General features: G+C 41.2%; 18 protein-coding genes and 1 pseudogene across 25 annotated transcripts; 11 read left to right on the top strand and 8 right to left on the bottom strand.

The window, feature by feature from the left end:
• The first annotated feature begins 3,573 nt into the window (after positions 1-3,573).
• LOC120798948 lies at positions 3,574-11,633 on the top strand (annotated as a pseudogene).
• On the top strand, positions 11,512-17,677 carry map2k2b (mitogen-activated protein kinase kinase 2b). Of its 2 annotated transcripts, XM_040143050.1 has the most exons (11): positions 11,512-12,496; positions 12,611-12,821; positions 12,932-13,078; positions 14,179-14,256; positions 14,538-14,589; positions 14,716-14,840; positions 15,242-15,455; positions 15,562-15,614; positions 15,754-15,815; positions 15,987-16,032; positions 16,345-17,677. In XM_040143050.1, the coding sequence occupies exons 1-11, from the start codon at positions 12,408-12,410 to the stop codon at positions 16,453-16,455; spliced, it is 1,188 nt and encodes a 395-aa protein (XP_039998984.1). In that variant the 5' UTR covers positions 11,512-12,407; the 3' UTR covers positions 16,456-17,677. The 2 variants fall into 2 exon arrangements, 1 of the variants encoding a protein (XP_039998984.1); XR_005708727.1 differs by lacking the exon at positions 16,345-17,677 and having other exon boundaries at positions 15,540-15,614.
• Positions 17,678-21,291: 3,614 nt separating this feature from the next.
• On the top strand, positions 21,292-48,021 carry tcf3a (transcription factor 3a). 3 transcript variants are annotated; one of them, XM_040143042.1, is made up of 20 exons: positions 21,292-21,817; positions 25,334-25,430; positions 25,870-25,942; positions 32,468-32,541; positions 34,341-34,416; positions 35,070-35,110; positions 35,301-35,436; positions 35,801-35,850; positions 37,221-37,320; positions 37,705-37,841; positions 37,978-38,128; positions 38,260-38,318; positions 38,474-38,552; positions 40,068-40,144; positions 40,291-40,464; positions 40,640-40,751; positions 40,904-41,036; positions 44,330-44,565; positions 45,024-45,170; positions 45,325-48,021. In XM_040143042.1, exons 2-19 carry the CDS (start codon positions 25,377-25,379, stop codon positions 45,161-45,163), a joined length of 1,902 nt encoding a protein of 633 aa, XP_039998976.1. In that variant the 5' UTR covers positions 21,292-21,817; positions 25,334-25,376; the 3' UTR covers positions 45,164-45,170; positions 45,325-48,021. The 3 variants fall into 3 exon arrangements, with proteins under 3 accessions (XP_039998976.1, XP_039998975.1, XP_039998977.1); XM_040143041.1 differs by lacking the exon at positions 44,330-44,565 and adding an exon at positions 42,541-42,779; XM_040143043.1 differs by lacking the exons at positions 25,334-25,430; positions 44,330-44,565 and adding an exon at positions 42,541-42,779.
• Positions 48,022-48,527: 506 nt separating this feature from the next.
• Positions 48,528-51,973, top strand: LOC120798640 (cytochrome b-c1 complex subunit 10). The gene is made up of 3 exons (XM_040143069.1): positions 48,528-48,677; positions 49,560-49,690; positions 51,567-51,973. The coding sequence occupies exons 1-2, from the start codon at positions 48,628-48,630 to the stop codon at positions 49,678-49,680; spliced, it is 171 nt and encodes a 56-aa protein (XP_039999003.1). The 5' UTR covers positions 48,528-48,627; the 3' UTR covers positions 49,681-49,690; positions 51,567-51,973.
• A 1,022-nt stretch (positions 51,974-52,995) lies between these two features.
• Positions 52,996-58,090, top strand: mbd3a (methyl-CpG binding domain protein 3a). Its single transcript, XM_040143060.1, has 7 exons — positions 52,996-53,163; positions 54,097-54,250; positions 55,211-55,348; positions 55,706-55,796; positions 55,892-56,069; positions 57,001-57,156; positions 57,295-58,090. Exons 1-6 carry the CDS (start codon positions 53,150-53,152, stop codon positions 57,149-57,151), a joined length of 726 nt encoding a protein of 241 aa, XP_039998994.1. The 5' UTR covers positions 52,996-53,149; the 3' UTR covers positions 57,152-57,156; positions 57,295-58,090.
• Positions 58,091-58,831: 741 nt separating this feature from the next.
• Positions 58,832-63,971, top strand: LOC120798620 (RNA-binding protein MEX3B). Its single transcript, XM_040143039.1, has 4 exons — positions 58,832-59,421; positions 59,963-60,544; positions 62,318-62,559; positions 62,719-63,971. Exons 2-4 carry the CDS (start codon positions 60,034-60,036, stop codon positions 63,937-63,939), a joined length of 1,974 nt encoding a protein of 657 aa, XP_039998973.1. The 5' UTR covers positions 58,832-59,421; positions 59,963-60,033; the 3' UTR covers positions 63,940-63,971.
• Positions 63,972-69,319: 5,348 nt separating this feature from the next.
• On the bottom strand, positions 69,320-101,632 carry LOC120798614 (protein unc-13 homolog A-like). Of its 2 annotated transcripts, XM_040143028.1 has the most exons (42): positions 101,529-101,632; positions 96,826-96,855; positions 96,459-96,558; positions 94,525-94,642; positions 94,231-94,354; positions 93,503-93,573; positions 93,203-93,257; positions 92,747-92,776; positions 90,930-91,143; positions 88,054-89,172; positions 87,855-87,957; positions 86,673-86,716; positions 85,960-86,038; positions 85,386-85,391; positions 85,208-85,282; positions 84,883-85,102; positions 83,945-84,172; positions 83,476-83,617; positions 83,088-83,257; positions 82,799-82,914; positions 81,961-82,124; positions 81,585-81,738; positions 81,222-81,290; positions 80,875-80,964; positions 80,402-80,536; positions 80,103-80,230; positions 79,492-79,577; positions 79,174-79,300; positions 78,981-79,077; positions 77,779-77,922; positions 77,571-77,648; positions 76,995-77,072; positions 76,823-76,911; positions 76,585-76,728; positions 76,125-76,248; positions 75,345-75,401; positions 75,144-75,224; positions 74,080-74,227; positions 73,561-73,617; positions 72,546-72,632; positions 72,276-72,432; positions 69,320-72,152 (listed from the first exon to the last, which is right to left on the bottom strand). In XM_040143028.1, the coding sequence occupies exons 1-42, from the start codon at positions 101,548-101,550 to the stop codon at positions 71,864-71,866; spliced, it is 5,649 nt and encodes a 1,882-aa protein (XP_039998962.1). In that variant the 5' UTR covers positions 101,551-101,632; the 3' UTR covers positions 69,320-71,863. The 2 variants fall into 2 exon arrangements, with proteins under 2 accessions (XP_039998962.1, XP_039998963.1); XM_040143029.1 differs by lacking the exons at positions 87,855-87,957; positions 88,054-89,172; positions 90,930-91,143; ... (6 more) ...; positions 96,826-96,855; positions 101,529-101,632 and adding an exon at positions 87,173-87,225.
• Positions 101,633-104,160: 2,528 nt separating this feature from the next.
• On the top strand, positions 104,161-109,294 carry LOC120798623 (BTB/POZ domain-containing protein 2). Its single transcript, XM_040143045.1, is given in 9 exon segments — positions 104,161-104,759; positions 104,881-105,000; positions 105,298-105,454; positions 105,743-105,848; positions 105,959-106,156; positions 106,265-106,457; positions 107,706-107,793; positions 107,897-108,043; positions 108,201-109,294. Coding segments are annotated over 9 exon segments (1,770 nt in total). The 3' UTR covers positions 108,363-109,294.
• A 455-nt stretch (positions 109,295-109,749) lies between these two features.
• LOC120798617 (elongation factor 2) lies at positions 109,750-118,090 on the bottom strand. Its single transcript, XM_040143035.1, has 14 exons — positions 117,974-118,090; positions 116,330-116,544; positions 115,390-115,571; positions 115,064-115,275; positions 114,764-114,942; positions 114,276-114,381; positions 113,641-113,893; positions 113,365-113,560; positions 113,105-113,228; positions 112,684-112,926; positions 111,680-112,033; positions 111,341-111,523; positions 110,861-110,993; positions 109,750-110,419 (listed from the first exon to the last, which is right to left on the bottom strand). The coding sequence occupies exons 1-14, from the start codon at positions 117,974-117,976 to the stop codon at positions 110,226-110,228; spliced, it is 2,577 nt and encodes an 858-aa protein (XP_039998969.1). The 5' UTR covers positions 117,977-118,090; the 3' UTR covers positions 109,750-110,225.
• A 5,773-nt stretch (positions 118,091-123,863) lies between these two features.
• LOC120798641 (cyclic AMP-responsive element-binding protein 3-like protein 3-B) lies at positions 123,864-131,204 on the top strand. The gene is made up of 10 exons (XM_040143070.1): positions 123,864-123,966; positions 124,278-124,376; positions 124,771-125,047; positions 125,716-125,846; positions 126,112-126,222; positions 126,448-126,554; positions 128,843-128,911; positions 130,068-130,152; positions 130,531-130,624; positions 130,705-131,204. Exons 1-10 carry the CDS (start codon positions 123,946-123,948, stop codon positions 130,899-130,901), a joined length of 1,191 nt encoding a protein of 396 aa, XP_039999004.1. The 5' UTR covers positions 123,864-123,945; the 3' UTR covers positions 130,902-131,204.
• Positions 124,865-154,508, bottom strand: sirt6 (sirtuin 6). The gene is given in 12 exon segments (XM_040143053.1): positions 124,865-125,001; positions 125,763-125,834; positions 130,677-130,897; positions 144,159-144,482; positions 144,657-144,780; positions 146,125-146,205; positions 146,299-146,394; positions 147,670-147,729; positions 148,838-148,991; positions 148,994-149,019; positions 152,739-152,866; positions 154,342-154,508. Coding segments are annotated over 9 exon segments (1,053 nt in total). The 5' UTR covers positions 154,408-154,508; the 3' UTR covers positions 124,865-125,001; positions 125,763-125,834; positions 130,677-130,897; positions 144,159-144,164.
• Positions 135,518-137,143, top strand: LOC120798947 (relaxin-3 receptor 1-like). The gene is made up of 3 exons (XM_040143741.1): positions 135,518-135,721; positions 135,971-136,414; positions 136,520-137,143. The coding sequence occupies exons 1-3, from the start codon at positions 135,518-135,520 to the stop codon at positions 137,141-137,143; spliced, it is 1,272 nt and encodes a 423-aa protein (XP_039999675.1).
• Positions 154,509-155,873: 1,365 nt separating the features above from the next.
• On the bottom strand, positions 155,874-160,814 carry cdc34b (cell division cycle 34 homolog (S. cerevisiae) b). The gene is made up of 5 exons (XM_040143065.1): positions 159,980-160,814; positions 159,276-159,362; positions 159,023-159,120; positions 157,860-157,994; positions 155,874-157,753 (listed from the first exon to the last, which is right to left on the bottom strand). Exons 1-5 carry the CDS (start codon positions 160,163-160,165, stop codon positions 157,543-157,545), a joined length of 717 nt encoding a protein of 238 aa, XP_039998999.1. The 5' UTR covers positions 160,166-160,814; the 3' UTR covers positions 155,874-157,542.
• On the top strand, positions 160,073-167,489 carry cactin. 2 transcript variants are annotated; one of them, XM_040143034.1, is made up of 11 exons: positions 160,073-160,175; positions 161,366-161,702; positions 162,761-163,382; positions 163,515-163,610; positions 163,716-163,861; positions 164,040-164,202; positions 165,069-165,183; positions 165,400-165,592; positions 165,788-165,910; positions 166,134-166,513; positions 166,776-167,489. In XM_040143034.1, exons 2-11 carry the CDS (start codon positions 161,398-161,400, stop codon positions 167,264-167,266), a joined length of 2,634 nt encoding a protein of 877 aa, XP_039998968.1. In that variant the 5' UTR covers positions 160,073-160,175; positions 161,366-161,397; the 3' UTR covers positions 167,267-167,489. The 2 variants fall into 2 exon arrangements, with proteins under 2 accessions (XP_039998968.1, XP_039998967.1); XM_040143033.1 differs by having other exon boundaries at positions 166,131-166,513.
• Positions 167,490-167,923: 434 nt separating this feature from the next.
• On the bottom strand, positions 167,924-174,752 carry sema4e (semaphorin 4e). Of its 2 annotated transcripts, none has more exons than XM_040143037.1 (15): positions 174,375-174,752; positions 172,980-173,293; positions 172,677-172,822; positions 171,846-171,908; positions 171,659-171,757; positions 171,453-171,552; positions 171,241-171,351; positions 170,956-171,107; positions 170,641-170,819; positions 170,350-170,506; positions 169,916-170,138; positions 169,645-169,760; positions 169,351-169,508; positions 169,210-169,262; positions 167,924-169,049 (listed from the first exon to the last, which is right to left on the bottom strand). In XM_040143037.1, exons 2-15 carry the CDS (start codon positions 173,086-173,088, stop codon positions 168,376-168,378), a joined length of 2,340 nt encoding a protein of 779 aa, XP_039998971.1. In that variant the 5' UTR covers positions 173,089-173,293; positions 174,375-174,752; the 3' UTR covers positions 167,924-168,375. The 2 variants fall into 2 exon arrangements, with proteins under 2 accessions (XP_039998971.1, XP_039998972.1); XM_040143038.1 differs by lacking the exon at positions 174,375-174,752 and adding an exon at positions 174,308-174,354.
• Positions 174,753-175,815: 1,063 nt separating this feature from the next.
• On the bottom strand, positions 175,816-180,931 carry stap2a (signal transducing adaptor family member 2a). Its single transcript, XM_040143051.1, has 11 exons — positions 180,786-180,931; positions 179,799-179,870; positions 179,578-179,697; positions 179,376-179,432; positions 179,122-179,273; positions 178,891-179,022; positions 178,706-178,775; positions 177,838-177,940; positions 177,651-177,746; positions 177,443-177,571; positions 175,816-177,357 (listed from the first exon to the last, which is right to left on the bottom strand). The coding sequence occupies exons 1-11, from the start codon at positions 180,891-180,893 to the stop codon at positions 177,302-177,304; spliced, it is 1,095 nt and encodes a 364-aa protein (XP_039998985.1). The 5' UTR covers positions 180,894-180,931; the 3' UTR covers positions 175,816-177,301.
• Positions 180,932-181,278: 347 nt separating this feature from the next.
• Positions 181,279-192,065, bottom strand: LOC120798631 (endophilin-A2-like). Its single transcript, XM_040143055.1, has 8 exons — positions 192,021-192,065; positions 188,622-188,690; positions 188,230-188,446; positions 187,729-187,862; positions 187,298-187,456; positions 185,790-185,893; positions 185,196-185,329; positions 181,279-184,155 (listed from the first exon to the last, which is right to left on the bottom strand). Exons 1-8 carry the CDS (start codon positions 192,063-192,065, stop codon positions 183,968-183,970), a joined length of 1,050 nt encoding a protein of 349 aa, XP_039998989.1. The 3' UTR covers positions 181,279-183,967.
• Positions 192,066-193,034: 969 nt separating this feature from the next.
• Positions 193,035-208,099, bottom strand: LOC120798624 (nuclear receptor ROR-beta-like). 2 transcript variants are annotated; one of them, XM_040143046.1, is made up of 11 exons: positions 207,780-208,099; positions 207,565-207,630; positions 200,999-201,084; positions 200,736-200,877; positions 199,563-200,099; positions 198,324-198,445; positions 197,810-197,942; positions 197,233-197,340; positions 196,330-196,440; positions 195,741-195,853; positions 193,035-195,649 (listed from the first exon to the last, which is right to left on the bottom strand). In XM_040143046.1, exons 2-11 carry the CDS (start codon positions 207,569-207,571, stop codon positions 195,488-195,490), a joined length of 1,521 nt encoding a protein of 506 aa, XP_039998980.1. In that variant the 5' UTR covers positions 207,572-207,630; positions 207,780-208,099; the 3' UTR covers positions 193,035-195,487. The 2 variants fall into 2 exon arrangements, with proteins under 2 accessions (XP_039998980.1, XP_039998981.1); XM_040143047.1 differs by having other exon boundaries at positions 208,026-208,044.
• Positions 208,100-218,392: 10,293 nt separating this feature from the next.
• gpr35b (G-protein coupled receptor 35 b) lies at positions 218,393-220,976 on the top strand. The gene is made up of 2 exons (XM_040143740.1): positions 218,393-218,416; positions 220,014-220,976. Exons 1-2 carry the CDS (start codon positions 218,393-218,395, stop codon positions 220,974-220,976), a joined length of 987 nt encoding a protein of 328 aa, XP_039999674.1.
• Positions 220,977-224,545: the final 3,569 nt, after the last annotated feature.

Below are 224,545 nucleotides of genomic sequence, written 5' to 3'. Positions count from 1 at the left end.
CATTAAATAGTAAAAGGATTTAGTGAAAATAATGATACGATTACAAAAAGTCCCTCGGGCCTCGTCCCGGCAAGAACAGTGGTAATTAGAGTCTGAAAAATTAATATTGAGAGGAAAATGACTTTAAAAAAAACATCTATCACAACTGAGCTAATGAAATCAGTTGACACAGACTGTGTGTATATATTTCTTTGTCACCAGAAAAGAGGTCATGATGTTACAAGGTTCGTCGTTCCCTGGTGTAATCTGGACCATACACGATCGGGTCAGAGTTGACGGGTGAGAGGTGAAGGGTCACTCAGCCCTTGAAAATACGGCAGAACCCAAAGGACGGATGTCAGGGCAACAGAAGAGACGATGGTTATTGGATAAACCATCTTTTTTATTGTCAACTGCCATACGCCGGAAGTCTTTTACGACAGCAGGTGGCATTGAAGCGTCCAGAGTGGAGTCAAGATTCGGTGCAGGTGCATGATACGTCTGCATTGAAAATAAAAACATGGCACTTTTCCTGTCCTGAATCACAACTGTACTACACTCTCTTTTGCCGAGGTTTGGAGGTTTGATGGCAGAGAGTGATTGATTCTCCTCACACTGGGGCTCAGCTCTCAAACAGCCATTATTATTATAGATCCTGCTGACTTCAGGACTCATTTGGACAAATGGAGAGGGCTTTTGATATTTGAGGGAAGTCGTATATAAGAATGGTTAATGGGCAAAACACAGCCTCTTTGTCCAGTCCTGTCTTTCTCACCTACACTCAGCTCTGCCATCCTTCATCCCGCTTCCATTTCCTCATTTTCCTCTCGTTTCTCCTCCTCCGCCTGCCTCTCTCCTTCTTTTGTCCTTGTCTCCTATGTGCCACTACCCCCCACCCATGCCTCCCTCCATACCTGCTCAGAGAGCCCTGCCCCCACACAGTGTCTCCGCTGCCATGCAGTCTCTCAAATTAATGTAGAGATATTGACAAGTGATGGGCCTGGGAGGCATAGATCATCAGGAGGGAGAGGAGAAGAGGACTGGGATGAAACCAGGCCGAACTGCTCCTCGTGGATGGAGGGGTTTCCCCATCGTTGCCACGCAGCTTGCTTGGCTAACTGCAGGAAGTGTCGTAGTTATAGACTTAATCTCAAAAGTCCTTCTCTTCTATGTTTCAGAAAGCATTAGAAGTGGAGGCAAGCTGGTGAAAATGTGTGAGGTTTTCAGGTTTGCACGCACAAACCCACCTTTAAAATAATGAACAGGCACTTAAATATCATGAAGAACAGCTTCCACACTACACTTATCCTATGTAAACTGGACAAGGTGCTGCTAACAATGTACAAAGGGGCCAGTTGGTCAATATGCCAATTACACAGATGAGGGTATGGAAAGGGAAAATGATAGCCAATCAGTGAAGTGCTTTTACTGTCTTCCAGCAAGAGTTGACCCCCTGACCCCATTTGATGGCCCTCAGGCCAAAGGTCACCTCCCTGGGGGTCAGAGGGCATTGCCATGCACTGGCCAGAGAGGTGTTGCTATGGTTACAGCACTGCCTGAAGAATGGCAAGGTGTAGCGTTCAGGAGTTGACAGGTCACTGTGGATGTGCCGAGCTGTGATGTGATGTTACTCGACTTGTTTAAACTGGATTCCAGAAATTACATTTTCAATGTGATCAAAGGTCATTAGAGGTCTTTTCATGTCACATTGTTTTATCTGATGTTTAAATGAAACATACTTTTATCCAGTGCTGGATTGTAACAATTTAAGATGTACCTAAGTACAATTTTTAGGTACTTTTAGGTAAAAAAGTACTCCATTTTATGATACTTCATACTTCTAGTCCATTACATTTCAGAGGCATATGTTGTACTTTTTAATCCACTACATTTATCTGACAGTGGCTCTTAGCCTTTCTGGCTTGTGGCCCCTTACCAAAATGTTGTCTGCTTGGGGCCCCTTGTCACATTTCAGTTGTCTTTGAGTTGTTAGCAGTCTCACTAAAGAGACATTTCCCCTCTAAACATCTCCCCTGGTTTTATATAAATAACTGTTCAAGGTTCAAATAGCTAAAATTAAAAAACACACACACACACACACACACACACACACACACACACACACACACACACATAAGCAAAGATTAGAGAAATGTCACAAAAATGATTGAATCTGTGAAGCAGAAGTTTGTTCTTTCCTCTCCCATTAACCATCTCACGATGTTGCATTATTAGTTACTATTTAATAATGTTGCATATAATAATATACTAGCCACAGGGGTCATTTCTCTGCAGTACTATTACTGTTGATGCTTTAAGTACATTTTGCATTTTTGCTATTTTAAATTCGTGGTATTTATACCTAGTTAAGAACCTAGTTAAGCAAAGTTTCAGAATACTTACTCCAGCGCCACTTTTATCACAACACTTAGATATAAGACACACTATCCTGCACCATCGTCAGTTGGTTGTACACAAAACTACTGTAGTGGATTCTTTATGGCTGTTTCTGCAAACTGTTAGTACCATAAAATTGCATTTATTATTTTTTTATTTATTAGTTATTCTCACATATTTTTCCCTTTCTGTTATGTTATTATGTTGTTTTTACTGCTATGTCTTTTGCCTGATTTAACTTGCAAACCAACTGCTCCCCTGGAAAAAAATACGAATGATCAAGTTGATCAACAACACTGCTGGTGACATGTTAATGCGTATGCAGAGTTCAGAGTCTCACAAGCGTCAAGTATTATACAGTTATCGTTGGACATTTGACAAAATAGTTTACTGTATAGTTTATTGTCATTGCTTTGTGACTAGTGATTTGGCTTATAGGGCATTTAACTGCAGAACTATATGGCCCAGGGCAAAAAACAATGGCCTTTGTGACAATAACCCAGCAAAAAAAAAAAGGGGTATTCAATACACTTTTGTTCCTGAATGTACTGTGCGTTGCTGCATGAGTGAACAATTTGATTCCTGTCAAACTGACATGTTTTACCTCCAACATGCAGGTTATTGTTTATTCTTAATAAGAGGTCACATACTGCACACGGAGAGCAACACTGAAAAAAATGAACAGTCTCCTGCAATAAAATTAGCAGCTGTTTTACACAGGTATTATTTTCTTCCATGCTAAACTCAGGGAACGCCTACTTTATTGCGTAATTAGACCTAACAAATCTCTGTGAAACTCTCCCTGAACAACCTCCTGACATGATCCTTTCAAGCAGGGCTTGTGATCTGATGTCTTGGGTGCTGCAAAAAGAGGAATTCCTCAGGACTGCAGACTGCGTACATCATTTGTCGGTAAGTTTTAACACTATTCAGTGACAGACAGTTAGGCCCACAAATTTGTCTTACTTTGCAGCAGTGAGAGCGGATCTTCACGAACAACCAGTTTTGTGAGCTTGCTTTTAGTAGTGTTGCAGTATTAGCAGCACAAATTGAACTTCCAGCACATTGTCCACACCCTCATTTTGGGTGGACAAATCAAAGACCTCAATGAAATTACGTCTTTTTTGGGTGACAGCGGCCCTTTTCAAATCTCTAATAATTGTTCTGCTCAGTTTAAGTACCATTCCATGTGGGTACATGGGAGTAATCGAGGTTTCTGTTTCCGATACACCCGGACACCACTGCAAAGTCCTATCGATCAACTACACACCCAAGGTCACAGATGTGGAGCTCCCCTTCCAGCAGCGCAGCACCTGGATCGGGCCTGACAGCTGTTCACGATACAAACTGAGCGGAAACTGGACGGGGACAGTGGGATGCAGCAATGACACGGAGCAGTGTCTGCATGGATGTGTCTACAGCACTGAGAGATACACCGCGACCATTGTGCCTGAGGTTATCTATACATTTGCAGAATGATAATCATGAATCATAAAATAATTGGACTTTTAGCCTTTGTTTATAAATTGCTTCGATGTCCTATATGTCATCAGCTCTGATCAGTTTAGAAGCATGATGAAGTTGACTAGTGTTGTACTATTCCTTTAACTCTGTTAACATCATGTAAAGATTATGTATCTTTATTTCTGCTTTGGCTTTCTGACAGCTCAAGGTCATAGCTGAAACTCTCTTAATTTTAGATTAGATTAGATTAGATTTTGTTTTATTGTCATATTTCTCTAAAACGTGATTTACAGTATCCTGAATTACTGTCTTCTCGCCTATTAATTTCAATGGGATCTGCTGTGTGACAATGCAAGGAAGGTCCTTTTCACCACTTTCTTATTGTTTGTAGGAGTCCTGATTGGATCCTATATTAGTGGTCACCTCGCAGACCGATAAATCTTGTTGTGTGGGATTACTATCATTATTATTATTATTATCATTATTATTATCATTATTAGTTACTTTGCATGGAAAAATCCATAAACTTAATCCATGATATAAACATAAAGATAAAAAGACAGTTTTAACAAATGGAATAAGAAGAGTCATGGGGGTGGAATAAAGATAAAAAGACATGCAAAACCAGTAATAAAAGTAAAAATATAAACATATTTAAGGCCCAAAAAATGAATATAAAACACAGACACAGTAAACCAGAACAGTAATTTAATTTAAACTGCTCTTTCAGGATGAGCTACTAGAGGAATAAAAATGCTTCAAAGTGAGCTCATCTATCAGACAGAACAAGGATCTGATGATCACAATACCATAGAGTCCAAAGAGCAGTTTGATATATGATGTTCGTCTCAGGAAAAAGGTGTGAAAAATACATCTCTGTTAAACCTTTGACTCCAATATTAAATCCGTTGCTTCCTTCATCCATAAATAAAAACACACTTTTACTCATTTCCCCAATAAAAAATAATCAAAATGTATTTTCCATTTACTTTTAGGACTCTTTTAAGACTTAACAGTTAGATTATTAAAGATTAGTTAATAGCTGACAAATTTTTCTTATTTAAACATGAGTACAAATAACAACTTGATGACAAAGTGGAAGGATCTTCTTTATTTCACCATCACGTTTCAACACAGGGCCTTCATTGGGGTGATTTACCATTTAAACAGAAGACCATAAAAGCAGGGAATGCCAAGGTTACACTTTAACAGCCAACCAAACACCACAGTCAGCGAGTGGGTTTCTGAGAATCAGACTGAATAGACCAGATGACTCCCTTATGATTCCTTTAGGGACTAACGGTAATACCAACACCTTACTGACATTTACAGCAGGTAGTCATCATGCTCACTCACAAAAGTCAGTGATTATGTTTAAGTTTGATGGTGTGTAACCAATTCATTTTCATGTTTTTGTGCATTGTCTTACAGTTTTGGCAGAAAACCGGTGGTTTTTTTCTCACTATGGTCTTACAAACAGTCACTGCCTTGATCAACGCCACCTCTGTCAGTTGGTTCATGTAGTCTCAACTGTCTGAGACGACTTGGCCAGATGTCCAATTACACTGCGCCACTTGTACTGGGTGAGACACAACTTGCTTGAACATCTTCTCCTGTATCTTTCTTTGACATTAGTATAGCTTACTTTTAGCAGTGTGGCAGTGACATGGGGTTTTTTCCCCCCTAAGGCAAGATGTACAAAGTCATTTAATGTTCATTGTCGGACTTCACATGCAAACCTAGGTGTCCTGTGGAGGAAGCAATGAAGTAAATATGGCTACAGACAGTTTTCACTATTTTCCACCTTGAGTCAAAACACCAGTATATACCAGTTGGATTAAGTGATTTTTGAGCCTTGGGGAACTCAACCCTCTCGTTTTCTCTCATTAATGCCATGTTCTTGATCCTCCTCTTGGTCAGGGTCTTAGATGCTGAACCAGTCTGCCAGGGTGAGCTACACCCTTCTGGGCCACAGTCTAGGTTTTGGCATCTGTTATGCCTTGTTGGTGCTCTTTGCCTACTTCCTACGAGGCTGGAGGTTGCTGCTGGGTGCTACTGCCATCCCCAGTTTCCTATTTATTCCAACGTATTGGTAGGTCTGATGAATGTCGGCTTACGAATGTTCTTGTTCATTGGTACGTTCCCATGGAACCTACACTGAATGCGCCTACCGGGCACATGACCACAAAGAGACGTAAAACGACCACAAAGAGACACAAAACCACAGACAGGCACGAAACCACTGCAATGAGATGCAAATGACTACAAAGAGATACAAAATCATTACAAAGAGTCACAAACAACCACAGAGTGGTAAGAAATTACCACAAAGACACACAAAACAACTGCAAAAAAACACAATATGACAACAAAGAGATGCAAAATGGGCACGCAGAAACACAACAGGACCATAAAGAGACACAAAGCATCTCCACAGTCATGGGGTTTGTAGTCATTTTATGCAGTCTGAGTATGTTTTCTTGTTTTATTTAGGACTGGTGGGGGGCCATTTACATGTCCGTGCCCAGGGGCCTGTTGTCTCATAATCAATCCACTTATGTCCCATGTGTCATTTTATGCATACACCCTCCTCTATTTAAATTTCCCATTTTACTGGTTTTAATTGTGCTGTGTATCCTGATATATAACTGAGTGGGCCTGATGTGAAAGATTGTGTCTGGTTTGTATTTTTATTTGATTATCATGACAAATTAAATACTAGTCTGAATCTATTTAATTCTGTCATAAAACAACATACACATGCACAAAAAGCAAATTTCAGTCAAAATCAATTCAAAAGAGAAACAGTAAGATTGTTGTCTGTACACTTAAATAAATCTGACGCACGTCAGTATTTGGGTGAAATTTGTGCTGGGTAACTTTTGTGTTCTCTTAACTTCAGGTAAAGAAATGCGAGTCAGTTCACTGCAAAATTAAACGGTTAGCTCATTAGCAAGCTCTGACTGATAGAGCTTGCTAATGAGCTATGGCAACGGACTTTGTGGCGGTGCTAGTTTGGGCTGGTCTATACCAGTTCTCACAGCTGATAAATACCTGTCTTTATTCAATCACATGCTGTTTTTAAAAATAGAGTAAACCCTGTCCGTCTCTGCCCATTCCTGTGTCTTCCTGTCTTTGTCTTGAGTTTTATGGCTCAGCTCCGGGTACAGATCTCAGTACAGATCTCAGTCATTAACACAGTGTACATACCGTATATTCACAAGTACATGTCCTGATGTCTGACTGTATGGAATTATTGTAGTTCATGCAAATGCAAATATGTCCCTTTGAAGCTTTCAGGGTTTTTTTTTCATGCCCTCAGAAGATCAGCCTTTACTGCTGTGCAATGTCTTTGTTGTAAAATGCAAATTTTTTCATTGTTCAATGCACTTCTGCTTGTCTCTCTGTTCAGGCTGATTCCTGAGTCTCCGCTGTGGCTTTTGCAGAAAGGTCGGGTGGAGGAGGCTGAGTTTGTCATACGCAATGCTGCAAAACGGAACAGAGTCTCCGTCCCTGAGGTAATTTTCAGGGCTGGAGAGTGCTTGGAGCTAATGGCACTTACTCAGTTTTCACTCCTCATGTGGAAAACTTTGTGCTCCAGTCTAATGTATGGCCAGAACTGTGGCAATCTGTTTGTACTTTTGGCAAGCAAACATTACACTGCACACGGTATGACTGTTCTGTTTCTTTTTTATGTGTGTCCGATTCAGCGAAATAAAGGTGAGGAAGAGCAGACATACACTTATATGGACCTGATACGGACCCATAACACGAGGAATATTACAATTCTAGGTGTTTTCATACAGTAATGTTGGACTCTTTTTCAATCTAAGTTTTTAACTTTCCTAAATATGGTTGCATATACAGTTTTATATTATACAAAATAATTCCCTCTAGCTGCTTTGTGAACACCATGGTAGGATAATGTTTGATAATTAAAAATGATCACTCTGAGTGCCAGACTACCACCTCTAATTTGAAAAAGATTTAAAAATAAAATATGGAGGCCTTTAAAATATACTGTAACCATCAGATCAGAACAAGTGCAGTTTGGAGACAAATGATGTGTCAATCCCACTAACTACAATTTTTGTACATGGGACATAGTCCTTATAATTTGAGACCATATTAATTTGAGATAATTTCCCATAACAGAAAAGTTTGGCTTGTTTTACTGCTGTGGTTACAGTACAACCACACTTTAATGTGAAGATGTGAGAAGAAATTTCAGTTTCAGTGTTCAATCATATTTAAAGTGTAGCTTCTTCAAAGCCCTTGAATAAATGGTATTAGTATGAAGAAACTGGATTCAGGCTGGGGCTCAATATGCCCCCTTCAAAGTAAAAAATACCACTGAAATCGATGTATTATGTAAAGACACTGTCTTCCATCTTTATTCAGTGTTAATTTTGTATTTCTGCTGGATGTCTGTCGCCATGGTTTTTCTATGGTCTCTCTCTCTGTACTAGCAACCTGAAGGGAAATGCCTACCTCAACTGCTTCATTTCTGGCGCCGTTGACGTTGTGGTGTGTACAGCCTCTTTGCTGCTGGTTAACCGGGTGCCAAGACACACTCTCCTCTTCCCCACACGGATGTTCTGTGCTATCACACTTCTGCTCATCAGGCTGATTCCTGAGGGTCTGTACTGTAGACACAAAGAACAATACTGACTAAATCAGGGATCTCTGAAAGGAATAGAAATCACTATGCACTTGTAAAATTGTATTTGCCTTGTCTATTCTTTCCTTTTTTTTCAGACATGCATTTCTTGCTCCAGGTATTAACCTTTGTGGGAAAGATTGTTGTGTCTGGTGTTTACTGCTTCATTTACGTGTTCTTCACTGAGCTAATCCCTACTGTGGTCAGGAACATGGGATTAGGGATTGCCTCCACAGCTGCACGAATAGGCACCGTCATTTATCCCTATGTGATTTACATGGGCAAGTGTATTTTGGTTCTGTCTGTTTTTTTTGCTGTTGTATTTAAACCAAGTACTTTGAGAGTGAGAATGGAATGGCATCAAAAATATAAAAATACACTGGAGTAAACACACTAAACTTTAAACAGATATTCCAGCAATTTAGTATTGCACCCTCAGTGAAGGGTCTTTTTAAATTATAAATGGCAAAAAAATACTAAAAGAAAGACAGAGTAATGGCAATCTCAATTTAACCTCCTCTTAAAATGTGCTCCCAGCCAAGTCATAAACTTAAAAATTAAATTTTAATACATGACATTAGTTTTATTTAATCACAAGAAATATTAGGATATTGGACCGCTCCTTGACTCTCTTGCCTCTAAGTTTTAGTATTTCACTTATCACATTTAAGGCACAATTGAGTTATGAGACATTGTCAGGCAGGGCAGAGGGGTATCTTTTCTGTCATGGCCCGAAAAGCCGAAAAATGTCAAAACTGATTGCATTTTTGTCAATCAGTGAACTGGTAACAGATTATTTACACTCAGTCACAGAGCTCTCCTACCATATAGACAGAAATTTGAGATCCTGTAGGTTTCGTCATATTTCTCATCAGCCTGACATATTTGCTTGATGAGAATTTTAATTGCACTGTTAACAAAAGAGCACTCTCTTTATGTATCGTTCCCAAAAAGAATCAGACTCATAGGCCTCTTTCACAGGTCGCAGATATTCTGTTCTAATGCACCAGTCAACAATGTTACTCATTACACCTGTGTCTGACAAGTCAAACTGTCAGCTGTGAAAAAGGCCTATGATTGCAACCCATGATAAAAATCAACAGATCGATGACAATTCTAGCTCAAGTGCCTTTTTGTTCTCTTTGCAGGTATTTACAGCAAGATCCTCCCATACATTATTTTTGGCACAATCAGCATCGTGGCTGCTGTTGTTGGCACCAGAAACACCAAACTTCCCAACCTTTATCAGCCAGGCCAAACCCATCAGGGGGTAGGATGGAAAACTGAATGACGGCTTTGTGATAATGTGCACTTTAACAGTCCTTCTCTCTCTGTTTCTTTTGCCTCTGTTTCCCTTGCTGTCTTAAAGCTGCCGCTGTCCAAAGGAAACAGCTACAGAGCAGGCAGATACGAGGCTGTAAAGAAATGATCAAGAGTGCCCCCTGCTGAAAGAAAATCACACAGCAAGAGATAAGTGATCAGATAAAAGCCTTTAAAACAAATACGCAGTGTTTCAGTGGTCTTTGATGTGTTGGTGAGAAATTAATGTTGTTTATGAGAGAGGGCCACAGAGATTATCTGGGCTTTTCGGACACAGTACAAAATAAGCTATATCATTTAAATGTATGTCGTCATGAAAAGATTTGTAGCAGTGTTTCATACATAAACAGGTAGCTGGGTTACATTTTCTCCAACCATTTTAGTCTCTTGGTGAAGAAATCACACTTGCTTTCAGACTTATTGTTGTATTATATGTATTTGGTCCAATTGACTTGTTCTTCTTGTGTTTGCAGGATATTTGAAAAAAAAAACAACAACTTTTTTTGGAGGAAATTTAGGCCATTGGCCATGGGGTTTATACTGTAGATCTAAAAGCTCTTAACATTGTAAGGTGGTCCATTTTGAACAATTTAATAGTTTTTTGTTTTGTTTTGTTTGTTTTTTTGTCATTGTTTGTTTGTCTTTTTTTTCATATACTGCTGCACTGACTTGAATGAAAAAAAAATTCAAAAATGTAATTTTAATGATTTTCTATTCAGTGAAGTCACCATTGGTTAAAAGATGGTGACCTTTCTTTGGGCCCAGCAAGAGAGGCCACACAAACAATCCAGACAGATTATTTTATAAACCATTGGACAGAGCAGTATTCTTTCGAGGTGTTGAGAAATTATACCTTCACACGTGCTTCTTGTACCACAGGCGCTGTAAAGCTAGATTACCAGCCGAGCAAAGCAGGGAACTTCCCAGGCGCTTCAGATCACTGAGGGCCCAAAGTCCCAGGTTCACTGCATGTCATTTGGTTTTCTCTAATTTGATTCATCTCAAATGTGTTAGGGAATTCGCATTTACATCCTACGTTATAATCCTGTGATCCTTTCTTATAAATGAGCCCTGTGTCAAAATCGAGTTGTAATGCCTTTATTATTTTAGGTAATATTGTGCTCACATGGTGAATATTCTTTAAAAAAAAATGTGTTGTTTAATACAATCACCACAAACTAATGGACAAAGAAAAACCTTGGAGACAGCTGTTCCAGTATAGCAGCACTGGTGGACCTGTCAATCCTGATGGGAACCTAACTGATTAACCCAGCCATGTGTAGGTCAACATACATGTACACTTAGTTGCAAGTTTATTATGTACTCCTAGCTAAAACTAATGCAGTCTATCACAAGTTCTGCAATAATCCCTACCTTCATTAAAGGTTATATCGTTCATTTTCCAGCGAGTGCTTTGTTAGACTGCATTAGTTTTAGCTAAATGTTGCTTACCTAATAAACTGGCAAGTGAGTGTATAACAGCATCCTTTTCCGTAGCTTGTATCAGCAAAATGTTTCATAATTGTAAAAAATATATGCTTATAAACCAAAAATAATCGTTGTCGTTATTATTAACCCATATGTGAGAACAGCGTTGTTGGTGATAGTGTCATTACATAATCCCGTTTACATGTAGTTACTACTCCACAGCTGACTGTCAACATCTGAAATATCGCGAGATTGTCTCCACAGATACACCGGGCAATTTGCGGTGCTGCTGGGCCCCGGTACTGACTTCGCCGCGCCCCCACCTCTGTCGCTGAGCCTCGGACCCGGTGTCTGTCTACAGCAACCACACATAACTGCCAGCTGAAGGAAGTGGCGAGGATAAACTGACCGATACTGTAGCCCCAATAAACTGGAGTTACTAACTTAAACAGATGGGTGGGGAAACAGCGCTGGAAGTAAAGTAAAACAGTCGCTTTCTATTGGCTAGCGTTGAATGCGGTGCTATCACGCAACGGCTAGCAGATGAAGTTAGCTAGCTGCTAGTGATGGCTCTGGTTCTGAAAATATTCTGTTTGCCGTTATGTTGTAGCTAGTTCTGTGTAGATGAATTAAAAAATCACTTACTTCAAGTTAGGGCAGTGACCATAATGCTAGTTATCCTGCTCAGGTATCGTCATTTAACGTAAAACAACTAACGTCAACTTAACTTGAGCCAACTAGCTAATGGTAGCATTATAGTACCCCATTCTTTTTTTAAAATATTTTGCAGCTTTGCTCATTGTGTTGTGAATCAAAAAACGATAATTTAAGCAGAGTCTGAGGCCAAGCCCGTATAAATTGTTGAGCCTGATCCTCAAGTTAGGTCATATTTACCTGGTTTAACTAACTGTCATACCTGACAACTGACAGGAAACGAAAAGTTCAGCTAGTCCAGATAGCATATTCAAGATAACACCATTTTGCTATTTAAACTCTAAACCAAGTGCATATGAAATGAATCTTTATGGTGATCCCAAATAGCATTTCTTTACCTCCAGTCAGAAACCTCTACGTGGAGAGGGTAGGTTTGTAAATCGTTACTTGTAGCCCAGAGAAAAGTATCACTCAACCCAAGCCCATAGTTTATCCACAATTGAGCATGGCTCCTAAAAAGAGACCAGTTCCCTTAAACATTGCTCCTACTGGCGATGGATTATCCACGTCCATCAACACGGACGTTACATCTGAGTAAGTTACCCTACTGACCAAATTGTTAGTCGTATATTGAATATGCTGTAAATATGTCAGTAATTTGTGCAATCTGAAAGATGGCTTATTCCTATTCTGTATCCATTTTCTCAGGGCTAATTTAGAGGCACTTAAGACAATATTGGAAGAGTTGGACCTGGATGAACAGCAGAAGAAAAGATTAGAAGCTTTCCTTACCCAGAAGGCCAAGATAGGAGAGTTGAAAGATGATGACTTCCATCGTATCTGTGAGCTGGGTGCAGGCAATGGAGGTGTGGTCAGCAAAGAGTGCCACAAACCATCGGGAATAATCATGGCCAGAAAGGTGAGCTACAAATAGACTGTTGCCTTAATGACATGAATATATTCAAACTGTTGTGGTGCTGAAAAGTAATTCTGACTATATTTTCTGTCTAAATTGTCTTTTCTGTTCAGCTCATTCATCTAGAAATTAAACCTGCTATCAGAAACCAGATCATCCGAGAGCTTCAGGTGTTGCATGAATGTAACTCTCCCTACATTGTGGGCTTCTATGGAGCCTTTTACAGCGATGGAGAGATCAGCATCTGCATGGAACACATGGTGAGAGAATTGGAGAGGGGTGACTGTGTGTGTGGGTAGCTGTAAAAGATATTAGTAGTAAGGTATTGCTGTATTTATCTTCTAAATTGATCTTATTTTGCCCTATTGTACTTGTACTCTTATACATCAATGAGCCAAAACATTACGACCAATCACAGATGAAGCAAATAATGTTGATTATCTCGTAACAACAACACATATCAAAGTCTGGGATATATTAGACGGTAAGTGAATAGTCGATTCAGTGTGTTGGATGTGGGAGAAATGTGCAGGTATAAAGACCAGAGCGACTTTGACAAGGGCCAAATCATTATGGCCAAATGACTGGGTTGGAGGATCTCCGCAATAGAAGGCTTATGAGGTGGTCATAGTCAGAAGTGATGAGTACCTACCAACAGTGGTACGAGGAAGGGACAAATCATGAGCCTGCCATCAATGATACGCGATGGCAACAAAGGCTATCCCATCTTGTCTGAACCAACAGAAGGGCTACTGTGGCACAAGTTGCAGAAAATTGTAAGGATGCCTATGGGAGGAATGCGTGACAACATACAATGCATTGCACCCTGCTGCATATGGGGCTGCATAGCTGCAGACTGGTCAGAGTGCCCCTGCTGGACATAATGTTTTGGCTCATCAGTGTATACCCATACTGAAGATCAGGTATGGAAACCGTGTAACTGGACTTGGAGGACTTGAGGTCCTGCTGCCCTCTTTTTGCTTATTTCAGGGACATGACATTGAGTGGGGGCATTGATCCTCCATGGCCTTTCTAGAGTTATGGGTCAGTATCATGTTTAACTTAGTTTTTCAAAAGTAATAAAGGTTTTTGGTAAACAAGAGTGTTGTGACTGAATGCTGTGCAAATTTGTTGTGGTGGCCATAACATGAAGTTACAAACTACTTTAGAATACCTGTTCTTGAAAAACATATGTTTGTACATTCCACAGATAGAAAACCACGGTACCTTTACAATAACTGTATTACAAAGTAAGTGCAGGTTACAGTAATTGGAAGGATGTGTGCCTTTGAAATTCTGTGCTTTAAGCAGTTTGTTTCTTGACCTGTTGTGTTCTTTATTGTCTCCCTTTACTGTCCAGGATGGTGGATCTCTGGACCAGGTGCTGAAACAAGCAAGGAGGATCCCTGAAGAGATTCTGGGCAAAGTCAGCATTGCTGTAAGTATATACTATATTGTCATATTATATGGTATTACATTATTGGGATTAATGAATGATTAATGAAATAAAGCAATTTAATCAAGGCTTAAAAAAATCAATGTCTCTTTGTTATCATATCACTCTTTCAGTTTACTGTATTCAGCTCAAAATAGACCATGGACTTAATATGCAATCATACACCATGGGCATGGACATGTTTCATGATTGTTTCTGACTGATGTTTTCACGTTAAGGTTATTTACAGTGTACATGAGTAATTTCTCCCCTTTTTAAAACAGGTTTTGAGAGGTCTTGCCTACCTGAGAGAAAAACACCAAATCATGCATAGAGGTATCAGAATTTTGATTATTGATTTTTGTATTTCTTGAAATGGAGTTTCATCTGTGAGGCATAACGCACAATAGCAAGGTTCTTTAAATTTTGTTAAAGCATGTGTATATCCGTTTTTACCGACAGATGTCAAGCCTTCAAACATACTGGTGAATTCGCGTGGTGAGATCAAGTTGTGTGACTTTGGTGTGAGCGGGCAGCTCATAGACTCTATGGCCAATTCTTTTGTTGGTACAAGATCCTACATGTCGGTATGTTGGTCTTTCTGAATTATGCTCTGAAAAGATAAACTCGGTTCAGTTCCTCAACATTATTCTGACCCTCTAGCCTGTGTGTCTAACTTGTTTTTTGTTGCTTTTAAAATCAGATGTTCCAATCCTTTAGCATATTGTCCAGACCACTAAGCTCCATTAAACTATCAATAACCTAACTTCAACCAGTGCCTCAATTTAAATAAAAAAATATGTTGTATATTTTTTAATGTAGACTTTAAGGAATGGCCCAATCGACAGACAGTTCTAAACATAAGTAACGCCAGAACAATATCTTAGCCATTTGATATCTGTAATGTAATGCTTGAACTGTTCCTTGTATTTGGTAATATAATGTTAATTTTTGACTTTGTTGTGTATTGTTCATGTTTGTTGTTTAGCCTGAGAGACTGCAGGGAACCCACTATTCTGTGCAGTCAGATGTGTGGAGTATGGGCTTGTCCCTTGTGGAGCTGTCGATTGGACGCTACCCCATCCCTCCCCCAGATGCTAAAGAACTGGAGGCCATATTTGGACGACCCATCTTGGACGGTAGTGAGGGAGAGACACACAGCACTTCACCCAGACCCAGGCCACCGGGAAGACCTGTCAGCGGTGAGCCAAACAAACAGACACCGATTAAAATCTGTGGGTTTTTACATAACAGTCATGACATGACATGTTGAATATAAAACACAGTTTACCTTGACTCCTTTTCCAGGTCATGGTGCTGTTATGGCCATCTTTGAACTCCTAGACTACATAGTAAATGAGGTAAGAATCTAAGAACAGCACCAATTTGCCCTCTGATTCCATATAGTATTAAATTTCATCCTTGCTAAATCAGGAAAGTGTCACACTCTGCTGTTGGTGATTTGATCCGATGTTCATTCAACTTTCTTCTGTATTTCAGCCCCCTCCCAAACTACCCCTTGGTTTATTCACCTCTGATTTCCAGGACTTTGTGACAAAGTGGTGAGACAACAATTTAGCCTGACAACATTGCTCAACTGTCCTTTGTTACATACACCTAATACACAACACAACTTCTTTTTTGAGTGTTACCCATCAGAAGTGTTTTGTGACCAACTTGATGAATGAAAAGCTCTCTCTAAAAGATTCCACTCTCTCTTCCTTTATTTTCAGTCTAATCAAAAATCCAGCGGACAGGGCAGACTTGAAAATGTTGATGGTGAGTGTCCACAGTTAGACTAAGACTTAAGTTTGAATTTAAACTTTAACTTTTCACTTTTATCTTTTGTGCACTGTGAACACGTTCAATATCTGACAAGTCGAAGATATAGAGCTCAAAAAATAGTTGTTGTAGAAAAGCTTCAGCCAAACCCGCTCTGGGGTTAAACTTGAGTCAAATTTGTAAAGAAAAATCTTGTATCCATACTCGCTGTAAAGTCAGAGTGTGCAGCACAAACTCTGTTCATTTCGATCATTAAGTTTTTAACATCCAGTATCTTATTGCTATGTGATTGTTTGTGTTTTATTGCAGAACCATACATTTATCAAGCGGTCTGAGGCGGAGGAGGTAGATTTTGCTGGCTGGCTTTGTAAAACCATGGGGATGAACCAACCAAGCACTCCCACGCGCACTGCAGACTGAACACACAACCTACTTACACTCATGCACACCGTATGGAAAAACATGGAGAAGCTGCTGAATAAAACCATACACCCACACATAGACATCTTTTTTGCGACAGGTGAACCCCTAAAGGCTCCAGCTATCAAATCAACTCTGCTGGAATATAAGCCAGTTGATCACACGCCGGGAAAGATACTCCATCTACAATTTGCACCTTTTGTGGAGTCAGTCCACGGAGAAACTGTTTCTTCTTAAATCAATTACAGCATAATTCCTCAGAATTTTTGTTTTCAATGGGAGTCATTAGTAATTTGTGTTAAGTTCAATTCAGGATTTTGGGCCATTAAATCTCTTTGGAGATGAACATGCCATTAGTTTTTTGTTCTTCCCCACCTCAGTACCCTGCAGGCATAAAGACGGTACATACAGTATCATAACTGGAAGATTTATCTCTTAAAAGAATATAAAAACAAATATAATAGCCACGCTTAATTTTCTAATATGTCTCTTTTTCGGTTCAGCTTTTTTTGGTTTTCTTGTCTGAATTTCTCCAAGGTGTTTTGATGCTTACAGCACGAGTGTGTCAATCCCAGTTATTACAATCATGGTTAAGCATCTGTACATGTGTACAGGCAGATACATATATGAATTTTTTTTTATATGTGATATGCAAACACATTGAGAAATGTAAGAATTGGTTTATTTTACTGAACAGGTCAGGTTATGTGTGTCTGTGTTAGCAAGAGGTGAATGAGTCTAGGAATTTTTTTGCATTCTTTGATGTGACTGATTTCTACAAATTTTGAGATGTCTTGAGGTGAAGCACAGTGTTTAAAACATATTAGCATGACACTCATGTCAAAGCCAAAAATAAAGAAAGATGCAAACTTAAATGCACCTCTGCTCTGTCTGTATCTTGGGGTTGTTTCTTAGTAACTCAAAAACAGCATCATATCAGTAGCTTCAGGTGAACTATGCTGGGGCAGAGGCTGAGATTCAGCCCTGGACAGTACCTACTGTAACAAGACTGCTTTTATCTCTTAAGCAAGCTGCACTCACTGAGCAGTCTCAGGACATGGATTTGGGATTGAAGTGCATCCCGTTTTGAGGCAGGATTAGTGCATTTCTCTCCTTTGTTCTTTTTGTGTACTTCCTCCTCTCAGTAATGGCTTAAAAATATAGATGTTTTGTATGGTAAAATAATAAAAAACTTTGTCTCTATAGAATCAAAATTGTCAATAAATGGTATGTATTGTAATATTTGAACATGATGTCTTCATTTGCCAGAATATTTGTTCTCTGTCTTACACTTGTTTCACCAGACGGGGGCAGCGTATTAACTGTATCACACTGGGGACTTCTGGCATAATTAGTTACTAAAGTCTGCTACCAAACCAAGATATTAAGATATAGCCCAGCTGAGTGGTGTGATGTGTGTACATTGTTGTAACCAAGTTAACTAATACATCATACTGAAAGAAGGCAAGGAAAGTGAACTAAAGCACTGATGAAATACATTAGTCCTCTACTTGAATCACAAGCTCAGTGATGCATCTGTTTTGCTAACGTCTAGAGTGATAATGAAATGTCTCCCCTTGAATCTCTGTCAGCTTCAGTCAGCTTCAAGTGTGAGGCCTTGAGCTCGGAGAAAGACATACTGTTGGAGTATGTGGGGTGGCTGAATCTGTGCAATGTTGATGGGAGGGGGACTACTGCAGCAGAAAAACAGCAAAGTCTGCAGTCATTAATATGCAAATATGCAAATGAGAGGGTAATTAAGATTGGGCGTTTGTCAGGGGCTCTTTGATTGCTAATGAATTCCAATCTGCAAGAAAGGGGGAGGGGGTGGTGAGCTAAAAATCAGGAAAAAGAACAGGATGTTACTGTGTTTTTTTCTCTTTTTCTGATTAAAAAGAAGAAATTATGCTTTGATTATTATAAAACTACTGACCATTGCTGCTTTTAGACTCACATCAAGTATAAACAAGATGACAACGGCAATCCAAAACTGATACAAAACAATCTTGTGTGGAGAATGCACTACGCAAGTATGTTAAAATTCATTTTCAGCACCAACAACAGTCACAACATAAAAGAGGGGGAAATGGGGCTATGACTTTGTGCCAAGACAATTAACCGTGCACACCGTCACTGAGCACTCAGCATGGCAGACTAGAGCCACTGCAGGAAGGCAGAAAGATTTCTGCTCATTAAGAGTGATGTGGCTGGCCCCTGTTGAGAAAAATGCTCAGGTATCTTGGTAGGGGGTGTGCAGTTGCAGCATGTTGTGTGTCACAAACAGTGTTATTTTCATACTTTTGGCAAGCAGGGGCCTGCGGTTCACACACGAGCACACACCGCTGTTATTGCTGTTTCAGTGATCCCCTGACACTTGTACATCTTCCTCCCTGGCATGTGAAATGAGAGTGCGTATACATGAAATAAAAACGAATTCAATGTTGTGAAGAATGGGGGAACACAGCTGCTCTTGTCACCTTATAGCATAATGACTCCCTCACAATGCTGCAGCTTTGGATGTTTCTCAAGGCCGAGGGCTGACCACTAGAATATCACTGTATGTGATACCCATTAAAAAAACTCACTAATATACTGGGTGGTTCTTCCTGTGAAAAATCTAATATGAGAAAACATGCCACCACATCATTTACTGAATCTAATAGGCAGTATGATATTTATATTCAATACATTCACAAATACTTGAGCCGGGATTGCAAGTACAAACACTCAAACTAATATATATGGAATAGCTGATCCCAGCCCTGCTCTGTTTGGTGTTTGATGAGTGGTGGAGTTCATAAGTGCGTGTGTGTGTGCGTGTGTGTGTGTGTGTGTGTGTGTGTGTGTGTGTGTGTGTGTGTGTGTGTGTGTGTGTGTGTGTGTGTGTGTGTGTGAGAAAGAGAGAGGGGGCTGTATTTTTCACAGGAAACAGGAAACCAGAAGTCATAACAGGATGCCCCAGGTTTTCAAACTGTACCTGATGCGTGGGTGGCTTATTGGGGGTAACCCATTTACAAAGCGACAGTGCTTGTCTAGAAGAAGAAGAGAGAGCCCAGGAAAGAGTGGGTGGAGGAGAAGCTATACACTTCGGGGTTAGGAAAATGGAGTTTCACTCTAAAAATAGCTTTTTAGAGTATTGTGCCTTACCGTTCAACCTTGATGTTGTTTTGCCTCCACACCGTTTGTCCTACTTTTTAAAAGGCATCAAACCGAACATTCTTTTGATGTTTCGTGTAGAGCTGCGATATGATCACTTCCATGGCAAAGACATGCGGCAGCTTTCCCCAGGTGTACTGTAGGAGCTTCACAAGTGAATCTGTGACATGAGACCAGTTTTGTCATAATGCGGTTGATGTGCGCACATTGACTAAATGCTCCTCAAACCCTGTTGCAAAAATATATAGTTGTAGCCTTACGGCCTTACTCATATAACTCCATTTGTCTTTAACAATGGAATTCAAAGCATGCATTGTCTGTTTCTGTAGCTGGATATTCAGCGGGATGAAATTTATTTAGTTACTTATTTTTACGTTGATTATTTCCAAAAGGATAACCTGTTAGCCACTGTGTAAATGGCATACAGGTGTGAGTTGCATGTGTGCAATGCATGCTGAGCATGTGTGTGCCTGTGTTGTGAACCACAAAGTGGATGGCTGAGTTTTTCTCGTAAAGGCCTGCACAGATGTTATTTAGGTTGTTTCCCCTAAAACCAGTTGAGGTTTTCTCTAGAAAGTCTCAAAACAAAACACTGACACTAACTGCAGCCCTGTTTACTTAACCACCAACTCAAGAAAACAAGGTGCCAGGCAGTTTCTGTGAGTGAGATGCTGGCTCATGCTGTAAACTCAGTCTTTTGATTCCAGTTTGAGAAAAGGAAATGGATATAGCATTAATTTTCTCTGACAACTACTCTGACCTTTCTAACTGCTATTTTTTTCTCCCTTCCCAAACACTATGCCAAAAATGATTGGACAAGGTGTGAATACATAATTATATATTGCAAGATTTCAAACATTATTGAACACGTAGGCCAGTGCAATGGCTATAAATAGTTTTCAGGGATGTACTGATAACATTTTGTAACTACAGATATTTTTTCTCTCCTTAAACACTGATCTAAACTAAAACCATGGGACAAAAATGTCACTGTGAATACATGATGATACTTCATCAGTCATTTACAAATAAGACACTTTAATTAACATAATTGTTTCTCAGGGATGTTTTCACAGCATTTTCAAAGATAGATGTGCTTTCTCCCTTAACATAGGACTAAAAAAACTACTGGACACAAAATTGGCATCATTAACATGTTATGATATTTAATATTGCATGATTGCACATATTATCATATAATTAAATAATTTTTATAGGCCTTTGTGATAAGTGTAATTATTTCATGGCAATATTTTTCAATTTGTTCGCAGCGTGTTCACCCCATAAACAGGAGTCTTTGGCCATGAATTTGAACATTGTAGCTAATTATAACCCACTTAAACTTTCTTAGCCATGTTTCGCAAAAGGTAGCATGGTGAACTCCCATGTTTCTTTGACACACACACACACACACACACACACACACACACACACACACACACACACACACACACACAATATGAACCTTTTTTTTTTTTTTTTTTTTTGGGCAGCGAGGGCAAAATTAAAGCGCAAGCAACCCGCAGGCAAAACGAGACTGCCCTAAAGGATGGTGTTGAAACATATTTGGGCGTTCCACTTGCCAATCAAATGTTCGTCGCATCCAATTGGTCCTCCCTCCGATATTATCATTCCATCTTCTGGTGGTCTGGTCTGTTGGGCTTTCCGCTGTCCTCATCCGCTACTCGACATAGATCCGCGCGAATCGGTACTCCGATCGTTTTGTGTTTCGTTCGCAGGCACAAAACAGTGACATTTAGGAGTATTTAACATTATCACCGCATCAATCCAAACACAGTCGAAACCTGCTTCGTTTGGTTACTTCGTTTTAGTTGAAATTGGACACCGCTGATGTTTCAGCGTCCATGTCCTCCTTTAGACTGTGCTGCGGAGTGATACTCCACTGGAACCGACAATGTGGAGGTTGTTAAAATGTCTACTTGGGAAATGAAATGGTAACAATTTCTTTAACAACAACGAAACGGAGTAACACAAGAGTTATGGTTCGTGTTGGAGACCTGTTTTCAGTTTCGTGACGAAGACAACAACGAGACGAGGCGGCGGAGGAGTCGTTCATATTGCCTTTTCTCATCTTCATCAAACCCACCGTCCGGACCACGGGGGAAGGATCCTATCCCTAACTTTGTTTTTCTCTATACTCCAGCCGTTCGTTTCTCCCTGTTGGATGCCACATTATTAAATCCAGGTAAACGTGTGAATAAATACACATTCATAGCAAGCATATGCATGTCAAACAAAAGTTGTCTGTCACGTTGTTAGCGGAGTAATGATCAAGTTTTAAGTGCATCGTTCAAGTTGCGCTGAGTGCCACAGTCGCGAAAAGCGGGGTCTTGGATTTTCGTCCATTCGGCCTGAGCGATCTTGCAGTGTTATTACTGAGTATTAGCAGCTTGTGTGTGGTGGAAAAGACTTCTTTGTTCACTTCAATGGGCTGTAACGTTACGGCACAATAGCATATTACCAGACGGAGTTAGCTCCTCCCGGGAGTTAGCTGTCTGATGCACTACAATGTAGCTTTTCTAGAGACAAATGCATGAACGTTAGCCGTGAAACGGTAATATAGACAGACGTTGTTTATTTGTCTTACAACAGTCCTTGTTGTGGCTAAAATGGCAGTACCTTCCACCTGTTATCAAGATTTTCACTAATGAAGCCTAGACCACTAATGATAAGTATAAAGCCCAAAATTGATCAATGATGATAAAATCTTTGCTAAAAGTTTAACTTAGTATAATTTTACCCACCTCCACCTTCACCAGCAACAAACCGCCACAGTAACAAGCAACAAGAATGCAGCTAAAGCCTCATTTTCTCCATCTTGAACTGTTTAAAATACGTATTTGCCAATTCTCTATAGAGATTTCGACATTTCATCTGATTTCGTTGTGTTTTGACCACTCAACTCAAACTTTGGTGGCCTGAGTCTTTGTGTTCATCAGTGTCTCATTCTCCTGCTCGACGTGAGGGCAGGCAACAGGTTTATAGGTCCTTTTAAACGTCCCGCAGGATTTTAACCTGCCGATGAGCCATGAAAACAAAGGCTCTTGATAAGAGACTGTCTCTTATTTGACGCCAGGTATGAGATGGCGTGTGGCTATTTCTGCTTAAAAACTTTCTCCAAATGGGAAGGCCGAAGGTGGGGGTGCTCAAGACAAGCCTATGCAACTTCCATTTTTTAGGAGGGGCTAAACACTTATCCCCCATTTTGACCTCTGATCACTGAGAGACAGAAATGACTAGATTATGTAGTGTCAAAATATTTTGGCCTGTTCTTACATAACAACACATTTCTCATTACTCGTTAACTGTGTTATTATTAGCCATTGTACGTCGATTTGCATAGCTTTTAATTAGACTTGATCTAGTGGTCGCATCTTTTCATGCCATCAGGATGGATACAGATGTTATTTTGTTTTATAGTAGTGAGATTACTCACAATATTTCCAGGAGTATGACTGGTAAATGAATACACTTTAAAGTGTAGATGATGCTTTTTTAGTTTCCATGAATAGGTCAAATAACTGAAACCGACTGGCTTTTCCTGTTTCTAGTGTATTATTTTAGATTGAAAGCAAATCTTCCCTCATGCCCTGAAACTGATACTGTGTTATTCAAGTGGTAGCAGTTAAATCCTCTCATTAACATCTCACAAATGCACTTGAAGTCCTGACTAAGAAAAATCCACACCCCCGTCCTAGTTGTTTAAATGCCACAATCCAATAGTTTATACAAATTTGGAGTAACTCATAATACTCACCTTGAGTTGTTTAACTTTCAAAGTACTTGATTCAATCTTAGAGTTATTTTATGGTTTTAGCTCTTTGTGTTGTTAATTAAATATTCATTTACGTTTACAGATTTCCAATGTTTTTTTTTTCTTTTTTTTTCGTTTTCAGCATTACATAACTTTGCAGTCGCAGCAATCTATACACCAGAAATTTTTTACAATTTTGCTGGTACTCATAGTAAATTGATTACCTTCCACCAACATCAGTAGATGTATGGAGAAAAAAAAGTCCAAAGACAGTTTTCAGGGCAACCCACAGAGGTACACAGGGTCTGCATCATATTATCTAAAGTGGCAAAAGTCTCCAAAATAATGTCAATACATTCTGAAAACTGCATTAGCTCAAAAGAACGGTGGCCACAAGTTAACCTTCAACAATACTAACTGAGAGACACTTCATCATATATTTGCTTGATGACGCCACAAGCTACGGTCTCAAAAATGAACTCTGAATTTAATAAACGCCTCTGATCACAACCAAAATCATAATGTTGTGATTTCCCCCAGCTGGTATTTAGTACAATTCTTTTGTATTGCAAAGTGTCTCTGCTGGTTTGTCCACCTTATGTAGAAAGTATTTAAATGTTTTACACACTTGGCTTTGATATAGGCTGGCTTAACAGTACAATGCCTATTTGAGAGTCCAGCATGCTCGGTTATTACTCTGTAAGTTATTCAAAATAGCTGTCAGATCAAGTTGGTTTATGAGGGAGAAGAAGCAGCCTGAGCCCAAGGGCTGACTAACAACAAGTGCAGTGAGGCCAGTGGCTGATCTATGGTCACCCATGTTAGATGTGGGCTACAAGGGAAACTCTCATTACTTGGTCAGTATGCTGATGGTCTTAGGCAAGGATGTGCTACTTGAATGTTAATTTTGTCTAATGACATAGGCATTATTGATTAATTCGTGCATAACTGTCACTCGTAAAAAGGTTACCGGAGCCTAAGTAATGCTCCCTAAAAATCTGACTGAGTGGGGTTGTAGGTTATGTGCAGTATGTTGGTTTTTTTCCCACCATGTCGTTTAATTGACTTTTTTCTCAGTTGTGTTAAGCAACCTGAATGCTTTTGAGTCACCATCCACTTGTATCATCATCTAGGGTGTAGAGATGTGAAATATAAATATTAGATTGGCATTGTAAATGTAAATATTGTCTGTAAGTGTTCTGGTGATTAAAGCAAGATTTTTCTCTAACAATCTGGGTATTGCTTTTATAATTCTGATCATTACTCTTACTGGTTTCAATAGCAGTTTACTGAAGTCTCTTATTTAACTTTATTATGTAATCCTTTATTTGTAAGTGAAAAAGAAGACACTTGAAATGTACTCCCATAAACATGGAAGGTCAGGTTTGAACTCTTATCAGTTCTGCTTCATCCTTGGGGTGTTTACAGTCGGAGTAATAGCATTAGTCTTCATTTTCTTCACTAGTGAAAATGGGTTAGATATTATGGTCAGTGGTTTAGATAACATGATTGAACCAGACTTGATTAAAACTGAAGTCTGACTGCCTGTGTGGTTGCTTCATATGGATGTTGTTGCAAAGCTGTGTCTGAAAGTGTTGTTATATCCTTATATCTAGGCAGGTAAAATTATGAAGAAAACCTTCCTTTTTTTAAGGCTGCGTGTCAATTAAGTTATAAAATTTACTGGACCCTTAGTACACTGTCCCAGCAGAGTGGAATAAACAATAAATCTAGCTTAAGCTCTATGAATTTGGTTGTTAGACTATATCACCCTCCAATAGTCACACCCCTAATGTGGTCACATTACCTGAATCAAGGTATTGAAACATGTACTGATACTTGATTTTGGGAAAATCTAGCTTTTCTGTGTATCTTTGCTGGTCAGAATAGTTAACCATCTTACAAATGGGCAAAATATACTCATATTCTCCTTACCTCTGCTTGTAGTCGCTTGCTGAGACTGAAAGGGCCAAGTGAACAGCAGCAGAGAATGGCTGCAGTGGAAACAGACAAGGAACTCAGCGACTTGCTGGATTTTAGCGCGGTAAGATCTCTCTGAAGATTGCTTGAATTTGTCGAGAATGCATCCTATACAGTTCATTCTATGCTCACAGAACGACAGATTACTTTAACTTTAACAATAAGTCTTGTTGTCAAGCAGGTCGAAATGTGAATGAATATCAAGGTACCCACGAATGGGTCAGTTGGTCAGGGTTTGAAGAATTGCAGCGCGTACCACCAGCCACTTTCTTTTCCGAGACTTTTGTTGTGTCACTTTTTTTCTCGTAGTCACTCAGTCAGAGCTGGAATGCGTAGATTGCATTTTGCCCATTGTAGCTGTTGGCTAAATAGGATAGGATACATGATAGGACAGTTTGAAATATCACCTTAAAAACCCTTGCACAAGTGAAGAGAATACAACTCAGTAAAGTCTTAGATGGACTTGCACTGGTTTGTTTAAAGTTTCATTCCTCTCATTTCAGATGTTTGAGCCTCCAGTTTCAAATGGCAAGAACCGGCCGACTACTCTCGCCAGCAGTCAGTTTGGAGGTTCAGGTAAGACGCCCCCCCCCCAAATAAAACAAAAAACCAAACTCTTATAGATTTAATTCTCTGGATCAAAAAAAGAGAAGTCTGAAAAAGAAATGGCAGTAAAATTTGATTACAAAGAAAATAAAATCTGGTTTTCTTCTTCTTTCCTCTCACCTAAAGCTAATGATTTGTTTGAAAAGCTCCCTAGTACAGTCCTGTTTGAAATTATTGACACCCCGGAATTTTAAGTACAGAATGTCGAATATCTTCAGAAGTAAATGTAAGTTAACCAATTCTGTATAATCAGAATATTTAAGAAAATGTCCAAAGTGACTGAAGAACATCAATAAAAAAAGCTTTCATATAGTGAAATAAAAAATACACATAAAATGCACACTTGACACAATTATTGGCCCCTTTTGATGACATTAAATGAGTTCCTCAAACAAAATAAAAAACAAATAAGACTCACCTATGCTTCATTTTCAGTGTTCACATGACCTGAATTGACCAATGAATGATGGTTTTGCTGCATAGAAAGGGGCTGATTGTTTCCAGTTTCTTTCTCACAATGGTGAAGATGAGACTAGTGCCTGAGAGCATCAGAGATGCTATTATTAAGGTTTTGAAATCCATGTTTCAACAGTTCATAATGTTATCAAGAAGTTTCACAGTCATAAAACTTTTAGGACACTTTCAGGACATGGCGCTAAGAAGAAAATCATTGAGATGGTTGATGCGGATTGTGGGGGGGGGGGGCAAGACATCTAAAGAGCTTTGGGCTGACCTGGAAGCAATCTTAAGTAGTGGTTTCCGCTTGTACAATCCACTGCACACTAAACCGAGTAGGGCTCCATGGGCAAAGGCCAATGAGGACACCACTATTGGTAGAAAGGCACAAAAAGACAAGACTAATGTTTGCAAACACTCTCATAGATAAGCCCCGGTCTTTATGGGATCATCTTCTATGTACAGATGAAATCAAAGTAGAGCTCTTTGGGAATGCAGTGCATAAGTTTGTTTATAGGTGACGAAATGAAGCGCATAAAGAAAAAACACCTTAACGACAGTAAAACATGGTGGAGGTTCTATCATGCTGTGGGGCTGCTTTGCTGCCTCTGTTAGTAGAGGCATTGAAATTATCTAAGGACTGATGAAATCAGAAGATTACCAAGACATTTTAGAGCGAAATGTGTTACCAAGTGATAGAAAACTAGGTCTGAGGCGTAGGTCTTGGGTCTTTCAGCAGGACAATGACCCAAAGCACACATCCAGCAACACAAAAGAATGGTTGAAAAGGAAAAGATGGACTGTTTTAAACTGGCTGGCTCTGTGTCCTGACCTAAATCCCATTGAAAACCTTTGGAGAGAACTTATATCAGCCATTGCAAAAAGGTATCCTGCAAACTTAAAAGAGCATGAACGTATAGCAATGCAAGAGTGGCAGAAACTATCCGCAGACAGGTGCAAGAAGCTTCTAGATGGCTACAAGAAACATTTAGAGGCTGTCATTGTTGCCAAAGGTTCTGCAAACAAATATTAATGAAGGGTGCCAATAATTGTGTCTGGGGTACATTATGAGTTTGTATTATTTCACTATTATGCAAATTTTTTTTCTTAATTTTATTTTGGTAAGTAACCTGGGACATTTTATTAAAATAGTTTGATTATACAAAATTGGTTAATTTGTATTTATATCTGATGATATTCTAAATTCTGTACTTAAAATTCAGGGGTGCCAATAATTTCAACCAGAACTGTACATCTCTGGACTGTAAAACATGCCAGTGATGGGCTTCTTCCAGTCTCACTACCTGACCTTTACTCACTGATTGTGTTTTGAATGGTAGTAGGAAAGGAAATTGTTCCTGTTCTCCTTTTCTTCTAATGAATTGCATTTCAGATCACAGATTATTGGGAAGAACCTCAGGAAAGACTGCCAGTTAGTTTTATGTTATGTAGATCAAGTGTCATCAACTCTACATTTGCTCATCCTCGCCTTGCAGGTGTCCCTTCCCTCACCTTCTCAGCTTTTGCCATCCAATCACTTAAGGACAAAGGCAAAGGGGTGGGGGTTGATGGGAACAGCTCAATTAATCTCCTCTCAGTGACAAAGCGTATTCCCCTTGTCCTGTAATCTCGCACCCTACTTCTCCTCCTCACATAACTCATTTTCACCTAGTGCTGCTATCCGGCCTTATCAGCAACTTTACAATCCCAGCCCTCACAGTCAGTTTTAAAACATGCTGGCAGCTTACTATTAACAAACACCCTCAGAGATACTCAAGATCACACTTCTTTCAGTGTTTTCATTTCGGGGTGTTTCTAGGCCCTTTTTTTTATTGCCATCATAAACAAAAATTCGTAAGCTTTTAAAAATGTCTATATCTGTTCCTACTATAGCAGATCCACTAGCTCCAAGCGTACCTTTCCCTGATGCCCTTGTATCTGTAGAAGTGCAGTAGCTCTTTTTCGGTAGGTAATAGAAATGAAACAGGATATTGAATTAAGATGAAAGACAAGGCATTTCTTCTATTCATTTGAGGGCCACTTGCATGTTCTTTTGTCAAGGCAAGGTGCGTGCTTACAAAAGAGACACGTAGATGTTATCAATCCAACGGCTCTTCATTGCATTGTCCCCATACCTTAAAATTGTACTCCACCCAAAATCTGTTCTTTGTGTATCAAATACCCACTCTTCTTGTAAAACAATCTGTAGTTTGCTCCTTCATGAAGGATTTTAAGGCAAGAAAAATGTTAAACAAGGCCCTTAGAAATGTCTACTGCAGTCCTGCATCATTAAACACTTTTCTGCCGTCCACCTGTCTATATATACTGAAAAGTATATTCCAGGGTATTTATCTAAGTTTGGCAAAACTGACTGATGAAACATTCAGAGGATGTGGCTGTAGAGAAGTAGATTATGATGCAGAAGTGGTATGAAAAGTTTCTTTAGGACATTTGATACTTCTCCTGCCATCTGTGTAAACACATCACCATCTTAATTCATTGTAACTGTCAGGTTTTTTGAAGTTGCAAACTAGAAAATTTTAACAGCCACATCTTAAGCTTACAGAGAGTGAGGGAATGACACACTGAATATCTCGGGTGGAGTGTCACTTTAAAGGAATAGTTAAGCATATCTGGGAGATTTGCTTATTTGGGTCACCTCAGTCTACGATTCATGTCTGTCTGTATGTTGTAATGTTGTTCATATAAATTTGTGATAAAGTTGTAATATCATGATGAGTGTCAAAGAGTCTGAATTCAAACTGTATTCCTGCTTTTTGTAGAGCAGCTGCCACATGTTTTCCTCGTAGAGTCAGTTAAATACTTTTTTTTTTTTTTTTTTCCCCCAGTATGGTTAAGGTTTTGGGCTATGTGGAGGTTTAACATGTGTGGCTATGGAGATCCTCCCTGCTAGAGCTTTCAGTGATCATAATATCTCTGCTCTGGTCTTATGTGCCTATTCAATCCCTTTCACTAGTCCGTTAAAGTAATTTTCAGTGCACTTTCATTTTTTGGTCACTGGAAACCGAGAATCCTAAAATGTATTTTTAAACTTCGGTATGAACTGAAATGCAGAAGGGGAGGAGTTTCAAATTTGCATGAAATGTTTTTCAAACACAGATGTGGTAGTGAATCACAGAAACCAAAGGTTGTTAAAGTTACAAGGAGATTTGCAGTTTAAAATAGTAATTCCTGATACACATTTCCATTAAAATGTGCGTGCGTGCATGCGTACGTGCGTGCGTAAAATTTTACAGTGTTAGAACAAAGACATTAAAAGCCCTCTTAAGTTGTATTAGTGGGTTAGGGCAAACTGTCTGGTTTGAGAAGTCTCCAGTGACTCATAGGTTAAAACAGCCAGGCCTGTGTTATTGTACATTGTTCAGTATTTCATTAACAGTGTTCACTCTCTTGAGATTTGATCTGACATCATGCTTTGTGTCTGTGTGACTCACTTTGCCAAGGGAAGGAAGAAGGTGTGTAGACAAAAAGGCACACTCAGTTATAGGGGCCTGGGGCAATGTTCCTGTAAAAACGAAGACATGTCGGCAAGTTTGGTCAATGTATATGCCAGAGTTTAGCTCATGAAGCCTATGATTCAGGCTAGCTGTCTGTTTCCAGTATTTCTTCCTGTGTAATTATAGACCAGCCATGCTTAAAGGGGCGTTGCATACTGGGGTTCACCAGAGAATTTGTCTGATGTTACTCACCCTTTTTTTTCATTTTCCTCTTTCCAGTCCTGGTAGTCTGTCTGAGTACTGCACTACTCATGATTTTCTCATGGTTTTGACGCTTCTTGTGACAAACAATAATTAGTCACTATAAAAAAAAACACTGCTGGGGATTGTGAGGAAAAGGAATCAAGTATATCCAGCTCCAGTTTTAACCAAAACCTTATGCTCATACTTGAAAAAGGGTCACATTATATGGTCTGTTTTAGATGTAAAGATGATGATGGCTGTTAAAAGCACTTACCTTACAAGCAGAGTGAGGACACATATTTATCCAGCCACCTGAAATGACACAACAAGGATCACACAAACAAGGCTCAAGAAAACAAAGAGGTTCTTACATGTTAGAATTTGGAGGAGAAAACTAGGCAAGCCTAGATTTTCTGGACCAGAACAACTTGACTGTCATTTTCACATATGCTATACAGATATAAATACTTATCAGTTAGTTCCCTGTCATTCTAGCCGCTGTACAGTCAGCTGAAAGTGCCTCCTTTCTGCCGGTGACTGGATACAGCTCAGCCACAGGTAGATTAATTTCTAGGCTTTTTTGTGAAAAAAGGAACTAAAGCGATCGTAAAAGTTGCTAACAGCACTGTGGTGGCATTAGAAACCTGCATTATATAACCATAGTGTATGTGAAGGATTACATGAAGTACATCCAGGTGATCCAGATGTATTATGTTTATGTTTATAGGCATGTATGTGCATGTTTTTAGTACAATTATTTTACTCCTATGGTTGAAACCACAATAGATTTGTGTGTAGAGGGAACTGATTATTATTGCACTACATTTATGAAAGTACACAATAAAGAGACCAGAGTAATAGAACCCCATGTACACTCTTGCAAACGGTTTTTCTTCTTGAACTTAATTAAGTAGAGTTATCGGTATTATTGGCAGCAAGCCTGAAAACCTGCTGAAATTTCCACTCAGTTTTGTTCTTCTGCTTATCATTAGATCACTTAATCAGGAAGAACGTGAGTTAATTTACATTAATTGAATTATTTTTTTATTGCCTCTTAGTTCATCATTTGTCAACTCTCCTATGTATCTTGAACATTTATCCCATAATAACATTCCTGCAGGTGTGAATTTACATTAATCCACAACTATTTCAGTAGCCCCAAAAATAGAAGGCCTACTTATCTGTAAAGTTAAATTTTATTAGTCAAAATTGACACAGTAACTGGCCCATTTACATTTAGAATGTAATATAATAGAATAAGTAAAGTAGACTCCTTTAATATTCAGTATGTAATGAACTTTTTCTGTCTGGTTAGTTTACATGTTTTAAAACCTACTTGTAATCCAAGAAAGTGTAATGCAGGCAGGTACAGAAAACATTGAATGGGAGCCTTTTCTTGTCTGGAGCTTGGGTACTGATGATTTACAGCGGAAACGAATGATTCATGCGTTTCTTTATGGTCTTTGATTGACATTGAGAGTGACAGTCAGCCATAGAGAGAGGACAAGACATTGTCTCCTTCATCTCTTATTCTGCTGGTGTCGTGTGTATAGATCATAGTTGTCACGGCAATCTAGCAGCTCTCAGCGCTGTGGACCCATCATTCTGTTCTACTGCTGATCCTGTCATGATTCTAGCCCGCCTCTACCCCGCTCCCCAGTCCCCTCTCCCTTTTCCACTTTTTAATTAGACAACAAAACAAAATTATGAATATTCATAGAGCTGAGCCTCATTAATATGCACAATTATGCAAATCAGTACGCAATTAAGCTTCAGCTTTCCCCCAGAGATGCTGTGTAGCAGTACGAGAGGAGATTGGGAGAAAGGGGACGGGCAGGAATTTCTGCTTCACCAGTCTTTAAAATCGCTCCTTTCAAACAAATTCACCTCCCTGAAAGCTGTGGTGCTCTGGGCAGGGATAACGTGTGTCAGCCATGTAGGATTGAGACCGTGCGTCTGTGCTTAGGCGAAAGTGTAGGCCAAATGTAAGAGAATAGATCGCCAATGAATGACTGTTGCCATGGAAAATGTGAAGGAGTTGAGTGGGAGAATGAAGAATTTCGAGGATGACTCTGGGAGCTTCATACTGGGTGTTAATTATTCAAACTTCCTACAGCTCATATTCATGTTATGTGACGGCGCAGTCACTGTGCTGTCTCTGTATGAGCTGTGAAGTGGAGCTCTTCAATGGAGGTTACATGAGCAGCCCGAAAAGCCTTTATAAAAGCAGGTCATCTTTGTCTGAAGTTAAACTTAGTTTTCCAAAGCCAAAGCGTAAATCCCTGTTATGAATCTGTCTGCCTTTTAGTGGTGATTAGGCCTTATCTTTGTCTTCCAGGTATAGATGAGAGGAGTGGGTCCAGTCCCTGGGGACCAGGAGAACAGAACAGTCCATCGTTCAACCAGGGAAGGGTACAGTATATTCTCACTTACATGTCATTTTCACACACTTTCTTGTATGACATGGGATAATGAAATGCTCAAACTGCATTTGACCACTGATACAGCACCAGTCTGCTCATATGTAAATACCAATGTGCCACCTGGTCCACACCCTTAGTTTCACTCAGCATGCTCGGATTTTAGGAGTTGACTAGAAATAGAGATACATTACAAAGATAAGGAAACATTTTAAAAAAGGTTCCACGAGCAACAGCATAAACGTACGGAGTAACAGTGAACAATAAAATAATGGTGCATAACACATTACACAATGTTATGAAGACGGCCTTTCCAGAGGGAGCTATGAACCAACTCCGCCACAAACATTAGTCTTTCTCTTTAATCTTTATATATCTCATAGATATTTGGTTTTTATGTTGGTTTATGATTCCGCTTGTTCATCTGAGAAAGTATTAATTTTGCAGTCCAGATTCTTTCTAATACTGTATTATACAGGTTTTCAGTTATTGGAGTTATTGGAAATTACCAGATCTTGTGAGCTCAACATGGGTACTGACAAGGCCAGACCAAACCTGATATCTGTTCAGTTGTCTGGAAGGAAGGGCATTAGGGTTAACTTGGAAATTCTACTTTGGGAACGTTGCAGACTATTTACTGGACTGATGTACTAGAATTTATTCGTTTTATTTGTACACCTTGTGAAACATGAATGCAACAACCTCTCCTGTGTAATTATATTAAAGTAATTTTACTGTTAAGTAGAAAAGAAAGTAGGTAGAGAAAGTGACAAGTCGTTGTTATCTAATATAATGATTGCTGTAGTAATCACATTGTATAGTGAAGTATTTCCCACAGGTTGAGAATTAAGTTTTGGTAGTCGCCCCAAAGACATCTGAGAGTCAGATGCAAAACATTTTGCCCACAGGCTAACTTTAGGACCAGGAAAGTCATAAGCAAAGTTTCTTTCCACATTTTATGACCAACAGTTGGTGAGGCTAATTCTCTATTCTGTTACCATAAAACCATTAAGGAAGATGGGATGGTATCAAGATTTGATGTTGCGCCCTCACAGAGGTAACGTAATTAAAGATTATCAGTCAAATCTCAAGAGTAAAATCAAGCGGAAAACATGATGGAAATACAGCCTTTATGTTTATTTCATGTAATAATTTTCAGGAGCTTTAGAGTCTTGTCATTGCTCCACACAGATCTGATGTTTTCATCTGCTGCCATTTTTAATCTCAGTGGAGTGGAAGCTTGAATTACATTAAACTCACATGCTTCATGTACTTCATTATTAATTTGATTAATTAATCTTATTGCATGGCACAAAACTCTTTTGCAACATTTAGACTTTTTTTCCCCTTTTTTTTCCTTTCTTTTTTCAAATTTCCAGCATTGTCACTCAAGGTCATTTTATGCGTAACTTGCAAATGCACATAAAAAAGATTCTGATAGATATATCAATCTATCCACACTTTTCATTTAATTTTCACACATGCTTCAATCCAAATGCAAAATGAAAGATTTTGCTGTATGTGATTTATGGATTTTGATAGTAATCCAGTACTGATACTATAGTAGCCCTGTAGCTGCAGAAGAATCCCATTTTTACCCTTTCATCCCAAAACAGAGCAGTGTTAGCCTTGCCTAAACTGGATGAGCTTTATTGACCCATTCACATGAATACACAACAGTTTCTTTTCATACATAGTTGCGTTGGTATGAAAGGAGTATTAATAATGGGCTTTGTTTCTTTTTAGTCATTTATTTTTATATCCCTGAAGCCTGTGCTGTCTTTCTTTCAGGGTTATGGAGAAGAAGGCCTTTACAGTGAACAAGAAGGTATGGCCTCTGCCCCCATATTTGGATCAGGGATTGTTGGTAAGAAGGTTTAAATCGAACTAAGCTGTTGACGCATAGAAACCATAACTTTCACATGTTTTTTTCAACCCTAAAAGAACCAGGGAAACAGTGTTTCCAATAGTAGGACTTAACAATGGAAGAACATGCTGATTGAAATACACACATTTATATAAATAGACTGCGTGACTTAACTAAAAGAATAAGTTGTTTTTTTTTTGTTGAGAGAGAGCGGCAGTTCACAGGTAAGACAGCCATGTACCACTTCAGGACAAACCAAGTGCCTATGGATGAAGGGAGCAGGGCTAATCAGGGAGGATATGGAGGAGGGGTTTGTTTGTGTGTTCACTGGGGGTGGGGGTGTAGTAAAGGGCACCCATGCACAAACAAGGCTCTCCCTTGGGACTATGGTGGCCTATAGCTCTCCTCTGTTTAACTGTCAGGGGACGAGACAGAGGTTGGGCACAATTGACTCTGAGCCATTTATAATGGGCCAATTTGTTGTTGTTTTGCAGGCCAAAGCCATAAATACCACACATCATCATCTATAGTCACACAGCAGATGGGAGGCACCCAAATGGAGAAAGGGGAATTGCCAGATTGTGATTTAATATTGACATAAAAGCCTAATTTTCACGCTCACGACCTGATTTTATATTCCTGTCTCCTAACAGGGAAGGCTGAGCGAGGACCATACTCGTCATTTGCAGCACAGGTAAATCAGTCAGAAAGGCAGGTGTTTTGCTACAGTATCATCCCTTCTCTCCTCGTGCTCTTTTCGACAAATTGTGTCCCCCAGTCAGTTTTCTTTTCTTATATCACTCTTAATTTACTTCTGTAATTATTTATTTTTACCTGTCCTGTTACAGTTCATCAACTTGTGCTTTCTGTTACACTGTATTTAGCCTGGCTTTTTGCCCAGTGAGATACCCATGCCCAGTCCTGATCCCCTCTCCCCATCTGGCCTGAAGCCCAACTCCCAGTTTTATTCCTCCTATGAGGGGAGCAACCCTCGCAGGAGACCCTCACAGGACCCCATTGGTAAGACTGTAAAGGACTGTTTCAAGTACAGTGTTGGACACGGTCCTAAGATTTCTTTGTTCTGACTTAAATTTAAGTTGGTGTGTATCATCACTTTTTGTGTTGAGATTTTAAAAAGTGTTTGAAAGGTCTCACTTTTTCTTAGTATATATATATATAATATCAGCCTACGATACCTTTTGACTAGACATTAAGCAGTCGTCACAAAGTCAGACTAATAAATTGCTTCAGCGGGACTTCAGAAGGAAGGGGGCTGCATTAATGAATCCCTTCAATGGCGGTTGTATATTCACTTCTGCAGCTAGTTAAGATTTTTGTGTAGGCAAGTATGCTTATGTGATTTCACTCTGTCTTCTCCCCTCAGAACCACAGCCAAAAAAGATCAGGAAGGTGCCCCCCGGCCTACCCTCCTCGGTGAGTACTAACATCCATTTCAGCCCTTGCAATCTGTCCATGGAAGCCTATGTTGTCATGTTTTACGCCCTTTTCCATTTGGCATTTTAAGCTTCTCTTTGGCTTGCAGACCAGTAGAATAACTGCAATACAGGTCTTTCAGCTCTTACAGCTGTGTATCTGCTGCACCAGTGTGAAAAAGGAAAAAAAAAAAAAGGGGAAAAAAGCCACTCATTCACCCAGTCACTCATTTGCAGCATGTATTTATAGTGTGTTGTATTTGTAGGCCCTTTACTTTATGGCCACATTTCTTCCCCTCTGCCAAGTATACTCGTTAGATCACTGGAGGGAATTCATACTGGGGTTTGATGGTTCTTACTCCACCTCATTTTTTCCCTCCCACTCCCGCTCTCTGGGCACCCTGTTTCCTCCTCTTCTATGTTTGTTCCCCCCTCCCTTCCTCCCGCGGCCTCCCCACCACCACCACCACCACAAACAACAGCCCTCCCCTTTCTCTCTCCCTCCCCCATCCCTCTATCCCAGCTGCCAGTGGAGTTGGCTGCCATCCAGGATTCGGCAGATGGTTCAGTAATTAGGAGTGCATCTCTCCGTTCCCTCTTCTCCTCTCCCCTCTTTTCTTCCCCGTTTTCTCTCTGTTTAATCAAATTATAGAAGAAAACTTTAGTCCATTTGGATTTGAGTTTTTCAGACACAGTTTGATTCTTGATTTTCATCTAGAATAGTTTCGATTGAGAGGGATATGGTTGTTCAGAACATTGGTGCCTTTATACTCATTATAACATTGAACAAATCCAACTGTAGCTTCCATTATGTGGTCACATCACACTGTGTTAAAAAGAGTAAATCATGAATCTGTAAACCATCCTCAGCATGTTTTTATTTAAAAAGATAGTATGTAAAAGCCTTACTGAAATGGAAGAAGGGACCCAATAAAAGCCCTGACGCTGCACATTCAATACTTAATGCTCCGTGCTCAAATCTGCAGAAATATTGCAGAAATCTGTTTATTGAATTAGTAGTAAAACCAAATAATAAAAAATAGATTTAAAAAATATATATATTCCAAGGACATACCTTTAAGAACTGTGTTTCATAAGGTATTTAATGGATATCTCTTTTCTTTCTTTTTTGAAAGTCCAGGCACTATTTTATAAGGGAAATTAATTGTTAAAAATCTTAGAAATCTAAGCACAAGGAGGCTCCAATGGAACTTTCTCACGAGTATCTCAAAAGAAAAATGCCATGTATACGTAATTAGTTTTATAGTTAGATACACAATTTAGCGTGTTTATAGTAATGTGGTGATTTTTGACTAGTTTTTAAAGCACTTAGCTGAAAGGTTTCTCTCTTTTTCTGTGTATTCTCTATAGGTTTATGCATCAGCCTCAGGAGAGGATTTTAACAGGGACAGCACTGGCTACCCAGCCTCCAAGGCAGGAAACGTCTACCCACCACCATTCTACATGCAAGGTCAGTTGAAACAAGATTTGCCCTCAGAACCTCCCCTTGTTCAATGTGTTGGGTTCAAAGACACTTTAGTTAAATGTGGATACGTGTATCCTACATAGATATAAATGACTTACAGTTTTTCTTTATAGTAGCCAGTATGGCTGTGAAATTAGCTTCCCATAATATCCTTATGGAAGTCCTTATGAACCTACTGCAGGTGCTGTAGCTGTAAGCCAGTGAACACCCTTTGGTGCCCGAGTGCTGTATGGTGCATTACAGTTGAATGAAGTCATCACAGTAATGTGACATGTCTCATATGTGGCCTTCATTGTCTCGTCATCTCCTGTGGCTGGTTATCCCTCGCCCTTCTTGCTACCGCCTCCCCCGCTTGATGCCCCCTGACAGAAGGCCTCCACCCGCCCTCCGATCCATGGGGCTCTGCCGGGTCGATGGTTCAGCCTGGTTTTTCTTCCATGCTGGGCAACTCCCCCCATCTGAGCCAGCATGGTCCCTTCACTGCCATCAACCCCCAAGACAGACTGGTGAGCTCTGCCCTCACACTTTGGACTTGATTTTCTGTGAAGACATAATGAGGTTTTTGACACCTTTTGACTGATGCATTATTGAGGGCTTCTTTCTGGTTGTGGATTTAAGTCGTTGGATGTCTTTTCTTCCAAGAAACGGCAGCCGCTGCCCCTCTCTCCACAAAACTACCCCCTGCATGGCAGTGAGGTGAACGGGGCTCATCCCGCTGGCTTTCACTCCAGCTCCAGCAGCTTTGGAGTCGCCAGCCACACACCCCCCATCGCTGGAACTGACACCATTATTGGTAAGCCCTTTAATGTGTGCCTTTCTCTTTGTAAAAGGTGCTCTTAATGTTTTATGTGATACTGTCACATAGTTAATTTGTTATTGAGCCTAAGTTCTGATTGAAATGCTTTGTAAACCCCCCCCCCCAAGCCAATCGGGGAGCAATACCTGGAAGTTCAGGTGATGAGATTGGAAAGGCCCTGGCATCTGTAAGTAGTATTTAAATACATATTTAAAAGCAAACCTCAAAATTGTTTCACACTAAACTTTAATTATTTAATAGTCAATATTACTGCAGTATAAAAGATAAAAAAAAATAGTACATTGTGTTTACTATAGTACAAACCAAAACCTTTGTGTCCAGATCTATCCTTCAGACCAAAACAGTAACGCCTTCCCTCCGTCCCCGTCTACTCCCTCTGGCTCTCCTCAGGCTGTATCAGGTGAGTGAATAGCTGCAGTAATTTTCTCCTGAGGCCACGAGGTCACATGGCTCTTGTAGTTTTGTTTGTTCAACACAGGGTCTTTCCCATTGTGTAAGGGGATGATAAAATCGTTGAGAAATGTATTGTTGGCATTCTTATTATTAATGGTTAATAGTGACAATGGAGCTCCATCTGTTGGGTTAAAAGTGGAAGTAAAACAGGTTAAAATTATTTATTTTTGTAGGGACCTTTATTTTCTCTTGTGCAAATTCCATTATGATCTGTATCAGTATTGTCAGTTAAGCAAAATAGTTAAAATACATAACATGTATGACTGCTGTCTTGTAAACGAGCTTGGCACAGTTTAAGACCAAAATTTATATAACCCAGCTTGATTTATTTATTTATTTTTTTCTCCCCCCAATTGTGTCAGTGAGTTCAGTCAGACCTTCCTCATATGCTGTTGCTGAAAGAACAGAACAGAGATAAATTTGGCATGCAAGACTATCTGGACATGTATGTCATCTGATTTAGTAGTAAGTTAGTTGTAAGAAACGTCCAAAATATATATATATATTTTTTTGGGAACAATTTTGAAAATGTCACATTCGTATTTTTCTCTTTACGTGCTGTAAGTGTAATTCTTGGTATGAGTACCCCCATTCACAGCTTAAACTTCATTTCGTCTTTCAAATACTGGTACACCCACCACCCAAATATAACTTATGAGAGAGGAAGGGAAAATAAAAAGAGGGTGGGGCTCACTTCCCTATTTGTCTCTGCATTGAACTCTTGAGCGCCCTCATCACACACTTCATACATCAAATACTGCTGCTGACACAAGTTTGGAGGGAAAACAGATGATAGTAATGAACCTGATAAATATGAAATAAGAAAATACTTTACTTTGCTAATACAGATTTGACTCATAATTTGTCCAAAGTATAGAAAATATATTACTATTTTTTATCTACAATATCCTTATCTTTGATATGTTTCATATTCTCATCACATTAGTTTCACATGTTAAAAATGTACAATTAATAACTATTTCTTGCCCTGAGTGTTTTATGTTCATAATGTTAATCACATACAGTAGTAGTCAGCACAATGTTAAGAAACATTAAAGGCTTACAGTGCATTAAAGAATAGATTTACATCATTCATTATATATCATTTTTACCAATATGAGTAAGAAAATTCAACAGTGCAGCACAGTGTAGAGAGACTGGATGGCCCAACCTCAAGCCCCAGCCGCATCAGTCATCTCCTCTGTGGTGTTTCCGAGGGAGACATAAAAAGCTGACCATTTCCAGGAGTGCTTCTCTCTGACTAACCTCAGCACTCAGGTCTCAAGCAAAAATGGAATATACATTTGGATTAATTGGTATCAACAAAAATCAACAGCTGAGTGTGGAGTACTACTTCTGTACTTAAATGTTAGTAACAGTTTAGATAATATGAGCCCAGCTGATACACTAAATGAGTGCACAACTGTCTAAAAAAACCTAGCGATCCTCTTCTTTTCTCCAGGCTCTGCATCCCAGTGGACTCGGTCCTCTGGCCAGGCCACACCTTCACCTAATTTTGAGGGGGGAATTCAGTCCATGGTGAGTCGACATGCCTTTATTTTTCTTTTCTGTCTTAAAGCTGCAAAAAAACATTGTTCAAGTATGTTAAAGGGATTAATACTGGATACTACAATAGTACATTAACTTCTGCTTTCTTTTCGTACATGGTCTTTCAATCTCTGTAGCAGAGTAAATTGGAGGACCGTCTGGATGAAGCCATCAATGTTCTTCAGCGTCACGCCAGCGGGCAAGGAGGTCCAGGGCTGGCTGAAATGCACAGTCTGCTCGCGTCTGGCTTAGGCCTACCTCCAGGCTTCAACAGTGCAGCACTTGGACTGGCCAGTCGCCTGCCTGGACTGGTGAGATAAATGAATAGTTTCATAGGAAATTTCTCCTCAAATGACGGAAAAAAGTTAGATATTTTAAATTAAAGTAGGCAAAGAGTGAGCAGGGTATTACTATTTTGTTTTTCTTTTAATAATATTACAAACTTCACCAAACTAATTGAAAAATTGTTTCATTGTTTTCTTTAAGCTGTCCAGTCACCGTGATGACTCAGTTGGTCTGCCCTCTAGTGGAGGACTTCTGCATAGTCACCATGGCCCCACATCTGTCCAGCCAGGCTGTCAGCCTGAACGTTTTACCGGTGAGACTCTCAGTTGCTCTCTACTCTTCTGTTTATTTTTCATGTCAGAATGTGGGAAAATACTTTGTCATTATTGGACTGTTAAGTAATACGTATATGTGTCTTACTGAATGTCAGTGCTCACTACCTTCGTTTCTGAACTATGTGTGCAGGCCTGCCTGGCAGCCTAAATCGTTCCAGTGGTGCAGATATCAAACAAGAGGAGAAGGAGGATGATGAGAACTGCTCCATCACAGACAAGTCAGAGGATGAGAGAAAAGACATGAAGGCCCGCCTTGGAACAAGGTGTCTAAAATCTCTCCTTTTTTTTTTTACCACATAACATTTATACTCCTCCTATCAGTGCATGAGATATCATGGTATATAATCCTGCAGTGGTTTAGAATAATATATGTGAGGACGTAGTCTTTCAACCATTCTAAATATGATTCTTTGTACTTAATAATTTCTTATTTAATCCAACAATAGACTTATGGAAAGTAGTCTATTAAGGACATTAATTCTCGAAGGGCTTCAGTTGTGCCCCTTTTTTTCTTACAGTTTAATAGAGACTGATCAGTTATAAATATATTCCTTTAATATTTTCACCTTATCACCACAGTAGGTTGAACAAAACAGTCATGTAAGCCACACACTTTTGGTGCTGATGAGAAACACCATTTGGCTGTATTGAATAAACGAAAAACTAGGCAGCCTTGTGTGACTGTAGGTCGCAGAGAGAGTAAACTGATATTAAAACATTTCAACAATAGTTGTACTGTAGCATTATATATGTCATTTTAAGCTTAGTTTACTCATATATCACTTAGTATTATTGTGATTTTAAAGATTTATAGTGAACCAGTCGGGTTCCTACCATTCCACCTGCCCTGAGACGTATCTCATTTCTTTAAGTGTTTGAAAATGAAAATAAATGCTTTAAATACTTAGCTTACACATACCCTCCAAGTTCTTCTCCCCAGTAAATTACTATTGCATGTCCAAAAGCTTTGATTCATATAACCAAGCATAATTCCAAAGTTGTATTCTAATTAATGCATTTATAAATTATTATTTTATTATTATTTTAAAGATTGGACTGTTAAGTAGTGTTAAGTAGGATACTAGTTTGAGTGTAGCGAGGAAACTACATAACCAAATTACCTGATCCCTTAAGGGTGAAGGCAAATGAGCAAAAAGACCATCTCCTTTCTTAAATTGGACATCCTTACAGATGTGACTGCATCTGTATCAGAGATAAAGGTCAGTAAAGAAAAATGCCCTAATCCAGTTAGTAAAAGTACAGATGACAGACAATTTCAAAGCCAAGAATTAGAGGAAAATCTGGTTTACAGATTTTGAGATCAACACTTCATGAAATGGGACTTAAACTTGGAAGTAATAAAATCACAATCTCAAACACTGCTCCAACCAAAAATTACATTATTTTATATTCTATTATTTGTCAGTTTCAGACAGTTTCAGTTTAACTGTTGCTCTTCATTGTTGATGCATTTTGTTCTCCGATTCGAATATGTTTTCTTGATTTTTAACACCTTTTAATTCCTGGTACTCCATTGTTACTGATACTCTTTGGTCAAAAAGAGCCAAATGGCTAGAGCCAACCCTAATATGACCCCCCGTTTGGAGCAGTTTTTATCGTTGTGATTTGATTTTCTCAGGATTTTCAGAGTTTAGGATGAGGTGTTGACATTATTAGGAAAAGTTATTGCTGACCAAATTTGGGAAGTAATTTTCAGTGGACTGTACCCAAACTGTTGTTTCCTTCCCTCCATTGGCTCTTCGCTAGTCTGGATGATGAGGATGACGATGAAGATCTACCAGTGGAGATTAAGGCTGAGCGGGAGAAAGTGCGGAGGTTGGCAAACAACGCCCGCGAACGGATACGTGTGCGGGACATCAACGAGGCTTTTAAGGAGCTGGGCCGCATGTGTCAGCTCCATCTGAGCTATGAGAAACCACAGACCAAATTGATCATACTGCAACAGGCCGTTAACGTTATACTCAACCTGGAGCAGCAAGTTCGAGGTCAGTGGGTGTCCAGGGAGGAAGGAAGAGGAGGGGAAGCGCCTCTTTACAAATGAAAACTTCCACACGGCTTCACATCTTTGCTCATGAAATGTTCTGCTAGTCATTTAAAATCTTATAAATTACTTGTGGTAGTTCGTTTTACTCTATTTATAGTGGTAGACAAATTCTGCCTTTTTAGTTGTAGAGAATTTAAGCATTAGACTTCTTGCAGTCCATCCTAAAGATGATCAAAAAGCGACATGGGTTAAAGAAATGGAGCTGTGTGAGTGTTTTTAAGACATAGCCATTCTCCAGCTCATCTTCTAAGGTTTTCGTCCTCTGGTAACACATATAGGACAGCTGTTTGTTCTGGTGCACTATGTGTTGCCCTGTCTTACAACTGGCTGTCTGTTTCCGACGTGAAAAGGCTTACATGTCTGTCTACCACACCCTTTGACTGGATTAACATCTTTCTGTTTATTCATTTGCTTTTTCCATTGCTGCCTTATTAGGCTTTTATTAAACTATGAAGTCATTTTAATTTCATTTAAGTTATTTCAGGATTATGATTACCTTTTTTTAACATTCGACCCACAGTACACGTGATTGCATGAAAGCAGAGCTGTCTGTTGTCATGTGTATTAATGAGTCCTCAGCTTTGTTGAAGTGTCTTTGTGCTGCATGTCTCAGCCTTCAAGCATTAACCCTTCAGTTTTTGAGACGAACCTTTACATTTGTGTATCCACTACCCTGTCCCCTGTCATTTTCCTTTCACAGATGGAAACAGTGATGCACTCTTCCTCACATTCAGATAAATACATCTCATACTGCTGATGTATTTAACACGATGCCTTCAGTCTCTCCACTTGGCTTTATCTCTGTGGCTCTTTCTATGTGCTGTACTTGGCAGAGGATGCTCCTCTCTCTCCCTTTCTCTCTCCCTCCTCATAACTTCTCTCATTCTGCTGGACAGTCACCATATCCCCTCAACTTCCATCCTGGACCCCTATGACCAAAAAGGGAAAAAAAAAATCTATGTTGGTTGGTTAGACCTGAGGACAGATTTATTAGACCTGGTCACTCTGGTCAACTGTTGTATCTTGATCTCCAGTATACCTGTTCTGGCTTGAAATCATTTAGTGTCGAGCTTGCTCAACCCCCAACACTTAAATTTTGACTGATTCAGAATACATCAGTTAAATTTTATAACAACTTATTTTTATCATTTTCATACTGTAGATCTATTTTATCAATTTTCATCCGTCCGTTCACTCTCCTGCAACACAGCCCCAATCCACTGGGATCCTCTTCAACAATCTTACTGGTCTCGTCTTGGGCTAAGAGTTTGAAGTTAGCATCGTACTTAGACATACATTAAAGAGAAAATATGTCCCAATAACACAACAGTTCTGAGGAGGAAAAACAGGTGGTTAAATACAGTATTATGCTGTAGGTTTAAACCAGTATAACTTCAGTATTAGTGTAGCGTAGGTTCAGTAAGGGTTGTGATTTGGGTTTGTTAACCAGCCCCTACAACCCCCCCTCCTCCCTTCTCCTCCCGGCTGCAGCGTTGTCTCGGTGACTGATGAGAACCTGACTGCTGAGGAGAAGGAGCAGAGGGAGCGTGAGCGCCGCCTAGCTAACAACGCTAGGGAGAGGGTGCGTGTTCGCGACATTAACGAAGCCTTCAGAGAGCTGGGCAGGATGTGTCAAGTCCACCTGCAGAGCGACAAGGCCCAGACCAAGCTTGTCATCCTGCAACAGGCTGTCCAGGTCATCCTGGGCCTGGAGAAGCAGGTGCGAGGTAGGTCAGCCAATGCAGGAAGGTCTGATCCACCTAGACAACCAACCATCTCTTTACACAGCTGGACAAAAGCTGCCAGTCATACACCTGTAGAAAAACCTTTTCTTAAAGTTCTTCTCACCTGCTGAGTAACATCTACCTTGACTTTCTCTTTGCTATTTGCCTGAATCACATTGAAAAATTAAGAAAGGTGGAGAAAGGGAGAATATTGGAGGAAGTATGTCCGTGCTGTTCTGCCAAAATCTTGCAGTTGTCATCCTGCTTTTCATTTTCCTGTCTTGCCTTTCCCCCTTTTCTGTTTCCATCGGTCTATTTTTGCCTTGTATGTTCAAAGCTCCCTTTTAGATTCTTAAAGGATTTCTTTAGAAAAACATGATGAAATAAATTCATGTTTTTCATTGCCTGCATTTTTAATCAGTGTATGTGTCTTTTTTTTTTTTCTTTTTTTTTTCTCAAAGAGCGTAATTTGAACCCAAAGGCTGCCTGCCTCAAAAGGAGAGAGGAAGAGAAAGTGTCGAGTGTGGACCCCCAGATGCAGCTTGGTGGGGGTACCCCTGGTTTAGGAGGAGATGGACACAACCCTGTTAGCCATATGTAATTCTCAGGTCAGTCGTCAGAATCTCTACAGTGGAATTTGTCACATCTATGACATAATACAATGAATAATAAATATTTTCGTTGCTTATTTTAACCGTGTTTCGTAGAAATAGTTCATATATTTATATATAATAATTCATTTTTTTCTTCTTTCTCTTTCAGTTCCTGTTGATTATACAGCCCTTAGAACATGTGGCCTTAATCTATCGTTGTCATGCATCTCAGTGTGTGTTAATCAACTTTTGGGAAGCACACACAAATATATACACACCTCATTACTGACAAAGCAGGTGGCCACATTCCTGACGAAGAAGCACACTCATACAGAAAGAGAAAAAAGAAGTATTACTCTTTACATGACAATACTTCGAACCGAGAACACTGGTTTGGAGACAGTGGAAATTGGACATAAGGATGTTCTTCTGATCATGTTTTTGTAAGACATTTTGAAAAATTGCTTTACATGTTGGGAGCAAAACTTGTTTGGATCAAATAAAACTTTTGGATCAATTGCTCATGTGAGCAGAGTAAGGATTTGTATCCTTGGATAATTATTGGCATTCCCATCTGAAAAGAAGGTCTTACATTCTGCAGAAGCAAAGACGGACACCTGGGTCTGTATGTTATGACTGAACAAATACCTGTTTAAAAATTTCCCTGAAACAGGCCTAATGCATAGTGTTTGGTTAAGATAAAAGTAGCCATCATCGCTATCCACTAATGCGATGACTGAATTACAGAGGTAGGCTTGGAGACATCCTGCCACTGACTTGTCAATCAGAGAGCTGACTCTTCTTTTTGATATGCTGGTAATTGTGGCTGTATTTTCTCGTAATTTCTTGCTTTGACTGAAAAGGTGCCACAGTTAGTGACTCACATATGTGGTGGGAAATATTTTTGTTTATTTTGAACCGTGGATCCCTGGTTCTTGTCTCTTTAAGTCCTGTACATGTTTTATTGTCACTGCCATGCAAGTGGAATGGAAAGACTGCCGGAGAGAGACCCGCTGATGACACAAACACAAGCAAAGACTCTTTACAGATGCAGAATTCATGGTGATGTTGAATCAAATGTGCACACGGACATCCCAACCTTCCCTCTGTGAGGCTGCCGTTGGACTCAAGCATACAGGTGTCGTCCTCGCATCTTAAACCATCATGAAGTCAGTCACTCAGCCTAAGTCTCAGCTATGTGGTCAGCATGAACCATCTGATTAATACAGCCAGTGTCACATCAGCCTGCCCACATCAAATCATACGTAAAGACACTGTTACAACATGGTGAACTTACTTAAAGTAAGTCTCAGAGTAATTTCTGTCATGGTAAATAACATTTTGCTAGAAGACAGAAATAACTGTGTATTGAAGGGGTTGTGAATGTTATTGCCACCTTCGCCATTGACTGACTTGTTCTGGTTTTTGCTCTGTGTTGAGCAATTGGGTTTTTGTTTATTTTTCCCCCTTTTGAACAATTGCAAAGCCTGTTGTAAGGATCTTCCTTTCGTAGAATTGGTTTAATGTTTTTTTTTTTTTTTATTAGTTTATTTTTTACTTTGTAAGATAGTTGTATGAGTTTTTGTTTTTATCATTTGGATTGCTCTTTCTTTTTTGTTTACATTGATTAAATGTAAGACAACTCTCAATTTAGATTCCAGGAACAAAGTGAGGTGTTTTCTTTTGTGCCAGGTGCTTAGAAATGTTAGAAATGACAAAATGATCTGGCTGTAACATCACATGTTGTGATATTGCTCTTTTTTTTTTCTTTTTTTTTTAAATGCCTGTTTGAACACAAACCTGTCAGGCCAGTTGTAATTAGATTGTTCTGGTGTCTGCGACAGTTTTTCTTTGCATGAAACACAATATTTTTTCTTCAGCACACCTCCCTCTCCTCTACCTGATGTCCAGCTCTGTGATGAGCTTGTTGCTTAGTCTGAGGAAGGGGCAGAAGGGGCGGTCTGCAACATAATTCAATGTTTCATTATGATATGAAGCATAAAATGAATCAAAAAGGGTGGCCTTAGTCATTTTCCTGACTTTAGGATTTTTGATAACGGTTACTCACCAGTGCCTGAATTATTCTCTGCTACATGGTGGATGATGTTGCATTTAAGGATTTATAGGTCATACCTTTTTTATAATACAGATGTATAAAAACATATATACTTCAGTACCATCTGACAGTGTCTCAAAACATCTAAATGAAGAATTACACCCATTGGCGCTGTCTGCTCCAGTGTCTGTGTTGCATTAAATGTAAGTTGACTAATGACCTGGTCTACAACTTTGACACTGTAAAACTACTTAAAGTTTCTCCTCTTTCACATACTGATTCTGTTGAATATGATTTTGTCCTTGACTGGCGTGTGCGTTTATGTATGTACAGCTATATGATATGTCCTTATCAGCTTTATCACTGCAAGCTGATACTGAAATGTAACAGTATTTGGTTTACCTCTACCTGTAATTTCTTCACAAATCTCCACCCATGGACTAGCCCCAAACATTATTTTCTGTCAGTTACTCTAGCCTTTCTGCATGAAAACGTGGTGGTGCCGTGATATGGAAAATCGCTACTGAATGCTTGTGCTTTTATTTCTTTACATGAAAGATGTGTATGTCTCTACAGTATCAAGTATCAAAACATACACCTGACATTCTTTGTTAACAAACCCTTTCTGTCCTCCTCACCAGGTGACCTGCTACAGATCTCTGTCCTCACTCATGTTTGGGGACAACATCTATGTAGGCTATGTCCTCAAAGTGCCTCCAGTTTCCTATTTTTTATATATAAAGTAGATACCAAGAACTGTTGCGTCTATAACAGTAATGTAGCAATAAATGTGCCATTTTTAATAACAAAGCCCATTGTTTTCCAATGACTTTTTCCATAAAGCACTGAATTGCATTTTCCTTTCTGCAATACAAGGTAAGTGAACCAGGATCCAATTGATCTACTTAATATGTTCTTTGTGGAAGTGAGTTTACCCAACTTAAAAAGAACAAGCAAGTAGAGAGGATTTCCTGGACTGGCAGCCATAGTTTAACATAGGTAGATTTGTCCGATAGGGGGCAGAACTGAGCTGCACTGTCACTTTCCGGTGTAAAGTACACTGGTCAGTTGAATACACATTGCAGGTTTATTATATTTTGTGCAAAGGCCCAGGAGCCAATGAGTAGTACTCCTGTGCTGGAGTACTACCTGGCTCCAGGTTTGCTGTGTGTAAATTAGTAAATATTAATTGTAAGTAAACACAATTTTTTTTAGGAATATGCATCATGTACACGCCATTTAAACTGAGTCAGTAAGGTGTATTAACATGTTTTTGGCACTGGACTTTTATTTTTCGAATAACCGGAGGTACTCTGCGCACATGCGCAGTACGTGTAGTCGGTAAGCGAAACTCGGAAGTTCTTTTAAGCCTTTAAAGCGGGGTGTCCGGTGTTAGGAGGACATATTTTACCCAAAATGATCAGTAAAGTGATCGGTCAGAAGTATACCTCCATTGCCAAATCATGGTAAGATGTTTTTTTTTAAAGATCGTATTAGTCGTAAAAGCGTAAAGAATACTTTGGGCTGATAGAATCTCCATGTGTCCTTGGCTAACATTAGCTGTTAGCCTAGACGAGGTCATCGCTGCGGGGACAAGCTGACTTTAGCTTCCTGACAGCTAAACCCAGGCAAAAAAAAATGTTTAAATGACAATTTTGAAGACTTAAACCTGATCACGTAGCAAAAGTGTGAATTTCATACATTAATTACAAAGAGGGAGTACATGTCTAATTGAACCGACTAGCTGACTGGTCTGACTTGAAGGGCTGGAGCTGCTATTTTCATCATGGATTAGTCATGAAATAATTAGTCCATCTATCATTTAGTCTGCAAGAGTCAGGTCTTATGTCAATATAATGTTTTTTTCTTAGTCTGACAAACCAACTGATGTGGAATGGAAGAGAAAAAGCAAGTCTTCACACTTTATTTGTGATGCTTTAATCACCAAATCTATCATTTTTATTACACAATAAAGAATAAAAACAATCGACTATTAAGATTAGAGTTGTTTTATGAAATGCATTACTCAAATTGTTTCTGCACTCCTGTCTTGTGCTAGTCAAAATGCACTTCATGTTTGTTGCTCGGGTGTTTAATATTTATTGTACAAAGAATAATTTTCCGGCTGACAATACAACTGAGACTTTATTCCACTAAATAAAAACCTGCCTCTTTAACTTGGCCTGTAGTAGTATTAGTATTTGTGTTTTTGTCTCCTAAAATACTAAAATATAAAAAATTTGTGTCGTTTTTGCTGTTTCTCTCTGATCACTGTCATTGATTTCATTGTATTTTCACTTTAAATAAAAGAAAAATGGCAAATCTTTACAATGTTCTCTACTCCATAGGATCCCGACTCTGGCAGTGTGGGGCACAGCTGGAGGTGTAGCTCTGGTCCACTTCACAGACTGGCGATTGATTTTGGATTATGTCCCTTACATCAATGGCAAATTCAAGAAGGACGAGTAGTGGCGCTCAGGTAAGAGATAACTGCAGACATTTAGTAAAGAACGAAGAGGTGGGACCGCAAGTGATGAATAGGGGTACTTGAGGCATTATTACATTTTTTTGTTTTGTTTGTGTGTGTGTTTGTTTTTTAGTACAGCAATCACAGTCAGAATCGTTTTTCCTGCACCCACTGTATCTTTTAAAGGCCAGAAACAAGAACCTGACATTGCAAGTAGTATGGGCCTGCTCATCTCCAACCTATGCATCTAAATGTGTCTTTTGATTGACTGCTGAAATTGCAGTCACATTTTCTACATGTTGTATTATTGTCTTAATTAAAATACTCTCTAGCTTTCTGTTTCTATTAACCTACACAAAAAAAAATCGGATAATTACAAAGCAAACCCATTTTGAAGTGTATGAAAAATAGTTAGATGTTAATACAGAACATGCTTTTTTTTTTTTTTTTTTCTCCAAACTGATTAGATCATGCATTATTTTCCACCTGTGGCAGATGTTCAGGATTTTAAAAAGGCAAACACCAGTCTGCCTGCAGCATGAAGGTCAACTGTGTAACTATATAAGGCAGTGCTACTACTATTCACACTTGATTCACACAAGCGGAAAAATTCCACGTGGACTCTTTTCACATATTACATGTTTGTTGGGCACAGAAGATTTTTTTTTTTTTCCTGCGTACTACAGTGGCAGCACTGCTAAGAGAGCAGATGTAAAATGACACACAAGAGCAGCACTATCACGCAGTCTGTCAAAATAATGGAAAAGGGGCAGACCTACATCCGGACACCACAGGCAGTACTTGGTGGAGATTTGCCCGTGTTTAAGCATTAATTCTGTTAACAAGTAATGTCAGAGTAGTTATAGCCTAAAATTACGTTGTGCCTCCATCTGATAGAACTGCCTTAATTTCCAAAAACTCTTAAACACACATCACAGCCTTATTGTTGCATTTTCATTTATTTTTTTATTTCAATGAAGATAGCCAGTGTAGTTTATTCTAAAACAACTCAGAGACTGCAGTTTTGTGTTGGGAAAGTCGTGACTTCATGCTCAGAGACGCACTTCCTTGTTTACATACTTTGCCAGTTTAACAAGCCGAGAGTAAAACAAAGTCATGACATGATTTGATTTTGTTGCTAACACATCTTTGAGTGTGTTTGCTGTAACAATTTGAAGTTGGAAATTATGATCAGGGAATGTGAGACGTCTGGGGGGAAAAAAAGAAGACATCTGTCAAGTGAGTGCTTTGGCCTTTATTCAGGTTGGGTCTTAACCTGGTTGTGTCTACACACTCAGCATACATACCTGCAGTGAATATTTCCAGGAGTTCATTATGCACCGTCACTGTGAAATAGTGACGAAGGAAAAGATTCTGTAATGTGAAACAGGAACCATAGTGGTGGTGGCAAGATACTTGTGGGGTAGTTCTCATCAGCAGGGGCTAGAAAACTCAGGACTGTGGAAATGATAATAGGGGTGAAATTCAGAGACAATAAGACGGGCCGTTTACAGGTGTCAGGAGACCAGAATCCAGGACAGTGATCTATTTTAAGGCTAGACTGCATGTAGCAGCTTCTAATAACAAAGAAATGCCTGAAAAGCCGCTGGAAGTATATAGCATTTGGACCTTTGGTTCACCCACAAATCTTTGAATAAGGTCATAAACATTGTTTGATGTTGAGATTTGGATTGTGCTTCCAGAATAAAATATGGTGGCCATTTTATGAACAAGTACACAAATATGTGCTTACAAGTTAAATGCTCACACTCCAAGCCATGTCACTCAAACTCAAACTTTCCTACCAGCCTTGATATTTGATTTGCCTGCTACAGCAAGGCCGCATTTCTACTGTACAACATAATGACTCTTTGTTTTCTGCTGCCAGGTCGGTGCCGTTTCTTTACACAAAGACTTAAGTAATGATCAAGAGCTGCTCCAGCTGTGACCTTGCAATGTTGTCCACCTGCATGCCAGGCCAGGAAGCCTGTCACCTTCACCCTGCAGCTCAGCGAATATTGAACTGTTCACCACCAACATCCGTCTGAAATGCACCAGGGTTTGGCATTTCAACTTTCCTCCGCCAGTGAAAACGCGAATGGAAGGAAAATGAAAACAGAGAAGGATAAATGGACTTTTGTTTTCTTTTCCTTCTTAGCCTGGGATGAGGTATTTATTTTACTCATCAGTCCTCACTGTGCCGTGGATAGAACATGATTCACAAAATAAAAATCTGTCCTTCATGTCATGCTGTAATTGTTCTGTTGAGAAGTAAAGTATGTGAGAATTATCCTATATTGTGCTTGTGTTTAATTATTACACTTTCAATGGGTTAGTGACTTTGGTGCTCAGTGTTTTTCTGCCTTAAGTAACATTTCAAATTATTTTTAAGTGTCCCTGAATGCAGACTCACAAGTAGAGTTTGGCAACAGTTTATTTGGACTTGTACTCTGTCCATCCAATGTGTTAATCTGTCACTTATGGGCCTAGTCAATCACATTTCATAATTTTAAAGGTATATTTAGAGACAGAATGTTTGACCAAGTGATTAAAAATCCAGTATTTTATGTTTCAAAATATAAGCCATGTCTTTACATCAAATACTGATGTAAACAATAATTAAAAGCAAGAGCTAACGCTGTGCTACACGACCAGTCCAGTCAATTAATTTGGGAGTGATGGCATTTTCCAGCCTTGAGTTTTGATTTCGGGCACTAGGGCTGCTTTTCCTGTATCATGTATCTGCATAACAGGTGTTTCTGTTGTTCATGTCTCATCATACCTTTCCAAGTGTAGCCAAAAGATTGTCGTGGAGTTGCAGTATTAGCACAAATCTCATGCCCATCAATTGCAGTAGTGCAAGAAGTACCCAGATCCTTTATTCAAAGTTTAACCATGTAAATTGACTCAATATCCAGTCTACTAAAAGTATTAGCAGAAAAGTTAACAATTAATTTTAATGTTGTAGCAGGTCCTGGTGGTTTTATGTCAGACTAATAATACCACTATTAACTGTTATGTAGTAGTATGCTCTAAGTACAGAGTAATATCTGAGTTTATCATGTATTTAGCATGTAACAGCTCTGTAAAAAGATTTAGTGGAGTAAAGTGCACAATATTAATACATTTTTTTAATGTATTAATAATAAAATATTTAACTAAAAAGTACAGCGTAGTGAAGGAGACGTACAAAGTTGCACAAACTTGAAATACACAAGTAAGGTACTACTAGGTCGCTGTCATTCTTCGGACTAGTTTACAGGAGTGTGGCGGATGTATTACAGTGCTCATTATGTTACGAGGTTGGCGGAGTGATCTTCAGTTGCAAAGGTCCCGACTGGAGACAGGCAGCGGGGATCGATGACAAACCGGACTCGGTGTAAATTCATGCCTGAAATAAGAAGCAGCGAGCTGGCTTACCATCTCTCATAAGCCAGTATCACGGGCAAGCAAATCAAGACAAGCGGGACTATGGAAAGAAAAAGGTGGGAGTTTTTAAATGTGTAGTCGAAGGAGGTGTTAAAATAAAAGTTTCTCTGCAGGAAATGTACGCACGCATGCATACATACAGACATGCGTTTTTTAGTTGCGAAACACTCAGCAGCAAATGTACAGGTCTAGGTTATTTATTTACCCCCTGTGTACTTTAGCTAAACGCGGGCTTTAGAGAGTTTGGTGTTTATTACGTTAAGAAACTTTGAACAACAGTAATTGTTATGCTGGTACGTTGACGTTAACGTTAACTACGCTGCTAGCTTGATTAGCTAGCTAAGTTTCATTGTTTACACACGCTTGACTTGCGGTACGATGGGCCCCGACACACACTCATGCCGGTTATATGAAATACCCTGTAAAAAATCTCGGCTACGGCACAGTGACTTTGTTAAAACTTGGAGACGACGAATATGCTTGCCTCATGTGTAGCTCACTGCTGATTTTTGTGCTTGCAAGTCCCTTCAAACAGTTGAACTCTTGAGTACACTGGTGCACTTGAGGAAGCAGCCAGTCTGTTTTCGTTCACAGTTATCAAACTATAGCAGTTAATAAATCCACCTTAAAGCTCCTCTTACAGGCCTATAAAACATCCACACAGGTATTTCCCCTTACTTTGGCTGATTACAACTCCTTAAAGACTGTGTGGGTCTGTACAAACGTGTTTTATTGACATCTCCTGACTCCTTGTCATTGCACCTGTTAGGGGGGGGACAAACCACACCCTCTGATCCTTTTGTTACAGTTGAATACAGTTAGGTGACTTCAGGAGAGTAAGGCCAACTTCAGCCTCTGAAGAGGCCCAGTTATTCGCAATGAACTGAGAAGCTGTGTGTGGGTGTCCAGGGCCATAATTGCTTTTAATCCTTCACTCATTGAAAAGATCCATGATTGTGTGATGGGGATTTTTCTGGTTTTCTTTCTAGTCTACCTGTCAAGTGCATTCTCAACAAGCCCCAGATAGTCCGTGGTCTGGGCAGCAACCTTCACACCGATGTGAATGCCAGCCACTCCTGGGCTGGCCTGACCAAGGTGCAGCGCAGCAGGCACAAGCATCTTTACATCAACCATCAAATCAGGGTGAGGCATAAATGACTGCAGTGTAACTTGAAGAGAAAATATACCCTTAAACAGAATTAACAGGGTGCTCTTCCAGTGATTTCTCGACACTATAAAATTAGTATATACAAAGTCCGTAAAACCTATTTATCTCCCCCAGACTTTTTCATGCTAGTGTTGTACATAATGAATCACAGTGGTTTTAATTATGCTTTCTGACAGTGACCATCAGAGTAAGAGCCTTTAATGTTAAAGTGAACCAGAGTGAACAGTGGAGGCACCTTTGGCAGTAATGTCAGCCTTGAGTCTTTGTGCATTGATCTGTATCAGCTTTATACAGCTAGACAATGCATTTTTTTCCCAGTCTTCTCTGTAAACCTGCTCAAGCCCTGTCAAGTTGCATGAGGACCAGCCACAAATCCAGGATTAATGAATCCACAGTTTTGTTTTGAACTCAAGAGAAAGCATTTAGTATAATTAGTGCAGGAAAAAAGCTTATAATTCATTAGACCATACAACTTTCTTCCACTTTCAAAGTCTCTCATGTGCTTGCTGGAAAACAGTAGTTAAGCTGTCATGAGATGATTTTTTTTTTTTTTTTTTTTTTTTTTTTTTTAAAAACAGTGGCTTTCTCTGCCAGTTTGCCAAAAAGCCGTAAAATTATAAGTCACCATGGCAACAGTTGTGTAAACAGCTGTTCTTACTGAAATCACTCTTGTTCACTCAATCACTATGACTTACATGATAAACATTTAATAGATTACTCTAGTGAGTAGTAAATTTAGATTTCTTACACATATATATGCATATACAGAATTATATAGGTAGAATTTTGAGACTTGAATAGTGTACTAGGTAGAAGTGCCTTGTAAAATTGACATCGCTCTAAATATCAAACTTTAAAAAGTTTTCTTTTATTATTGTAGAAAATTGATAAAAGCTAGTTATCAGAATTTTCAGTCAGTCATGTTTCTCTTAAAGGCAAAACCTGATTTAAACACAACACTACCAGTTCGACAGACAGCATCCATCTTCAAACAACCAGTGACCAAGGTAACAAATCACCCCAACAACAAGGTGAAGGCCGACCCGCAGAAGGCCGTGGACCAACCCAAACAAGTAAGCCAGAAGGCAGAAAACATGCACATTTCAGTTCTTCTGTTTAGTATGCTTTAAAAAATTTTTTTTTAGCTTTGTTAGTAAACAGTAAAATTGTTGCTATTAATCCTATAAAAATGCAAGTGAGTCAAAGGAAATTTTTGTACCTGCAAATTATTTGAGTAATTTGCACAGAGTTGAAAGCCTGGTGATTTGTCGTGACTCGGTTTTGGCTTTTCCAATTTTTCAAAGAGAATACTGGTGGATTTATTTACCCTAGTACAGATAATCTTATAAATTACACAATGATGCATATTTTCGGTTTGGGGAAAATTTTGCTCAAAACTTCTTTGTTTTTTGGTTTGCTTCAATCTTCAGCTGTTCTGGGAGAAGAAGTTGAGCGGCTTAAATGCATTTGATATTGCAGAGGAACTGGTGAAAACTATGGATCTCCCTAAAGGTTTACAGGGTGAGAGTAACCTAAAAACATGACTGCCGTATATAATTCGAGGTACGAATTTTCAACAGGTTTGACCTGTGTCTCTGCTTTTTACCTCACTGTAGGTGTTGGGCCTGCTTGTTCAGAGAAAACCTTGCTTTCTTCCATCGCAAGTGCGCTGCACACCAGCCATACACCTGTCACTGGACAGCTCACCGCTGCAGTGGAGAAAAATCCTGGAGTCTGGCTCAACACAGCGCAGCCTCTTTGCAAAGCCTTCGTAGTCACTGATGATGACATCAGGTAAGATCTTGACACATGCAACACAGCTGTAGTTTCTGCATTGTAGTTGATCAGTATCAAGAATGTATTTGGGAATTGACACTAGGCTGGTGGCTTTCTTTTAAGTAAATGTTTTTATCAGGGGTCAACTTAAATAGCTACCAAGCTGGTACTGTTTTGTTGTCTCTGCTTCTACCCCCTGTCACTGTCTTTTTTGAAGGCTTTTCCCTCTTTTCTTTTTACGTGTATTGATTTTAAAATTGATGCTTTTAAAATTATCAATAGCCTCTCCTATTATTTTGATGTTCCACCAAAAGGCCTACTATATGATGTACTGTAAAATACACAAATACACATACACAATACATTGTGTTTAGTTTTTTTTATTTTATTTAAATGCGTTGACACTTGCATTTATTATCCATTTAAAGGACTTTTTTAATCCACTGGTGAACTGGAGTCACTATTGCAATGGGGAGATCAAGAGTCCTTGGATAGGACAGTCAAAATGGGTTGCTCATAACTGAATTATCTTACAGCTAAATAAGCCTCCATCATGTTGTACATAGTCTGACTAAATGGGGGCTGTGACAGATTCTGACACATTACACACCCTACTTAACTGATGTTTCTGCGTTCATGTCAAATTCAGTGGGTGACGAGTTCCGAGACACTGCCAGGATTAGGGGAACTGACCCTGCAGTCACTCATGCCAAAACTGCTCAGGCTTAAATTGCACTGCTTTGTGGTTTGGTGGCCCTCAGATGATATTATTTAGAACAACTAAGTAAAGATTGTGCACAATGACTGAACACATTAAATTGGTGTGCACACATTACATTACTTGCGAGACTGTTGACAAAATCTTTTTCATCATTATCAAGTCTTTGCAATGATAGGTTTGTTTTAATTAGCGCTAGCTTTTATTTTTTTCCTTGTCTATGTCCTCCAGGAAGCAGGAGGACCTGGTGCAGAATGTGAGGAGGCGGCTTGAGGAAGCCCTTATGGCTGACATGTTGGCTCATATAGAGGACACCGCTGCAGACGCAGCAGTCAGCAAAGTAGAAGAGAAGGTGGAGCGGGTGGATCAGGAGGAATTATAGCCAAGGTACATGGTTGTGATTAGCGCAATGCTGCCATCATTGTTAGTGATCCATCCATTCACAGTCTTAGATTATTTTACACTGTTATGCCCTTAAGTACACTCCTAAACATGTAACATGTCTCTGTCTCATCTCTCCCACAGGCTTGTTTGACTTGACGTTTGCTGGTAAACTCATTTCGTTTTTGAAAAAATTGGCTCCATGAATATTTTTTTGATACACTTTTAACTGAAATAGACCCTAAATGCAGACATTCTGCAGATTTTGTTAACCTAAACAAAGAATTTTATTTTATTATTATTTTTTTTAACATGTGACCATATCATCCTGAAAGGGTGCTTTGAGTTTCAATTTTTAGTCCATTTACCTCTACTAATGTATGACAATTATGTACAGTGCTCTATACAATGCAGTGTTACACTCAGTTAACAGCTATTCAAGCTCAAAGTTAAAAACACAAACCTGATGTATGCGGATGAAAAGTGTGTATGTGTGTGATATAATGTTATCAGTTCAAGTTGAGAACCTTTAAGTGTGTTTCGTTTTAACTGTTCAACAAGAAAATGTTGCTCTTATATTTGAACTCTGGCAGTGTAGGTCGTGTCGTGTAGGTTGCAGTATGTTTACATGCAGACAGCACTCTTGTGGCTGTGAATTATCACATTTAGCTTGTTTGAACTGTAAAACCTTTAATCGAAACGGTGTTACTTCTCACAATAACTGGAGTTTACATGGTTTTTAAGTTTAAGCCATGTTATTTGTATTGACAGAAGAATTGTCTGTAGTAGACAGTAAAAGAAAAGGTGTGTACCCTCAGAAAATACAAAAACAAATACAACACTGATGTACCTCATAACCTGATGTACTGTACCTCATTACAAGATTAATTATTTGTCTCTATCACTGAGTCACTGTCAAATAAATGCAGCTCTTTTGTTATTAGTGTAGAGTGTGTCATTTATTTATGTATTTTTTTCCTTGGTCATTACCATTAATACACTTAGGAGGCTGAGGTAGATGGACAAGTTTTAGGATTAAGGCAGTGGTCCTTTATTCTTTAAAGGATAGCGTCATAGTTTCAGGTCTATGTTAATACAGTACCCACATGCCCATATGCACTTCTGCCTGTGAAGAGATCCCTTCTCAAAGCAAAACGAAATCCATCAGCCACAGCTAAAATGAGGCTTCAGCAGTTCGTTAAACCAAGAATGTATCTTTTGGTCCTAAATTCCCTCTTTGTGTCACTATCGCTCCACCACAGCTCTGCGAGGAAACACAAAGAGGGAATTAGGTACCTAAAAGAACCAAAGGGATCATTTAACAGGCAGCATGGACAGGAGGGATAATTACAGCGACCAAGAAGACTTTCAGTGTACTATTTAAGTGTGAGTGTTTAGTTGATATATTTCAACTTATGGTATTGGAGGAGGTAGTGCTTTGAATATTGTTACTGTTTACATGCTTTGAAATGAACCCATTGCCCTTCTGTGATTCCTTTTATTGTAAATTTTTAATAACCTAGAGAACAACAAAAATATGCACGCACGTACACACACGCACACTGCATGAGCATCATTCAGTGCTGTAGCTGGACCCCCCAAAACACCTCATTGGTAGCCATGATGAACACACCCAGCCGTGACCACATTTTATCAGCAGTCAGGTTGCAAAAACATGAAGTATAGGAGGAAAATAAAATAGTGCCCTGCAGACTGGCAGACACAATGGCAGTGACAGTGGCTTTGCGTTGATGCTCTCCCCTTGCTGCATGTGGCCTTTGAACCCATTGTTGTGTCGCGGGTGACGTCAGTGCCGTGTGCGGGAGACGGAGCGGCGTGCGCCTGGCGAGACAAAGGCGGCGGACCGACCGGGGTCAGGCAGCAGCGCGGAGCCGAGAACCACTGTGTTTTTTTTTAACTAAAAGGTAACTGCTAACCTTGGATTTCAGCTGCGGTCTCCCTGATGGTACGCAGAATGAGGAACCAGTGACACTCCCGGGAGTACGGTTTTGACTCTCCAGACGGAGAAACGACAACAGAGCTCTCTTTGCGTTTTTAAACGTTTTTCTCCTACGCCCCCCCACTTAGCCTGCTAGTTAGCTAACCGGCTAGCTCCTAGCGCTGCACAGCACAGCGCTGGTCTCCTCCTCCTCCTCCTCCTCCTCCTCCTCCTTCTCCTTCTTCTCCTTCTCCTCCTGGCTGCTACTCATCTTTCCCTCAAGAGCTGAGCGACAGCCGCAGACAGGACCTCGTCGATAAAGGCAAGATAAAGTAAGTTCATTTGGTTTTAGCACTTGTTTAATTTTAAAAATCAACACGGCTGCCTTTGAGAAAGAGCCCAAGTTCGGCTGACAGAACAGAGCTAACAGCTAGCTGTGGTGCTCCCAAACAAAGGGGTCGACAACGTGACTGAGTGCCGACTATGTGGAGCTAGCCTGTTAGCTTGGCTGTTGAAGCTAACAACAGCTTATATCCTTCTTTTACCTACATTTTTTTTACAATTCGAGCAGAACACACAGGAGTGACTGAAGTTGGCGTCACAAAGGTTCTTCTTATCTGTGCGGGGATATAGTTAGTTCGCCTGTGTTAAAGCGGGCATGCTTTATCCTGACAAAACAACCAGCCTGGATGGTTTTAGTTGTCAGACAAGAAGCAACAACAGACAAAGCAAGGCGCCCAAATCAACACTGTTACTGTCTGCTGGTGTGTAGGAATGATCTGTGGCTCCGCGGTTCTCACCTCCAGCCTCGTTTAGTGTGTTTAGTGATAAACAAACACTTGACTTTTTGTTGTTTTTCCATTTATATTTCAGAAGAGGAAGAGGGTGAGCTCACTCCCAACAAACAGGCATCCGTGATCTGATGTGAGATCCACGGAGAGACTATGCCTAGCCCTTTATTCCACCCCGAGATTATGGACCACGACGTGGTGATCAGCAGCCAGCACAACGGGGTCGGTCTGCCCCGAGAGACGGACCAAGAGTCCAGGGAAGAGGACCACCAAGAGGCACTCCGCTTCGCCCTGGACCAGCTGTCACTCATGGCCCTGGAGAAAGTGGACTGTGGGGGCGGCGGTGGTAGCGGAGGCGGCGGGCTGGTCGACACGCTGGATGGGACCCAGGGTCCTGGTACTGAGAGCTGCAACGGTGTGGGTGGAGGCGGCTACGTGGACCTGCAGATGCTGGAGCATCCCGGCGGGTCACGGGACTCGCCGACGTCCTGCTCTCCATCCCCAGAGTACTACGGCTCGGGCGGGTACCACATGACCGGCTCGCACTCCATGCTCCACGGGGAACAAAGCTCCGTCCTCTGTAGCAGGAAAAGAAGTGTCAACATGACTGAATGTGTGCCTGTCCCCAGCTCTGAACATGTGGCCGAAATAGTGGGAAGACAAGGTAATAGCATGAGTGTGCGCGTGATGATGTTCCGAGTAAGGAAATATATGTTGTTTATGTTTATGGGCAGCTTGTTCAGGCAGCATGCAGCCTGGTGGTTCTTTGTTTGGGTGGCTCCTCGGTGAGGAGGAGGGTCTCTGAACTTTTTACAGCCGGCGCTCGGTGCTCTGGTCGGACGGCACTAACTGTTTGGGGTCTTTAATGCCGACATAATGCGGGCACCCCATTAAAATAACCTACCCACTGTATTTGCATGCCGTTTTTAGAGGTATTTGGACAATGCCTTGACATAGTGTGTGAGAGAGTGGGGATGATGAGTAGGAGGGAGGGGGAGGGGTAGGAGAGGGTCAGACAAAGCGGCAGATTGTCGGGAGTCTGGACATGTCTAGCAGCCTGCACCAAACAAAGGAAATGTACTCATTTTATATATCACAGATGTTGAGTGGCAGATTCGAACACCGAACTCGCATTCTCAACTCACACACATGTTCGTGGCGGATTATCGTTGTTTTGCTGAGCAGATTTTAGGCTGAAACGGGGCAGCAGGCGCACGAACACGGGACTGGGCGGTGTTACGCCCTGCACCCAGCTCTGTCTGCCGATGCCGCTGCTCGCGTCCGAGCCGCAGCGTTTTTGCACATGTAATTTTTCCAGTTTTGTTTTTACCAGCACACGGCGTGCCCTGCGCTTTGGCCAGACTCGTGTTGCGGGTTTGGTTTGCCCGTCGCAGCCGCGGCGGCGTTACGGCATTGTTCTCTTTGTTTGAAAAAGCCATGCTTTCTGCTTCCCAGAATGACATCACACTCTGTGCGCCCTATTGGTCGCAGGGAACCAAGCGTCCATATTTAAAGAAACAGAGCACACAGTGGGCGCTGCTGGAGCAACATGAGTTGACACAAGCAGCGCAGCAGCCATTGACAGTATATTTGGGCAGACAGGCGCCTCATGAATATCCTACATACCTGCTGCATTTTGCTTCCACGGATAGGCTTTTCGGATGTGAATACATATACGTGAAAATGGTCAGTCGCCATATCAAACATGACAGTATATTGGCTGGAGTTCTGTCCTGCCGGTATTTTGTTTTTTGAAGATTTCAGCACCCGATTATACACAATGGAGCCGAGCATGCTGATTCACTATTTGTCCACATGTTCAGAGATGTATTGCAACTGTTTTCTTCTAACTACTTGTTTATATGCAAACTTAGTTCAAATCAATCAGGCTAATGCAGTAGTCCTTCAATAATCCCTTACAGTGTTCAGTTTTCATTTCAGCTGTTTTAGAGAGGTGTTGATTCAACTTTATTCTCATTTTAAAGGCTATAGCTTGTGGTGTTGAAATCTGTTGCTTTTATGCCAAGAGGTGTTTTTAATATATTGTCCGCACAATTTATATCAATTAGAGCAGACAAAATATTATAAACAATAGCACCACAAACTAAAGCATCCAAAACCACCTCCAAAAGTTGGATCAGCACATCTCAGTCTCAACAAAAAATGGAACATTATAACCTCGATTAAAATGATTTATTGCAGGGCTGTTGTATCAGACTGCGTTAGCTTTAACAAGGTTTTAATAAATGGGTAACATAGTGTTTAAATGAAACAATTCTATCAGATTACTTGTTTGTGTATATAACACAATCACACGTGAAGTTATGTTAAACAAATAAATGTGTGTATTTATATGTGTGTAAGTGTATGAAAAGTGTTTTTAAGTTTATTTTATAAAAACTAATGCCTGTGTGCTGCTTCTCTCTGCATGTCCCAGGTTGTAAGATCAAGGCCTTGCGTGCCAAAACAAACACCTATATAAAGACTCCAGTTAGGGGCGAGGATCCTGTTTTCATCGTGACCGGACGCAGGGAGGATGTTGAGATGGCCAAACGTGAAATCGTCTCTGCGGCCGAGCATTTCTCCATGATCCGGGCATCTCGCTGCAAAGCCGGGGGACCTGGAGGGGGAGGCTCTCTTCCTGGGCCACCACACTTACCCGGACAGACCACCATACAGGTACAGAAACCCCTGTGGCTTAGTCATCATGCTGAGTTGTTGTTTTACAGTTGCCAGGTGACAAAGGAAATTCTTGGATGTTAGTTGTCTTAAGAAAGTCTAGAAAGTAAAGTTTCATAGTTTTTCAGACATTAACGTATTTATATATCCTTGATCCAGGTGAGGGTGCCCTACAGAGTAGTTGGTTTAGTTGTTGGACCAAAGGGAGCAACTATCAAGCGCATCCAGCAACAGACCCACACCTACATTGTGACACCCAGTCGAGAGAAAGACCCAGTTTTCGAGGTGACCGGGATGCCGGAAAACGTGGACCGAGCAAGAGAGGAGATCGAGACCCACATCACCCTGCGAACTGGAACCTTTGTAGACCTGCAGGGAGACAATGACTTCCACACCAACGGCACTGATGTCAGCCTGGAAGGCCTGGGCTCTCTGAGCGGAGGGCTGGGGGCGTCTCTCTGGTCCAGGGCTACCAGCCACCATTCTGCCCCCCCTCCTCCTCCCCCTTCCCCCCCTCCTCCTCCTCTTCCCATGTCCATGCACCACTCCTCCAGCCGTAAGATGTCCTCCTCAGTCGCTTATCACACGCACAATGGCGGGATGAGCTCGGACAGCTTCAGCACCACTCGCAAAGCCAACGAGGGAGGCAGTCCCACTAGCCCTTTTAGCACAGGCTCCAGCAGCACGGGAGGAGGATTCACTTTCGGGGGCGACTCCACCCCAGGGCTACCCTCTTCAGATGAACTGGGCTTTGAGTTCAGTGCTTCCAACATCTGGGCACCCTTCGTCAACGGTGGAACAGGCAATAAGACAGCTGGCTCCTCCCAGCAGCAACCTCTACGTCGCAACAGCAGCGGCCTCAGCGGTGGTGCCATCACTCCACGATTGTCTCCAACTCTGCCTCAGGACACAGGCGTGGGCCCTCTGGATCACCCACTGGCCCGTCGTGCACAGAGCGACCCCCTCAGCACTCTCTCCTGGCTACAGTCCGGCAGCGCAGGAGGCAGCTCCTTCTCTGGAGCGTCCAGCTCCAGCTCCGGCGGCTCGTCGACCGGTTACTCCTCCTGCTCGGCCTCCTCCCTGCCAGGCGGCTCTCCCACTGACTCCGAGGGAGGCAGCAGTGGCGTGGGCATCAGCTCTGGGATGCTGAGCCGGCTGAAAGGTGGCTCCGGCCCCGGGGTCACAGGTCTGGTTGGCGTTGGCCCTGGGGTCAACAGGGACTGCTTTGTGTGTTTTGAGAGCGAGGTGACAGCAGCCCTGGTGCCTTGTGGTCACAACCTGTTCTGCATGGAGTGCGCCGGGCAAATCTGCCAGTCAGCTGAAGCAGAGTGCCCCGTCTGCCACACCCCCACCACACAGTGCATCCGTATCTTCTCCTAATGCCCGAGGCAGGGGGGTGGGGGTAAAATGGGGAGGGGGGGGTTAAGAGGACTGGAGTGGGGCACCAGCTGTGGCAGAGGCGATGGAAGGGTTCACACTAATAACCTTCACACACACACGATGGACCATAATAAATACATTAATAGAGATGATGATACTATACGGATGTTGATATATTGCTGATAACTGTCAAGATTAATAATAATAATAATAATAATAATAATGACAATGACTTATTTTCAGAGTGAAGTTAATTGAAACTGGTCTGCAGACAGTTGGGGCTCAGACAGTCTCTCGGTGGTGAACTTTTGGAAGGAAACTAGTGTCTTATCTCTCTTCAGGCCTTCATTTTGACCCGGAACAGCCTGCACCGCTGGCCGCTGGTCTGTCTCGACATTTCTTCATTCTGGCTTCTTCAGATCTCTGCCTGCTTTTCTCTCTCACAGCCTTTCCTTTGGACACTTTTGTACTTAACAACAGATATTTTTCAATGAAGCTGTCACTGAGGCCTGCACTTTTCTACTCCTTATTTTATTGTTCTTGACAGGACGCAAACTGTTCCAACAAACCCCTTGCTTTCTCCTCTGCTCTCACTCATGCTGTTGTATGTGACATGAAGCGGCGGGTTTGCTATTTTTCTGTAAGTTTGGAACTTTTTTTAAAGGTCGGCATGTAGTCAGGCACCTAGCAGAACAGTACACCCGAGGGACCTCTTAAGGATGAATTCCTGTTTCTCGTTGCCACAGAAGAAAAATTAGCCATCAGTAATGCCAAATGAATGCTATTAATAGACGTCTCATAATTCTGGGATCAAACTCAATAACATGTTGGATGAATTTGGATGAGTCTGCCCCACATTTCAAATGTGGCTGCAGCATTGATTCACATTAGTTATCGTTCAATAAGTCAGAAACATACTAATAGTGATACTGAAGGAATGTGTCTGAGGTCTGTACGTTTGGGCTGCCTGACAATCCCTTTACATTTCTCTGTCTTGCGTGCGTGTGAGTGAGTGAGTGAGTGAGTGAGAGTGTGTGTGTGTGAGTGAGTGCGTGAGAGAGAATTAGGCCCACTCATGCTGTTCTTCACATCGGCATCATTATGTGTCCTCACCATGAGAAGGTCTGGTTTCTGTCCTGCTGCCCCTCTCCTTCATTTCACTCTGTCTTAGAGGAAGGTGATGCTCTGATCCATCCACACCAGGACATTTTCCTCTCATATCCTGTCTGTTACAGTTAGATCGACTCATTTAGTGTTTTCTACTAGTTTTTGACTCTTGACTGTCGAGTGTGTGGCTTACAGACATATTTTGAACTCTAGGATAAGATAGGGCTTTTCTGATGTCACACGTGAATGTTTTGTTAAATAAGGTTCAGGAGAGATGTTTGCTCCTCCCACATGAAACAATAACAATGGGCTCAATTGAAGCTTTTTTTTTTTTTTTTATGCACTGTAACCCCCAGCCCCTCTAAAAAGGAAAAAAAAAAAACAAAACAAAAAAAACAAACAAAAAGAAACAGCTCTTACTGTTTTTGTTACATTTTGGTCTTCCACCCCACTCTCACAGCAAAGCTGTATGGCACTCTCTCAGATGACACACTGTCGTACCCGTATAGCGCTGTACTCCTGGCCAAACGTAGTGCGCTATACGGTTAGTCGTCCACTATTTGTCCTGTGTTTCATAGCATTACTGAGAAACTCCCTATGAGGCGGTTGCATCCTGGTATTGTGTTTGTGTTTTTTAAAAAAGACTGCAGTAATCGCTTCCTATAGTGTTGATACTGTACGGATGATTTGGGCGTTGTGATGGTACATGGTTGCCGTTTGTGGCCCTTTTTGAACATGACATGGAATCAGCTCATGGAATGAGACAAGCCATGACTACGGAATTAAAACGACACACCTAATTCTCAAGGGCTTCCTCTGACTGCACAGACACATGATCACATTTTTCAGGCTCACACAGTAGGAAAGAATCAACTTATCCTTTAAGGCAGCTAGTAGCTAGGTCATCCAGGGCTTCCAGACGCTCTTTGTGTTCCAATCCCAGCAGCTGCAGAATGTTTTGCTCGTTGTTATTAATTAATAATTTTTTCTTAATGGTCCCTACACGGTCATCCCATTCAGATCCTGATAGTGGAGTGTAGGGCATTGCAGTCACAGTGTGTCCTCTACCCTGGATTTAGTTGCAGATCCGAACGGGTTGTGGGGTTTTAATATCAAGGGAAAAAAGGGGTAACTATTTGAGTAAACAATTGGTGAAAATGGGCAGTTGCTGCTGTGCTTTGGTGCTCCAGCCAGTATAACGTTCAACTTATTTGCTGTCTTGACTTTGTTTGCTACTTTGGTGACAGGGGCAGTAGGAATCCAATAAGCAGCTGTCCTGGTTGAGCGCAGCAGTGCACTGATTCATGTGTCCACACGTATAGGAGCTGAACTAGAAGTCTTTCGGAAGGCTATCCCGTGGTGCTTTGGTGCAACTTCATACTGAAACGACAAACAACCCCAGTTGGTAGCGGGAGAGCCATTTAGTTCTCAGAGAAAACTCCTGCAGAGCACCGTAGACCTAACAACCCTGTTCTCGCAACCCATCCCCTCGTCGGGCTCTGATGTCGAGCGTCACATTTTGTCTCTTACTCGTGCACCACACCTAGAACAGATGCAGGGCTGCGAATGTGTCTGAGCCAACAGATCAGTTGTGACTTCTTTGTAGAAAAAGCCCATTTTCAAACTGTCCAAGTCGACCTCTTAAGACATAAAACGTGTTGTATTTTGCCAGATGGGTCTAATGTCAATCCTGGTGCTTCACTGGGATGTTTCTGGCCAATGAGAGAATGTTAGGGTTTAATGTACAGTAGTTTAAATGTTAAAAAGGTACAATTTTTTTTCAGATTGACTGCTGATTTTTATTTTATTTTTGTTAGCCAAACTTATCCCCTCCCCCCATTTCCTTCCTAAAGGTTTGAAAACAGGGTTTCCTGAGGCATGCTAGCCAGTGACCTCTGACCTTTTTTGTGATCAGAGGGGGGGATGCAAGGAGAGCCACGCCAGTAAGGGGTGACAGACACCCCTCAAGCCTCCGCTCTCCTATTTTTGCTTTAATTCTCTTTGTATGCAGAACCAAAATGTAAAACGTCGGCAAACTAGGTTTCAGTCCTGACCTGTGTGTGTGTGTATATACCCTGAATACAATCATTGGGATCTTGTTTTCAAAAGCAAAATGACTTAATTGAAGATAAGTGTAGTTTCTAAAGAACATGTATCATTATTTGTAAGTTAACCATCTGCATGTCTTCAAGCCACCTGGCATTAGCTAATAATTTTTAAGAAAAAAAAAAAACTTTTTACACATTTTATTTTTTACAATTTATTTGCTTACCTAAATATCCCAGACAATAATGTGATCCTTTTTATTACTTCAAATTTATTTTTATTTTCCATTTTTTATTTTCCTTATTTCCTGTGTACTACATATAGGCAATTTATAACAAAATGAGAAAACTATTGAAGAAATTTTAAAATTGAAATATATTTTATTTGAAAGTTTATGGACCTTTTAACCGTGACCCGGGAAAATTGTATAATCATATAATTTGAGCTGACTTGACGGTTATGAGAAATGTATCAAGAGTTTTATTTTTTATGCTTCTTTAATAAAGTCTTGTTTTTGGTTTCATTTTTTTACTGTAAAATAAGAACACGTGACTTGGGTCTTTATTTCTGCTGAGTGCAGAGGAGGAATGTCCAGCAGCCTGGAGCAGCTGCATCTCCACCACATGGTGGCAGTAGAGACACCTGCATCAGAGCCGCAGCTCAAACCATGAATAACGGAGGGTGTGAAATCTGCAGTTCAGACGTTTGTCTCTGCAGATCCGAAAACAGAGGAATGTTACTCCCTTAGAACACTGGGAGCGTCCACGAACCAACATTTGAATAGAAATTAGTGTGGTTTGTTGTTTAAAGTCCTTTATGAAGCTTCTTAAATGCAAGAATTTGAAGCTTTTCTCTATTTTACATCATTATGAATTAAATACCTGCGGGTTATAGAATTTTTCACCATTTTCTGACTTCTTATAGACCAAATGTTTATGTAATATTGAAAATAATTGGAAGATTAATTTGTAATGGAAAAAATTAGTTCAGTAGGTTGGCTCTAGACTAGGATCAAATTCTAGCATTTCACCTGGAAAATAAGAACAGACTAACAACCAGTACTACGTGATGATTATTGTAATCTTCACACTTACGTGAAAGAGAAAATGTTCTAAATGCCCACTGGTCTGTCCTCTAGACTCTCTTTTCTCCACTCTGGACTGAACTACATGTAAACCGTGGTGATGTGCAGTTGTCCCCTCCCGCCTCCACAGGGAGGTCAGAGGTCACGTGGAGAACTGACTGAGCGCTCACAGCAGTGGAAGCCGGTTGTTCCACCTGGAGGTTTGTGTCAATACAACACCCTGTTGTCTCCATCTGAGAGATTACAGCAACTGTTGAAACAATTGTCTGATTCATACTTTTTAATTTGAAGGTAGGTAATATTTTTCTTAACTTTAAAGACTCAGACACTTTAATTAGGCTTCTCATTTTTTTAGATATAACAATCAAAACACCTTCCGTAATAAGAATCAAACTGCAGTAACGTGATTGTCAGGCACCACAGTAACAATAATAAAGTAGAAGTTTAGATTGTGACACAAATGTCCTTTTAATAGGAAGCAGATCACAATCAGGCTGCATTCCAGTTCCACTTCATCCTCATTAAAGAACAATCAATAATGATAAGAAACAAATTAGAAACATCCTTAGTAGAAAATAATTCTCTCATGCGAGTTCTGTGTTCACATTACATTCATATTGGTTACAGAAGACGTATTCACAAGCCTTTTTGGAAAACACGCAAAACAAAACATTGATGAGTTATCATTACATAGCTTTGGAAATTAAAAACGGAAAATAAAAAGTCAAGTAACATCAAAGAGACACGTGCTCGCACAATAAAGTTTCTCATCATGCAAGTGTAAGTTGATTCTATTCACAGGGTGGGCATCATTGGTCTCCACAGAGTCTTGTTGGCGTGCATGCATGCATGTGTGTCATCTTACGTGTGCCCTTTTGTGCTTGAGCAGAGATGGGTGTGTGTATGTGTGACTTTGTCATTGGCTACTTTTGGGGACAAATTCCAGACTAAAGACCAGTTAAATGGGGACAGCTTGGCCAACTGGGGACCAAAGCTGTGTCCTCATTTGGGAAAATGCTGATTTTTGGGTCAATGGTTAAGGTTAGGGTAAGTCGACAGGAAATGAATGCAGGTCTTTGTGATTTCCCCAAAAGTGACCAGGGTCAATGTGTATGTGTGTGTGTGTGTGTGTGTGTGTGTGTGTGTGTGTGTGTGTGTGTGTGTGTGTGTGTGTGCGCGCGCAGTGGTGTGTGTATGCGTAGATACATGAAGCAGGCAACCGACGAGCCCCGAACTGGACGATCATTCTTGTTATACATTTTTTGTTGCTTTTCCAGCTACAACCTGACACGTCAAGTTTCGTCTTAAACCCTGGGATTACAATGTAACTGCACTGTCTGTTAGATGTGGACTCCATTTAGCCCCCCTTCCCAAAAAAAAAAGAAAAAGCATCAATCAATCAAGCAAGCAAGATTGAACACATGATCCATGGATTTAAGTGAAATCTGGAGGCCTAAGTCAAAAGGCATGAGCTGGTGGTCCCAAGCTAGTCGTGGTTTTGGATTAAACATCCCTTTAATCGTAGAAAGGAGGGGGATTGATAACATTCAGAAGATTTGTATTTGGTAGCATTCAAAAGTATTCACTAAAGACAACATGTGACAGACCAGCAGTGATGTCTGATGTAGCTCGGGGCAGCGACAGGACAAACCTCCTTCAGCGTTTACTCACTGTCACCGACATCAGTAAGTTTCACAAAGACACCACAAGACGATCTGGACTACAACTGTGAGTGTTTGCTCACCTTTTTGCAGTGAAAAGTAAAGGGGTTCATCAAAGCACATGACGAGACTAATACTTCAACACCATAAACGCTTTGCGGTGACTCTGATGGCTTCTTTCTTTGAAAAACAAACTAACTAACAAACATTAACTCTGGTTTGTGCAAATTTGGTCCTAAAGGCAAATGAAACACTTTCGTCCTCTCTTATCCAAAATATGTGAGAAAAAGTAAACACACTTCAAAAAGAAATGGGGATTTTATGAGTCCATAAATAAAATATCTTAGGGATTTACAAATTAAAAAAAAAAAAAAGAATCGTAAGTTTCCCTTTCCTTGGATCTGGATATTGCAGTTGGTGCTCCCATAGTTATACTGACAGCGCATACATTTTGGGTTTGTAGGTATAATATATTGCTCGTAATCTCAGAGCCCATTTTGCAGGTGTGACAGTCAGCCCACACACACACTAACACACACCCTCACACACCTTCACACACATGCACGCACACATTAACCAAACACACAGCATTGTTCACAGAGGGTTTGTTTTTCACAGGAACCACGAGGCTCAGTGAACATACATACAAACCACTATTGCCTTAAAGAGATGAGTTTAGATAGGTGTGCAGGCGGTCGGGAGGACAGTGGTCCACCGGGTGCGTCCTTTCAGGCTTCACATGGATTTATTTCAAGCTCCTCCACAGTGTCACTCATGACAGACTTTCTGAGCCGTAGCGTGTCTGCAGCGTGGCGGTGTGTCTGAGGCAGAGCAGGTCGGGGAAACCCTGTGGTCGATTTGCCAACAGAGCCACGGACCGTATGTATGAGTGCGTAAACCAACATCCCAGTCCACTGGTCCTGTAGCCCTTTTTGGAGTTAATGTGCACTCGAGGGGGTGTGGATGTGTTTGACATTGGGGTATTGCTCCATTTGTCGTAAAATGAAGCTAGTAAAGTTAAAAAAAAGAAAAAAGAAAAAGCCCATTGTGGCCACAACGTTTGCCTCTATATCAACACATCAAATATCAAGCTCGGCACTGTCCCACTGTGGATGTGTTTGATTTATAAAACCTTACGGTACCAGGGTTATATGCACCATGCTAAGATGGATTTAAATATTGGAGGCACCCATCTTTTATGTGGGATGGGGGCAGTTACCATGGTTACAGCAAAGTGAATCACAGTGTTCCTGGGGTCAACATGCAGGACATTTGTACATTACAGGACAGACTAGCAGAGATGTTGCCCCTGGACACTGATCCAAGGCCAGTGTTGCTCGTTTTTCTATATTTGGGTTTTTGGGGCATAAAGGAGGATGATCTTAGATCTGTGCCTGAACTCCAACATAGACAACACATCACACTGTGGGAAGACCACGGTAGAACAAACAATGGGGGAGAGAAGAGGAGGACAACGGACTGGAAGAACGACACACAGTCAGGCAGGCAAGCAGAGGGCCAGACGGACGGACGGACGGACGGACGGACAGAGAGCATAGCTAGGCAAGGACTGCCCTCCTGAAGACACAGAGAAGCAAAAGTGCAAAGTGATCGTTCTCAAACTATTCACATGGTTTTGTTGCTGCTCTGCGTTGCATTGTATCACATCTAAATGTACAGCGTATAAAAGGTGTGATGAGTTATAGGAAAGAGCGAGTGAGGGATTGACAAGTGCTTGCTAACGTGAGGCTAAACTTAAACTAAGAGGTTGAGTTGAGCTGTTAAAATATTCAAAATTAAATCAGATTTTTTATAAACATATTCCTCCATATTTGCATTGATACCATTGCAATGTAAATGTTGCATAATGTATGCAGATTTATGTACAATAGAGCGTTTTCATTTGTGCGCACATGGTTGTCTATCTATGTGGGTGTGAGTGCTATGTGTGTATATAATGCTATGTCTATCAGGTATGTCTCTGGTGTTTTTGTGCACACGTGCGTGTCCGCGCTCTCTTCCTCCCTCAGCTGCGGCCCTCCTCAGTTGAGCGCTGGTCCGACTTAAGCTTCACAAACTCTTTCGCCACGTCGTCGTTGTTGCGCTGGGAGAGGATACGCAGCACCGTCAGGCCCGTCTCATCCATGTGGACACGTCTGCCTAGTGGCAGCCAGCAGCTGACGCTGCTCTTGTTGGCTACGTCCTTCACCTGCAGCACGGCCATGCCAACAGTGCGGTCCTCTCTGGCAAAGCAGTAGTCCTTCACACACACCTGCAGCTCGTAGCTCTCTGGTCCCACCTCAGTGCCAAGGGAGCTGAAACAAGACCGCAAACGCTGGTCGATCTGGATTGCCTGGTGCAAAGTTGTCTGAACTGCCTAAATGTGGCTGAAACAAGAGCCAAGACAGTGAAGTGAAGCAGGTGAAGTGGATACTCACTACTGAAAGCTCTCGTTGAACTTGGGGGACCAGCTGTTGTTCTTGGACTTGGTGGCAAATTTCCTCTTCTTGTCACTGAGGTGAGGGCCAATGATGTAGACTTCCACGAAGGGCCTGAAGCCCTGCGCCTTCCATTTCAGGTCATTAGCAGCCACCACTGGAGGACAAAGGCAGGTTGAGTTAAGCAAAGAAGGAAGGAAGAAGAGAAGAACAACAGAGCACTGATGAATGACTGACGGGGCAGTAATGCAGTCTGCTCTGCTTTTTTACCTTTGACACTAATCTTGTGTTCTCCATTAGGTTGGGGTAAGATATCCACAGTCATGATCACCTCGCCGACTGCATCCACTCCAGATGCTGTAAAGACACACTCAGTAAGTGGATGATTGGTCCTTGATTGTGTGTGTTTGTGTGTGTGTGTGTGTGTGTGTGTGTGTGTTTGTGTGTGAGCCCATTCGTCATTGGATGGCCATAACTGGTGTTCTTGCAGCCTGCAAAGTAGCACATCTGAGATACTGCATATGACTTGAAGAACAGAGATGTATCAGCAGATTGTGAACCAAATTTAAACATACAGAAACCAAACACACACACACACACACACACACACACACACACACACACACACACACACACACACACACACACACACACACACACACACACACACACACACACACACACACACACACACACAGGTTCTCTTTGATAATCAGATGAGAAGGACTTGGCTGGGTAAAGCAGCTTTTGTGTCAGCTCTAATGCTGAGCAAATGGCAAACTGTAACGCAGTAATAGCTGGTAATACGCTCTCAACACTGTATCGACACTGAAGGAAAAAGAGGAGACGAGACTGAAAGAATCCAACCTGCAGCACACACAAGCTTCTGGAGAAAAGCTCTGGTTCATCAGCTGACACAATCTGTCAGCCTCACCTTGATCTCTAGTCACTGCAGTTTCTACATTGAAGCTCTGACCCGATCTGCTGTTTTGGGCATCATTTTTCTGTGTGCACCCTACAAACATCACAATCGTAATCTTCCACAAATAGTCTTATGCATAAGTCATATTTTTCTTCGTCTCTCTCAAACAAGAAAATAAAACAAAGGAAGATGAAGAAGAAGCAGAGGGAGAATCGAGGTTGTGCCAGGGGCTAACGGTGCTCACAGTGTCTGGTTATCTGTGGTTTGTGACAGTTTGAACACACAGATGTCTGAGCATGAGTGTGACTGCTGCGGGCCGCTCTGAGGGACATCCAGATTTTACATAACACTGCTGACACGTACCTTTCTCTGGCAGTGTGTCTTCGTTCACCGTGTACCTGATCCCTTTCCCTCCGTGGACTGAGAGGAGAGAGAGAAGAAAGCAACATTAAAATTTGAAAGTACAAACACTTTGATGATTAAAGAGTGGGTCGTGGTTACTGGTTCAAATCCCTGGAAAACTACTGTGTCCTTAGGCAAGATATTTAAAGAATTTTTTTATTTTCTGCTGATCAAAAATGTGCTATATTGTATACTGTATATAACTAAATATACAGTATAAATAGGCAAACAGTATTTTTGCATCTACTCATGTAGTTTAACTGCATTCACCGAAGCAATGAATGAAACATTTTCTCCCAATACAAGACTGTAAGCACGTTATTCTATTTAATCCCATAATCCCATTTAATTCCATAAACTGCAGTAACAGTAAGAAAAAGCAGTGGAACTCTTTAAATGATTATTTGTGTGAAACAGTTTGAACCTGCTGTGTGACTGTGTGTGTGTTTGTGTGTGTGTTAATGCTGTTTAAAGTTGTACCCTGAGCGCTCTGTGAGAGGACAAACTTCCTGATGAGTTTGTCTGTGGCCTGCGTGTACAGAGACAAGGCATAGCGCAGAGACTGCAGGTCCGGACTCTTTTCCAGGAACGTTTTCTTCAGGCCCACGCCACCGGCATGGAAGTATTGCTGCAGAACAGATGTGACGATGCACAGATATTGTAGATGGGTTGACGGCAAGCAGACAAGCAGAGTGACGGACAGAGAGAAGACACAGAGAGCTCTATGTGGAAAATGTACAACTCTGACAAAACCGCTTTGTACTGTGTGACAACCTAGTCAGCCTTGGAGCTATGAAGCAAAGACATGATGGCTTGAAGCTGGTTTGGTAACTCAAACACCTCTAAATCTGCACTAATGTACACCAAACAGGAGTCTCACTGTGTGCTCTGCAGTGCACTATCACAGACTGAAGCTAACAATAACATATTAACACTCTGGTGATGTTTATGGTGTTCAAAATTGTGCCGATTAGAAAGTGAGAATAATATTTCATTATTTCACACTTCTTTATACTTATTAATACAAATATGTATGTCACCCTGAATCAAGTTAAACATGCACAAATAAAGCTGAAAATGCTTTGTAAAAAATATTAATCAGCTTAAACCACAGTGTAGGATTGCAGCATGGTGGAGCCCCAGTTTCCCTGATTTTGATCCAATTATTCCACAGTAGTTCTCCAAATGAAATGTACCCACACAAAGTTAACCAGAATTTTTGTTGTTTGTCTACCTCTTATCATTTGACTTGGCTTGTCATAGCTTTTTGCTTTTTAAAAATGTATTTCCTATTTCAAAACATAGAATAAAAGCTCCATCTTGATAGAGGTTAATGGACTGTGAAAAAACCAGGGACACTCACGTCAAAGTCAAAGTCTTTATCGTTCAGTAATTTTTTTCACGGAAAGCTCAAACTTCCTTGTTCTTTTAGTGTTTTTATGTGTTTGGCAACCACAAACCAAATTATGATATTATTAAAGTAAGAGTCAAGAGCACTAATTTCGCTGCCAGAATTTCTGTTTGTGTAACAGACCATACAATACCTTAATAGTGTCCAGTGCCAGCTCAATTACTGCACACTGTTTAGGACTCAGAGCTTTGGCCTCCTCTCGTCCCATGTGCTCCTGCAGGACAGATCGAACAAAGATGTCAGTCTATGCCACAGTTACTGCTGAAACATTATCTACGTATATTTGAGATAATTTTCATATTTAAAGCATTCAGATGCCCTCTATTTTCCTCACCTTGAGCTTGGAAAGCTGGCCCAACTCCTTAGCGGCATTGAAGATCATCTGGGTGCCCTGTCAAGGAGAAACAGGACAGACAAGTGAGTCCAGTATTTAAGGGGTGGTCTTTAAGAGATCAGCATGTGATTTCTAAAGTGAGAGGTGAGTTGAGGAGGATTAGTGAGGACAGGCAAATACAAGAAATGAGTTTGAAAGGTGAACGGGAAAAGAGTAAAACTACAAATTGTATGCTAATTTTTGTATTGTCATAATGTAGATTTGTGTGAAAACTTTGTGGAAAATATATTTTGAATAGATATTCAGAATAATCTACATCTTGGGAGAGAAAGATGGTTTGAGTGCTTGGGTGTGCTGTCAGTCAGTACTGCAGGGACTCTCGGGCAGGGTATGTTGTCTGTGGTTCACTGTGCAGCCGTTTAAAACAAATTTAGACGCACGGATGTCCATTGAGAAGGAGCAAGAATTGTAAAAAAAACAAGTGAAAAAGGCTACAGAGGGTGGTGTTAAGGCTCATGTTAAAAGAAGTGTTTCTCCATGCTCACAGAGGCTGCAAACACGCACACACGTGCACACACGTGCACACACACACACACACACACACACACAAACACATACTTACAATAACCTAAGGCAGGAAGGAGAGTAGAGAGAATGGGGTAATGGCAGGATAGATGGGTTAATGTACAGTCACAATGGAACACAGCAATGAAAAGCACTGAAATTTGGAAGGCAAGAAGGGAAAAAATAGGATTGATTGTCTTTTTTTTAATTACATACCGTCTGGTCTGTAAGTGTTGGAAGAACAATTGTTTTTTCCATTGTGTTCATCACCAGTTTCCACAGCTCCTTCAGCACTCTCTTCAGGACCGTCTTCTCACAGATCTTAGCAAACAGCGACAGGCTGAAACACAGAAACACACAATCTCTCAGCTATAGATATAAAGCCAGCACAAAAACTTTTTTTCAGTTGCTGAGGAAAATAAATGTTTTTTTTTTAATTTGTCTATTTCACTAAATATTTAGTGTAGTCTTTAGAAAAGCAGTCATTCGAGAACGTTGCCATGAAAATGAATGAATGAAATAGTATATAATCCGCAAATTTTCCTGATTTTCTGATTTAGATCAAGAAATATCTGATCAAAGAAAAAGTAACCAAGACTAAGAATTTGTCCACACATTCAATGCCAACTTTTCAGACACATTTCCGTCGACTCTTAAACAGTGCTGATGTTCTTACTTGCTGTCCAGGAAGTCCATGATGGGTTGCAGGACGTTGTCGGCCTCCTGAACAACGCTGCCATTGGCTGGTACAGTCTGACCTTTGACTTGAGCTAGGATGTCCCCCATCTGCCTCACGTTGTCCTCAATCTGGGGCTGGAAACTGCAAAACCACGCACAAACATGAAAAACATCAGCTGGAGAAGCTGGTTGCAGCGTCTCTCAGTTCCAGGCAGGAATTGAATAAACAGACCCACCTGACTGCAAAGATGTGGCTGAGGTCATCCATGACGTTGTTGAGTTTGTTCTGCAGCTCCTTCAGGAAGTCACTCGCCTCCACATTGAGCTGGAAGAGGATGAATGGGTTTAATACAAGGGTCATGTCATATTAGCACAATCATGACAATAACAGCCTGTGAGGAAACTTACGTCTTTGCCTCCCATGGCCTCAAACATCTTCTCCAACTGAACTCTGAGCTGCTGGATGTTATTGATGATGATACATGGCTGAGCAGAGAGAGAGAAAAATCATTACACACACACACACAGCTTTTTATTGTAATCAATCAAGGTTAGTCCTCCTAACTTTTTTTTATTGCTTTGTAGGCGAAAACCCTCTATGTGATGCAGGGCAGGAGAAAAGCAGTTTTCAGTAATTACTGCTCCTCTGGGGGCTCCTGGTCTCTCTGGGAGTGCAGCCCACTTTTCCCCGAGTCTACTCCACATTCAGCTAATTACACAGCCCTAATTCACTTTGAAACACTGCAACCTGGGCACGGCTATTATACTGAAGAGGAGTTTATTGTGCTGAAATTAATCAACCTGACCACGTACACCAAACTGAATACATCTTAAAACAAAGCCTTGATGGAGCTCAAATTAAACTATTAAATCAGTCACTGCTCTTTATTCTGCTGACACAAATTTCCATCTGGTAGCTTGTTGTGCCAAATTTTTCTGTCTATTTCATACTGTCTTCAACTTTGAAACAAATCAAATACCTACCACTTTCTCCTTCTTGACATGATTCGGAAAGTCTTTTGCTATGATGTCCGCATAAGATAACAGTACATTGCCGATGGTCTAAGAGAGAAAAATAAAAGGAATCTTATGAGGGCATAAATACAGTGAGAAATTACACTTAAAATTTTTTTCTAAGCAGTGACAGCTCAGGTAAAAAGGTTAAGCTTGAACATTAGGAGGTCAAAATCACCTTGGCGAATCTCTTCATGTAGTTCCCAACGATCTGTGGGTCGGGACACTCCAGTTTACGGATGATTTCAAAGCTTTGATTGAGCTGAGAGAACACGTCGACCACCGAGCAGGAAAACAAAGCGTGCTCCGATGTGACCTGGAACTGGAGAACGAGAAAAAAGAACGGCACCAGGGGGAAAAGTATGAGAAGCTGCTTCATGGTGCCGCTGCTGCACTGCAGTGATCTGAGCACGACTAACACTGAAAGTGAGGGGTCCGATTCCCATCGCGGGTTTCCCAGTGGGAGAAGTTCACAGTGCTGTTACACATCATGTACAATGAAACTAGCCCCTCTCTAGCCGCATGTGACTGCAATCAAAAGATTTGTGAAGTGATTCCTCTGAAAGCGTTTGGATGAGAACAATTGGAGCGATCAGAGTGTTATGATGAGGAGCAGGGCCCTCATGAACTGGCCAGCCATTAGCCCAGAAGTGAATAGTGTTTTGGTGGACGATTGGGCCTGGGGACCCCTGTTTCGGTGACACAGGAAAGAAGAAGCTGCCTCGGGCAACAATAATTGGACCCAAATGATCTCTGACATATGAGCCAGGAGAATCTTCAGCTGTTTTGTATTGACATTATTGTTGCGTTGATATGTAGGCGTTAGCAAGACTGAGCGTGTGAGTCGCTGCACGGTATGTCTGTGTGAGTGTACATCGACTTGTGCCGTAGCATCTGCTCCTCTCCGCAGTGAAGTTTTTTTTTTCCTTTGCCTTTGGTATTGAGTCATTATTGATTGCCCTGAGGCCTTCAACCTGCTCTTCTCAGCGTGGAATGTGCTGAGTCAGGAGAGATGATGTGAACTGCCTGAATTTGCATGAAAAATGCATGAATACATTTTTTTTTGGGGGGGGGGGGGTGTAGGTAGGTGGTAGGTGGTAGAATTTAAGCTTTCATATTGTATTTTATCGCTGTCTCAGCAGTACTCTCACATGAATGCCTGTTTATTTTTCTAAGCTCTTTGCTCCAGATTTTTTTGGCACACTTTGTTGTGGAACACTTACACTGTTTAAGGATTAGTTTGACATTTTGGGGAATATACGTATGCCTTTAGCAACAGACTGTGGTTTTTTTCGTAACAGCACGAAAGAAGCCTGTCAGTATGCTAGCAGGCTAGCGTTTTCCATGTGAAAGGTGAAAGATGCAGAGAAAAGCTGTTACCCCGTCTTTTTTGTCCCTCTCCAGGGCTCCATGGAGAAAATCTCTGGACACTTCTTCATTTTCATCCAACCACATGATGACAAATGGCTCAAACCAGCTGCGAAAGACAAAATGAGAATGGGCAACATGAGTCTTTGTGCCACTGTGGCCAATGTAGCAGGAAAAGCCTGCATGCTGTCTAAAACATACTTACGCTGGATATTCAGGTACGTGCTTCTGAAAAGTGGGTAGCTCCTTGCAGTACTCATTATAGAGCCACTTCACCTTGAAGTGCAAGTTCATATAATCTGCACTTTTACACAGGCGGTGCTTCTCATGCTCTGAATATCAAAGAGAAACAATGAGAAAAGTCTCATCTCAACACTTTCTCCATATATAGCTTACACATAGAAAAAAAAACATCTCTTAAAAACACACTCCTGACACAAACTAATGGCTCCTCTCTCATTTTCAGGCCTGTGACCTCTCCATCCTAACACACATACACACACACAGAAAAAAATTGACTTACCCTCCATGGCATATTTCATATCTTGTGCAAACATATTCCACATGACCTCAGCGCTGATCTTGCCCACATTCAGTTCCTGGGGAAACCTATAAGAGGCAGTACCAAGGCTTAAATCCAGTTCTATATTCAGTAATGGTACTCCATTATTTAACATGATAACCCAGCGTCATTTTTATGTAATGCGATCAGTGTTTCCTCTGTATATTTTTAGCTGCCACGGAAAGAAAAATGCATCAGAGGAAATATGAAATTAGCAAGACATTATTATCCTCATTGTTTCCCAAAACAAGGCCAATAAGTTCAATTAAATACATAATAATATTAAATTAACAGTTTTTAAAAGTGGCATGGGATCCAAATCCAAACTAGCTCCATTCTCCAAAGCTGCTGTTGTACAGGAATTTGATTGTCTGGCCTGTTTCTGTTTCTCTTAATGCTCCAAAACCCCCCTACTCATATTCTATTGCTTTGTATTTTTTTCTTTCAACAAATCCCACATAGTTGTTGCCTTATAAAGCCCTAGGTTCTCCTAAACTGGCCTTAAAATCTCCAACACTGCCTCTACATAATACATTGGAGCAAGTAGGCCGACGTTATGAGAAGAGACTCACTGATTAAGGCAAGGAGTGTAGGAGTTTTTGTCCTCCTCTATGATGGAGACGATGAGGGTGATTAGTTTGGACCAGAAGTCCAGGTTCTTGATGCTGGGACCCTGTTCATCTGGAGGAACTGCCTTTGACTGGAGACAGAAAGAAGTTATGGATTCATATCTTAATAGCTGAATCCATCAAGAACTTCTTTGTAGTGGCACAGTGAGAGCTAAGTAGTGGCATTAAAGTGCCACTACTGTGCCACACTAAGTGCCACACTAAGAATACTGCAGTACTTTTTTTCACACATGCAGACTTACAGGGTCTGTCTGATATTCCCTGTTGTAGAGGTCGTGGCAGTTGTTGAAAATATACTCGTAGGTGGAGTTGAGACAGGCTTTCACGCAGTCTTTCACGACCTGGCTCGCCCTGGGGGGACTCTGCAGCTCCTGGACCTGAACATAAATGTTAGACAACATACGGTTGAATCGAAAACACCACAAAGTGTCTGTCAGACAGATAGAGTCTCAGCAGGAGGTTTTCTCAGTGGGAATTTAACCATAAACTCACTGATCTGCACAAATTGCACCAGCATACATTAACACCCTGACAAAAAAAACACACACACACAAACAGCTTCATGATAATAGCCTCAGTTTGGATAGGGTAATGTTAAACTGATTCTCAGTTTGTGCCTCAGGCTACTTTCCGGAAAGTACTGGAAATTTGTACTCTGTTTATTTTGGAGTTATGTGCTGAAAAGAAAAGAAAAGAAAAAATTTCTTTCTGTTACCTTCATCCTGAAGAATGTGATGCTTGTCAAGAGATCAACAGTCGATTTGAGATCTTGTAGTCTTTCAGGACTGCTGGCTGGGAAGTTATTCTAAAAGCACATTCACAAACACACACAGTGGTGATTAGAAACTACACAAAAAGTTCACCCAAGCTTAAAACTGAACTCGTTCTTCAGTCGAAACAGAGAAAAGACATTCCCATACGTATACGCACAGAAATTGCAAAAACAGATGTGGCCAACAACAGATAGTTTGCCAACAACAGTCAAGAGACTATAGCAGGCAGTGAGTATAGTGGAAACAAAATGTTTTTGAATTTGTTATACTAGAGAGAAGCAGTCAGTACCCGGTACATAGACAGGTCGATCCTCAGGGAGTTGTGCAGCTGATCCAGCAGTTTGACAAACCTCTCCTTCTAAACAGGAAAAGACACAAACACAGAACGAACCACTCAGAAACTCACCACAGCTGACAGACTATTTGTTACTATTTGACTACACAAGTCCGAGGCCAGATCTGACAAGGCTCCGCTGATTGGATGTTTGGAGAAGTAGGCAGGGCCACGTTAAACTGAGGGACCAAGACCTGTTCAATTCTGAGGGGTTTTTAAGAGTGATATTATCTTCTGAGTATCTTCTTGAGAAGGGACAAAATATTACTTAGGTATTTACAATATTTATGTATAATAAAGTATTTCTCAGGGACTCACGCCAAAGTTTGATGCAGCAAATCTGTCTGAGGCAGAAACATTGTTGGAGGACTGGGTGGTGTGGGCGTAGTAAGCATTGATGTTGGCCAGCAGGGTGCTCATCACGGCTGGCACTCCTGGGCACATGTACTTAGATGACAAGCAGGCAAAGTGGCTATGGGGTGGAAGTGGAAAAAAGAATATTTTGTACATTTCCTTGCTCCTGATACCACTGAATTGATGATTCAATAAACTATATCTAGCCATTATCTCTAACTCTACATGGCATTTTGGTAGCAAGTGGAACAAAATCAGTCACTCTAACTCTGGATTTGACCTCCTCCAATTACTGTAACTTCCAAAGTTAAACATTTAGAGTAATGTTAGAGGAACTGACGTCATAGCCTGGTAGATGGATTCTACGCCATATCTCATGGCGAACTCATCCACTATCTCCTGAGCCGTCTCCTCAAAATACACCTTCCAGGCGTCGTCCCCTTTGGCGTCGGGGATCTTTACTACACCACCATTCTGCTCCTCAGTGGTGTACTGGAACAGATGCTGAACATAGAGAAAAGACAGGTTAGTATGTTTTTGTGCCTGAGTAGTAGTTGTATTAGTATTAGGTTGATGCAGTTGAAGGACTTTACAAGTGTATTATAAAGAATTTAACATTCACAGATCGAAATAAAGAAATACATTTCAAATGCATCTTATCAGATAAGAAGTTTTTTTTGTGATACAGTGCAATGTTGAAAACAATGTGAAAGTAAAACTATTTTTACATCCAGCTTGATTTTGACTTTCGGTCATTCGTTTGGTCATTTGAACACAGCTGATTGCCAAGGCTGTTTCCCAGTGTTTTTATTAATTTCAGGGTTGTGGCTCACAATCCTGCAGTGTAACAGGATTATACATAAAACTGTGAAATCGTCTATGAACTTCATGAGAGTCTCATATATGACACTATGCCCATACATATCCCCCTATACTGGTGAAAATGGCTCAATAATTCCCGCATTTTTAAAAAGAATGCAAATGTCTCACAGCACAAAGGCAGAAGCAGAGAATTTACAAGGTGATTGACTGGGTTAATGTGAAACCCTGAATGAAATTGACTAGAACTAATTAACTTGGAATCGAAAGCTGCTCTTGAATATTTAATGTTTTATTTTGAGTGCAAGTAATCACGACAACATTCGGAAGGTTTCTACCAGATGTCCAAGCAGACTGACCTCATGGAGACAGGTGTACTGGACATGGTAAGGAGCTACCGTCTCCTCTCCTTTGATCTCCACACTTATGTGCATCCGGATGGCTCCTGACACAGCAGACTTATCTGTTCTCTTGTCTGTGAGATGAAAGTAAGATATCACACTCCTGAGTTGGCTGAAATATGTTTTATCTACAAGAGATAATGACTTCAATTATGTGTTTCTTGCTCTGTTGGCTCTGCGTGACTTACTGCTCCAATCATCTACAACTAATTCTCCATCGCCTTTTCTGTTATCTCGCAAAACTCACCCAGGTTGTACCAAACGTCCATCTCCCCGCTAAGAGTGCGGACTTCGATGATTGTTTGACCCAGGAAGTCATCACTCTCACGTTTGAACCTCTGCTTCACGCGAGACTTGATGTCATCATCCTCGTCCCACACACGGACCTTGATGCGGTCAGACGAGTTGTGGCATTCGCTGGATGCGACACACAAAGAATATTTGTTGGCAACAGAAGTCAACATCTGTGATGCGTGGATTATATGAGAGAAAGTACACAAATTTCTAAGTGCTGCATGGTTCTCTGGTGATCCAAAAACATAAAAAAATGGGGTGTCTTAAAATATTTTTTGTGAGATATAACCCTAAGTGACATAAAATCAGCATTTGAAACTCTTTCTTTCCACTGTGCTCACAAGTGGAAGTTTTCTTCCCAGACAGGGTTGAGGTTTCCATAGATGGTCTTGGTCCTTTTCTTGGTCTTCCCAACTTGAACAGTGACATATGGGTCACTGGAGCCTGTTTTGTCTTTAGCCTGCAGGCCCTGAGCACATACCACTGAGGAGGAGATAGGAGACATTTAAACAAAAAGCCGTGACAGCTGTCTGACAAGACACCTTTTATTGTAAAGGTCAAGTCCCTTTTTTAACACTCCAATTTCATTAGAAAATCTTCTTATATCAATAATAACAAAAGAAAACAACAAGAGCACTATTGCCAGGTACCATAATATCTATATCACAAACAAAAATAATGGACAGCAAATCAAGTTTTATTTATATAAACCGAAATAACAATTCACTAATTTTCTTTAATGGGCTTTACAATCTGTACAACCCATCACCCTCTACCTTGAATCCTAAATTCAGATAAGGAAAAACTCACCAGTGATGCTGATCTTTGCTGACCATTTTGAGGTCCCGTCAAGCACGCTCTGCTTGATCTGTTTCATGTGCGTGGCATGTGTTGATTTGTCGAGGCCAAACACTTCTTGTATCAGCTCAAAGATCTCTGGTTTGTTCCTCTCTCTGATCTTCATGCGGTCCTTCAGGACCATGATGATGTTCTGGGTTCGGTCCTCCGCCCCGTGCTTGGAGCTCTTCTCTGCGGCTCCTGATAAGACAGATGAATGAAGAGAGGGATGCAGGAAGAATATGACAATAGTTTAAAATATATTCAAGGCAATATGGCCCATAGGCCCTGCGTCTTATTTCCTGCTTCCTTGCAATCCATCTCTTTAAAGCCGAGTGCCAAGTTGAGATAGCATCAGATCAATTTTGAAACTCTTTGACATTCCTTGGCCAGGGATCAAACCCCAAATCTCCCAATATTATGGCAGGAACGGTATCCACTTAACCACTGATCTGGTCAGGAAAATTTAGATAGTCAGAGTGTAAAAGACCAACAGACGTTTTGGTACTAAGATCTTACAAGACTCATGGGAGACAGGAGAGCGTTGAATTATGCATTGCAAAGATTGACTCCGAAATTCAGCAAGGAATTGGATAGTCACCCCTTGTGGAGCTAAATTAGACAAAGCAGTATGGATGGAAAGTCTCTGGGTGGAAGAGAGAGAGGCGAGAGGCAGGGGTATGACAGCACATTACTCAGGAGATAAATTGGAAAGGAAGAGGGAGGAGAATGTGAGAGTGGATAGAGGACAAGAATAATGGGATGTCAATCGGGCCGAAGGATACAGAGGAGGAGCTAAATAGGTTTGGGTTTGTGTGGAGGGCTGGGTGTGTTTAACTAAGTAAAAATAGGTGCATATGTTTTACAGTGTGTGTTTAAGTGCATGCGTGGAAACATTTGTGCGTCCTTACTCTGCAGACAGTCGGCATTGAGCAGATCCTGGCACTTTTCGTGGCATTTGACGCCGCACTCAGAGCAGCGCATGCCTTGACGGGCGATACCCCACAGCAGCCCCTCACATTCATAGCAGTAGGTGGGGGTGGTCGCTGTCCACACCTCAAAGTTGTGTGGAGTAGTGGAGGAGATGGGGTAGATCAGAGCCTGCAGGGTCTTTTTATAAACATGGCTCTTCTGCAAAGGACAAAAGAAGAGAAGAGAAATGTTAATTTGATACAGGCAGCGTGCAGGAAAAACCTGAACAGAGTTGTCAAAAACAACTGCGAGGAGGAAACCCACCAGCTCTTCATTGCCGAGAGTGGTGGAGGCCATGGCTGATGTGATTCCAGCTTTACGAGAGTTCTGCACTAGAGACTGGGAACGAGAGGTTAAAGATAAAAGTGTTTACCTTTGAATGTGATACAGTGTGGAGGTCAGATTTATATTTGATTTCTGTAAGGGATAAACAAGTACTCACCATGGCCTGATGACGCCAGGCAGTGATGAAACAGAGGAGGAGAGGAAAGCGAAGTGCAAAAGAAACATGAACATATGTTAGGAATTTCAAATAACGAGCTGTACAAGTCTTTATGATGCATTGTATGCATGTGTATGTGCACATCCCTGTGCATCTGACAGGTATGCCCTGATCTCTGGAAGAGAGCATTGTCAGTATATTGATTAATTACTGTAATTACATTAACACAAAAAATATGCAAGCTTCTAAATTATCAACAAATAAAGCATATGAGACGGCTGTGGAAGGGGAAAAGTCGGAAATCAACGTGTATAGCCTTTATATATTATATTATATTCACTTTGGATTATAGGAAAAAAAGGTAAGCTGTGATGAACAGAAGGGGCAAAATCATGCTTAGAAGTTTTTTAGAGTAAGAAAAACTACAAACTAAAAAGCATAAGAGGCAGAAAATGAGGTGGTTGTCTTACAATAATCTTTCAGAGAAACAAATAATATCTGCAACAAGAATGATTTCAGGGCACTCCACAAGATCAGTGCATTTTGTGTGTGTGTGTGTGTGTGTGTTTCTCACCAGATCTCTGACGAGAGGAATGGCTTTCCTCTTACGAAGGTCAGGCATGCTGTCAATACTGTAGAGTGCACCTCCCATTCTGAATAAGAAAAGTTATATATTATACATTCAAATATATATTCATCAATATTCAAAGTTTGTTATATGATTCTTTTGTCAAAATTTCTTGCTATGAAATCATGTTTTGTTACAATAAGGCTGATGTATTTCCCTCAATCATTGTTTCTAGTGCTACTCCAGTCAAGGACTTTTCAAGGACTTCTCTGGAGAGTTTAATTACGCTGGCTGCTTCATCTCAAATAGTGGGAATGACACTCCACACGCCAGGGTATAATTGCTGGGTTTCTATTTGGCCAACTTAGCACTTCTTCAGTATGCAGCCTCAGTTCCACTCTGAGGTTTGCCTCATCTACAAATGACCTGCCAGCTAAGTCAGGGCAGCCTACTGCCGTTCAATACTCACTGGCCAAATGCCATGAGCTGAATGAATCTTTGGATCAGAATGAAATAGAAAGGAGGATTCCCGTTTCTAAAGAAGGGCATTTTCAATCTAAAGAAACCATGGCAGATTTCAATGATGATCTGAATGTAATTTTAATTGATTTTAATTTCTAGAGTTATTGCATTAACCTGACTTATAAACTGTTTGATATATAGCATGTTTTTGTGTAAGAGAAAGTTCATTACTGGAGGAACTGACAGCACTCACTCACCCTCCTTTACCAAACCACAATGAGGTGGAGGTCTCTCCTCGAGCCTGAGAGAGAAAAAGAAGAAATGTCAGAAAAAGAAACAAGCAATCCTAAGTTTGTCTCTGCAGCCTTTTATAGCTCTCATATACTGTATGAATAAAGCTGCATCACTAGACTGAAGGTTATCTGATTATGAAACTGTTTTATCAGGCTCTTCACATCTCAAATCCTGTCCCATATATGAGTGGTCGAAAGTGGAAAGAGTTGTTGTTCAAAAGTCTTTGGGATGCCTCATACAATTGGCTTAAATTTGAACTCCGATATGTCTTTGGAGAATCGGAACCAATGTGGTTTATAATCAGACCGGATGACAACTCTGGGAGGATACAGCAGAAAAGATAAAATTGTTGTGAAGATGAATGAGCGGAGTGAAAGTGCCTGTTTATAGACAGTGGGGAGTTAAACAAGACGTTGCACGCATTTCCTTCTTTCTCTCAAGCAGTCAGTCAGGTTGTACCTACCTGTCAACATGCTCCAATGATGGCCGAGCAAAGTGCATGAGAGTGTCACTATGTCAATGACATGAAACTGGAAAGAAAACAAAGTGGATCGGCACAAACAAACAAACAAACAAAAAAAAAGACATACAAAAGGAAGCCAAGTGCACAAAAACGCAATGCGACATACATCAACATAAACATCAAAGCAAGTGATTAATCATCTGCACAACTGAATTCAAACGTAATGAATAGCAACATAATATATGAATAAAATATGCAAGTGAAAACTGACCAAGCAAAACTTAATGTGTACAACTAAATGCAATTGTTTTGTCAAGCAGTGGTGTGGTGCTGCACCCAAAATTAAAATAAAAAGTTTGCTGTCTGTCAAGTATTTTTATTTTAAGAAAACCAAAAGGTATCAATTATAGAATAGAACACATTAAGTCCTCTTTCTGGTGTCTTGCAAAAAACACTGTCAAAATAGAACTCAAGAATTTACTGTATGTACCCTGCCTTTGTCCATAAATAATGCACTGCACATACATATTTCAAAGACTTGGAAGACACTTTTAAAGACTCTTGAACTCAGGTATATCTTTAAGAATACAGAGTGGTGCTGAATCAGGCCTACAGCTCTGGGGATGGACTGGACCAGTATGTTGTGGAGGACAACTGGACTTTGGAGGGAGTGTGATCTTACCTCCCGAAGCTGCTCTAAGACCTTATTGTAAAGTCTTAGCCAGTTCTCTTTGGCTCTGACTGCTGGATCTACTGGCTCGTTGGGCTCCTCTATAACTGCAGGACTACAAGAAAAAAAATAACATTTTTAGATTTTTAGCAAAAATGTGTTGTTGTAGTTGAATCAGTTGATCTCATTCCCTTTTAACCTTCACTCCTACCTCTCAAGCGGCATCTCTTTAAACTCTACTGGCGTTGGCGGTCTGCTCTCTTCAAATCGCTCCTCCTTCTCATCCATGGGGAGCTTCTCCTCTGGCTGGGCAGGGGGCGTCCTGGCCTCCCTCTCCAACATCATTTCCTCTTCTAGCCACGGTTCTTCCTCCAGCTGGGGAGCCTGGTCCTCAGGGTCAGCTGACTGTGTGGTGGCAGGATCACTAAGTTGGGAATGGGGCTGTGCAGAGGACGGGATCTGTTGGGAGGAAGGGCCCACGGCAGTGGAGGGGGGCTGAGAGGCTGAGTTAGCCGTGGTGACTGGGTGGGATGGAGGGACAGAATTGGCTGCAGCAGACTGATGCTGCTGAGATATGGCAGAGGTTGGGGGGTGAGACTGGGCAGACTGGGCAGACTGGGCAGGCTGGGCGGCGGGAACCGAAGACAGGAAAGTAGAGGCCAGGCCTGTGACTGCAGCTGTTAGAGGTTTGGCCATTGAGAAGAAGGAAGTGGCAGATGGGGCTGGCTGCGGCTGAGGCTGTGTTTGGGGCTGGGGCTGTTTAGGTAGTTGGGCTGTTGGTTGACCAGAGGGGGGCTGTGCTGCTGGGGCCATGCCAGGAGGATGAGCCTGGTTGGAAGTTTGGTTAGAGGGTTGAGTAGAGGGCTGCTGTTGGTGTAGGGAAGGCTGTTTCTCTAGAGGAGGCCTGGAGCTGGGTACATCGAGAGTGGGAGGGACAGTTGACGTTGGCGTGGGAGTGAATGGAGGCTCCATGTCCTCACTGAGGGTCCCATCCAAATTGTACAAATCCTCATCATCATACATCATCTCCTCGTCATCATAGAGGCCATCCATTTCTCCCTCATATAGTCCTCCGTCATCCTCCTCGTACAGAGCCACCTCCTCTCCTCCGTCTTTGCTGTAGCCACCCTCATCGCTGTACGGTCCCTGGGTCTCATCGGGGTCCCAGTCTGGAGAGCCTTTACTGTAGCTAACTGAGGAATGGCAAGAGTGGTAGGAGTCGTTCTCATCATAAGGGTCCCTCTCTCCGTACTCACCGCCATAGTCTTCCTCACTCAGCTGACTGCTGCAACGACTCAGCTCTGCAGACGATGCATAGCTCCCCGTGGGACTGGAGGGAAGAGAAGTGAAGAGAAGAGAAGAGAAGCAACATTCCCGGGAGAGACTCATTTAAGTACTAAAGAGGGATACAGTTTTATATTGAACAGAGGTATTAGTCCACGCTATTATTGCTACATTATATGTATACTAATTAACATGTAAATGTGTAAAATAAATGGTTTACCCTTCCTTTATGAACCATAATCTCAAAATGCTTACAGAGCACTTTATGGCCTGTACACTTTGTACTCTATTGGACAGTCCTGCTAAACACCTTTTCTACATGTATTGCGGTGGCCAGGAACAATGCTGATGGCTAATCAATGAAAAGCAGTGGGGATACAAGAGTAGCAGACAAGCAGAAATACAGCAGAACAGAAAGGTGAGAGGCCTCCAGAAAGCTGACAAAAGAAAAAAGAACAAGCATCCAAAAATGCAACAAAGAGGGAAAAAGTATTTATACTCTTTGATGAATGGGGCTATTAAAAACAGAATAGAGGCACGGAGAAGAAAGACGATGGATGGGGATAGAGGGAGATAGTGAAGACAGGAAGGGAGCACAGAGACAAAATAGAAGGAGAGAGGGCAGGGAAGGAAGGAAGGAGGGAGGGAGTGGAGAGAGCTGAGAGGAGGAGATGAAGAAGAATGGGTGGGAGTATGGGGAAGTTGCCCTGTCCAATACACTAACATAAGCAGCTAATCTTGTGTGCAGTATTGACCATTAGATTGCCAGTTGAATAATTCATAAAGCAAGAGGTGGAGGGATGCATAGTTTCATTCCCAGTCTGTGATGAATATATCAGTAAAGCCTGAGAAATTTAACAATATAGTAAACAACTCTGAAAAAGGAATAGTGTTTGGTATGCATGACCCAATGAGGGGCTCACTGTAGCACACACTGCATGGCAGGATTTCACTGACCGTACGGTACAGACTTCATTCACTAAAGGGCCTTTTTCACAGAAGACATTGTGTCACAATAGGAAAAGCACAGGCGTAAATAATAAAATTGACAATGGCTGAGCTCCATTTAGGTGCCTCAGTTTCAGGGTCCTGGTGTCGTGCAAGCTGGCTCACTGTCACACTGTGCTGGCTGGGACACTTGGAATGGAAAGCAGACATTGTCATTGTTATTAGAAACACCTGTGCTTTTCCTTCTATGGCAAGCCAAAATGTCCTCTGTGAAAAAGGCCTTCACCTAAGCCAAACCTAATCCACTAATACTAACACACAAAGTCTATTTTTAACTTTGCCTCTAACCTGAAATTAGCTCTTTTTCAATTTAACAGCAATCAAAATGTCCTTAAATTCCCAAGTTCTCATTAGCTAACATTATCCACCATAAGCTACTCCTGAGTGTTTTGAATTTAGCTACGCTGCATTTTATTGCTTATGAATTTAAGATTTCAAGATTTTCAAGCGAGATTGTGTTATTTCTTCTTTCAGAATCTACATAGTCTCGCTTTAAACCATTTATCAAGCAAAGATACCAAGTATTCAAACCAAGCTCGAATGTGAGAAGCTGTTTTTCTTTTTCAAATCATTGTGAACTGAGTGACAATTGAACTATTGGTTGTACATAACAAGCTATCTGGAGTCACCTTGGGCCCTGGGAAATTTTGATGAGCATTTTTTTTTTTTTTCAATTTTCCTACATTTCCCAGACCAAATAATTTATTGATTAATCAAAAAAAGTATTAAAAAGATTAATCGCTAATTAACCTAATCATTATTTCCAGCCCTAATTACATTGAAGCAGGCACACACCTGACAGTCCGCTGATGTTGGTAGTCAAGGTCGTGGCCGTTGCCCGAGCGCGGGTAAGAGAAGCTTCTGGAGCTGCGGTGCTGGTGGCTGATGGGATATTGGTGGACAGAGGCATTGGGCTGAGATGTGCTGTAGAAGGGAGGGGGGATGCTGTTACTGGTTTCACTGCGATAGTCACTGTCCCTGTCATCCACGGCACTGTCTGGATCCTCATCTACACAGAGGCACATAGAGACATGGCATGAGAAAAATTTATGTCTTTTTACTGTATGTTGTGTCCATAGAGTATAGCATACAGGGAAAGAAGAAAGTACTAGATGTTATAGAAATAAAAGGAAGAGAGAGAGAAAAGATCATCATGGAAGTGATCGTCCCAATCGACATTGTCATGTGGCACAGAGATAAGAGGCTTTAATCAGCACTGAACCAATCTTTTAGTACTATGGTAATTTCAGATAATATAGATGAGCTGGCAGGATGCCACTACTGAAACCCTATCAGACCCATATAGGTCATTCAGAGTGCAACCATACATGAAGCACATGATGAACATCATCGGGCTCCTTTCAAATTCCCATCATAACTGACCATAAATCCATTCTGCTCACTAAGGAGATGCTTTAGTTTTCTGTGGCGTCCATAGCTCAGAGATTAACATCCCAGAGGGAAGTGATGACAGACTTTAACAGTGCTGAATCAGTCAAAAGCGAAACCAGCATCCATTTATCATTCATCATTATCTATCATTGTCTCTCGCTATCTGAGGAAGGGGGCTGCACCGCTTACACCTTCACCTCCAGCTGTCTGGGCGTGTAAACGCTAATTAAAGGCATCGAACTTTGTTTCTCACTTCAACCGTGTCCCCACGTCTCACTCACTCTCTCTGCTTCCCTCTTCCTCTCTGTCTCACTCACTTCATCGGCTCACCATCCATCATTACCCCCCCGCTCTGTCCTTTTTCCTCTGAGTGAATGGAGATGAGATTAACCGCTGCAGTTGTGTAGGTGAGACACTTATATAAGACCATCAGCTAATCACAGCAAGGGAGAAAAAGACAGACATGGAGGGAGACACAGAGAGAGAGAGGCACATCGGAGGCTTTTTTTCTGCATATATCTAATGTATGTATATATTCACGTACTACAAGTGTAGTCCATAAGTATTTGGCCAGTGACACATTTTTTATTATTGTGCCTCTGTATTGCAGACTAATGAATTAAAAATAAAAGCTTGACTGATGTTAAAGGGTTGGTTCTGTGGCTAATCCACAGACCTCACTGTTTTTCACTGCATCTACTTTCTACCAAAGAACTATTCCCCGAAAGCTGTTGTCAGTGAGGTTTGTTCATTATCTAGGGTAACAAGGACACTGTTTCTGGAAAGAGATGTTCGTGGTTTTTAAATGTCATTTTTAATGCTGTGAGCACCACGCATGCAAGTTACTTTACCTTAATTTTTTGTAGGTGGTGGCAGAACTCATGAGGAAGGATAAACCTTGGAAAATAAAACCAAGCTGCATGGCTAGAAACCACTAGGGGGAAGTAAAAAAATATATAGTTTTTTGGTAATTTGGGTAAACAGGGTGAACAGTCTAGGACTCATACCCTATTTTATACATATAAAACAGTGCAGCAGGACAATGACAGGAGTGCAAGTCCTACACTGTTCACCCTCAACCTGAAGTCAGCACTTTACCCTCAGACTTACTGTTTCATTTCATATCTAATGATGGACTGCAGAGCGAATAAATTAAGAATGTGTGACTCACTAAATACTACATGGACTGTATGAACAGTATGTACTGGATGGACACTTACTTTGTTGGTCTCCCCATAAGCTCCAGTTACCTGCAATGAAAGGGGGGGGGGGGTCGATTATGAATTGCACTGGTGCCCAAACATGCATTCATGCTATTAAGTTCCTAGATTGAACTAGTGAATGGAAAGAGAGCACAGAGGGAGTGCTGAGCCTCCAGGTCTTTCCACCTGCCCCAGACAGCTGGCTCAGCAGGCTTGGCAGACTGGGCCAGGAGTCGGAACACAGCAGCATCCTGGAGGAGCTCGTCTCTAGACATCTGATACCGCTATCGATCCCTTATATATTGCAGCGATCCAGGCCCTTTTCCCCTCTAACACACAACAACCCCTGTGTGGTTACACACATAATTCACAAGCTGAGCTGAAGTATCTAATTAAATCTCAACAGCTAAACACATAATTCTTGTGTTAAGCACAAAAAATGACTGGTTTGTGCAATACTGATCTGTCACTTACAGCACTGGGTGCCTGGTACACGGAGAGGGCGTTCCTGTTCCTCCTGGTATGAATACTGGCAAAATTAAAAATGTACATTAATGAAAGAGGTTAACTGGCGACAGAGAAATAGAGAAAGATTTTAAATTCTACACTACGTAGCAGGTTATTCTGTGAGGTATTGAGGGAAGCATATTTATAGTTGGATTTCATCTTGTAATCTGTAACATACTCTTCTTATTCCACTAATTAATCATGTTGGCATGTTCCTAAAATGTGAGGATATGCTGTTGTATTAAATCAAACAGGGTGGCAGCTTACATCCTGGTCCCTCATGGCATTGAGCTGCTCCAGTTTTTTGGCCCAGTACCGTGCCTCATCCTCTGGGATATCTGAAAACAACAAGCCACACAAACTCAGGTAACAAAAACAGGTCTGATTCAGCTCCACCCATGTCAATTGTACGTAGAATTCTTAAAATAGTTATTCCCGAAACTTTCTACTTCAACGTAGCTTTGTCTTGTGTAATAAATTTTACCCATATGACAACAAAGTTATGTAAAACAACCCATTTGCAAATATTATTTGACCCACAACACTGTGACATTGGAAATTGGCCTTTTTCAGTTAAAGCCCTAAAGCCAAACCACTATAAATAGGCCAGGTTAACAAAATGATGAGTGAGGTGTACAAAATCGACTAGATGAAGGAGAAAAAGTATGAAAAAGTATGAAAATGACACCTAATCAATGCTAAGAGGAACACAGCTTGATCACTGAGAAGGAAAGGATTCAAACACTACTCTCCCTGACACACATACACACACAAACAGCCTTGAATACATATCACCGAAAAGTAGGTCAGGTTAATTAATCAGAGATTATTGGAGTTAATATATCACTGTTTGCTGTGAAAATATGAAGACAGAAATAATTTATTCAAGTCATTTTCCCTTTCCTAGAGGGATGATGATTTCCTATAGTTTGATATTCTCATTCTCTCCCACCTATTGACGATTTCTGATTTAGATGTGAATATTGATTTCTCACCAAGAGGGAGTTCAAAGCGTGTGTCGAGCAGCACCAGGTGGAGAGTGGGATCTTTGGTGCCACAGATCTCATTATCAGACATGATGACCTGAGAGTCCAGGGTGAGCCACTCCCCTGGGCCTTCCTGCGTACAGAAAGACATGCAGAACACATGCAAATAACATGCTCTACAGATAGATGATGAAAACAGGTCCGACCAGCAACACTGCCGCAAGTCCCTTAAGTATGACAGAGTGTTCCACTACAGCATTGCTCAAGTGGTGGTGGTGGTGGTGGTGGTGGTTAGCGGCAAACCTCATTTGACTGTCTGATGCTATGGAGGGGAATCCACACAGTGCCGACCATTGTGTCCCAGATTAACCCTTTGTTCCACACCTCTACTGTCAGACCCAGGTCCAGGCGGTTAATTTCACTACAAAGAGAGTAAAAAAGAAAGGTAGAAAAGTTCAAAATCCAGAGAAAAAGTAGATGACTTGATGGAAAGTAATTAAGTACATTTAAGCACATTTTAAGGTACTTGTACTTTAGTTGGCTATTTCCATTTTCTGCTACTTTATACTTCTACTCCACTACACCTCAGAGAGAAATATTGTACTTTTCACTTCAATTCATTTATCTGAAAGCTACGGTTACTTTACAAATTAAGATTTGACATAAAAGAACATTAGATAAGCTAATTAACTACAGTGCATCATTAAAGATTAAACCAGTGATTCCTAAACTGTTTAAGCTTGTAACGCTTTTACAAAAAAAATAACACTTGGGGCCACTTGTCACATTTCAGATGTTTATGAACTTCTAGCAGTTAAATAGTCCCAGGTAAAAGACATAAAATTATCTAATAATTTAATATATGGTAATATATCTTATATGTTTTTTGCATGATGAGGACTTTTATTTTGATGCTTTAAGTATATTTTGCTGATACTACTGTACTTTACTATACTTTTATTTCTGAATGAAAGACTGACTTGTAGTGAAGTATTTTAACTTTGTTCCACTGGTACTTTTACTTAGGTAAAGGATCTGAGCACTTCTTCCACCACTGTTTAAAGATAAACGCTAAACACACACAGGCACTCATACACACACAAGATGCACAGTAATTACTTGTAGGCTTCACTGTGGTAAATATAAGACACGTCTCTGTGGGAGCAATCCTGAGAGAATCTCACATAAAGCATTTAAAAGTGAGCAGGAAGCAGGACAGAAAGAAAGAGAGAGAGAGAGGGATGAATAAGGAGAGGGAAGAGAAGAGTGTGATGAAGGCAGTGGAGGAGGTGATTGTATCGCATGCCCAGAGTGAGAAAGTGGGAACTTTAATTAAGAAATAAGGGGACTGGATTTCCTGTGTCAGTGGTGACTCCTTTTAACAAAAGTGCCTGTTTGATCCATGGCAGCGACAGAGGGGGCACATTCATTCAAAGGCAGTTTGAATGAAGGGATGAGGCTCTTTCTGCAGCCCAAACATTACATAACACATTACACTGATGCAACCCCAGAACAAACTCTCAACGCCTCCAACCATCATACAAATGCACAGGAATCCACAGTCAGCCTGCTTGCTGCATCCCACACGCTGAATGATTCTCACCATTTATCGCCCATATGTTGCTACACCGTCAGTACCACACTGGATCACTCTGTATGCCAAATGCTCTGTGTTGTATAATGATTTAATGATTCCAATATTCACTGAAACACAAGCTCAAACAAAGTAATTTGAAAGGGGGAAATGCTGCTAATGATGCCTAGAGAACAGAAATAAGAGGAGAGGGAAGGATGAATATGGTGGGAAAGTAGGGTTGAAATGGGGGGGATGCTGAGCAGATGAAAATCAAGACGCTGTGGTTAGAGGAAGTGAAAGAGGAGAGAAAAGAGATGCTGGGAGGGAGCCAAGGGATGAGAATGAAGATAAGAGGGGCAAGGGTGCTGAGGGAGAGCAAATGAAAAAGAGGATGAGGCAGTTGTTGGACGCGGAGGTGTGGACTGGAAGAGCTATGTGAAACAATACAGAGATAAAGAGCATGGGACGGAGGAGTGAAAATGAAGGGAGGAAGGAAGGTTATTGGAAACCAAGAGATAAAAAAAACAAAAAAAATGCACTCAGGCAGCTGAAGTGAAGAATAAGATGAGAGGATGAAAAGAGAATGCAGAGGAAAGAGCAGGGGAGAAGGAGATACAGAAAGAGAAGAGAGAGTTTTGTAAGGTAATGATGATGGACTCACAACATGAAGTCTTGCTCCCAGCTGGGCAAGTTGCCCCTGACAGCGATGGTTGTGCTCTTCACATTTTGTACCTTTAAAGTCACATAAGTGTTGAACTTTTCTGTTAAAGACAGAGGGATGAAGATATGGATGAGTTCAAGGGATACATCACCATGTTAGAAAACAATAATGCGCTCCCTGTCAGCCCTGCAGTTATAAACATAGACATTGTATTCTATGCGTAATCTGACTTCCCATCCCTTCATTTCTATTCATGGCTGCAGCATGTAATGTGTCCTCGCTCTGCTTAAAGATTTCTGTCACGTAACAGCGAGTCTCTCCCCCTGTGTGATCTATCTCTTTCTTTTTCCAGGATCCCGGGTCTTACCTTGGGGTCCATCCAGCTTAGCTTTCTTCACTGTGGAAACACAGAGAGGGACACAGTCACACACAGGAACGCCATCTGTTTTCATTTCTGAACGCTCTTACGTCCTGTTTTGGCTTTGACAGCTTGTATACCGTACATATTCACATACTACATGAGTGTTGACTCAGGACACTAAAATTGCAACTATGCAGATTTAGATTAAGTGCTCTGCCTTTTTTGCCATAAGGTCCACACATGTTGGCACTAAGTGGGGTGGCAAAACATAGAAATACACAGTGTTTGAAAAACATGGGCAGCTTTCCTGCTGTGCTTTATCAGTGTGGGACACAGAAACAGAAACAGAAAGTAAAGTGTACCTACATGCAAATAAAATGCTGCAGCATAGCACAGATTTAACAGATAACCACTGTATTTTATTAATGATAGGACATTTTTATTATGTAGGAATTCTAATTGTAGTGGTTGTAAATGGGGTGTAAAAGCAGGTTTAAACCATTTAATTATTTAGGATTTTATAATGAAATACGCCTTTCATTATAATGAAATACGCCTTTGGGAACTTTGGGAATCCTTATTATACAAGCATTCAAAGGGAAAATGTTCCACCTTTATCAGTGTACAGTTAAAGCCCAGGCTCTCTCTGCAGCATCTTTTTACCAGCTTTGACATCACTCACACATACATTTTTAATGCTCTACTTCCCACTACTCTCCACCACACACACACACACACACACACACACACACACACACACACACACACATGCTACAGAAGATCCCCACACTACACGGCAGGTTTGTACTTATCATGCACACAGGTTTGTATCAATAAAATACAAAGGCAAGCTCAATATGTCATGTCACCAAACCTTTACCTTTATCACCTTTTGAGAAATGCAATATGAAGACCAATTCATGACTTATCTCACAATATTCTCTACAGAAAGTCCACATCAGAACCAGTCGCCATAGTAACCAATACAAAATGAAAAGTTGATGTAGAATTGCCCTGAGTCAGCAAGGCACTTTTTTGTTTCCATTTCTCACTCCTTTTACTTCATATTTCTTTCATGCAGCACATACACACTCAAGCTAAATCTGCAGCTTAAGTGCCATGCTGTTACATCAGTAGGCACAGAAGCAAGCAAACACACACACACAGAAACACACACTCACACATAAACACACATGCACACAACCACACAGACAACTCTCACACACACACTCAACTGCAGTGACTCACTCACATCCACCTGCAGCAATGATAAAAAGTATAAATCTATGCTTCTATTCATACCTCAGCAACCTTAATGTCAAGTCAACGTGTGCAACACACAAACACACACGTGTAAACACACATGTTGGGTGTCTTCATATTTACTAAAGGTCAAAATTCTCCTCTGGTACTGGCTCAACATCCTTTAGTTCAGTTTTCAAAGCAGAGATTGCTGAAAGCGGAACAGAAAATGAAAGCATTTAATATAATAACGAGAAGACAAGAATGAAACCAAGCCATGTTATCATTGTTTAGGCAGAGCAGAGCAGAGCCTGCTTCTTGCTGTGTTTTAGTGTCAACACTAAAACAGCCCTAGAACTATATCAGTACAAGAGAAAGATCAATAAAAGAGGAATTGGATTTTCGACAGTGGAAAGCTGAAGCTTAATAATAGCACACAATCATAAATCTCTCTGACTGGGTGAGTTACGATGAGAAATGTCCGCTAGCCCCGACAAACATTATTTAGTCACAATTGCTTGTATCTAAGCAGACAAGACGACCTCAATACACACATACTGTACATATAAGTGCATATAACTCATAAACAATAAGCCTCTGAAGGGTTGCAACACTGGATCAATTGGCTGAAATGTAGGTTATGGGTGAGTAGCCTAAATTCAGAAAACGAGGTCAAAGCTATAACTATCCATCACCATCTGATTAAATGACTTGAAGGACATGACAAATCACAGTGTGGTTGGTTTTTTAATATTCTTTAATCAGAGGAGCAACAGCACAATCTGTAAGAACCAATAGTAAATTTTGTGCAATGCTTATTCCCCCTTTTTTTGAGCAGAGACTTCATTCAGGAAGTGCCTCTGACACAGCAGACTCTAACTTATGGGAATTAAGCAGATTGCCAAGAAAACAGAGACTCAACAGGGAATCAAGCATACCCTTCAACTTGAGCTGTCAGGGGATGTAAAGTAGCGAGTGGGTGAGCTGAATTCAGCCATCCAATGAAAGAACGAGAGCTGATATGACTCACAGGGACAGTGCCTTGTTCTGAAGGATCATATATACACGCATTTCTGCAGCAGTCCTTGCAACTGCTGACAGAGACGTTACACTCCCTGATTTAGTTCCCAAATCAAAACACGGAGAAAACTGGACTTGAAAGTAAGTGGGATATGATCAGGAAAAGAGGCCAAGTTTTTCAGAGTTAATCTGTATCTATGTCTGAATTCTGCTTTGTCGGCAGATGCTCCAAAGAAATGCTGCCTATTCAAGAGGCACAAAGTACTGTGGAGGCCAGAAATAGCTCCAGTCAGGTAAGCATGAGTGATGTAACAGGAACTGAAAGAAGGCTCTCTGCCAAGTCTCGTAGTCTACCACACTGACAGCCGCAGCCAGTGTTTATGAATGAATAACGCTCAGGGTCTTAATGACACCTGGGACTGACTCAGAGCACGGCTAGTCAGTGGGTGGACCTGGCGGGACAGGATGAGGTGGGGTAGCATCCCTAATGGACCTGACGTATGAAAGGTGACTTTGAAACCCCCGTAACTTTCCTTTGATCCCCACATTGCCATTATTCCATCTACAACAAATGTCTGGAACACAATCATACCGCCACACACTCACTTACTAACTAGCTCTTGATCAGATTTAAAACTTAAAAGATTAGTCAATTAGTTGATCGGACAGAAAAATAATGTGCAAATATTTTGAAAAACAATATGAAAGTAATTTTTCAAGCAAAAAAGTAAAATATTCTGTAGTTTCACTTATTCCATTATGAGGGGGTTTTTTTGCCCACAACTGATTATCTTTAGGTTTTGGACTGCTGGTGGGAAAAAAACGAGCAGTGTGAAGATGTCCCTTTGGGCTTTAGGCAGTTGTGATTGGAATAGGGGCTGCAAGTAATAATTATTTTCATTATGGAATAATCTGCCAATTATTTTATCAACAAATCAATTAGTGGTGTATTTTTCAAAAAATGTCCATCACAGTAATTCTAAACCCCAAAGTGACATCTTCAAATGACTTGTTTTGTCCTACCAACTGTCCAAAACCCAAAGATGTTAAATGTATTATCAGACATAGAAAGGCAGCAAATCCTCCAAATTTAACAGTTGGAACCAGACAATGTTTGGTTTTTGTGCTTGAAGAATTATTCAAACATTTAATTGATCATCAAATCAATTGTTGATTAATTTTCTTTGGATCGAGTAATTGATTAATCCAACTAGTGTCATGTTTCACTATTTTCTGACATTTTCAATTGAGAAAATGATCAATAATGAAAATCTTTGTCAGTTGCAGCTCTAATCAGATTCCTGATTGACAGTTTGGGGTTTAGCAGTGAAATCAAACACACATCTATGGGTCCTCCTCTATTTAAAATGAAATCACGTAAGGGCGAGTTGCACGGCAAAACCTTGCTAAGTGTCATTCCTGTTTGTTCCAGTTTGAGTGAAGACTACATAATTTTTGCAGTCATGCTGATTCAGCCCCTATCTATCCAACAGAAGTCTAAAAACTTTTACCCCAGGGGCACAAAACGCATTTTAGAGGGGCCCTGCTTCTCCTAGCTCGGGCCGTGTTCCCCCTGATTACTTCGCCCTGGATGTGAAGCTGGAAGTGGTGTTCCTTTGGGAGCACCGCAGATGCTTATTCATGGCACTGAGTCGCAACAGTGTCAGCATCAGGTGCTCTCGGGGAGTCTGCTGGGAGGAGGTGACGCATCGCTACGGGGAAAACGTTGAGAAATGACGCGCACCTCCAGCCGGCTGCGAGTATTCCCTCACGACTACAGCGAAGCGGCAGAGCGGCGGTGCGGCGGCGGTTGCGGTTGCGGCAGCGGCAGGGGCTTTTCCTCGTCCTCCGCCTCCTCTGACTGACTACCCACGCATGAATGAACAGAGTGGATGACACACACACACACACACACACACACACACACACACGTAAACACAGCAGCCGCAACAGTACTCGCTAGGCGAGGAAACAGAGGTTTTCCTCCTCCATGTAGACGTTTATAGAAACTCAAACAGCCCGTCAATGTTTGCTGGTAGCACCAACAGTCACGACTGGGTTAGCATGTAACAATTTTGTCCCCCTTTTTTTTTTTTTTTTTTTTTTGCTGTCAGATAAATCGCCCATACAAGGCATCTTTACTTAAGATCAAACAGTAAATTAAACAAAAATGTCATTCAGCAACAGCGCCGTTAAAAGTGTCCCAGCGGCACCCTCCACTAATAACGTGCTGTGTCTCCGTTAGGTAGAGTGGAGCTGGTGTGTGATTTCATGACTGTCCAGCACAAACCCCCCGCTGCTCGGGCTACACGGACTTTTTCTACGGAGCTGACAGCCCGCAGGCTCTGCCTCTGTCTCACGACCGGTGCAGTTAAACCGCGAGCAAGTGATACTTCAATTACAGAAAGCACGGACGCTTCCATTGCCCCGTTAGTTTCCTCTCTTACCTCCCACACACAGCAGGGACATCTCGGATAGCGGCGCGAGCGTCCCCGGCTGTCCTCTGCTGAGTGGTCCGTGATTTGTTTGGACAGCCCGTTTTTTTTTTGTCTCCTGGTTCCTGGAAATTAAAAAAAAAGAAAAAAAAAAAAAAACCCAACAAAACTCAAACCGCGAAAACCGTTACCGTAACTGGTAACGGAAACAAATTAGCATGGTGTCAGCGGCGCTCGCCTGCTTCTCTGCGGAGCTGTTGCTCTTTCGGCAGGACAAGACACACACAGGAGTGAAATCCTCGCCCCCCTCTTCTACCTCCTCTGCATTGCCTCAGCTCTCCTCCTGCTCTGCTCCTCCTGCGCGTACAGCCATCTTGTTTCAGCAGCAGCAGCCCTTCGCGCGATGACAGCTCCCCGCGCCGCGCCGCGCCGCCCTGACGTCACGGTTGACGAGCAGCAGGCGGGGGCGGCTTGAGCGGGGGGGGGCTGAACGGAGGAGACGGAGACGGGATGGCACTGAATTGGAATGAGTGTAATGCACTCAATGAACAATGTGACGCCAAGGAATTCCATTCACTGTCTTCAGCGTTACGAAGCACTTTTACAGAAGTTGTCTTCTTCTGGTGTTTTCATTTGGAAATATCCAACACTGGCTGGGTGATCAACCACCCCAACGCCCCAGACCTCCAGGGGCCCTAATTTGTTCATTGCAGTGGTGGAAAGTAACTGAGTACAATTACTCAAATACTGTACTTAAGTACAATTTTGAGGTACAGGAGCATTTCCAATTCATGCTACTTTATTCCTCTACTCCACTACAATTCATAGTGAAATATGGTGTATTGTAACTACACTGCATTTCATTTCTTTGATTTTACATGCAAAATATGATCCACTTCTAAAATTTGATGCATCATTATAGAATAAAAGGCCCACACAGATATTGTCAGTCATGTGGCTGATTAGACCATGAGCCATGGGGCTCAGGTTGGAGTTATGCTGGGATTTACTGTATTTGAGCTCAACAGTAAAAATGATAAAGCTGTAGCTTGTCCTGCAGCAAAACTAACAGGAAGTCTTGTTTTACATGATAATAACTCATCTGCACAAAATATCAACTTGTACACATAAGATTGACAGATTGACATGAAAATGCCATTACAGTGATTAAACCTGCTTTGGGGGGGACCTGTGTTAAAATGTAGTCCATTATTACACCTTTATTATTTTTAGTTTATATTATGCTCACATTATGTATTTTCCTAAATAGCGTACAAAAAGATACAGTTGTGTTTCATCAAATTACCTAGAAAACCTGCGGAACCAGGTATTCCAGTATCAGAGTGCTGTTTTGTTTTGCAGGTCTCTGTGCAAAATAAGGACTAGCCTAAAGAGGCTACTATACTGTGCTGTGTGCACTGTAGACTACTCCAGTGGTTCCTAATGGGGTCAGTGCATCCCGAGGTAAATCTTAAGGGTCATAAAATCATTAAAGGGATTAGAAAGAAAAAAAAAATCTGAAAAAACCTTTAAAATTTTTCTGATTTCTCTGCAATTTTGTCTTTTTCTTTGACATACTGGGTACTTTCACATATTTAGGTCTCTTCAGATTCCTTTAGTAAAATATTCCAAATCAGGGAAAATCCCTCTGTGGTTGTGGCAAATCTTTTGGGTGGGCTGCCCAAATAAATTCTACCCAATGGAAACACTGGTAAATGGATTCACATTTGCTCCTTATACAGGATGATGCTCACTGACACAACTAAAGCCACAGTGTTCCATACTCAGGATGAGCATGTCCAGCAATAGATATGAGTCAGTATGTGGGCAATATGAGCATATCTTGGTGTCTCTTTTGCCACACTGAAAAAGAAAGAATGTGATGTGGAGAAAGAACCTGAGCTCTCCGGAGGAATTGGAACCATCAAATATGAATCCCATAAGTGCTGAGTCTGTCAGAGGACGACAAGAAAGAGAGATGGAGCAAGTGAAGATATGATGAAAAATTAAAAACAAAGGAGACTCAATTCTAAAGAGTTATACACAGACTTGATGCTGCATAAAACTTAAAGTATTTATTAAGATTCACATGATAAAATACTGCTGTGGCTCTGAATAGCAGCTCATAACTCTGATATCCAAGTTTGTCATCATCAATGTAAAACACATCATCATAAAAATGTTCCATTCAAATTTTGCAAAAAAGGTGCAAAAAGATTTGTATCGTCTAATGTCTCTACTCTTTACAATTTAGATTTTCGTTAGATTAATGGAAAGAACACATAAATGGGTTTATCTTGTACTAGGGCAGTCATAGGCTGGATATGGGCACTAAACACAAAGACTGCACTCAAATGCCTGTTGTGCTCCATTAGTGAACACAATAGCCTAATGTGAACAGGTTTTAATCTGTCCTCCATGGACAGATTTAAAAAAGGGACTACCAAAGCAATCGATTAACCATTTTTCTAAAAACCTGGCATTTTAGTCATAATCAATCATTTACTAAATGAAGGACGCTGAATGATTTCAACGTCTAGAAGCATGTTTATTGTAGATTAAATACTGGTGTGGGAGGATAAAGGACCTCTTTAAGTGGAAGAGCCACTTGTGGTGCCAGTAATGAACACCAGGGGGCAGCAAAATGAAACAATGACTGTCGAGACTACTAGATATACACAAAACGATGAAGTACGTTGTTTACGCCTACGCTAGGTTCAAGATGGCTGCTGGAGACAACAGCGGCAGGCCTCCTTGCCTTAATTTCTCCGGTCCGGGTCCTTTGGGAAACAGCCAGCCCAGTAACAGCGTTTTCTCCATGCCGGCATCCAACGGCGGAGCGGTCGGCGCGGCTGGGGGAGCGCAGGGAGCAGCGAGGCGTCCCAACCCGCAGCTGGGGCCTGGCGGCGGAGACAGCAACGGTGTTTCGACCGGAGCTCCGCCGACTGCGCAGAACTCCCTGCAGCAGCCCGCTGCGGCAGGTGCTGCGGCAGCCGGAGCCATGGCCACCCCGGCGTCTAACATGGCAACCACCGCAGCGTCAAATGCCTCCCAGGCGGCGGCACCGACCGCCACTCCGGCAGCCGCATCCGTGCTTGTGTATCGAGAGCCGGTCTACAACTGGCAGGCAACGAAGAGCACCGTCAAGGAGAGGTTTGCTTTCCTGTTCAACAACGAGGTGCTCAGTGACGTTCATTTTTTAGTGGGCAAAGGAATGGGGGTTCAGAGGATACCTGCACACAGGTAAGATGTTTAACTGCCGTACGAACACTTACAGCATGAGCCAGCTAGTTTTGAATCTGCAAAGCGAAAACGCTTGACCTCTCTGCTGCTGTTTGTCGTTGCTCACTGTTGACATTGTCAGGTTTGTTCTGGCTGTGGGGAGCGCAGTATTTGATGCCATGTTCAACGGTGGGATGGCGACGACCTCAACGGAAATCGAGCTCCCCGATGTGGAACCAGCTGCTTTTCTAGCCCTGCTGAAGTAAGGAGGGACAGAATTTCATTTAAACTGTTGATTTACATGTCCTGAAAGTGGACCTTTATTGTTGTTTAGTATTATTATTATTATTATTATTATTATTATTATTATTATTTTCGTCATTATTATCATTATTATCTTTATTATCATTATTATTATATCAGCGCTTCAGCTAAATTTAAGCTCAGATGATGCACCATCAATCCATCATATGATTTATGATGAAATTAATTATACAAATAATTAAATGGCATGACAATAAAATTGGGCTGTTTAGTATAATTTGTGGATCTCCTGCAGGTTCCTCTACTCTGATGAAGTCCAGATCGGGCCTGAGACAGTGATGACCACACTCTATACAGCTAAGAAGTATGCAGTGCCAGCCCTGGAGGCTCACTGTGTGGAGTTCCTCAAGAAGAACCTGAGAGCAGACAACGCTTTCATGCTACTTACACAGGTCAGCTTCCCTGAACTCCTGACGTCGACCAGCTCTTGTCTTATCAAGAGCTACTCTGTGCTGTCACAGAGTGTGACAGCATGGTTTCATCAACATCATTGCTCAGACACAGATGGATACAATTCACATTCACACATCCAACAACATATTAAAAATACGTCACTCTTTTAAGTGCAGTTCTCAGTTTTGTGATTTTTTTTTTTTTTTTTTTTTTTTTTTTTTAACTAGGCCAACTACATTTGTACAAATGCATTTCTTAAACTGTGATGCATCCTCTTTTTTTTTCAGGCACGGTTGTTTGATGAGCCTCAGCTTGCCAGTCTTTGTCTAGAAAATATTGATAAGAACACTGGAGATGCTCTCGCTGCTGAAGGCTTTACAGACATAGACTTGGGTAAGGTCTCCTCGGTCACCCTGAATGTTGCCATTCCTAGAAGTTGCAACATGTTGAATTTCAGACTGGCTGCTTAGCCGGCGGTTGACTTTTATCTCTCCCTCCTTTAGATACATTGGTGGCAGTGTTGGAGAGGGATACTCTCGGGGTGAGGGAGGTGCGTTTGTTTGGAGCTGCAGTGCGTTGGGCTGAGGCTGAGGCTCACAGGCAGCAGTTGCAGCCCACACCCGAGAACAAACGCAAAGTCTTGGGCAAAGCTCTCACACTCATCCGCTTCCCCCTCATGACCATCGAGGAGTTTGCTGCAGGTGAACAACAGCACAGTATAACGACACTCTTTATTGATTCTTCTCTCTCCCCAAATACAGACTTCAGACCCTGATCTTTGTCTTTTGGTTGTGTCATTGTGCCTTCAGGTCCAGCCCAGTCCAGTATTCTTACTGACAGAGAGGTGGTAAGCCTCTTCCTCCACTTCACAGTAAACCCAAAGCCCCGTGTAGATTTCATTGACCGGCCTCGCTGCTGCCTCCGCGGGAAGGAGTGCAGCATCACACGTTTTGGACAGGTGGAGAGCCGCTGGGGTTACAGCGGAACAAGCGACCGCATTCGGTGAGTGAAGAGCAGAGCATTTTAAAAAATGTATTACAGGCTTAGTCTTTTTACAGAAATAGACTTTAGATTTAGTGAGATGTCATGGCATATTAATTAAATTTAATACATTATTTACAGACAAAAATGGTCCATGATTTTAGTCTGTCAAGATAGTTACACTATAGTCAGTGAAAATTAGTCTTTCACAGTGTAACCCAAGACTGAGAAAATAAAGTGGCACCATTCTTTCAGTATACATTATATTGGCTGCATTTATACATTTTCGAACTTCAATCAAACCTTGATTTGAGAAATTGTTGTCAATGTATTCAGTCAAGTACTGACAATTAAAAACATAATATGACCAAACTGTACCTATATCGTACTGGATAATATTACGCCAAAGATTTTATTGTGTTTAGCATCTCCCTTGTTTACTCATTCACTGCACCCTATACAGTAGACACTCAGTAGTTTTCTCTATAATGAGCAGTAAATTGACATTTCAGACACTTATTAATCATCTTTTTGTACCATCACTGACAGGTGTAGAGTTGCAGCCCAGAAATTTTCACATCTATGAAATACGGCACATTACATCATGGGATTGTTAGCATGAAGTAGCGTACATGCCTTTAATACTTTTTTTTTTTTTTTGTTGCATTGTAGTAATTTTTGAGAGGACTATATAGAATTTACACACTCAGAATTGGGACTTTAAAATAAAATGGGGGACAGTAAATATAGTGCACTATATAGTAAGTGGGAGTGATTTTTGACACATACCTGGAAAAATGCCTGCTGTGCTGCTGTCATCACAGGGGAGAATCTTTACTAGTCATAGGCCTGGTAGACAGTATTGCCAAAAAGCCACTTTAGATGAGAACTGTGGCCTCTAAAAGATATTTTCTTTCACAGCAAATATATTGTCTTGTCGAAGCAGGAAAAGCACAGGTGCAAGTACAAACATTAATGATGTTCTCTGATCCATGTAGGTGCCCCAGTTTCCAGGCTGGCTCATTGTCATGGCATATTTAGTCTTTTAAATAGAACAGTCATCGTTAATGTTATTAGTTACCCCCATTCTTTTCCTGCTATAGCAAGTCAAAAGGTCTCATGTGAAACTGGTCCATTCCATCACTAGAAAGCTTCTTTGGGGGGCAAAACAACATTACACACCGTAAGGTACATACAGTTGTACCCAGCTCAGGAGAGTTACCTATTAAAACCTTTCTTATTGTGTTCCTGCTCCATGTTTCCTCTCAGGTTCTCAGTAAACAGAAGGATATTTGTGGTTGGATTTGGCCTCTACGGCTCTATACACGGACCCACAGACTACCAAGTCAACATACAGGTATGGACTCAAACCCTTCAGGAACGCTGTGTCTGATTTCCCTTTATGTAACTATGCTGTATAACATATTTTGGGTTTTTGTGACTGCCCTCTCTTCATGCAGATAATTCACACAGACAGTAACACGGTGCTGGGCCAGAACGATACAGGCTTCAGCTGTGATGGGTCAGCCAACACCTTCAGAGTCATGTTCAAAGAACCAGTGGAGATACTACCCAACGTCAACTACACTGCCTGTGCTACCCTTAAGGTCTGGAGATTGTTGTGATTAATAGATACATGACACTGTTTAGCAGTGCACTGGAGTATAGCTTAAATTGTGTATTTTTCCCCTTAATGGTAATGTTAGATAATCTAATTTGCTACTATGGAGAGTGTATTCAGCCTCCTCTTTGTCTGGCTTGCAGGGTCCAGACTCTCATTATGGGACTAAGGGGATGCGAAAGGTAACACACGAGTCATCATCCACCGGCACAAAGACCTGTTTCACCTTCTGCTACGCAGCAGGCAACAACAACGGCACTTCCGTAGAGGACGGACAGATTCCCGAGGTCATCTTCTACACATAGTCACCTCTGACATCGCAACGATCTTCCATCAAATGTGACAACCTGACAACAGTGCAGGGCCACACCTCAGCAGCCGTACTGGGGGACTAATCTGTCAGACATCATACCGTTCCCTCCATATAGTGCACTACAGTTGGCCACATGGGAAGACGAATAGCTGTGAGGCGATGTAGGTCACTACATGGGGCGTAGCTTGTCATTTGAGATGCTGCCTCTTGCTTTCTTAGCGGCTTCCTTTATCCCTTTGTGTTGTAGTGATACCAGCCTCTGAAACAGACATGACTGTAATTGACTCCACAAGGGAGGGAGAGAGAGTGGGAGGAGCCTCTTAAATAATTCACGGTATCCATGTCACTGCTGTGGATTGACGGCATAAGGCTTGACACTGAATTCCACATAAGCTGAACGATTCCCCTTCCTGTACTCAACAGCATTAGTGCAAAGGAGAGTCGCAACTGTATGAATGTACAGTATTTCAGATTTGCCAAGAAAAGATCCTTATCATTGTCCCGTACAGACCAGCATTTAACTCAGCTCCATATCAGTTGTAACTTCCATAGACTCACAGACCTCATAGGCTTTATGAACTCTTGGCAAATTTGAACCAAACTTCATATTAATCTTTAAAATATGATTATGGTAAGCAGTTTTTGAGTTTCTACAGTACAATCTGTGATCTTGTGTCCTTGCTTGGTAGTTGCCTATACCCAAGATACCTTGCACTTCTCAGCCTTTCATATGTTTATTTGGTTGTTCTATGGATGCACACTGACTCTTCAGATATGTTTCTTTTTAGCTTTGTTTTAAAAAGTGTGGGTGGAAGAGCTTTCCCTCTTGGTGCGGAAGTAAATGGGTTGTATATTAAATTGGCATTTATTAACATTATATATGTAACTTGAAATAACTATTGATTAAAGAGTGAGGAAAAAGTATTGTGGTGCTTGTGTTTTGTTTTTTTTAACACCATCTAAATTAAAAATTCCATATTTGGGGAAACTTGCTATTTTGCTCTCTTGCGAGAGTTAGTGAGGATAAGTACCACTGTTACGTCTGCCCTTTAAATACAAGGCTAGACTAAACTAAGCAGCCGGTTATCTTAGCTTAGCATAAAGACTGGAAATGGGGAAAGAGCCTGGCTCTGTCCAATGCAACAAAATCCACTGATCAGCATCTCTAACGCTCATTAATTTACAGGGTTATGTTCAGAGCCAGAGTCCTGGTTGGTGTCTGGGGAAATAATGACACTGCCATAATATATTGGGGGTCAATAGGGGCCCAATAACGAATTCCTGCCCCAAATTATTTCCCAAAATGTCAAACTATTTCTTTAATTTCTACCGGCTGACCAGAGCGATAACAGAACTTCAGGAGTCACATTTTCATCACGAGATCAATGTTTTTATTTATTACATCCACTAAACAAAAGGTGCAATCCAGGGAGTTTGACTTCTGTAACACCTAAATGTGATTTCCATGGTTTTATCTGGCCATGATCCATTTAAATATGCATTATTGCAGCGGTATCACAGTGCACTGTACAGGCCCATCCTGGCAGATGAGTGGGGTGAAAAGGGGGTGATGTGGCAGAATAGAAGAAACAAAGAATTCATAATACAACTGCTTTAATCCAATTGTTCCCCAAAACCCTTGCCCTAGGCACTTGGTGTACTGTAGCTGTGAAATGAAAAAAGCGTCATTGCTTCCACTAGCCTACAACGAAAGCTTAAGATCTGTTTCTGCTCTGGACTCAAAGTCAAAACAATTTGTGCAATGTACCTTTAAAACTGTGCAAAGATTTTAAAGTGCCCACAGGGTAGGGTTTAGAGATTAATTTGGTATTTTTTTTTAATCCAGGGTCAGTGTTTAAAGTTTGTCCAAGTAGTTGTCGAGGGCGGGGATGCCCTCTTTCAGACCTTTGCGTTTCCTAATTTCAGCGATAACTTGGCAGGGTCTGCTGGCGGGGTCGTTGGGGTCTCCCTGGAGAATCTGCCAGTGGTCAAACACACATTGAGGGAAGGCCTGGCCTCCAGTGTTACTGCGCAGGTCAGCTGTGAACCCTGGAGGAAATAAATACAGATAAATAAAAGTTTTTCAAATTGTCGAACATCCTTGTCTGCCAAGGAAGTGACTTTGACGCACATGCAGCTGGACTGAATCTCAGTATGTATGAACATGTTTCAGCGCCCTCTGGAAAATTTTATACATCAATCATCCCTTTGAAAATATTTGTAGCTGAGTTACAGATGAGCTGGGACCTTCTTGACACCATTTCCAAGTTATAATTATAATTAAAAACACTGATATGGATATTCACGTACGAACACTTCAAAGATCCAATTTAATCTTTAGACCTTTGTAGTAGTCTCTCCTTCACCCAAGGCTTTTTTAACTCATGACGCCTTCCGATATGAGTGCTCATACAATATTTATGACAAAACTCTAGGAGTAAGAGTTAGGTCCCTAAATAAAGATACACAGACTGAAGCACACACACTCACCAAAGGACTCATTGACAGGCAGGTAGGCTTTCACCACAAACATGGGAGTGCCCATCACTTGGGATTCCTCAAACACGTGACCTCGTTTCCTGTTCAACACACCATAGATCCCACCGACCACCTGCTCAGGGCACTGTATGGACGAGAGGCACACAGCAGTCAGACATGCAGTGTGAAGTAAATCTACATTAGTTTTGTAAAATTGTAAACTTTTGAGTAAAAATTCCTGACATTTTCCATCCCTTTTTAAAAAAAAAAAGGGAATTATAAGCTAAAAGGGCTTTGTGTGGAATGTTTCTCTGTTTGTCAAAATACACAAGAACAGTCATATGTAGTCTACAGTATGTAGACATGTAGGTTAATAATTGGATTATACTTGCAAAACGTGACAATCAGATTTATAGTTTTACAGAACAGACTGGGTTTTAACAATCTTGGTTTTTTCACTTTGTATTGGAGGTAATGCACCACCATATGTACCTGTATTTCCACCAGGTAGACAGGCTCCATGAGCCGTGGCTGAGCGGTGAGCTGGCAGGCATACAGGACCCTACGGGCTGTGGGAATGATCTGTCCTCCACCACGGTGGATGGCGTCCGCGTGCAGTGTCACGTCATGAATGTCAAAGCGAATTGCGCGCATGTTCTCCTCACACAGAGCACCCTGCAGGAGGAGGACAGCGACTGCAACATTGTTCTCAGGAGTATGCGAGTACAAGCTTTTAAGCAGTTACACAGCATGGAGTATCACAAACACATCTGATTACACACAGCTACTAATTTAAAATGTAACTGGAGTCAAAAATTAATTGCCTCCCACCTCTTTAGTTGCCCACTGGAAACCAGCCACCACGCTGTCTTTGATCTCGTTGAGGTACTGAACTCCCTTTGTCATATCTATCAGCAGGTTGGGCCCAGTCCCATCTGGACCGAAGCACCAGATCTTCCTGGCTTCTGTCACCTCCCACTCATACTTGTCGGCGAGGTAGCGAGCACGAGCCTTGAGCTCCTGCCGAGCGGAGACCTCCCCCTTCTCGATATCTTCAGCTAGGCCGTCCGGGAAAGGACGAGACTTCATGAAGAGACGATTGTGCTTGTTTGGGGACTTGGAAAGACACATCTGGTCTGACTCTTCCGTCACTGTCTCTCTGTAAGACACGACCGGGTCTGATTTCTGGAAAGAGATTAAGGGAGAGGAAGTCAGAATTAAGAGTATGGTTGGTAGTGCAACAATGTCAGGATCATATGAATTCACTTTAGGTCTTAGCAGCGATCTGCTGGGTCTTGGCTCTTATTTTCCTACCTGCGCTGTCATGACGATTAACCTGTGTTCAAATGTGACTTACTTCCCATAGCTTTACATTCCTCTAGTTTGCAAGCATCAAAGGAAAACTAAGGACATGTAACACCCTCAAATTTTTGAACACACTCAGATTATGTCTTTTTACAAAGGTCAAGTCTCACCTCATACCAAATATCTATAAACTATGGTATTTATTACATAACGTAGCCATGAGAAGTTTTGACGATTTTGTCCTTTAATGAAGCCGTTGTGCGTGAATTTGTTGAGGGAATCCATCGTCTTTTTTGTGGACAGTCTCTAGAAACGAGTTTTTATTTGCATGAGATGCCGTTTTTTTACAACAAATATTCAACAAACGAGTGAAGAAGCTTGATGTGTTTTTCACTTGATGGAATGGGTTAGTCTCATGTAAATAAATCATTTTACATTCATTTTTAATTTAACTTCATGACAGTGACTTGTTCTGCACCCGGCCAGTATCTTACAGAAAAATCTCCATTCCTCTGTTCTGGCTGCCTCACCTTCAGTGGAATGCAGGCGTGGTCCTCCTCCAGGTCTTTCAGGCAGATCTCCAGGTGCAGCTCTCCTGCTCCAGCGATAATGTGCTCCCCGGACTCCTCAATGATGCACTGCACCATGGGGTCAGACTTGGCCAGGCGCTTCAGGCCCTCCACCAGTTTTGGTAGGTCAGCGGGGTTCTTGGCCTCCACAGCAACTCTGACCACAGGGCTCACACTGAACTTCATCACCCTCATGTTGTGGGCCTGTGGACAGAGTCACAGAGTTGACAGAGTTTTCCTTTTGTGTTGTTGTAACAGGATGAATTTTGCCAACAGGAAGCAATAACTCAGTGTAAAAAACGAATGCACCACTATGTGGTGCACTAGCATTTAAACTACAGCATATGTCCATACAGGAGAAAAAAAAAAAGCAATACACTACTTGTTCATAAGTGGTAATGGTCCCTGTCTTAACAAGGAACTGGTCTACTCCAACGAGACCCACGATGTTGCCACATGGGACATCTTCAATAGGCTCCACATACCGGCCCATCATCAGAATGGTCCTGGATGGAAGAGAAGAGCGATGTGTAGATAAAAAGTTGACAACAAATAAAAACACGTGGGGGAGAAGAGAAGCCCCTTTCTTTGTCCTTTAACCATCTCAGACCGCTATGTAGATTCTAAACAAAACATGCTCACCTCTGGATGGGTTTGATGTAGAGGTCCTCTTTCTTGCCAGGGGTGAAGTTTGGCCCCATGATGCGTACCTTCAGGCCAGTGGACACACATCCAGAGAACACACGGCCGAAGGCGTAGAAACGACCCTTGTCGCTGGTTGGGACCATCTTGGAAATGTACATTATCAGAGGAGCCTTGGGATCACAGTTCTTAATACCTGAGCAGAGAGAATACGGTAAGAATGATGTCTTCTCCTCAGGGTGAAGGTGTGTGGTGCTGTGAAAATGTTCTACTGACCCATGGCAGCCTCGTCATCTCCAGGCCCTTCATAGAGCAGCTCACAGCGGTATTTCTGTGCAGTGACGGGGGAGGGCAGGTGGATGGTGATCATCTGGAGCAGGGCCTCGCCAGCAGGCAGCCAGCGACGCATCACAGCCTTCAGCAGGGGCTTCCCCTCCTTCTCCTTGTCCTCCGAGTCCAGTTTGACGTCCAGCTTCTCAATTAGTTTGGCTGTCTCGTCCTTTTTGAAATTCATGATGGCATCAAACACCTAACAAGGACAGTGAGAGAGGGGAAAAAAAGGACATTTTTCATCCTTTACTTTTTTAAAGGCCTTGTGAATTCAGTTTTTATTTATAGGATTTTTCAAATTATTATGATGACAACACTTTTTGTTTGCAGAAAGATTAAACATTACTGATGAAACCTGGTGCAGTCTATGTGTTGGTTTTAGCTCATTCATCTTAGTCTCCCAGGTTGTATCCAACTGCTGCTCTCCACAGTGTATTTTTATGCTACCAGGAGGCTCCAAGGTCAGAAATGGAGGGGCTTAGTATTTTTACTAACATAGAGACACACAAAATGCATATTATTCATCAGATAAATTAAGCTGTTATTAAACTGCAGCTTCATTGTAGTGTATTCTCATTCACCTTAAAGATGGGGTCCAAAACAAGCTGGCAAAAGGTGCGAGGAAGTTTCTGACCATCGGGACCGGTGGCAGTCTTACTGAATTTGCCGGCATTTGGATCAAAATATCTGGAAGAAGCATATAATATTCAATAACCCCATGACCCTCAAATATCAGGTTTTCATGTTGATCATCATCTTGTTTTATTAATTGTACAATATGTAGCTGCTAAATATCATTATAATTTCCTGACAGCTGCAAGAACATTTTAAAGAGCAACGTAACACTGAAGCTGAAAATCTTGTCTTTTGTGCGCTCCAGTGGTTTTACTTATGGCTGCAGTGATGTAGACGCGTACTCATGGGCATAGTCTGTACACAGTAACTCACTATTGGGTGCAACATTTCCGACCACAACCAGCATCACTGATGCAAATCAGAGAGGGCAGTGAAACACTGCTTTGCAGCCTTGTGCTAATTTACTCTTTTATGTTAATGCATTCATGTTTACCTCTCTCCCCACAGTTTCTTCATCATGTCTTCCACTTTCTTAGACCTCTCTACTGGTCCCAGCTGAGCGTCTCCTTTAGCAGTGAACTTTGCCACATACATCTCAGCAAACTGCTTTAAGGTGAAGGCCCACCCGTGGAGGCCAGAGCCGAATCCGACTGTACCGATAACAGGGTCAATCTGAGGTAAAAAAGTCCAGTATTTGTGATCCAAAATAAAACGTGCTATTTTAAATGTATAAATGTAACATTTTCAAGCCAATCTAGTGCATAAATGAGTGTGTGCGGTGCATATGCCATACCATGATGTTCCCCATGGGTCCCCCCTCATCCTCTCCATAGGTGGAGATAATGACGTTGACGTTCTCCACAATACGCTGGAAGGTCTGGAAGAGCTCATCCGGCTCCAGCTGCAGCTCAAGCAGAGCCCGGTCCATCTTGTTCATCATGAGAACCGGTTTGATGCGCTCAGCGATGGCTTGCCGCAGTACAGTCTCAGTCTGCACACACACACCTGGCAGAGGAAACAAACAGATGAGTCTGGGTGAAACGCGTGAGTGTATATGTGTGTGTGTGTGTGTGTGTTTGTGGGATAGGGATGCAAATGTGTGACAAATTATGTAATCACCTGAGACGCAGTCCACCACCACCAGGGCTCCATCAGTTACCCTGAGGGCAGCAGTGACCTCAGAGGAGAAGTCAACGTGACCCGGAGAATCAATCAGGTTGATGAGGAAGCCATTTCCATCTTTACTCTGCTTGATAAACGCCAAGTCGTTCTCTCCAAGCTCGTAATACATGGAGATGGCCCTGATTACAGAGGGGAAACAGTAAAAGGTTTGGGGATGTATTCACTGTTTGCCTATCACTATCACTTCATCTGACTGGAAAAAGTTCAGTGAATATTTAGTAATGCAATGCCAGTGCTGGTACACTTACTGGTTTTAGACAGAAACCTCTTGGGTGGATTTTTGAAAATGCAAAGTGCCTTCTCTAAACATCTTTGAAAAAACTTAAATAAAGGAACATACTAAAAGATGGGACATAAACATGGCTGGAATAAGTATTTCCTGGGACAAACATTTGTTCTGCCTTACTTAATGTTGAGACTGTCCTACTCACTCGATAACAATTCTACTAACAACCTGAAAACAAAACAAATGTTGTGACCACGAATCCATCTATCATGCACTCTGGAATGTACCAAATTAGGAGACAAGCCAAACAGCACAGCTAGCAGCCGTTCAGAAAGTAGAAATGACAGCCACAAGTGGCTAAAACCAAATACTGTCAGGCCAGAAACTGGGGATGCATTTAAGCGTGTCCTATCAATAACTAGGTTGTGTTACGGTTACAGTAAGTTTCTTCTTTCTGTAATCTAATTGCTGTAGTTGTTCCTTTCAGTAAGCTGCTGACTGGAACAAAACAACAGGTGGATTTTAAAAATAAAGGCCCTGTCTTACTATGGGCAATGGGGTCTCACATGAACACACAATGTTCAACAACCTTTCATAGGTTGCACAGAAACACAGAGCTTGTTGCTAAGCCCACTCTTCTGAACCACATACGTCGATTTGATGGTGATGCAGCGCTCCTGCTCGTCTTTGCGCGTGTCTGTGAAACGGGTCTCTCCGGCACGGGACGAAGCAATGATGCCCGCCTTGGACACCAGCGAGTCAGTCAGCGTGGACTTGCCATGATCCACGTGGGCAATCACAGACATGTTCCTGATGTTGGACTTCTTGTCCATGATGGCACGGATCTGATCCACAGTGAAGTTCACCTGGTGGGGGGAGTTGGGGGTTCAGGCGGGGTTATATTCATCCATGTACAACCAGCAGAGGTTCATTTTATTCATCATATCTGTGTATTTATTAATGTCCACTAACAGATCTCTGCAGTCGTTCCAAGTAGAGTTATAAAAAGAAAGACATGTTTGAAACTGAATCCATCAGCCTGACCAGGAGGAGTGTGGGCACCACATAAAGAGTTTAACTTCTGGTTTCTGACCAGGACAACAAGATTAGGAATTATGGAGTCACCACTCACACGCTGCAGCTGAATGGGTCAAGCCACACCATTTTACAAATCACAAAGGAACAGAATGTCTTCATTTTAGACCTTAAATTACTCTTAAAATGTTAATATAAAGATTAAGCTGAAATGTACATAAAATAAGTGAAAAGAAGGATTTAATTCCTAATTAACAGGCCAAACATATGCACTGTAAGTTGCTTAGTCTGCCCTTACATTAATGATTAAGGGGGTTTAATCACCTAGCTTATTATTTAATATGTAATATACGAGGGGGGGCAGTCACCTAAGATCACAAAGTATGATAGAAGTGAGGCCTCACATTTTTGTAATAAATGGGATGTGTGCATAAATTCAGAGGAGATTAAGGCATTTTTTTAAGATCACGAGGGCTTTTTGTGAAATGTTTATCTCAGACTGTGGCAGAAAAACATATTTTAAAAAAAACCACCATAGGCCTATGTGGGCTTTAGTAGACCTATTATGAAATTACTTACTGACAGGAAAGAAAAACAAATGCAAAACTGTGTTATTTAACATAATTCTGGCATGTTAATTTATCATTCATCTTGCATAACAATTCCCTGACACACCCGAACCCTTTGATATCATGGTAGTATTTCGTTTTTAAGCCATTTTAAGCCATCCACCACTGTCAGCCCTGAAACGAAACGCACTGCAGCTCTCTGTCTCTGACGTCTTGTCGTAGGCCTGGACCTAAAAATATATATATATATTTTTTTGTCGCCTCTTAGATTAAATAGATTGACGCAATCTAATGCAGATCTACAACTTACAGTGCTAACAGGATTCGCCGCGAGGGTGTTAGACAGCAGCGTGATATTAAAGGCTTTGCCATGGACGTCAGAGAGGCAGAGCGGGCCGTGCAGTAAAGGCCACAGCCCTGCTTTATCAGCTGGCTGCTGCGTATGTTACAACAGATAACAGGCGCAGCCTTCATCTGATCACCTAACACCCAGCATATCACCAGGTATCGGCATCCATTTCACACACACACACACACACACACGCACTGACGCACACCTGACAGGCTGCGTTGCAGCTTGTTGCGCCGAAACCGTTATAACTATACATGAAGGTTATTCGGTGGACAGCCCCGTCTTTTTCGCCGTTTAACTACACAGTTGTGAGCACATGTACGGCCGTCATCGACTCACCATTTTGTCTGCGGGTCGTCGGTCTTCGTGTGTGACGGTTTATTGCTGGAAACGCTGCCTCTGAGGACAGGCAGTCCCGGTGGCGACAGGAGAGACGCTGCTGCTGCTGCTGCTGCTGCTGGTGCTGCGGCTGCCGTGTAACGGTGCAGGACAGAGGCCGCAGCAGCAGGGGGCGCTGCTGCGCCGCAGCCTGGTCTCAGGTCGGATTTCTGGGGCTTCTGTTTGTGCGCGTGTGAGGAGGAAGTCCTGCAGCACTGTCCACAGTACGACTCAAGGGCTGAGCTGCAAATATTTAGTCCAGGAGATGCACACCTACACTCATCAATTATATACAAATATTTAAAAACAAAAATTACTGTACTTTAAACTTCCTCTGTAGGAGAATTCTTAACAGGGAAAATGCTGATAGTTTAAATGATATTTGGTTGTATTTGTCTGTTTTCCAGTGCTTTTTTATTATTATTACTACATGGCTTTTGCATAAGACATTAGTTTAATAAATGTATCTGAGAGGAGGGGAGCAAAATGAACACATCCGTCTTTGTGTTGATGACATTTTACCAGGTGAAATTAGTCAAAAAAGGTCTTCCACTCGGAGCAACGCCATAGCATTTAAGGCAGTGGAAGAGAGAAGCTGTGCCGTTTCAGGATGTTGCAGCAGTCCTCTGCCAGCTGAGGGCAGAGCCGGACAAAGCATCTCAGGGAAGTGGAGCGAATCTAAAATGGGACACTGACATGAGAGTGGGATCAGGGCTAGCAGAGTAAACCAGCTGTTGTACCCGTGCTATCGTGATTGCATTCATATGAACATGCACACACGTGTATGTGAGGGGTAATTGGATGTTTCCTATTACCCCAGTGGACTCCAAGGAGAAATACAGCTGTGCAATGAAAAATACATTCTTCATTGATGCACCATTGCAGGCATATAATGGGCCCACACGAGAGCAGAGGTGTACCTGTAATGGCGATTTACTTCAGCGGAAAAAAACAACGGTAGACAAGACTTTATTAAACCTAGGGGAGAAATTCAAAAAAGGTACTGTATTTCATGAAAACTGTGAATAACTAATTTTCATTGGGTTTCTCTCTTTCTACAGTAGAAAAAAAATGTTCATATGGTGTTAATGGATGGATTCTTGCCCAGAAGTTCTTTGGCTCTTTTCCAGAAGGCAATTGGTTAAATTGCCTGGACGAATTTAAGAGGAGAGAGAAAGCAAGCAATGCTGGAGGAGGATAAAACCTAGCAAAATGGAGTGCTGTATTACCTGGAAACCCCCCGTTTGCAATTAATACCGACTTATAACTGATCGATGAAGCAGTACCTAATTTTTAAGTATGAAAAACCCATTAATTACAGCTTATAAACCCTGTATAAACTATGCCTTATTTGAAAGTGGTACTGTCTTTTTTTTTCTCTCCAAGCTCAACCAGAACAAGCAACCCAACTTAAAATTTAGGAGAAAAAAAAAAATACAACCTTTTATGAAGAGAGGAAAGATATTAAAGCTTGTGGTGAAAGACAAACATCTATCATTTTTGTGGCCATTTCAACTGATGCTGATATTTTTCATTTCATTGCAATACCAACGCGCACTGTGTCACGTTTCCACCAGTGGAACTAACCTACTAAAACAGTCATGCTTGGAGAAGATGCAATCTGTTTCCAGGTGTCTGCAGTAACTCAAGTAGATAAAAATAGTGCCGGTTTTATGGCATAACATAGATGTCTTATATTTTTTGTACAGCTTGTGTCTCCTTGAAGCTTCCCCCTGCAGGATGTTGCCTGTCGCTCTGCTCATCAAATGAAAATTAGCTTTTGTAAACACCGAAAGGGGAGAAATCTGCTCCCTTCAATCGCCACAAAAGGGTTTGGAAAAAGATAGAATTGGCTCCTAAATTTAACAGAAGAAGAAGAGAAGATCAGAATAGATATAAAATGTAAAATTAAATCAAAACTGTAGAATTATACTATCAAATGTTTTATAACCTACTTGTAAGCAATACTGTGGATATATTTTGCACACGTTCCCTGCAAACAATTACCTAAATTTAGACTTAAAATGAAGAATGGGGTAACTACAGGTCAACCTCTTTAAAGAACTGTGAGAGCCGACCAAAAAAAGTCCCACTTGTATCTTTACATTCCACACCGGTCTCACTGTCAAGAAACTAATTACATGACGCTTGTAACTAAGAGGTGATAGAGAGACTTGCGGAGATTATCTCATGTTTATGATGTTAAAGAATGATAGGAAATAATAACAGGTGCTGAGCTGCTACCATATTGTGTTGGCACCTACTTGTGTCTTTAATCTTCATGTCCTGAAGCTGAATTTAGGGCTTTACCGGTTGACAAGTGCACCAAATATGAGGAACCAATTTCCATCCACACAGCCCAGAATTGCTTTCATTTCTCTTATTTGTGTGACACAGTGGGAATTTCTCACAAGCTGCAGGTATTGAATCATTTTGTGCAGATCAGGGCTATCACTGAGCTCCAGATAAGAGCCATTTGACATGCATTTCACTGCTGGTGGGGGGATAACACCATGTGCTTAGAGCATGTTCTCTGCTTCTCTCCTGTCCTATGGATGAAAGAAAAAATATATCTGGGTTGATCTCAGTAGCTGTGACCCCACCAGGTCTCTTTTCTCTTTTCTGAGGACAGCTCAGCCTGTTGGACTTGAGTTGCACTCATATGTATATGTGCAGGTGTAATAAAGTTAGTGAAGTTGAATTCAGCTGCTTGACTGTTATTTCATGGTACATGTCATGTTATTTTGTGAAATCGCTCCCAAGAATATACCTTTATATCCTCTCCTTTAATCGTAAACATACCCATGAGTGGATGTAACCTTTCTTGACCCTCAGTAAGATTCATCAAATGGACATGATAATATGGATTTACAGTATGATAGCATATGTAATAACACTGCAGTTATCTGTACTGAGCGGCCACCTATTCTTGGTATCCAGAGATGTGCTTAAAAAATGTTCTGGTTAGATAACATCTGCATGTACTTTGAAACGTTCTAATCTGAAGCTAGAACAACAATAAAGATATAAGAGCGCTGCTGCTATGTAATTAGGTGTATTACAGTACTGATAATACTGGCCTCTCTGTCATAGATTAGTGGATTTTAATGAAAGAAATACACTGAAGAGCCAAGTGCTCCAAAGACTAAAGGATAGTGATCGGAAGGGGTTCATGCAGGGGCCACACTGTCTGATTTTAAAAAAATAAGATGGAAATGAATCTATCGTGCATGGTCCAAAGTGAATCAGTGAAACCATAACTCACACCAGCACCACAAGAATTCATTTAAATAACCTTGAACTTTTTTCTGACATATTATAACCTTATGAACATCAGAGATTCTTGAATTACATTTCCCTTCTGTAAAGTCTCTCTGAAAAGCCCACAAGAGCTGTAAAATGAATGTCTGTCTCCACAAAACGCTGAAATCAAAGATCAGAGCTGCTTCGGAGGGTTTGATCTATTCACATTGTGTGACACGCCTGTCACACAATCAGAAAGGTGAGAAAGAATATTCCTGTTTTTATAATATATACAGAGAATGACTCTCAATGATCTCCGCTGTGTGGCACATAAACCCCAGGTCTGAATCTGACCCGGGACCTTTGTGACATGAGATCACCTTTTCTGTCTTCCCTCATACTCATGTCCCTCTCCACTCTGACACTTGAGTGGTTTAGTAAGCGCAACAATGGATCATAGAAAAGAAATGTACAAAAAAAACAAAAAAAAAAAGAAAATATGTCATTATTATCAAATTATGTCAAATTATCTGAAAAGAAAATTTGGCTTTCAGACATACGTATAAGGCTGAGTTTCTTTTGTCAGAGTGACACACAGTGCTTTCAGCCAAGGCAGTGATGGAAGCTTTTGATTTTCATGATGGAAACTATAAGGCAGATTGTTGATTCTATTTTTCTGAACTGAACCCAAGTACACAGTAATATCTCTGCAACTGAAAGAATCTCTTCCTCCACTGTGATAGTAGTTAGATACATCCTTGCAACTGTGCATGTTCCTTTTGCAGTACTGCTGCGAGGACATATTATGTAATTCCTTTGCTTTATGGTGTGTATGCTTAGAAACAGCACGAAACAGATGCTCCTAATTATGGCAATAAAGATAAGAAACAGCGAGGTGTGGTGTGGTGTGGTCATTCTGCTATAAAAAAAATCAAAATAACAATGACATTGTTCAGCTTTCTTAATAGATGGAAAACTGAACAATAACAAGTGCCTCTATAATAGACACAAAGAAACTGAGGGAAAGTTTTCCCCAAAAAGGCCACTTGGACCAATTTTGAGAAAATTTGACTTTAATTTAGAATGAGTTCAGTTTTAGAAAAGGTCTCGCTAATAAGTGCGATAGGTTTGTTATTCCCTACTTTTTTTGCTCATGTGCATTTAAAACAAAGCAATGCCTGCTGAGGACCCCCCATTGATGATTGGGACCATCTGAACCAAAAAGTGATCTTTTCTCAGCAAAGAATAGAGGAAAATCATATTTAGACTAACAGGACTTAAGAATAGCACGAGCCATGCTAGCAATTCTGTGAGGCTATACTTAGGCAAAGCATTTCTTTTAGGGAAAGGCTAATGTCAGCATGGTAACATGCTCACAATGATGTTGCTAACATGCTGATGTTTAGCAGGTATAATGCTGACCATGTTCAACATCTTGGTTTTGCTAATGAGCACTAAACACACAGAATAGCTGAGGCTAACAGGAATGTCTTTAGTTTTGCAGGTATTTGCAGTATCACTCATAGAGTGAAATTTTGACGTGATGATGATTCTAATTATGAAAAGTTAAAAACCTAATTTTAACCTGGCGAGCACCTTACCCACACTGCAACCCAATGAGACAGCTCGGACAGAGATTCTGGTGCGTTACGCCAGTAGCAGCTAATGTAGCCTCGAACCATTTGCGGGCTACAGACATCACTCGAGGCAACGTACCAGATTTCGCGCAGATCCCTGTGGGGCCACAAAAGGCTTTATCCAGCTTTTTCACATACGCAGTAGGACTGTGATGTGTAAGATTGGTGAAGTTCCCCTTTAGGGGATAATTCCTTTCTGTCGGAACATGAATTAGTGTACAAAATGTTATTGCAATCCATCCAGTAGGTGAGATATCTCAGTCTGGACCAAAGTGGTGGACCAACCAACCAACACAGATGAACACTGGCATCCATAGAGCCATGCTGCTAGCATGGCTAAAAATACTCATGTAGCATGAATATGTTTTTCTGGTTCCTCTTTGTTTCCCTTGTGTCATTACGGCAAAACCTCTGATTAAGCTTGCAATCCCTTCTAGGGGTCCCAGTTTCTAGGTTAGGAACCTCTGTGATAGGGAACTACTTGAAATGTTGAGAAAAAAAAAAGAAAAAAATAATTAACTATAACTATTCATAATAATCATGAATTATCTGTTTGATTCCATGCATAAGTGGATGGAGAAAGAAACAGTGAGTTTTGTTTGGTTCAGGCAAAAATCAATTCAAATAAACCTGAGTTTTCTACTAACATTGACCGATGAAGTTAAAGCATGACTCTGTCCACCCGCTGCCTTTGAAGGCAATAAAAAATACGCTCTAAATCAATCCCATTCAACTAAAAATGAATATGAAACCACACAGCGAATCAATCCTGACTTATCATGTTGACATCACAGATCACTCTAGGCTACCTCGGAGCAACTTTGACTAATTAATCTATCAGTGAGTCTTCTTGTGCCGATTGGCTCTCGCAGCTGTCTGCTTAACACTGGAGTGGACTGTGATCGCCTGGGTTGGGTAAAATACAGGTGTATCATGTGGCATTTCAACTTTGTCCCTTGAAACAGACTCAACTAGTCCTCCTAGATGCTGGGCAGAGGAGTGTCTTGATCTGGTTGTGTGTTGCGTTTTTATTTTTGCTTTAAAGTTGGAATTATGACACTGACTACAGACAAGGTAAGACACATTTTCAATTCGGAACAATAGGTGCAGCTTTTGGTTTCGGCTCAAGAGAATGGTTCAGACTGAGCGTGCCTCAAGAAAAACAATGTTTTTAAAGAATGTATAAGTGGATGTGTATTGATTTAAGAAGTCTTTGTCAAAAGTAAGTAGGGGACTGAGCAACTACAATTTGAAACAACCCAACTGAAGGAATTAGTCATATTTTTTAAAATCAAGCCGTAAGAGCACACAGGCTGGTAAACAGCTTTTCCTCTGAGAAAACCTCTGTTTTTAAACCCATCGCTCAGAGTAGTCGTTCATTTCAGGTGCATGGTGGGTTGGACTTCATTGACCTCCTGCTCAGGAACACAGATGAAACCACCGGTTGCCACAGCAACCAACCGTGGACTATCACAATTCAAAACGTGAGTGTGATCGTCATTATGCACAGTTCACCCCGGAGTCAATCATGGGACAGCAAAATCACAACCACGAATTAATTGAATCTCATCATGAAAGGTTGACTGCGGAGTATGATCTGTATTTTCAACCAGGGTCATGTGTTGTTGAGCTGAATCTTAGGATGTATATGAGCTCATTTACAGTTTTAATGTGCCGTCCTGTATCGCTGTAAACATCACTGACAGCGATGAGGAGCAAAAGTCATGGGCAAACGGGCTGAAGAAATTGAATGGCGCTTTGTTTATGTTCTTGTCTGTGTTTGTGTGTGGGAATATGATTATTTGATTAAGTCAGCAGTGATAGTGTTATGTGATAATGTACACATATCCCATACCTCATGTTTACATTCCTCCTCAGACCCTGAGCCCTGAAGGAAGTGTTGCTGATGACTTCCTGGATGCCCTGCTGGGTGGGAGTGACTCCTCCTCGGCTCCGGCGTCCCCCCTGTGGTCCCCCTGCACCACAGACAGCGGCATCAACGAGGACCCCCTAACAGATCCCACAGAGAACCCTCATCCATCCTCCTGCACAGCTTTTCCAGTCTTTGACGCAACAGCGTTCCCTCAGCCTCCACCTCTGGAGAATCAGCTGCCACCAAATGAACAACAAACAACTGATGTTTCCATTGATCTAAGTAAGACTAGATTTACAGTGGCAGTTACACGTTGGCATTTTGTACTGGCAAGAAACATCTGTGAGATTTACAGCCACAGAGTGAACCATGAAACAGTGAGCACAAATGTCAGGTTATGATGCACAAAAACTATAGGAACAAGGTGAACCAGGCCACTGGACAGCCAGGTATAAAACGAAGACCTTAATGTGAGATTTATCCATTTGTACTTTGTGTTGCAGAATAATGAGAGCTATTCCCTGTGCTTCTAAAGGCTAAAGGCCCTTTCAAATACCAAATAATTTGGTTTTCCCATCTCTGAGCATTTATAAAAGATAAAAGGTTGCACAATTGTCATTCAAAACGCAAGGAAGATGTCTTTTGACGGGAAGTCTTTTGAATCATTGTCCCTTTTACAATGCCGATGACCACTCAGTGCTAAAAAATGCTTTTAAATTGACTGAGTAAACCAGATCTGCAACAGCACAAAAATATCAAACAAATATCAAAGTGTGACATACAGTTTGTAGGGTGGATTGCAAAAAACAGCAGGGTGTAGCAGTCGCAGAGGTCTAGTTTAAGACACAGGCAGCAACATGCACATTTTGCTTTTTGTTCGAATGGGATGTAGTGACAATTTTGTGAATCAGCACCTGCTGTGTTGCTTGTTTTACCGGTTCAATCTGCAGGCTGGGAATCTAATGACCCCCAGGAGCAGTTTGGAATTGCATACTACCTCAATATGAGCCAAAGCTCCCCTCTGTCATCCAGTCAGACGCCCACAGTGAAGGACCTGCTGTTGTCAAACCTGGGACAGAAAGTAAGGAGAGAAGAACTGGGTTGAATATTTCTGTGAAATAATGAAACTGTCAGATTTCTAACCAATGAGGGGTTTTGAATAAAATAATTTAGTTCAGTGTCAGCTAACTGTATGGTCCACTGCTGGCCCACTCTGAGAGCAACAGAGCGCCCTTTGCATCAAATAAACAGAATTTTATGAGCTACGAGTCCACTCCAGTGTCCTCTTTGGGTAAGCAACCCAGAGTGTCACTTTAACTGGAATATTCTGTCCATCTGGTTCACAGATGCAACGAATCCCCCAGCATTCCCTGCAGGAGCTTGTACTTAATGAGGATGAGAAGATGCTTCTGGCTAAAGAAGGGGTGAACTTGCCCAGCAAACTGCCCCTGTCCAAGGTACATGAACAAGACACACACTTAAATGTATGTGGGGCAGATATCACTGCACACACACATACCATACACATCCACTCACACACTCATGGAGGCATCTAAATCTAAATCTGTATCCCCAGTTGCACAACCTCTGCCAGCCCCCCAACATAGTTTCCTCTCACTCACCCTTTTCTTCCTTATTCTTTCTTGTCCCTATCCTCCCATGTGTTTCATCTCCCTGACAAGTTTGAAGAGAGGGTTTTGAAGAAGATCCGGCGGAAAATCCGCAACAAACACTCGGCTCAAGAAAGTCGAAAGAAGAAGAGGGAATATGTTGATAGTCTGGAGGGAAGGTAGGAGCCAAATGCATTCAGCATCCTCACTCAACACCATATTATCACTGCATAACTTGGCCTAGAAAATTAAGCTTTTATCTGAAGTAATTTGTTGTACTCTGAAGCACTTTATAATGAGCCTGTTTTATCATACACTTAATTAACTTCAACAAACTGCTGCATGGTTGGGATGAGGTTTCAAGAGAAAAAGGCTTCACAGAGCTGGACACAAAGTTGACTGAATTCTGGGGAATTCAGCGCCAAAGGAAAAAAATCACAGCAATAACAGACAGGAAAGTATACTGAGAGTACGATGAGTAAAATGCTTGTACCTTCATGATTCTGTCCACCTAGACACTCATCATAGCCAAATCATGTACACATGGTTGGTAACATAGGGAGTCTAAGTCTAAGGATCTACAGCCCTGCTAGTAGCTCTGTGAGGCTGTTCGTAGACACAGTGGTGCTTTAAGCTAAATGCAAACACACAAACCCAAGAAGATCAATAAAGTCAGTATGATTCATTGTCTGGCAACCATGAATGTTGTCTGTATGACATTTCATCTCAGTCCACATAATGATTGTTGAGATATTTCTGTCTGGACCAAAGAGCTGGACTGACTGACAGCACTGCCATTGCCATCCTCAGGGATATCCCGCTAGCATGGCTAAATACTGCTACTATAATAAGTTACAGAAGTATTGTGTATGTAACATAAAACAGATCAGGACATACATAAGGATTAATGTCCACATGATCAAAAACTCCAGAGGGAGGTGCTCTATGCACACAAATAATTGTAACTACCCTTGTATCCTTGTAACATGTGACCTTAAACACACAGATTAATAGAAGAGGGTGATTCAGTCATGTAGAATAACATATACATTTATACAATATGAGAAAATAGAATTAGGTAAGAATTTCCATATAATGATCGAACAGTCTCAGAGTGTGACCTCCAGCACAGTCAGAATATTTTACATAATCAGTGCAGATGCGCTGCTTCAGTTCTTTTTTGCATCTGATCTGTGGTCAGTTGCAAAGAAAACATACTATAGTTAGTATGGTAGCCAGCCTCACAAAAGCGCAGCTAAACCATTCTGTGTTGCAGGTGAATTTGGGGGGGGGGCAGCTGCAGCATCTCACAATAGAGGGGTAGGAGGTTTTGCCAAGATGGAGCTCACTTTAGTCATCTTCCTCCTCCTCCTGTCCTCTACCTCTTGGCTGTGCAGAATGAGCCCTACCGCACAGCCAGCCAGCCTTTGTCACCAGATTTAGTAATCCTGCCTTCCACCCCCACAGTGGCTCTTCCATCCATCACACCCCCCCCAGATAATGCGACCAAAGACTCCTCAAAAAGGGCAGTCTGCAATGCCCCCACATTATTCTGTTTTTTTAGACCCCTACAATTTATTATTCATAAGCACTGCTGGTGTATTTCCAGGGTTGCTTTATCTAACTCATGCGTAGCTTTGGATGGTAATCCTTGCTCTACTGGACTCTAAAATTTGCCATCATTGATTCATCTCAGAATAAAGGAGACATCTGAGACTGTGTGAATGTGCTGTGGACCATAGTTGAATCGGAAATCAGAGCGGTAGAGAGGAGAAAAAAAAAAAAAACAGAGTAGAGAGTTTTTGGTCCAGAGATGGACAAGTTGTGATCAGTGTTTGGTAATCTATAAACCAAGAGACCATGGTGTTTTCCAACCGAATCAATAACCATGAATCTTAATTATATTTTAAGTCTAACAACAGCTTTTGTATCTACCTGCTCCTAAAAAAAAATTCATATCAAATTGACTGTGTGCTTAAGCCAGGGCTTCAAAATCAAACAAAATCAAACAGACCTTTGTGCATATACCCATATATCCTTAATTATCTTAAAGGAGGTTTAAATATATGATGGTGTGCTATCGACATTTCATTCAAGCTTGAGCTCTGAGATTGTCACGTTGCCCAATTAGCAGAGTCAGCATTTGTTGATAATTAAGCCTGCTGCAAGCGGAGTGTATCAACTGGGTATCATCATCAGTTGTGGTTCAGCTCAATCAAAGAGTCATAATGAAGGGTGACTCTTAGTGAATAAATGAAAAAAGGGAGACAGCAGAAGAAGAAAGGGGGTGAGTGTCAGTGGATGACAGAATGGGGTGCGAGATAACACTCAGCAGAGGGACACTGGCAAAGAGCGAAGCGAGGGGGACAAAATGCAACATCCCAACACCGTATGATTTGATACCCTTCTTTCCTAAATTTATCTGTATTTCCTTTCTCTCTTGCTTGTTCTCCCTCTCGTTCTTTAGGATGTCTGCATGTAGTGCTCACAACTTCAAGCTTCAGAGAAAGATCCAGCAGCTGGAGGAGACCAACAAGTGAGTCCTGAAATGAGCCAACAAGGGCTGCAACTAATGATATTTTAATTATTGAATGATATATGTATTACTTTCAATTGTTTTGTTTATAAAATGAGAGAAAGTAGTGAAAAACGCCCATCACAGTTTACCTAAACCCAAGGTGACATCTTCAAATTGCTTGTCATGTCAGACCAACAATCCAAAACCCAAAGATATTAAATTTGCAGTGATTTAAAACAGAGAAAAGCAGCAAATTATCATATCTGAGAGGCTGGAAGAATGAATGTTGAATGTTGTAATTTTGGTTGATAAAGGACTGAAACAAATAGTCCTGTCAGTTTACCCACCGATAACGTTTTGCTTAACCCTCCTCCTTTAGCTACTGTTGCTAGGCCTGTCAAGCTTTTCATTCTCACATGGCACATATGCAGTTTAGAATAATAATGGTGCAGATTTACCTCTTGAAATTCTTTGTAATTTTCTAAAGCAATTGGTCCATGATTTCAGACAGACATGGACAAAATCAGCTTACTCATTTCTAACCAGCAACTGGTTGACGAGGGGCTTTTAGTATGAGGACTAACCAATATGTTTGACACTGTGGGATTCATCTCAAACAAACAAAATAAACCCAACGAAATAAACTTTAAAATGCTGCCTGGAATATTTTAATGTCTCAGTTTATCTTTTTGTTTTCTGTTTCATCTCTCTGTTGGATTTGTTTTCATGGTACTACACTGTTTGAATGAGCGTTGTCTCATTTTCTCTTTTTGCCTTTGTTGTGTGTTGTGTTGCATTATGTCTGTTAGTGTTTCATTGATCTATATTGATGTTGCCCCCCCCCCCCAAGATGCTGGCAACCTGGTCAAGAAAACTTTGTAAACTGTTTAAAAACTGCCAGACTACAAAGCCCATCCAGATTTAAAGCCCAACACGGTGATATCTGGCTAGAACCTGCCATCTCATAAGGCTGCTTTCTTCCCTGACTAGCTGGCAGAGTGCTGCAGTAAAATGAAACAAAACGTGGCAAGAGACGTTTTGCATAACGCACACTCTCCCGACGTGTGCTGCTCTTCTGTTTGTTATTTTAGTTGTCAGTGATCATTAAAAATGATGCCTGTGTATATCAAGGAACCTGTGGCCCCTCATCTTCCTGTCTGTATTTGTATTGCAGTGCTCTGCTGGAACAGCTAAACAGGCTACAGGCTCTCCTCCCTAACAGCTCCAGCAAAACAACACACAAAGGGACCTGCATCCTGGTGAGATTTATAACACAATTTATTTACACCACTGAGAATTTGCTCAGACAGCATAATCTGCAACAACTAAATAATAGGTACAGGTATGGGTATACCAGAGCTGAGGAGGCTCAGCTCTGTCTATTATATGTCTACAAACCAGGCAGTGATTTTTAATGATATGGGCACATCATTAAAAATCACTGCCTGTGTTCCACTGTTGACTACTGCTGTCTTTACATTTAATGTTTGAGTAGCACCTGCGCTCATCTTTTGTGTGAATTTGTATGTAGGTTATGGCTAATAACTCCTTTTCTTCTTTTCCCCGTGCTTTCTGTCATTTCCCTCTGGCCTCCGCACTTGGCCTGTTTTTGTCCCGCTCTCTTTATTTATGTCCAGGTTTTGCTCCTCTCCTTCTCTCTGCTCATTTCTGCAAATCTTCAGCCAGACCCTTACAGCCTACTCAGCCAGGGAGAGTACACAGAGACCAAAGGTCTGTAGGCATGCACACACACTTTCTTTTTCTGTCTCACACACACACTCACGTCTCTCCTCCACACCTCTGCCCATCAGCGCCGTCCCGCTCCCTGCAGTCGATGGATGCACTGCGAGATGTCCCTCCTCCTCTTCTCCCTTCTGTCTCCAGGAGCTTTGAGGCCTTGTACAGCCTGACGGAGAAGCTCTGGACCTGGAAAGACTTCCCCACAGATGACTTCCAGTCCTCTCACCACCAGGATCACAGGCACCGAGGACGATCACTGATTTCCTGAGGATCCCAAGGAGGAAAGACATTAGCAAAGGAGTGCAGGCTTGCTTGCAGGCAAAGCATCCAAATAAGCAGTTTTGTTGCTCTCCAGTGTCTGTTTCTCACTGCAGAGGCTGAGTGAGGTGTCATTGTGTGTTTGCCACCAACTCTAACACACAAACAGCCAGTTAAAAGATTTTTCTAACCGAAATTCCCTCACTTAGATGGAAATCGGTGAGGAGGTCATCCACAGAGATTAAATTGTTTTTTTTTTTCTTTCTCTGGATGAACAGAGCCTCAGGAACCTGGTGGATCATGTATTTTATTGCTGATGTACCACTGCGTGATGTAGGCATGTACAGTAACCCTTCAGTGCAATGCTGACAAAGCATGAGAATTAAAACATTTACTCTGAATTTTGGAAGCACCTGAAGGGTTTTGTTTCTATCATATTTCAATTTTAGAGGAATATTTTTGGAAATATAATTACTTGCTGGTCATAGATCTATGTGACGTGGCTTTTTCTAGTGGGAGTCAGAGAAAAATGTTGCAAAAATAGCTGCTATCTAATGCATTCAATGGATCGTGACAGGAGTTGCCGTCTGTTACAGGGAGACCATCCATTAAGCAATAGCACTTTACTGGTTATTCATGTCTGTGGTTTGCTGGAGCAGGACCTCACATAATGTTATCTCCCATATTCTCTCCAGAAGAATTGCATCCACTGTTTTCATCCTCATCTCTGTTCCTGTCCATGATACATCACAATTCAGACTCTGCTTATCTGTTTTACAGAATTGACTTCACAGACGCTCAGCTGTAAATCTGATAAAATTTGTATCACAAAACACAAAGCGAAGGGACAATGATACTCAGTCTCTGTTCGTATTCACCGGCACCCATACTGTACATGCAGCTCACTACATTTTATTAGCACGATGCCCTCCTGCCAAAGAATGACGGCAACATCAAGGTCACATTTATTTTTAAACTGCTGATGGTCATGCGGCCTGTGCTCAGAGTAATAAGGAGAATTCAGCTCAGGACGTTCCCAAAAGATAATCTTTACATATTCTGTGTGTTGACATTTTACTGGAATACAGGCCACAGTTTGAAGACAAAGCCGTAGCTAACACTGAGGACACTGAAGATAGGTCCTTGAAAAATATTTTTATAAGTTTAGAGGATTTTTATAATTTAACAATAATAATAATAATAATATCTGGCCACAGTGGCACTTGAGCGAAATGCTAACGTCAGCTAGCCAACATGCTGACTGTGTAAATGCTAACATGCTGATGTTTAGCAGGTATAATGTTTACTATGTTCACCATGTTAGTTTAGCGCATTAGCATACTAAAATTTGCTAATTAGCCACAAAGTACAGCTAAGGCTGATGGGAATCTGATTCATTTTAGTCATAAACCAATGTATTAGACAAATTTAAATTTTGACCTGCTAGTCACACTAGATGAAAAGTGACATTTCATCCTGAGGAGGACGTGAATGTCTGTACTGAATCTGGCAATCCATCCAACAGCTGTCACAACGTTTCAAGTTGAAAATACATTATACAGATTACATCAGATTTTATTTGTGGGTGGATAAAGATAATTTTGTTTGAGATGATCATGACTGAGAGTGGCCTGGAATGAACTACACCGTCACTGATAATAGCTTTTGTGTTATCTTGCAGTCAGTCCTAATCAGACACTCAGAATCACCTAACCATGACCTCTGTAAGCCTTACAGTCAGTTATTCAGTTACAGATCCTTCTCTGGTCAAGGATGTCCAATGGGCTCATGGTGGTGCTAAAGGATAAGTCAGGGGATCTCTGGGAAACCATGAATGTCTGTACAAAATGTTATGGCAATCCATCCAGAAGTTGTTGCGATATTTCAGTCTGGACCAAAGTGGTGGACTGACTGAACAACCTACATTGTGTCCCTAAGGCCAGGCTGCTGAATTCCATTAATTTAAATAAAATGAAAGGAATTGAGTACTCGCCACCAGGGTTACATACCCGGCACCAGACCATAATATATAGAGATAAGAATTCTTAGAAAATATGATTCAGAAGTTGTATGAATAAATAACATATACAATTTTGTGATCTTATTTAGTACTCTGAAACTTTTACAGGGTTTGGTTGGTGGCTAGTTTTTGGAGGTGGGTGCTATTCTGTTGGTGGGATTTGGACTTAAAGTCTCAGTACATTTAAAAGCCAGGCTGTACAGCCCTGTTCGCTGAACAGGTGTCATTTAATTTAACAATCCATACTAGGTGCTTTTTTTTCCAAGCTGCTACAAGAACCAATGAGGTAAACAAACTTTACAATTTAAAAACAAGGATTTCAGCAAAAAACCTGAACCAAAACAAAGTACGCTATCCACAGTGGGAGATAGAAATTAATTACTGATCAGACTGCTTTAAGCGGTGGGTTGTGGTGGTGTGATAGAGAGTTATAGATGTAGATTGAAATGCAATCAGAAAATCAAATCATGCGAGAGTTGAGCTGAGATACTGCTTGCTGAAGATGAAATGACTGCACATGAGGAGAAGATTACTAATTCAGACATTCTCGCAAGCTTAGTTGGTCCATTTGTGGTTTCATCAACTTTTGAGCAGAGAAGCAGAAATATTTTGAATTCTGCAATCATGTGCTCTTGCATTTACACATTTTGCTGCCTTTATGATGATTTTTTTAAAGTATTTTTTGCAAATACTTTGATTTCTGATACAATCATTGCTTGTATGAGGAGCTGTATTTGAAACTATTTTGTCCAACCCCACATTGTCACCACTCACGTTTCCTGTCATTGCTGCTATATTTATCGTGTCGCAGCAATACGGAGGGAACTATTCAGAGTGTGAATTCAAATTTTCCCCTCAAATGCTTTATCTAGACTATTGACAAAAGGAGGAAAAAAAAGAGGCACTCAATGTCACTACCTCCCTATCCCCTTTGTTTTTTAAGTAAAAACAAAGACAAACTGGTGAAATTGAAAGTAGACATCTTCAAGCATCTCGGAAAGCTCCAGCAGAATGCAAATGAGTAGCTTCACTGCATTTCCATCCTTCTCAGTATTTGGAAAATTTTAGAGGCAAAAAAGGGAAACTGTCAACAAATTAGTGTTGTTTTAGTTGAAGTTGTTCCTGACTACTTATGAAATCAGGAAGAGAAACAGGGATGAGAATAAGTTGCCTCCAACTGTCTTGACTGGACTTCAAATCAGACCCTGATACAGCTTTTTAGAAGAGACGATGACTTGTTTAATGTCCCTTGGAGCAGACTGTTGAAGTGTTGCAGTTTGCTCAGGGAAGGGGTCAGACACTCTGCTGTTGGACAAATTCTTTAGTAAATCCCAAATGCAGGGGAGAGAATTGTGCAAATTGGCTGATGAGTTACATACTGTCCAAGCAAGTCCAGTGTGCCAGTGTGAAAAAATGATGCCTCTGCTAGCATGCATCTCCCTGTTTTTTTTTCTATCTACTGCATACACAGCTGGCCACAGTGACACATTATGTGAATACTAACAGGGACCTTTAAGGAATGCAAATTAAAAATGACACATCTCTCTCTCTCTGGCCATCTCACAAAGACTGAAAGCTGTTTGAAATCTAATCTTTTATTCTTCTGATGTGCATTTCAGATGCATATTAACAAACCCATGTACGCTAAAGAAACCCTTCCTGAAATACCATCCCATACAATTTACCTTCACATCATATGCAGTGATATTTGGACATAACATCTGAGACTGTGATTAGCTGGCTTCATCAAAAAAAAAAAAAAAAAAAAAAAGGGGGTACAGAAATAAATGCAAGGTTATAGCATACACACACTGTAGAAGGTGGTAAAACATGGCCTGCAACACAGTTTTAATTTAAAGAAAGCAGAAACACTGCCTGAAATACATGTGTTTCTGAGCAATCTTTAAAAGACGCCTACAAATAATCAATAGAAGAGCAAAGACAACTCATAAAACACTAAATCTTCTGCAGTTTATCAGGCCAACCCCCCCCCCACACACACACAGCATAGCACAAGCCTTTGCCTGTTGGTTTACGCATGAATCATCAGGTACTGCGCACTAAAGAACCTTTCAATACATCTGACTGTATCTTTTGATGGAAACGTAAAACAGCGATGTCTTCATTTGAGTTTTAAACCTGAACTGTAGTGAGTGGAGCCTCATTCCTTCCCCGTATCTGCTGTAATAAATCATAAAAGCCTAGTAACATTGTATGTGGAAGCCGTGCGTGTGCGCCACCGGTGCAGGAGAGCGTCCGCGACTACAAAAGCCTCCGGTCTCTGGCTGCTGTCAGCATCACTGAGGCAAGCGGCAGCTGCATCAGGTCAGGCTGAGCGCTCCAAAGGAGGCTGCCACAGATTGATCAGCTATTGTATCCCCCCCCGCTTGGAAAAACAATAAAATGCGAGCAGATGCACTTTCAGAAACCACTCGGATAAATTATGCAACTCTGGTCTCCCGCCGAGACCTTCAGCTCTAAATGCAGGACGAGGACGATGGGGATTTTTCGCATCCACACCCGCGCACCCACACTCTGGAAGCCAGCCTGAGAAGCGGAGGGGAACCGTGCTCTAACAGGTAACTCGCCTTTTTCTCTGCGGCGTCATGCAGAGCAACGGCAGCGCCTCCGGACCCCTGGCCGCTCTGGGGGCGTGCGGAGAAGAAGAGGAACGCGAAATCTCCAAACTGGTCAGCCCCACAGGGGCCGCCTCCAACCCGGCAGCTTTTAACCTTTCACTTCACTGCTGGCTTCACATCCTCTCCAAGGAGTCCTCACTGGACCTACACGGAGACAGCGCCAACCTGGCAGTAGGTTTACTTACGGATTTTCCTCTCTTACAAATCCACATGGGTAACATGAATAAAAGACAGTAACTTGCTTGTGACACTTCAATACATGCTGGAGGAAAGTGCTTAAAGGTGTTTTCATGCTTTCGTGCGTATTGTATTTTAACTTTAATTTCCTTGTGTGCCTTTTTGTGACCATTTAGCAGGTTCAAGATGGATCCTGTTTACCAGGAGACACTAAATGAAAATGGTATTGTATGCTTCTGACAGGTGCGAGTTCTCATTGCCCTGGTCTACCTGGTGGTGTGTGTCCTGGGGCTTGTGGGTAACTTCCTGGCACTCTTCCTGCTCCACTCCCGCCGCCGGGGCCGCCACCACTCTTCCATTGACTACTTCGTGATGAGCCTGGCGCTGACAGACCTCCAGTTCGTCCTCACCTTACCCTTCTGGGCCGTGGACACGGCGCTGGACTTCCGTTGGCCCTTCGGCTGGGTCATGTGTAAGGTCGTGAGCTCGGTCACCACCCTCAACATGTACGCCAGCGTCTTTTTCCTCACCGCCATGAGCGTGACCCGCTACCGCTTCCTGGTTACCTCCCTGAAGATGGACAGCCCTACGATCACCACTGCCCGAGCCAAGTGGGCCAGTTTAGCCATTTGGGTGGTGTCACTGCTGGCTACGCTGCCTCATGCGTTCTACTCCACCACAGTCCAGGTTCGTTGAATTGAGACTGGACTACCATCCCTGATTAGATTTGCTTACAGTACATATTTACTGTTGTGGGTCGAACAGCCTCTGATGCAGTTGTTTTGTTTACAGGTCTCTGCTGATGATGAGCTGTGCTTAGTGCGGTTCTCTGACTCCGACTCAGGCCACTGGGATCCCCAAGTCCTGCTCGGACTCTATCAAACACAAAAAGTCCTCTTGGGATTTGTGGTCCCCTTGATTGTCATCAGTGTGTGCTACCTCCTCCTCCTGAAGTTCATCCTCAGCCGGCGCATCGTACGCAGCATGGTCAGTGGGGGTGGCACAGAGAGGTCAGAGTGTGAGAGGAGACGCCACCACTGCTGCCACTCGAAAGTCACCCGCTCTGTCACCATTGTAGTTCTGTCCTTTTTCATCTGCTGGCTGCCCAACCAGGCTCTCACCCTGTGGGGGGTGCTAATCAAATTTGACATGGTGCCCTTCAGTAAAGCCTTCTACAACACCCAGGCCTATGCCTTCCCCTTGACTGTGTGTCTGGCTCATGCAAACAGCTGCCTCAACCCGGTGCTCTACTGCCTGATCCGACAAGAGTACAGAGCTGGACTGAAGACGCTCCTGCTGAGAGTGTCTCACTCTGTCCAAAATGTTCTCACTCTGGCTCTGAGAGGGAGACGGGTGGAGGAAGCACCATCCTGTCTGGCTATGATACACAAAGACCCTGTTAGAGGAAAGGTTTGACATTTTCGGAAATGCACTTATTTACTTTTTACTTGCTGAGATTGAGATGAGAAGATTGATACCACTCCCAGGCATGTACATTAAATATGACGCTACAGACAGAGGGTGGTTAGCTTATCCTAGCGTAAGATTGCAAATAGCTAGTCTGGCTCTGTCCAAAGTTCATAAAACCTCTAACGCTCACTAATTAACACACTGCATCTAGTGTGTTTAATCCGAACAAAAACCAAAAGTTAATTAATGCAGATTAATTCAAAGTGAAAAAACAACCACTCACTGTTTTACAGAGGGTTATGTGCCAGACTATTTCTGGGTTGGGACCTATTACTTCCTGGACTCATTGGTTTTTGTATTGATTAAACAAAAAAAGATACAACATGTTAATTTGTGAGCTTCAGAGGTGCTGATAGACGAATCTTGTTTCCTTTGGACAGAACTGCGCTAGCTTCCCCCCCCCCATTGTTTCCAGTCTTTGTGCTATCTATATAAGATAACTTGCTGCTGGCTTTAGCTTCCAGTTTAACACACAGGCGTGAGAGTGGTATCAATCTTCTCCTCACCTTCAGCAAGAAAGCCATGTGAGCGTATTTCCCATGATGTCAAACTTTTCCTCTTTTCCTCACATACTAAAGGAAACGCTCATTTGTGAATCAACTTTGTGTGCTATTCCACATTTCCTTCTAACACTGTCATCCCTCCAAATCTATTTCTCTCTCGCGCACACACACACACACACACCTGAACAACTATATTTTAGCTTTTATCATGGACTTTCGTGAAAAAACTGGCCACTTTGGAAGTCATCTCCCAGGTATATCAGTCAGAAATAATCAGTCAGCTCTGAGTTACACTATGAGCTGATTTTTTTCCACACATTCAAGCAGAACACAGTTTTTCTGATTAAATAGTTGGACCTGCAAAATGTTTTTTGTACTTTGTATCTCACACACCCACACATGCAATCACGACGACTGTAAGATTGTGACCTCCATTAGGATTGATGTGTTTAATATTTATTTGTGTTATTGTTGCTAACTAATCATCTGCAGAATCTGCCACATTTTATCCGTCAGATTCAGTAAAAGTTAACACCAGGATATTCTTCTTTCAGTGTAGGCAGTATTTGATGCTAGTATGAAACTGTGGGCCATTTTCATGTCTCTCCGTGTCTGCCTTACTGTACCGCTGTGAATTGTTTTTGTGAATACACATATGTTCTGTGAAATTAAATAAAACGAGAGGACGAAAGAGTTTAGTGACGTCTTGGGGAAAGTTAATCTCTCCTGCAGTCACATAAAACCATGAAGATGAGGAAAATGAGTCAGCTGCACAAAAGCTGCTCCACGTTTTTGCCCTTTCGCAACGTTTAAAGCCTATATATGGATAACCATCTTCAGCTGCCCACAGATAAGGGCAGATATGCACATCTCACAAACAAACACACACATCACACACACACACACACACACACACACACACACACGCACGCACGCACGCACGCACGCACGCACACACACACACACACACACACACACACACACACTCCACCACAGTCCCTCCATTGTGTACCATTCTGCTAGTAATTACCTCTCCGAATCAGAATCACAGATTTATTTAGCAGGTCTCTGCGTGGGAAGCTCTGATGCTGCTAAAAAGCCAGCGGGTCACCAAGGGAACCTGCATCTTCGAGCTTTGAATGGAAAACAAAAGTGTGATTTCAGACCTGGCATTTGGCCAGTTCTCCTTTTCAGATTACTGCCCTACACTCTGCTGTTCACCGTGGTATCAAAGAAAATCGTCTGTCGCTGACATCTGTTATCATTTTCTCTGATTTAATGTGTTCCTGAAGATGAAGTCACTTCATAACTTGGCTGTTCTCATCAAGCTCAAAGCAATGGAAAGAGCGGCAACAGTACATCCACTCACATCTAGACGGCATTTTCTATTTTCAGAGCCAGCTCACAAAAGACAAGCAACATCTAACAAGTACAAGTGTTGCAATCTTATTTGTGCACAGCTATTCCTTTTTAAGTACAGGGTGCAACTTCCCACTGATGAAAACCACTTGAGGAAATTCATACAGTAGGGGCCATGCATTGACAACTGGTTGAAAGGTTCAAAATGTTTGTTTCCCAAGAGGAAGTAGTCAAAGATGATGTGCATGAATGATGTATAAAAAGGCATAGAAATGGGTCGAAGTCAGTCACATTTGGAGGCGATGTGTCAAGCACGTAGTATAGACATGATGCATCTTTACATCTCAGCAAGCAAAGCTGTTTAAAAAACAGCACGGACGCTACCATTGAAGAAAAGTCTTATTTTAAGTACAAGACAGTCGCTATTTTTATGTGCAGGAATTTATAGATTGAACTGTTAATTCTGCTAATTAGAGACTCTGTGGACAACAAAATATTCCACTACGTGTTCATGTTCTACAAGGTGTAATCAGTAATATAATCTGTTTGAGAGACTAATCTTGACTCTAAGTCCAATTACTAGTTTCTTTAACAGCAAACAGTCATTATTAGGAAGACCATGAGATGCAGCTGAAAGCTCCACTGCAAATCATGGTCTCTCTTAATTATTTAATTATTACCTTTTTCTATTAAGTACGGTCTTCACAATGAAGACCGTGAGATGATGTTAAAAGCACCTGTTTAAAGCTTAACCTCTTTGACAGACTTCTTCATAAAGAGTTTTCAACCAATTCTCATAGCATCATCATGCAGAGCCTTTAAACACCTCTGCTGGTCATCTCCACTAACTTCTGAGGAAGAAACCCAAGGACATGACCTTGGTGTTCTTAATGCTAGCTACAGCCCTGCTCACACAGTGTTGACACCAAGAAGCTGCCCAGTACAACCAGTACAACCAGTCTGAGCTCCACTGCTCAAGGGCACCTCAGCTGTGGTAATAAGGAACAAGCATTGCTCCTTAATTTTCCCCACACAGATTTATCCTGCTGGTTCAGTCCACTCCTCTAGATGTCTAGTGTTATGTTAGCACCTGTAACTTGACAATCGAAACTCTCCTTCCTGACTTTAATGTGCTGTTTTTAATCATTTGTTTAGATCAGATAAGTGTAATCAGAGCCCTGATCTTTGGGTAATAAAAATTAGTGAATGAAATTCACGGACCTATGATTTTACCATTAAGTTTCAGACAAAACCATTAAGTGGCAGCAATCTGAGGTAGCCGTTTTCAGCTTTTGTGCTGTGCTGAAGTACACTTTGCACTGAAGCACAAGCAGTAACAACAAAAACATGTCTCTCTGGAGAATAACTGCCGTCAGGAACTGTGGCAATGAATCTGAATGCAGTTGTTAGTGCTGTTTCAGAGCTTTTGAGACACACGACTTAGGCAAATTAAAATCAAAATGCAAATGTCTCAAAAGGACATAAACGATGTAATGTTCCTCTTTCATTTCTGAGATAATTTTCAAAGAGATTAAAATTGTTCACATATGGGGATGAAGAGGTTCATCCAGCCTTAACTGACTGCTGCCAATTGTAATATATTATAAACTAGGACAAACAGCAAGCTTTTGACATAGTTTGCTTCACTTACCAGTACCAGCTCAAAGTCTTTTTGAACATTTTATTCCCATTTACAAGTAACTTACAGCTAATTAATCAATTTTCTTTTTTTTTTCCTTCCAAACATTCCCTAACTAGAATTAGGGTCTTAAGCAGGAGAGCTCAAGCTCGCCGAAATTGCCTCCAATGGCTCATACCAACCTTCTGAAATTTCAGCTATTCTATTTCCAATTTTACAGCAGTTCATTCAGTTTCACATAAGAGCAAAATATAATTCTATGAATTTGCTGCCGCCTCCATCTGAAGGAGACTCCTCTAATTTCTCGTGCATTTGGACTTCAAGCGTTGGTTTTCAGGTTTACTGGACTCATCAGAAAGGATATGATGACACTTTTTTAATCCCTGGAGGGGGAAAGTATGGGTCAATTCAGTAAAATCGAGACTGTAAAAACTATACAAAACTAATACTGTTTGATTTAAAAGTATTTTTAAAGTGGATTCCACTTGAGGTCTCTCTCTCATCACATCATCCATCATGTTCATGTTCTTCTTTCAGTCTCTTCCCCTCTCTGCTCTCCGTCTTCATTACATTTGCAGTGCCACACCTTTCACAGCGGTAACAACTTCATTTTTCTTCCTCAGAGACTTGCTCATGCTTGCTTATGCTGAATGGGGAGCGTCTGTAAACAGCCATCTTCATGTCACTTTAATGAGACTCAAGGGCTCCACGCTCTGCCTCCGGGTTCACCGAATGACTGCCTTGTATGCTTTGGGGTGACAGCCATTTTGGAGCATAAACTCACCCCAGTCCAAGAGGTCTTTGACACTCTATAGCAGATTAGTCTGACTTTTTTGGCTCAATTCATTGCTCTCACTTTCTTTAAAAGCACCCCGGTGCTTCGCAGCAGGGTGCATGTTAAATGGTTAATAAGCTGTCCCTGCTTTCCTCCAAACGTAGCACTTTAAACTACAATTTAAGAGTTTGATTCTGGCTTCATTAGACCACAAAATCTTTGGAGCACAGTCTTTGTGCTTTAGTCTCTTTGTGCCAACTCCACACATGCTGTCATTGACTGGCTCCTTATGGCCATTCTGCCATGTAGCACAGACTTATGAAGAGCTGCGCTGACTGTTGTCCCCCCAGAGAGATCTGCCTCCGGAGCCAGCAGGGCTCTGATGTTGATTCTCTGACCAATGTCCTTGTTGCTGAGTTTAAGAAGATGAGCAGCTGTAGACAGAGTCTGTTAGCTGCTATATAAGGTTTCCAATTTATACTGATGGAGCCTGTGAACACTAATATCTCAGAAATTGCTTGATGCTGTTCTTCAGTTCTACGCCTCCTCACTAATCTGACTATGAATCTTACACAGAGGCTTAAGAGTACATGGCTCTGAACTATTGGACCTGCAAAACTTACGATATGGATTTTCATCTATTTCCCATCGTTTCAACTGACCTGGTGGACACAAATCAAGGATGTGGATGTAGGTTGAGTGTAGGGCTGCAAGTAATGATTATTTTCATTACTGGTTTATCTATGAAACATTTGAAAACAATGGAAAAAAAAAAAAAAGGCCTTCACATTACTGTAGGGCCTAGAGTGATTTCATCAAATGTCATGTTTTTTTCTGATCAAATGTTCAATAATCAATTTACTATAAGTCTAAGAAATGCACCAATTTCTCCAAGTTGAGAACCTGGAAATATCAAGTCTTTTGCATTTTGATTGAGAAAGGATTAATTGATTATCAAAATAGTTGCAATTAATTTTCTGTGGATTGATTAATCGTTGCAGATGTAGTTGAATGTCACATTAAAAGTGTGGAATCCAAATCATATCTGTTTTTAAGTGTTAATGCAGAGAAACATAAGGAGTTATAGGTTATTGTTTTAGATTATTAACAAAAAAATGTGGTTAAGGCATTTTTATTGAGGCTCCAATTTGAAGAGGCAGATATGGATAAATTCCATATCACGGTACATGTAGTTTTACCTGTGTATACCATCATATCGCCGGACACCAGCTAAAGAACTACAAAATACTGAAAAAAGAGGCTGGGTACTTTCCAAGGACAAAGTGGGAAAATTTGGCTCATTAGCGCTACCGTTTACTGACAATTGAGACAAAGTTAATATTTAAATAAAGACGGTAAGAGCAGTAATGAGGGCTTTGAAAGGCCCCTTTCACAGAGCAGGCAGTTTGACTCTTGGCATGTGTTTGAGTTGCAGCTGTTGCATTTTCTGGAAGTTACATCTGTTGCTTATATGTCTGGACAGACGGGGTGCCCTAATAGGCTGAAGCGTATTCAACATCAGACTCACAGCAACACGTTGGCTGCAGTAATCATCTGCTTATACAAACACCTGGGGCCCACTGTACAGTCGTAGCGTCTGATATGCATGTTCTTGTTTTTAAAAAAAGAAAACTAAGCTGCAATTAAGGCGCAGGAATTTGTTTTTTCTGGTGTTTGTGTTGAAACACTTTGGAACAGTAGTTTACATTTGCAACAAGGCCACTATGTACTGACAGTACACAACATACATACAGCACATATACACAGGTGGTGTTACCAGGAACATCTTATTTTTAATGCCAAAACATACGTATATATTAAAAAAAACAAAGAAGAATGACTTTCTCCTTTGAATTACAATGCTTTTTTCCTGAGATAAAAACATTTTCCTTTAAACGTACAGTGTGATTACAGTCCATTTGCAGCCAATAGGCTGCAGGTGGACTTATGCATGTCACCCAAGGAGGAGAAATTTTTTGTACCATAAGACAAGCAGTTTGATGATTTTGGGGAAAATTTGCAATTGTAATGGTTGGGAATAAAAAAAAACAAAATTTCCACAGCTGTATTTAGCTACATCGGTCGAACAGACTCAGAGATGCTCACTTGATATCCCCTCTTTTGTAAGTATCCAACCAAGGTGTCTTTGAAGGCAAGGTCTGTAGGGATGAGATCTGGAGCACGTGGTTATAAATAAAGCTTTGAATAAAGTGCATCAAACCTTACACACATTATTAAAAGCTCTATTTATTACTTAGTATTCCAGCTCTCATTGCGTTGCCAAAGCAAAGTTGGATAATAAATGCTCATACTATAGCAGGAGGAACATTTACATCGCAGACTGTGTTTTGCTAAAAGTACTTTGTAGGCAAGTTTTTTTTTTTTTAAACCAGAAATGTAAAAAAAAAAAAAAAAAAAAAAAATCCCAATCCAACATCCACCTAATGTGAGTAGTTCAATTTGTGCGCCTTCAGCTGAGGAGTCAGTTTCACATTGCCGGTCATTGTGGCTGTAAGGCTAAGTGTAAGAAATCTAGGATTGACAAAAACCACTACAGTACTGAATAGTCTTGGCTCCAGAGGGTGTTAGCTGTATCTTCTGTGAAACTTATCAAACTCAGCACCCTGTTATAAAAGTTGTTTCTGGACGGGTTTGTGTTGTGAAGTTGTTGCAAGAAAAAAATACCTGAGGCTATTTCTCTTCATTTATCACCACTGGGGAGTCTGCTCTCTCTCTCTTTACTGAAACCGTCTCCTCCTTAACGCTCCAATCATCCGTTAGCTGTGTTGCTTCTCTTTTCCTCTCCTCCTTAACAGGGTCCTTTTTCACCCTCTCCCTTGCAGTAACTGCACGTGGTGGTTTGACATCGGTGGTGGACTCAGAGGTGGCTGTGGAGCTCTCGCAGATAGTCGGCCCCTCCCACTTTGGGATGTCCAATCCCAGCAGCTCCATCAGTTGTTTCATGACCTCGTCCACGTAACCGTGGATACGCAGGTACGCATGCTTGTCCTACGTGACAGAAAATAACGACTGTGAAATGAAAAACACGAAGATGCCGGACAGAGCATCAGAGTAGCAGTTTTTTAACCATAATTTTGTTTTTGATTTTGTGCACAACATTTCAAGTGCCATTCCATGCTTCCCTAAATTTTTGTGTGGTGGTGGTGCATGAATGACACTCACGTGCTTGGTAGGCTGCAGGTTGACAATGACCACTTTCCCCCCTTTCCGCTTGGTGAGGAGTGGAAGGTCTCCACTGGGCTTGATCTGCATCGATGTGCCAAGCGTCAGTGCCAGGTCTGCGCGTCTGGATGCCGACAGTAGAGAAATAGATCACAAATAAACAAGTGCGACTGCTTGTGACATTCGTCTTATTTGCCTTTTATTAAGGTTAATTTATTGTTATGTGATAAAAAGTTAGCTGAGGCGTGCCTCCTTAAAAAAAAATGTAACTTCATGTCAGGGCAATGGCAGCCGCAGAGATATCATGTGGCATCAACAAGACCTGGGATTGGTCAGGTTTGACTGACTATGTTTTCACCATCAAGTTTTCAGTGTTGGTCTGAGGAAGATACAGCTGCAATGATTAGTCAATTAATTGATTAGTCGATTGACAGAAAATTAATCAGCAACTAATAATCAATTAAAAAACGAAATATCTCTGGTTTTTCTACATTGGTCGGACAAAAAAAAGAAAAAAAGATATTTGAAAAAGTCGTCTTAAACTGATTATAATGGGCCTTTTTCATTGTTGTCTGATATTTCGTAAACAAAACAATAAAATGTGAAAATAATTGGCAGATAAATCAATAATAAAAATAATTGTTATTTACAGTCCCAGAGAAAAACATTAGCCAAACCTGTCTGTATTACCATTACATCTGAATCACAGCGCTAAGCATTAGTTTTTCTGAAAATTAATTACTTGGTGATCTTTGAAGGACCTAAAAAAAAATTGTACTTTAAGAACACGTGAGGCTTTTCTTAAAGTATCTCCAGAACCCAAAAAGACATTTCTAACCATCTCCTGCACCAAAGAAAAAAGCCGGAAAATGAGATATGTCCTGCTCTTTCTGTTCTTAACCAAACTAGTAACACATTAGTTTTAAAAGAAACATAAATATATACCAACGTAGTTAATAATTCAACGTTTTAATTCTGGTGTTTCAACTGTGGTTCAATGGTCAGAGCACTGTACATGGAGATGAAACACATTCATCAAATTAAATTTGCTGCTTTGTAAAGAAACAATAAAAGCTTTTGTGGCTGAAGGATTGAATGGAAATACTGACACACAAGAGGCAAAAGGAAAAATTCAAGCCGACTGTGCTACATACATCAAACCTAAAAAGGTTTTCAAATAAGGGCTTATTTGCATGTCAGGATGCTGACAGCAGAGCCACACATAACGCTGAAGGACATACATTTATACAACACATTACTTCACATTTTTCAGTTCACAGGTCATTTGAGTTATGACTTGTGCTATGAGATGAAACAGGGATATCAAAGCAAGTCAGGACAGATAAGAGTATGTACTGTGTGCTACTAGGTTATTGAGACAGGTGGTGAATCGAAAACAAAATGACCAATAACATAATGTAAAAAGGAAGCAATTGAGCAGGAACTGCCCCAATTTTATCTGTGTCACCTGCTGGCATCGTCTGCTTTGTTCAGGTCTCTGTCAGGAAGAGCATCCTCCCAGTCCAGTATCGTGCTGATAAGTTTCCCTCTGTTGTAGTAAAGAATGCACAAATACACTAATAAATCGCTGGTAATCGATGGTAAACTGTAATTTCAAAATGCACAAGTCCAGACCTGTTACCTGCAGGCTCTGAGTCCTCTGGAGCGAACCACATCACAGTAACGTCCTGTCGCTTTCAGCCCCATCACACCAATCACCTTTTCTCTGACGTACTGCCTGGAAAACCACAAATCCCACAGTTTAATCATAGAAGCTTTAGTTTATTACAGGAAAGAAGTCAAAGCTGCTCACAAGCACCCTAGCAAAGTCAAGTGATGCACATAAACATGATAATGTAGACAGTGGCCATTTTATTAGATAAACCAGACAACTTTTTCCTCCAGGCACTGGCTGATTTTTTCAAAACGTGGACTCCAGAAGTTTCTGGAAATGCTGGAAATGGGACTCAGGGACTCAACAGCATCCTGTAGCTGGTGCAAAGTTGTTTAAAGTTACTTTTGTTTAAACATACATTTGCTCTTGAACCCTCCTGTTGTACTTTATTCTAAAGGAAATCTACAGGGTTGAGATCTAAGACTGTCACTGGAATAAAATGAAATCACTGTCATCTTCCTCGAATCATTTTTAGGTAATAAGCGCTCTGTGAAATGGTGCATTATCGTGCTGTAAGTTTCCATTGGAAAAACGGTAGACTGCGGTGCAGCTGGTCAGCAATACATAAGAGCCACAGTAAGTATTAAGGTGCCTCACATGTGCAGAGAAAACGCCTGACATACAATTACACCATCTGCTTTTACCTTTGACACAAGGAAGGATGGATCATGTATTCATACTGTTGTTTAGCCCAAATTTTGACTCAGCCTATTGTGAAAGAAATCAAGATTTACTGGACATGCTAACATTTCCTCAAGCTTTCATGTTCACATGCCTACTGTAGCTTCATCTTCTTGTTCTTATCCAACAGGAGTGGAACCCAGCATGGTTTTTCTGCTGCAGCAGTGTTTCTGCTTAAGAGTTCGACCACTGTGTGTTCAAAAATGCTCTTCTGCACATCTAAGCTTTATACTTGTGGCCTTCCTGTGATCTTTAACAAGTCTGGCCTTTCTCCTCTGATCTTTCTTACTGAGAAGATGTTTTCAATCACAGAGCTACCACTAACTACAATTATTTTGTTGTTGTTGCTTAAAACGTCAATTTCCTTATATATCTGCAATGTGTGAAATCTCAGGAGGTTGCTGGTTTCTGAGAAGCTAGAAACACCACATCTGGCACCAACAATCACACGAGATGCAAGAAAGCTGAGATACTGTGCATGCTAATGTGAGGTGAACAGTAACTGAACTGCTTGCTGTTATTACCAAACAGGTGTACCTAATAAAACGGCCAGAAAACTGAAATTGAGTGAAAGACAATAGCTTGTTAAGATGAGAATCATCAGAGTTTCTAAATCAAAACGTGGGTGTTTGGATGCATGCGTGTGCATACAACTACCTTCCACACTTCTCACACTCCTCCACAAACATGTTTCCATGAAGCTCTGATAACAAATCCCTAAAAAAGAGAGAGGGAGATAAGTCCACAGAGGCAAAAAGATCACAAAGATGATATTCACTTAGATCACTGTCTCCAAACTTAAAGTTAATGTCATGATTCTTCAAAACAACTTTTTTTCAGTCCGTTCTCTGATGAATATTATGAGCATTTGTATTCACTTCTATGTTCCTCCTGGCACCTACACATATAAGTGCCAAACAGTTTACTTTTCCAGTTTGCCTGCGGTCTCAATGATTTCCTTAGAGAGCTACCACTTCACTGTCTGGACTCGCTTAAAAAAAGCTGTTACAGCTGTTATCGCAAAGCATCCGCTTTACATTCAAAACAATTAAGCTCAGAACTTATCCCCTGAATAGGTACCTCAAGTCAATTTCCCAATTATTCATCCCCTCTCCTGTCCACTCACTCTCCTTCAACTCCAAATCACTCTGTAAAACAGAGTAATAGTTAGTATAATACTTAGTGATATTCCTAAAATGTAACATGTTTTTATATGGTGAAAATTAGGTGATCTGCACCGAGAAGCTGACTCTACACTACCTACCCAGTACAAAGTGGCAGACAGACAAAGTTAGCAACTAGCTGGTAAACACAGAGCTGGTGGAGACCAAACTGAGCTAAACATAAAGTGAATACAGGACTTCTATTCATCAGCTGGACAAAAACAGGACTACAAATGAATGATAATGTTGCTCCATAATTGCCAGATGTGTAAATAGGCAAAACGTTCACCATAACGACATGTTGGCTGATATTATGTCACTGTTGTAGACCATAAAAAAAGATTAGTCGATTAATTGATCGTCAATAAAAAATTTTGAAGTTTTATAGATCAAATGATTGATAAATAATCGAAAAACTATCATCAGGTGAATCAGTTATGTAAATAATCATTTCTGTGTTGCATTTACAGGTTGTTCTGCTGCCTCTATGTCAGGAAAGAAATATTTTGGCTTTAAGTGCTATTAAATGTTATACGGCTTATCTGTGAGATAATGTTTTGCTCCAAACCATATAACAACTATGATTCGAGTTAGTTACTGAGTGTATAAAATGCTTCATGTGTTTCCATTATGCTAGAGGACAGGAGGCAGAGCGGAGTTACCTGGGGAAACCTGATCGGACATGCAGACCGTCCACATTCTGGCTGATGAGATACTTGAGGTATCCGGCCCTCTGCAGTCCAAGGAGGGCCATGTGAGTCAAGCTGGGTCGGGCATCTTCAAATGTGGTATCAAAGTGAGGTGACTCCCCTTTTCTTCCAACGTCCACACCCCTTTTGGACCCCTGAAACAGCATATAGTTATGAATAGACTCAGAGTAGCTATAAAGACTGGACCAGGATTGGACAGGTTGTAATGCAGCGGGTGGACTGAAGGCATTATGTTTCTACAGCTGATGTGAGGCTTTGTGTTCATAGCTGAGTATTAACAATCTGATGGGATGATTTCTGCAAAAGAGTTCTGGAAAGTCTGTGTGCCAAACTCACAATGTGCAAAACAACACTACACAAAGATTCTCCCACTGCAAAAAACTACAAAGACAATAGGAGGAATTAGATTAAACAAAGTTATTGTTTTCAAACGTTTCACAAAAATATCACAATCGAATATGACAGAAATGTTAATAACTACATAGAGCTGAATGTTTTCAGACTGAAATATATTAAATCTATTGTCCAATCTGCCATCATTCTTTTCATGCATCCTTAGTTAAGTTTTAGTCAGTTCTGGGTGTCCGAATAAAGGATGAACGTGTTTCTGTCAGTACTGGTGTGGTCTAACACTGGGACGGTTTCCAAGTTACTACAAGGACAAACAACTTATCTTTCTGCATCAAACAAGGGAACGCATCCTGTGAGTCCTCAAACGCAGCCACATGAGTCTCATCTCTCGCTTTTGTGAACAAGCACAGCCCCATCTCTCATCGGCAATATGATTCAATGCCTGCTCAGCCAAGACCAGTTCAAAGACGTACAACATTAATGGAGAGACACGTGTCATTTATTACATGCGTATCACCATGAAAAAAATGCTGCAGGACATGAAAGTCAGGATGTTTAAGCTGTTCAAATCCCATGTTTTGGTGCAATCGATAATATTAACCTGGGGGGCTGAATTTCTTACTCCCATCTGCAGCACGTGTGCGTATGTGGCATTAGTGGGAATATAATTTGCATTAGTAGGCGTGATGTGTTTATAGAAGCCTTGGCTTTAATGATATTGCCATCCAAGGTCAACTCTACTTGACTGACAGGGAGACCAATCAATATTTATCAGTGAAGTCTTCACACCAAACATCTCAAAGCATGTATATCTGAATTCACACAGGTAAAAATCTGTCAATCACACCGGATGAACCATGAAACAAGACTAAGTCAAAACGTAGTATGTGGCTGGATCGCCCTTTATCTGTTTGCTTCTCTCCTACTCTCTGTGCTCACATATACTGTAATTTAATGCAGCCGAATTCCCAGTAAAGCTGCTCACATTTACATGTTTTCTATTTCTGTTGTCAGAGAACGATGACTGTTAACCAGCAGCCACATCCAGAGCAATTTCCAAGCTTTGGATGTGGCTTTCCTGATTTTATAACTGTGACGTTGTCGGACAAAATCACCTTACACGAGTTAAAGACAACGGCTTCGCTGTGATTTTGGCTATAATTTACTTATAAAAATGATTACTCAGAGAGAAACTCAGAGGCTCATTCATGTCTGTGTCCGCTGCCGCACAGTTAATTGAAAGATAGCCATAGAGAGGAGTGCCTGCAGAGAGAAAGCCTGACCTCTCGCTCGCGGGGCAATACTGGCAACGCTCTTCTACAGTAAGTTGCTAGAGTTTGTCAAAAAAGTCGCTAAAGGGATTTGAAAAGTCAGTAAATGGAGCGACAAAGGCGCTAAATTGGCAACACTGCCTGCAAACGGCTCCCTGTGGACGAGTTAGACGCTGTTTGCGCCAATTCATTTTGAAAGCGGAACGGCCAATGGGTAAACTCCAACATTGGGCCGGCCAACCAATGGTGTAACCTGAGGTCTCAGTCACGGGGCATTAGGTTGACCAGTGGTATAACTTTATCACTCACACACTCAGTCAGTCACGTTCCTGTTTATAGGGCTGGCCCAAATGTTGCAGTCCAGCCAAAAAATGAATGAATTAATGTCTTGCTGAGTAAAATCATTTAAATTTTCAATTTTATGTGTGAGAGCTAAGCTGTATGGAGCAAAACTGTGTTTGTGAAGATACAAGGGAAATTCTTGCACTATAATGGAAAAAACAAAGGAGTTGTAATGTATTACAGTGTGTGTTGTTGTTGTTCTACAAAGAGCTGGATCTGACAAAAAGTAGGCATGTACCACCCTCATCTGCTCAAACAGTGGTACTACAAGAGAAACCAGGAGACTAAACAAAGATGTCCTCGTTTTGTCTGCCAAAACAGAGAGAAAATAAAAATCAAGCAAAAAATAATTGTCAGTTCTGGCCCAGGCTCACTGAACACGCAGCTTCTCTAAGTACAGTATTGCTCTGTATAATGAACAGCGGCATAAAGGTGGTATTTGTCAGAATCAGGTCATATTATCAATTTACCAAGCAATTGAGCTGAAATATGAATTCTGTAAAATAATAACAAATCCCAATGCGATGTAGTTACTAAAATAAGAGGTCATCACCAAAGTTATTATCAGCTGCCCAATAACTCTTCTGACTGAACCAATGTGCCAATAGAAACATTCTATGTAATAGGAATTTGATTTTGCATATCAAGATAGATGCAGTATAAAAATAGTCATTATTTTTGACATTAATTTTACAAAGTTCTTTAATTATCAATAGTAATAGTACGAGCCACATCACTCTAATAGCAGATGTATCAAAACATTAGTTTGACCACTGAAGGTACAAAAAAATCAGGTACAAAAAAATCCTAGAAAAGCCAATTAGTGTTCAGGACAGGCAGACAATAACTTTTTGGAGTTCAAAACAGGAAAAAAAAAAAACTCTCCACTATGTTATTTACATGATCATAACCCATATTTCCAATGCTGTCAAAAGATCTGAAAAGGCACTATGCAGTTACAGTCATTTTTCCCTCTCCTCATTCTAATTTGAATCTGATCAGCTGTTTGTTCCTCCTGTTCAACATTTACAGCAATAGGGCAGTCTCCAGAATGGCTGTCCATTTCATTAGATTGCCTTGCTGATTCAGCAAAACCAAGACAATTAAACACATTTGAGATTTTAGATTTGTACAAATCTAAGAATTTAAACGGCATTTTTTGGGGAATTAACCTTCGCTGCAAGAGTCTCCTTTATTTAATATCTGAACAGCATTTTAAAACAGAAAATGTTAAAGAGTTAGTATTGCCATAAAAGGAAGTCAGTCTGTTTGAATCCCCCTGAAAAGAAATACAGATTCAGAACATTGAGGTTTTCTAATTTGTCAGTCACAAAAACCTCCGATATATGTACAAGTCTAACTGGAATAATGTCTGTTCAGCTCACCTTCACACAGCTTTTAATTTCAAAATTTAGGTCACTGTAAAAAGGGGACACACTTTGTCAGTTCCCTGCGCACACTGTAGAGCCTTGAATGTGGTTTGACAATCACATCATGAGATGTGATTGTCAGCCTGTCATGAAATTTGCCAATGATGGCAAATTCAAAGGCTTATTAGTTTTATTATCAAGTTGTGTCAAGCCGCAGCAGCTCTGAGATGTGTTGAAACAAGGTTATAAAGGCAGCTGTTCATGTTCACAGATATTGTTTGTTGTTATTGCTGTACTTGGATTCTTTGTCAGTGAGTGTTGTTTACTCAGCAGGTGTGAGGTGTGCTTTTTTCCATCAATATATGCAGTCTTGATACATCAGATCTTATTACTTATATAGAATATAATGTCACAAGATGTCTATGCTGAAACACAGAGTTTGTGGAGACACAAATTTGAAAAATAAATTCATTTAAAAAAAAAAAAAAAAAAGCTGCAGTAGCTTTGTTTGTTCCTCACCTGAAGTCGGGAATTCCTGCTGAGGTGCTGATTCCTGCTCCAGAGTGGACGACCAAGTACTGAGATTCTTTAATCAACTGGGCGAGGGTCTCCACCTTAGCCTTCAGCTCCTCGGGACTATCAAACACCTGCCACAGAACAAAATGCAGCAGGTGTTTAGGAATGACTGAGAGCTGAAAAAGATGCTTTCATACAATGTTTACATTAGGTTATACAGTATCTTGGAAAGAACAGTAACATGATATTGCCCAAGTGAATAGAGACATTAACTGTACAGTTCACACAGCTTTAAAAAATAAACTAAGATAAAACATTGTATCAGATATGACAGATATGAAGCCTGCAAATTAGCAAAAGGCGAAATTTTCGAAACACATGCATATGCATGAGGAACCATGATCTCAAAAGGGAATATATGGTATAGATGTTTCAAGAAAATTCGCTTTCAAGACCTGGTGTCACTGGTTCAACTGTTTTGTGTTAACTTCATCACATCCAAACAGAGGTAGAAAGTAAAAAGGGACATTCGCTCGAGCAGTGTGCATTTGATGTACTGGTACGTTACCTGCTACTGGTATTTTTCTATATTGTGCAACTTTCTATTTCTGCTTTTTAGAGTAAAATATTGTATCAACAAGCCCTCTAATCAGCTCCTTTACCTGATGACTGAAGTTACTGTTTTTATTCCTAGTTTCTACCTGTAGTCAGCAATGCAAGTTTGTTTTGTTTTTTCTTTTGTTGTCCATGTATTTCTCTGAGAGTTCCCACAGATACAGAAGGAACTTCCAAAACGATAACATACCAAAAATGAAAAAATGATGACATTAGAGGCATAAACTGGGGCCACTGGTTATACTGCAGATCAATACCTTACAGATACATAAAATCCTTGTTATGCTCATAAATTTAAATTAGTTAAGTGTTTATTAAGTAGTTAGCCTTAGGGTCGTTTGCTTAAGGTACGACATTAAAATTATGTTTATACACTGCCTGATTTTTAAAAATGACATATATGTGGATTAAAAAAATCCAAATGAGGTGTTCGCAGAAAAGAACTACAGTTTACACTATAGTTTAGCCTTCTTCTCACGGGCTTTTCCAAGTAACTGGCTCATTTAAATATTTCATATGTGAACAGCCAATTCAGTCTTTTAGCATCATCCACAAAATCAGTATCTGTTTTTAAATTACTCAACAAAGTATTGCGCAGTTTTCCAGTAAAAATGGCGATAAAAAACACAATATAACTCGTTCAGACAGCACATTGAATAAACTCGCTTTTTAGCCTCCAGAGTGGTAAAATACCAGATCTCAGCTGGGCACATCGATTTCTTTGTTTTTTATATTAATCATTTGCAACATAAACATAAAGAGTACTGTTAATGCTTGAATTCTCTCTGCCGCTCGCTAATACTTGCTAAAATCTGGAATACAGGCCCTCCCTCATTAAAGGAGTATCTTTAAATCTTTTTACAGGATCTAAATCTTCTCCCACCCGCACATCCTAAAGACCGAACATGAACCTGACATCCTCGGCTAACCTGCTAGCTAAGTTGGTTCTTGAGAGAGCTAAGTAGCGAGCCCATGGCAGCTATTCCTTTACCTCGGGAAGTCCGCAGACACCTTTGTCCTCGTACGGTGACAGCCCAGCAGAATAATTCACAGACATGACTGTTATGGGTATCGTGTCTTTATTGTTTTTGTTTCGAAAGCTGGTCCTTTATTTTCTGTAAAGCGGGCTGTTAACTGTGTTGTTTGGCTAACGTCATCCCTGGGCGACGACGTATGCTGCATTCATAGAAATGGGAAAATGGCAACGCACGACGATCCAGTCGAAATCCACACCTTTATTCTTTGTTTTACATAGGAATAAATGTGTAGTTTTCATAAGGTTTTAGACCTACAAATGAAAGGTCAAAGTTGCGACAAAACTGTAGCATACTTTTTTTTTTCTTGAAAAACAAATATTTATTAATATTAAATAACAAAATGTGCCACATTAACGCTATTTTGCTGCATTGACAGATCGTACTAGCACTACAGATTGTGATAGAGTGTGGCTTAAACACTAACTTAACAGTAAAACCTACTAAGTTTATTAAATGTTTATCAGGAAGGGGTGGTCCCATGTAATATCGGTAATACAGAACTGCCCCACTCCTCATGCGCATTTTGCTCTTTTGCACCCTCTTGGCGAACTCTGTTAAAGTTTGTGAAGCTTCGGTGCTTACGGTGGACGTTGAAACTTGGCAAAACAACCAGAATCTATTTTTTTTTTTTTTTAAATTTGGTCAAGACATCTTCAGGGCGCCAAACTTGTCTGCACCCAGGAGACTGTTGCTTTAAACTATGTCGACAATCCCCGATGTTCCTGTGCGAAACAATTGGCACTGGTCTACAGAGATGTGGAAAAAAGTGATATGGTCAGATGAGTCGTCCTTCACCATATTCTCCACAAGTTGGTTTAGTGCATTTGTGGCAAACACCAAGAGAATGGTACAGGCCTGAATGCTTGACCCCTACAGTTAGGGGATCCAGTGGCTCTGTCATGCTGGGGGGGGGGCATTTTGCTGGCATGGTTTGGCTCCACTTGTCCCCCTAGAGGGTAGGGTCATTTCAAATCAATAGAAAGTTGCTCTGAGTGATCACCTTTATCCTGTGATGAAACATTTCTATCCTGATGGGAGCGGTCTCTTCCAGGATGACAATGCCTCCCTCCATAGGGCATGATGGGTCACTGAATGGTTTGATGAGTATGAAAGTGATGTGACTCATAGGGTATGGCGTTTGACATGTTAGACATTGATCCCATCACAATCATCAAAACACCAAAAGAGGGAAAATCTTTTGGAAGAATGGTTTTCATCTCTCCAGTAGAGACTTGTAGAACCAGTGCACTGAAGCTGTTCTGGAGGCTTGTGGTGGCCCAAGACCTTATTAAGACACTTTATGTTGGTTTTTCCTTGAATTTTTTCACCTGTCTGTTTGTATACCTGGAATATAATTAAAAAGTATTTTTAAGATATATCTCCTGATTTCAACAGTGAAGCATTAGTGTAACTTGCAGTAACAGGTTAGGGCCAATAAACAGTGAAAATTAATCACAACATTTAATCAAAACACTTTAAGACTGCATACTTTCCAATAAATCTTTATTTTTCAGTTTTAAATAGCTGAAAATAAAAAAAATGAACACAGGTGAATAAACCAACATGGTGATCATCCACACAGCTACATGTGCATATCAATTATCGTTCCTTTTGAAGCTGTAAACCAACGCTGAAGACCACCTTAAGAGGAAAATATTTGCTTGTTTTAATTGTTTTGTCATATGTTATTCATTATCCTGAGAAATTCAGTATGAACTCCCATTTTAAGTAAATGAAACAATCAATATTGCTAATGCAAAAGTACACACAGAGGACACCCATACACTCTAAAAATGATATCAAACCCATCCACTCTCAATTAACACAAAGAATTTAAATGAAAATAAAACGTGGCTGTCTTCATCTTCACTTCCAGGGCTGAAAAACTTTGATCAACCTGACTGATACAACACCGTCTGACAGACACTTTTCCTACAGAAGCTTTTTTGCCAATTAAACCTAACAATCTCATCACAAAAATCATTCTCAAGCAGAGAGTGCAGGCATAATGTCTATCCAAAGAGACTAAAATAACAAAGCTTGCAAGAGAGCAAACAAAGTCAGGAATACAACAAACAGTCATAAAATATTTTGGGCTCTCTTTTACACTGGTTCAGGTCTTTGGCTCCTTCAGGCCACTCAGAGAGCAAACCTGAGGAGAAAAACAGTTCTGATCAGTAATTAGTTCAGCCCCCCCCCCCACCCCCCCGAAGAACTTGATCATCCTACATGAGTCTTACGTCTGAGATACTCCAAAAACCGTAACCCCAGACACAAAATGACAAACACATCCAACAGTAACCAGAGGAAACACAGCAAAGATCAATTTCATGTTAGCAAAAATGTTCACGAGGATTTTGACCCACTGGCTCAGCCTGCCAGACGGTCCTCCAGACAGAGAGTCCTCCATCGTCACAAGTGCTTATCGCCAAGCTGAAGACAGATCATGATGTGGGTAAACTGTCCACCAGTAAGAGAGAGACACAAAGCTTCCAAAGATGTTCTGGCATGCACAGGGACTTTGAAAACATGGTCCCGTGTCAATTCATGTCCTTTCCTATTGAAGCGAGACGGACTGTGAAAGTCAGAAATGTCAGATTCAATGTGTTTGCAGTACACCGCTCAACACAAACAGGTTGCTTGAAGTTCTCTTCATTCGTCGGTCACTTAAGCCAACTACTGGGGAGCAACACCCAAATACAATTAGGGAAATAAAGATATGCAAGAGAGAGGCTGAGAATAGCTTGGAAGTGTTTGCACCAGTGCAAATGTTGCTATTGTTGACAGTGGTTTTAATCCGACAACACCTCATTCTGTACAGGGGACTGAGCAACTCAATGTGATTAAGCAATAGTTTAAGTTATTCTCTCAAAGTAAGGTTTTAGGTGGTGATGAAAACTGTTTGCAAAATTGGAGAACCTGGTGACTTTTGTGCTGGTGCAAATCTTACCAGGTCTGACCTTTCCACAGCGATGCATCGATATAAACCTCCGACAATAATTCAGAGATTTAGGAAAAAACAGCTCTTTTCATTGGTTTAAAAGTGGGAAGCTTCAAATCTTTCTTGGTTGTAGACTTAGAATATCTGGCAACCCGGGCCGAAAAAAAGGGGATAGCATATGCCAGCTAGATTGGAGGTGCTTTCAAAAAGCATGTCACGACTCCTCATTGCCCGAGTCGTCCTCGTCGTAACAGCAGTCGCCATCCCCGCCCTCCACATCGTCGTCGTCATAGTAATAGTCATAGAAGAGGTCGGAGCCTTCGTCGGGGGCTGGGACGCGTGTACGGACACAGTACTCGGCCAGTGTGGTGGGAACTTTCACGCCGTCGCGCTCCGCTTCTGCCTTAGTGGCCAAAACCTGTTTCCTGAGGGAAATATAAAGAACATACACGTATGGTAACACAACACTGTGTCTTTAGGAAGAGTTTCTTCACTTTTGGTGTACTATGATAATATTGTTTGACTTTTTACCTGATGATTTCTACATATTCCCGGTCCTTGCCCTTGCTGTCCCTCCATTTACGGTACATGACGGAAGCGTCCACATTAGCCGGGGAGAAGGTGTTGGGTTCATTCAGCAGCGAGATCACACTCAGTAAAATGGTCCTGGAAGAAAACACAAAGGTGAGGGGCAAGTCACAGTGTTAAACCAACAACACTGTCACAAAAATATTCCCCAGAAATTAGACACACAGCTATTTTAAACAGGATATAAACACATTCATTTTTATTTGATTAACAAATAAATAACTTTCTCTCTCATTTTCCGTTTTTAATATAACCTGTATTTTACAGATATTCAGTGGAGCTGTATGTGAATTAGGGCTCTTAATTGATAGATTAGGTATTAAAATTGTGAAAAATGCCCGTCAAAATATCACTAACCCAAGCTGGCACATTTAGATGTTTTATTCTGTCTGACCAACAGTTCATAAACCAAAGACATTCAGTTTCCTATCACAGAGGACAAAGAAAACTGGCATGTTTACTAATGTACAGTATTCACCGTAACTTCTCCTCTGAAGACATTGTGTATTATTACAACTGGGTTTTACTATATTGTCATTCATTATCTTTCTATACACCAGCCTTCACGTAAGGGTGCCCACAGGAGTTACAGTTGTTTACAAGAACATTTACTAACACTTATATCTCAGAGCAGAGCATACACACCCTGGCCACTTTATTAGGAACACTCATACAATCTAATGCAAATCAGTACAACAGCTCTAATTTACCTTTATGACAGAGTCAGTCATAACATTATGTTTGTTGAGGTCAAATTTATGGCAGAAAAGCTGTATTGGACGGCATTAGATTTTATAGGTTTGCGTAACAAAGTGACTACTGAGTGTAGATTTTTAGACTTTAAACTGAGCTGTGATACCTACACATTGTGCAGTTCTAAAATAATAAGAACAGATAACATTACACACGTGGTGCTGGATACCCAGATATGGATTCAATGTTAGTTTCTGGGAACTTCTGAGGAGACTCCAACTGAAGACAAATGTCTTGTGATAAACTTATGCATCAGGTAAATTATTGAAGTGGCTGAGAGAGGACAAAGCAGGGAGGTAGTCTACACAGAAAGGAAAGACATATGAGGAGAGATAATGAGGGAGAGCGCTAACCGGACATTCTGGGTGGGATTCCATCTCTCTGAAGGCAGCTCTCCACTCTGTGGGTCGTCCACTGGAGGGTGCAATATAGAAATACACACATCTCCGTTCTAAAACAGAGGAAATCAACTCCTTTCACTATCGGATGTGTCATATGACCGCTGTAGGACAGCTATTTGAATTATATACATTAATGAGAGCACACACAGGCATGACAAAGACATTAGATTTAATATAAAACTGAGCCCAGGCTGTGATACTACACCTCATAGATGTTAGGGTGCCACATCTTGGTGAGGAACCGGAAGGCAGGTGGGGAGTACGGGTAGTCTATAGGGAACTTGATCCGAGCCTTGGACACAAAACATACCTTTACATGTAGCTGTACACTGCATTGCTACAATATCAGACAATTCTTACTCACAGGCTTGATTGTTATTGAAGGTGTGGGTCATATGAGTGGCACCCTTAAGACTAAACTGTACTTCTCTGTGATTGTTGATCATATTTTTAAGAAATGTATGTCTTCTATCTGCTCAAACCACTGAACAGCTTTGGATCAAGACTGAAAATTTTACAAGTAGTGCATAAATCTCTCATATCACTGCATGGTACAGTATGGCAACCTGGACAGTGGGTAAAGGTTCAAGCTGGCAAGGGTTGTCCGTGTGGCCAACAAACTAATCAGACGGCAACAGAGCCAGTTGTGGTCTTTTTGGGAACAGAGGGGGAGGAGGAAGTCTCTGTGTATCCTGGGGGAGCTTTCACACCGATCCACAGGGAACTGGCTTGCACGAGTCTTGGAAACTCATTTGTTTCTTTCCGTTCCTGTGGCGTTTTCTTACATTTGTATATTGCGTTTTACCATTTGGAGACACTATATTGCCAGTGCTGTTATTATGTGCTGCATTGTGCTTTTAATGATCTGTCAGATGTGCCAAAGACAATTTTCAATAGTTGTATTCTTACCTTAAAATACCCCCCTTCATAATGAGTGTTTGGGGGTCCGAAAATGGCCACTTCCCAGTTGTACAAATCAGCCTCGTCCACCAGTGTTATTTTGAATCCCTCGACAGGCTCCTCCTGAAGGCTCTTCATCTCCAACATGAGTGCTTTCTGTGAACTGGCTACGTGAGTGGGGTCGTGTTGCGCCATACTGAACTAGGTAGCTTTCAAGATTATCCGGAGTCAACAGCTGACGGGTTTTGTTTACACGTAAACGGCTACGTTAGCCTATCTAGCCAAACAACCTACCGACACTGAAAAACAACTTGTGTTTTCGATGTTCGGAGACAATGAAACAGGCCAAGCCAGCCAGGCTGCGCATAAGCCGAACAAAGGTTGCGCTGATTTGTTGCCAGACCAGATAATTATTTACCAATGTCAGTACTCAGAAATTGGTGAACTGGACAAAGCATTGTGGCTGACCTGTGCTTCCAGCTTTAGTTGATCTACCTGGCAGGGCAGCCACGGATATAAGCCGTAAATCTACTGGTAGCGGCTGGCTAATGTAAGCTAGCTGACAAACTCTACTTTACCGAGCAGCTGAATCCGAGATTGCCGTTGCGCCGACAGTTTCTAAATACCTAAGAGAGCCGGAGCAGAAATGAAAACACAACTACTGGTGTGGTCTAGTCAGAATTGTAGTTGATAATGTCCCAACACAGGACTGTGTAAAGACTGATGTTGTTGAAAGAAGTCCCCGCTTCCCTCAAGACAGGCAATTGCGCCTTGTGTAGTCTGGTATTTGTAGTTCATTTTAATTTGTAAACATGACCTCTTCCCCTGAAAGCGATCCAGAAGGCACACCATGTCGTATAAAATGACTTGGATATATAAAATAAAATTTACCCGAGGGGAATTACTTCAGTTGTGACAATAATTTCGTGAATATTTTAATTAAAAGTGAATTCAGAGAACTACATTTGCCAATCACCCGACGTCACGAAAACGCCAATGTTGTTTGTGTTTCTGAAAAGCTGCTCTGACCTATTTTAACTCTCAAATTATTTTTTCACCGAATCACATCTCAGTTATGGTAATTTATTTTGAATGTTTAATGTGCTGTAAAAATGTAGTTAAACTCAAAGGGTATTTGTTTGTTTTTTTCCCCCAATCTATGCGCTTGACGTCTGGATTATGCGCAGCAGCGTGAAAAGCCCCTTTATGGTGGCTTTCTAATTCCTGAATAGTTAATTTTTTAACCAGACAAATTATCGTATTGTTTTGTTCAGAGTGTTAGAGGACGACTTGGATGTTTACTTCCTTCTTTATCCGCTTCACATATACATACGTTGCATTTACATTTGTAGGACAGAAAACAGTTTTCTTTGTTACCTCTTATTTATGCGACAGAGTGCCATTCGGGCCCCGCACAAAAGTTCGTGATGGGTTCGAAGTCACGACGTCGGTCCCGCTCCAGGTCCAGGAGCCGAAGCCAGAATCGGCGGAACAGGTCCAGAGTAAGCAGGTCTCGATCTCCGGAGGAAAGGAGAGGCCGCAGTCGGTCCGCGGACACGAAAAGAACCGCCCGTGCTCGCGTACGGTCCGTCAGCAGGGACTCTAGCGGTGGCTCTTCTGCCAGACGTCGGCCTCAACACAGGGAGCGTCCAGGTTCCAGAAGCGGCTCTGAGAGCGACAGGAGGCGAGGACCAAATCGCCCCAGGAGCAAGTCGAGGGGTCGATCATCAAGGTAACTGTCTTCGCTGTCTGGTGCTAGCTGGTTAGCGTGGTTGTGCAAAGTTTTATACTTTCTCCGGTTCGATGCTACAGGTCGTAATGATAACGGTGGCGAGGTCGCGACTTGAATAGAGTAAAATAGATAGTGCCCGTGTTAAACCGTGATTTATATGGTTTTAACTGACTTATTAGCACCACGTGGTTATTAAAATAAACCTGGGCCCAAGTTTCCTCCTATATGGTCCTTACTGTGAGAATCTACGTGCATATAATCACCTCATCATGCATAACATACCATCATGCAACCCAACTCAGTTTAGTTTACTTGTTGACCTGGATAATCCACTTGCTAACGGTACTGCTTTCCAGGGAGTCACGGGCACCTGTCTTTTAAAACGATCAATCAAACAAATAAAACATGTAACAGTGGTATCAGTCTCAGCCTTTGGATCAAGTGTACTGTTGTACGGCGCTCCGTTCACATTTGAAAGCCTGTAGACTAGTTTGGTCCCTTGTAGACCTGTCTAACTGATTGTGGCCCCCGAATACATTTTCGTCTGTGAGGATTTCCAGAAGATGCGGATCCCACTGCGGTAGTGCTGTGAGCCCGGCTGCTGCACAGTAATCCAAGTGAGAAAGGAGGAGGTCATTGAACATAGTGATTAGGGTTTTGTGTTGGCAGATGCTTTTTCTTTGCTTATTTTATCCAAACCAGCTACTAGTTTCTCAATGACCTTAGTCCTATGTAACTTCCATGGTAGGGAAGGATCCAGTGTCCCACCTAAGTATGTAAACGTGAAGACTTGCTTGAAAATATTAATCCAGTTGCTAAGTGTCAAAGAGTTTCTGGTGCATCAGATTTTTTGAGAAAGCCTGCATAGTGTGAGTTTACTTTTTCAAAGGTTTAGGGATAATTTATTAATTCTACTACACAGGCAGCTCTTTTCATGTTCTCTATTAGAGCCTGCTGACATTCCTCTGCTGAATAGTAAAGAACAGATGTATTCTTTTAGTCTCCAATACAGGGTAACATCACTGAGCAAAAATGTACTAAATCACCTTTTCTCTTAGTTCTGATTCAGATGATCCCAAAATGAGGAGGAGGAGAAAGGAAATGGAGACCCGACGAGGAACATCTCCAGAGAAGAGAAGGGGAAGGTCCCTGTCCAGCTCTGACTCCCATGATGGAAGCAGTGATAGAGAAAGAAGGAGAAGGAGAAGTCCTGACAGAGGGAGTCGAGCCAGAGACAGTCAGAGGAGGGAGCTGGACAGAGAGAGAGAGAAGTGGAAGAGCAGTAGCAGAGACAGGGATAGAAAAAGAGAGAGAGACAGAAGCCAAGAGAAAATGAAGAGGAGTGAAGACAGGGAGCCAGGGAGGAGTGAAAGAAGCAAAGAGAGGGCCAACAGAGACAAAGGGAGGCGGCGCTCTAGTTCACCTGAGTCGTCTGATAGCTCGGAGTCTGACTGTGGGAGCCGCGCAACTAAAGAAAAAGACGAGAAGAAAAAACAAAAGGAAATGATGAAAGCTCTGGAGACACCAGAAGAGAAGAGGGCCAGAAGATTGGCAAAGAAGGAAGCAAAAGAGAAGAAAAGGAGAGAAAAGATGGGCTGGAGTGAAGAGTACATGGGGTACACGAATGCAGACAATCCCTTTGGTGACAACAACTTATTAGGCACATTCAAATGGCAGAAGGTGAGTTGGAGAGCAGCTTTCAATAGCTATTGATTAGCTCAATCACAGAAAGTTTCCTCATAACGTGGTTTGAATATTCTAGCTTACTCAGATTCTTGTGGGTTTTATGTGTGTGTGCGTGTGTTTTTTCAGGCATTGGATAAGAAAGGCATCGGCCATCTCGGAGAAAAAGAGCTTAAAGAAAGAAACAAATGTATTCAGGAGGAGAACCGCAGAGAGCTGCAGAAGGTATGAGCAGAAGGGTAGTTTTTTTTTTTTTTGTGGCAGTATAATGTTACAGAGTTATGAGGAACAGACCTCTCAATCATACTAACTGTGTAAACTGTGTAACAGGTAAAACAGCTTCGTCTGGAGCGGGAGCGAGAGAAAGCCATGAGAGAGACGGAGCTGGAGATGCTGCAGAGGGAGAAAGAGGCAGAGCATTTCAAGACCTGGGCTGAACAGGAAGACAATTTCCATTTGCACCAGGCCAAACTACGGTTAGTTTACAGCAACAATTACTGTATATCCACATTGGCAGCCTCCCCTTTTCACTTCACAGAGGATTTCTGTTGTTGTATGATTTACCACATGTGTACACACAAGTTCCAGACCGCTACAACAGTTCCTGAATACATACATGCATTGTCTCAATATACTTATCTGCTGTGTGTTTAGGTCTAAGATTCGAATTCGTGATGGTCGTGCCAAGCCCATTGACCTTTTGGCAAAGTACATCAGTGCAGAGGATGACGATCTTGCCGTGGAGATGCATGAACCTTATACCTTCCTCAATGGGCTCACAGTCACTGACATGGATGATCTGCTGGAGGACATTAAGGTGTGTTGTTATGTTACATTCAAGGGTAAAGGTGCTACAGCGGTAGCTTAGCATAGCTCTAATCACTCAAGATTGCTTTTATATTAAATTATATGTAATAAGTAGAATACTGTTAGTAAGTGCACCATAAAGATTGCAGTCTGTTTTTACTCCTGTACAATACCCAATAAATATGAACTCCCATAAAATACATCATGTTGAAATGAACAAACTCAAGGTTTTGATTAATATTGAATCACTTCCTTAGCAATTGGACCTCCTGCTGAAATTGCATGAGTTTGGAAATCACCTCACAGTCTGGATAAGTCTGGTCTAGTGGAGATTTGAGAGAAAATTTCAACATTAATTGCGCAAGGAAAAGCCATTATATTTAGACTTAAATATGATTGTAGGATCTTTCAAATTATTCTGATAATACAAGGTTTTATTTGTAGAAAAATGAGACAAGCCCATAATCAGTGCAGTCTGTCTCTTTCAGTGCAGTCTGTCATCTGAGTGTCCCGAGCCAGATCTTTCTGCAAGTGTCTTTTTCTTTTAGGTGCCACTGAGGGGCAACAAATTCCCAAATTTTCAAAATATATTGGTTCTACCATATTTGATATGTAATACTCTGACATATTTTGGTTCATTCTTGCTTATATATGTAGACATGAATTCTGTGAACAATGTTATGTCACTATAAAATGTATCATAATCAGTCCTATGCAGACACATTATTGACCTTGAATGATCACCCAGCTCTAAGTGTAAATTGATTAGAGATGTCTTGACCCTAAACATGACAGAAGCCATGTGTTATTAGTTGCTTTACGCCTTTTATTGTTAAAATGAACTCCACCTGTACAAGATTGTTATTATACTGGTAGGTGTATATGGAGTTGGAGCAAGGGAAGAACGTGGACTTCTGGAGAGACATGACAACCATCACTGAGGACGAGATCAGCAAACTGAGGAAACTGGAGGCCTCTGGGAAAGGACCAGGTACGTCATTTTTCCATAATATCATCAAACAGTGGTTTTATAACTAGGTTCTCTTAGTCATCTGCTCTGTTGTTATATGTATAGTTGCATCTGCATCTGCATCTGTGCTCGTGGCAACTCCTGCCCTATTTTGTTACTGTGGTGATTGCAACAGGAAGCTATGCTTAACCAGAATTTTTTTTTTTTTTTTTTTTGATGCAATCTGTTTAACATCAGGTGATCGTCGTGAGGGCATCAACACAGCTGTGAGCACTGATGTGCAAACAGTGTTCAAAGGAAAAACATACAGCCAGTTGCAGGCACTGCACTTGAACATTGAGGCAAAGATTCGAGCTGGAGGATCCAATCTTGATATTGGTTACTGGGAGAGTCTGCTGCAGCAAGTCAGAGTCTATATGGCCAGAGCCAGGTACGCATGTGGGAATGCCCACTGTTCCTCTGCTCTTGAATTAATTTAAATGCCTAATTTGAATGCCACTTCAGCATTTTACCTAATCTAAATCTACAGCAAGATGTTATGCAGATTGTGAACTGCCCCGTTACATTAAGTAACTCGGCAGTGGACGTGTGTGTGTGTGTGTTAAACTACAATTTTATGTCCCAGGTTGAGAGAGCGACACCAAGATGTGCTGCGTCAGAAGCTGTGCAAGCTGAAACAGGAACAAGGAGTGGAAAGTGAACCTTTGTTCCCCATCATCAAAGAGGAGCCACGGAGTGAGGAAGATGAGTACGTCACCTGGGAACCTCATGCTGCATACACCCACAAAAAGTGTAGAGACCCGATGGCTTGGTCAGCTACTGTGACCTGCGGCTCAAATTTCAATTCACACTATGTTAAATCTCAGTTCTGCATTTCTTTTGAGGATAACTTGTAAAATATGTAAAAATATTTGTGGATGCATTGACTCACCACTTATAGAAAATAACCCCAAATGTTTTTGTAAAAGCAGGGAAACAGTGGGAGGTCAAACCAGGGAGACCACAACAGAAGAACCCAGACAGTCATCATCTTCCTCCTCCACTAAAAGTAAGAATAGAGAACCAGAAGACGAAGAAGAAGAGGCAGGCCCATCCACATCCAATGCAGGAAACCAGGATGAGGATGGAGGAGAAGAGGGAGACAGGAAGGATGAAGAGGAGAAGGGCGAGGTGGTGGAGGCTGTGTTAACGGAGGAGGACCTGATCCAGCAGAGCCAGGCAGAGTACGACTCGGGGCGCTACAGTCCTACCCTGCTCATGTCTTCTGAGCTGCCGCTGGACACACACACCATCACCCCAGAGGAGGACATACACAGGCTGCAGCTGGCACGCAGACAGCTACAGGTTACCGGTATGAGAGCATGTACACACCTGCAAAAACACACATGCACCCCAAAAAAAAAAAAAAAAAAAAGAGCATGCAGAAAATAAATGATGTAGCCAGTAGGAAGAGAACAGGTACTGTAGGGAAACAGCGATGCCAGTCTTCTGTAAGCGTTGTAGTCATTTTCAAGCAGAACTGTTGAAGAAAGTACAAAATATGTGTTGATATCTGAATATGTGACGCAGATGTATTGTTTCACTCACTGTTGCTTCTTTGACTTCTCCGTCAGGTGATGCCAATGAGAGCGCCGAGGACGCTTTCGTACGTCGGGCCAAAGAGGGCATGGGCAACGATGAGGCCCAGTTCAGCGTTGAGTTCCCGGTCACGGGGAAGATGTACCTGTGGGCGGACAAATATCGCCCCAGGAAGCCCCGCTTCTTCAACCGGGTCCACACAGGGTTCGAATGGAACAAATACAACCAGACACATTATGACTTCGACAACCCTCCGCCCAAGATCGTCCAGGGATACAAGTTCAACATCTTCTACCCAGACCTGATCGACAAGCGCTCCACCCCACAGTACTTCCTCGAGCCCAGTCCCGACAACAAAGACTTTGGGATTTTAAGATTCCACGCGGGCCCGCCGTACGAAGACATTGCCTTCAAGATTGTGAACAGGGAGTGGGAGTACTCACACCGACACGGCTTCCGCTGTCAGTTCGCCAATGGGATCTTCCAGCTGTGGTTCCACTTCAAGAGGTACCGCTACAGGAGATAGAGGCCACATACCAGGACGGACCAAGAGCCCAGTCACTGGGTTTTACCACACACGGTGTATTATTGAGGCTGTACAGTCAATTTGCATTGTTGTATCGTTTCAGCTGCTGTCACAGAAAAGCAGTTTGTTAAAGACACACATCACTCTGTACTGTTGTCTGAAAAAGTAAATTGTAATGTAGTTTGAAAATTACACATTAAAGATTTTTTTCCCCATTTTTACTCTAAGCAAGCTGGTACTTGGTGATGGTCTTTTGTTGTTGACGCCAATTTAAAGCACGTTATTTCAGAGTTAAAACACCTAACATCTGGAGTGCTCTGGTGGCCGAATGGTTACAGGGCGTGCCACATAACCTCAATGTCTATGGTTTGAATCCAGCCATGGACCTTTGTTGCATGTCCTACCCCTTCTCTCTCCCCAGTGTTTACTGTCTGCCTCTTCACTGACCAAAATCATGCAAAAATTTTTAAAAACACTTAACATCTGAAACTTTGTCGGTCTTCATAGGGACATTGTATCTTCAAAAGTGAGCTGTCATACCCAAAAGTACAATGTTGCACGACTGCAAGTAACCTCCACATTCTTGGCAAGTCCTGTCTTGTGGAAAACTAGTAAACCCTGTTGGTTATATTTGAATACACTGAAACAACACATGGACCAGGTAGAAAAGGTTTAATACAATAAAATTAGTGGTTGCAGCTAGTGGTTAGCAATGAAATGGCTCAATTTCAGTTATTGTACATTCCCTGTGAAAATCATACCAGTCTTTACAAGATATTTAAATCTGTAATAGGAATTCAAAAATTAGTAAGAAACTAAAAGCATACTTTTAAATGTACATACAATTGTATTAGAACAAATGAAAAAGTAAAGCAAAAATTTAAGTATCTCGTACTTGTACAAAAATCTTACAGAGTCTTTTGGTGTGTTCAGTCTCAACTATTTAGTCAAAACAAGGTTTCAACCACTTGGAATACTCTCATATTCCAACTTGCTGTTAATGCTGTAAAGGTTGACATTTCAGCTCTCAAATATTACAGCTGAACTGATGAATGATGAATTCACTTGAACGTTGCTCAAAGGTAAACTGAGTAATGAGCTTGTCATTTTTAGATCTCTGACTCATCATCAATGTACTGCAGAGATGACAGGTTAACTATTGGGGCATCACTCTCTTCCCCTGCAGCACTAAATGGTGCCTCCCCTCTGGTGTGGTTGTTATTACTGCTGCCGTCGTCTCTTCCAGATACCAGGGGCTTGTCCTCTGCCAGTGCTGGCCTCTGTGCCTCTTGGTAGGGCACAGTGGAGTTCAGACCCCCCTCCTCGTGAGACTCCTGGGATTGTTTGCTATTCTTCTTTCCACAGGGAAGGGGTAGGTGGCCTTTGTAAAAGTTCCAGGCCAAAAGGAAAAGAAGAGAAACTACTAGGAGCCCGACTATGGCCTGCAGTCCAGCCACAGTGGGGCCATCGGTCTGAGCCTGTGGAAACAATATCTGACCATCACCAGAGCCTGCTGAGGCTATTCTGACCTGGTACTCTGCCACAGTGGTTGTGTACTCATCAGTTTTGGAGCGCTCCACAGACAGGCAGCGGTACTGACCAACATCACTGCCTGAAGCATTGAGGATAAGCAGTCCGTCTTGTAGTAGCTGAAGCCGAGCTGAAGGGTTCAGAGGACGGTTGTCCTGCTCCCAGCTGGTTTTTGCCAAGTTGGAAGGCAAAGGGCAACTGAGCTTTAGGTTACCGCCTGGCCAGATGGACTGATTCACGGGTTTAACAGGATCTGAAAATGAAACATCTTTCATGTAAGCATTTTCAACCCACAATAGACGTCAATTATGATTCTTTTAAGGAAGAGAAAATGGTGTAATGGTGTTTTTACTCAGAATCACAAAGTATATGTACTGATCATACCGTATCGGTATAAGTGTGCACTAACTCACCAGCATTTGGGCAAAGAGAGGCATCTCCTCCTTTCACACTCTGGATTAGCTCTCTAAAGCAGAAGACACAATAACTGAGATTTAGTTTGGATAGAACTGATATCAACACTGCTTGTTCTACACATTGACACAGCCTCCTACCTTTGTGAATTAGAAAGTTGAATACATCTCCCAACAACTTTGTCCCAGCCACAGTATGGGTCTCTGGCTAGAACACAGTCCAGACAGGATAAGGACCTCTCACAGCTGGCCAGTGGTATCTGTGCTGCTCCATAGTCTGAGCCTGCATAGAGCTGACCCTGTACACATATGACCCACAGACACAGAACAATGACACTGTTGTATGTGCTCTACAGTATATACAATAAACATACACTTGAATAATGATTTCGAAGTAATAAGCCATTAATTTGAGTATGGTGGGTTTTAAATTACCGTGACATTCGAAAATTTCAGGATCTTGATTGGCTCTGGGGGCTGGAAAAGTTTAATTTCCTCTATGATGAACATCTCTCCTTCGTAGTTTACTGCTTTCAGCATGGTGCCTTGCTCTTTTTGTATAAAAACATAGAAACATGCCATATTTATATGCTGACACATATGGCCATATGCATAACACTCATGTTGTCAAGTCATCTAAAGCAGCACAGTGAAATACATACAGTAAGTGCCAGTGTGTTGCAACGGTACAACCATGAACCCACACCTGTGCCTATAAACATCACGTTGTACTTCCTGCCATCTGCAGCCTGCACTTGGTTGACTATGATGCGTGTAAAAGTAGCTCCCCTTCGCACCAGCAGAGGCTTCTTTCCAATCGGCTGGATAGCCTGGTCCATGAGGGGCTTATCTTTGATAAATTGAAGGGTACGGTCTGGGAGGTCCAGAGTCTGATTTATACCCGCTTTACGAGCCTCATTGTTTATACACTAGTGGGAGAAGAGGGGAACGAAAGAGAGAAACGAGAACAACACAGTCAAAGTACAAAAGGAATCAGCTTCCTGCTGGGCCCCTCATTTTAAAAAGATTTTGCTTTGTCTCTAACACACACACACACACACACACACACACACACACACACACACACACACACACACACACACACACACACACACACACAGAATAGTGTGGAAAACTCACAGCTCCAGGCCGAGGGACAGGGACATCTCCACTATACATCACCCACTTAACAAAAGAGGTTTCTACGGGGACTGGAGTCTTGTACTTTCCCTCTGCAAACACTCTGCTGATTTCAGACACCTGGTACGCACACACTGCAGACAGGTCTGATGTGTCCCTGAAACACAAACACACACACAAACAAATACACAGAAAATGTGAGCCAAAAGGTGCGCCAAAGACCATTAAAGAAAAAGCAAGCCTCCTCTCTCTAACATAAACACACAAACATGTTTGTTAATTCAAACGCACGACTGTGGTGTGAAGATAGCGTAGAACAAACAGTTCTTCCAATGCTGCTGGGGGTCACACCAGCGGTAAGTGTCCTGGATAATGTACGGCAGCTGGGACTCCAGAACTGGACAGTCCATCCTGGCCTTCAGGAACGATGTCCACTTCTTCTGCAAAGTCCTCTGACCTCCAAGATCCCCCTGTGAGCACAGAGAGACACCATAATGCCAGACAAACAGGATGCCCCATAAAACAAAGGAGATGGCGGAATTAATTGTTGTGTTGGGAAATGGAGCTGCAAAAAATAAGTTCATGCATTGTAAACTCTTTTATCACCTTGCAGACACGGGCCACACGGGAGACCACTAGTTTGTTGTAGCAGTCACATTCCACAGCTGTCTCACTGAAGAACAGGTAAACCTTGTCATCTTCTCCCTCCGCACTTTTCTCACTCTCTGGCATCTGAGCCATTGAAACAAAACTGGGCTCTGGCATAGAAAAATGAAAAAAACATAACTTTGACTCAGTAAACCATCAAGCTGAAAGAGTTCAGTTCAGAGACCTACCATGACTCTTGCCAAGAAAAAAACCCCAAAAACATTACATACTATCATATCTTACCATTAAGCCAGGAACTCTTGAACTCAGTGCGTATGGAGACAGGAGAGCTGCGCATCAGGACAGGTTCAGAGCCCAGGAAGTTCATTGAAGTAGCTGAGTATAGGTTGTTATCTGGTGAAACAAGACAGCAAACACATAGACACAAATGAAAACATTTTGCTACATTAAACCATCTTTGCAAATTTGCAAGCTGTTGTTTAATAGCCACTCACCAACCATGATGGAGGCATATCTCTGGAAAGGATCAAATGGACACTTCCCTTTGCCATCCTCTCCTTTGTTCTCAAGAGCCAGGTTTCCATCTGCATAGGACTGCACAGACAGACACACAGTTTAATCCTAGATGATCTGAAAAACTATAAGGCAATTTATTCAATTAATTTGTACTGTATGAGATATGGCTCTGAATATATCTCACCATGTAATCACACTCTGGATCGAAAGCATTGGTTCCACACACATACATCCTGTTATCCTCCATCTTGTGTAGGATCCTTATATAGTTCTTGCACTCCAACTGTAAATGCATTTTTTTTTAAAAGAAATGACTACATCTGCTCAATGCACAATCAGTTCTAATTAGCGAAAGCTAAAAAGGGACCCACCTCAGGATCTTTTCCTTTGTTTTTACACTCAGCTTTTTGCTGTTGTGTCACTTCCCATTTCACCTAAAAGAGTGACGACAATTTTAGTTACACACTTCTCTGCAATTTTTGTTTCCTTTTTTTTCCCCCACGTGTTTTTCTATCGTAGAGGTGGGTGAATGCATGGCATGGAAAATGAAGTCTGCGAGGTAACTTTCAATGTAGCTGGTTGTTTTTCTGTGTTAAGTGATACTCACACAAGCAACAAGGGTCATATTAGGATAAATTAGCTACTGGTCAACACATGGGAACATTACCACCAAAGTTCCATACTGGCATATTGTGTGACAAAAACGCATTTCATCACTGCTCTGGGGACACATGCTCGAATGCTCTGATGTACAAGGCTTCTTGTTACTAGGAGGAATTCAGCAGTGTCCGTGGTTGTGAGTGAGTGGTCACATCAAATTAAAAGTATTTTATAGATTGAGTTGTGTGAACTTTAGAAGCTGGAGCCATTTTTCTGGTAAAGTTCAGGTTAAAGTTATTGAATGTAATGTATGTATTAAAGGGTGCTAAGGGTCTTTGTTGCTCTGAACTGAGCCTCTCAAGCAGCACTTTTTACCAGAACACAGAGCTTGTTTGGAACAGAATAAAACCTGGGAGCAATTGCTGCCTGAGAGACTCAATTCAGGGCAGAGAGTCTGGCACATTTGTTCTCAAAAACTTTGTAGCCCTTGTGGAAGAAATCTTTGATAAGGAATTTCTAAAGTTGACTAATGCTTACAAATAATGGGCGCTGCTCCAAGCTGGAATTGGCCTTAACTGCATTGTAAACAAAGGTGTTCTTACTGAAGCCAGTTTCTTGGAGATGTTGTTGAGGTCAAGAGCATACACTGCCTCCCTGGTGCCCAGCACTAGCAGATCCAGGTCTTCTCTCAACAACATGGTGGAGTAGTTGAACACACCCTCCTCATGAAACATGTGAGCATTGTCTCCTAGAGACAGAATGTAACTGATTCATTTACCTGTCATTTAGAAACCACCAGTAATTAAACTGTTTCCCAATGAGTCTGTTCAAACTTAAATCATGTGTCTCAACATGAGCTGACAAATTGTAAGCCAAGGTTACACAAGACCGGTAGCAACACTCACTATGATAGGGCACAAATTTGCGTGGAACACAGTCCAAGGGTAAGACTTCTTCTTGCGTCAAGGCCAGGGGGAGCAGCCAGAAGACACTGAGGAACAGCGGCGGATGCATGGCTCCTTTGTTCAAGCTAAGAAGAATTTAAGCTTTATTGTATCCCTAACAGTCAGTCATACAGGGGTAAAGACAGCGAGTGGCTTCTATGACGTGATGAGGTCTGTGCTGACTGAAGAGCCCTGGCCCCTTTACTGGCCCCGCTCAGCAGGCTGTCCATGGTGAGATAGATGGCACAGACCAAAGAAAGCAAGCTGAGGATGGGCTGAAAGAGACAAGGTTGGGTGGATATCACAATCAATTCACCAAACATGAGACCTGACAGATGAAAAGCTTAGGATATGTACAGCAAAACACAAAACAAAAAGGGAAGATGAGAGGAATGAGGAGAAACATTAAAAGATGTGTTAAAAACAAAGTGAAAGACAAAGCAGAGGAATAGCCAGAAAGGGCAGAGTGAGCTAAAGTCAGCACGGCAGTAATTCTGTCAGTGCCATAGTGATGTTAATGCAGGGCCTTGAAAGGCATTCAGCAGGGTGCAGGGATGTCAACCTCAGCTCTGCTTCAGCACCAAACACAAGCACACAATGAGTGTTTCACAGAGTGCGCCAAACTCTGGTGCAGATGAGCGAGGAGCACCAAGTATGTTACCATAGCGGTTTTACACAAGCTGACAGGAAACGTGCTGGTTTGAGTTATTACCCATCCACCCAGTAAAAAAAAAAAAAAACGCCTGCACTTGATTCGCCTTCAGTTACAAGTGCTCTAACAACGTCCGCTGTTGCTTTTTTTGTTTTCTTTTCTTTTCTTTCAGTGATTCTGTCCAGCAGTGTTACTTTTCATACCCACTCGACAGGTTTTTGTAAGTGCTCCTTTCCCAGGAGAGGTTTGCTGTGTTTTACCGATGAGCTACGGCACGTCGGAGAATGCAGCCTTGATAACATGTTCCACATATTTGGCCCTGGAGCTATCGCCAGCTTTCCTCAATACCCGTACACACACTCACATACACACACACTCACAGACACACAGACACACTAACACACAGCACCTTGACTTTCCCTTCATGCGCCAAATGTATCCTAGCAATAACAAGCAAATTCGGCGTAAAGCATTAAAGTTAGTCTGAAATCAGGTGTTGAGTTAATAGTGCGGCACCGAGCAATTTAACAGTTTGATAGGCAGTGGTTTTAGCTTATTTAGAGTAGAATTTGTTATTTTAGCCCATGTAGTTAAGTTGCAAGCTACAATTTACCCCCAAAAGCTGATACAAACGTACTAGCAAAGAGCACAAACTTCGGCAGGTTAACCTTTAACGAACATTCCTATCAAAGCGGTTCACTTACCTGCGCACTGACACGCCCAAGACTGTGGAGACGTTGATTAAAAATAGCCCCGGCACCTGTTTAAGCGCGGTTTCTAAACCATTCCCTCTTCTTTAACCGGCAGGTTGGTGGTATTTGTAGTATTTATAAATCCTCGAACAGCGCGATAAACCCGAATCGAGCCTAGCTAAGGGACTAACGTAACGTACGTTCGAAACTTGGATTTGCGCTAGCGTTCAACTTCCTCGGAGGCTGATTGGCTCAGAAACTCTGTAGTTTCATCCGTCCGAGCCACTAGTCCACAGAAGGCGCGCCTCTCTGACGGCTCGGCCGGTCAGTCCGCCTCTGTCGGTCCCCTCAGAGACGCGGCGGTCATCCGTTACTGTACAGAGACCCTCAGCGCTCACACCCCGCGGTGAAACCGACCTGAATGGCTGCTGCTGCTGCTGCTGTACCGGTTGGCCCCGCAGTTTTTTTTTTTTTTTTCTTTTGTTTTTTTTTAAAGCTCCTTCAATCTGAACCTATATATGGTCTGATTAAGGTTTTATGACTCCCTCAAACGTTTATGTGTCGGCACGGGGCACAACTGACTCAAGATGGGCGAGGTAAATGATAAAAGCAGCTGTTGGGAGTTAACGGTGTCTTTTTTTATTTTTTATTTTATTTTACTAGAGCAAACATGTCTAAACTGGAGTCATGCAGGCACGTCACCCAGTGGTTTGTTGTGTTTGAGTGAGCTGAGTCATGTCAGGTTGGGACGGATTATTTCAACTGTGCTGAAATTGTCATCATATCCGTTATGAAAACAGTGCGCCCACACAGAAATATTGTATCTATAATGCTAAATAAGTATTTACATATAGCAGACCTTTGAGACGTTGTATGTTTGTTGCAGCGTAACCTCATGCAAAAAAAATCCAAAGTTGTCTGTTATTTTGTCCACAGCACAGGCTGATGGTACAATACGTTAAAAACTAAAATTGCCTCATCAAAAATGACCAACAAATAAAATCAAAATCCAGCACCTCTGTTGTGCAATATCAGCAGAGAATCATTGTTATGAGTTCCACAAACGTATTTCTTAGAAAAGATTCAGTTAAACTGAATTACAGAGCTCACCGGTTGTATCCCTGCTATTTACTTTTGACAGGCCAGATCATACACATCTCAGGCCTAAAGTCTGGACATCAAGCCACTTCAGCTTACATTACTTTGTTTTTTTTATTTCTATTATTTTCAGTTTTCAAATTTAAATTCAAGTAAAAACAACTTGTATTCATTTAAAAATGAAGAAAAAAAAGGTGGGTTGAAAAACATTAGCAGTGAATTTGAACAAATGAAAGAGGAATAGGTCTTGGTGCAGATGTTTCAAATTTCAAATTTTCAAATTTCAGATTTCTATTAAGTAGAAGAGGAAAGGATACCTAACACTTTTCCATCATGAAAATAATGTCCCCTTTTTTAAACATGATGAAAATAAATGTATGTTTTAAGTGTATAGAATCAAGGAAGGTTATCTAAACTGAGAGAATATAAAAAACTAAAAATAAAGTCCCTTCCATGCTAAAACAAACAAACAAACAAAAAATGTATTATGATTTATTACATTATCATCTACTTTCCTCAATCTCCTGTTGTCACAGGAAGGTTGTACTTTTCAACTGAAGACTTGCTCCTAGGGGCCTGCCACTTTCCAAAAGGAAGTGGTCCCTTTTTGAGAAAGCAAAAGCTATCAATTCACACTGAGGAAGGACTAAGATCCATGCAAGACAAATTTAATACCCTCGATATCTAACAAATACTGTTCTTTGATGTTGATCAAGTGGACACATCACATATTGTACAAACATACAAGAAACTGTTCACTGTAAGAAGACACTTATGAGTCCGTTGATCACAGTTTGCCACTAGTATTCAGACACTTCCAATCTGCAAGGACTGGCCAATTCACAGAAATGTAAACAAAAAAAAAATTGTTATTGTTGTAACACCCTCAGATCTGTAATAGATTATAATGTTGTTACCAAAGGAAAAGACAGGTGGCGTGGTGTATTACTGTGATAAAAAAGCCTTTGCCAGGTTCAGTCTGCAACATAAAGGGTTGCTCTATTCCAAATGTCTGGCACTTGTGTTAATACCCAAAGACTTTGGGTTGATAGTAAGGGCTCTGTCCCTTTAGTTGACAGCCATTCCACTAGAGGGCCCCCTCACATACAGTAGATCGATTTTCTTCAAGAGGAACAGAAATCACCTGGACTCTCCAGGCAGGTCTGAGCACTGGTGAGTCATAGCACCATACAGTAGCACATACACAGTAGCAGATTATAAGGAAACACTTTAAAATACGCACCAACAATACAGTTTAAATTGGGTTTTAAATGAACCACAGCAGTGTCACTGAATCAATAACAAATTAATAGTTGCTTATCAATCACAGATAGCCGCAGGTAGAGATTGTGCATGCTTCGCTTTTCAGACGATTTTTTTTAAATGTTCTTTTTTTCAGTCATGTAACATGTAATGACGTGGACGAGGAGAATTACTGAGCTGAAACCTAGTGTGCCTGGATAAAGTGTCTCAGGCGCAGCAGTAACATCAGCAGCTCAGCACACAGACATGGGTTCAGACAGGAAAACATCAGGCTCAGTTGGTTGTCCGGTACGTGTCAGCGCTTCCCCGACAGGTTGTAGCTGCCAGTTATACTGATTCAGTGTTTTTGTGGATTATATTCTGAAGGAAAATCATTTGCTGTAGGCCTATTTTTTGCTCAGAGGCAGTTTGTAAACAGCCGTATGCATGTGGACAAAGCACTAAAAGAAAGTGGCGGCATTTGTAGTCCCTCGTCTTCCACCTAGAAGGCACAGGATGAGTACATAGCTGCGGTGAGAAGGTGTCTGGCACTGAAGATTGAGTACTCTGTGACAGGAAGTTGTTCCTTGTGAGTTACGTCACTCCTGACTGGCTCGTCTCTTCTCCAGCTTCATTTTGAGTTCTTCATTGAGCGCTGTGGAAGGACAGAGGATTAGACTTTGAGTTGACAAGACTGCGGATCAACTGCTGCCGGTGAGGGTGGCCCATTATCTACTCACTCTGTGCAAGAGGCGATGGGGAGAGAATGAGTCGCCTCATTGGGTTGGTGGGCGAGGCCGGCACTGATGAGGTCAGGATACGGCGGTCTGAGGCGGGCGACCTGGACAGGGGACTGCTGGACCAACGATCTACACCAGAATCAAAGCAAAGATCATTACTGCTGTCTGTCTTTGACTGTCTGTATGACTTCATGTTGAAGAGACAAACCTTGTTTTGGAGGCAGGGCAGGAGCCTTTGGCAGGGGGCTGGAAGGGGCAGTGTGGAGGATCCTTTCTCCATTTTCATCATTGGCGGAAACATATGCTGATGGCACAAAATTTTTTTAAATGGCTGAACTTATAGATTAATTGTAGGACATAGAAAAAAAGGCATAGATAAAAAAAGTCTGCCTCACTGATATTCTCCTCATACGGCTCCTCGAGTAGGAAAGGTTGTAGAGTACCTGCCGTCTTCTCTACCAGGGCATCGATGACCTCATGGAGTGTAGCACAGGGAATCTGTAAGAGGGAACCTGTTGCATTATATGCCTAAAGCTGCTGGTTTATATGAATGGTGTTTACATACAGACATTATTGACTGTTGTAATCTCACATCATAACTCAAAATTGTAACAGTTTTGCATTTTCTTTTTCAGTCAAGTTTTACAAAATCTTCTGTGTGCTGAATTGTTGCCATGTCCTCAGACACCCTGAAAACCTTTAAACGTTTAAAAAGCATACAGAAAAAAACTAATATGTGGAGATACAGCCATATTTAGTTGTGAAAAGTGGTCACTTCTGAAATGTTGTTTTTTAATCTGACAGCAAACAAGACAGGGACACGAAAGGTTTGAAGCATCAATGATTTTACTTCCCACTTAACAAATCTGTTACAGTGTGTGTTTTCTATCTTTTCAAATATTTCAACCAAGGGTGGGGATGCATCGATCCAATATGCCAGATTGGTGTCAGGGCCTGTGCTATTAAGCACTGATTCTGATGAGTTCCACACAGTGTAGTATACAGGTTTTAAATTTGGAAAAAGAGAACACAGGCATCTTGTCAGTACGTGGTATCAGCAGATACCATGAATTAAAATATCGTAACTGGTGTCGGGAAAGAAAAACTTTGATTAACCCAACGTTTCTCCTGTATAAACATAACAATATAAGCTGTGAATGTATAAGTAAGTCAACTATAATAAGAATTTAGATAGAATTTTATAAATCCACATTCCAAAATGTTGTAAAATGTGAACTGTATCTGTAAATATTATCCACTTACAGGATTTTCTACATCAATGACATAACCACCTTGGTCCCTCTGGGTCACGCGGTAATGTCTGAACACCGACCTACAAAAAAAAAAAAAAAAAGTCAAACAGAAAGTATATACATTTTTGCAGTGAAGATGGTGTCTGTCCATGACATTTGCAGCTGTGGTGTCCAGATATTCAGCAGGTGTTTTACCCATTGAGGTCTTGGCGAGTAGTAACAGCTAGCGAGCATCCATCTCTGCCTGGACGGATCAACATGTTGCCGCAGTCTGGGTGTCTCTCTAGAAGGACTTCAGCCTCTGTTCGGGACACTGGTCGAAAGCACCTGGGTGCCACACACACAGCAAAAATGACAACACATATGTTGACTGACACACACACACACAAAAACAGCTACAGTCCGTCAACACAGACGGGAACTCACGGTGGGATCTCTCCTACTAAAGGCACGGAGAGCGGTGAAGGAGGAGCGCGTGTGGGAGTACGAGTTCTCCGTCTGGACCTTTCTTTGTCCACCACCTCCTTCAGCATCTGCAGTTGGCCCGGCAGCAACGTGAGACAGGACGGTACATTGAGCTGCGATTGGATAGAAGGGAGAATTTCTTATTAAACAGCATAAAAGAAAGACACTGGCAGAGAGATGCAGGTGTAGCAGGTGTGCAGAAGATGAATATTTACATCGATGACAGAGTAGAGGAAACCTTTCCACAGCTCCCTTGATTCTAAGTTGGGTGCCTGGAAAAGACAACAGCCCTTTTACTCCTTACAAAAAGAGTTCATTTTAATGTGTTTATGTGTGTGTGTGTGTGTGTGTGTGTGTGTGTGTGTGTGTGTGTGTGTGTGTGTGTGTGTGTGAGAGAGTGTGTGTGAGGGGCATTACTGTCAGTTTGGTTTCCCCGTCCTTCATGCGCAGGATGAGTCTGGCCGCCTCCAGGTTTCTGTCCCGGCTGCAGTCGTCCTTGAGGGACACAAATCCACTCAGGTCCAGCTTCTCCACATACTGTAATGCAAACGCATACACAAACACACACACACAAATATGTTTCAGTGTCAACACACGATGATGTGCAACAAACAAAATGTATTCAGTCTGAAACTTACATGAGTGTCCTTGGCATTATTGAAGAAATACAAAGAATTCCCGCAGAGACAGGTCCACAGTCGTCTGGATGCCTGACGCACATGAAATAAGCAGATGTGAAAAAAGGGGGAAAGAGCATGACAACAATTGTGCTGTTTTTCACATCCGTGTGATGGATATTTCCCTTTTCTTTGTTAAAATCATTCTCACATTTCCTGTCCCACGAGATTGATGAGAGAGTGAGCCTCAGCTGCTGTCAGTCTGTGACCACGGATCACTGAAATATCCTGCACCTGAGCCAAGCTCACATTACACGTCTGTATTGCATTAAAATGAGCCTAATGGGTGAGGGTGGCCCTTTGGGGGGGGGGGTCCCCTGTGTCCCATTCTTTAGTTATCATCTTACATTTAAATGAAAACAACATACAAAAGAAGCCTTGAGTAACAATGTCAATTTGACTGTAAGTTTGTATTTGAGATATTGGAAATGCGCTTCAGGGACCAGTGTCAGAACAATATCTCAAAAGAAGAGTATGAGTCAGCATTGAATTCTGGGGGATGAAAATGCTTGGCAGACATACTCTTTGTGACATACAGTAGATGACTTGTTATGAAGATAAGGGATACAGCCACAGATTGCCCATGTGATGTAATTGAAATGTCATGCAACCTTTTGACAGAAATCGGGTTTCCCCTAGATTCGTGGGCTATGTCGTGATTCGTTCATAAATTGCTGGAAGCGTTCCTTGTCAGAGTCTTGCAAACCCCGGTTTAAGAGCAAAACGAAATCTGTGATCCGCTATGTGAAATTATCCCCGCCAGCTCCAGCGTAGAGTCTCGCCTCGCCCATTCTATCACAATGAGGAAGTTGACAGCTCTCTGGGAATAGGGGAACAGCCGGTGTGCGGTGGGAACACACACACACACACACGCGTGCACACCGACCACGGCTATCTACAGCATGCACTGAAACAACATGGCACTAGATCTGCCCCGGGCGACCCTACCTTTTCTTTCGGTCCGCGCTTCTCCAGGTATCCTTCGTAGTAGCAGGGCGGGAGCTGCGCCCGGGGTCCCCCTGGCCCGGAGCGCTGTCTGACGGGTGCAGCCGCCATGAGTGTCGCTGGCTGGGCACTGAGGACAAAGGGGATCTGAGTAATTCGGGGAGTGACACGCCTTCCCCGATGAGATACTGCTGTGGCAATAATCCAACAGCTGGCTGGTGGAGCCTGCTGTATCTGGGGGTCATGCAGACGGGTGGTTGTGCAGATTAAAAACTGGATGGGTGAGGGATAAATGTCCAAAATATAGATTTTACTGAGAAAAAATGAACAATTGTACATATGTAACTAGCTGGGTTTTAATAGGAATCACGTAGGCTACATGTAAAAAGAGATAATCCTACAGATCATATTTTCTGCACAAGTATATACACCTTATTATTGTTTTTGTATTCAAAAATGACCAAAGGACTGTAATTTTATGTAGACACACTGGGAGCCAAGTTACTTAACATTTATTTAAAGAAGCAAATGAACAGCATCCATTCCCCTTTACATAATAACAAAAATAAACAATACACATAGGATTACATTTAGTATAGAGGTAAACCATATATCCTAAAAATAATCCAGGATAATCCCATATTTTAGTCTCCCCATAGTGTCACAGTTACGAAAATAAAGTATTGTCCAAGACATACTGTAATGAAGACACATGCAAAGCAGTTACATTTTAGCACAGAAAACTACATTAGGATTGTGCATAATAAAATAAAGCTTTTAAGGCTGGTAATACTTCATTAATATCACAAAATTGGGACACTTATGGGTATGAATGCATAACAAGCCATCACAGAATGTCGTGTTGCAATAAATGTCAGCCGCAGCAGTCAGACAACTATTTCAGATGACGGCAGCAGCGTATAAAAATTGATCTTAGCCCTTTGTTCCATGACATTAATCATCATCAATATTATACAAACTGCACAATAGCTCAACCTGAGCCCCTGACCCTTCTTTCCCCTCTCAAACTCTGGACTTTTGATTTAGTGTAATGAGGCATCTAAAAACACACCTGAACCGCACAATTATTTCTCAGCACAGCTAAACCCCATGGCCCTACACATAACATGAATAACATAGGAGACATGCAACCATAACATTAAGAGGCACATACTATGATAACAAAGAGATTATTCCAGGGATGGACCAGGAAACCAAGCTCCAGAGTCACCATGGGATTGGGATGGGGCAGATAACGAGAGAGGGGGTAGGGGTACAGGGGCAGGTGGAGAATAAAGACTAGTGGGGGATGGAGGGCATAATCCACTGCTGTGTACCCTTCCCTGCTGAAAAGACCTGTCTGTTCCACTCCCAGTTTAAATAGAGATGGGACAGATGAGTGGGGCGGGGGCGGTCTAACAAGGGGATCATGACAAGAGGAGAAAGTTGGCATTTTAGTGAACAGCACAAACCCTCACAGTTCATACTCTGCTTGTAATAGGCTTAAATGAAACTGAAACCAGCCATTGTGTAACAACCCTTCTCATTATTAGTAAATTCTGAACACAATAGTTGGGAGCTAGCATTTTCTGTCAGGTCTGGTGCACAGTTTCAGTCTGAAAACTAAGGCAGGTAGAAAAACCCCCAATACACATCAGATTAATTTTCATGCTCCAAATTATAGGTTAGAATACTAAAGACAAGCTTACCCCAGCGCCGAGGGCAAACAAATCACAGGCTGAAAATTCATTGACAAACAGTTGAGTAAAAGCCCACAAAACAATTGAGTGACACTGCCAGCAGCATCACTAAAGCCTGAGAAAATAGAGGAACTGAAGGATGTAGGCTTATGGTTTAGGGGTATTACTATAAATTATTTGGGGTGGGGAAAAATAATGTTGCATTATTGTGAGCTACACTGTAATTGAATCAAATGTCTGCTTCTGTGAAGTATATAAAAAGGGAAAACTTGATTGCATATAATCATCTCGATTATTAAATATTAATTTTGCAGCATTGTGTAGATAAGGCTGTTTAAATACATGTCTTTTCATTGACAAACAGCAGCCTCAGGCAATTTGGGAATTTGTGTAACCTCTCTTTGGCATCAACTGTAAGAGACAAGAGGGTGTTGTGCATTGAAAAACGGGTAGAGCTGTAGGTAAATTAACTTAGGGACAACTTACTAACAATTAGTGTGATAATGGAAATAAAAAAGAAAAGTGTATTTATGGACCCCTACAGCCCTTTAGAAATAAACTCTTAAACAACTTTAGGGTCTAGAATAAAATTAGCTAATGTTTGTAAAACTGCAATTACAGTAACAAACAGTAGTCTGTCAACTTTATCCCCCGACTGGCTTCAGCTATTTTTGAAGTTTTATACACATATACTCTATGTCTTGAAAACATACCTACCTAAAACCTAAGAAAAGCCATCCAACATGTATTGATAAGAGGTAACAGAAGCCATATGACAGTGCCACTCAAACCAATAGCCAAGAATCATCTTTACCACCAGATGGCAGCCGAGGATTGTTTTAAACGTCAACAAAAGGCAGCCAGTCCTCCATGTTGACTCCAATGAGACCGGGATGACAACAATACTAAAGCCTAAAGGCACAGAGGTGAAAACTGGGAGTGTAGAAAACAGTGCTTAGAAAAATGCATGTGTATACATGCATGTGTGTAGTACCAATATGCACAATACAAAGAACAAGAAATGTCATAATGTAAATATATAAAATAGGATAAGAATATAAGAATAAAGTAGCTGCATTTCTTAGTGTTTGTGGATACCGCTGGACATGATATTACAGATGCCATTCTCTCGATCTTTCTTCATCAGTCCTGGTGATGGAGGTGTACTGTACAAAGTGCACAGGTGCATAGAGAATGAATATAAAGACTGAGGATATGGTAAATGCGCGTAGACATTACGCCATAATTTTTCTGACTGATCTTCCCTCCATCCTTACTGTTTTTAAAAATCCATTAAATCTTGAATGAAAAAAAAAAAAAAGCTTTGCTCAAATAACTCTTAGATACAAAAATTAGGTCCCTGTCTTGAGATGTTTACCCTTTTTATTTTCAATAAACAAAGAGATCCTTTGTTTATTGAAAGTTGACAATCCTCTATCATCCCCCCTTTCCATCCTCTGCAGTCTCCCTCTTGCCTTGCTGTTTTCAGTGCGGTAGAGGCACCATCACTTCAACATAGTTGTTGGGGAAGTATCCTGATTTTCCACCAAGGCTTCCCTCGAACCAGTTCTCATCGATTTGATTGACCAAGGTGATGATGTCACCCTCGTGGAAGCCCAGCTCTCCGTCGTTCTCCGGCTCAAAGTCATACAGGGCTTTACAGCATGGCTCAGCTATAGAGAGAGACACAATGTAGAGAGATGCAATGAGAGAGAAAGTACAAATAGTCACTCTGTGGAAAGTTTCCCTTTAATAAAACTATTATATACTCCTTTAAAAGGATTTCATTAAAGGGAATGTGTCACCAGTATGTTTTCCAATAAGACTCTGGAACAGACCATAAAACTAAAGTCATTCAAAAAGGAGAGGTTTTTAAGTTAGCCATCAGTGCGGTAAGGGAGCATCCTTCTACAACTCAAGATCACAATCATATACTGATATGTTACACAACAAAACTATTTCCTGCCAACCACAATGACCATGTCAAAAGTTTTGATCTAAGACTTTTCAAATTTACTTTCTCTTGTTGGACTGGAAAGGGGAATGATAATAGATTGAATCCCTATTTAGATCTGTAAAATAAACCATGTGGCATGCTGTGATTTTTCCTGAGGGTCAGAAATTTCAGTTAGAAAACAGGCCAGCAGATACATACAATTCAGCAAAATCATGACTGCAGGTAAAAAACAATTTTTTATGAAAATGTTTGACGTGGTTGACAAATTTATTAAAATATCAGTCACTGATAATTTAAAACAAAAAAACAGAGAATGGTTTGCTTAAGTTTGTATGTCTGCAGCCTTCGTCAGACAGAGTTTAAACTCTTGTTCTGGGAACCTGCCACAGAGGACACAAACAAACACCATTCAGTAATGTTAGTGAAATAGTTGACTATCACACAGACATGCATCCACCTCTCTGCCACAAAGATGTGCAACAGAGTGAGTCAAAGTAGAGAAACTTCGTAGTTCTGTGTAAGTGATATCTTCATCTGTCAACACACGTGACCTGCTCTTGATGGAGTTTCTTTGGAAAGATAGACCTTGATATTGTGCTGGGGCTGGTTAATGTCGGAGAAGGAAAGACACATAATTCCTAAGAATGCGATTGACTTTAACGCATTCTTTCTTGGGTGTATGCCTCACACACATACAAATACAGACATTCAAGCACACTCACACAGCTCTCACAAAATATACAAACATAAATTTACATGGAGAGTAAGATGAAGGGCTTGTTGCAGCAGGTGAGTATCCTCCGTTGGACTGTTCTACCTCTCCAAAGTCAAAGGCTGGTCTGGGTTTGGGTGTGTATTCGCGCCTTGGACGGTTCTGAGCATCGTTCACCCTGAATACAAAAGAAGAGCAAAACATCACCTCTCCGAGCGCAAAAGTAGGAGATGCACCAACACAGACACTGGCAGGTTTAACAAAGAGATATCAATCCAGTTTCTTGTGGGCTTTGTTCCAATTACTATGACTACAAGCAAGTTGTTAAAAGCAGAACAAATCTACTTTATTTTATGTTATTCCAAAATAAAAGATATTCTATTTTTGTAATTGAGGAAAACGGATGATAACAAAATCATCTGTGCCTACAAAAACAAAGATAGTTATCTAAATGTATATTGTTCAGTAAAAATAAGTTATTTGAGCTCAGCATCAGCTACTGCTTGACATTCATTACTTGTAATCAGAATGGTAAAAGAAAAGATGGTGCAGCTGAATCATCCCAAATCATGAGCCAGAGGACACAGCCTCAACATACAAAAGGCATGCCATCTTCCACAAAAAGTCATGGCGCTGACCTTTCTCTCAGTTTGTCAGAAAGCTCCTCCAGGATCTGCTCGGCCTGTCTGTGGTACTGCAGCAGAGACTCTACAAAAGAGGACAGCTGACTCACCTGCTCCACCTACATACACACATACACACACATACATATACACATACAAACATACACACATACACACATACACACACAAACTATTTTAATATGAGACCAAAAACAGGAACAGCTCTGGTCCTTCAGTGCATTCTTTACTGGTTACCTACATTTCATTGCATTCCTGTCTCTCATCATTCGCATTTGTTTATCATTATATCGGTATTGTTCATCACAACAGCCTCACTCAAAAAAGCTCTGAAACGACTCTATATGACAATACCAAAACAGTAAAGATCAAACAAAACGGGTTTGACAGGTTCAAACGACTGCAAGTTACCGCGAGGAAAAACAAGGCATGTCAGCTGACACAATGTGTCCTTTAAGACATAACATGCGTTACGCTAACTGAGAAGCTTTGAGGAGCAAGCCTAGTGTTTCCAATTGATGCAGTCACAGATATAATATGCAGAATAAATATCATCAAATACTCAAAATATAGGCACATTAACAAGAATTCAATATTTGTGAGTTAGTTTGGTTACCATGTTTCATACAGCTTTAATGTTGTTTATCTAGGGTCTCTTCATTTGACCCTCTATTTTGAGTCTGTCTAACTAGTTCTTGAAGGCATACAGTTCATTCAATGTATTTATGTAACCTTACAAATTATGTCAATTCAACCGTCTGCTTCAGCCATAAATGCTTTCAATTAAATCTCTCAACATTATGTAACTCGACCCGATCTCACAGTCTTGGTACACAGGAGATGTCTTGGCAGCCATGAGATCTTCACAGCTCCCTTGAAAATCGTAAAAGACTGAAGCACTTATACATTTTAACTTCCCAAAGAAACCTAGAAAGCCTTATCACACTTCTGATTCGTGACCTCTACTCATCTATACAACCACCTATTGAATTGATGCAGCATTTCCAATGGCACTGATTGAATAAGATGGCTTATTTTTTTCTTTAAGCCTATTATCAATGATTATAGTGTACAATTATATTGTTATATTGTACTTAAGAAATGTTTGCTGACTTTGATCATCTTGACATCACTTAGCCTACTTCAATGACAACAGTATTAATCAGTGGGGTGGGGGATTGGCTAGATTAACTAGAGGTTAAAATGACAAGTAATTGCAGCTCTGTATTGTCTCTATTGTTCGATATGTATGCTGTTGTCTGTGTATTTTTCACCTTGTAGTATAACAAGTCTCACTAGCACTACTGCAGATGCATCTTTTAATGCAAACGTCACATTACTCGCCTCAATATTTTAGTTGCTTCAGTCTCATTCGTAACAATCACAGGTTTACCAACATTTGTCAATCTAATGAAGGGAAACATGTTTTTATTAAAAAGTCCAGCAGGTTTCAGTGGGCCATGTCCAAAACAAAGTGTATCAAGTTTAGTCTATAGGCTACTCACATCTGTTTCCAGCAGATTGTTCATGGAGCTCTCAGCCATCTCTTTGGACTCATGGAACTTCTCCAGGGCTTGCCTGATCTCTTCATCTTGGATTTTACCTTGACGTTTCTTTTTATAATCGTAGTCCAGACGGCGGCCCTCCAGCTTCTTCAGGTGGTGCTGCAGGGGTGAAACAGTTGGGAATGGACAGATGAGGTTTTGCAGATTTTACAGTATGATATGAGGGTAAGTAAGTATTTTCACTTGTTTGATTGTTTTGAGAAATTTCTTATGCCATCAGTGTGATTAAAACATCTGTGTGCAGTTCAGCTGTTATGCACCTGGACTGTTAATACTTTTTTCATATTATTGGAGCTGATGCACAGAATTTGGAGTTCACTAGTCAATGCCTAGCCTGTACATGCAGAAGCAAACTATCTCTTTCATTATACCTGAATGTCTTTGATATCCTTCTCAGCGACTGCCTGCAGTGGGTCAATAAAATTCTGCTTCACATCAATATCCAGAGAGTCCTTGACCTCGGCCATCCTCTTCATTGACTCCCCTATGTCTATTAGAGCCCCACCTGCAGTACACACACACACACACACACACACACACACACACACACACACACACACACACACACACACACACACACACACACACACACACACACACACACACACACACAAAAAACACACACACATAAAACACCAGCATTAGGGAGTTCGGGACATTGAGAGGCATATTAATAATAATAATTTGCTCTATAAAGAAGGTGAAAACATGAAAAAAATTAAAGTGAGTGTACAGATATTTTTCGTCCTATAGGAAAATACATCCCCCTACCATATCATGCTCCAACTCTCCGCATTTTTAAGGCTTTCCATACATTAACCATTACACACATATCTAGTCAACTGTGTATATCATGACTCCGGCGTTCTTACCAAAGTTGGTGTCCTCGCCCATATCCCGTCCGTACTTAGTCATGCACTCCCCCAGAAGGCCCTCAGGCTGGGGGTAGCCTGGACTATTCACCTGTCCACGGATTTTGGAAACTGTGTTGAGCATGGAAAGCTTAGCTCTCGTTGCGGGGTTGGGCTGGAGGTACTCTGATGTTTTATTGATGACCTCCACAACTGCTTTGCTGGTAATATCTGCTCTCTGGTGATACAAGTTAAGAAGAGACATTGATTGATACCTGTGTGCATATACTGTGATGTATGCCTTTGACACTGAGTGTAAGAAACTTGGAGGATATAATTTCAAAGCACAACATATCAGAATACTGTTTCTCAACTCGTGAACTATGGGTATAATATTAAAATGTATGAAGTACCCTTTCAAGGTCCTTGAAGTCTTCATCCAGTTTGGTTCCCTCTGCACCTCCAACCTTCTCACTCATTAACTGTGACGGAAGAGCAAAAAGAGCAATGACGCCGACTGAACTCAGAATTTTTACTGGTCCTCATGGAGGATTACTCATAAGTTAACACACATTTGTGCTCCATTATGACAAACTTGAAGTTCTACACTTGGTCAATTTGTATTGATATTATTATGATTTTTTTTATTATCTGTCTTGCCTTGTCCACTCCTCCACCTCCAAAGCAAGGTCAACTACAGAACTGAATTTCTGGAACTGATAGGGGATCAGAGGCTTGCTCATGGACATTTCCACAGGGCAGGATCTTGTTGTCAAATGAGCTTAACCTAAACCTTTAAAACCTCCCTGTTGTCTGTATTCAAACTTTAATGGATGTTTAATATCTTCCACCATTTTCTTTTTTCAATGGACTATTAAACTCTGCATGGGGGAATGAGCTCTGCAAACTACACTTTCCTCTGTACTGAGAGCCTGGATTCATAAGGAATTATACTGTAGAGTTTTCCTTTTTTCCCCATCAGGTCAGCACGAACATTGCAGTTGCCTACACAGCAAACACATCCATGGATACTTTTACTAAACGCACATGCTAACTTCATCGTGCTCTCACCCCCCAATTTATATCCTCACTCACGCATGGCACATATATTCTTCATTTCTGATCAGCGAAACAAACTCTAAAATCCTGTGGAGTTGGTTGGCAGGCCATACAGAGACTCATTGTGTGTGTGTGTGTGTGTGTGTGTGTTTTCTCATTTGGTTCAACACGGTGCAGCTGTCGGCAGCACACTGAACATAAAACTCTATGACCAGATGGATCAATCAGTCTCCCTAGTTTATATGATACACAGGCCTTATAGGGATACACTCAGTGGCTCTGAAAATGCCCTAGGCACCCACTGCCAACTGGTTCCCGGGATATAATTCAGCCCCTCATGTTCCGTAATTATGAAGTCTAATTTACAGCATTTTAATTGCAATTAATGAATCTCTTGGTACCAGATGTGAAGTTGTGGCATATAGATGTGTGAAATCTAAACACAAACAGACTTTCAGCTCCCCATCTGGCTTCGTAATTGCAAACAAAAGTTTTTTGTCCAACATAACTAATAAACCTACCCATCTCAGTCAGACTAGGGTATATAATCTATGTGGAAAGACTTGAGTTTTGGTTCCAGTAATATAACAATTAGCCCTGTTATTTATGACTCCTGTTACTTAAAATTTTTGAAAGCCATAACTACACAAGGGGTTAAAAAGATACAGATTCATAGGCAGATTTGATACAGGATTCAGATTTGGTAAAAGGTTGTTGTAAAGGTGGCGTTAGGGACTTGCTTTCGTAAACAAAACAAAAAAATAAATACAAATAATAAAAAATAAAAAAATAAAAAATAAAAAAATTATATATATATATATATATATATATATATATATAAAGATATATAATATGATATGGACTAAAATTAACTTTATAATCATCATATAAATAATGCAAGCTTTATATGACTGAAGTTATTCTGTTTAATCATTGATTAAACCAAGTGTATTTTTATGGCTTTATGATATGAACCCTATTGAGCAACTAACTTAGACAGCTGATTGTCCTCCTCCACCCCATTTCTTTCTATTCATAGCCTGAAGGACAAGGTGCAACACTTGTTGACCAGGTCTGTGCTAATGGAGGGCAGGATGTTCAGTACAGGCCCTATACTGTATGTTTACAGCTCTGCCTTATAGTATGTCCCAATAGTTGAGGTATTTGCAATGGGAGTTGGCCAATACCACTTTACTTTGGTGTTAGCAATCCAACTGCCCTAACCAAGTTTTCCAAAAGCTTGTATGGAATATAAGATTTTTGTGAGTTTTTTTTATTCTTGCTGTAGTGTCAACGTACTGACTCTGTCTTCTGGTTTACTTACAAACTGGAAAGCTGGTTTGGGCAGAGTATTCTCATATGTAGAATTCCATTACCCACAGTAAGGTACACACCCACTTAGCAAGGAGCTGTCACTTGCCTATCACTAATGTTGGGTCAAAGCAAGGACCTGCTGCAAGGCAGGTATCATCAATACACATAGGCCACCGGTTTTGCAGGCCTTGTCATGTTGAGTTTCAAGTTTGTGGTGGCAGGTTCAACTTTTAACCACCTCAAGAGCCACCTGTTTCATTTCTTTCTTAACAGTGATGAGTGCTATTTGAAATTTGGTAGCACACGGCAAACCTGGCTAAAACCAATATTAAAAACAAGAAATAGTCTTTTGTAGTTGATGTGATAGAAGGTAATCAGTGTGTCTGGTTGACATCATCCTCCCTTTATATATTAGAAGTAAATAACTGACTTTTCTCCAATAACTTAAATATGGAGATATGAAAATAAACTAATTTACATACAAAAATCTCAAAGTTGTACGTCACTATATCATTTAGCTAGATGGAGATGATCAAAGGTCATTTCAGTTCAACACTTGGAAACACAGAGGATACTTATAGCTTAAAGATAACGGATTTTTTATGTATCGCGCAGACGTGTTGTGTAATTTGAGCTATCTACCCACCACAAAGCATTGGCCAATTCGTCTTCAGAGAAGTTTTTTGAAAGCGTCGTGTAATCCTTGAGATAACAAACAGGAACACCACTTTAGGACGATAGTATTAACGCTAACACCTGAATGATGTATCTACCTGCTGTTGAAAATAACAGCAAAAAACGACGAGACCAAACTCCTATCATCACATACAGTATCTCCATTAAACCAGAAACTCATCTTTTCAATGCCCGACTTCTGCAGCAACAGATACTTCAGGAATGTGGTGCTGATCTTGAACATTAATCTTATTTCAGTGAAAATTCAGGGATACAAGCTACGTAGCTGGACAAAAACCTGGCTGCAAACTAACGAAAACTAACCCATCTACGACTAACTTCAATCAACCTGAAGGAAAGTAAGTGCTTAAATACATAACGTTAGGACAACGAGCTACTCTGGAAGCCAGCGGTAAATAACCAAGTTTGACTTTAGTTTGTTTTAAGCTGACTATAACTTTACTGACGTTAACTTGCTAGCTCTTTAAATTAGCGTTGGCTAATTTACATTAAGGGTTAACGTTGACATTACCTGTGAGCGAAAACACATATGACAGTTGTTGAAAGAGTTTCATAACAACATAGCTAGTATTATACTTTTCAAGAAGTTTAAGCGTTTCATAGTGTTTAACCCAGAAAACGCGTTTTATCGTTCTTCATAACGTTTTCCAGCTAGCTTGAAGCTAGCGCAATAAAAGTGACGATAATGTTAGCTAGCTAGCTAGCTAAACTACCGGCTAATGTTGAAAAAATGGCGCATTTACCTGGCTTGCTTTGTAAAATTGCTTCTTAAATCCTGCTACGGACATCTTGCACCGTCAGTGTTGCCACCTAGACCTCGACGGGGAAATATGTGTTTTAAAATAGTTGGTGTGAGTTTGTAGTTTACAACACAAACAGCAGCCGAGCAACACGTCTTCAAACTTTACACCGTGGATGTGAAACTTGCTAGGCAACCACAATTTCCTGGACACAGCTGCATGTGGGAGGCTCCTTCCTGGTGGATAAAGTGGGTCAAAACACACACACACACACACACACGCACGCACGCACGCACACAAACTCATGCATCCAAATCACCTACTTTCTCTGCAGACTGCTGACTTTGACTTTAGCTGAGAGAGACATTCTTTCACCTCAAAAATTCATACTTTACTGTATTCTGCTTGATCAAAAAAAAATCTATTTCATATTTGTACGAAATTGTAAAAAGTCACAAATTGTTTGATAATATGTCTGCAACATAAGGTTATATTCATTAAAGAATGTCTATTAATTGCTCATTTTATTGTTTGTTATATAAACTGTAAGAAAGTGGTTAGAAAAATTCCCTATGACAGTTTTTTTGGGCCAAAGGTGAAGTCTTTAAATTTCTTTTAGCAAAAAAATCTTAGCTCAAGCTCCTCAGTCTGAGCAAACTCCATCCACTGAGGAAAACTTTGAGAAGAAACCGGTTAAGCTTTTAAATAAACCTTATGTTAATACTTTTTTTGTCAAACTTTCACGCTCAACTTTAAATATTGATAAAGAGATTGAATTTATGATATAAAACAGACAAAAACAGCTGCGAGCAGAAAATGGTTGGAGTTTTCGACTATAAATTACTTAAACGATTATTTTCTGTCAGTCAATTAATGGAATAATTGTTGCAGTTCAGTTAATGGCATGAGAGGAATACAGAATGTACAGTATAATATGGGATGATTAGTCAAAAACATGCAAAGACATATTCATCACATGAAAGCAAAATTCGAGTTTAAATAAGACTCAATGATACATTTCAAAAGAAAAAGAAAGTTTATTACATTCTTAAAACCACATATAAGGTATCCCATTGGACAACAATATATATCGAGCTGTGTGACTCAGTTATTCTTGGACTAGTAATATACCTCTTGTACATTTTGTCATACAGGGAAAGAGAAGGGAGACAAACTATTCTTTTTTGTTTGTACTTTTCCTAATCTTTCTTCAATTAAAAAAATAGATCACTGACTTTACAAGACAGAAGTGGAGACACGTAGAGAAAAAGGTGGATAAAAGACTGACAAATAAATGAAAATCACAGCAAAAGAAACATTAAACCCCAATAATGAAATCCATTTTTAACTCTAACTGATTCATTTATTTATTTTTTTAAGTTCCTATGTCTCTTAAATTTAATGTTACAATATTAGGACAAACGGGAAGGGCTTGGACACTTTGTCAGTAACATTCACCAAAATAGAACTTACGTCCACAGTGATTATGGTTATGGGTCTCATCTTAGGTGCAAAGGTGTGAGGGATACAAGGCTAAAAGACGACACTGGTAATAAAAGGGACAAGAGATCACAGCTAGCTCCCTGAGCGGCAAAAAGCAGGTCCTCGGACTCTGCTCAAGAACTTCACAGCACCCCAAGTAAGACATTATCATCATCATCTCAATGCTATTACAACCTTCAGAAAGCATGTTAAATATGTACATGAAAAATGTAAACAGTTATGGGTGACCTTTGTTTGACAGATATGGAATAACAAACAAAAATAATGCATAACAAATTGACTGAAAATTGTTAAGTCTTACTGGCATTGAGGCTCAACTCAGGGGGGCAGCTGGTAGCTCTGTCTGGCCTTAGACTAGTGTCCAGTGAGAAAAAAGAAAATATAAGTGCTTGGTATTCGGACAAGTGTTGGGTTTTGGGACTGAAGGAGAGGGGAACAGCAAATGTACAAAATAATACAGTTGCTCCAACCAGCAGGGAGGGTTTATGATACATATTATGGACCATCGTTGTCCCTGCCTTTAACCAGCTGAAACTTTATGAGTGACATACAATTATACTACACTTACTCTTTTGACTGCTGGTTAGAAACGGGGGGGGGCTGTGTGTCCCCTTTTATTTTACAGTTCATGAAGTCATCTTTTGCCTTGCTTTCTCTTTTCCTTAGTGTCCTGTTTGTCCTCTTGTCTCATTAGGCGGGGTGGGAGGTGGGGGTGGGGGTCGGGCAGCAACAGTGCAGACTGAAAGCTCTCAGTTTAAATGCAAGACAACGGCAATGTTTTTTCGCTTTTGTTTGGGTACACTGCCTCCCCTGCCATGTTGTATCTGCAACAAGTGTCCACCCCAATGCTTGCGTGATGACTGCGCCTAACCCAGCTGGGTTTGCTGTCTGGGCAAGAGGGGATTGTTGCCACGGAAACCTGAGAGTACTGTCAAGAGAGGAAAAATAGTCCAGAAAAAGATTGGAGTCCAAATATCAGCTATCCTCACACATCCGTCTCTCTTCCCTCCTCTACATCTTACTATCCACTTTTCTCTCCCTTTCTCTCTGAACTGAATTGAACACATATTCTAACTCTCTCCATATACTTATATAGTCATCTATTTACATTCTTATTTAAAATATTTGTTTATAAATGTGTATATAAATTAAAGATAATTTCATCTTGTCCTGTCTCTAAGTGGCATTTACAAGGAAAGGGGTGTGTGGGACTGAGGTTTCTCATTGCATTACAAGAGCCTACAAATAGGCAGCACCGAACACTGTCTAAATGTGTGTGAAACTGGTTCTCAGCTGATGAAGGAGGTCAGCCTAAGCCATGAGTCATATCATATCTGTGTCTTTCTTTTTATATCAGAGAAAATGACTCATGATCTTGGTCCCTAAGTGATGGTCAGTACAAGGATACTGTCTGTATGAATACGAATGTGTACCATACTGAGATGTATTAATATAGAGAGAAATATTGACTGAGAGCTGTATTAATAGTGAGACCTGTTGATCAAAACGACTTCAGTCTAATACCATGTGTAAAACTCTGTCTCAGAGTGGCAGGGTTGTACATTCACCGTTGTTGGGTTCTGGCTTGTGCACTGGTGCGTATCAATGAGGTACATTCATAACTGGCTGGGTGATCCACAGTGGATCTGATCTTAAACAAGTGTTAGAGCTTGGAGCTGTTACATGCTAAGCGGGCTGCTCTGTAATTATTACGGTGCCCATCCGCTTGTTGTTAATGCTACAATGTGCAGAGGACCATGAGCATGTGTGGTCTGTAGTGTAAGGTGCTTTGCCTGCTGGGAAAGTGGAGGACTACTTTGGGATCTTGGGAGACGAAGTATTAAAAGTCCTGGATTGTCTCTTCACTGCTGGTTGTTGAGCTTCAACATCTCTATCCTTCTTTGTCTCTCCTTTTGCTTCCCTACTTCTTAATACACTCTCTCCATCTCTCTTGTTTATCTGTCTGTCTAGCTGTCGGTGGAGTCCGGCAGAGACATCTCGCTGCCAAAAACTTCACGGTACAGTGGTGGGAAACTGTAGGCGGTCTCTGGGTGGACCAAACGGAAAAACTCCAGCTTATCAATGTGGAGATTACAGATCGATTTCATTATGGGCAGCCTGGACACCATCTGTGGGTACAGAGGAGACACAAAGGTAAATTTCTGTGTTTGTGTACACAACTATATGTGTTAAAGAAGAGTTGTGACTGCTTGTCTTTACCTTGTCTAGTTTTTCGTCAGAAGCACTGGTCTTATGTAGGCTGTGCTGCAGAGCCAGGTAGACTTTCTGCTGGAGTTTCTGAACCTTCTGGCCTTCTGTCAGCCAGGGTCGATCTACAGGAAAGAAAATATTAACCCCTTAAAATACAGTTTCCCCAGTTTATTTCTCCTTTAATTGCTTTAAGGTTGGTAAAATCATCTTTCTGCATGATGTCTGAAAGAATGTATTCTGTGTAAGCTCTTCATTGATGCTTATTATGATACTTACACTGACTAAAATATTCAAACCTAAGACATTTTTCCTTGATGGTGGCACCATTCAATCAAATGCAAATATATTAGATGTCTCTTGCATCATTTTAAAACATTTCCCTAAAATTTAGCCTGACATATATGGTATGTTTGGAAACTTTGGGATCTCCTCCAAATTTCTGAAATTACATTCTGTGAGTATAAAAATTCCCACATAACAGTGGTTTATTCAGTGCTATTCTATTATTCTGGAGTATAATAAGCACTTCCCGTTGAACATGTTTGTGTGCAGGAATGAGTGTGTAAGCAACAAAGTGAAATAGAAGAAGGTTAATCACCAGGGGACAGAAGGACGGCAGCGCTAAACAGAGCCATCTCTTCATCAGACAGCTGTAGACGGCAGAGTCCTTTTCCAAGGTCAAACACTGCACTGACCAGGTCATCACAACCTGCACAAAAACAGGATATTGTTTAATTAATTCTCAAAAACAACAGCTTGAAGATTTCAGTAGCCCTGCGTAATGAGACAACTGATGCAGGAGATACCCAAGAGGGTTGACGGTGTGAATATACTGACCTACAGTGGCCCAGGTGAAAATTCCACCATTAAATTGTACCAGTTTTTCTAAATACCATTAATGTCTCTCTTACCCCCCAGAAATGACAGTATCCCAGTGTTTTTAAAAATCAATTCAACAGCTCAGGGAGATATACTGCTGTACTGACTGATATGATCCATCATTTAAAATCAGACAACTTGGCAAATTTTTCCTTAGATGAATTTATCACATAACTCACTGTTGTGTTTAATGGAGTTTGTTTTCATTTCCTGCATTAGTGTGTATTGTTACACAGTTGGTTGTACTAAAGAGGCAAGACAGTGCTTCAGAAATTGAAGAGCAACTTCGAGACTTTAAATTATTTCTCCTCAAAGTCGGTTCTTGCTTTAACAAACTGCTGTTGACAAGACTGAAACTGAAATTAATATCTTGTAGAATCATTTGAAGAAGAATCACCACAGTTATGTTGTTTAAAATAATGAATTGTGTTAGAGGCATCTCTATAAGCTGTCAATCATGAAATTGGAGGCCTGGCCTCCAATTATGGCAGAGTGCTTGTGAAAAAGGCATAAGATTTTCCATCTTACATAAGCCAAGAAACATAGATGCTTTAATGTGTGACCCTGCCAATTATCTGAATGTTTTAGAGCTTTCACAACTACATCCCCATCTGATCCTCACCAAGTGCTTTGAAGAACGGAGCCGAAGCAAACTTTCCATTGAAGAAAATGGTGCTGTTGTTGACGTTGAAGGCTCGGCACATGCGTATCAGCAGGACCTCCAGGCAGCCTGAAAGGGTAGCCACAGAGAGAGACAAAGACATGGAAAGATGGAGAGATAGAGAAAGAAGAGGAAGGAGGAGGGATGGACAGAGATGGTCAAGATACTCCAAGATTCACAAAATACATGAAAAAATGTAAATAATTTTAAGTAAGTTCAAAACATTTACAGAAAGTAAACACAAATATATATTGTCAAATAAATGCATTTTATGTCACAGATATGTGTTGAGAAGATACATAAGATAACTGCAAATTTTGTTTCCAGAATTGTGCAATTCTCCACAGTGCTTGAACCAGATGTGTGTAATTTAGTAAAACAAATAAACAGATGGTGAAAAAAAGGCAAAGGTAGGGGGTTGGAGACAAAACAAGAAACAGAAGGTAACTAAAGTTAGCAAGTTTCAGACTATGTTTACTTTTGAAAAAATAACTCTGTCAATAAAGTATTTGAGATTTGAGCATTTTTAGACACTGACCTGCTTTCAGCAATATAATCTGATCATTCTGGCACAGGTCCATGAAGCCAGCAATGCGTTTGGCAAACTCCACCACATACTGGATGGCATTGGTGATGTGGTGTGCACACTGCTGCCACATCCACTCAGCTGACTGAAAGAGTGGCACAAAAAAGACATATGAGTATTACAAGCCCATTAACATCACTTCATCTTAAATGACTTGTTCGAGACAAGATCTGACTTAGTACTTGCACTGACCAAACAGATAATAATTTATATATTTCTTTTCAATTATAGAAATCTAACCTCTGCCCACTCACTGAAAAAAAAAGATCAGCAAAGTAACCTAATTCATTTAAAAAAAAATTTACATCTGATATTGTATTTTAATACTGATAAAATTATCCGAAGCAGACTGGCTTGTTTAGGCCCTTACTGGGCTAATGAGTTATTCTAATCTAGCAATGATAAATTTGCAATGGCTAGGAAAGATTATGACGACAGAAGACTTAACACCTATTGGCTTATGTACCTTGTTCTGAAAAGCACGTGTTTCCTCAGTTGTGTATTGTACCCAAGTGAATCTCTTCATGTCTTCAGCGCTGTACTGACACGTCTCCAAGTGAGACTTGACAATACTCTGAGTGATCCGCTCTGTCAAACAGAATAAGCATACATACACATACATCAGTGTTGTTTCCCTCAGATTACTTGTGGTGGTAGCAGGTTTGTGCTTCGGCGACACAGAGGGAGAGCAGCAGAGTGTAACAGTGGTGCTGTTTACATATCCACAGATCATGGCAGTGTGACCTTGAATTAGAAAGTAGGTGCTTCGCAACACTCTGCTGCTATGTTTGTCCCCAACAAGACCGAGTGCTACTGGCTCATCTGCTCATCTTACTTCTGCAGAAGTTAGGATCTTCTCCATCCTCTGCATTTATTATAACCAGAAGCCACATTATTTACCCACTGCTTATTTTCACAGTCCCCACAGCTCCTCCTTGCAGTTTGTTGTTGCCAGCAAATATAAAGATGTAAAAATGGGGCTTGTTTTGCCAATTTAATCTTGTCCTTGTCCTGTTTTGCTGTTCTATCTTCATTGTATCATTCTGATTCTTCTTTGCTAACCTGTTTATGAGAGTTGTCCTTGTGCTTTATCTTTGTTTTTCAGTGAATCAATTTTGCCTTTTGAAATTATATTTGCTTCTTATTCCATTTAGTTTTATTCACTTTGCTATTTGACCTTTTTTTGCCCTTTCCCAAGCAAGCAATGCTAATAATTTACTACAAATCCTCAATTAAAAGCCAGTAGTCAGATTAAGGTCAACTGGTAATTTGATCAACTAAATTACCACTGCCTGTATTACATTTGTATAGCAGTTTATCCAACAGTACAGCATACCCATGCCATACTCTCTTTACCAGAAATACTATTATTACTCATTGAGTTATTAATTATGATCTATTCTGCTTTGCCTTGCTTTCTTGATGTAAACTGTTGGAAAAAGAAGTGTTTGCATTGAGAGCATGCAGCAGAGAATGAAAAATGGGAGCAATATGACAAAATATAAAGAGGAGACCATACAAATAAATGCCTCTTTCTCATTATATCCTGTATTACATAAAAGCCTGGTTCTCTCTACGGTTGCCAAAGGGCCCAGACCACAATACAAGAATTTAGGCTATTCTAATACCCTCTGTGACACACTGTTCAAGTAAAGTGTGAATAAAAAAAATAAATTATTTGTGATACTAGATTGTTAGTACTCACCAAGGTCTGTAATTGAGCAGTCATCAGGCAGATGGTCCAGCAGTGCATGTGTGTGTCCCAGCAGTGGATGTGAGTGTGTGTGTGTATGGAGGAGCTGTATCCCGTTGTTGTCTGTCCCGTCCAGTATAGTCTGCTGCGGGGAATTCTGATTGGACAAGGATGAGGAGGAAGAAGAAGAAGAGGACGATGAGTTGGAGGTGTTCCCAGTGCTGGCTCCTCCACCTCCGCCAAGCAGCTCCAGGCTGCAGTACTCGCTGGCCTCCTCCGGGGTCAGCGGCAGATCAAACAGGTCAGGCAGCGCCGCGATGTCATCCAGGTCGCTGAGGGTGGAGCTGGAGCCCCCACTGCTGTAGGACCGGCTCAGACCCTCTTCACCATCCTCCCCGCTGCCGCCACAGACTCCATCCTCCCTGGGTAAGGATAGAGCTGTGGAGCCCCCGCCTCCAGTGCCCACACACTCCTGGGACTTCTGGTGCTTCTGAACTTCAGCATAGAGGCTGTCACGCTGCTTCTTTGACATACGACCGAACTTCACTGCTGCAGAGTGAAAATACATCTCATTATAGGACAAGACAAACAGACTCATATTACAAATAACTACTCACTGCATGGCTGGGGTATGTTACATCTACCTTGATAACAAAAAATAAAATATTCATTTTTTTTTTTAAAGTTTGTGCAGAGATATTGCAATTTTTTCTCTTGCCAAACTTAAAATTTCACATCTACAGCTGTTAGCTCAATCTAATTGTAAGATATTCCTGGGTCACATAGATTCCTTCCGCCACCTTATCCACAAGTACTGTATGTTCCAGTCGCTATATCCAGTTTACGTGATGACAGTTCATCACCTTTTCAGTCTACAGTACATACTGTATTTGTATATCTCTCTGCAGTCTACAGAAGAGGGGAACAAGTGGTGAACCCTGTTACGACAGCTGATGCGAAACATTACTGCTGAGGGTTTTAAATTCTCCTGGTATCAGCTTTAAATGAAAGGCCCACACGCACTGAGCCGTGCTGGAGAAGCACGTATCTACTTAACCTGCCTTATGTAAGTGAAAGTCTCAGTTTAACCAAACTCAGTTGTGGTAAATTTTTTAGTTTACCACTGAACGTCATAGTTAAAGAATGTGTGTAAAGAGGGGTACAGTGTGTTCTCTGTGCGTTTACCATCTCTGCTCATGCCCAGAGCCAGACACTTCTGTAGGCGGCAGTGCTGGCAGCGGTTACGGTTAGTTCGGTCGATCAGGCAGTTCCTCTGGCGGGAACAAGAGTACATGGCATTGTTCTGCTGGCTGCGGCGGAAGAAACCCTTGACACACACACACACACACAAGCGCATACAATTAATGCAAATGGCCGCACATTTTAAATAACACAGGTTGATTTATGTTAAGTTTGGTTGCCTGGTCGACTGTGTGTTTCCTCCTCACCTTGCAGCCTTCGCAGGTGATGACTCCATAATGGATTCCTGAGGACTTGTCCCCACAGATCTTACAGGGGATGACCTCGATCTGAGCTGCAGGACCAAAGACAACAGTGATGAGAAAAATCAGAAAGCTGCCGCCTAATGTGTCTCAAATTTAAGCAGTTAGCTGCACTTCAGATTAGAAAGTCAACATCTGCTTAGTGAAGTGCAGCAGTTGCATCTTTGGATTGTTTAACAGCACTGAGTCAGACTTTGGAATGTTGTCAAAAATAGTTCATAACTAAACACAAACACAACATTGAGCAACGTGTTACAGTCATTCAGACATAACATACCATTTCACAGAAGTCCATATTAGGCATATATTCAGTGTCTGCTTCACTGCATATATATGCAGTGAACGGGAGTCAGTGGGACTTGTCTGAACTACTGATTTTATCCAAGATTTTGTAAAACTTTGATTTTCCTTATGAAAACTTTTTTGATACAATCAGCTTTTTACAGCTTGTTAAATCTCGGCGGCTTCTCCATCACCGTAACACAAAACAACAATATTTCAGGCATGGTTTTGGCTCTCTCTTTTGCTGGCCATGTATGTTGTGCTTTCATGTTCTCTCCAGCTATAAACCTTAAGACCAAAATTAGGTCATCTGTATCTTCTGTAGTCCTTGAAAAGGCTGCCCATGCTTTTATCTTCCCACAGTCAGACTGTTGTATCTCCGTGTACTCAGGGCTCAATAGGAAGGCCATCTCCTGCCTCCAGCTGATACAAAGTGCAGCTGCAAGGCTTTTGACCAATTCTATTTCAGTCAGTTGTTATGTTACACCTATCTTTGCTTCGAATCTCTGGGAACCCTTGAGTTTCAGATTTGAATCTAACATTTTACTGACAATGTTATAGGCTTTTGACACAAACTTTTTGCTCGCAAAAAATTGTACGTACTTTCACCTGGAGGCCTTTAAAATACGCCTTTTCTCTGATCTTTAACTGTTTGTTGTTGTATTGTGCCCTTCCTTTATCTTTTATGATGCTTTACGACCTCCGAAGTTTGCTGTATTGTTTGATAAAACCCGTGACTAATTGAAAACCTCTAATTACATCATGTTTTATGATATTATTAGAAAATTTTTAACACATTTTAGAACATAAACAGATCACTGCATGAGTCAAATCCTGTACTTTGCACTATGGAGTGGTTATCAAAGGGGAAAAAAAGACAGCAAATGATGAACAGGATGTAACAATGTAGCATCAATTAAGTCACATATTTTTTTCTGTTTTTCCAATTGATGTCAACAACCTTTCAGACACACTGTACCACAATAAGTACACACAGTACAAGAGAAGATAACTTGCCTTGAACTGTGTTTGTGTGCACCCTGAGTGTGGCCCCCATGAGGGAACAGAGCACACAAACAGATAGGGAATCACATGACACTTACACATATGACACATACACAAAGACTCCTTCTTTCTTGACCAAGGAAAAAGCATAAACAACTATATCATAAGAGAGTTGCTGATCAGCCTTGCTGTTTGTGCAATCTTCAGGCTGATTTACAAAATCAGTATTCGTACTGCTTGTGTTGGGAAGATGTATGGAAAACCACTTAGTGATTGAGGAGGAATTGTTGCACTCTTAGGCACTGGAAAACACAACTTTCCACCCCTTTTCCCGATATAATGACACAGTCTGCTGTCTCTCCTCTAAAACCTTTACTAAAATACTCCAACTGATCAGGGCAGCTGCAGGCATGCAATGGAAAAATATCTCCCTCTTCCCCCTCTCACCCTCCCTTCCTCTTTTCTCTCAGGTTCCCCTCCACCCCTCCCTCATCTCTCGATTATATAACTCTTGTCTGTGAGCATTCCTCACAACACTCATTCAGCAAGCTCACTCTAGCAACACTGACACCCCGCCCTCCTCAGAGTCCCTCTTTCCCATTGGCTGAGTGGCGTTCCAGCCTCCTCGGTATTGGCTGAGTCATCCGTCACTTGGGTGCTGTAGCCTGTCAGCCCATGTGGACATTCTGTCCTACTGACACACTTTCCCACTGCAGGGGGAGAGAGAGGAGGGAGGCAGGCTCGATCCCGGCTCTCCGCAGACAAGGTTTAAGGTGGAGCTGAGCAATGCTCAGACTTTCACATAAAACATTTCCCTAGAGGCTCATAATTTGCATTAGAAAATTGGCTATATTACATAACAGCAAAATTAACAGAGAGTGACAATGAGAGCAAGCCTAGAAAACCAGTTCAGTTAATACACAACACAGATCTTCACTGATTTCCCACAAGTCTATTTCAGTATGGAATGATTTCTATGCAATAATCAAACACTGTGCTGTTATCGGTAAGAAACCACATTTGATTTGACTGTAACAGCCCCTACTGTACCTGGCTACAGTCCACTCACAGCAGACAAACTCTGAACTTGAATGTCAGCTATTCAGCCCCCACCCCTCTCCCCGGGCTTGGACATTGAGCTACTGCTTCAACCCGTTCTATTCTTGTCCTGTGCTGAGAGCCAGAATCACACAGATGCCCAGCCACCCACCCCTGTTGCTACAACCACACATACATGCTTTCTCACTCCTCTGGCTCTCCACAGATATACAGACACAACCCAGAGATAGGAAACCTGGATTCATCTCCTTAATCTTCCCTTATTTAATTTGATTTTATCATTTATAACCGGGTAAATGAAAATTTACCACACACTTAAACCAATTACCTACATAACAAAGAATTAATAAGTACAGAAAATGAAGAGGGAAACTTTGGATAACTCACCTAACCAGTATACAAAAAAAAAAACTAGGGCTGCGACTAGCAGTTATTTCAGTTATCGAATACTCTCATCCAGTATTTTCTTGGTTAATTGATTAATTGTTTGCTCTAAAAAAAACAAAAAAACATCAGAAAAATGTCCATCATGATGTCCTGGAGCCCAAGCTGATAATATTCAAGCTTTGGACCAACTGTCTACAACCAAAACATATTCTGTTTACTATCATATGAAACTAAGAAAATCCAACTTATATGCACATTTAAGAAGATTGAACCACTGTATTTTCTGTATTTTTGCTTCACAAGTGACTTAAACAATCATAAAAGTTGCCAATTAATATTCTATGTATCGACTAATCCATTAATTGACTAATCGGCAAAAAACACCGTTGTTATGAAGTAAATACCCAATGAAAATAAGCTTACTAAACAAATATGACAAATTCAACTAACAATGCTGGTAGCAGCAGTAGCCACACTAACACTAAAGCAATATTTACCTTTAACCCTGAATATCATTGTTGACCTGTGCCAAAACACCGCTCTGAGGCATCTGACCTTTAGCTCTCCACGGAAAGCCGGCATTCCGAGGTGATCGATACCAATTCTGCTTTTTGCTAACACGATGCATGAAGGCTACATGCAGCGCTTTACATTTATCTCATAATGACACATTAACTTAAAGGTTTTAGCGGGAAATGCAGTAAAGGAGTTGAAATTACGCAAATGGCAAACAAAGAAAGGTGTTTGAGCAGTGGGTCAGCTACTTCGTGTGGCACACCCAAGCCTTTTTCACAAAATCAACTGAACAGACACATTAACAGCTCAGCTACAAACAGGTTGGCCCCAGTCTGTTTATCAGCCGGCTAAATGTGTAACCATGTTATCTCCACAAAAGGCTAATTCAGTAGGGGTGGGGCAGGGACAGGCAGAGAAAAATCACTGACTTTGTGCTTCAAACAGTTCAATTCTCTGTTTCTAATGTGGAACAAACAGCCAATAATTCTCCAACGGGAGCCTCTTGTCAAACAATCAGTGTGTCAGTGCTGTGTCAGTAGCATGACAAAGAGAGAAAGATGAATTTTGACCCTCCACATGAGCGCGCACACACACACACACACACTTCTCCATTTTAGCATTTAACAGAAAGTTTTAATACGAGTACAGGTTGTCTTTTTTTGATTATCACACAAGTCACAATAACGTGCAGACGGCTAACTGCCCTCGACCAACAGACTGACCCAGGGCTCACTGGTGTCTTTGAATTTGTGTTGTTACCCGCACATGAGAATGACTGGCAGCATGAGAAGACACACTCAGAAGCAGGTGGGGGCCTTGTGCTTGAGTTCTATACATATTAGCAATGCTGAAGCACTTGTCGTGTCATGCCTAGCAGTCGGGTGTAGGCTTACAGGGTAGCAAAGAGATCTATCACAACAACCCACTGTGGTTGACCTTGTTTCCTCTTCGTCTTTAGAAATCATGTTCAAATATGGATATGTTTTTCCATACTATTTGATTAACTCTATTGTGTTAACTCTATTATATTCTCAGATACGGGGAAAAAAAACCTTGTTTGTTTTCACACCGTCTGGCTGAATCCAGGAAGGCAACCGTCCTCCCGATTACACTTTATACCTTGTAGCACACTATACCACTCTATTTTCATTTTACTCTCTAAGGATGGCCCTACAGAAAAATGGTGTTTGAGACTAAACATACACTAAATGCATGTATACAATCTGGATTCCAGACTGTTGGTGCATTCAAATCAATATGCTCTATTTTAAAAGATGCAAATACCAGTGGAGGCCAAGCTGAGGCCCACAAAGGGGGGATTAGAACAGACCTAATAATTTCATAGGCCGCTTCTGGTGGGTGTCAGTGTAGGACATGAGTCTCGTGATCTTTCACTGCGTTTATATGGAATAAATAAAGTGCACTCTTCTATCCAGTAGAGTAAACTAGGGGGACTGTCAGAGGTTGAGACATAACATCAGGCTTCTAAAAGTCAGTCAAAACTGCTGGAATGACTCAACAATTAGGATTAAAGTGACTGTGATTAAAAATACCAGTAGGCATGAGCATGTTCAAACTGTGATAAAAATGCTGACATGCTCTTCTGATGAGGAAACCACAATTTGAGGGACTAACCTACATTTTCAGCGCAACAGGCTAAGAAAGGGCTGAGGTTTGTTTACATTTGGATATCCTGCCAGCAAGGGAACCTCCCTCCACCAGAGGCCTCCTCTGCTTCTCCCCCCGCCCCCCTCCCTCTCCCTCCCTTTTCAGTGCAAAAATTCACCTCTAGCCTCCCTTACAAAATAAATAAAGAAAGAAAATAAACTACTAGCACCTAGTGTCCTGTCCTGGGCAACAGAAGTTTGTGTTGTTTGGCCTTGCTCGCGCCAAAAAACCCGGAAATGCAACAGGAGAACAGACCCAAACATTAGTAAACAGTAGGGAAGCGCTTGTTTAAAAATCTGTACACATGAAGCGGAAAATGCTGCAGGTAGATTAGTTTCAGTTAATACTTTGAGAGGTTACAGTAGCTATGTTGTGGATGCGATGCATGCACACGAAAAATCAATTTTCCCGGATATAAAAATATATATTTCCTAAATTAAAGTGATTTGCACGGTGCCTACATTACATTTGAGGCCTTTTTCTTTTTATAACGATCTGAACTTTTAATTATCCATCTTTTCGATTTCGCCGGCTGTGGAGACAAACGGCCTGCCCTGTCAATATCAGTCACCCGCTGCCCCACTGCCCAAGTTCAAGCTCAGCCTGTGTCCGGGGGCGACCCGCCGCAGGACGACCGCCACCGAGCGCCTGCGACCGCACATGGCGCTTGCACGTCCGGCGGCACGGCGCTTCCCAGGGCCGCTCCCCCTCCCTCCGCTGCGAATGCTGTATAATGCTGGGTGACATAACTAGGTCAGTGGAACAGCCAGATCCCTCTCCCTCTGTACGCTATCACACAGTCGGCCATGCTGGCACAGTCGTCACATCAAAACATCACCGCACCAACACTGCCCAGATTCATCGAGTCCAATGACTGGTGCGAATGAAAAGTTTGCAAGCATCCCCGCGACTGAAGATGCCTGCAAATTAAAATATTACAAAATGATATGATTATGTGCCAGTAAATGCCAGAAAAGTAGCTACATTTTTTATTCTGGTAAGCGAATGGAGCAAAAACGTTCACTATTTTAGTTTTGATTTCACCTGATCAGATCCCTGATAAGATCGAATAACATCTCGATTACATAATTGTAGTTTTGGCTAACAGCGACCTCCTCTCATGCCCCTCCCTCCCCCTATTGCATAACTCTAACATGGATCCCCTGGCAAAATCTACAGAAGGATTCCCAGGTGCGGTAGAACTCACATTTCTTCAGAAACAGACACGATTTTTGCTCCGCGAGCAATTATAAAGCCCCACCACGCATGTGCACGATGGGAACCACGCTCTGGTGTCACTATAAACAGACTCGAAAGACGATGATAAGCAGAATATGTCTGGTCTGGTGTATTATCATGAACACCATGCCTCCAGCTCTTTATCGTTGCATGCTGAACGTCGGCGCGGAGCATGCAGCCTCGGGCTCCGTGCAGCGATAATCCAGTCATGAGGGATTAATGCGCACCGGGGGAGGAATACAGGCGCACTCGAGTCCCCCCCCCGTGCGCACACATGTGGCCGTTCCAGCACATTCAAAAACCTCGCCGTGACGTTCCCCAAGTTCAAGCGCAACATTGCACAGAAATCCACTTACCTCTCATTCTGGTGTTTTTCTTCTTTTGCTCGGCAGGACGACGGAAACTCGACTACATGTGTTGAACTGTAGGTGACAGGGTAGAGGGGAAAATAAAGCGCCGGAGCCAGAGCAAACTGGCTCGGTCAATATTAACTTCGTCCCGGCCGCAGACAGCCCTCGGAAAGCGGGACCACAAAGAAGAAAAAGGGGGAAAAAAGAGAAAAAAAACTACCCGAAACTCTTCTCCTTTATCGCTCGGTCAAGTCCGAGCAAAATAAAAGAGTGAAGAAAGTCGCTTTGGATCGCATCTTAACCGTCTCGGCGCACTGGCGAATAGATTTGGCTCAACTTTTTTTTTGACAGAATAGTCCCACGGTAGACGAGCCGTGTTCGGCACCCCCCCTCCGCGCTGTGACTCTCCGCCTGCTTTCCTCTCAGTCTACCCTGCTAACCTACTTTCTCCCAGCGTGGACTCTCACATGATCTCACTGCCGACAGCACTCCTCTCGCAGCACTCGCGGGGGCGCGCCGTCGGGAGCGCGTTTAAGGTGGCCGGGGTAAATGATTGACCGCCGCGCGCTTCTCACTCGCAGTGAGGACGAGCACTTCCAGGAGGGGATATAAAGATCATTAAACCCACAATTAGTTCTTCTTTACAACAGGCGCTACTTCTCTCCAACCTCCCCGACTCGACAGTAGTTACTGTAACAGGGCAGAATGTAGCCTGCGAATCTGTCATTAAGATTCGTGCTTGTTCCAGTTGGGCGCTGCCAAAGTTAAACATCCAGAACAAGCAGCAAGATGCCATCCAAGAGGTCATTTGTTTACTAGAGGGCCGAGTGTTTACTGTATTTGCCTTAATAGCAGTGGCCCGCATGACTTTATGTCAACATTTGACCCAAGTGAGCTTCCAAAAATGTAGCTTTAAAGTGACTGTCACCTACAGAAATCCTTCAAAAACATCGGCAGACTTTGGAGCTGATAATTGAGGAGTCAGTGAAGTAAAACATTTTTTTAAAAGCCAAAAATTCACTCTTCCAGCTTCTTAAATGCTTGTTTACGTCATGTTTAATGACAGCAAACTATGATTTGCCAGCATGCACAAGACTGCAGTTTTGAGAAACTGTGATCAGCATTTTTTCTCTATTTCTGGACATTTTATGAACCGACCATTAAGTTAGAATGTAATTGGTATAGATTAATCGATAAACAATATAATCATTAGCTCCTGCCCTAGCAGAATCCCCCCACACCCCGTTCCCAACATCCATAGCATTAATGAAAGACGACATCATTTCTTCAGTGAGACTGTGTTTGTAACTAAATTTAGAATGCATATCTATGATACCTTTAATAGTCCTTGTGCTGTTAGCAAAGAGAAACACCTGTTTTCCAAAGAAATGAGAAAAGAAAAAAACATGAATCTAATTTTATTGGCAATTATACTACATGGAGTTGCTGCCGTGACTTTGTGGACCTGTAAAATATTAGTTTGAGCTAGTGCACTCATATGATCTTTGGTCCTCAGTATGCTCTTTTGTACTGGGAAGAATAGGCTAGGAAATATGCCTGTCTTCTTTCCCAGTGATTGCTCACCATCTTTCAATTTACTCTCTCTGGAGCAGAATAGCTCCAGAGTTTATACCCAGTGACCTCAAAAGGTTCGATCCACATCAGTCTGGTTCCTGTTTCACGTTCATATTTCTATACTGGACATCCAGGAAAATATCACAGGAATACTGCCGTAATACTTGTGTCTCATTTATTTAACTTATTTGTATCTATGTATTAGCATGTTAGCTGCACTGTTTGGCATTTTCCAGCGAATGTACCAAATGTGTTATTTTTTGCTCATATGAATCATCTCTTATTTTGGATATTTTGTGGTTTTTTAAAAGCAAATTTACAGCTCATCCTCCTTTCTTCCTTTCACCTTAGATCTTTGAGTGAAAACGGATTCAGACTCGGATGTACATGTGTGCTTGGGACAGTGTGTGATTGTTGGTGCTGATGAGGAGGCGGGTGGTTGCTGGGGGGTGGGTGAGCGGTAGCGGGTGGCCTTATGATGCAATGTTCTGGCAGCGATGTTATGAAACAGCAAGAAGGCAGAGATTACTCAAACTAGGTTAGTGGAGCAGCCGAGCACAGAGCACCTACAGTCACAGATCCTTTTTCTGTTTCTCTCTCACACACACACACACACACACACACGCACACACGCACACACACACACACACATACACACACACACACACACACACATTCACCCTCACAGAAACACACAGGTGCTCACATTCTTTTGTTTTTACCCCTCCAAAACCTGTTTCCTCTGCCTCTTCCTTTTTTTTCCCACACGTAATGACTTATCTTCTTTATTTGTACACTTCCTTGTCTCCTTCCTATCAGCCAGATTAACTATATCCTAACAGCTGGATGTTTTTATTCATGCCAACACGTTTGAATCCTTATATTTTTCTGGCCTTTCCTGCACATGTTTTGTTCTCTGCCATTTGTGGCTGCTGTTTTTTCCCTCTCTCTCGCCCCGTGCACATCTCCTCTAAAGCCCCTCTGTTCTATGTCTCCCTTGACAACGGCAGTGACACTTTGACCTTAGCTCTTACATAACTGCTGTGCAACTCGGTTAGACAGCAGAGGAAGGAGAGAGAGGGAGAGAGAGAGAGAGAGGGAGTGGGAGGAGGAGGTCTTCAGCATGGCATTGTATATGGCAGACATTTTGTTGCCCGATGATAAAGTAAGAGGTGAAAGAAGAGGCAAGGAAGAACGAGCGCTCAGAGAAGCTGGATGATTTTGGAAGGCAGCCAGCAGCAGCACAACAGGATGAGGGAGCGGATGGGGGAGGGCGGCAGAAATGATACATAAATGGACGGATATTTACATCATAGACTGTGGGACAACAGGCAGAGCTGCAGAACACACAAGGAGGTGAAACAGCCCATGTCAACTTTGCCTCGACTCCTCTCAAGTATAGAAAAAGGCTGCCAAAGCAACATAGACATTTAAAGTGACAGGTCTGTGGAGTCAGTGACGGACAGAAATGATCTTTCTGCAGAGAAGCATTATGGTATCTTTCAGTTCATGCCTGCTAGGATTATTATAGGCTCTCTGAGATATAATACACCGCAAAAGATATCTTTTTTATAGGGCAACCTAGAAGGATAAAATTCAACCTAGTCAAATCCATATGATTGTGTTACTTGACCGTTATTTGACCAGTGTTACATTGTACAGACAAATCAACATCATCCAGATGCAGAAAAACCAATCACATACAATATATTAGTTTTTAGTGCAGTCCAAAGCCGCTTTTCAGATTTTCCCACCCAACAATGAATCTGTGCTTGTCACTGACTCTTTGAACGTTACGCAAGCCAGCATTTTGTTGTTGTGCAGAACATCTTCTCGTTAGGAATTGCATAAGGTTTCTCCTGACGCAGATCAAAGCCAGTATAGCCTTGTGACTCCCCAGGGTTGAATTTAAAGGCCTCGCTCACATCAAAGTGTCTTTGTAGGGATGAGGGACCAACTGTAACTGATTGGCCGCACATGGTTTCAGTGGGGCCCCATGGTCAATCTCTCTGCCTTAGCAGCATCAACTCCTTGCATTCCGGTCTAGCCTCTCACATGGCATATTGTGAAGCATTCGCACGCATTCGTATGTGAACAGGCTTAATTTACACCTATCACAGATAATGTTCACCACTTCATGTCCTTTTTTTCCCCAAATTGTACTAATTTGTACATCACATCCACAAAAAGGCAGAAACACAAACACGCACATGAACACACATGTACTGGACTGTGCCACTCGGTTTCCTGAGATTACTTCAGGCTTCTGCCATCCATAGAGCTGTAATCCCCCACTCCCTCTTCCCTCATTCAGTTAATCTCCCTGTTTTCTCCTCTCTGGAGGCACCATTAATCCTTCTCGCCCCCCTCCCCTGCTGCCATGGCTATGTAATCTGGAGCTGTGAGCTTTGCTGCGTCACTAGGTCAGTGTGTCAGATAGAGTACAAACACTGAGCCCTCATTTCACAATCTACTCATCCTCCTCCACTCAACTCCACTTTACATCCATGTCTTATCTCCATAATTCTTATATTTCACTCCCCGTTCTTTTTATCCTTTTGGCTCCTGTGGCCTCTCTACACTTTAGCAAATCTGTTTCTTCTTCGCTCTCAGTTTCTCCTTATCAGTTTAATTTTTTATACAATGTACAAGCTCTTGACTTTGATAAGTCTGCAGAATAAATATTACATGTATAAGAGTTCAATCACAGGTCATTAGGTACAGATTTATCTCACTGAGCATATGTGCTCCCTAGGGTCGCACGCCTTACAGTAAGAGCACAAACATATATTCTTGTAGAGTCCTTGTGCCTGGCTTACACTCAGTTAAGTTGAGTTTTAGACCCTCCGCACAGAGTGCGCTAAATGTGGAACATTGCAAGCAAAACCTGAATGTAGTTTATGGAGGAAAATGTGTTTAATGTGTTGACTATGCAAATAATTTTCATATCATATGTTAATAATAATTTTTCATGTATATTTTTAACCTGAATCCAAGCCCTGCCCACTGCACGGGAGGGAAATGAGAATTTTCTGGGCATTAAAGGCCCTGTGTAGGTGTGGGTTTTTTTCACATTTGATTGACAATGACCATACAACACATCATTAGCTTCTGATTCAAATGTTGTAAAGTCCCAGTTGGCACACGGAGGTACTTGACCTCACTCATCACTGAGTCCTGCGCACTTCAAACCAGTAAGCCAAAAAGAAAAACTGGCATGTACAATAACCAAAATTTTTCTTATTTCGGAAGAAAACTTTATGTAGGAGGTTATGTAGGACTGCATAATTTCTCAATCAGTGATGCAGTCCTAATGCCTAATGCCTTCTTATATATTTTTTTAAAAATTATTATTTCTTAGTTTATTTACTCATGAATGTTTAATGTTAAATAGCAATACTTAATATTTGAAACCAGGTTTTCAGGGTCTTTAAAGCGGCTATATATAAGTTCTTGCTATTGCTACATAGCCAACATTAGCACTAACAGCTGTTTACTTACAAGTCTAGAAGAAATGTTTCGAATTCAGCATCAAACTTCGTTCCTCTTACCTTCTTACCAAGGGCTCAAGCTCTTGGTAAGTTCAAGTTTGACTCTAAATAAACAAAGCCAAACTAATTGCACAGAGTCTGACTGAGTAAAAAAGTGGAACCACAGCATTTTTCTTTTTATTAATGCACCTGAACATTCAGTGCCTGTTGAAAGGGGCACTCTACAGTGCAAGTGCTGAGCAGTGGAAGATTGGTTCTTCTCTACTTCCCCTGTACAAATAGCCACGTCAATCAAACTAGCAATTCTCTAATCAGAAACCCACTTCTCTAAACAGCCACCACACTTACTGTAGTGTGTCTTCTAAACAGGACTTATCCTTTCTTACGTGTTGCTAAATTCAGGCTGCAGGTCTTCATGGAAATGTTACTTACGGCTGTTTGAGTATGTAAAAGACATGCTGACACACACACACATGCATGCACAGAGTTACACCTATGTTTAAATTTCTACAGTATGTCCAGACTTGTCTTGACGCACGAAATAAGCAGCAAAACTTGCTCTCTGTCGCTCACTGTCTCCCTTATCCTTTCCCCCACCCTTCTACATCTCTCTTCCTTTGTTCCTCGCAAAGCAGGTTCAATGTCCACACCCAAAATCCCTTTTGAATAAAGGGAGGACTCTTTGGTGCTGACTTATTCACTGTACTGAACCTTTAATTTTGGTGATACATTTAAAACAAAAGACAGTGTTGATTGATTGAAGTGTGAAGCTGTTCATAATCATAAATGAAAGCACGGGGCATTAAAATACATTTTCCTCATTGTGGAAAAACTGTGCAGATGTCGTCTGTGTCAACATTAACATAGAAATCTGATGCAAATACAAATATGTCCCTTGCAAAGATTTGGTAAGAGTAAAGGGAGGTTGCCACGGGAACAGGGCTGTGTTTATCTCCAGTGTGAATCAACGTGCTTTGCCATGTGAACCTGACCCAGTTATGCTCAAGGCAGTGTGAATACACACACACATGCACTGGGATACATGGACTCTGACAACACTGTGATATTTTGATCCACAGTAAATAAAGCCAGGGAACACAGCGAGGTGGAAAAAGTTATTCCAGTAACCTCCACATAATTCCTCAATTGTGACTACTCTTGCTTCCGCCTTGCACGTCTTGCTTCCTCCGTCTTTGGCCTGATGACCTACATTTGTTTTGTGCCATCCACAGGGCACTGCTAGACACCAGTAGAAACCTTATCTCACTTTTCTTTCATCCTTACATTTTATTTTATCCTCCTATATTCCCTCAGATTCTATATTCTCTTTCATTTCCATGCAACACCAGAGAATTTTTTTTTTTTTTTTTTAGTTCTAATCCTCCAACTGCTTCAGATGATCTAATACGGGAAAAATGAATCAGTAAAGCGATCCTTTTGTAATGGTTACTTCATATTCATACATGATACATCAGCTAAAAATTACTTGAAAATTTTTCTTTTGTTGTGCGGCTCTAGTCTAGTCTCAGAACATGTTTATCATGTTCAGCACCCAGATTTGTGTTCAGGACATACAAAACACAGTGGATCGACATATCTCACTTCAGACCGTTGTTTACCGGGATAAACACTCTGCATTTGAGGATCACGCATGGGTGAGACTGAGCCATTCAGAATTCAGATCACATATAATCACCTAGATGACTCATTGCAGCACAGCCAACAGAAACAGAGGCATCTAGTGTTGGGATTGTGGTATAACATGCTTGGCTTATGTAATACTTGGAGTTTGCTCTTTAGCATGCATATTTCATGAGTTTCGGTCTACGTTGTCAAAAGACTGCAAAGACACACGATAAATCACAAGTTAAGAATGTGATGGTGTTTAAAAATGACGGATGAATGCAGTGGTTGTTGTTTATCATCTCTGACACACACACATATGCACACACACATAAGCACACTGAAGGAGTTTCTGTAAAAGTGTGTTGGCAAAGCAATTGCACAGTAACAGTGACACACTCTCTGATGGCTGCACTTGACTGCACCTCCAAATGTGAAAGTGCCCGATGACAGATTGACAACCCCCACAAGCATTATGTAATGTCAAAGCATTGTGTAATCCATCATCACAACAAAAAGCTGGACTGAATCACTGAAACTCTGGCTGAATAGCGGATCAATATGGTGCAGCTGATTCATCTAGTTCGACTACAATTTGTAAAAGTGCAAGCTGTCTTTGTTCAGCTGCTGCGTGTTTGCTTAATGCTGATTTGGGGGATGTACGACTGTCATCAACAAAGTGGAAGAGTGAGCTGTGTTTTTCAGATTCAGGGGGTAATAAAGCAGAAACAGTAGTCCTGTGCAGAAAGTCTGCATTGCGTCACAGTGGGGAGCAGAGGAAAAAGGGAGAGAAAGGAGACAGGAGGGGGAGAGCAGGGGCACAGCAAGTGGAGAGAGGGGTGTGTCCACACTGACCTAGTTAGAGCTATGGAAACCCCCCCACCTTCATCCACACACCATCCTGCCTCAGCACTGACGTGTAAAGGGCACTTTCAAACAGTACAAGACAGACAGGAATGAATGCAGGGAGGCAGGAAAGAGAGATAGCCAAGCGGTTAGAGAGACAGGCGGGGGGGGGGTCGTGACCAACAGACAGGCAGACATGAGTCAAGAAAAAGGAGATCGACTGAGACTAGCACACAAATATACCCACAACGATATACCAGATCCGGGTAGATCTGGGAAATATCTCTGTGAAAACAGAATAAGCCCAAAGGGATTTAAAACAAATTAATGATAACAACAGGCTGCATCCGAAATATTGGACCACTTCATATCCTGTGCAATATTAGATTTATGCCGAATAATGTCTTTGAAGCATAAAGCACATTTTAATAAAATCAGAAAGTCTCTAAAAAATGCAATAACTGAAAAAATACAAGCTGTAATTACTAATAAACAGGATCTAATCCATCATTTCCGGTGCTTTTCTGGGTTCTTGTTGTAGAATTCTTAATTGTGAAGTTCAATGCAGCGGGAGATGTGTTAGGATTCACATGTAAACATACATTAATACATTAAATACAAGTAATTTATAAGCCACTGCATTTCCAGAACCAGGCAGCTACACCTCACCTTTGGTCTTTTCTTTAATAGGATGATTGTTTCTCCCTCTGGCTTCAAATATTCCACATTACATTTCAGAGGCCACAAACTAATGGAGCAAGCTGACTCTTTCTTCTTGAAAGGGCACGCCAGAACTTTCCTGAAACCAAACTGTATCAACTAAAAATAGATTTAAACAACAAGTAAAAGGGCAACTTCATGCTCCAAACCTCTCTGCGCTCTCATTTGTGTTTGTGTCATGTATTCTCAACTGTTCCGTTTAGCCTGTCCAAAACTTTTTCCAGATCAGGTTTTCAGATTTCCATTCTCTCTTATTTTTTCTTTAAAGGCCCTCAGACGTTCCCCCTTGGTTTCTCTCCGTCAATCCTCTCCTGCGCTTGCTGGATGAACTTTCAGCTCTGCATTTTGATGCTGAAGTCTGTGCCTTCACTGGAGACTGAGGCTGATGTTTTTCTCATCTTTGCACTTTGCTCACCTCCGAGACCTCTTGACTGAACATTACTTGAAGACACTGGACTTCAGTAGTTAGGGTCCACATTAACAATTGACAAACGACAGAGCTGGTTTTGGTTGTACCGCACTTGATGCTTTGTCGTTTGACACTTTTATTCCAGTTTTAACCATGATCATTGATGTACCATACACAGAAAGGATAAGATCCAAGCATATTATGTGAATCTTTGTCCTCCCTCAGCAAAACAGTCCTGCTACTCTTAATTATTCCTCTCAAGCAGTCAAGCTGTCCTTCTATCTTTAAGGCCAGTGATACAGAGACAACCATTGTACGCATTGTTGCCAGGAGCCGGAATCATTGATACTTCTTCATTTTCTCAACAACTAATTTTATGCTTTTTTTTTTTTTTGCAACCATGACCTCATCTCCACAAGTTGAAGGCCTACAACTGTGCTCCAAAATAGCACGCCTTTGTTTATTATTGTCAGCACTTGAGTACAGTGTAGGATCAATGCTGTATAAAAGATTATGACGCAGACAATGATTCACCTGTGCAATCGTGTCAAATTCTCATCAAAAGGTTCATGATTATTGTGGACAAGCAATTCCAGTGTTTCAGTATCATTTTTTATGCTTTATTCCAACAGTAATGTCATCTGCTCCTGACTCATTCAAATGTTGTTGATCAGAAAAACACATTAACATAATATGACACAAACTAAACACTACAATGTACTGATTCTGACAGTGGCATCATGTTCAGTCAATATGCATGATTTGTGTCATGAAACACTCAGAAGGTTAGTCACCCCAGGGAATATACATCCTCTGTCATAAACAAGTGAATCAGACCCCAGAAGAAAAACAAGCACATGCAGTAGTTACTGTAAGACATAGTTAGTGTGAGCAAAAAGAAAGCAAAAAATAACAAGAAAAATGCATGCACAAATACAAAGAAATGTCCATCCCAAGCACACAAACAGTGCTTCACTAAGTCACTGTCGGGCTCCAACTCTAATTAAGTGCCCATTGCATGAGCCATCATTGTGCAGCGTCTGGCTTGTGTGTGTGGCAGCCAGACCGGCCTGTGTCCAAGCCCCCCCTCCACCGTCTGTCCGATGGGATAGAAACCTTTTGATGCAGACATGTTGACAAAATAACTAACGAATGTGGAGCAGGTTGGCCAGAGCTGCATTAAGGTAGAGACAGGCCTGCAGATGTCGTGATGACTTCTCAATCTGTTTCAATTATCTGTGTCTTATTGAATCCAGAATCATATTTAAGAAGGTTCTTTCATAACCAGTGGTTTAAGCCAGGGGGCCCTGTGGCTGTTCTACTGTGACTGTCAGTTGTTGGAGAAGTTACAGGCTAATTTTTGCTCGTCAACTGATGCATGACAAAGGAAAATAATGTGTGAGACAAATATTTTCCCAATCAGTGCTGACACACTGACACACATTGTCTGAGCAAAAGCCCATTACCTTCATGCTGGTTTTTGCTAAAATTTCCCAGCATAACAAAACATTGACCCATTTCTCTTTATTAGCTGTGTAAGAGTTTAGAGGCTGTGTTCAAAATCATGCCTCTTGCACAAAGACAAGATTTATTTTGTAATTTACTTTTTCAGTCTGGCATTGTCGTTGCAGCTCCTGACCTCGTACTTTCACCTCCGTCAAAGTCTGGCCTTGTTTTTCTTCATCCTTCACTCAGTTGCTGGAAATGATCACTTGGGTGGCAACTGTATTCGACTCAAAAATATAATACAACAGCACTGACTAAAAATGGCAGACAGGAAACTATACGGTGTGAGGAAGATACTGTTGCTTAATTCACTGTGCCCACCAAGTACTGCACAGTCACAACGTCTTGTTCACAACAGTTTGCATCCGTTTCATATTACCCACATATGTACATCTATATAATCGTGTCTATCATATGAATGTGAAACAGTGCAATGACAACTGTTCCTTGTTCTGTTATCTTATTAGCTGGAGCTTCACCCCCACTGACAACTTGCGTATCCTCCCTTTTTGTGTTTCTAACAACTGAAACTGAAAAAGAAAAAAAAAAAACACAAAAGGGAAGTTATGAAAATTGAGCAGAAATTTACTCAGTAGCCTGTGTCTAAAATACATACTTTACAGATTCTGGTACAGCCGCCTTTAAAATCAGTTCAGTCATGTTTATGCAAAGGAATACGGCTCACTTGGTAAGTTTTGGTTTTTATTGGATCATTTTGACCGGCAACATAAGTGTTTTTCTACCTTCCACTAATTTTAATGGTATACATGCGTACATTATCAGGAGCTGAGACTCGTTACATTGTTACTTTTTTGGTTTTTTTTGCTGTTGTTTTTAACCGATATGTGGCTGTCTATTGTCGAAAAGGGAGCCTTCATAATTATTTCATAGACAGATCGGTAACAGAGTCATCAGGTTCTTCTGTTCTTAAGAAATCCCTTTGTAACAAAAGAGAAGTTATTATCAGCTGTTGAGTGATGCGTAAGCAATACAATAACTTCTTCTATGATATTATGATGCCGTTTTTGCATGTAGGGATAAATTAAAAAGAACTACAGTGAATGTTACACATATCCTATGAAATTAAAAGAGAGGTTCACTTTTTTCAAATTTGTGTTAAAACAACACTCACATGACCATATTTTCAAGTTTTTTGTTTGTTGTAATCATTGATCTTGTCCATACTGGCCATGAAGAGATCCCTTCCTAACAACAGTTTCAGTGTAGGAGATGGGGGGGGAAATCCACCATGCTCCTTGTGTGCAAGAATGCAACTTTAGTCAAAGCTTGCTTGAGGCCCTCATCCATCTAACTTAGTAATATTATCATCTGAATTTGAGTTTTTTGTTTAATTACCAAGTCTCCTCTCTGCATTTACTCCTCAGACAGTGTTATCTTGCTGAGCTGCGATGGGAGGGTTAGTAACACGAATGGGGGTTTTTAGTATTTAAAACACTGTAACTTTGGAAGAAGATTTAATTTAACTCAGACCATCCAAGCCTTGAGAGAAAATGAGACCAACGGATTTTGTCTCCCATCTCTTACGCTAGAATTGCGGGAATCTCTACAGGGCCAGTAATGAACGGGAACGCCACCAATTTTACACATCAGACTCTGTTTACAGGTCTTGGGGAGTACTACTGCATATGTGCAAAAAAATTGCATAATGTTTTTTGTGGCTCCAGAGGGAGCTGCCGATGTCTTCAGGCGCCTCAGGTGACAAAAATTGAGTCAGTGCCTGTTGGGGCTGAAGTCTACAAGTTTAAAAATGGAAAACAAATAAATAAATAATAATTTAATTCTTAGCTCGAGGCTACATCAGCCACTACTCGCGTAACACACCTAAATGGAACTGGCGGCAGTCAAGTTACTTTGTGGTTAATGTAGGCATGAAGAATGCGGGGGGATAAAAGAGATGATATCCCTGGATCAGCTGCATCAATTTTGATACTTTTCAAAAGTGTCCATCATGAAACTGACAATGGTGGAATGCATTAGTACAGTAAATCTGTGGTGTACTCTTTTAACATGAGGAGTGATTACACCAAGAACAACTGTTTCCGTGTACAGGTGGGCATGCGAGTACTGTTTTAAGACAGACTTGAAAAAATGTGAACCTATCCCTTAATGAAGTAAGACCCCCCAAGCTGTACTGAATAACAATAAATAATATATGTTTGTGTGTGTTTTTTATGCTCAGCTGTTTGGAGTTTTAGCTCAATAATTATGCCTTTCTCTATACTAACAATCTAATGATTTTTCACTCACATGGCCGCTTGTTACAGATAAACTTGAGCATCAACACCACCAGTGCAGGTTGCAAAGTGGACATCCTCCAGGGTTTGGCTTACAGTCCTTTGTTTCTCCTGGGTTTCCTTGTCAACGCTGCAGCTTTCTGTGCCTTCATTGCAAAGCGAGATTCCTGGACAGACACCCACATCTACGTGTTCAACCTGGTTATAGCCGATTCTGCCCTCATCCTCTTCCTTCCCTTCCGGATCTACGATGCTTTCTTTTGCCTGCCTAAGACTACCTTTTGTACTTTCCTCATGTACGTACATTTCATCAACATGTATGCCAGCATCCTGACCTCGACTGCCATCAGTGTCCAGCGCTACCTGACTATAAGGTTCCCTCTGCGGGCCAGATTGTGGAAGAAGAAGAAGGAGGCAGCTTTTGTTGTGTGTTTGGTTCTTTGGGTACTTCTGGTGACAATATGTTCTGTATTCCGAAAGGAGAACTACCCTGAAAAACTCTGGACGTGTTATGAAAGATGTAAAGATCGCCCACTTCAGCTACAATTTATTGTGATTCTGATCTTCCCAGGCTTCCTTGCTCCACTGGTGATTGTTGTGTTTTGTTCGAGTCAGATCATCTGCATTCTGTCAAAGATGGATGACAAATCGGAGGAAAAGAAAAGCATAGTTGGTATAGTAACAGCAAACATGATCGTGTTCATCGTCTGCTACACACCAATCCATGTTGGCTTTATAGTCAACTACTTTTACAGTCCACCTCCAAATTGGCAGCTCATATACATACCTGCACATGTATATTTACTTGTGTCTGAATGGTTTGCTGCCACAAACTGCTGTTTTGATTCCATCAGCTATTATTTCTTATTGAAACGTTTTTTTTTTCATAAGTCAGAAGAAGTAAAAAAGAATTCACCGGTCTTTATCCCGTCTTACAAGTTCGGGATGTGTGGTTCAAAAGAGGTGGTCTTTGAGGTGACAGGGAAGGTCTAGTGAAAAATGCTGTTGAGTTTTTGGAGCTTGATACATTCTAGGGACTAAAATTCAGGATACATTGACCTCTGCCGCTTTGATTTTGAGCATTTTTAATTATTTTTTACAATTATTTTTTCTTTTTTGAGATCTCCAATTTTATGGAAATGCAACACAAAAAATGCTGGAGTACCCCTTTAAATTAGCAGCATCCTGTAAGTAGCTGGCTGACTGATTGCAATGATTTATTCTTCGAAAATGTAGGCTATGTGTAATGCTAATGTAAAATATAAACTTTTCACCTGGTTTTATGTGACTGCTAAGTTCCCAGTTGGTTAAGTGTACAGTTAATTTGTTAATGTAGGTATTTATTTTTAAAGTATTGTTCATTATGTCAGTATTTACAGAATGTAAACATGTACATCTGGCTTGGCCTAAACCGTCTAGTTGCTATATGAACTCTTCAGCTGCCTAAGAGGTGTGCATGAGTATGTGTGTGTGTGTGTGTGTTTGGGATATAAATACCTGTTATCTGACTCACTCAACCTTTTGTTGACCTTATTGCTCTCTGTATGATGTTCAAAGCGTTATATCAAAGCAGAGAACAAGGAATAATCTCATCTCTGCTCCAGACCTCTCAACAAAACAACAGTCTGTGTCGAGCTTAACTGCACAGACAGACTATGTCCAATCAATGCACAGGCACCCATGGGAGTTCATTCTTTTCACTCCCTCACAGGGGCCAGATAAATGAGGGCCAGTGTCCAGCTCCCTCTTGTGGCGAGAAAAGTAAAAGCTTTAAAGATTTTCCGCTGTCCCTCTGCTGTGGAGCTGCCTGGTGTGAAGCTTCAGCCTGCCAATCTGATGAAAAAATATTTCTCAAGCTGCAGTAACGATATACACATTACTCCAGAATGTTGTGAAGCTGCAGAGTTGCATTTGTAAATGTGTGTATATGCGTGGGCACGTGTATAATGATATGCATTTATTTCAATTTGTGCATTCAGAATCACACGCAACAACATTAGCAGTCAATTGTACAATGCCATTTAATAGCAGTACTTCAAAGATTGATGGTTAATATAACAGCAGTATCTTAGCAACTGCAAAAACTCAGCAGGCATCAGTCAAATGAGACGGCTCAGTTCTGGCTGAGGTCAGGCCTGCAACTCTACTCTAATAACAGGAAGGAAACAGCTGAACTCAGCAGTCAGCCAAAATCACGTAAATACTGTACATACATCTTATTCACAGCATTGTCACTGAAACCCCACCCCCCCAAAAAAAACAAAAACAAAAACCTCACACTTTAAACACAGTCTTGTCTCAGAAGAGCTTGGATGATCCCCCCCAAAACCAAACTGATACACTATACCATCAGCATGATTATTTACACTATTCACAAATGATACAGAACAGCTCCTTTTCAGAATGCAAAAAAATGTGCTTTTCCTTATTACTGCACAGTGGAATGAAAATAAACAGAAATTAAATGGGTACATTCATTCACTCAGAATGCTGACAAGTACTTTCAAGATCCTCCAGCATGGCAGCTGGTTGGCAATGACAGACAGAGAGTCACTAGACTACAGAAAAAGACAAAAAACGAGACACATGATGTTCCCTCACAGCAGTTCAGTCCATTTGAAGGTTTGCTTATGAACTACTTATGAATCATTATTATTACATATCAGATAATCTGGAATAAAGACAGTTCATGTCACTGTTTAAGTGAATACATTACAGTATAATCATAAAAGGCATGACAAAATGTCTGTATTTATTCTTACATATTTACAGTATATAAGTTTGGTACGATGTGTCAAAATAGTTTATAAACAGACCCTCAAACAGTGTTGGTAGCATTCAGCATCAGCAGCGTCTGACTGAGGGAGCTGAAAGAACGATTTCAACAGTTCAAGCCAACATCTTAATGAAAAAGCAAAACATTCAGCATGTAAGGTCAAAGGCATACATTTCACAAGTATACTGCAATAATTGAGTTCTCCGACATCACAGTACATAACATAGGTGCACTGCTGACTGAAATGCTCTTCTTCATGGCACTTTGAAACAAGTTTCTCTCAGTTTTTTTGCTTCAGTAATCAGGCATCGGTAAATCATTCATAAACTGGGTTTGGCATACAGATGTAAAAAAAAGACAGTGGTAATAATAGTGTCTCTGTGATTTCAGTCTTGGAGCAGGTTGATATGAAACTTCCATGAAAACAGATACACAGCTAAAATGACATGACTCTTTATTTTTGTTTGCAAGCCAATGCCTGATATTATTTTTTGGAGTTGTTTGTCTTAAACTATCATTTCATCTAAATTAAAGTTTACTATGTACAGATAAACCATATATTACTGCTCCCTATAAGGTCGGCACAAACCAGCGTTCACTCTACTGACTGGAACTGAGAGTGAATATCAAGTCATCTGGTCAGCTAACAAAACATATTTTCATCATTTTCTATGGTTGTTGGTGTAGCACCTCATTTCATCAAGTTGCCTTTTCTTTCTGCTTTTGTCTTCCTTATCTTGTCTCTTTTTATGACTTCCATCTCCTCGCTAACACACCGTGTTGTCTTGATCACACCATTTGCTGGAACTGGGCACTTTGATGAGCTGAATATATAGTCCCATTTGCTTGTTGGGAACATTTCCATTACCCCTATTGGCTCGGAGTAACACCAGAGGTTTTCAGTCATCACCACTGTTACTGTCAATTTTTTCTGTATCACGTCTATGGGACCTTGACCCACTGTAGGCTTAAGGGAAAATTTTACCCATTAAAACCGGGCTGTGTTCTCTAATGCAGCATTAATGAATGTGTGTATTTGTGCAGAAAAACCTTAAGGTGACAGTGAAGGACAAGGTGTTCATATATTGCAGTGTGTTTACTTAAAATTCTCAACAACAACTCTCCCTTCTTTCCTGTCTATCTTTCTGTCCTGCTGTAATTTTTCTGTCAGTCCAGTGTTGTAGCACAACCTCTCCCGACGTCCTTGTGGAATTACTAGTCATTAAAGAGTACGTGGAGTGGAAGGAGGCAAACAAATAGAGTGATGGATGGTTGTGATGCCATAATTACAGAGACCATGCGGTTGGCAAAAATAGTGCTGGCATTTCAGTCCTGCACTCAGCTCTCCAAAGACGTGAGTTACGGTCTCATATTCCTATGAGACATGTTAGAGGCATTTGGCACACACGTCCTCCCTCTCGTATACATGGAATACTAAATACCCACATATACAAATACATATATGAATGGGACGGGTGTCACCTCTTCATCCATTAGATTTATGTTTATAGTCAGAATGACTTCAGTTTTTGTCGGATGAGTCACCTATAGCTTCAGATATTCAGGAAGGTATCCGTTTATGACGTTCAAAATTTGCAATTTCACTTCAAGTACCTAGTCGGCAATCAGACCAACAGGCACTATAGTGGGGAACAGATGGGGGGCAGTCTTGTTTATGTCATTCAACAGGGAAAAAGCATCCCACTCCTGCAGCAGTACTCGACAGGTTCTGCAACCTCAGTTAATCTGCACAGAGAAGGCAGCTTCTAAGTGCCGTGTCCATCTT

This window comes from Xiphias gladius, chromosome 14 (genome assembly GCF_016859285.1).
Source record: "Xiphias gladius isolate SHS-SW01 ecotype Sanya breed wild chromosome 14, ASM1685928v1, whole genome shotgun sequence".
NCBI classification, from domain to species: Eukaryota; Metazoa; Chordata; class Actinopteri; order Istiophoriformes; family Xiphiidae; genus Xiphias; species Xiphias gladius.
This window is presented reverse-complemented; position numbering and strand designations above follow the sequence as displayed.

Coding starts and splice junctions, on each gene's coding strand:
- tcf3a (XM_040143041.1), top strand. CDS start 25,377: ATGGCTGCAGTGGAAACAGACAAGGAACTCAGCGACTTGCTGGATTTT. Junction 25,431..25,869: donor ACTTGCTGGATTTTAGCGCG/GTAAGATCTCTC, acceptor CTCTCATTTCAG/ATGTTTGAGCCTCCAGTTTC. Junction 38,129..38,259: donor TGGAACTGACACCATTATTG/GTAAGCCCTTTA, acceptor CCCCCCCCCAAG/CCAATCGGGGAGCAATACCT.
- LOC120798640 (XM_040143069.1), top strand. CDS start 48,628: ATGATCAGTAAAGTGATCGGTCAGAAGTATACCTCCATTGCCAAATCA. Junction 48,678..49,559: donor ACCTCCATTGCCAAATCATG/GTAAGATGTTTT, acceptor TCTACTCCATAG/GATCCCGACTCTGGCAGTGT.
- cdc34b (XM_040143065.1), bottom strand. CDS start 160,165: ATGGCGCAACACGACCCCACTCACGTAGCCAGTTCACAGAAAGCACTC. Junction 159,121..159,275: donor GGCACCCTAACATCTATGAG/GTGTAGTATCAC, acceptor CCTCTGTTTTAG/AACGGAGATGTGTGTATTTC. Junction 157,995..159,022: donor AATCCCACCCAGAATGTCCG/GTTAGCGCTCTC, acceptor GTTTTCTTCCAG/GACCATTTTACTGAGTGTGA.
- mbd3a (XM_040143060.1), top strand. Junction 55,797..55,891: donor TCTCCCTAAAGGTTTACAGG/GTGAGAGTAACC, acceptor ACCTCACTGTAG/GTGTTGGGCCTGCTTGTTCA. Junction 56,070..57,000: donor GTCACTGATGATGACATCAG/GTAAGATCTTGA, acceptor TATGTCCTCCAG/GAAGCAGGAGGACCTGGTGC.
- stap2a (XM_040143051.1), bottom strand. CDS start 180,893: ATGGCGGCTGCACCCGTCAGACAGCGCTCCGGGCCAGGGGGACCCCGG. Junction 179,871..180,785: donor AGCGCGGACCGAAAGAAAAG/GTAGGGTCGCCC, acceptor CATGTGCGTCAG/GCATCCAGACGACTGTGGAC. Junction 177,358..177,442: donor CCCATCGCCTCTTGCACAGA/GTGAGTAGATAA, acceptor GTCCTTCCACAG/CGCTCAATGAAGAACTCAAA.
- LOC120798631 (XM_040143055.1), bottom strand. CDS start 192,065: ATGTCCGTAGCAGGATTTAAGAAGCAATTTTACAAAGCAAGCCAG. Junction 185,330..185,789: donor TCTGACAAACTGAGAGAAAG/GTCAGCGCCATG, acceptor TTTTGTATTCAG/GGTGAACGATGCTCAGAACC. Junction 184,156..185,195: donor CCCTTCATCTTACTCTCCAT/GTAAATTTATGT, acceptor CTCTCTCTATAG/CTGAGCCATGCTGTAAAGCC.
- map2k2b (XM_040143050.1), top strand. CDS start 12,408: ATGGCTCCTAAAAAGAGACCAGTTCCCTTAAACATTGCTCCTACTGGC. Junction 12,497..12,610: donor AACACGGACGTTACATCTGA/GTAAGTTACCCT, acceptor CCATTTTCTCAG/GGCTAATTTAGAGGCACTTA. Junction 15,456..15,561: donor ACCGGGAAGACCTGTCAGCG/GTGAGCCAAACA, acceptor CTCCTTTTCCAG/GTCATGGTGCTGTTATGGCC.
- cactin (XM_040143033.1), top strand. CDS start 161,398: ATGGGTTCGAAGTCACGACGTCGGTCCCGCTCCAGGTCCAGGAGCCGA. Junction 164,203..165,068: donor ATCTGCTGGAGGACATTAAG/GTGTGTTGTTAT, acceptor TTATACTGGTAG/GTGTATATGGAGTTGGAGCA. Junction 165,911..166,130: donor CCACGGAGTGAGGAAGATGA/GTACGTCACCTG, acceptor TTTTTGTAAAAG/CAGGGAAACAGTGGGAGGTC.
- LOC120798614 (XM_040143028.1), bottom strand. CDS start 101,550: ATGTCCCTGCTGTGTGTGGGAG. Junction 92,777..93,202: donor TGTACCAGGCACCCAGTGCT/GTAAGTGACAGA, acceptor CTTTCATTGCAG/GTAACTGGAGCTTATGGGGA. Junction 81,291..81,584: donor TTGCTGCATCAAACTTTGGC/GTGAGTCCCTGA, acceptor TTTCCTGTTTAG/AAGGAGAGGTTTGTCAAACT.
- LOC120798641 (XM_040143070.1), top strand. CDS start 123,946: ATGACACTGACTACAGACAAG. Junction 125,048..125,715: donor TGATGTTTCCATTGATCTAA/GTAAGACTAGAT, acceptor TTCAATCTGCAG/GCTGGGAATCTAATGACCCC. Junction 130,153..130,530: donor ACAAAGGGACCTGCATCCTG/GTGAGATTTATA, acceptor ATTTATGTCCAG/GTTTTGCTCCTCTCCTTCTC.
- LOC120798620 (XM_040143039.1), top strand. CDS start 60,034: ATGCCTAGCCCTTTATTCCACCCCGAGATTATGGACCACGACGTGGTG. Junction 60,545..62,317: donor CGAAATAGTGGGAAGACAAG/GTAATAGCATGA, acceptor TGCATGTCCCAG/GTTGTAAGATCAAGGCCTTG. Junction 62,560..62,718: donor CCGGACAGACCACCATACAG/GTACAGAAACCC, acceptor TCCTTGATCCAG/GTGAGGGTGCCCTACAGAGT.
- LOC120798617 (XM_040143035.1), bottom strand. Junction 114,382..114,763: donor AAGAAACTGTGGGGAGAGAG/GTAAACATGAAT, acceptor TGCTTCTTCCAG/ATATTTTGATCCAAATGCCG. Junction 112,927..113,104: donor CCATTACCACTTATGAACAA/GTAGTGTATTGC, acceptor CTCTGTCCACAG/GCCCACAACATGAGGGTGAT.
- gpr35b (XM_040143740.1), top strand. CDS start 218,393: ATGCAAAGGAATACGGCTCACTTG. Junction 218,417..220,013: donor AAAGGAATACGGCTCACTTG/GTAAGTTTTGGT, acceptor CGCTTGTTACAG/ATAAACTTGAGCATCAACAC.
- LOC120798624 (XM_040143046.1), bottom strand. Junction 198,446..199,562: donor CTGCTCAATTACAGACCTTG/GTGAGTACTAAC, acceptor TCTGTTTGACAG/AGCGGATCACTCAGAGTATT. Junction 197,341..197,809: donor GATTATATTGCTGAAAGCAG/GTCAGTGTCTAA, acceptor CTACCCTTTCAG/GCTGCCTGGAGGTCCTGCTG.
- LOC120798947 (XM_040143741.1), top strand. CDS start 135,518: ATGCAGAGCAACGGCAGCGCCTCCGGACCCCTGGCCGCTCTGGGGGCG. Junction 135,722..135,970: donor GAGACAGCGCCAACCTGGCA/GTAGGTTTACTT, acceptor TGCTTCTGACAG/GTGCGAGTTCTCATTGCCCT. Junction 136,415..136,519: donor TCTACTCCACCACAGTCCAG/GTTCGTTGAATT, acceptor TTTTGTTTACAG/GTCTCTGCTGATGATGAGCT.
- sema4e (XM_040143037.1), bottom strand. CDS start 173,088: ATGCATCCGCCGCTGTTCCTCAGTGTCTTCTGGCTGCTCCCCCTGGCC. Junction 171,758..171,845: donor ACAAAGGAAAAGATCCTGAG/GTGGGTCCCTTT, acceptor ATGCATTTACAG/TTGGAGTGCAAGAACTATAT. Junction 169,263..169,350: donor CAACTTTCTAATTCACAAAG/GTAGGAGGCTGT, acceptor CTTCTGCTTTAG/AGAGCTAATCCAGAGTGTGA.